Below are 284,014 nucleotides of genomic sequence, written 5' to 3'. Positions count from 1 at the left end.
GCACAAGTAATGACAGTTAGCTGGGAAGAGCTGTACGATACTCAAACAAGTAGTCGGAAACGTAAAGAATAAGAACAGGTACACGTATCTACAGACATTTTCTATTATCGACTGTTCCTTGGCTCTCTTCTTGTCAGAATGCGTGCGTGTCGGGATACAACGTATTCTGAGCTTGTAGACGATCCAGCCGACAAGTATGACTAGTAGGTTGATGGTAACATAGGTGATCATCTTGTGGAAGGCAGTAAAACGAAGGTTGGGGATGATGCATTGTGGAGGAATGAATTGGAGGACATCCAGTTGGATTAGCTGCAAAGAAACCTATCTATCTTAGAAATATGGACAAGAATATGTACTTGAAGTGCACGCATGCGCAAACGCTTTCCCTGGTGTCTGAAGATGCTGCTGGAGATGAAGATAGTTTGATGACAATGGTGGTGATTATATGATGATGACAATGACGTTGATTATGATGTTGATGATGGTCCGTGATGATAATGATGAAGATTGCATTGATGTTGGTGTTCATGATGAAGTTGACAATGATGATAACGTTGATGATGATGACAACATTGATGATAATGAAAACTCTAATGACGACAATGATGATGGTGATGATGACGATGATTATAATGACGTTGAAGGCAATGACGATGATGATGAGAAAGATGATGTTGGTGGTGGTGATGATGATGATGGTGATGATGGTAATGATAATGATAATGATGTAGGTGATGCTGGTGATGATAACGATGATGATAATGATGGTGACTACATATCATCATTATTACTAACCTTAGCATATTCCCCAGTGATAGACATAGGATAAGGCCATTCAATATATGGAAACGACTCCAGCATACACGGCGTCAAGTGATAAAAACCAACGATGATTTTCAGCTTTGAAACAAATGCGTCAACGGGGCTTCTCGCTCCAGGCTCACGCCTTCTTAGCGCCCGAATCTTCAACACAATAGACGCAACAAGTATTGCAGTAACAACGATAAAAATCTTTACTGCTATCATCATCACTGATGGACATTCTTTACAGTTGAACATGGTCTTGTAGTATCCTTTCTTACAGACCTCACATAGTACTCCATAATGGCCAGTGGCGCAGCTTGCAGAGACTCCACCGCTGCAGGGAGACTTACGGAGACAGGGGTACGGTTTGGGTATGCTGCCGTTAAACCAGACAGTGCTTCGGTCGTAGCTGTCATCATCGATGTCCAAGTTACGTGAAAAATCTTCATACTCGCTCCTTTAAATCAAAGAGAACGAATTTTGTCTCGAAGTCTTTCACCCCTTAAAATAAAACATCTATTTCTTTTTTTTTTTTTCTTTTTTTTTCTTCTGTATCCTTTAATAAATAGATCTTACTCGTGATGGTGCACTGTTTTCCCATTTCAGACCACGTGTCATTCCCTAGAGTATCATTTCTTCGTTTTACGGATGCGCATGAGAAGACACATGAATATGGATACAACTCAAAGAAAGAATCTTATTCCAAAAGAATGACATTTGGTCTGTATTGAGCAACATTGCACCACAACGCCACAACGAATTAAGTCTAATCAAGGCTGACAAAACCATTATAGGACGATGGTAACTACTTAAATGCACGCATTAAATGATTTCAAGACTTTTGGCAAGGATTCAGTGGTCCTTCGCAGCAGTACCAGACTCTCACGGTCCCTCTCCACTCTTAAGTAGTGGAGTAGTGGAGAGGGCCCGTGAGGATTCGAAAAACCGAAACTGATGAGGCCTGCAGAGGAGATTAGCAAGGATTGGAATAAGTTATGATCTTACTTTTTCTTCAAATCATCCCATATCCAGTAGTACCCTGGCAAGAGAGCCATGTATTCACACGAACAGTCTAAGCCAAACGTAGGACATTTTTCACAGCTTCCAAACCTGTAAAAACGATGGAAGCCATCGAGACATTTGCAGGCTCTGAACCCTGCGGCTTCATTGGACTTTGTACCTATTACACACATAATTCAAATACATGTTAAGGAACCGATAATCCGATAGGGATGATAGTGTTGTAGTAAATGTAGAAGCAGTGGAGGGCATAGCGAGGGAAGGAATGTTCAGGCTCTGAATCCTGCAATTTTAATGGACTTTGAACCTATGACCATATCTAAACCTCAACGTACCTGAGGGGCAGACTTTGCAGTGTGTTGGATCTTTGCCAGGGTTTTTATACGGTTTCACGTAAGTACCACGTGAACAAGATTTACAACCAATACCGAATGAAACCTCACCATGGTGACCCACGGAATTCTGAAAGAAGCCACCTGAATGTTGTTCAGCAACGAGAAAAGTGTCGTAAGCAATTATTACCAAGAGAAGCTGAGCAGAAAAGCAAATAGGGAAAGGATGGCGCTTGCTTTTTCGAAGGAGCGGTTTTACAGCGCCTGACAAAGAATTTTTAAGGAGGCTAGGGCTGTAAAGTGGCTGTTGCCCCTTAAGTTGACAACTCCATTTATACGTTACTGGTTACATTATTGTGGAGTGTGGTCAAATAACATGAGAGAAACTAAATAACACACACTTGTTATAATCATTAAATAGTCCAAGTTATAGATGATTCGGTGCGCATGTGCAAAATAATTTACCGCTGACATTTCAGCTTGCTCACCTGGTGGACAGAGGAGACACTTATGGCCATCACGTGATGAGACCATATATGTACCATAGTTACATGGCTTACACACACGAAGAGAGTGGTCACAATGAAAGCCGCCAAAGGCAAACGCGTCGATCAGAAACTTGTAGTGCTGGGAGGTATTCCTGAGAACGATTTCTGGTGGGGTGCAGTGATAGGACCTGAGTAAGAATGAAAAATGAATGAATGGAGGTAGGGAGGAAGAGAGCAAATGGATGGACGGACAGACAGACGGACGGACGGGTGGATGGATGGGTGGGTGGGTGGATGGATGGATGGATGGATGGATGGATGGATGGGTGGACGGACGGACGGACGGACGGACGGACGGACGGACGGACGGACGGACGGACGGACGGACGGATGGATGGATGGATGGATGGACGAATGGATGGATGGACGGACGGATGAATGGAAAAAGGGAAGGAGAAAAGGAGATACATGAATCATGGACTGTTTAACAAATTCTGGCTGTCCAACTGACTCACACGAATAATTTCGTTTCTCTGGCTGAAGTTACTATCCCAGAGACTCTAAAATGTTCCATATGAATATTCAACATGAACCTACAAAAATAACAGAAAATAAACAGAAGATTAACAGGACATGATAACCATAACGTCATCTTGCATTTCCAAAATGGCGACTTTGGCGTCATATGACACTTCCAACATGACGTCAGTTTAACGGTTGTTATGACGACATATACATCAGAAATTTCTTCACACAATGATAAAAACAGTTACTATGTGATTTTTAGCAAAGCGTGAATTCAACCGCAATATTCTTCGAATACAGTTGAATCTTCATAGGAGATAATAAAGAAACTTACAGTTTATCAAGTTTGGTAGTCTCAAATGCTTGAAGAGTTAAGTTTTTAACTGGGTTATTAGACAGGGTCCTGAAAATCAAAATAAAGTTTAACCGGTGTGCTTACCATTTACCCGATAAAAACGAAAATTCTGGTTTGAAAACAAATGGTAAAAATTCCAGCAAGCTCGGTTTTCCGATTGAGGTAATCCTCTTTTCCCGCTATTTTCGGTTCTACCGGTAGACGCGTGTACCATTTGGGAGACAGGAAACGAAGTCTATTGAAACCATGGGCTATTTTTGACAAAAGGGAAAAGGGGAAAAGGGCGGAAAATCAAATCGAGTTTAAACGTTGTTTTATTTTGTTTCTTTCTTTGAACTAGTTTTCGTTTTTGCTTTTTCGTTTTGTTTAACTTTATTTGACCTTTATTTTTCAAAGCCGAAATATTTTCATATCAGTCGTATCTCAAACTTACATGATTCGAATACTATCTGCATCCAAGAAGAATGTATCCAGAATGTTTTCCATTTCGTTGTCATTCAAAAACCTGTGTAGCAAAATGCAATCACGTCAATATTATAAACTAATTGCGATTTTGAGACGACAATACTACGAAATATTGATGGTTAGTTGGGAGAAAATATATTCGGTATATGTTTCTTCAAACACCGTCAATATTTCGTGGTATTGTCGTTTCAAAATCGTAATTAGTGCTGTATCGCGAACCTAACGAACTTAACCAACACAAAAAAGGAAAAAAACTGACCGAAAGTTCTCCTTTTCGTCGCGCGATAGCCAATCAGAAACCTTAATTTTGAAACGGCAATACCACAAATATTGTCGTCTCAAAAATATAAGTAACTATTTAGTGAATCGCGATACTACAGTATATCTTTCTTATCATTTTCACTTTTGAATCAAATCTCAAACATTTCCTATATCGAAAACTTTGCACGCTTCGAGGTCAAACTTCCCAATTTTCGGTCAATTCTAGACAACTATTAAAGTACTTTTATCAAGTTTCTTTAGCTCAAATAGATAACAAGATTTTCTCTAGACTTACAGATAATAAAGAGACGATAGGTTGGCAAAGGCTCTGCTGTGAATAAAATTAATCTTGTTCCCATTCAGTAACCTTCAAAAGATTATTTTAAATAAAAAAAGATTAGAAGAAAAAGAGAAAATTCGGGAAGTCAAAAAAAAAAAAAAAAAAAAAAAAAAAAACAAACTCGAGTACTTACAATAAGTAGAGCTTTTGCATAGCAATAAAGTTTTCGTTTCTTACAGACGTCAGTTTGTTTCTGGAAAGAAAACTGTAGGAAAAATTAAGATTTGATCCAAATTAAAGTGAGCCTGTGAAATGAGCTTCGATATTTTCAGATTTTCAGAGCGTCAATTTAGAATAGAATAGAGAATTTCAGCTATAAAAAATTATATTCATTCGAAGTTGAGTATATAATTTTTGTGTGGATCCCTGTGTGGATCCCTACATTACGCACGGAGATAATTTATTCATAGTTTAAAAATTCCATACATACAGTGTCTCAAGGTTTGTGAGTTCGTCAAAAACCTTCGGTGGAATCTCTGTTAGAAGATTATCATTTAGAAATCTGTAAAAGGAATGTTTATGTAAATTAAATTTGGGTTAATAACAATTACCTTTCGCAAAATTGAGGTTTCCGAGCATATAAAAAGAAAGAATGGAAGGAAGGAAGGAAGGAAGGAAGGAAGGAAGGAAGGAAGGAAGGAAGGAAGGAAGAACTGGGAGAGTATCAGAGAAGGGAAAGGTCGAGTGGCTCGCATTTTGGCGCGAAACCATCTGGTATCAAAAGCCATTTCACTCCTCAACTGCTAAAATGAACGAAGGTTTGTGCGTTATTCTTGGCACTAACTTACAGTATCTGAAGGTTATAGAGTCCACGAAATACGATCTGAGGAAGCTCCTTGATTTTATTTCCTTGGAGGCCTCTGAATTCGAAATAGTGAGAAAAAGTTGAGAGACTAAGACAAAGAGAAAAAAAGGAAAGAATGCTAAAACACTCCTGCCCTAATGCATGATGACCTGGTGCTGTTGAAGATGATGATGGCGATGATTATGATGTTGCTGATGATAAGGATGATGATGATGATGTTGTTGATGATAAGGATGATGATGGTGATGATGATGTTGTTGATGATGATGATGATGTTGCTGATGATAAGGATGATGATGATGATGTTGTTGATGGTGATGATGATGACGATAATAATGATAATGATGTTGATGATGATGATGATGTTGATGATGATGTTGTTGATGATGATGTTGTTGATGGTGATGATGATGATGATGATGATGATGATATTGATGATGTTGATGATAATGATGATGATGATGATAATGATGATGATATAAAATAATATCAATAAGCAAGAAATGTCAATATTGAAACTTACAGAGTTTGTAGGTTTTTCAGGTGTGTAAATGACATATTCGGCAAAACGCTGAGTTGGTTTCTACTGAGGTCTCTGTTGAATCAAAGATAATAGTCGGCATATTTCAAATTAGCATATACCAACTTGTGTTCTTCTTAAGAACGCGCGCACCCATTGGTTAATTGGAGGTGAATATTGCGTACGATATTCACCTCTGAATCTCGGAATATTTAGTCGGCAACAAAATAGCATCTGCCGGCAATCGTTTTGCTACAATTTCCGATGAGGAATTTGAAAAAATGAAAGTAAATGCCATTCCTATCAATACTAAAAAGGCAGCAAAGTATGGTCTAAAAGTTTTGCTAACAGTTTTGCGTGAACTTGTCACTCAAACAAAAGGTATCTGTTTGTTAGTTTTTATTGAATTTTTGTTTATAAAAATGAGTTACTTTGTACACAAGTTGGTATATGCTAAAACAATTATTCGCCGACATATGTACTTCACTCTATACATTGCCTATTCTGGCTACTAGTTAAGTATCAAGCTTTTCGACATATCCTCAGATTTTTAATCTTAAGTAATTTTAAGGGCGTATCCAAGATTTTACATGAGGGGGGAAATTAACCTCAACACTCTACCCCTCCCTCCCCCTCCCAAAAAATACAAAAACATAACAAATAAATTTCCAATGGGGAAGGGGTATCTAGAATTTCCCGTGTAAATTAACCTCAACAAATCACCCCTCCCTCCCCTCCCCTCCCCTCTCCAAAAACAATGAACGTAACGAATGAACTGCCAATAGGTATGGGGTATCTACAATTTCCAATGAGAAGGTCCCACTAACCTCAACGAATCACCCTTCCCTCCCCTCCCAGAAAACACACGGACGTAAGTACAGCAGTGGCGCAGCTCAACGGGGTTGAACTGAAAGCACTTGAAGGCGCCTATGGTAGCCGCTATACAGTTCATGTATGAAGTGCCTATGGTAATGGTTATCTAGGTTTTCCCTTGAAATCTCGAGGGTTCACTGTCACTCCTTCCATCCCCTCCCTCTCCTCCCTAAAAACAAATAGATTGTTACTTACAAGAATTTTAGATGATATAAGCCAATAAATAATCTCTCAGGTAAGTATTTTATCTTATTTCGCGCCAGAGACCTGTAAAAAAAATATATAAAGGCCATAAAGCTATTATCATTGCAAATGACTTATTATGTGAAGCCACCAAATCGAAATACGGCAACCATCTTGAATAATTATCGTTCTGGACTGACTAGCTAGAAAAGCGTCCTTTGGTAACTGAACTATCGTTAGACTTACAAATGCTGAAGTACTAAGAGATATTTGAACACAGTGTCTGGCAACTCAGTAATCTCGTTGTCTTGCAATTCGCTGTGAAAAATGAAACAAATTATGTTTACTAAAGCCTGGTTCTCACTAGGGACGCAAGTAGACAAAACTCCAAGGTGCACTATCTAAAGGAGCGGCGCAGGGGCAAACACACGAGCGCAAGAGAACAGAACATTTTGTCAGTTTTTGTCAGGTTTTTTTTTTTTTTTTTTTTCAGTTTTTCCTTCTCTAATGCGTTTACCACTCCTGGGTGGACGGCTTGATGCCTAACAGGCCTTGCGACCCAATTGATAAGGCAGCCGGTTGGCACGGGCACTGAAGATGGTCACCAGCGTCTTCAGTGGATCTTTTACGTACGTCCCCTATACAGGGTTATGTAGTGAAGACAGACGGGGCCTACGGTTTGAAGTCCTTGTCCGAGAAGAGAAAAGATGCGCAAGCCAACGCAAGATGCCTTGCGTTGGCTTGCGCTCGTGCTTATGCTTGCTTCTACTTTAGCACCAGTACAGTTTGTTAACTCTCTCCCTTGATTCAAGGGTTTCCCCCAAAGATTCTCAGGTATTCCTTCGTGTAAAACCTAACACAAAGGCTTTATATGATCAGTGGCTAAGAGCGTGGTTTATAGGCTAACATATATCACGAGTTAAGTTAAGAAAGAAATATCTTACATCTTTTCTAGGTGACGGGTGAAAGAAAAAGCATCTTGTCCTAGAAATGATATTCTGTTTCTGGCAAAGTCTCTGTAACAGAGAGAATGAAGATATATGCGATGATCATACTCCTTGTTCGTGAAGATTGACTCAGTACTTTTAAGTGTGACGTTGATAGCATGGAAAAACGACGTCCAGGTCCAAAACAAGAAGCAGTTCTATGGGGTTTCTTTTTATTCACGTTTTCTTCATGACAGGTTCTCATGGTTTCAGGTGGAGGTTAAATCATTGAGAACATTTCCGCTTTATATATATAGCGGTTTTTGTGAGCAGTTGGACCCGGAAATACGCCACAACTTAAGAATCTATTTTCAGTATTTTGACTTACATATCTGTAGTGTAGAAAGACATGTTACGCGGCATCGAGAGGATGTCCTTGTCTCTGCATCTTATGCTAATATGCCACGAAGGGTTCTTCTCGCAAAGGCATCTTGTGAAACACTGAACGGCAACTGGCGCTAAAAATGAGAAAAGATTTCGATGATAGTCTTTGTTCGTTGTTTTATACCAATTTTTGATAATTACGCTTGCAACAAAGACCAAGGTGGGTCGCCCAAGATATTGTTGTTTTTTGTTTTTTTGTTCTTTGTTTTGTTTTGTTTTGTTTTGTTTTGTTTTGTTTTGTTTTGTTTTTTTTTGTTTTTTGTTGTTGTTGTTGTTGTTTTTTGTTGTTTGTTGTTTTTTGTTTTTTGTTTTTTTGTTTTTTGTTTTTTGTTTTTTGTTTTTTGTTTTTGCAATGAAACTTCCAACCCCGCAGACCGTTGGAAAGTCCCAAACGTTTGAAGCTATGAGCTAGTTCTTCGGGTCGCGTGATCGACTCGAGAAGTATAACGCATGATTATAGGAATAGAGCTTTCGCTTCTCATCAGAGTGAGACGGGTTGGATTTCCAAATTTGGTCTCACATTTGAGTAGAGTTGCTCGTTGGTTCTCTCCCGTGTTTCGATGGGTTTTTATTTCCGGATTCTCCGGTTTTCCTCCCTCTGCAAAAATCATCTTCTTATTGATCTCAATAGACCTCTTCACCTTGGTTGTAATGTTTCCCCATTTCCCACGTGTCATTCTCTCGAGAATTTTAAGATTCTATGTTTTAATTCAAAAACTAATTCTTCTTACCTTGCTTTTGAACGGGTATCTTTGAAGTCGTAGCGTGGACCAGTGCAATCAACGCTAGAAGGTTGTAGTGAAAACTTTGTCCTTTCATATTTTCTGGGGGATAATTAGAAAATAGCATCAAATTAACAATTCTTACGTTTGCATTTCGGATTTTTTTTCTTGATTTTATAAGGAATTTTTTCTTGGTCTATCAAAACCATGTCATTTATGTATAAAATCTTGTTCCGATGCCAACTTCGATTAGAGAATTTATCATGTTTCTACGATTCTCCACAAGCTTCCGAATTCAGTGCCTTTGGCTTCTATCTATTAAAAACATTACTCAAAACTCAATTTGTTGTAAAATTTGGATGGACGCCGTGAAAACACGAAAACGCCGAGATCGCAAAAACGTGAAAAGTGCGGCTTTAAAATGTCCGAACAGTACCTGGAAATGTCCAGCTTTAGCAAAATTTCGTCATTTAGCATCGAAACCCGTCACAGTTTCTTGAGTTTAGATGCTCAAACAACCTTCAAAGACCTTAAATTCTTTTAAAATTTTAATACTAAATAATGGAAAGGATATTACCAAAGTACACTTCCGCAACCTATTGTTCGCTTACTTAACGTCGACGTTTATTTTTAAAATATTTTTACAATGAACATTCATTAACTCGTTAAGAAATCTTTGAACAAATAGCAGGCATCTCAGCGTCTTTTTAGACAAATTTGATAGGAAATATAGGCTGTGCAAGTTCTAAATATAGGAAAATATAGGATTTTTTCCCAAAAATATATGCACTTTATAGGAGCTAAGATAGCTTTTCGGTGCCATAACCAGGGATCGGCCATAAAAAAATAAAAAAAACAGAACCAAAAAAAAAGGGGGGGGGGGGCATTTTATTTCCTTCGCCAAATATGCTAAACAGTGTAAAATATAAATGTATCAATCAGCAGTCGTCCTATTTATAGGAAATATAGGTTTTCTTTAAATATAGGCTCTTTATAGGATCCTATACAAATTATAGGAAATATAGGATATATAGGAGGTCTGGGATGCCTGAAATGGCCAGTCGAAATAAAAAGAACGTCTTAAACGCGGCTTTTAATTTCCTAAGGAGAAAGAATAGATAAATTAAAGTGAATGACCACAGGATGGGAAGTTTGTGCTGTCATGCTTGAAATTTCTCACGGATACAAAGAATGAATACTAACCATTGTTTGCTTCAAAATGTAATTTGAAAACGTTTTGAGGACAATGTAAGAATTTCCATAATATTTACTTGTCGTACGGCATTTTTTTGTTAGTTTGTTTTTTAATCTATATATTTTTTGAAGAATTGGCAAAGTATCAAAGTATCAGCTTTAAAAAGTTAATAAAAACTTGGATAAAAATATCAAAAAATTGCAAATTTTTGCCGAACATTCGAAACTTCTTACACCGAAAACTCGATATCTTACCCTGTTCTGCTTTTAGCAAAGTGTTAACGAAAAATCATTTTGGGACAGCTTTAAAAAAATTATAAAAAACATGAATAAAAATATTTAAAAATTGCAAATTTTTGCCTAGGCCGACATTAAATAAAGTTACCTTACCTTTATCTAAGAAATACCGTGAAAACAGCAGTGATGTTGAAATCTCCTTACCTCGTACTTCGATGAACATCCACTAACAACCCTATGGAACGACAACTCTACACTATCATGTATCGCTTTCCAGTATCGGTGAACAAGAACAGCCCGTAAGACTTCCGTCAAATGTTATGAAACAAATCTTTAAGCTGATTGGTCGTGATGACCACAACTTCAACCAATCACAAAATGGCACATAAAGTTTATCTCGGTGGGAAACTAGGGGATCAACCAGGGACGATGCGCGCGATAGTCCCAGAGTATGGTGAATGGAGAGACGTGCGCGTTTCGTTTTGTTTTGCTTTTTGGCGCGAAAATTCCAACCAATTCCACACGAACTCCATCAGGGCTTCACATCACATGCTTCAAGTTATCACATCAAAAGCCAAAATTTAGGTGGGCGTTTTTCCCCCGTTAAAACAAATAGACAAACAAATTTGTTTCACAATATTATTTTGCTCGTAAAATCTTCGAAAATATAATATTCGCATAAAATAAGAATAACTTTTCAATAATGGACATAGAAACTTTTTAGATTTTTTTAGAAACATCTCCATTTCGGAGCAAGTCATTTAGAAAGGGATGCGGTACTGTACGTTTTCCACTCGAATAAAACTGCTTTGACCTATAGTATTTGTAGTTCTCATTGATGATGTGAGACCCTTCTTCGAATTTCGTTGTTGAGAATCGTTGCACCAAACATCCAAAGTGACTCGGGTACAAAACCCAGAATCCAGGACTGAAATGAAAAAATTTAAGTTTTTCGATTAATTAAGCAAATGGTCAACTGAGTCTGTTTCAAGGGCAACTAAGTTTGTGAACTTTTTTCCCACGAAGAAAGGCCTGAGTTTTATTGACATTCAGAAACAGCCTCTGGACTGATCAAAGTCAGGGCATGGCTAACTCACAGATTGAACCCTGAAACAACCTCTGGGCTGATCTAAGTCAGGGCATGGCTAACTCACAGATCAAACCCTGAAACAACCTCTGGGCTGATCTAAGTCAGGGCATGGCTAACTCACAGATCAAACCCTGAAACAACCTCTGGGCTGATCTAAGTCAGGGCACGGCTAACTCACAGATCAAACCCTGAAACGACCTCTGGGCTGATCTAAGTCAGGGCACGACTAACTCACAGAGTGAACCCTGAAACAACCTCTGGGCTGATCAAAGTCAGGGCACGGCTAACTCACAGATAGAACCCTGAAACGACCTCTGGGCTGATCTAAGTCAGGGCACGGCTAACTCACAGATAGAACCCTGAAACAACCTCTGGGCTGATCTAAGTCAAGTCAAGTTTATTTTACACACAAAATTACAATACAAAAATATAGGAATAATTAAATAGAGTTGAACAGTTATGAAAAATACAGAATAAATATTTACAAAGCGAGATCACGTTTAGTGTGTATGGCTGTTGAAAAAGTATAAACTATCGAGTCAACAGCCATTGCACGGCTAACTCACAAATCGAAATGGAATTCAGTGTTTTATCCGGGTTCTCCGGTTTCCTCCCTCCGCAAAAATAAATTTTCAATTGCAAATTCCTATCCGGAACAAGAGCCGCTTTGTGGAACCATCGTTAAAACCTTTTCCGAATTCGCTAGGATGACCACGAAACAATAGCTTGAATTCGAGACTGAGCTTGATTCTTGAGTCCAACCTCAACTTCAAGCATTTTTTTGTGATCAGCCAAGTTAAATCGGAAAAGATACATTCCCCATTAGCAGCTGGGCCATAAGTATGTCCAATACAAATCAATACACACCTGAATAGCATGGAACCAATACCCGCAGTTCCTCTTTGACACACCCAGGGTGGGTAAGGCATGACGAACGTATGTCTCTGGGGAGGGGACGGCTAGGTTTGGTTTGGTATGGTAGGTCATGGCGGATGCTACATAGTATGGTCTCAAAGACTGTAAATAATCACATTATAACGTAAGTAGAAAAGAAAATAAGTAACATCCTATATAAATAATACAAAGAAGAAATAAGAACTTCTCATGATTCCTTAAAGAAAGCATCCCGATCATTCACCTTCCCCTGCCTCGCACCCACAGTCTTCACCCCCCCCCCCCCCCTCCCCATAAATGCAAAAACTCAATAATCATAATACCTGGACAGTAATGCCATCTGATGAATATTCATAAGCCAATGCTCTTGAAAAGTGATCAACAAATGCCTAAAAATAAATAATGGAAACATTAAGTTTTAGGATTTTGTTTGATGCAAATGAACAACCAAATCCCTAGGGGTTGCGTTACCCTATTTAAGGATCTACATATCCAATCCATAGTCTGTCATTATATACCTTAGTTGCGGCATATACTGTCATCTGAGGTGTGGGTTGCTGGGCTGCACTGGATGACATGTTGATTATCGCTCCTCTTTTTCTTTATAAAGAAACAAAAGCAATAGTCCCCTTTACAGTTCCCTGCGCCATCCTGAAAGGTAGCCGTGCCTTTGCATCGAAGTGAGACAAACGGTGAGCTTGCAATGATAGGGACATGTGAATAATTGTCTAAGGTGTTAAAAAAGGTCTCTATCATCACAAGCTCACCGTTCGTCTCGCTTTGATGCAAAGGCACGGCTACCTTTCAAGATGGCGCAGGGAACTGTGAAAGGGACTATTATAAATATGTTACTAGATGAAGCAAGGAAGCTAAACAAATCTAACAATCTATGATACCACTTCTTTCAGAATCTATTATTATTGTCCTTTTTGTTCGCCTATTATCTTTTATGTTGTTACTCTAAAAGTTTAGTTAAAATCTATTCTTGAATAAGAAAAATAATTTGAAAAAGGTAAATAAAGAGAACAGAAAACACTATAAAGTAATTAATTTTTCTCTACTTTCACAAACAATGAGGAACTTTGAATTCATAAAATGTTGATGTATTTTGCATTACTTTTTGTAATGCCAAGTAGTACCTTTTCACCATTTGAGGCAAAACGACACAAGTCATCTATTCAAAGAAAAACAATACGTCAAAAGACTGTAAGTATTTGAGAGTTGTTCAAACTTACAGGTCAACCCACAAAAGAATGATCACACTTAATGTATTCTCATACTTCTATGCACAGGTTCTTTACCTTAAACCAATGCATTTCAATGCCAAGCTGTCTAGTTTTACCAAATAAGGCATGCAAATGCTCATTTGGCAGCAAAAAAATGTGCAAAGAAGTATGGGAATAAATCATATGTGGTCATACTTCTGCGCATCGTACTGTAATGCAAAAATTGCACTCAGGGCACTAGAGAATCCTCTTAATCATGCACCTAAGTTGCACATGCTGTACCAATGCCTGAAAAGGACTGATAATAAATTGAGACAACCATTATTGGAATACATTAAAATTGGCCTTTATAAATGCATCTACAAAACAAACGAAAAATGATGACAAAAACATTGACAACAGAGTAAAAGTAAATCAAAAAGTTATCACTATACCATGGTAGTTGCAGCCATGTTGATGTTGAACAACTCCCACAAACGCTATAAAAACAACCATAAACAGCAACCTAAGATAAGAGTTTCTGTAACTAGCACAGTAATCCAGTTTCAAATTCTCTGAACTGGTTAGCAATTGTGAAGAAAATTGGTGGTACCAATGCCCAGGCTGCAATGGAACTCCAAAGTGTTTGAATTGTTAATTAAAAGTAGTGCATTCTTTATTTCACCATTGGTATTTAAATAAATATTATGCAAGGGCGGATCCAGGGGGAGGGTCGGGGGGTCACGACCCCCCTGTCATTCCTGAGGTCAAATGGGCTTCTTGTGGTAAAAATGCGACTGGGATTCCTTTGCCCACAAAATTTACCCCTGAGACCCCCCTTCAAAAAAACCCTGGATCCGCCGTTGTTATGCTAACCCTAAGAAATGAGTCTGTTATAATCAAAGAACACAGTCATAATTTAGAAACTGGAAAGATGTTTTCTTTTCATACCTTTTCTGGGACATCTAACAGCAACTGAGGATAGTCGTACATGACACCAACATTGTTTACTGAGAGAAATAAGAATGGTAAACTAAGAATAAGAAGTCAGACTATGCTGTTCATTTAATCCATCAGTAATTATCCATACATCCCATTCTTTCCATTTCCCTTCCTTTTGCTCCCACTTTCCTGTTATTATAATTTCATTCTGGCATTAGTTACATGGCATCAACTGTTCATGCAATAAAATTGTGAAAAATTGTTGTTTCAAATTGTCTCATGTGCTGTCACCTTCACTATCTTAAATTTTCATTAGCCATAAGTAAAATCACTATAATTGAAAACGTTCTTATGTGCTCAGTCCCCTCTTGGTTTATACCAATAAAATAAACCCAAAGGAAGCCAGAGGAAGCCAAAGGAATAAGGAGTTGCCTGTGGAGTAGGCTAGGTAAAAGGAGTATTTCGTCATTTTTATTCTGGGATTATAATGACTATCTTAATATTTCTAATATACCTAATATTCCAATATCAAACTGCTCCAATTCCCTTGCAATTCCTCTATATATGTCTTGTCGGCTGAAGTCAGTTGTTGACACATATGTCAGGACTTGAAACTCTGTTTCTAAAATGTCAATAAAAGGATATTCCATTAGTAATATAATTACAGTCAAACTGCTATCGCCTGGCGAAATTCAAAGGGATGTGGTTGATTATTGTTAATTTGAGTTTTTCAAAGTCATTATATTAAAAGCTGAAGATACTACCAGAAATTCAAAGGATAGCTTACCAATCTCTTTTGCAATCTTCTCAAGTTTTGGGGTGGTTCTGCTTATGAGTATAATGTTCATCCCATATTTTGCAAGCTGAAATAGAATATGTTTTTATTGATTTGAACAAATTCATTTCTCTTTCCCTCTCCTTATCAATCATCACTCTAAATTTATAATTAAAACTTGAAAGAAAAAATGAAGAAATCCAGCTACCCCCTTCCCTGCCCCGTCCCAACATTCATAAGAAAGAACCAGCCACTTCCCAGCCCCCTTCCCTCCCTAGAGATACTTTTTAACATCCAGTCTGTTACTAAAACATTTTACCTCTCTGGCAAAGGCCTTTCCTATTCCATCAGAAGCACCAGTAACAACTGAAAAGACAGATTTTAATTTTAATTTCTACTTTTTTTCAAAACTTCTATTTCATTACTGGTTTTGTACTATCTTTCTACCTATAGATGTACCCATTCATGAATATGCATCAATTCAATCATCCACTTCAAACATTTATCCCTTTATCCATTCATCCATCTATCCCCCCATCCAACTAATCATTTATTTATCCATCTACCTATTCATCTAACCACCCACTCAGCATTAATTTATTCATTAACCCTTAAACATATCCATTCATCTATCTATCAATTCATTTAATTGTTCATCCATCTACCTATTCACCCACCAACCATCCACCCATCCATCCACCCACTAACCCATCCATCCATATATCCATCCATCCATTCATTCATCCATTAATTTATTCATCCATCTATTTAACTATTCAACTATCTGTTTAACCATTTATCCCCCCATTTATTTATCCATGCATCCATCCATGCATCATATCGATCCATCAATCCATCCATCCATCCATGCCTCCCTCCCTCCCTCCCTCCCTCCCTCCATCCATTCATTCATATATCTACTCCCTCATACATTAATAAGAAATATTTACATATCTTAAGTTGTCAAGGGATTCATGGGTTATTTCCTGTGTAATATAATTTATGCTGCTCTTTTGGTCATATCTATTGTGTTATATAGATTGTAAAGCTGGTATTGTTTTTTGGTATTGTGTTGTCAGCTGTGCTGTATAAATTATAAGCTTGTTACACCAGAGATAAGCCAGATGAACAGTGGGTGCTATGGGACCAAAGGTTTACAATTTTTCACAAAAGAAAGTTATGCGAATTAGCTAAACATCAGCAATGCAATATATTACCAGCCCATTTGCCACCATACTTGGTAGACAAATCCTTTACGACTAACAATCTCGTAAATACGTAGACTCTCAATCCACTAAGCAAGGACAAGCAAACGGACAAGGAGATCTTTGCAGCCCAAGCAAAACCTGCAAACAAATCATGAAAAATATTGAATGAAAAAGTCTCCGCAAAAAGAGGTAAAATTCATTAAAAAATCTTCATACCTAAAACTGCCAACAGATTTCGATAGCCACCGAAAAATGCGCTAAATTTATCAAAGGTTTCCCAAAGCTGCAACTTGTCCGCCATTTTGCTTTGTGTCAGTGAACCGGAAGTAAAATTCCCTCAAGTCATCTGACCGGAAATAAACCTACACAATGTTTATTGATGCATCTGTCATTTGATCTGGTTTCGGTTAAGTTGGAATGCGATATTTTAAGGTTTCAAAGCCAAAACTTATCTAGACCTACCTCATTTCCGTTGAGGTCACTGCAGTTTCGTCTGTGGAAGGATTGTGAATCATTCGAAGGGCATAAGGAGGAGATTTTTTGGGCGAAAAACGTAAATCAGAGAGCAGAAAAGTTTGGTTTTACAGCTACGTACAACTGTCATGGCAGCTGAGCCTCTTGTTAAACAAGACGAACTGGCCGATGTCCTTCGCGAATGGGATGATGAAGAAGACGAAGTTGTTGAGTTTATACAGCACTCTAGGCCGGATTCAAGAGGTACACGTCAGAGAAATGAGAACGGCTCTCCGCTGCAAGATGTCGATATTTCTGACGGTAATGGGACAAAGCCTCCTCGAGAAAGATCTACCCTCACAGGAAAGCCTTTTTATGCACCATACGTACGATTCTTTAAGGCAGCCTGTTTATTTCTTTCATTTTTGGGCCTGGTAAGATATATTTTTATTGCATACAATAACTTCTAATGTACCAAATTTAACTTCACAAGTTTACAGTGTGTGAGAATGATTTAGAATTTTTGTGTGCTAGGAGTTCAGTAAAGTCTTCAACAAAAAAGAGGTTTTTATAACGTTTTTTTAACACCCGCTAAAATATTTAATTGTCAAGTTAGGACGGGTTGTAAAATGAGCTTTCTAGTAATGGTATGCATGATGGCCGGAGGGACTGCCACGTTGCTTCAGCTTAACGTGTTGTGTGACTGCACACGTGGAAAAATCAACCATTTTTAATTAATAAATTGATAAATACAACGGTTAATCAATCAATATATATATATAAGTATCAAATTATAAATAATTAAGAGACCAAAGATATTAGCATAGGAAATCGCACGATCTCGAGTACAATTTGGAAATTAATAGACACGAGTAATGTTTTGAAAGTTCTTGTAATTGCACGAGCCTTTAGGCGAGTACAATTAAAGAACTTTCAATACATTACGAGTGTCTATTAATTCCAAATTGTACGAGAAGATCATGCGATATTTTGTTTATAGTTCACTCAACAAAATTTCAGTAAAAAATGCGAAGCGACGCCGTTCATCTTTGTCTATTTGGCAGCCGATTTCCAGTCCATCATGCAACTGAAATGCATTAAAAAGATTAGTTCTTACGGCTTTAAAATTTTATTTATGCTTTTTAAGTACAAAATGATAGAAAATAATTGTTTTGATATTGTTTTGGCCATGTTGCCATAGCGACTTAATTCGGTACTCCTACGGAGTACAATTAGCGCTATAATTGTACTCCTCTCGACCAATCAGAGTCGAGTAATTTTGTAGAGTGTACTATAATAGACTAAAGATATCAATATTGGTATTATTATTTATGATTTAAGTAGTATTAAATTCCAGCAGAAGACTTAACTAAGGGAGATCGACAGCTTGGATCAAGTCTATGAAAAATAGATAATTGTTTTTAATTTTGTCATCTTTAGGGTATATCTAATGCGATATATGGAACAGCAATCCTGGACCTGGCATTCCACACCAGCACCAAGCTTCCGTATATGTCCTTCGTATTTACGGCACGATCTATTGGGTATTTAGTAGGGAGTATCGCCGGTGGCTGGACCTATGATAAATACGATAGTTATTTAGTCCTTGGATGTTCCTGTCTTGGCTGTGCATTGGCTATGATTGTGTTTCCTTTGGTTGGAAGCATTTACGCATTGATTATGATTGCTTCTGCAATGACTATTTGTGCAGGTTCTCTAGATACAGGTAATAGAAAGTTTTGTCACTTCATATCTTTATGGGAATGGGCAACATGGGTGGCAGAGAGGTGTGAGCATTTGCCTCTCACCAAGGCAACCTGGTTCAATTCATAAAATGTGTCATAATGTGAGTAGAGTTGCTTGTTGGTTATCTGCTGTATACTACTAAGGATGAATCCAGCCAACATTTTAGGGGGGGGGGGGCTAATTGAGTTTAGGGGGGCTAATTGAGTTTCTTTCATCAATATACAACGGAAAAACAATAAAAAAAGCATCTAATTCTTCAGTTTTGTTTTTTGGTTTTTTTTTTCCTGCTGAAATTCTAAATTCCAATTTGAATTCAGTGGATGAAGAGCCACTCTGTAGAATTTAAATGCCAAATGTTAAATCCCTTTTTTTTTCAATCTTTTAATAAAGAAAGCCCATATTTCAAATTTATAGGTTTTAAAAAAATCACTACCTCTCCCACCACTCCTACTACTCAGTTTAAGTAACAGGTAATATATAAATTCAGGCACTGCCTAAAAGCGGAGCTCACAATGGGCACAGGGAACCCAATGTGGATAAAACTGAAATGTGATAATATAATCGGGGGAGAGATCATCTTTTTTTTTTATTCGAGATGAAAATGTTCCACAAAATGAAAACCATGAAGTAAAAAAATCAAATTGAAATGCACTACAATCATTCTTTTCCTTTGTTTAAGTATCAGGTATTAGTAACCTTAGCCTGCGTGCAGCCGAACTAACTGCTAAGTATGTCTGCGAACTATACGAGAGAAAAGTCTGGCTGCACTCAGGCTATAGTAGCCTCTACACTTGCCATTTCTCTCCCCAGGATAAAAAATGTGTTGTGTGGTGACTGTGCAGATGCACATGGTGACACATGCCACAGGGAAAAAAAACGGATTCCGAAATTGGGAATTGTTGGGAATTTCCTTGAATTTCCAATTCGAACACCAACGTTGGTATTTATTGTTGGAAATTTCCTTCTAATACCCAATAGAAAAACAAAATTCCCAACAAACTAACATTGGGAATAAGTGCCACGTTCCCAATTTCGTTCTTTCTGGGAATTGGATGGGAATTCGTTGGGAATTCAAGAAAATTCCCAACAAATCCCCAATTTGGGAATTTGGTTTTTTTTCCTGTGGTCTGAGTAGGAGGGTTCAGTAGGCAGTGTAGCGCCTGATTAGAATTTCCAAAGGGTGGAGAAACTCTGAATAGTGTATTTTGTAGTTCCACAAACCATCCACACCTTCACCATGGAGAGAGATGGGAGTTTCAATGGCTTGGGATGGACATATTTATGTTGAGTGTTCAGTCAAAAGTCTGATATTATTTACTCTCTTTAGAAGATGTAAATATTTTCTGACAATATAAATCCAGCAACATAAATTCAGCGACATAATTACAAATTGAACCCTGATACATGAAACTCATGGATTAATCTCATTGATTTTGTTATTCTATTTTTAAGCTGGCAACGCCATTTCCTTTGTCTTATGGCCCAAGAAATCCCAGCCCTACTTGCAGTTCCTTCACTTCACCTTTGCCTTGGGCTCATTTCTTGCTCCTCTGCTATCACAGCCATTCCTCCTGCCTGACGCTCTGACCAACCCCCCACCAAACCATACAGACAACAGAAACGTGACAGGAGGTTATGAACCTGGTGATATACTACCAATAACATGGGCCTACTGGATCGGCAGCATTCCTCTCATCGCTTCTGGGCTGTTTTTCCTAGCATGTGCTTTCTTGAAAGGTCTTAAGGAAACAGTTGTCAAAAAGGAAGAACACCACTCCACAGTGAATCATCCAAACAGTCTATTATTTAAGGCAATCGTTCTGTTCCTCTTTTTCATTCTGCTTCTTCAATATGTCGGCATGGAGATTGTATATGGTGGATACGTATTTATGTACGCTGTGAAGACCAAACCTCACATGAGCAAACACATGGCTTCCCTTCTAACTGCCACATACTGGGGAACATTTGCACTGGGAAGACTTATATCCGTGCAGTTAGCCAAATACATCAAACCACCAAAGATGATTTTAGCAGATTTCATAGGTTGCTTGTTGGCAGGAGTGATCTTGATTTCTCAAACCCAGTACGGATGTGATGCAAACTCTGGCCCAAAACTTTGGGCTGGAACAATCATCCTAGGAATCTCAGCTGCATCAGTATTTCCATCAGCCTTGAGTTGGGCAGAGTACTTTGTTGAAGTGTCAGGTCGAGTGGCATCGTTACTTCTCGTTGGAGCATGTTTAGGTGAGATGACCATTCCTATTGCCGTAGGGAACACTTTCGATACCATTGGACCTTGTTCTTTAATGTACTGTATATTTGCTTTGAGTTTTCTTGGCATATTGAACTTTGCTGCAATCCTGTTGTTTGGTCGGCATTACAGATCACTTAGTGTTTTCTCAGGGGTGGAGTTTCATAAGAATAATGTTGTTGAGGAGCCGCCGAAGCCAAAACAACACGATGAGGATGAGGTTTTAAGACTTCTTGAACAAAACAATGAGATATTCAATGGTAATTAACTCCTAAACATTCATCATACAAAGACAAATCTTTTGTTTAATAGATGTTCTGGTTGAGTAATAGTGACTATTAGTCACTAAATAGATACTATTTATCAGTATTTAGTTTGTTTTTATTTCAGGGTTTAATTGCATCCGCTCTAAAGAATTAAGTAATAGATTTTTTTGAAGGAAAAAGATTTTCAGCATATGCTGTTCTCATAATGGCTGAGAACCAGGTCACCCAGTCATTAGTTCACAATAAAAGACATAAAGAACATGAAATGCGTTTATAGAATAAAAGTGTAGAAATTGGCCTTTTGTCTTTACCTGAATGAGTAGCCTTGATCGGCCTTGCAGGAAGGTTGAAGGTTTTGATGGTTTTTAATTGATTAGTGCCATATTTACAATTTATAAAAAATTATAATCGTAATGTTCCTTATTTTAGGCTGTGTTCATTATGTACACCGCAGGGTGGGGCAAAGGAAAATTGGGGTGGGACCATAAAATTTTTCAGGTGTTCAAGGGGGAATGTTAAATTATTTTTGCAATGGTAGGGGGATGCTAATTTTTCTGTCAATAACAAATGACTATTACTAACATATAAAACTCAACAAGAAATTTAATGAACAGGATAATTGTACACTACTATATAAATAACATTTGTAATCATCATCATCTTCTTCAATTTTATCACTATTGTCATCATCATTATCATCATCATCGTCATCATCAATATTGGGATTAAACTTTCCTTCGAGTCCATGTATTACAAACTCAACATGTTGGAGAGCTTCATCACAAAACAAATCCAAATCCCTAAGATGTTTAAGTGCTTTCAAATGAAATTTGGGCTTGAGGAATTGCAATGCTTGCATATGGATATCTTCTTTTGAGGACATCTGCCAAGTTGACTTGGAAAAAGTACTACTGTATCTCTCCACTGGAAATGTGGGTAATCAATTTTTCTATTTTGTCTTTGCTTGAGATCGAATATGTTGTGCTATTGAAACAGGGCAAAAAATGTGGCTACTGCATGCAACATGACTGGATAACTCAACCATAGGTATCCCAGCACCTTACCCTGATTACTCAAGATTGCCAGCCTATCATTATAAAGACGTTTTCAGTACTTTACTATACAAAGATGACAGGGCCACCATTCCACGGGATGTTGACGATTTCTTGCCGCGAGCTCAATTAAAACAGCAATTCTCTGATGAAACAATACTAGACCTAAATCAACAAGTAGGAGAATTGATTTAACTTAATACACCGTATGGTTTGTGATGTTTAGAAACTGACGTTTCGGACGTTAGTCCTTCGTCGGAGTAAATGTGACAAAGAAAGAAAGCATTGACAAGTTTTGTAGAAAATTTAATGTTGATGAATGCCATGTCCGTGGATTGCTACAGCATTTGTTAACATTGGAACGCACTGAGCAAGAACATCCGACAGAATCAACGTAAAATAGACCAGTCAGCAAGAAAAGCAAAAGATTATGATGACTATGACTGGAGGCAACTAGCCATTTCATATTATAGCCTCAATAAATTATTAGTAGAGGAGCTTCTTAAATATCTTCGACACCACAATTTACCTCTAAATGGAAAAAAAGAAAGACAAAATCATGCGTACTATGGCACACATTAATTTGTGCAGAGAAGACACACAGGATGCTGATATTGATTCTGAAGTGCATGATTATGACAATGATGATGACGAAGATGAAGACGAAAGTGATTGAAAGTGATGATGATAGTGAAGACGATGATGAGGTAATGGCACTAGTCGACAGTGAGGAGAAAATGGAAACCAATATTCCTCTTCCAGTTCAGTATGTATCGCGATCAGGAAGACAGTCTATAGGTGGGCGTACTGTTTACATTTCCAAAAATCAACTTTTGAGCCATAAACGATTGCACTTAAGAAATATAAGGAAGTCATAACTGTTGATAATATTTATCAATTTGAGAACAGTTGCTTCATTAGTTCAGGACATATAATAAATTAAAGTTGCTAAATCTTGCAGTAAATGTATGTTGGTTGGCAACATCTTGCCAACCAACAGTACATTTACTCTCAAATTTCACAATGTGAAAACAACTTGAAAACCATCAAGAGATTCTCATCAAATTCTCAGATATCTTCCAAAGCGATAGAATCTTGCCAATTTTGACATTTGTTTGTTTATTGCTTGAATTTCCAAGAATTTCATGTTCTTGATCAAAACAAATTACGTCATCGTACGTCCACCTCATAGCAAGCTCTCGTTACCAGTCATCGCAATGGTTTGCATAGGAATGTGTAGGTATCAGGACAAAGAAGTGTTTGTATTTAAGTATATGGGGGGGGGGGGGGGGGTACACATTTTCTTTATGCTAAAGGAGGGGGGGCACAATATTTTTTGACATTAAGTGGGGGGATCTTGAAATTTTGGAGTATTTGAAATATCCTCGGCTCCCCCCCTCCTGCGGTATACATACTGAACATACATAATGAACAGCCTTAAGGCACATTTAACGCTTTCGCAGTTTTGTGTATATGGCCATCACTAAACCGAGAATTCATAGGTTTGTGAAGCGAGCAATATCATCTTTGGCAACACATAAAGTGAAAATTTCGCATTTCCGTTGTACCCGCCATTGTAAAATTCTCACTTGTTTTGAGGGTACATTTAAGCTCAGGAAAACCGTTTCTTGCAAATAATTCTTCTAGAAATTCTTCGTTACAGCTACATGTCTGAAAATCGTTGAGGCATATAGAGATACCATATTTGAAGTTTATGTTTATTAGGTTAGAAAGGTCAAGTATTGATTGTTTTTTTGTACACGAAATCGGTGATTCATCTCAATATCAGAGTCGTCAAATTAGCATATTTGCCTGTTTGCTTAAGCATTAAAATTTCTTCCAAACAAAAAACAATTTTGCAAAACTAATACAATTTTATGAAATTTAATAATGCTTGACTTTATTCAAATAGCAATATAAAATTGAAAAACTTGAATTTACTAGCCTCCGTTGCAGACGTCCTGCGGGGTTCGGTTCGGATCCCTCCCCGAACCGAACCCCGCAGGACGTCTGCAACGGAGGCTATGAATTTACGATATAAATAAAGATTATAAAAAATTTGAATTTATAAAAGATAAATTGAGAACACTAAAATATTGCTAAAGGGGTGCATCCCATTTAATTATAGCATAAGGTAAAAAAAACTATCTTTAAAACGTTGGGTCTTACATTTAAAAAGGCTAAATGTTCTTGGATTTCTTAAAGAATAACTATGTACATTTCGTTTTGGCAGAAGTTTTGTTAATGAACTGTTACTGACCAATGCTGACTTATAGAATTTATAACACAGAAAGTCACGTCTGTCTAGTAGTAAAGGTAATCTTAAGTCGTTTAATCGTTCATCATAACTTTATCCAGGTAGAATAATCTTTGTAGCTCTTCGTTGAATCTGTTCAAAGCGATCTTGTAGATAGGAGGGGAATAAAGAGTGCCACCATACTGGACAAGCATATTCAAGGATGGGTCTGATGAAGCAGGATAGACAGAACGCAGGTCATCTGAACTATAAGCACCGCTACGGCATAGAGACGTTTGCTTGCTTTTCGGCATGTATATTCGATGTGAGTAGTCCATTTAAGCCATACAGCCATACACCTAAGTGTAAGGGGATAATATTATATGATAGGGCATCTAATATCAAAGTATGAACAAAATCGATTTTTTGACCGTTTCCACATTATTTCTGATTTTTGCTTACAGTCGCTTAAATTAAAGAGCATAAAGGAGGAGAAGCCAAGAACCTGGGGGTGATTAACGCTTGCATCAAGGTAGACAATGACCTGTTCCTTCGTTTCTCAGGACAAATTTCGTCTCCCAACAGATCGATTAAATATTGAATTCCTGCTCTTCCAAAGCGATACCTAGACCATGAAATCGGTATACTTAAGAATACCCCGCAAATCCTATGCGGTTCCTCATATGCACATACTTAATGACCATGAAATCTATTGTTCAGTATTGTTGTTATTTGCGGGGTATTCGTGCAACCAAATCACACCATCTGGATAAATGTTATTCGCTGGATAAGGATTTATCTGGTGGATAGCGATTATCCCGGCCTCGTACAACCCGCTCCACAGAGCCGAAAAGTTCAGTCGTACATACAGCTACAACTGTCATGGCAGCTGAGCCTCTTGTTAAACAAGACGAACTGGCCGAAGTCCTTCGTGAATGGGGCGATGAAGAAGACGAAGTCGTTGAGCCAGTACAGCACTCTAGGCCGGATTCAAGAGGTACACGTCAGAGAAATGAGAACGGCTCTCCGCTGCAAGATGTCGATAATCCCAGTGATATTAATGGGACAAAGCCTCCTGGAGAGAGATCTAGCCTTACAGGAAAGCCTTTTTATGCACCATACGTACGATTCTTTAAGGCAGCCAGTTTATTTCTGTCATTTTTGGGCATGGTAAGATATATTTTTAATTCGTACAATAACTTCTAATTTAACAAATTAAACTTTATAAATTAAAAGTGGGAGAATCATTATTCAAGGAGAATTCCAATTTCTCAGTGCAAGGAATTGAGTAAAATTTTTCATCAAAAAGAGAGATAATTTTTTTAACGGTTTTTTAACACCCGTTAAAATATTTTAATTAAGTTAGGACGGGTTGTTAAAGTGTATATGACACGAAAACATTCCATCATTTAAAATGTATAGTTTGTTAGTAATAATAAATATATCGTAACAAAATTCGTTTCAAAAGCTTATTTCTTGAGATATTTGCGAAAGTTAATCCCAATTTGTGACGTCATTTTGTTGACACGTACTCTAGATTCAGTAGTAATGTACTAAATATAAATTGTAATTCATATGAATTAACAACAAAAGACATATTTTAGTCAGCTTCATTTGATAGCTTACGTAGTACTCTTCCAATGTTGGGAAACTGAAAAGTGTACTACTTGAAATTAAGATTCTATATTCAAACATATTTCATGTATTTGCAACAAAATCTGGAGACTTGTAAACAAAATGACGTCACAACTCGTGCTAAAATTTTTTGAATTTCTAGAGAAATGGGTTTTTGGAACAAATTTAACCGTGATATTCTTAGTAATGCCAATAAACTACACATTCTTAACATTAAAATTTTTTCGTGTCATATACACTTAAATGAGCTTTCTAGTAATGGTATGCTTGCTAGAGGGACTGCCACGTAGCATCAGCTTAACGTGTTGCTTGACTGCACACTTGGAACTGAATCAACCATTTCATGAATAAATTAATACCAGGATTAATCAATTAATGTATTTCGGTATCAAATTAGTATATGTAATTGGACTCCATGCTATCCAATTAAGGTATAATTGGACGAGGAAAATTCCGAGGACTTCCAAAATTGGATGAGGCCGTAGGCCGAGTCCAATTTGGCAGTCAGAGGAATTTTTCCGAGTCTAATTATTTCTTGGTTGGGGAGCATGAAATTCCATTACCTATTAATTATATAGCTGCCTAATTAATCCCATATCAACAAGAACTGTCCAATTAAGAAAATAATTGGACAGTTACCTATATGGGATTATTGAGAAGCTGTATAATTATTTAACGATTATTCGTCGAAGGCGAAGTGATTATCGGGAATATTTACCGAGACGCGAGTCTTCGAGCGGCGAGGTAAATATTCCCCAATAATCACTGAGCCTGTGGCAAATAATTGTTTTAGTATAAATACACAGGCGATTCTTTCAAAAAAAAGAAATCGAAGCGAGACGAACGGTGAGCTCGCAATGATAGAGACATGTGAATAATTGTCCAATGTGTTAAAAAAGGTCTATATCATAACAAGCTCAGCGTTCGTCTCGCTTCGATGCAAAGGCACGGCTACTTTTCAAGATGGCGCAGGGAACTGTGAAAGGGACTATTAAGGTTCCCGACATTATCACATGGGCGGATCCAGGATTTTTTCAAAGTGGGGGGGGGGGGGGGGGGGGGGGTAGTAGCATTGCTTGAGGTGGTGGAGAGATATAGGAGACCAAAGGGTTAGGGAGACGATTATTTGCTGCAGGCGAGCATGGTTGTTTCAGGTCCCACACACGTGGTATAGAAAAAAAAGCGAGCGAAATGTGTTCGGCACCCCTGTTTTAATAAAACTCGCGATGCTGTTGGGGTTATCATGGAAAAAATAATGATAATAAATCCAATGGCTCTCATGGGGGGTTGCAACCCTGTAAATATTCTTGATCTTCACTGAGTCTGAGGTACCCTGCGAGCACTCTGCTCGCAGGGTAAGTCTGAGGCGAATGCTATTGTTTTAGTATTCTTAACCCAAGTGAATTTAACAAATAACAGAGATAGGTTTATTTTGTTCCAATTCTATTTGTATCTCTGCAAGCAGCACAAATCGACAAACGAGCATGCGCATGTTCGCAGGTGAACATAACAGCATATTATTGAAAATACTAATATTTATTAAAAAACTCATTAATAATTCATGAAGGAAACACAATAGAAATCATGACCGTGAAGAGTGTTGTACATCTGATATAGATTCGTCTTCATTTGCATAAACTTTAACTTGGATTTTCTCTATCAAACTTGGTTCATTTCGTAAAGAATTCGGTACAATATGAGAACTTACAAATTGAAAATGGATAATTATTTTGATATATTTTTCATTTTTAGGGTATATCTAATACACTATATGGAACAGCAATCCTGGACCTGGCATTCCACGCCAGCACCAAACTTCCATATATGTCCTTTGTATTTACGGCACGATCTATTGGGTATTTAGTAGGAAGTATCGCCGGTGGCTGGACCTATGATAAATACGATAGATATTTAGTCCTTGGATGTTCCTGTCTTGGCTGTGCATTGGCCACGACTGTGTTTCCTTTGGTTGGAAGTCTTTATGCATTCATCTCGATTGCTTCTGCAATGACTATTTGTACAAGTTTTCTAAATACAGGTAATAAAGCTTTGTCACTTATGTCTTTATGGGAATGGGAAAAATTCATGGCATAGAGGTGCAAGCGTTTGCCTCTCACAAAGATTAAGATGACCTCTAGGGAATGACACGTGGTCTGAAATGGGAAAACATTATGCTTGAGCGCAGGAGGTCTATGTCTCTCTTTAGGTAGAAGATATAAATATTTTCTGGTTATATACTCAACAACGTACATAAATTACAAATTTCAAAAACCTAATACATAAAACTCATGGATTAATCTTATCTTTTATCCTGTTTTTAAGCTGGCAATGCCATCTGTTTTGTCTTATGGCCCGAAAATTTCCAGCCCTACTTGCAGTTCCTTCACTTCACCTTTGCCTTGGGCTCGTGTCTTGCTCCTCTGCTATCACAGCCATTCCTCCTGCCTGACGCTCTGACCAACCCCCCACTAAACCATACAGACAACAGAAACGCGACAGGAGGTTATGACCCTGGTGATATACTACCAATAACATGGGCCTACTGGATCAGCAGTGTTCCTCTCATCGCTTCTGGGCTGTTTTTCCTAGCCTGTGCTTTCTTGAAAGGACTTAAGGAAACAGTTGTCAAAAAGGAAGAACACCACTCCACAGTGAATCATCCAAACAGTCTATTATTCAAGGCAATTGTTCTGTTCCTCTTTTTCATTCTGCTTCTTCAGTATGGCGGCATTGAGGTTGCATATGGTGGATACGTTTTTATGTACGCTGTGAAGACCAAACCTCACATGAGCAAACACATGGCTTCCCTTCTAACTGCCACATACTGGGGAACCTTTGCATTGGGAAGACTCATATCCGTGCAGTTAGCCAAATACATCAAACCACCAAAGATGATTTTAGCAGATTTCATAGGTTGCTTGTTGGCAGGAGTGATCTTGATTTCTCAAACCCAGTACGGATGTGATGCAAACTCTGGCCCAAAACTTTGGGCTGGAACAATCATCCTAGGAATCTCAGCTGCATCATTATTTCCATCAGCCTTGAGTTGGGCAGAGTACTTCGTTGAAATTTCAGGTCGAGTGGCATCGTTACTTCTCGTTGGAGCATGTTTAGGTGAGATGACCATTCCTATTGCCGTAGGGAACACTTTCGATACCATTGGACCTTGTTCTTTAATGTACTGTATATTTGCTTTGAGTTTTCTTGGCATATTGAACTTTGCTGCAATCCTGTTGTTTGGTCGGCATTACAGGTCACTTAGTGTTTTCTCAGGGGTGGAGTTTCATAAGAACGATGTCATTGAGAAGCCGCCGAAGCCAAAACAACAGGATGAGGATGAGGTTTTAAGACTTCTCGAAGAAAACAACGAGTTATTCAACGGTAATTATTAAAAGTACTAAGCATTAATTATTGATGGATTGAAGTCATTCCTAAGAAAGTAATATGAAAAAAGCACGATGGTCATGTTGGTGATATCAACATGGAAGCCAATTACAAATAAACATGATGACACCCGGCGGGGGGGGGGGAGGGTACTCCCCTATATTTGCTATACGGGTATGTGCCGCCCTATAGGGTATGGTTTTTCGGCTTTTGGGTCTGGGGTAGGGTATCATTTTTTGGCATTCTATCTGGGATAGGGAATCATTTTAGTCTGGCGAATAGGCTACGCTTTGTGCCGGCACAAAAGCAATAAAAACGTTAGTAAATATTGATTGCAATCTATTGAATAACCGTATTTTCCGTCTTTTAGTCTGGGATAGGGTGTACAATTCTTAGCTTTAGTCTTGGGTAGGGTATGTAAAATCAAAATTTTAGGTCTGGGATAGGGTCAGAGTTTTGAGGTCCTGGCGGCACACCCCTACCCAAGTTGGGGTGGTAGTACCCCCCCCCCCCCCCCCCTTCCCCCCGGGTGATGACAACTGATATGCAACATTAATAACGAATTAAGTACTAGAAAAAAGATTTTCAGCATATGCCGTTCTCATAATTCTTCGATTGCACGTTACGCCAGCCATGTTGGTGCCATTTAACAAAAGATTTCTTATTAGCATCGATTGTTAACAGCACCACAAAGGTCTCCATGTTTTTGTTTTTTGACTCTCTTGGGAATGCTTGCAACCTATCAATGGCTGAAAACCAGGTCACCCAGTCATTAGTTCACAATAAAAGACATAAAAGCACATGAAATGGGTTTATAAAGTATAAAAATTAACCTTTTGTTTTGACCTAAATGAGCAGCCTTGCTCAACCTTGCAGGAAGGTTGAATGTTTTCAAGGTTTTTGAATTGATTAGTGCCATATTTAATTACAAAAATTGAAGAAAAAAAGTTATTATAATATTTCTACACAATTAGAAGGAAGGCTGGGTAACCTTGTTTCCATACGCTCGTCAGCCATTTATGAGAAAGATGTATAGATACATAGCTTTATGTTGCTCATACATGGTGGGTTATTCCAGCATATAATGCACCAAAGTTATAGCTTTCTAAAAGGAAAAAACACCTTTGTACAAATTGTAGGATATAAAAAGCACGTTTTTGTTACAATTTATCGAATCGTTATAAGGAATATTGTATTCGAAAATTTCAAGGCAATGCCAAAAGGATGCATTTGAAGATTGAGCTTTAACCTTACATAAAAAATTAGATCCTATCCTTCAGGATTCTATATCTAGGGTGATCTTAGCATAGAAAAAACATCAGTCTTCTAGATGTTTTTTCTTCTGACATTATCAACAACCAAATCTGAGAATTTTTAGGTACAGCACAAGATGAATCAAAACTCTTCCTTTTTTTATTGCTACACGTTTAGTAATTTTTTTAATGGTTTATAATGTATATATATATCTTCATTTGGGACACCCCTAACGAATTCCTGGACCATGCAGCACCGGTAAAGGGAGGCTCCTCTATAGAAAATAGACTGTATTCTGGTGTTTGCTGTTAAGGTAATGTAGAATCCATCTAAGGAGGTGAACTAGATAGGGATAACCCTTTTTACCTCCTTTCACAATTTTTCATGTTTTTTGCTTTTTTTTTTTTTTTTTCTTTTTGCTTCTATTTTCTGTATACAAGGTGATGAAGTGTGAATAAACCCAAGGGCGGATCCACGGGGCAAAGGGGGGCTGAACCCCCCCTTCAGCAGAAAAAACGATGCTTTTTTATATTGTTTTCCGTTGTGTTGACGGAAGAAACTCAATTAGCCCCCCTCCCCCCTAAAATTTTGGCTGGATCCACCCATGAAACCATTATGTTATGTTATGTAAAATTACAGCAAAAATTAATTAATTGACCAAAAGGTCTTATTCACAGAATTTATTGAAACTGTATTCAAATTTGTTAAATAACAATGGCTTACTAATCTTCATAGAGTGACATGTATGATTTGTCAGTGGGAATAAATTATTTTCACCATTTGAATTAATGTTTATTTTTATGTTATAAATTATTTCCTTTGTCAAAATAAAGAGCATAGTGGATTTTGTATGAATGTAAAATTTACGTCATGTCATGTGGCACAAACAAGGCACGGTTTAATCCAATCATGGCTTGCTAGACCTTAGCTCACCCAATCAAAATGGTCATACAGACGCATCGTATTGTATGCTTATGGTCAGGGAATGGCGTGATCATGGTTAAACAAGGCTAAAAATAATGGCTGTTTAAGGTCGAACAGAATGACTGGCAATAAGTCTGATCAACATGTGATCAGTCAAAAGGACTGGCCTAAAAGGTGTTTGGCAAAGTCACAGCCCACTTTGTCTGGCCAGACCTTTGACTGGCCGTTATATTTAGCCCTGGCCATGGCAACGGTGTAAGACACAATCATGGTCATGGCATATGACATGACCATGGTCACAGCTTATGACACCATTGTCAGGGCATGGCATAGTCATTGCATATGATAATATTACGACCATGGTCTTGGAATGGCATGGTCACTGTGTATGGCACGACAATGGTCACAGTCACAATGTATTCCACTTAGTATAGAATACGTACTAATGTTTCTATTGAGGTAGAAATCTCTTTTTATCTGATACCAAACCTCTTGCTGTGGGGTACTGCTTGGAGTTAATGTCTTCCTGTGGGGGTGGGGCAGCTGTTTGGGGGCGCTTGCTTTTTCGCCTAATTTAAAATAAAGATAGTCAAAAATCAAGATTTTCACGATCTAGTATTGCTAGTTTTCAATCATTCCCAAGGGAGAGAAAAGACAATATCAAATGACTAGGTGGCTATGTTGGTTGATATTTAACAATTATTCGCCGAAGACAAATTGAATATCGGGGAATATTTACCGAGACACGAGTCTTCGAGCGCCGAGGTAAATACTCTCCGATATTCACTGAGGCTGAGGAAAATAATATTGCTTTAGTATAAATACACAGGTGATTCTTTCAAAAAAAAGGGAAAAAAGAAGATAGAAGACATTTTTTCCGGTAACAGCAACAAAGCGGCTGGTCGCCATTTTGGATTATCGCTGAAGGTGATTATCGTGTGATAGTGTGAGTTTCTTGACCAATCAGCACGCGAGATTTTCAATAATCACCTGTGTATTTTTACTAAAACGAAAGAATTAATTGACAAGTATTTTGTTAAATTCAACCAAGATGGCGGCTATGACATCATGTGAAATGAAGAATAAATCATGATGAGGAGAATTCCATATATTCCCTATGATATTATCCAGTTATGAATAATAATAAGGAAAAATACATTAGAAATCAGTCACTACACCCTAGAAGTCTATAAATTCAATACGGAAGCATCCTCATGTGTGTTTAACTTGAACATGGAAGTGGGCAGGGGGAAGAGAGGCAGGAAGGGATGAATGGGAATGTGGAAGGAAGGGATGGATGGGAATGAGGAAGGAATGGATGGATGCGAATGAGTGAGAATAGAGAGGAACAGCTTGGCCAGAAGCTCCATCTTTAAAAGGGCCCTTTAAAGCTTAGTCAATTAAAAATTTTCTTACCCTGTCTTTGGTCTGTCCGGTCTATCTGGTCGGTCTCTTCTCTTTGATCTTACTTTCGGTTTGCTCAAAAGGATGCTAAAACAAAATGATATTTTTATGACAGAGATAAAAAAGGTGAAAGTAACTATATTTAAAGTTCATAGCTCTTTCAGCTTCTTGTCTAGTATTCTAGGAGGAGCCCACAGTGTGCACTTAACCCCTTAACCCCTGGGGGGATACTCCGACTCTATCATGTCAGCTCGCGTATTGGGTTTTTTTTTTTTGATGACCATAATAACGGTGCTTCTCGGTGCTTGTTTCGGTCAATACGAAAGTAGAAACCTTGAATATGACAGAAAACTCAGCAAAAACTTGGAACTTGAGTGAAATTGCATACCCTGTTTATGACAAGAGGCTCGAAAAACTATACCCTGTTCAGCGGATCATCCCCGCATAGTCCATATATGGGAGTACCCCCCCCCCCTGGGACTTAACCCCCTCTCTCCATCAGTGCACTTCTTTAAGGGCATTCAACGCTGAAGAAGCTACACAGATTACGTAGAAGTCAAAACAGAATAGATCCTGAGAATCAAACTGTAGATCTCTAGTTCTGAAGGTGTACACTAAACCAAAAGGAAGTGAGCTACACTTGCTCCTAGAAATCAATAGTCCTTTAGTTTTTAGCTTCATTGTTTGTTGTGCACAGTTCAGACAGTGTATATCATGTGTAAATATTTTAACATACACCTAATTGAAAAAACGTAGTCGGGTTCGAGAAGGTCATATCATTGAAGCTAAGACCAAAAAGGATTTTGGGTACTCCGAAATGTGTATTATATTTGCATAAAGACATGTAAAAATGCACAGTAGAGCAAAGTCAGTCGACCTAGATTAACAACATGCCAAAGCCATGATGCATAAAATGTGCACAGGAAGGGAAAACTGCAATAGGCATAAAATTAGCATAATTGTTTGTCTTCCCATGCTCCCCTTCGGTCTTAGCTTTGATGATATAACCTTTTTTTGAACCCGAGAACGTTTTTTCAATTAGGTGTATATTTTAACAATTCTCAAGGGAATGTCATGTGTTTTCAAATGGGCAATGTGCATACAAAGCTAAAAAGATTTATTAACTAGAATGACCAGTTAACTAATAGATACATACTCTGCATCAAGAGTGAGATCCTCTTCATCCTGTAAAGCTGCGTCAAGTGCAGCCTGTACTCTGGGTGCAACAGCAGGTCCCTCGTAATCTCTAGTGGTTCTGTTTGGCATGTCTAGCTCAATAAGTATAATGTTTTCCCCCTATAACAAGCACAAGATACCAATAAACCCTGAGATAAGAGGCAAACGTACTGAAGAAATAGAAAACTCGGGAGCCTTCTGTGTGTAGTTATACAGCATGAAGGGTTAGGTAGAACAGAAGAGAAGTGTTAGGAGAAGCATGACGTGTAGGGGAGTGCTTCCCCATACTTCTTGAGTGTTCTGCTATTTCCCAAGTGCTTTACAAATCCACACTGCACAGCATACAAGTTTTTAATTTCTTTGATAAAATACAAATTAGATTAATCATTATTTTGAATACGAATGACAAAATAGAAAGTGCGTGCCAGGTGCTGTGTGCTCTCATAAAGCACATGCTCCCATCCAATCAGAACACAAGATTTATGATTATACTACTTTAATGCTACCCTTGATTCCAATGTTTTCCTCTTGTGTTGCACACCATGAGTCAGATTAGAAAGAGTATTTACACACCTTAAATCTAGGGTGACCACCCATGGCAGCAGCTATTCTTGCATACTCTGTTATTGGCCTTTTGTTTCCAATAGCCGAGACTGGTCGTTTAGCCATTGCTTGTTGACTATAAAAAAAATACCATTATTATCATTACACACCATAATCAGTCATTACTGTTCAGTTTTGCAATGATTTTCATTTTATTATCTTTGGTATTTTTTTGTAAGATTACAGCAAGTTCAATTTTGACGTGGAAAGCCTGTTTGAAACAGGAATCCTGGTTTTTCAAGAAAAAATGTAGGGTAACCTATAATTATGTTTTTATCCTGGGGGAGGGGGGGGGGGGGGAATGACCCTGAAAATGACAGGAAACTCAGGAAGAACTTGGAACTTGAGTGAAATTGCATACCCTGCAGTTTATGACAAGAAGCTCGAAAAACCATACCCTGTTCAGCGGATCATCCCTGTATAGTCCATATATGAGAGTACCCCCCCCCCCCTACCCCTGGGGTTTTCATTCATCATTCCTTGGTGTAGAAAGACATTTATCCAGCTGGCCACTCATTGTATTTAATATGATTTTTGAATCCTTTTATTTTTTATTGTTTCTTTGATGGAGTTCTTTTTCCTAGTCCTTTCTTCCTTCCTCAAATCATTCATTCCATTGGTAGTTAGGCTGGCTAATCATTATTATTAATGTTCTATATGATTTTTGAATCCATTCTGTCTTTGATTGTTTCTTTTGTGCCTTTATTTTTTCTTTCTTCCTTCATTCCTTCAATCATTCATTCATGCATTCATTGGTAGTTATATATATGTAAATGTACCTGTTATTTTCTGCCAAGGGTTTTAGCTTCCATATCTCATTTTCTTCATCATAATATGCTCTGCTCATTAGTTTTGTTTTTTCCTCAGGTGGAATAAAACTTTCCACTATGAGTGTCCTAAAATAGTGATTAATTAATAGATTAATAAAGCAATAAATAAAGAATGAACAAACAAACTAAGAAAACAACAAATGAATGAATAAATAAATGAACAATGTATGGATGAATGAATGAATAAATGGGACCAATAGAGGTGTGGATGGATAATATGATGTATGGTTGGATGGATGGATGGATGGATTGATCTATGGATGGATGGGGTGGATGGATGGAACAAAATGGGACGAATAAAGTTGACTTACTTCAGTTTTAGTTCTCTAGTTAAGTCTTCTTGTGCTTGTTCAAGTTCTTGTCTTTCTCTTATATGCACTTCTTGTTGGTCTGTAATCTCTGATTTTATTGCTTGTAGTTTCATAAACAGCTACAAAAAGATGAAAAAAACAAATGATTCTCATCTAACTTGCAGCAAACATTCAGTACCATAATCCCAATAAGCCCTTGCAGTGATGGAACACCCCTTGCAGTGACAGTACAAGCCCTGAAGTGATGGAACACCCCTTGCAGTGATGGTACAGCCCTTTGAATGATGGGATACCCCTTGCGGTGGTGGTGAAGCCTATAGGGTGATGGAACACCCCTTGCAGTGATGGTAAAGCCCTTGGAGTGATGGGATACCCTTTGCAGTGATGGTGAAGCCTATAGGGTAATGGAACACCCCTTGCAGTGATGGTACAACCCTTGGAGTGATGGGATACCCCTTGCAGTGATGGTACAGTCCTTGAAATGATGAGATAACCCTTGCAGTAATGATACAGCCTTTTTAGGGACACCCCTTGTAGTGATGGGACATCCCTTCCAGTGATAGTAGAGCCCGTTATTTGATAAGTCCCTGCATGGATGGGATAGCCCCTACAGTGATGGGTCCCCCAATACAGTGACAGAGCAAGCATTGTACTTAAGACATTATACTTTGTATACATTCAATCAGTTGCCCTCACCTTTTTTAATTTTTTGGTTTTTATTTCCACTTCTTGTTGAAGTGTTGTGTAAGTTTCTCTAACTTCCAAGGTGTCTTCATCTTTGGATTCCAGCTTCTGTTGCATTTCTCTTTCTTTGCGCTTTAAATTGAGAACACAAAAATATCAAAAATCAAACTTACTTCACATGAGATTCATTCAGTTGACTGATACCAAGCAATAACAATAACCTCTTGTCGATAGAATGATGGACAGTCCTTGCCTGTCATTGTAGTTACCTTTTGCTCTGCTATTTCCTGGCGTGTCTGTTCCAGTGCTCTTTCCTGCTCTGTTGTCTTATCAACGATACTCTTACCGCCCACCAGTAGCTTACTCTCCATCATCTAGGTTAACAAATGAGAACAATGTCATTGTGTTCCACACTGAGTCCATGCTGTAATCATACCCCATGATTGATGTTTTCTTGGCATATATGATATGGGACTTAAGCATTGACCAATACAAGGATGGCTATGCCAAAATGATGAAGCAATCACATAATTTTTCAATAACGTTTTTCATGTGTCATATGTTCATGGTCTAGTCTTGTCATTTTACTTGAGCGTTATGATTAGTTGCTTTTTCCCATCCTAGAGAGATCAGCAGAGAAAAGCAATACCAAGCTCAAGGATATTCAGTGCATGGATGAAATACTGTTCTGAAAATGTGCTTGAGTCATCATTTTGCTATTGCTATCTGTTATATCCTTATTTATGACACCTAACATACCACAGGAATATATTACCTTTATTTTGGCCTCAAGAGATGCCTGTGCTTCCCTCTGCTTCTTTACTTCTCTTTCTTTCTGCTGGATCACACCAAGTAATTTCTCTCTTTCCTATAGTACATTAGCAATAATATAATAAATATTTAAAACATCTCATAAAAATAGATTTGATTTTTAGATTTATTTCAAAGATGAAGGAAGAATTTCCAAAACTCTGGAAATAATTTTTAAAATATGGCCATAATCCACCAGTAAAAATGTTATGAAAACTTATTAATAAAATTAGATTTAATATGTTAAAGATAACCTGAAGATGTTCCAAGGGATAGAGAAATGCATTATTTTGAATTATTATAATTATGTTATTAATTTTATAGTAAGATCTCTTTTTACATGGAGATATTTTCAACCTTTGATTGACACCATTTCTTTCCCAGGAAAATTTTGGGACAGTCTCTAAATTTGCAAGCTTAAATAAGTACGATTAAAGCTTTACTAGACATACTGTATAGTATTACACAGTTTTAACAAAGGCTATCTGTTGTGACCAATACCCAAAGTCTTCATCAATGGTTCATCAACATGGTCCATGGTTTCATTGCAGCGCATATATAGCCGTTACCGCTGTTTGCATTGCTACCCAGCCACCCCAGACAAAAATTGCAACGTGCACTTTGCAATAGACTGCCGTCAATCAAACATGTTGACATCATTTACACGCACATGCATGTGTGATTCTAAAGGCACCAAAACTTGTTGATTGTTTACAAGTATTATGAGCCACACTCACCGGGCCTATCCATGTGTAAATGACATCAACTTGTTTGATTGACGGCAGTCTATTGCAAAGTGCACGTCACGGTTTTTGTTTGGGATGGTCGCGTAGCAATGCAAGTGGCGGTAACGCAATTTCCAGTAAGCTATTTATTTTAAATTGTACTGTACTTCGTAATATTCAAGTGAATGACTAAGAACTACCATACTCGTGTGCTTAATTTTTTTCAAGTAAAAAGATGATGCTCCCTTTAACACAAGCTTGATATTTACTAGAAATATGTCTAACCTCTTTCACCATGCTGTGATTTTCTAGGAGAGCTTTCTTCTCTTCTTCTAGTTTAGCTTGTTCTGATTTCATTAAGTCTTCTACTTGCCCTTCTTCAGCTTCTTCATCATCATCTTCACTCTCTATCTCAGTACCTTGGTTGTAAGTAGAGAAAATAAGTCCTTTGTGTACTACAAGCAGGCTTGTATTGTATTTAATAATTAGTTTCTATACCACTTGTCTGTCTGTCTATCAGACTGCCCTTCTACTTATTGTCTTCTGTCTGTCTGTCTGTCTGTCTGTCTACTAATTGTCTGTCTGTCTACAGTACTTGACATGTTGTCTTTTTGTCTACTTATATTGTCTTTCTACATGTACAGACTGCCCTTCTAGCTACTTATCGTCTGTCTGTCTGTATGTCTGTCTGTCTGTCTACTAATTGTCTGTCTACTAATTGTCTGTCTGTCTACAGTACTTGACATGTTGTCTTTTTGTCTACTTATATTGTCTGTCTACATGTACAGACTGCCCTTCTAGCTACTTATTGTCTGTCTGTCTGTCTACTAATTGTCTGTCTGTCTATAGTACTTGACATGTTGTCTTTTTGTCTACTTATATTGTCTGTCTACATTGACTTATTATCTGTCTGTCTGGCTGTCTACAGTACTTGTTGTCTGTCTGTTCTGTCTCAGTGGCATTTTTTCTCAGCTGCCTGACTCTTGCCTCTTGCAGTCTATCAGCGCATTATCTACAGTATCTGTCTGTTTTTCTCACCATCTGGTGCTCTTCTCTTCTTCTTTTTCTTCTTCTTCCCACCTTTCCTTTCCAATTCACTTTTCAATCTGTCAGAAAACAAGACATTAATATACCCCAAAACACTGGAAGATCCATGTAATTTCAAACCAAGAAATAAAATGGTTTAAAAATTATGTGCTACCTGGCAATCTCTTCCTGGAATTCCCTAAGCAGTGCATCTTTAGGATCTTCATTGATATGTGGTTTGTTCTTGATATTCTTTGCTCTGTTCGCATACCTGTCATTGAATGATTGTCAGTACAAAGGTAGTGGAGTAGAGGGAGAGGGAGAGGGGGAGTAGAGGGAGAGGGGGAGGGAGAGGGGGAGTAGAGTGGAGGGAGGGAGAGGTAGAGGGGGAGTAGAAGGAGAGGGAGGGGGGATGGGGAGTAGAGGGAGAGGGAGAGGGGGAGTAGAGGGAGAGGGAGGGGGAGTAGAGGGAGAGAGAGAGGGAGAGGAGGAGTAGAGTAGAGGGAGAGGGAGAGGGGGAGTAGAGGGAGAGGGAGAGGGGAGTAGAGGGAGAGGGGAGGGAGAGGGGGAGTAGAGTGGAGGGAGGGAGAGGTAGAGGGGGAGTAGAAGGAGAGGGAGGGGGGATGGGGAGTAGAGGGAGAGGGAGAGGGGGAGTAGAGGGAGAGGGAGGGGGAGTAGAGGGAGAGAGAGAGGGAGAGGAGGAGTAGAGTAGAGGGAGGGGGAGGGGGGAGGGGGAGGGGGATTAGAGTGTTGAAGGAGGGAGAAAGGAGTAAGGTGCTGGGGGATGAGGAAGTAGGGTGTTAGGGGAGAGGGAATAGGGTGTTAGGGGGAAGGGGATTTAAGGTTTTTCAAGGGAGGGGAAGTAAGGTGTTAAGGTTGTTGAGGTGGATAAAGCATATCTACAATTATCAAAGGACTGTCAGTCATGACAGAAATTTTCTGGAAGTTAGGGGGTGTAGGGTATTGGGGAAATGGCAGGCAAGCCTCAGATGTAGTTAAGGAGGTACGTACAGATTAATATATTTCCTGGAATCAAAGATTAATTACCTCAGCGTGGTTATTGACTCTTCATAGTTATAACTTGCTGGACCCTGGGAAAGTTTTGAAATTTATTTTATGATGGTTTACAAGCAATCCTGTGATAATCTATTCAAAAGACACAATACAGTGTATATCAGCCATGCCTAATATCTCCAACATGGCATACAAGCAAGAAACAAGTGACACATTTTTACCCCTTGGTTCCCATGAATGCCAACATGGTAGAGATGGCATAACATGCATGCGAAGTTAATCTCCATCAATAAAGCAAAGTACAAGCACTGCTGAGTAATTATATTTAATGGTATTTTGAATTCATAACAGGTACCATAGATATCTTTAGACCATATGCACAGTGTAAATTAATCTATTCTGATGTTGACTTACAATATTGGCAACCATGACAGTCCTTGCATTTCCTCCAAGAGAATCTACAAGAGGCAAGGTCCAAAACTTACATTGTATTTGAGATTTTGCCCGCAGGCTGGTGCTGCACAATAGGACAAAGGAGTCCCCTTTGAGGTACATTGGACCAGTTTCCAAGCCCATAAAATCCCCATACCCATCCCACAATCAACCCATTAAGAAATCTTTAGTAACGGCCAGACACTGAGGGTGGTCACTGCCAGGGTTTATTTACGTCCTCAGTCAAGTGGTTCTTTTACATCCCTCCATTGCAGGGGTGAGGTACTGTAGTGTGGAGAGACGGGACCACCATTTTATGTGGTCATCCAAGCCACGTGAAGGTCTAACCATTTGTAACTGTTATTACAAAGGTAGCACCTCCTCCTTTATTTTAAGAACCTGAGTGTTCGTCCGGCAGAGGATTGAAGCATGACCTCCAGCATGAAAGTCCATCGACCAACTGAGCCAACCAGGTAACTGTTAAATATTGCGACAATTCTTGTGACAATCTTTATTGTCACAATTTTTGAAACATGTTATTATAGCCATTCTGAGGTTGAGGAATGAACTGGATCACAATGCACTGCATAATAAAATTTAAGTTTTACCAACCTTGTAGTAGCCTTGTTAGCTTGGAATCTCTGTAGGGTATGTGTGTACTCTTGCCATCAACCTTCACATATTAAGACATATAATATGATATTATAGTAGTAATAAACTATGTGTTTGGTGTGTGTAAGGAAATAGAGAGAATAAGAGAAAAATATCAAATGCCCTCGGCCGGAATCAACCCACGTCTTCAGTATTCTAGTGCGATGTGTTATCCACTACACCACAAGGATCAACCACGCTGGTAACGCAGCCGGAATATGAAATGTAGGGTACTCGTGAGGACCCCAGAGCAATATTTTTTTCTCTATAGGTAAGTTGAACACCATAAGTATGTATGCAAAGGATAGACATAGTATAGTAGTAATAAATTATGCGTTTGGTGTGTGTAATGAAATAGAGAGAATAAGAGAAAAATATAAAATTCAATATCTTATTCTCTCTAATATAATATTAATAGATTGATATAACAGCACACTGTATGATAAATCTGGATATTTTATCAATGATTATAAAATTAAACTATTAAGTACATTTGTGTTTAATTATTTTTTTCTTCTTCTCTCAGTTAATTGTTCATTTGTTTCCCATTCATGTCTTCATCCAACCATATTATTCCTTCATTCATTCATTTTCTATTTAGTAATACTCACCAAAGCAGAGATGACATTACCAAGGGCAGATAGCGACAGATTGATTTTTGTGGCTTCTTTCAAACGGTCTCCCTGATACAAAAAGAGCAGTTATAAAGTAAAGATAAAAATGTAAACCAAAAACATATCTCCCTCTGTTCCTTTGAAAATACATTCTGACAAAGGTCATGCCAAGATAAATTTTATTTGAAACACAGCATGGTCACCGGAGTCAAGAATACACTGCGTAGATGACATCTTTCAAACCAATCAAAGACACTGCATTATTTATCTATCATGTTAAGTACAGCACATCTATATGGCCTGAGTGTATTTTCACTCAAGATCTTGAGAAAATGATTTTGATTTTTTCTTGATTTTTAATAAGTAAATTTTACAGAATTTCATAGATTGTCTGACTGGATCATATTTACCACAGCTCCAGTCTTGGATTGTCTTTCACTTCCAGCTAAATCCACCAAGTTTAATTTTCCTACACGAATGTGAGCTTCACCTTCAGGATCAAGCTGAAATAAACCACAAAATTTCAGATCAGAATTTTCCTCTAGGTTCACCTGTCTTCCTCCCTAAAAACAAGATCATTGCTACTAATGCTGCTGTTGTTACAAACACAGGTGTTGTTGCTGCTGTTGCTGCTGCTGTTGCTAGCTGTTACTGATTGTACTGCTGTTGTTGTTAGTGCTGATTGCTGTTGTTGCTTCTGTTGTTGTTTCTGTTAGTTGCTGCTGTTGCTGCTGATTGCTGCTGCTGTTGCTAGCTGTTACTGATTGTACTGCTGTTGTTGGTGCTGATTGCTGTTGTTGCTTCTGTTGTTGTTGCTGTTAGTTGTTGATGTTACTGTTGCTGCTGCTGCTAATTGCTGCTACTGTTGCTGTTGTCAGTTATATCTTTATTACGTGCATTATTTACTATACTTACAACACTGCATTCCACAGTGATAATGAAGATAGCATGTGATCTGGATGAATGCTCATTCATATTTGTAGCTCTACATAAAAGATATAATTAGCACAACCAAGAGTTAATATGTACATGTAATTATAACCTGTAACCAGTAGTGGATTTAGAGAGAGGTTGCAAGGATCCCATGCCCCACCCCCTCATCCCTCCCAGATTGGAGTTGGTTGGTTTAAACATTAAACTTAAGGCCACTGTAAATTGCTAAAAAGGCGCACCTTCTTAAATTTGTGAATTCCCCTATTCAAATTTCTGCCAGTGCAACCACAGAATGACAGACTTACCCAACGGCTCTGTTCTGGTTGCCAACACTCATCACATGTTCTATTTCTTTGACACTTTTGCAGACAAAAGATTGAAGATCCTGCAAAATAATACAATATTTTTTCCCTAATAAATAAGAATACTAATTTATGGTATGGTTTTATGGTAATAATATTATAGGACGTGCATGCTCCTCTCATTTCTGAGCTGATATAAGTCAAGGCACAGGTAATGGAACTCACAGGTCAAACTAAATTGGGTTAAATTGTGTTCTCTAAGGGAAGGGAAACCAGATTGAACCTGAAAAAACTCTCAAACGATTTCTACTCAACAGTGATCTACTTTAGTCCAGCAATCAAACCAGAGACCCAGAAATGAGAAATTAAAGCAGTACTACTACACCACCAAATTAAACCTGCTCCATGAGATTCATTACCTTGACATACACTCCAGTATCAGGCCTCTCTTTCAATTCAAGTCTCTTTTTCATATCTTTGGCCAACAAGTCTTTGATTTCTTCTTGGTAGATTTCCAGGTAGGATGCTCTGACTAGATACTGCTGGTTGGTGGTACGAGCAATATGAGTGAAGATATGCTCAAATGAGTTCGGAATTACTCCTTTGAGTTCTGGATCTGACTTGACACCTATGGTACAATGATCAAATATAATTAAATTGTAAGACCAGCATTAACATTTCTCTACTGAAGAAATAGAAAACGCGCACACATGCGTGCTGTGTGCTGTCATAAAGCATGCGGGGGTTGGCATAACATGAGAGAAGTGTTAGGAGAAGCACGACGCGTAGCGATCGAGTGCTTCTGGACACTTCTCGAGTGTTCTGCCAATCCCCAAGTGCTTTATGACTGCACACAGCACAGCAAGCAAGTTTTTTATTTCTTTTATATAATACAAATTACAATAATAGATAGGAATGACGCAACGGAAAGTGCGCGCACGTGCAATGTGCTCTCATAAAGCACGCCCTCCAAACCAATCAGAACGCAACATTCATAACAGTTATTTTATAATTTGCAGTACTAAGATAACTGTTAAGAGGCAATGTCTGTAAAAATCAAACATAATCGAAAATCCGTGGCCAAGTTGAAAAAATCGATTTTGTTCATATTCTACCCTCAGTCCGCCTAATCTTCACCTCCCCCTGTCTACAGGATATTTTTCCAAAGTTCGTTTTCAGAGTACAAAATAAAAATTTCGAAAAGTCATTTCAAATATTTATTTTAATTTTTAATTTTTGAATTCGAAAATTGAAAATTGACATTGATGAGATAATATTCGAATTTTGACATGATCATAAAAAATGAAAATTCAAAAATCAGGCAAATTTCATATGTCCAATTCACGCCAACTAAATTGAAAAGCTCTTTGTGGAGTGTTACATGGACCCGTAGCGAGCCTTTAGTCTCTTTAGTCAAACTTTTGGTTCGCCACTACTCCCCCCTCCCCCCACCCCCCTCGCTACGGCCCTTGCTATGATTACCAACATAGCATTACTGTCTAAGTATATGACGAGCAAAAACTAAAGAAGCCGAAATTCAGTACTAGGTACGAACAATAATCAAGCAATTTATCTTTTAGGTAGGATCTCCCGGTGTTTTTTAGTCTAAATGTCCTAAATCTGGACACAAATGTAACTCTTTTTAGAACTCTGAAGTTTTATGGGCTTGTTTATAAGTGTCATATAGATCGTGCCGACGCGTGTGTTTACATGCTTGTTTCAAATTGTAATTTTTAAGTAACAGCATTTTAAAGTAATGTCGAAAAAGAGCAAAAAAATACAATTTATTGCTCAATATTCAATCGACAACTAATAATATCAAAACAAATGTCAGAACTGAACACCAAGAAAATATATTAAGGATATATTTATGTCTGCCTCGAAAAGGTTTCGTCGGATGCCAATCTCAAACAACGCAAATTTCTCTGAATTCGAAAGTTTCGTATAAAGCGCTCATTGAATAACCCAAGCTGAATTTTACATATGATTTTGCTTGACATTCGAAGGTATTATGGCTGGAATTTCAGATAAATCCGAACACCCGGTGCAAATGAAAATGCGCTTTGCAAACTAAGGGTGAAATTTGAATATTTGAGAACATGAAAAATGTAGTTTACAAAATGTTCCTGTTCGCTTAATAGAACGCGTTTCCCCATTCATTTTTTAGCTTAAAATAATCATTAACCTTTCCTTTACTTTATTTCAAAAACAGATCTTCTCTAGTTTGCTTCATTTTTATACGCGAGTGCCTTTTTCAGACCTACCATTTTCACCTCGGATTTAGGCTGAAATGAGGGCACCGACGGCCAAAATCGATTTTCACGATTTTCTCAAAATAAAAGTGAAATTATTCAAAATGAACATCAGTAAGTTTATTGGAATGGTATTCCACATCTTTGGACCAAATATGAACAAAATCGATTTTTTCGACTTGGCTGCTGGATGTTTGATTCTTACAGACATAGCCTCTTAATAACTTAAGATTATCAAATAATATAGACCTTTTTATCTAGGGCATAATGTTTTCCCATTTCAGACCACATATTTGATCATTCTCTTGAGAATAAGATTATTTGTTTGAGTTGTATTCATATTCCTTCTCATTATCAACCTACTGTTAAACAAGGAAATGATTCTCTAGGGAATGAAACATAGTCTGAAAAGGGCAAAACATTACCACGAAGCTAAAGAGGGCTACACTGTAGTAGCATCATTTTCTTTACTCTCCTATATCTCAATTAGCATGCATTTTCGATATATTAATAAAAAATAGGTATTTTATTTGTAATAAATGCATTTTATACCAGAGAAATCAAGGTAGAGACTCAAAAACACTATTCATATAAGATCCCATCGGCATCTCCAGGATTGTCCTATCAGGAATTATGGAACCTGAGACCTCAAAAATGCATGCTTAATTTGTGCTCATATGATAAAGGAAAGTGTGAAAACATTAAATTAACCCTTACCTTCCATGGTAAATGTCTTGCCTGTTCCAGTCTGACCATAGGCAAAAATTGTTCCTAAATGAAATAAGGAAATAAATAACAAACAAAAATGAAAAACAAAACAAAAAATGACATATATGACATTCAAGAATGGTGTGCTCTAGAGCAATCATAAACAAGTGGTCCTTTAATTTGAGATCACTTGGACCAACAACAGCAACGTTTTTATCGTACCTAGAATTAATACATGCATATTTACAAAGAAAATTTAAATAACTAATTTAAGTACAGGCCCTAGCTAATAACTATAAAGTTAAAAAGGCACTAGGACCATCATCTCATGATATCATCTGAGGCACTCTGAAGGTCTAAAACTAGGTCTGAATTATCATCTATAGAATTATACTTTTCATTTATATATATCTGCCTTTTTATATCCTTTTTTTTAATTCATTTTATTTTATTTATTTTATTTATTATTATTATTATCATTTATTATCATTTTTATTTCTGTGTGTTTGTGTTTTCTCAGGGCCTCACTGAAAATCACCTATTGTGAGTGGGCTCCCTGATGAAAGATTACTATTATTTATTTATTTTATGACCATTTGCAGATCTGTATTTTTCAAGGGAGCAACTTCTACTCAGATATTTTAGGACCATGACTGTTGGTCTGGCTTGGGCTAGCTTGAACTTGCAATGACCTCCTGTCTAATAGGCCTAAACTCATGAATGACTATCCAGCTGTAGCTATTTAAACTGCATTAAATAATTTCTCATGATCACTCACCATTGTATCCCTCTAGGACTGAGTCTACCAGCTGTCTAAAGGTTTCATCATAAAGATCCAACTGCTTGGAGCTGAAAGTTTTATAAAAACACATAACATGAAGTTAGAGAGAGACAGGAGTAAGGTATACATAGGTAATATTAATCAATTGGGATCCCTGTGGTAATCGCCCCCAAGACCTTACCCTATTCATGACCAAAGAGTCAGTGTCATTCTTAACAGTTGCGCATGCTCGGAAAAATGCCAATAATTCCAAGAACTCTTGACTAGTTAAAATATTTTTCATGATAATTGATTGAAATTATTGTTTTGTGGTCACCCAAGCAAATTTGAGTATTAGTCCATATTACTTGGCTCAACCTCAATCCCAAAGTATCAAATCTGGTATGCCAACTATTAGTGCTGTTCTACTCTAGCCGTGAACACTCAAGTTTGACAACCAATCAGATTACGAACCGAAAACAATAGAATTCGAGTTACATGTATTGAAAGTCTATAAAAGCTATTCAAGGAGATGAAATGATGAAAGAGAAAGAAAAAATAAAAGTATATTTACACAAATAAAAAATAAAATAAAATAAAGTCAAGTGTTCATGGTTAGAGTAGAAGGACAGTAATCTAGTTCATCTTGAAGGGTTAGGCAAGGGCGGATCCAGGGGGGTCAAAGGAGGGCTGAAGCCCCCCTTCAGCAGAAAAAACAAACAAAACAAAACTGAAGAATTAGATGCTTCTTTTATTGTTTTCCATTGTATTGAAGGAAGAAACTCAAGTAGCCCCCCCCCTAAACTCAATTAGCCCCCCCCCCCTAAAATTTTGGCTGGATCCACCCTTATTAGGGTTTAAGGCTTAGTGTATCTGAAACTTTAGACAAATGTAAACCATTTACTTACTTCCAATCATAAACAGCATCGTAAGTAAACACCTTAGGAACTTCATTTGGTTTTAATAAATTCTTGATTTCCAATGTTCCTTTCTTCACATTTATTTCGACCACTCTATTTGAAAAATAAGAAAATTACAGAATCACAATACACCTAATTACCTTCAAGCAAAATCCTTTTCTTTTTCAGACCATGTGTCATTCTCTAGAGTATTATTTCTTAGTTTAACAGTTTCACACGAGGCGACACATGGATGTGGATACAACTCAAACAAAGAATCTTATGACGACACATGAATATGGATACAACTCAAACAAAGAATCTTATGACGACACATGAATATGGATACAACTCAAACAAAGAATCTTATTCTGAAGAGAATGACACATGGTCTGAAATGAGAAAAACATTAGAAGTAGTAAGTAATAGGTAATACGTAGTAGGGGAGAGGGGATTAGATTTTTTTGGCAGAAACCATACCCCCCGTCCTCCAACTCCCCCCACCCCCCACCCAAACACACACACACACACTTCCTGATTATTGACACAATACCTTTCGTGTCCTGCTGCTATTTCTTTCTCGTTCATTGGTCGACATCGTACCACCACTTTTACAGACTCTCCGGCTTTTTGTTTAATCGACTAAGCAAAAGAAGACATCGAAAATCAAATCATTTTAAGCTTTACTTTTTAAAATTTTTATAATAATCTAACCAAATATGAAATTAGAGATCTAGTATAATTTAGTTTAAAAGTTATTTAGCTGGTTACGTTTATAGGATCGACTGACAACAAAGATTAAAAAGAGTTTAAAAAAATAACAACTCAAGCGAGTTTTGCTTACCATGACGACAGAGCGACCGTTTTTTCGTCTCTACCAAACGTAATTCCGCTACTCACATTGAATTTCCTAAGTGATTTTTCAATATATTCGCTTATTTGTTTCTTCTTCTTGTTACATATTTTAGTTTAATGTTTTTTTTTTAGTAAAAGAGGCGATTAATAGTTTCAGACTTCGCTGTCCGCCATTTTCTTCATCGTCATGGAGAAAGTCGCCATGGGGGATGCCGCTGTGCGTAAGGATTGCAGACAAGGTTTTCTGGGAGTCTTCAAGTCTTGTCTGTCTGTCCGCGTGTCTTGTCTATCCAGTGGCGGATCCAGGATTTTTCAAAGGGTGGTTCCGTTTCTTAAACTGTGTATAATTCTCTTTTATTTAGTCGATGTCTGACAAAAAAATTGGCTCTAATCACCTAATTTACTATCTAGTAACGGAACTTAAAGGTAAATAATAATAATAATAATAATTTATTGACTTATATTGCGCTGCTTCAATAAAATTATCAGCAGCGCATTACAATATATATGATATAAAATAAATCTAATCTAATTCACTAAAATTATAATATAATAAATATTGTAATCACAATCGAAATTATATGTAATAAAATATATATATATACACACATATACACACACACTCATATATATACATACATATATAACAATATTAGGAACTAATCTAAACGAAATACCAATAAAAATCATAAAAATATAACTATATACATAAAATAATATCATGTCCCAACTAAAATTAAACATTATAACAGCAAATATTTATCATTTCGTGTTCAACATTATCCTCGTGGATATAAGCAAAATTTATATAAGACATATTTCTATTACCTAAAAGATCAAACCTTCAAGGGGGGTTCCGTGGAACCCTTCGAACCCCCCTCCCCCCCCCTTCCCTGGATCCGCCACTGCTATCTGTCGGTAGATCTCAGTCAAAAAATCTTTACTCGTTTTGATCACGATTCTTTTGTGCGTCAAGCCTGTAAATGCCTATTTAACCCCTTCCAGTCCATGACTGATTCTTTAAGAATGCGTAATAAATATTTTTGGGCGAACCCCGTAATTCCAAATTCTTAATCTAGTACGCACTGGCTATATTGCTCAAATTACCCAAACATATGGATATTAAGAAACTTTTATTACATAGCGGAAATAAATTACGTACAAACTCAGTCTATATTTACAAATTATTTCTTTCATATGTACATTATATGTATTAGCTTTCACAGATTCGAACAGATCTAGTGACGCGCACTCGTTTTCCGACTGTAGTTCTTGCTTTATGTTTCATTGCTTCCTAACTTTGTGCATCTTTTCTTGCAAACATAGATCTTGGTTTTCCGCAAACAGTCGCCCAAAACCTTGTGTTTTTTTTAAATGTTATACCAGCCCTAGCCTCTCCCGTAGGCATTTCTCTTATTTTCTTTTCTTACGCGCTTGGCATCCCTGTGTAATAAAGGGTAGGAGAAGGCTTGGTGAAAGGCTTGGGGAGAGGCTTGCTATCAGTCTCTCCCAGCCGCAATACTCTCCACACCACAAGCAGTCCGCCCAAGAAACAAGAGAGAAACCCCAAAGCAGCCCCTAAAGGAACGGGTAGAAGAAATCCGAGGGAGCCTTGGCTTCGAATGTTGGTCGTGGCTTAATCAAGGTGTCTGGTTTGGTAGACACGTCTATGAACTCGACGGAAGTGACCACTTCAAACGTTCGATTCAAGGCTGTGTTGCCTAGTTGGCAGTATGGACCAATACACTGGAAAAAAGAAAACAGGCATTGTTTTTACAAGTGGACGATAGAAGTCATCATTTTTTTGTTTACGGTTGTGCACGAAAAGACACATGAACATGGATACAACTCAAACAAAGAATTTTATCCTCAAAGGAAATGACAAGGGTCTGAAATGGGAAAACATTACGCCCAAGGTACATAAAGAGGTTAGTATTAAAAAAGTCTCGTTACAGAATGCAACGGTTGCATGCGACGTCGTTGGAGAAGAGTTTTCGATATACTTCTTCCTACAACAAAACTATAAATAATGAGAAGCTAAAAATCATAGGATTCTGGCCGACGAAACAGTAAAAGCATGACGACATTGCAAGCTTGTTGCGCGCGACGTTGCAGAAGTAGCCTTTGAATCTGCTTCTGCAAAGTTGCGCAGTCAGAGAGGAAAGAACACGGTGCAATTCCGTGGTTGCATTCAACGTTGCGCGCAGTGGTCCGTGCCTTAAAAGGAACTAAAAAATCTTGCTTATACCTGATATTTAATGTCTTTAGGATCGTCATATTTATACTGTACACCTACAACCTGAATAAAAAACAAACAGAATCCATTACATTATAAGTAATACATCAGATTACATACGAGTGTGAAAAACGTCACATTGAAGGTATGAACTGACTTGCAGCACATACACGGTACGACGTGCCATAACGATGACGCCATAAGACTAGTGATTATGTCCTGAGCATTGATTGCTTTCTGTTTTGTGAGCAAAAAAAAGTCTAATACAGCCATTACCCTGGGTTGTGGATTGGCCAAGAATCCAAAGTTTGTGTAAAGGACCTCGATCTTTAAACCCATCACCATGTTGGAACAAACACCATTTCCTCCTTCAACCTGTCGATACAAGAAATTCACCTCATTAAATGTTTGGAATAATATTCTGCGTTGTGAAGCTGATTCGGGGGTAGTTCTCTAAGGCAACGAGAAAACTTACCACTCAGCACGGTAAAGATTAACGACATCTGTTAAGTCAATCACGACGCGCGAGATGACGGATCATTTGGACAGAATAGGCATCGCGTTCTTCTTCCCGCAAACGGAAGGCCCACGTTTCATCGTTTCCCTGCATTTCGCTTTACCTTTTGCAAACCTTCTTATTTATCTACTACTTGGAGATTTTTCCGCTTTCTTTTCCGATCACGGCAAACGACAGCGTCACGGCAACCGTGTCATTGGAATAATATTCTAAGTTGTGATGTTGATTTAGGAGCAGTTTTCTTAAGACAATGAACAATCAAAGCGCACAGTCACAGCACAAGACAAACACGGAAAGCAAGATTACTGCTTATCCGAACAGCTAGGAACAGAATTCGCAAAGGGTTAAGACCCCAGCACAGCAAAGACACGTCAACAGAGATGTCATTTCACTTAAAAATACAAACCATTTTACCTTTTGTGAGGGCTTGGTGTTGAGAATCTTAACCCAATCACCAACTTTGTTAACATCAGAGTTGCCAAATGTTGCTACATGTGTAGGTACACTGCTTAGTAAGGCATTGAGAGCTGTGTCCTGAAGAACCTGACATGCCGAAAAACTTGTTGACAGGGATACACTGAGGAATAAATTTGAAAGAAAAAATGAAAAGTATTGAACCATCGTGAAAAAATGTTTTGGCGAGGGAGGCGAGGGCTAAAAACTTAGTAAGAAATAAAGCGAAGAGAATTTTTGAGCCATTGTCTTTTAAACTTAGGTCATAAATTTACAGTGAAGGCATTTAACCCGTGAAATAAGAAAATAATAGTCAACATGTAATAGTCAAATACTCAAAAGAAACAATGTAATTAGGGTCTACTAAAGTGTATTAGTCTAATATCTATTTCACGGGTTAAATGCCTTCACTCTATCATAGGTGCTTAGTTGCTATCTCTAAATAAACCTTAACATTTCAAGTGGTTCCAATACTATCACTTGTGGCATACCCCAGTTAATGGAAATATAAGCAGAGGGGTCTTGCTGTGCTGTTGTTTGCACTATAAGATATTATTAGCCATTCCGAGGTTAAAAAAGAAATGAGTCGAATTGGCATTGCAGTGCATTGTGGGACTCTTACAGAGGCTCTTAAACAGCCCCACAATGCACTGCAATGCCGATTCGACCCAGTATTTACCCTCAACATCGGGATGGCTAATAAAACATACCTTATTGTGCAGCCAGTTCGGACATCAATACCAAATGATACTGGTACTCGTTGTGTTGACTTCGTACAAGAACCATCAGCTGATGGCCCTGCTATTGTCAACCATGTTGCCGGGTCAATATTTAACTGTATTGTTTCTCTACAAGTTGATGGTGACTAAGTTATGGTCAATAAATAATAGTTTACTTATTTGTGACTGACAAACTACAATAGAATATACAGAGTTCCATAGAAGTCAATTTTGATTTGTTAGTTAGTCACACAATGGCTTAGGTCAGCCCGCTAGAGGTCTTTCAGCTGTAGATCAGCCCAGAGAATGTTTTAGGGTTCTATCTCTGAGTTATTCTGACTCCCGCGGGGGGGGGGGGGGGGGGGGGGGGGGGTACTGCTATACAAGTACATGCCGCCACACAGGGTATGGTTTTCAGCGATTCTACTCTAGAACAGGTATATTAAATCACGCTCGCTCTGGGGCAGGGTATATGAAATCACGCTCTCTCCTCTCTGGAACAGGGTATCTATTTTTGCACTACTGGAAAAGGTTATGGTTTTCAGCAATCTTGCTCTGGAACAGGGTATGAATTTCAGCGATTTTACTCTGGAACAGGGTCATGGTTCAGAGGGCTCAGCGGCACATCCCTACCCTAAATGGGCAAGAGTACCCCATCCCCCGGGTCCTGACTGATAAGCCCAGAGGTTGTGATAGATCCTAAGAACGTCTACATAGGAGGCAACATGCTTGCTTGTTTTCTTTTTCTTCAACAGTGAGCTTGAATTTTAGAAAGGTAAGATTGTATGATGACCATCTCGGAAATCAAAGTGCCTGAAAAAGGATACTTTTGGGTTACTGCATCAGTTTGTAGTGTTCCTGCTACCAGAGGCTTACCAACAATATAACCAGGATTCCCTGACCTCTGAAATGGCTCACTACCCTCCTGGAATGCATAAATAAAAAATAGCATCTCACATCAACAGCTACTTTTGGGATGCATAACAGAGTTTAAGAAGTTTGGAAATCAAGCTGACTGACTTAGTAGCAGTGGACTTTTCTCTCACCTCTGGGGTCTCAGGTTCAATTCCTGGACCCAGATAAGCTATTGGGTAGATATTGTTGGGTCTCTCACTTAATTGGAGGGTCTTTTTCTGAGTTCTCCAGTTTTTTGCCCTCTACAAAACCCAAGATGCTAAATACCAATTCGGTCTGTGAGTTAGCCGTGCCCTGACGTTGATCAGTCAAGAGGTTGTTTCAGGGTTCTATCTGTGAGTTAGCCATGCCCTGACTTTGATCAGACCAGGGGTTGTTTCAGGGTTGAATCTGTGAGTTTGCCATACCCTGAATTAAATCAGCCCAGAGGGTATCAATAAAATTTGAAATATTTACGAAAAACCTTAGAACAAACCTTTTGGAATTTGATAGAATATTTTTGTAGAAAAGGTAAATTATTGTCAGAGGACAATGCACCCAACACAAATTCTACTCCAACCTTTGTCAGGTCCGTAGTGCTATTCCACTGAAGAGTGTATTTGACCTGAGAAGAGCAAGAGAAAATAATCTTTTCAATCTTTAATCTCGTTTTCCTGTAAAGAATTTACAACTGGCAATCATATTGCTGTATTGCACCTCTCTTGGAATTGTTGCATTCCTGTTTTCTCCTCCATTTCTTTCACTTATTGTTCATTCTATCATCCACTTTCCAACTTCTCTCATTCTTTTCAGGTTCTGTTATTTGCATTTGAGTTTGGAACATGAACATTTTCCTTTTTCATTTGAGTTTGATAAAGTTGCAATTCTGAGACATAACATCACATTTCTATGGCAGGTTTGAGATAATTAGCCAATCAATAATATAATAAGACAAACTATATTCCAACAAGCCACAACAGCTCATTTCTATGGCAGGTTTAAGATGATTAGCCAATCAATAAATAAGATAGACTACATTACATTCCAACAAGCCGCAACAACTCAAACTTGAACAAAATTGAAAACCGTTCATTCGTATTCCAAGCTGAAATGCAAATAGCATTACAGCCATTCTCAATCACACGCGCCCTCTAGCGATTTCTTCTGTCGCACAAAGGTTTTGGTGGACGTCAATCAATTAAGGTGTTTCCATGACATTGTCAGAAAACACAAAGCTGTAAGGACACGTGCCTATAGAATGTCATGGAAAGGGCTTCATTGACGTCCACCAAAAGATTCTTCGTTGCGACAGAAACAATCCCTAGAGCAACACGTGTGATTGACGTCCACCAAAAGATTCTTCGTTGCAACAGAAACAATTGCTAGAGCAACACCTGTGATTGAGAATAGCTGTAAGTAGGAAACCCTGAAAATTGAAAACAAATTTTACCTCATATACTACATTATTACAAGTCTTCTTAGCAGCATCATAGCTAGGATTTGGAGGATCACTAAATCCACAAGCATTCAAAATTCCCAGTTCACTCTTGCAGATTACTGGCTCAGTGACATTCACATCCAACAAAAGAGTGTCATTCAACAGCCATGTTGTCACAGGTCGTGTTGATGTAGTGGTAAAATTGGTAGCATTGGTAACACTTGTTGTGATGTTCACAGTGCTTGTTGCATTGGTCGTGTTTCCAAAATAGAGGGAGGGATTCTGGGAAGATATGAATAAAAGTTTAGTTGGATGTCTATTTATGATAGTCCTTTCCTTTTTTTGCTAAGGTGAAAGAAAGCTTCTAGGTTGAGTTTGGGAGTGATTTTTTCAGATATTTCATTGAATTCAGCCTCAATCTAGAACCATCGTTTCATGGATGAGAGTTTATATGTTTATAGGAAAGGATAAAAGGATAGATGAATGGATAGATGGAGTGGGATATGTGGTTTGATGGGTCAACTACATGGGAGAGAAAGGGATGGATGAAAATGGAATTGATGGAGGAGAGAAGGGAGAGAAAAAGGGATGGAGGAAGGATAATGAGAATGAGGGAGTGAGGGAGGCAGAAAGGGTTGGATGGAATAATGATGAGAAGGAGGGAGTGAGGGAGAAAGAAAGGGATGGATGGAAGAATGATGAGAAGGAGAGAGTGAGGGGGCAGAAAGGGATGGATGGAAGGATGATGAAAAGGAGGGAGTGAGGGAGGCAGAAAGGGATGGATGGAAGGATGATGAGAAGGAGGGAGTGAGGGAGGCAGAAAGGGATGGATGGAAGGATGAAGACGGGAAAGTAGGGATGGATAGATGGGTACCGATAGATGGAGAGGGGAGAGCTAAGGTGGGATCATGTGAAGGAGAGAGGGGGAAAGTAGGCATGGAGGGAATGTGTCAGGTGACAATCCAATAGTACAGCAAACCATATTTATCACCTTGGCAACCTTAAATCCTGTATAATAGCTCTTTGCTGCCAGGTAAGGTAAACTGCTACACTTTGAAGCCAAGTCTGTAATCCCTCTTGTGCACTCACTATCACTATCTTGTAAATATCCTAAAAAATAAACTTATAAGCATCAAGTTATCACAGCCATTTTCAATATTACATGAGCTTACCTGCAGGGTTTTCATCGCCACACTCTCTTGTCAACACTGGCTTTGGAAGAGCAAGAAAACCTTTGGCACCATTTTCAAAAACCAGTACGATAGGATCTCCTGCCTTGGGAAAGATTAGTTTTATGTTTGAGTTGTTATCAATAGAATCATGCAATTTGGGTCATGACAAAATAGGGTTCAATCAATCAGGAAATTGTTTTCATGATATTGTTGACGAATACAAAAGGAATGTGCCTGTGGGATGCTATGGAAATAACTTGATATCATTGCAAGGTCACCGTTCGTCTTGCTTCGATGCAAAGGCCTGGCTACCTTTCAAGATGGCGCAGGGAACTGTGAAGGGGACTATTGAGACTAGACCAACAACACCTGTGGCCACAGTTTTGTGCCTAACTTACTCTGTACATCCTATGATATATGAGATGAATGCTAAAGATGTAGTTTACTAGTATTATTAAATCAAATACCTTATAGGCGGACACTTCTGTAGGCTGAGGTTGTGTGAACCCTATATTTTCGTAAACAGCTTTGGATGTTTGGCCTTTAAGTGCAGAAAACTCAGCGGCAGTGCTTGCACTTCTGATATCATTATAAAGATTTCTAGAGCTATCTAAAAATAAAATGCTTTGAGTCAGTACTAACTATACACATTTCACAGGTCAAGGCCTTATGCGACTTATAGTGCTACAAGAAGGGATGGATGACGTCATGTGATGAAACTCTGAAGTTTAAGTAAACGGTCACGTGTCTGTACTGGTGAGCAAATTTTTTATTTTTATTTTAAATTGGTGATTCTTTTTAGCTACTTGTAAAGAACTGAATGAAAAAATATGTAACCAGTGTGTCACAAAATGCAGTTTTATTGTGATATCTCGAAACAGGTCGTAGAAATTTTGTTTGTTCACCAGTATATTTCACCCATAAGAATCAAGATGTTCATTCATTTGCTCTCAGTGAATTAATCAGCACGTGATTACTGGGCTGCAAAGGACCTATCAATATTTTACCATGCCAATCATTGTGTTGTACTGAAACTTTAATCTAAATGTTGCCATGGCAACCAATGTATATTTAAAAATTTATAGAACTTACAATTGTCCCTGTAGATGCAGAATAAACCAGAGCCAGTTGCCTTTGTCTTAAACTGTGTGTTTTGTGTAAAGAGGAGCTCTGATGACACACAGACACTGCTGTCTTGGCTGTCAATCAAAAGAAAAATGTATACACAACTAAGATAAGAAATTGGACATTAATGTTTGGTTAAATTCACTTAAAAAATAAAAGCATAGGATATTTTACTTTTGTGATCGTTTGCTATAGTTTTGATAATATTTGGAGTGATTATTTGGGCTCAAAATTAAAAGTTTGAAGTTTTAAAACAAAATTTTTAAAAATTTATACAAACTTGACATCGGCGTCCTTGCACTCTGTGAAAGCTTCCTTTTCCGCTGCAGTGCAATCAGGATCGCAACAGCAGTTTGTATCGCAAAAATTCCCAGTGAGATCACAAGTACATCCTACAAAACAACCACAAAAACAGACCTCAACCAAAATATTTCAGTAAGCTTACTACATGTATACCCCCATACCACCAAAACTTGGTTTACAAAAAAATAGATGCATTTGATTTTTTTAAATTGCTTGAAAACCAAAATAATTATAAATACCTGAGCTTGAAGAAGACGCGAAGACGGTCCTGTTACTAGAAGCAGCTTTACTTTGAGCACAAAATAAAAATATACACAAAATTCTCGTCCAAAACAAAATTGCCGCCATTTTGAAAGCAAGAATGTAATGCGCGCAAAGAACAGTGGGTAAAACCACAGGAACCCCATGATAAATTACTTAATTTGATTTAAATGCTTGAAAATAAGATAATAATAAAACAACAGAGCTCAAAGGAGGCGAAAAGACCGATCTTTTATTAGAGGCGGCCTTGCTTTGAGCACAAAATGAAAAAAATACGCAAAATGAAAACAAAAATATGACTCACAAAGACTTGTGGGTAAAGCCACAGAAATCATTGATTGTACTCAGGCTTTGCTCGGCTTTAGTTCACTAGAATGTAAATACGTTATATATTATCAAAAATCCTGAAGATTTTTCTTCGTTTGTTTGGAGATCAAGATGACAACTCGGCTCATTTTCAGACAGGTGAAGGCATAAACTTTTGTTTGGTTTAAAAATCTGCTTCTAGTTACTTGCAAATCGTAGATAAATAGCTTTCAAAAATCAAACATATACTAAGCTAAAAATTTTATGCTGGCGTCATCTCTAAAATCGTGCACATCAGCATATCTTATCGAGGAAATTGCAAAAGAAATTTTTTTTTTAATTTTATCATTTTAGAGACAAGGATCAAGTTTGGACCAGTTTGATTTTTTAAATTATTATGCCATTCTATTCTATAATATATCAAAAATTCAATAGATATTAATATAATATTATTAATATGATGGTAATATTAATAAACATGTTGATGATGGGGAAGTTAAGGTGCTGCCACATGAGGCGGTTTTTCATGCAACATTGTTATATTAAACGTTGGCTTTGTTATTGATGGTTTTCATGTCGGCCATGTTGGAGGAACTCAACAAAAGAATTGTCAGTGAATTCTTTTGTTATATCCTCCAACATGGCCGTCATGTCTTTTGTTATTTAATCCTCTTGGAAATGGTTGAAAAGCATCAATATGGCACGCGGCACGCGGCACACAAATAATTTGTTGGCGACGATGTTGTAAGTTTTTAAAGCCTGTTTAAAAACCTGTAACATGTTGCCACATGTTTAATACTTGTAAGTGTTTCCATGACAACACTGCATAACACAAATTTTTAAAGTCCTAAAAATCTACACGTTACAATGGCAAATAATTATATGATATATTTTTTCCTGAATTTTTCCAGTTACTTGATTTCGAGTCCTTCACTTTTACATACTTGCTTGGATGCAATAAAACCAGACAGGCTGTTATCATAGACCCCGTTGATACACAGGTCAGCAGTAAGATAAGTATTAGATTATTGGTTAAATGATGTTTGATAATTATCATATAAGAACATGCATAATAGGTTAGCTTATACTGTATGTTCTTATATGATTTCCGAGCCCATCCCACACAGCTTACCGCCTCATCTCTCTTTGATAACCATCACTTATGATGATGATGATGATGATGATGATGATGATGATGATAATACACAGGTGATACACAGGTCAATTAAATTGATATTAGATTATTTTTTGAATGATGTTTGATAACCATCACATATGGTGTTGTTGATGATGATGATGATACATAGTTTATGCATACTGTAGGTCAGTTATCAAATAAATTTTTGAGTATTGATTATGAGATACTACTACTGGTGCTGATGAAGATTTATGCATTAATGTCATTGATGATATCATAGTCATAGATATGATGGTGACAATAATGCTGCTGATGATGATCAATGGTGATGATCAAGGATGGATGACGTGATGATGGATGTTGAATGATGGTTGTGATGCAGTCATATCCAATACTGTCGAACTGATAGGGATCATCAATGTGGTTCACGATCCGTACCCGTATCCATGATTTGTGAAAGTCATTAATATGCATACAAAATCATTAGTTATGTGCACTTAACCTTTCACGGTAACCCTGTGTGAAATGCTTTTATCACCGTCTGCGTAAAATGGTTATGGTGATGACGATAGTTATGCATGCTGACATGATGATGATGGTCAGGTGATGATGCACATTCATGGTTATAAGAATAATGGCATTGATGATAGTGATGCATGACTATCATGAGTCCTGGGATAGTGTGATGCATGAACAGCAAGTTAATTCTCATTGATTCATTTTACTTCAGGTCCAGAGAGATTCACGGCTCATAAATGAAATGGAACTCAAACTGATATATGCAGGTACATATTATACATATTAATATTACATATTGTGTGCATGTCTCTGCACTGTGATATAAACATGCTGGGAGCCTATAGAGCATGAGAGAAGCAAGCTTATAGGAGCATGAGACAAATATTTCTCTTGCTTTTTGAGTGCTTTACCGCTCCCAGAGTATTTATGTCACAGAACAGATATGTAAGCACCTGTTTCATATTGCTTTTATAAAAAAAATTGAATAATTTTTTTAAATGGGTGTGTATTTCTCCTCTGGTAACAAACACGGTAGCCAGCCAATCACTGTGCATGTTACAGAATATCTCAAAAATGTGATTATTTTTAACCTTATATATACTAGAAAATACCTTTAGTTTACTGTATAATCTTTAAGTGATTGTAACTCTTGATTTTCTTTCATGTAGTCAATACCCACGTACATGCCGACCACATCACAGGGACAGGAATGCTGAAACAGTTAACAAGATGCAAGAGCATGATCTCTAAAGAAAGTGGTGCCATCGCTGATGTTCTTCTTAGTGATGGTGATGACATTAGGTTTGGAGAACAAGTGAGTATGAGACAACTTAATATTAGTAAACACTTATGTGGACTTGAAAAAGGAACACTTCTGTCAACAATAATTAAAGTAAAATTAATTATGTTGCATTCTTGACCTAATATAGTTTACATTTTTGGGGAATCATATATCGTAAACATTCTTTCTTGCAAAACAAGTGCCAAATTTAGAAGACATCTAGCTACTGTAAAAGTTGAGTTCAAGGCTTTTTAATGCAAAATAGACACACTAAACACAAACATAGGTTACATTTTATATCATTATCATGTGATGTTTATCTAGCTGGCCATCACGGTGTGCAGTCTAGTACTGTTCAGAATGAAGCAGTTTTAGATTTCACATTGGAGAGAACCAGAGCATAACCAGATAAAGAAATTCAAGATTTTTTAATGAAAAAGATTATCCATGTGAACATAAAGCAATGATTATAGTATATGTAATAGGACTCCATGCTGTCCAATTAAGAAATAATTGGACGAGGAAAATTCCGAGGACTGACAAAATTGGATGAGGCCATAGGTCGAGTGCAATTAAGCAGTCAGAGGAATTTTTCGAGTCTAATTATTTCTTGATTGGGGAGCATGAAATTCCATTACCTATTAATTATATAGCTGCCTAATTAATCCCATATCAACAAGACCTGTCCAATTAAGAAAATAATTGGACAGTTACCTATATGGGATTAATGAGAACCTGTATAATTATAACACTAATTGTATCATCACTCTATAATCCCATATAAGCAACTATAATTGTATTATTTTTAAATTCTCTTTCCTATTCAAATTAAAGATTAATTTGGATTGTTTCCATTCACATTCTTTCGAGGGAAAACTTTGACTTATGGAATCAGTCTAGTATAAATAGTCTGTCCAATTTGGAAATAATAGAATTCAAGAAATTACACTGGCTGTCAAATAGCACAGCGCACTGATTCTAAAAATAGCTTAAAGATTCGGACAAACATTGCATTCTGTTTAACCGCTACGAGGATTATACGAACCGATTTTATTATTTTTACTTATAGATACAATAATAACCCATGTAAACTAAGATCAGCTGCGATCGGCTGTGAAAATTCTCTGCTGAAAGTAAACTTGTAGGTTTGTTTGTCCGAATTTCGCCTTTGTCTTTGTTTTTATGACGTCACAGTTGCGCTGCGCTATTGGACTTGGCCTTAGTCGACCCTCTCCTAATTTTGTCAGTCCTTGGAATTTTTTTTATCCAATTATTTCCAAATTGGACAGCATGTAGTTCTATTATCTATACTTATTCATTTGACTCATGAAACAAATGTTTATTGGTATAATCTTTAAATTTTTTTTTTGCTTATAATTTTCATTTCAGTCTCTGGAGGCTCGTTCAACACCAGGCCACACGAATGGTACTTAAGTCTTGTCTTTTATAACTTAAACCCCACTTCATTAGATTCAAGAAGGTCACAAAGTGACTTATGTGGTCAAATTTCACTTTGCAGCTGATTATATATATATAGCTATTATTAAGACAGGAATGCATTACTAAAAAAAAGTGACATTAACATGTGGAGTCCAGAACTTGAGAGGTGCATATTATTTCTCATTTCTTTCTTTGTATTTGGGGGAGGGGGGGAGGAAGGGAGGGGGTGCTTCCCCCCCCCCCCCCCCCTTGGCTTGTTCCCCCCCCCCCCTTGACTTGATATTTTCAGAGGTAAATTTAAAAAATAATTTAGGAAAATCTGATCCTTAAATCCTTTGATTACCTTGAAGTTCCCCCATTTCTACCCCTAGCTAGTCCCATATTCTTGCTGATGTAGTTTTTACTTGAACGTAGGCTGTATGACATTCGTCAGCCATGCTAACAAGATGGCTTTCACTGGCGATGCTTTGTTGATCAGGGCGTGTGGTAGAACAGACTTTCAAGAAGGTATTTAATAGTTAATACGCAATTCATAAATTATACAATAAATTAGTAATAATATATTATCAGTATAATAAGGAAAATTAGATTCTATCAAATTCTGAAACAACCTCTGGTCTAGCTGATTTAAGTCAGGGTAAAGAGACCCAGGAAGCTCTACTTTATATGGCACCTTACGATACAGGAATTGAACCCATATAATCATATTTCTTTATGTCATGCATCTATCTAATATCTAATCTAATGCGTTTACCACTCCTGGATGGACGGCTTGATGCCTAACAGGCCTTGCGACCCAATTGATAAGGCAGCTGGTAGATTGAATTAGAATTTAGAAGAATTTTTGTGGTAGGAGGAAAAACCGGAGAACCCGGAGGAAAAACACTCGAAGCACAGGAGAGAACCAACAAACAACTCTACTCACATACGACACAGAAACCAGCAGGGCTCGAACCCAGATCGCATTGGTGAGAGGCGGCGCATTAGCAGCCCACACCACCCGTGCTCCAGCATGTTAATTTTTTTCTTTTTTCACAGGGTCTCCCGAAAGATTATATGATTCAGTTACGAAAAAAATCCTCTCTCTCCCTGAAGATTTCATTCTATATCCAGCTCATGACTATAAAGGTATAAAGGTTAAAGTTATTTTAATGAGGTTATTGTGAAATGTCATTTAATAAGTTAATAATAAATTGGAATTTATCATACCAAATCTTAGGCTTGACATCCACCTCTGTTGAAGAGGAACGGAAGCACAATCCAAGGTTGACAAAGAGCAAAGAGGAATTTGTGAAAATCATGGAGAACCTTGGACTCACTAAACCAAAGAGAATAGGTAAAATAATAATGAACTTATTTTATTGAACTGGACATTATTTGGCTGGCCTGTCTTTCCGTCCGTCCATCCCTCCGTCCATCCGTCCGTCCGTCCGTCCCTCCATCCCTCCATCCCTCCATCCATCCATCCACCCACCCTTACTAAGTCTAGTATTGAAACTTGAAATTATTTTCATTTCAAATAGATGAAGCTGTACCAGTCAACTTGATGTGTGGCCCAAGTCAGCTCGGCAAATATCATGAAAGAATGGATGAATAGAAATTATATGAACTAAAAAATCCAAATATCACACCCTGGTGAAAGAGGATGGGACTTTTGATTGATATCTGAGAAAGTATTTTTTAATAAGACAATGCATGGTGAACTAAGGCCCCGTCCACACGTATCCGGACATTTTGTATCCGCAAATTATTTTTTGCGGATACGAAAATGTTTGCGTCCACACGCAGCGTATTCGAATAGTTTTCACCGTCCACACGTATCCGTTTTTGTAAAATTTGCGGATACGGATACAAAAATTTGCGGACACGTGTGGACGCAACCCGTAGTATATATATATTTTCGTATCCGCAAAAAATAATTTGCGGATACAAAAATTTCCGGATACGTGTGGACGGGGGCTTAGTTCACCATGCATTGTGGACGGGGCCTAAAGCCTGGTTTACATAATTTTTAAACATCAAAATTTGTTCATAGTGAAGAGAGAAAAAACCCAGCTAAAAATGGCTAAAATTACACCATTGTGCCACCAATAAAAGATAAATAGGAATACGAATTAAAATACAAAATTTTTCGTTCATGAAATATATTTATTTGTAATGAAAATCAATAGTATTTAATACAATGGTAAAATATTCGCGCTTTCGCGTATTGATAATACCGCAAATGGGTTTAAACTAAACGAAGCATAAAAAGTATATAACCACACTTGAAAAGCTATAACATTCTATATTGAGTTGCAAGAGATTGCTGCGCAAGCATAGATATTCTTATTCTCTACTTTCACATCCCCATAATACTATGCATCTTTGGGGGGTAACCCGAGGGTAAAAACCCACTTATTTTGTTGAAGGCTGATCAGACAATGTTGACAATACCTCCAAAAATAAAATGAAGAACTAAAAAACAGAAAAAGATAGAAGCTTGAAGACGTTAAGGTAAATTTTAAAAAATTTTTCGTAAGTCAATACATTTTCTGTAAGACCAAAACTCTCGATGATCTGTACACGCAAAAAAAACTTGGAATAAACTGATAATCAGTATTGTACAGATAAAAGCAGGTATAGTATAAATTCAATTAAGAAACCTTTCAATTTGGGACAGTTTTTTGATTGGTTACCCCCCAAAGACGCAAAGGCATTATGTGGATGTGAAAGTAGAGAATTTACTCTCATAGATATTCTATTGAAAGATCACTAAAGTAAACATTAAAATGCACCAAAAGTACATAATCACACGCAAACAGCTGTGTAATTCTATATCAAGGTGTAAGAAATTGTTGCGCAAGCATAGATATTCTACGCGCACATAAATATAAAGTTCACAAATTACTAAAGTAAACGCGTTATAAAAAGTACATAACCACACGGAAACAGTTATATGATTATATATCGACTTGTAAGAAATTGTTACGTAAACGTAGATATCGTTACGCAAACGTAGATATTCTACGTGCATAATTTTGAAAATAATTACAGATTGTGTTTAAAGTAAACGCAGAAAAAGCATAAAAAGTATATAATTACTAAAACAGCTAAATAATTATATATCGAGTTGTAAGAAATCGTTGAGCAAACGTAGATAATCTAAGCAATACCCACAATCACTATATATCTTTACAAATAGTAATATTTTGCATCAGGGTATGGAGGTAAATCATTAGAGATCCAGCTGATTTCGTATAACAGCAAAAATCACCCTACAAAGTGTTCGCCTCTGGTCTAGCCAATCATGTGAGTTAACTAATCCAGTGAATTAATGCTTGGGTACGGTGCCGTCTCGATCGCGACACGGCACGTCACATCATACGAAATCTTTTAACTCAAAAGGTGCGCGCATCTATAAGATATTTACATATAAAGCCTATATATCAAAAGTAATGTAATCACACTAAAAAAATAATAATAATAACATTGGAATTTAACAGTGAATTCCATGCACAGAGTGGCTCTTATAGGGTACAAACACTATAAGTGCGCAACATAAATACCACTAATTACTGCTAAATTATGCTAATCCTATTGTTTTCTATTGTTTAATTAGCACTATTTACTACACTTTTAGTGTTTGTACTCTATCTTTGTATCAAATTATACATAAATTATATATATTACTTAAAGTTATATCAAATTATAGTAAAACCGTTCGACGTGCGCGGATAGATATTCCAAATAGTTGCGCACATGAAAATGTTATGTACAGGCAAGAGAGCATCTTGATACAGAACAATACGAGAGAATATCAAAAATAACCATAATCACACCAAGTAGCTATGTTCTCCATAGAGTGCATACCATATTTCCGTGAAAAACGTAAGAAATTGCACAAGTTTAGAATTATTAGAATTAGAATCTAGCGTGTCAGGAATGTGGAGTGAGGATAACCGGGAAACCCGCAAACAAATCCCTAAATCAAGGGAGAGACCTCTCCTTGTTCTGCTGATTGATGACGAGCCATTTTGATGCTACCTTCAATAGCAGAGTCAATCATTTCAGTTGTTTTTATAACTGTGTTGAATCATTGTTAGGAATATTAGCATCATCTACTACGGCATTATCGTTATCAAACGCTTTTTTACTAGTTGTTGGCGTAGTGACGCTGTTCTGGTTCTGGGTAGAAGTATCGTTGGGAACAATGCGTTGATAAACACTTTTAGTCTTCCTGTCGCTCTGAGGATCTAAAGCACTGGGCTCACTTAATTCGATGTGGCTTCCTCTTTCGTATGCGGGGTTTAATGCTGCAGTGTCCACCACGTTGTTAACGACTACTCTCTCCAGCTCAACGTCCTCACTATCTGTATTCTTTTCATGATGAACCTCTATTAGTATCAGATACACAACTGCACCAAGAACTCCACCTAAGAGGCTTCCAATTATAGGTACCCATGACCAGTTATTACCAACACTATAATAACAGAAAAAGTTCGTTTTACTTAGGGACCTGTCATTATTTAAGCCGGAGGGGGGGAGGGGGAGGGGTGGAGGAGAAAATGTTTTTGATGCAAAACATTTTCCAGACCCCTGACTAATAGCATTCATGTTTTTCGGGTACCCCCCTTCAATGGTTGAAAAAATCCTCCCAATCCTCTCAGTCCTCCTTTTGACCTTTTAAGGCCCCCAATGTTCCACTAAAAAAATTGAGGGCCCACCATTTTCTCCTCCACCCTCCCCCCTCCGACTTAGATAATGACTGGTTCCTTGCTCGTTTCTTATTTGCAGGAACACGTCTAACTTGCTGCATGTCCCTTCTATTAATTTTAAGGGATACCGTTGTATAGCGGTGAGGCGCCTTCACATGCTTTCAGTTCGACGCCGTTTAATAATAATAATAATAATAATAATAATAATAATAATAATAATAATTTATTGAGTATTTAACAAGTTTCAATACTTTACAATAGAAGAAAGAAATTACACTAAAAATGACAGGTTAACAACTATATATAATATTACAATTTCTTAAAAAAAAAAAAAAAAAAGCTACGCTACTGTATACTGTCAGCACTTGCAGTGGTGTTAACAATTAATTAGCGATAACAAAAAATAAAAATATTGAAATAAAAATATTGAGTTACTCACGTAAACACTTCAGATCCCCAGCCCGCCATAGCAGTAAAGATCCTCGGTCCCAGATCTCTCGCAGGGTTGATCGCATAGCCGCAGTTGAAGCCGAATGTGGCACCAATGACGAACACAACGAGGCCGATGAGGACTGGGGTTGTACCCTTATCAGGCGCGTTGTTGTTCTTGTCAACAATGGCAAACACGCATCCCACAAGTAATGCAGTACCTAAAAGCTAAAAATCAATCAAAGAACATTACATATTAATTTCACCTGAGTGTCTGCACGTTGCAGACACGAACACCCACACATGATGCGATTTTCTTCATCGGAAGCAACGTCGGATACTCGCTTGTTTTTATTTACCTGGTCACCAAAGCCATTTGCCGTGGACAAAAACGGTTGAGGGTAGGTTGCCCATATTCCTGCTGTACCGTTGGGACCCAGTATTTGACGAACACCGCCATCAAATGCGTTGAGTGCATCTGAAAAATGATATAAAAGAATGAGTTTTTTTCTCCAAACCCACCGATTTCTTTTCTCCCTTCTCCTCCTATTTCTAATAACTATGCTTCAATCCTTAAAGTCACTACGCAGCCCGTATGAGCCTGTTGATGTCAGAATGATGCAACATGAAGAGGGGGGATTTTCGAAGAAAGACTTTCAATACTATCGCCTTATTGTGCCATTACATATCAATAGCAGCTGTAACGTATACTTAGTCGTGCCAAAATTTTGTTATGATTTTTGTCGTTTCAATCAATATTAATAATTATATATTCACATCAATATCACACAACAACGCATGCATGGTTCGCCCAAGAGATTCAAATGACAAGGATATGGCGGCCATATTGGTGGTATTAACAATGGATGCCAATGAAAAGTCTTTTATCAAAATCCACCAACATGGCCGCGATGACGAAACATACAAACGACGACGTAACATGCAATAGGTCGAGGTTTACCTGACACGACTGAAAAACGTCTGCGCATGCTCTGAATCCGTATGCAAATTAGTCAAAACATAAGTAAATTTGACTTTCAAACATGCCTGACAAATTTGAATTCACAAAATGCCAAAACTTAGTGTCCATGCTTGAAACTTAAGGCTAACTCTTTCATATTGTGTTTGTTAATACATTATCTTGGTCTGACAAAAGCATACTCTCGAACCTTTTTGTATACTTGGAGAAAAAAAACATTTATTTTCTCACTCAAACTCTTCAAAATTCTTAGAAAACGTGCTGAAATGCACGCATGCGCAAACGTTTTTCTCTAGTGTCGGTTTACCTACCATAATATACACCATAAACACAAGCGGAAGCCACAATTGCTCCCACCATTTGTGCGGCCCAGTAGAAGAGGAGCTTCTTCCACGGTAATCTGCCAACCACGGCATTAGCAAGAGAGACAGCTGGATTCATATGTGCACCTGGTAAATATAAAGACGATTTATTTATTAAAACGAACGTCTGCCGTTTGAATAGCGCCGGGAGAAAAGGATATGCGGAAACAGAAACGTGAAGCACCCTAAAACTAAGTCTAATGCGTTTACCACTCCTGGGTGGACGGCATGATGCCTAACAGGCCTTTCGACCCAATTGATAAGGCAACCGGTTAGCACGGGCACTGAAGATGGTCGTCACCAGCGTCTTCAGTGGATCTTTTACGTCCGCCTTATACAGGGTTATATAGTGAAGACAGACGGGGCCTACGGTTTTAAGTCCCTGTCCGTGTGGTAGAGCTTGTAATGTTTAAGTCATTCAATGCATGTTCTCATTTTTAAATCGATATCACATATGTTGAATAACATGCTAGAGTGCACGCCATATAGAGTGATTTTCTTCAGACCGTAAAGTAGCTCGTAGTCTAATAGAGGTCAGTAGATCTTATTTCGCCATTGTTTACTAGGTTGTCTAATTGACTATCGTGCAACAATACGAGAGACTGTTTCACAAACACATGCGAAAACCATTAATTTTCAAGCGCGCGTGTGTGAAACATAAAAAAACCCTACAATTATTTTCGTAAATACCTGACACACCGCCAGCCCAGTAACATCCCATAGTAACTCCAACACCCCAGCCGAAGTTGATGGAGAAAAATGTTCCATTTTGTTGCTTGCTGAGTACGGTTTGCGCGACCGAGCCAACACCAAAAATCTGTAAAATGCAAGAAAAGTTAATAATAATATCTAGTTTTTTTTACAAACGTGAATTGCTGAATATGCCAATAGCTCTATAGGAGCTTTTAAGTTGACTATGCGAAAAACGACTAATGCGATACTGTGATATAAGATACTCTGGTTATATGTGGTTAAATAAAATATTTAAGCAAAGTTAGACTTGAACTAAGTTGCCTGTTATCGCAAGTATCTGTCATCAAAAGGCTATAGCTTCGCGGCCATCTGATAAGCAAATTAATGTCTCACGCAATGAGATGAATGATGAACAGATGGTATCTGGGGACGAAGCTTGCATCGGGTGCTATCCAATTTCGCTAACGCCACGTGCTATCCGATTTCGCTAACGCTATGCGCTATCTCATATCGCTAACGCTAGCTTACGCAGTTTGTACGCTACGTGTGATGAGTTTAATAGTGTTTTATACGCGACCCCATTAACAAACGTCCTGTTGACAGGATTAGACCAAATACGCTAGCCCGCAGCAAAAGGACCAAGAACTATAAGAAACCTAATACTTAATGTTTATGCAAACCGTTATAAAATCTTCATCATAAGTGATAAGTATCGTTTGGTTTTCACTAGCGACATAAGCATAAGCATAAACACAGACATAAGGGTATCAAACCCACTCACTTCTCTGTTGACGGTTGACGTCCTCACTGCGACATAAGCACAAGCATAAGCATAAGCACAAGGATCAAAGAAATCCCCTTCTTCTTATGCTTCTGCTTGTGCTTATGTTGCCTTATGTCATAGTGAGGACGTGTTCATATGCTTATGCTTATGTCATAGTGAAAACCATAAACTTTTTAAACATAACACTAGGTCGATAAAAAAACTTGCTCGTGTAGTTAAACCTAGAACAAAAAGAAACCTTATACAATGTTTATTCAAAGCGGAAAATAATCCCATTCTCAAGTATCACTTCCCATTTATTTCGTTTGCAGGCTTAGAACCAGATGGGAGCACAAGCAACGCAACAAGCTCTCTGCTAGATAGAAAAACTAACAAATGTCTGTGAATGTCTGTTCAAGCCTGCTTACAATATCATCCATAAGAATCAATTTGTTTCCGATTGCGGGCTATCACTTTACAAATATGCAGAGCAAGCAGAGCAAAACAATACAAATACTACTTTGTTTCACGGGCAAAGTAATATCACTTTAGCACTGAAAACATGCAAACGGCAATAAATGCTAATACCTCTACGCTTCTTTGTTGGGTTCATGACTGAGTGAATGGAATCGATCACTAAAAAGCGCTACAAAGCTAGTAATTGTTTAAGGAATACATGGCGTGCACTGTACACCAATGGGAATATGATTTGACAATCACTAAAAGAATTGACGACTTACAATGAGAATAAAAGTGGACATAAACTCAGCCAGTATCTCTTTTCCAATCTGGGACAGACGTGGTTTCATTTTCTTGATACCTAAATTAAAACATAAAACAATTGCTTTACAAAAAAAACTATTAGCATTGAATTGGTGTTACAGTGAAATCGGGAATGGCTTTGTTCTCGACTGTGTTGAAACGCTTCCGCCTTAATAATATCCGTTACTTATTGTCGTTTCATTTGCGCGTTTTTAAAATTTCTTAAATTGGGGAAGCCAACAGATTAAATATCAAGCAATGCTTTTAGCGCATTTACCTATGCGACGGCAGGCATGTTAAATAGGTCTGTTTAAAGATTAGTTCAAGTCACATCGATACTAGCCACAAATCTTTCGACCACGAAATGCGTATTGCTACACGAAATTCTCTTACCAATCATTATTGTACTTTGTGATGATGGTTTTTTGAATATTTTAAAGAAGAGAGAGTATCCCCTTGTTCCTTCCATGGATTACTCTCGAAATGTGAACTGCTGCACGAATCTCTCATACAGAATATTAACTATTTATGGCGAGATTTGATAAGTGCGCGGCCTAGAAGTAGTAGACCGAGTTCTTAGCACCCGCTGCTAGAGTATGCAGAAAACGCGTTGAATAACTGCGTAATTACTCATTGACAGATATAGCGCACAAGAAACACGTTGGCACATTTTTGATGCACTCTTCTTTACTTGGTACTTTGTTTACATTAGTTACGAGGCTACCTTCACGTTTTTATTCTAAGATCTACGTGATCGGCTTAGGAAACACAAAGCGTACTTTTGACATCATATCCAGGATTATACAAGGGATCTTATGGCAATCATGTTGTAGGTCATTAATGATGTAACATTTTTGCATGACTAGAGTTTTTTTTTTTTTTTTTTTTTTTTTTTGCTTTTCCCTACGACGTGCTTGCTGTGAATTCGAAAGGCTTTACTTAGCCTGCATGCAGCCGAACTAACTAACTGTTAACTATACAAGAGAAAAGTCCGGCTTCAAGCAGGCTAGCTTTACTTAGCCTGCACATAGACATTTTCTATCCCCTCCCCATTGGGTAGCATCCTGGCTAAGCCAGAGGTTCCACACCCTCCTATCGCTCCAAGGGTCTCTGTTCACGAAAGAAGAAAAACCTTCAAGTATTGATGGATGCTAAATTAAAACCACTTTAGCTAAAACAGTGTGAGAACTAAAAACACAGGAACCGGCTCTTAGGCTTGCAACGTTGGACATTGTATTTTTGAATTGCCTCAATTTATTGCATGTCAGTGAATTCAAGCCCTTTTAACTTTGCAAACAACGGGTTGACACTACCTTAAACTGCACGAAAAAGCACATTTAAATGTGAGAAGCAAAAACGAGGTCAAAAATCCTATCACAATAATTTTCGAGCAAGGAAAATGCGAAAAGAAAAGGCAAATCTAAACGGTCGAACGAGGTCAATATATTCACAAGTCGGGATCAAATTTTCTAATTACCTCTTGTACGAGTATTAAGATTTTTAAAATGCTCCAATAGAATAGTTAGAAGGGAATCTAAAGAACTTACCAATAGCTCTCAATTCTTGTATTAAAAGACTTGTAACTTTGTTTTTCTTTAAAGAAAATTGTGGCAAACTTCTTGACCCAAGAGACGTCTTCTAAACCTTCTGGATATAACAAGCCGTACCGGTTGAGTTATAGGTTTACTGATTATTGTCACTGATTAACGAACACTCTTTTGTGACCAGTTAAATAGCGTCGTTGTCTTGAAAGTGTTAACAGAGGTAAAACATTCCTAGTATTACATGGCACCAGATCGTTGTAATCAGATGATTAGTTTTTATGTTTTTTGTCAGTCCCCCGGTATTTTTAAAGACATAGATGACCTGAGCTGATAATTTCGACCAATTTGTAGTTCATAGACTTCGCTGGTACAAATTAGAATCTTACAATGATACTGATCAAACCTCGATACAGTGGCAGGAGCGAGATCGCTGAAAGGCCTGATCTGGGCCTGATACTCAGGCAAGACTCTCTGTTACTTCCGAAGCCATGTTTTGGACAAAAATGTTTAAAATCGTGACATCTTAATCTGCACCCCCAGCAAGCAGTCAATAAGCCATTCCAAAAAAGCGCAACTGAAATACCAGAGCAATCCTTTTTTGCATTCTTTGAACACTATAGACGCTATGTCATGGTCATCTCGTTTGAACTTTCCGGAAAAACCGGCTGTGCATTTAAAGTCATTCCTAAATCGTAAACAAAGAGAAGGGTACGGGTTGGAGGTTGGAGAAGGACATTTTTACGAATTCAAATAAAACAGCCGCATGCATGGCAAACTCGTGGATACCTCTAAATCATCCTACGTGCCGACTTTTAATTGGGTTCCTTGTGCTCCTACGTCCAGCTGACAAGAGCGTTGAGTTTTAATGTCTTCTTATATCTTGACCTTCTCATTGATTTTTTCGTCTGACATGCATGATTCACTTAGAAACTATTTACTTACACTGTGAAATAAGCGGATATTCTATAAAAATTCGTTTAGAAATGTTATTCAACTTCTCTTCCAGGGACCGCGGATAGCCCCCCCACTTTACCTTTTCCATACTATAGTCTACTATAGTCTCATATATTTTCCAATATTAGCCCCCACTTCTTAGGGTGCTCCTTGGTCCTTGTCTTCATTCAAGTCATAATAAGAATGACAGTTTTTTTTTTTTTTTTTTTTTTTTATTGTTTTTGTTTTTTTTAATTTTGATTTTTATTTAAACATATTTTGTCGTTACATTAATCCCAAGAGCTTAACGCTCATCGAGGGGGTCTATGTCAGTCGTTGTTGTTTTGCTGATTTTTGTACGCCATCCCACACCGTGAAATTGCAGCTCCCGATATACTGATAGAGCTAGCTACTCAAGCTTTATTGGATAAGAGTGTTTGTAAAAAATGATCTGCTAACACCTTAGTGAGTGAGTGAGTGAGTGAATGAATGAGTAACACATTAGAATATTTAGACCCACTCATAACAACTGGTTTCTACGCTTTGCGTATCCACATGTCCCATTATTAATAGATTAATGGCAAGAATTAACGCACTTATTTCCAAATCAATTTGGTTGACCTCCATTCCTGGGGTGCATGTTATTCACAGCCACCATAATGGTTGGTTGACTATACAATGCATTTCTCATTTTAAAATCTTGTTTAAAATTAACCCCCCCCCCCCCCCCCCCACCCCCTTCCCGCCATAAAAAATTCCACTGAGCCCTCCAACCCGTAAAATTATCAGTGAAGAAAAGATAGATATGAGAGATAACCTTGTAATTTCTGAAATACCCAGTTAACGATGTTGGTTGGTCAAAACGCGATCTGAGACTAAACAGAATTTTTTTGCCTTTATGATTGCTGGCGAAAAATCGATTTCAAAATCACATTTCTGACTCAAAGGTCATGCTTCATATTCCAATCTAAAAGGAAACTACGTTGTTTGGCTGTAAATATATTACAATTTGCAGTGTTTTACTCGGTCTCAGGTTTCAGATCTCCAACAAAAATGTTTTTGAAACAGGTGCGTATGACAACAGCCCATAGATTATGGTCATTGTGTTATGAAACCTCGTCTAAGAATGCATTGGAAAAACGATTTTATCGAAAAAAAATACATCATCATGCAGAACTGAAATCTCTCCTATCTAGGACGCTGTCAAAAGTCTACATGACTAGGCCTTTTGACTTAAATTCATGCGTTGGCTTTTATTGACCTATAAGCTTCATAAAAAACAAACAAAAGTTTTAGTATAATTATAATAAACGATGTCACGTATACCTTCTATGAATACTGATGCAATCAATGTCATGCGTCAATTCAACGTCAATTTATAAATTACGTGTTGACTTACCAAAAAAAGATAAGCGTAAAAAACAAAGGTTATTTTAAAAAATCACGTTCACTTCTTATCTTAAAGAGGGCACGTTATCTTCCATGATGACTGTTGCACCTTCGAGTATATTTGATTTGTAAAAAAGGGCCGTTCCACACCACTAACTTTTTAAAAAAACCTTCAAATTTTATCAATAGAGGTTTTGCAACCATCACCTGTCGGTGCCCATAATACAGCTTGGACTGCCTGTGGTTAGATGGCAGAACAATAAAATCCCTTTGCTCTCGGAAATGGAGTTCTTTCTCGTGTAAAATGATTGTATTGTTTCTGCCATCTAACATGGCTGCAGTCAAGTGAAGGTGCAAATCCTCTATACCCTGAAACAACCCCTTGGCTGAAATGCGAGTCAGGGCACGTGCGTCTAACTCTGAGTAGCCTTTCCAGATCCAGAGCCACTGTAGAAATGCGTTGCATAATCGGGGCTTTTCAGTTGAATAGACAAGGAACGAAATCAAGAAAGGAATGAAATCAAAAAAGGAAAGAATTTTTTAAAATAACGCATCAATTAAGGTATCCTATCACTTTTTACTATCAGCAAGCTAAAATGATGCCATACAAGTATTAAAGCGTCCCCTAAAACAGTCCATCATGCAACACGTTCTCAACTGAACTACGGAAAAGCTATTTCGGGATCATGCTTTTGTATGTTAGGTTCTGCGAACACTGCTACGCCAACCTTGATTCGCATTAATCTTACATAGTCTACCATTGTCATAACCCCTGACATTTTATAGCATTTCTTAAAATATACAGCTTTTAAAAAAAACATTTCTCTAACCCGACTCCCCTCAGCTGGGAATCACACCCAGTCCTCAAAACTACATCCATGCACAAAGTACTGGGATACCTGCGGTTTGGAGTAGTTATGCGTGCATTCTTACACCACTGAATTGGGTGGGTGGGCCGGGGAAGAGAAATTCTCAGATGTACGCGCGCTATATACGTTTAAGGTGAACGGTTATTCGTAATAACTGCCATGTTGCTATCTACCAGTATGACTTTACAATACTGCAAATGAATGCTTTGCCTTTAAACGTTTTAGTTTAACCTGATTGTAGGAAAGCAAAAGAATTACTATTACTTTCAAATGTCAAATTTTCCAAGTATCACCGTTCATCTTGTTTTTGTGAACCCAAAACGGAGAGCCAATCAATTTTAAGCATACTGGTTGCCATGACAATTACTTCCCCGCTACGCCACGTGGAGGCTACCGTTCATCGTAGCGGATTTTCCCACTCTGTATAAACCAACAGAGGGGTGTCCAATTGGGGTGTTGTGAAGCCGACAAATCACAAGCCTTAGAAGAATTCAGGCAAGGTCGTATAGACTAAGTTTTCAGGGGATCATCACCATTAGCCGAATACAAGCGGTACCAACTAACAGCGGCAAGGTAGGGATTACTCCACAACTAACCGACACACACACTCGAAGCGCGCGCGCAAACGCTGTCTTTATTTCATTTTTATTCAATAAAATTCTGTCCAAACCCTTAACCCACATTAATTAAACCCAGAGCGAACAAAGGGGAAGAGCCACCAAGCCATAGGGAACTGACAACTGCCTGATTACAACCATTCTAAACTATCTATACTGTCTAAATCCAATACACATGCTACCGAAAATCAGCCGGAAAAAAAGTCCTATTTGAAATACGGAAAAAATGGCCTAAAATCGGAAATATCAGAAAAATCTCCAAATACTAAAAAGAGCGCAACCTAAAGCCGAATCGTAAAAAATCCTATCGACTCAAAGACAACGGAGATATCCGAAAAAATCTCCCGAAAAAAATGCTATCCTATGTACTTCATAAGACTATGTGGAAATATCCGAAGATCTCCAGTCCCTAGAACAAGTAGCATCGATCGAATAAAACCTAAAACTACGCCTAAAAAGTATCAAAAAATATCCAGCTTAAACAGTAAATTCTTATATCGAATCCACACACAACACGATCATACGAGAGAAAAATCGCAACCAAAATAACCCAAATTCGTGACCGAAAAAAAACGACCGAAAAAATGGAAGCCAATTGGAATGAAGGCCGAAACAGCAACAATAACAATAAATTAGAACAGACTCACAGTTTTCCTTGAACTCCCTGCAGACTCGATGACCAGACAGGAACCATAAAGGTGAACAATACTTTTGAGGGATGTCATTTCTGGTATCCAAGCATGTAATGTACAGTTCATTGTCTCTTAATACAGGAACCATTAAGGTGAATATCAGTTCTTACAAAATTCTAGTACAAAAGTACAGTTCGCTGTCTCTTTATACTGGAACCATATAAGGTGAGTAAATCAATAAACTGGTTACAAGTAATGAGTCTATATACCATATCCAAGTGAGCAGCCCTGAAATATCAACATTTGTAGGATCAGTAATGGTGCAATGTGGTACTGTTTTGGGAAGAAATTACACGCCATTTTGGGAGTATGCTTTCTAAAATAGCCACTTTAATTAATATTACTTAGGTAATAATAGGTGAGTAAGCTAATCCCTTACGAAATATCTGGGTACACTCGATAACATTTAAATGCAACTATAGTATTATCACCCACCATTAAAACACTAACAAGCATACAGTCATGATTTACCTCTTCAGAGATAGTAGAAATAAACATCATTATCAGCTTCAAACTCCATCACTCGGCCACTTTCCTTATCTGAATAACAAAATAAACATAACTAGTTCATTCTCTAGACATTCTTCACTTCTCCATCTCCTACTATATGATACATCAAACATGCCTAATACAAGACATTATATAAATGAAAAAAATACTTACATCAACACGTTGCCACCTTTATCTTGTAAAAATTCAAAATCTGAAAACAATAACTGGGAAAATAATGGGGGTATCTGATAAATATGGGTTTGAATCCCCATTGCTTTGATAACTGATGCTCACTGTCAATCACACCTGGAACTCTGGAAATTAAGGGGTTTGAATCCCCATTGCTTTGATAACTGATGCTCACTGTCAAACACACCTGGAACTCTGATAAATAGGGTTTGAATCCTCATTGCTTTGATAACTGATGCTCACTGTCAATCACACTTGGAACTCTGCAAAATGGGGTTTGAATCCCCATTGCTTTGATAACTGATGTTCAATGTCAAACACACCTGGATCTCTGATAAATAGGGGTTTGAATCCCCATTGCTTTGATAACTGATTCTCACTGTCAATCACACCTGGAACTCTGGAAATTAAGGGGTTTGAATCCCCATTGCTTTGATAACTGATACCCACTGTCAATCACACCTGGAACTCTGGAAATAAAGGGGTTTGAATCCCCATTGCTTTGATAACTGATGCTCACTGTCAATCACACCTGGATCTCTGATAAATAGGGTTTGAATCCTCATTGCTTTGATAACTGATGCTCACTGTCAATCACACTTGGAACTCTGCAAAATGGGGTTTGAATCCCCATTGCTTTGATAACTGATGTTCAATGTCAAACACACCTGGATCTCTGATAAATAGGGGTTTGAATCCCCATTGCTTTGATAACTGATTCTCACTGTCAATCACACCTGGAACTCTGGAAATAAAGGGGTTTGAATCCCCATTGCTTTGATAACTGATGCTCACTGTCAATCACACCTGGATCTCTGGAAATATAGGGGTTTGAATCCCCATTGCTTTGATAACTGATGCTCTCTGTCAATCACACCTGGATCTCTGGAAATAAAGGGGTTTGAATCCCCATTGCTTTGATAACTGATGCTCACTGTCAATCACACCTTGGTCTCTGATAAATAGGGGTTTGAATCCCCATTGCTTTGATAACTGATGCTCACTGTCAATCACACCTGGATCTCTGATAAATAGGGGTTGAATCCCCATTGCTTTGATAACTGATTCTCACTGTCAATCACACCTGGATCTCTGGAAATTAAGGGGTTTGAATCCCCATTGCTTTGATAACTGATACGCACTGTCAATCACACCTGGAACTCTGGAAATAAAGGGGTTTGAATCCCCATTGCTTTGATAACTGATGCTCACTGTCAATCACATCTGGATCTCTGATAAATAGGGGTTTGAATCCCCATTGCTTTGATAACTGATGCTCACTGTCAATCACACCTGGATCTCTGAAAAAAGGGGTTTGAATCCCCATTGCTTTGATAACTGATGCTCACTGTCAATGACACCTGGAACTCTGATAAATAGGGTTTGAATCCCCATTGCTTTGATAACTGATGATCAATGTCAAACACACCTGGATCTCTGAAAAAAAGAGGTTGGAATCCCCATTGCTGTTATAACTGATGCTTACTGTCAAAGACATCTGGTAGTTCGATAAAAAGGTCCTCTACTAGATTAGGGCTTGAATCCCTGTTGGGCACTGTAATAAATTCAAAAGAATCAGTAAATAGAAATAATAATGAATAAAACATCCATAAATTTGAAGTGCAATAAAATATATACATAGTGAATTACACAATCACAAAATCACAATAAATTCAAGGTGAACAACATCTTATCCATAATCTCTTTTTCTGGAAATAAACTTCTGAAACGAAATAGAAAAGACATTAAAAGTCGTGTTTAACGTTTTTTTTTAAATGTAGGTAGAAATATTTTCCGTTTCTCACCTTTGTTAATAGAAATATCTTTTGTATACTGCTGACATGGGTTCGGTCCAAGAAGCAAAAGAATAGACAAAATACAACGCATTTGGAACAGTTAATGTTATATCCGCACTATATATTATATTGCTTTAACCTACTCTCATCTACAAACGCCAAGTGCGCAAATTGATTTTAGACAAGGAGTAATTGAAAATACATTAGTATTATAACGCAAAATTTTATGAATCTAGTCGCTAAACAATTACATATGCCTCCAAATGTCATGATAAATATATACATAATTTCAGTGCGCAAATTATAGGTCATTAGACATCTATATATGCTTTGGAATTAGATCTTAAATTAAAATAAGATATATTACAGATGCACATAATTACAGTAAGAAAATCATTTTTGGTTATTGGTCATTAGACAACTATATATGCATCGGAATTAAATAATTTTAAATTAAGGTAAAATAATTTTGGATCTACATAAATTGCACTGAGCAAAGAGACAATTATATATATGCATCGAAATTACATAAAGTATTAAAGTGAATATAACGGATGTACATACTTGTAGTGCGCAAATTATTATCGGTCATCGGACAACTATATATGCATCGAAATTACATGATGAATTAATTAAAGTAAAATATTACGAATGTACATAATTGCAGTGCGCAAATTATCGGTCATCAAAATTAGATTTTAAATTAAAATATTACGGATGTACATACTTGTAGTATGCAAATTATTATCGGTTATCGGACAACTATATATGCATAGGAATTACATAATAAATTAATTAAAGTAAAATGTTACGGATGTACGTAATTGCAGTGCGCAAATTATTAGCGGTCATCGGACAACTATATATGCATCGAAATTACATGATGAATTAATTAAAGTAAAATATTACGAATGTACATTATTGCAGTGTGCAAATTATTAGCGGTCATCGGACAACTATATATGCATAGGAATTACATAATAAATCAATTAAAGTAAAATGTTACGGATGTACGTAATTGCAGTGCGCAAATTATTAGCGGTCATCGGACAACTATATATGCATCAAAATCACATGATAAATTAATTAAAGTAAAATGTTACGGATGTACGTAATTGCAGTGTGCAAATTATTAGCGGTCATCGGACAACTATTTAGGCATCGAAATTACATAATAAATTAATTAAAGTAAAATGTTACGGATGTACGTAATTGCAGTGCGCAAATTATTAGCGGTCATCGGACAACTATATATGCATTGAAATTACATAATAAATTAATTAAAGTAAAATATTACGGATGTACGTAATTGCAGTGCGCAAATTATTAGCGGTCATCGGACAACTATATATGCATCGAAATCACATGATAAATTAATTAAAGTAAAATGTTACGGATGTACGTAATTGCAGTGCGCAAATTATTATCGGTCATCGGACAACTATATATGCATCGAAATTACATGATAAATTAATTAAAGTAAAATGTTACGGATGTACATAATTGCAGTGTGCAAATTATTATCGGTCATCGGACAACTATATATGCATCGAAATTACATAATAAATTAATTAAAGTAAAATATTACGGATGTACGTAATTGCAGTGTGCAAATTATTATCGTTCATCGGACAACTATATATGCATCGAAATTACATGATAAATTAATTAAAGTAAAATATTACGAATGTACATAATTGCAGTGCGCAAAGTACTATCGGTCATCGGACAACTATATATGCATCGAAATTACATGATAAATTAATTAAAGTAAAATATTACGAATGTACATAATTGCAGTGCGCAAATTATTATCGGTCATCGGACAACTATATATGCATCGGAATTACATGATAAATTAATTAAAGTAAAATATTACGAATGTACATAATTGCAGTGCGCAAGTTATCGGTCATTAGACATCTATATTTGCATCGGGATTGAAAAGTAAATAAACATTACGTAACTACATAACGCAAATACTCAAGGGTCATATGCGTCGAACTTACACGAGACTAGAGTAGTTATTTCATTCTACCAAAAGCAAAAGTTTAAAATAATTTAGTAAAATCTTATGATTAATTGTTTTTCTTAAAAAAGGAGCAGCAGGTAGGGGGACTCGCGATCGATGCCAAAGATATACGGGTTTAACTCGCGGATTTACGAAGACGGGTACAGCAGATTTACGGGTATTTTGGTATCGCAAACGGAGGTTAAAATATTCCTTAGATATACATGGCCACCATCAACGACATTCAAAACAAAACTGTGCGCAGGCTCGGAAATCAGGTGATGGATAACTCAGACGCTGACTTTGTCTTCGCTACATTTATGGAGGGAAAGACAGACAAAACTATGAATCACAAAATGGCTGAAAAGATAATCAACAGAATGCCGGCCGGTGACTACCGTTTGGAGTTGACATTCGTAAAGTACTTAGACGGTGAGTGGATAATAGAAAAGGGTCGTAATCCTATCAGAGCGTCTGGTAAGCAGAACCTGTTCGTTTTGAATAAGCACACACGACCGGGAGCACTTGAGGGAATAGACATGCTCTTCTACGAGGTCGCTTACCCGGTTACCGTGGTCATTTACGGTGCATACGAGATTAAGAAGCCGGACGTTAAGAAGTTGCGACCAATGCGACATCCTGGTAACTGCGTTGGGAAGCTGGTTAGGGAGTTTTTCGAGGATTCCTCTCGGGGTGGTAAGCTTACGCCAAAAAGAAGAGAAGCCATCAGGAAATGGGAGCATTCTACACGTAAAACTGGAGGCTCCATCGAAAACATCAAAAAGTTAGAAACTGCCTTAGAACGCCGCATACACGTGAAGGACATCACCGACGGTTTCATTTACGGAGGGACGAAAAAGTATGGAGGCCGGGGAGCGCCTATTGTTATCTATCAACACAACGCGCACGCATGGAGAGAACTTAGGTTTCCAAGAAAGAAGGAGACAAAGGTCTACGAGGGGTCACCACTCATAGATTTGATCCACGAGAATTCCATATGGCTAATGGATTCGGAAGGAAATCAATTCATGACGCAAGACGGCACTCTTTACCGGCCCGAGAGCGAACACCAGCGCATCCAAAGCGCCTGCGAAACCCTTGGTGAGGACTTTTCAGATGAGGTCCTTAGCTCCCGCAGTTTGGACTTCCTGGCCGCAAAGAAAAGAAACGGCTGGAAACCCACCCCAAAAGAATTCGGAGACATAGCCAAAGCCTGTGTAGAACACGGCCATGGAGGTCTGTGGAACATGGAGTACGACGAAGATCAATACGTATCCCTGGATATGAAACATTGCTACCCTGCCAGTTTTAAAGGCCTTGGGGATTGTAAGGAGTATTACGATAGATACGGGCATCCCGACTCACAATTCTTTCGTGTCGCGTTAGACTGTAAATACGACGCACCAGCAACAGGATTCGTCAGACTAACCACATGGGAGTTGGCAGAAGACTTACATCCAATAATTTACGCGTGGTACGGGAAACATCTACAGGAGAAAGAATGGATCCCCGTGCCCCTGCTGAAGTTTCTCGAAGAGCGTAAACTCCTCACATACACAGCGCATGAAGCCATACTTTGCCATAGCGCCTTCACACAATGGCTCCCAGAGCACAACCCCACAGCGCGGGTTGTCATAGGAAAGTTCACACAGGGCGCTAAGGAAGGAGAAAAACACATGCAACGGCGTTTGATAACAGACGACGGTGAGTTGAGCTTCTTAATAAAACGCGCGCATGAGCAAGGAACCATGGTGTCCGTAGAGAAGTGGAATTATTTCATAGAAGGCCAAGGGGAACGGCAATGGAATGCGCTGTGTTATTACCAAGATCATCGCCCGCAATATTACCATCTTCGGGCCAGCATGTTAGCATATGCGCACATTAATCTATTGTCAATGCTGTTGCGGTTTGACAAAGAGGATATCCCACGCGTAGCCACGGATTCTTTGTATGTAAAGCCAGAAGTGTTAGAAAAGATGCAGGAATTCTATACAGAGGACGAACTTGCAGAGAGCGGTCAATGGCGCGTCAAAGACGAAGAAATAAAGGCCTGGAGAGAACGCGTAGAATACCACGGGGAACACACACATGGTTCAATAACGCCCACTGTGGAGCCTTTACCGTCGGTTGCCAATCCAATATCTTACAAACGCTTCTCTTACCTCTACGGAACCGGTGGCAGTGGTAAAACTACGCGTGTCTTGAAACTATTTCCAAAGATAAAGGTGTTAACACCAACGCATCGTCTGGAGCGAGAATTAACGGAGATGGGTTACGATGCGCAGACGTACCACAGCTTCTTCCGCTGGAATGGTCAAAAGTGGGTACCAGAAGCCATCCACGACATACCCCCGGTGATACTTTGGGATGAGATTTGCACCGTTCCTTTAGAAATCCTGCAGGAGTTCGTAGAATTCCTCCGTGGAAAGTGTCAAGTGATATTCGCCGGAGATCCTTGCCAGCCTCCTCCAATAACCGGAGAGATGCCCCATAAATGGTTAAAAGAAATGGTAGACCACTCCGAAGAAATTAACACCGACTACCGCAGTAAGGATCAAGTAAGAAACCTAAAGGCGGAACTTCGTGGCCGCAGCGATGCCAAACAAAACAAGATACTTCGCAAACGTGTACGAGCAAAGAAATACGAGGAATTCCTTCACGCGTGGCATCCAAAGGATTTGGTGTTGAGCAGCAAGCGCGCAGCACAATCACGCATACAGAAAGACCTGCTGAATATACACCGCGAGCGATTCCCTACATATCCCGTGCCCGTCTGCTATAAACCCCACGACACCCGAATGCAAAAAAGAGACGTATGGGTGCCAGGCACCGACATCCAACTGCAGAATGCCGTAACTCACGATAAAGCCTGGGTGCCCATAGAAAAAGTAGAAAGAATTACCTCACACCCCGATTGGCGCTTAGGTTATTGTATGACAGTCCATAGCGCGCAGGGACTTACCATAAAAGAAACCTTATGGGTCATAGACCAGCGGCTGTGTTGGAGCAACCTTATCTACACCGCCGTAAGTCGTGTGGAGTATGCCAAACAGTTAAAAAGAGCCTGGGGGCCACAAATGCGTTACGACCGCACCCCAGAAGACGTAGCCAAAGAGAACATTGCTAAGAAACTCCTTCGCTACAAGCGCCACGACGAAGAAAAGAGCAAAGATCCCCGCTATGCGGGGATAAAGTTTGACCTATGCGTGGACGACGTCTATAAGAAAGGCGCCCGCTGCGCAAAGTGTAACATACCTCTACTATGGAGGTTTGACCCGAATGACGATCAGCAGTTCTCCGTGGATCGCATAAATAATAAACGCGGCCATTGCAGAGGTAACGTAAGGTTGACATGCCTAGAGTGTAATCGGGCGCGTGGAGCAGCACTACTCTGAGTCTTTGGGGACTATGAGCAGCTCTTCCATGACAAATCCACGACTTGGGCCATTTAGGTAATACAACACGGGTTGCCCTTCCTTGGTGACGGACTTCGAAATCTCATACGTTTCCAAAGACCAGTTAGGATCCGTGGCTCTCTTTCTGCCACCTTCGAGTTCCCCCGGCTGATAGAGGTATCTGACCACTATGTCGCGGGGTAGCTTTTTTTCCTTCAGTCCGACCGCCCTTGAACTTCTGACGTAGGACTTGTGTTCCACGTGTTTCTTTTTTATGGCATCCTTGGGTTTTATTCCCGTAGCCCTGGCCGCCTCGTTGTTCAAAGCCGCGACGACCTGGGGGAGCCTCTGAGTCCATTCCCTGTTGCGTTTGGAGGGATCTTCCAGCTCTTTCCAATACTGGTACCCAAAGAGACGCTCGGCCAGGGTCTCATTGAATCTTTCGACGATGCTCTGACCCCTGTGATACTCAGCTTCAGCTCTCCTAATCTTAGTGTCGTGGTCTTTCAGGGTCTTAGTAACCACGCCCATGAACTCTGTCCCCGCATCCACTTGCAGCAGCTTAGGCCATTTCAAGACGCGCTTATAAATCCTACCTATGGCTTCTGCGACTTCTCCAGAATCCTTGCTGGTTATGGGTTCGGCGTCCTTGTATCTGCTTGCGATATCAACTACGGTCAAAGCGTACCTATAGGTCTTCTTTCTCACCTTATCGTGCGGCAAGAAAAGCAAATCTGCCTGATGAACTTCATTGGGGGTATTTACGGTAAAGCTGGGTCTGGGAATGTACTTAGGCACGGGAAGATAAACCTGCCAGAGGGTTTGTTTTTTTAACCAGTTCTTAGCCGTTTCTTCTGATACCCTGGCCGCGGTCGCGAGTTTCTTGATGGCCGACGCTCCATTCCAATAGCCTTCAGGTCCATAGTAAATCCTTTTGAGTTTGTCCTCTACGCGGCCCATTATATGAATTCCAGGACGAGATTGATTTGACGTCCATTGAAATCCACCGTCTCTCCGTCCACTTTAATGGTGATGTTTATGCTTTCTACCAAATTAGACAAGTCATAACTCAAAGAAATGGGAGTGTATTCTTCTGAGTCAAATGGATTACCTTTGGGTAGAAACTTGGACATAAGAGAAGACTTTTCCCCATTGTTGTAACTATTGACCAAGTCGCAATAGACTTCGTAAGAGGATGCGACTTTCCATTTCACAGGTATGGCTGTGTTGGTAATCGTCTTGCCTGAGGCACATAATAAAGATCCCAATGGGTCAGACTTTCCAAAAGTCATTGAATAGTTTGGCATATTGTGTTTGAGGGTCATTTCGTGCGGCAACCCCGTGGTGAGAGTATAACCGTGTTTTGCTAATTCCTTGGCCAGTGTGATTGGTGTGTAATGTCCATCGGGCAGCAATACGGCTTGATAGTTAGATCCTCCTGTATGCTCAGTGACTATGCCCCCAATCAGGTTATGCCAAGAATTGTACAAAGAGCAACTTATGAGCCGAACCTTATGGGCTTTGATGGGAGGATTCAAGTAAGTGGTAGAGTCATTCTTGTCGCTTTCCAAAAAGACGATCATTATATTCTAGGCGCCAAAGGCGCCACTAGAGGCTAAGCGTAGCTTAGACTAAGTACGCCAAAGCTACGCCTCCTGCCAGCCCTGCAACTCCTACAAATACCAGCTCATTGTCTTTTTGTTTCTTAGAAGGCTGGTAGTAATTCTTGAACTGAGGCCTTTTCAACCCCGTTAATGCCGCGGGGTGTGCTTGCGCATAAAGTTTGAAGGCGTAGTCTGTGTTTTCGAAGTTCTTATCCGCCTGCATCTTGTCTTGGTAGTTCTTATCCAACCAATCCCTGTAAGCTTGTCTTTTTTCATTCCAAGCTGCCACGTCTCGCTGATATTTCTCCAGCGCTAAGTCGTGTCTCTTCCTTTCGGCGGCCAAATCTCCGCTGCGATCACCTCTAACTAATCTATCCAAATATTGACCACCATAATTAGCTCCAGTGAATGCTAAGGCTGCAATAACTCCACCTGCGACCACGCTAGCCATTATATATTAGAAAATCACACCGTAGGTAGGTACTTTTCCTTTCGTAGGTAATCCTTTACCATGATAGCCCCGCCTACGGCAGCGGTCATTTTAGCAAAATTAGCGAAGCTCTTGCTTGGGTCTTCAGTAAAGTCTTCTTTGAGCACTTTCTTACCTACCCAACCAATACCCGCAACGATGGAAGTAATGATAGCTGCTTCTTCAACAGTTTTCAATAACGCGGTTGACATTATATTACAAAGCGAGAAGGTTATTACTCCATTTCAGGGATCTTACTTTTTCTAACGGGCGGCTCCGTAGGCGTGTAATGCGCTGGCTCCAACTTTACTTTTGGCTTTGCTGCCCGCCATTGTAAGTAAAGGCTGCCTGCTGCTATAGCGACTCCTAACGCGCCAATGACGTATCCCGGATTAATAAAGGATTCCTCTTCTTTTTCCTCCACCTTTTCTTCTTTTTTGGCTTTGTTCTTTTTATTCATCTCCGCGAGCTTCTTTCCGGCAGCGACTCTGCCTGGAGATTTAGCCTTGGTAATCTTGGTATCTTCTACGGGTGGTTGTTCTTCGGTGCCACTCATCTTATATTAAGGGACTTGAAGGACTTGACAAGTAACTTGAGAATGACTTGACTAAGTACTTGAGAATGACTTGACTAAGTACTTGATTAAGTACTTGAGGTGACTTGACAACGACTTGACTAAGTACTTGAGGTGACTTGATCAGGTACCTCAGCAAGTGCCGCCTGGAAGACCTTTTCGACTTCTCTGTCCTTCTTGAAGTCCTTCCAAGAGGCACCAAAGGTGCCCGCAAGTTCCTTCAAGTCGACGTGCTGAGCTACGTGAAGTGCCGCAGAGGCGACTGCCATTAACTTACCGCACTTCAAAGACAACCACCCGCAGGTTATCTTAAGTTCTTGGGCGATGACATAGTCCTCGCTTATGTCCTTCCGCAGTTGCTCCACGTCGTCTATGGGCAGTGCAAGTCCAAGCAATTTAGTCGCAAGTCGAATAGCTGAGTCTGCTACGGCGTCCGTGGTCTTACTTGCAAGGGCAGCCTCGTACCTCTTATGGAACTTCTTGACTTCTTCTTCCGACAACTTATTAACCTGCTCATGGGTAAGTTCCTTGCCTATCATTTCTTTACACTTCCCAGAAGACACGAGGATGTTAAGTTGTTCCTTGAGGTTACTTTCATCTAACTGCGTGGGGACTTCATCTAAGAGCTGCTCAATGTCCATATATGTTAATGGAATACGGAAACCTCAAAGAGAAGATCATCTTGGAATGTTGGTGCGTTTTTAGGTGCCGCATGTATTCGTGTAACTGTTCCTTGGATATCTCACCGCCGTAGTCGCTTAAGATGGTTTCCAGGTCACTCCGGCTCGGAGTATAAAATACGACAAGTGAACCTATGTTTTCCCTAAAAGGCTTAGAGACGCTGGTAAGCTGCTGCGAGAGCAACCAAACGCTGATATTGTCGTGTCTACCGCTGAAGGCGAGCTTAACGAGCTCGGAGGTGCGCTTTTTTACGTCGTCCCCGCAGGCAATGTCATCCAATATGAGGAGCGTCTGCGTATCTTTAGGGAATTGCTTATGCCAGAACTTCAAATGGCTGGATAACTCGTTAGGGTCTAAGATATCTACAAAGAAGTCGTCATCTTTCACTCCTATGCCCGTCCAGGTGCGGTTATTCACGTAGGTGGGGCATAATAGCACGACGTAGTCGAAACGGTATCTAAAGGGTCCTAATAGCTGCTCCACTACGAATTGGGTCTTTCCGCAGCCGGTGGGTCCTACTATCAGAGCATTGCAGGGAATATGGTTCGGATCCATTATATATACGATGGACCCAGTGGACGCAGTAAGAAGGATTGCCGGCGACGCAAAGGATAAAAGAGACACCATAGAAATGCAAAGGGAGGAGATCGATCGGTTAAAAGAGCGCGTGCAGGAATTGTACGATGAAATGTGCGGTCTGAAGCGTGCAGAACGGTTTGGCGCGCTGATAACGATGGCAACGTGGGCTAAGGAGTCCGTTAAGGACTTCATGCGATATCCCCTGTAGAATGTTGACAATAAGGTTAAATCTTTGTTAAGGATGCCTGGAAACTATTTCAAAGAGTGTCTCAGAATGTTGACGTTTAGGTTAAATCTTTGTTAAGGATGCCTGGAAACTATTTCAAAGAGTGTCTCAGAATGTTGACAATAAGGTTAAATCTTTGTTAAGGATGCCTGGAAACTATTTCAAAGAGTGTCTCAGAATGTTGACGTTTAGGTTAAATCTTTGTTAAGGATGCCTGGAAACTATTTCAAAGAGTGTCTCAGAATGTTGACGTTTAGGTTAAATCTTTGTTAAGGATGCCTGGAAACTATTTCAAAGAGTGTCTCAGAATGTTGACGTTTAGGTTAAATCTTTGTTAAGGATGTTAAATGGAGGCTAAGATATTGTTAAGTATATATGGACTGCTTGTTGTGTAAGAAGATGTTCAGCACCAAACAAAGACTTCAATACCACGTTCGTCGCGGCGTTTGTACGAAGAAACCCCTTAGCCGCGCTTGTAAGGATTGCGGTAAGGAATTCAGCACCGTTCAAAAGATGCAACAACATCAGGATAAACGCATTTGTGGGCTTTGTAAGGACTGTAATAAGGAATTCCACAACCCCTTCGAAATGCAGCAGCATCTGAAAAGGGGCGTCTGTAATCGAACCAGACAGTGTAGTTTTTGTAATAAGATACTTAGTAGTCGTCAACGTTTACAGACGCACCGGAGAACGCATGAAGTGAATTATAGGTTTCTCTTTGGGGCGTATGACCTAGAAGGCGTGGATTGCTACCAATGTGCGGATTTGATGTGTCGCTGCCCGCATAAAGAGGATTACTTAAGGAATCGCATAGATTACCATAAGAAGATAGTCCGTACTTTCCCCTCTTTTGAACGCGCCGAAGGCGTTCCGTGGACTAAAAGGGAGTATTGGAGGCAGGAGTGCGATCGTTGTGGTTGTGTTAGAGAAGAGGAACATATCTTCAACTGTCTTAACAAAGATTTAACCTAAACGTCAACATTCTGAGACACTCTTTGAAATAGTTTCCGGGGTGTCTTAACAAAGATTTAACCTAAACGTCAACATTCTGAGGCACTCTTTGAAATAGTTTCCACACATACTTAACAAAGATTTAACCTTATTGTTAACATTCTGAGACACTTTTGAAATAGCATTTCTTGGGGCCTTTAATAGTAAGGTAGGGTTTGCGCAAAGAGTCTCAAATCCCATCCTTATTTTTATTCATTATTATTAATAAATAAAAATAAGGACCCCTTTTAAAGGTATATGCTAGCCTACGCAGCTGCCTTTCTGGGAGGCATTCTAATTACCCTTTCAATATATGGACTGTATTACTTGCGAACTACCTGCCGACTGCATTACCCCTCGTAAGCCGCCGCGTAAAAAATACACCTGCCTTCATTGCGACAGGGTATTCTCCGAAGGATCCTTTGTGGGGCATTGGTGCTCCGCGGATCCTAAAGCGCAGCGGGCGCTTAACTACAAAGAGGAGATGGAGTGACTCTTCTTTCAATGTCAAACTTCCATCGGCCATTTACCTTACCATAGCTGCGTAAGTGGGTGAATTCCTCGCCCTGAATTACGTACCGCACGCAATCCGGCGCCCAAAGGGAATATTCCTTGCCTTCTAAGTCTTTGAGGACTAACCGTAAACGGTCGATGTCTTCGAAGACGACGTAATTTTTTATTTCGTATGCTTTACCGTGGGCAAGATCACGCCAGTGAGTCAAGCTGAGCTTCATTATACCTATGGAATATCTTTAAATGCGTTTTCAAAGTGTCGTAGGATTTGAACCGCTTTACGCAGCCCTTACAGGGAATACGAATGCCGTCCGCATAATCCATGAGGGCACGACAGATGACGTCGTAATCGTTGCTAACCATAGTTAGGTAACCATTTACGTCAAGCTGCGCAATTTTTTTGGATTGCTTTGCAGACAATACGCCGTTTCCCTTTGGGGTCTTTAACTCAATGCACAACCCGCGGTATTTCTTGTGGGCGTTAAGGATTAAAAGGTCTGGCTGGCCGGCTTGGTAGCCTTTTCGCCAGCATGTTATGCGCTTGCTGTCAGAATCCTGCAGCTCGCCAAGGCCTGGTGCTATGATGAATTCAGGGTAAAACCTACGTATGTAGTCGACTACCTTCGCGTGTAGGTCGGCTTCATTTTCTATCTTAAAAACTAATTTATTCGGGCTGTCGAAGCGTTTGTCCATCGCATATTTACCCGTCTTTCTCAACGCGGGTAGGACTTCTTCGAGGACCCAATCTTGGAATTCTTCTGCCTTTGCCATCTTCGAGGAGAATATCAACTGATACAACCCGGATTCGTTCACATACAGGGAATGTGGGTGTGAATTGGAAGGGAGGCGATTCACCTCCATTCTAAGTTCGCTAAGCCTTACCTTGTATTTATCGCGAACGTGCACCTTAATCGCATCTTTTGGGCGCTCGTAGCCCAATGCGGCCGCTACTTCCTTTGCTTTGAAGTACAATTTATCGCCTTGCACGACTTGCAGTTTCGTACCGTTGCTTTCAAATACGCGAAGCATTGTATATTTAAGAAATATTTTAACATTGACGACTTCGTTCCTCAGCCGTCCTAGTAGGCAACGCTCTTTAGCTGATTCATTTCTACGCTCAGTTGCGCGTCAGACACGACGAAGACGTAGCAGTTTATTTTATCGCCGTCACTCGCACCGGCGTTCTTGGTGCGCTTGATCTCCAATGTTATGCCATCCTGCGTATTTACTAGACGGAGGCCTTGACCATGTAGGTCTTCGTCGTTAATGGTGCGCATGTCAATCCACAGCGCATACTTATCATTAAAGAATTCCTCGGGGCTAATTTGGTCGCCAAACTTGCGCATGGCCTCTCTGTACACGTCTGCGGGCTTTATCCCCTGGGAGTAAACCTTGTTTGGGACTCCGTTGATGTTCACGCCGACGTTAGTAATGTTGGGGTTGTGAAAGGCCTCAGAGTCGCGCTTACCGGCCTCATAGGGTTTGGCAAACACCAGCATTAACCCCGTGAGACTTCTTCGGGGGAGGTTAATGCTTTGGTTGATAACCTCATCCGTCTTATCCAAGAAGCTAAACGTCTTATACATCACTACGTGGTCGTAAAGGAATGCCTTTCCGGCGCTATATTCCATACCGGCGCTACGGGCCAGCTCTTCGCTGTACACCGTTTCGTACTGTAATTCTAGATTAGTGATAGAGTATGGGGTTGTTGTGGTAAGTGCAGTGCTTAGCCCACCAATGATGTTATTAGCATCTGCTAAGGTTACTTCAAACTGTAACTCGGATAACTGTCTTGGGTAATACACACCGTGATTCGTAATCACTTCAAAGTCTAATGGTATGACATACTTGCTACCATAGGCGGTCTTTATTCGCTTTGCGTCTGCTACTGCGGTTTCTCCGCTGCCGTCAGTAGGTTGCGTTTTCGTAGGTGTGCGGACCTTACGCAGAATGACACTACCAATTCCTTGTTCTATCCTTTGCGCGCGGTCAAATGCTGTTAACCATAAGTCTTTGTACGTGGTATACAGATCGTACCTATTTAAGTCCAGCAAGGATTCCCCGGCGAACTTTACGCGCATCTTAGAAACGATGTTGCGACCCACGTTGTTAACGATAATCCTTTCATCTGTGGGGCTTGACTGTACCGCTAGGTCAAACCTCAAAGCCAAGGTACCAGGAACCAATACTAGGTTATCTGTTAGACGGGGCACGCCTACGTACAGCGTCTCCCCCGGCTTTGCGCTAGAAGGTGTAAAGGTGACCCGGTGAAAGGTGCGTTCTGCTTTCAACCCGCCAACCTGCTTAGGTAATACGTTGGGATTTAACTTTGAGCTTATCATATATAATGGAAGTAGAAGGAACGGATTTTGACCCCCTTACCGAAGAAGGCCAAGTCGATATTAACGATGAAGAATACGATGCATGGATTAAGGACGCGGATACCAAGCCCCTAGTCTACGACATGGCCTTGATAAGCAAGTATGGCAATAGGTGGAAAAGCTTCAAGGCAGCCTTGAATCGCATGTGGCAATCAAGGAACCGCGGCAGCCCCGTCCCCGAGTACTTGGAACTTCAAAACATAGATGAAGCAGCCGCGCGGGAAACCGTAGAGTGGGCAATGCAAGAGCTAACGCAGCGCTATTCCCGCTTCGATGCTGACGACGTAAGGCTCACAGAACGCGGAAACAAAGTCCTCATAAGCGTTCAAGACCTGAGATTTCCTGACAAAGACCGTTGGACCAAACCACAAATCCTCTTTGATGAGAATGGTGACGTTAGGGGTGACGTCTCAAGATTAAAAGGCTTCCAGCGTGCCACTAGAAGCCTGTTAGACCGGCTAGAAACCCTAAACGAAAAGGTCGCGCTAGAAAAACGCGTCGAGGAACTACAAGAAACGTTGAAAGAAAAGGAAACAAATTACGAAAGACAAATACGGCAGCTAACCGATGCTCAAAAGAAAGAAATCAAGGGCAAAAACGAAGTCATGCTGCAAATCAAGCGAGAAGCTGAAACGGCTTTAGACGAAAGGGACCAAGCCCGACGGGCCTTTGAGCTTGCCCTGCAAGACCTGGATATGAGCAAGGAAGAAGCTAAAAACTTGAATGTCACCATAGCCGGCTCTTTGGAGGAACGGCGGCAGTTGGTTGCCGAAATCAACACCAAAGAAGAACAAATCCGGCAAAGAGATCAGGCTATTGAAGACCTGGAAAAAAACATATCCGAAAAACAGGAAGTAATCAATGACCAGACTCGTCCCGAAGAGGAAAGGGAGGCAACCCAAAAGGAAGTAGAAACCCTTCAGGTGCGCCTTGCGGAATTACAGGCGCAAAAGGAAAACCTGGAAAAGGAGTTGGGGCTTACCACCAAGGAAAAGGTAAAAAGAGCCCTTTTGAAGTATGGTCTTCCGCTGGCATTTGCGGTCGCTATTTCAAGCGTAGTAGGCGTGATCTTGTCCACGCTTAAGGCTACAGGCGCAGGCGTAAAGAAATTAGGCAATGGGCTGACGGACTTGGGAAAAAAGATGGCAGCCGGTCTTCCTGGGCTGCTGGGTAGCGTTCTTGGCCTGGCGCTTAGGGCCGGCGGAGAACTGCTAAAGTTTGTGGGGAATAACATTTGGATATTAGTCGTAGCTATTGGAGTGGTACTCCTGAAAAAGATGAAGGGTTAATCTTATCCTCGTGTATTACTGGTGGCTTATCGTCGTCGGGCGCCCGAGGTGTTCTCGACTGGGGATAAGTAAAGATAGTATTCGCGCCGCCTTGATAATGCGGAACTAGCGGCAGCACGCTCATGGTGCTAATGGGCTTATGATTCCAAGTAGCATCCGTCGAAGGGTTAACAGTCGGGGCGGCATTTATTCGTATGCGGCCGTTACCATCGCTGGGGCGAACTTGAAGCTTTGCATATTGACAATTAGCTATCATATGGAAAGTTACCGGAGTCATGTCTTCCGTTTGCGGAGGAACAGGCTCCGACGAAAAATGAGTTGGATGCCTGGTATTACTTTTTACCCTGTATGGCGGCAACGGGTGGTTATTCTCATCAACGATCCTAAAGCCGGCATTGCATGAGTACCCCGCCGAAATACAAATAGTGCACATGATCAATCCCAGGCCTCCAACCTCCACCCACAATCCGGCGTCTTGCCACTTGTCGCCCACGTACTCCTTTTCTTCCAGGTAATGGAGAAACCAATCTTCCTTCGCGTGTGGATTCATATATTTCAGCAAATAAATTTGCTTCTAAAGGCTAAGCACCGTAAGAGTGCTAATGGTAGCGTGATTATAAGGTCGATCTCTTTGGTCATGTATGCTATTTATCGTTACTACGCCCGTGTCGTCTACTCTCATTTGCAGCTTTACCTTCCCGTGGCAATCAGCAACCATGTGGAAAGTCCAAACCGAGATGTTTTCGGCGCTGCCGGGGTTGGGCTCTACGGAGAAATGCGTAGGCTCCCTGTTGTTTGTCTTATTTCTCATAGGTTGCAGTATGCCATTGTCATCCAGGAACCTGAAGCCGACGTTGGCATGGCTGCTCGTGCCAATGCAAATACTACAAAGGATTAACTTCTTCCCTGAGTAGTTCAAGTCTACAGACATCCCCGTGACATCAACCCAAGATGCCTGGGTGTATTTTTTCTCGCCTGTGTAAGTCGTATAGACGCAATCTACTCCAGCTACGTAGGGGTTGTTCATCGCCATATATAATAGCTCAGACCAATGCTTGCAGCTGCTAGACCGGCTTTTAGTAAGTTATGGTCATATTCCTCGGTAACCTTCTTTACTGGTTTCTTTGGTGGCTTTTCTACATGCGCCTTCTTTGATGGTTTTTCTACGTGCTCCTTCTTTGGCTTCTCCACGAAATGGGGAATGTTCCTAAGAGTGTCAGAGTTCACGTCATTCACCCCAAACTTCATATCCTTAGTAGCTCGTTGCAGCTTATTGTTGTAACCCACAACGGAATTGGTGTTAATAACCAAATTACTTGGCATTAACCAACAACCAGGCGACAAAGCGTAATCCAGTCGCACTTTAGACTGCTGCACTGCAAGTTGATATCTCTGCACCGACTTAGAGATCTCATTCTCGATAACAGCGCTTTCGAAGAGGACAAGGAATACTTGTTGCGTTTCCTGTGACGCACCGGAGGCATCTACGATGGGGCTGCGAGTGCTAACCTGGGCCCCTAGAATGCAGTAAACAAAGGCTTCGATGCTTCGATTAATCCTTGCTAGGTTTTTCAGTCCAATGCCCTTTGCGGCAAAGAAAGGCGCCCAAGGATACTTTTCTTTGCTTTCTATGTAGTAAATTAAATTACCCTTCGTTCCGCTGCCTCCTAAGTCCAAGAATTCGTAAGAGCTAGGATACCCCATGCCCGGCGTTTCTATGCTGGCACCAACATACGAAGCATAGGTGTAAGTCTCTCCTAAACCATGGGCGGTACCCTCTTTGTTACGAAAATCGGGGTTGGTAAGCTTAAACTCATTCCTTAATCGCTCCCATGCGACTTTGTCATATTTGTTATCCTTCGGGTTAAAGATAGTGTCACTAGGAAGCGGCGCTCCTAACTCAAACAATATCCTACGAATAGTAAAAGCAACATGAAATCGCAGGAAAGGAATATGGAACATATCCGAGGCTATACCACATCCTTTAGTAGCAGCCCAGACAGCAAAGTTTAACTGCTGTGGCCAATACCGCATGTTGGGACCTGATAACCATTCTCTGGATTCTTTCCCTGAGTTATGTTTCATGGCAGTTTCTCTAAAGATGTCTCTGACTTTTGTCTTGAAAGTCGTAGGACCCACGGGGATTTCTAAGGAGGTAACCATCTTAGCAAAGTCATTCGCTCCACCTTTGTTGTTGTAAAATGGGTAATTCTGGGTTGCCGGCAATAGATTCTCTGGAAAATTAGGCTGCCTTTCTTTATGCTCGGGTTTTGGGTTCTTTGGCTCCAAGTCCGCATTGCTGTACATTCTGGAGCCTTCATAGTAAATCCCATCGGGTCTTCTTTCAAACTTACTAGGGTCTGCATGCGGAAACATCTTCCTAAATGCTCTCCAGTTGGCATAATCCCTGTTGTCGTGATGTGGCTGCTCCTCAATATCATTCCCAAAAGCGTCGTACATTAGTATATATAATGGATGTTATACCATCAGCACCTCAGTTGTACCCAGATGTTCCCAATTATCACGCTACCACTAAGGATACAGGTCCTAACGAATTAAACGCTGAAAACTTTAGGCTCAACAAAGCGAACTTAATCCTGGCTTACTTGGAAGGGCAGACAAAACACTACGAAAAAGTCCGAAAAAAGTACGTCAGAGCCCGGAGTACGCTACATAAGATTGCGATAACTTCAGGGTCCATATCTGTTGTGTTAACGGGCTCTGGCGTTGCTACTTCGCTTACTGGGCCGGGAATAATCGTTGGAGTTCCTTTGGCCGGCGTTGGGGCAACCTGTGGTATTATTTCGGCTGTTGCTACGGGCATTATGAAAAAGCTATCCACGAAAATATCCAAGCATGACACGACAATAGCTCTATCTAGGGCTAAAGTAAATACTATTACCGATCTTGTCTCAAAGGCTTTGCGTGACAGAAAGATAGACGACGTAGAATTCTCGCTTATTCTGGCCGAAGAAGACAAATACGAGAAACTAAAGACGGACATAAGGAACAAAAAAACAGTCGTAAAAGATCTTTCCGAGGAATCTCGCAAAAAGATCTACCAAGAAGCGAAAGAAGAGCTTCAAAGAAAGCTTGCTCAGTAAATATCGTGACAGGATTCTATTTACATATCGAACGACAGTCTGGAAATTACGCGTAATATTTATGCTAATTCCACTATCTTCTCGGAATCCATCCTAACAGGGGGTGGTTGGGGTCAATTTCGTAAAATATTTCGTAGATTACGTCAGGGTAATAAGGAATATCCTTATCCAGCCGACAAAACATCCACTCGGCTTTTGTCATATCAGAAACCTCGGGAATAGACTTACCGGTAATTTCAGACAAAAGATAGGGAATAGCTTTGTAATATTTTCCTAGTTTTAATTTTTTCAGCGTTTTCCGTAGACTTTGCGGGGTTGGCTCTTCTAAATGGTCTATGATTTTCTTCTTTACTTCGTCGCTTAAATATATCGGATGTAAACCTTGGATATGACTCATCCAGTCCCTGAAGTATTTTAATCTCTTATATGGCGTTTTCTTACGACCTCCATTGGCGTAATATTGCTCTTTGGTAGCATTTGGTACGGCATTACGAATATTCTTACCACACTCGTAACACTGTGCTGACGTGTCATCTTCTATTTGCATTTTTTTACCACAACACCAAAAGGGTTCTGGCTTAGGTACGATAACTTTAGGTCTTAGACAAATTATGCAAAAGTCATTGGCGAACTTCTTACATTCGTGCATCGTATATTTATAAGATATTTTAACCTCCGTTTGCGATAAATCTGCTGTACCCGTCTTCGTAAATCCGCGAGTTAAACCCGTATATCTTTGGCATCGATCGCGAGTCCCCCTACCTGCTGCTAAAGGTTTAGTTAATTAGGATGCTTTCGAAATTTCAATCGTTTTTCACTAGAAAACATAGGTTTAAAATGTCTTGTTCAAAAAAAGTGCTTTTTTGCCGGAAAAAAGATTCGCTGGAATATTAAGAAAGTAGAAGAAAAGCTTTAACGAAGTTTCTCGAATAATGAGGTAAAAATTCAAAAAAAAAAAAGGTATATCTATTTTGCGCGCCAAAAATAAAAGTGTCACCTTGTTTTGCTGCAACCTTTTTACACGGAATGCAAACCCTGAAAGAAAAATAGAAAGAAAAAACTTGAATAATTTCTAATAATAAAAATGCATTTTATACAATAAGGTTAGAGAGGTTTTTATGTGTAAATATTAGAATATTATCCATTCTTTTGATTGTTTTTCAAACTTCGATGTTTTTACAGTGAAGTATAAAAAGAGCGGGAAAAAACTTTTTAGTAAAAACGAATTAAACTTCAAGAAAATTGTCACAAATTATATTTTCATTAAATATATTTTAGTATTTATTCAGATTATTATCTTTTCTGTGTTCCCAACGTCAATGTTCAACTGCTCTGAATGGGCTGAAAAAAGTTCGGGTAACGTCGTTAACAATAACAACAAAAAGAACACTATTGTGTACAGAATTCGAACTTTAGTATATGAATAGATCAATAGCTTTGGTTTGAAAAGGTTTTGAAACGAAAAAAGAGCAAAATTGTTTCAATTTTCTTCAGTTCCCGGCCCACGTGTGGCCTTCGAAGCGACCAACTTTCGTCTTCAATTCCTCCACTCTTTTCGAAAACGTTATTCATTTTGAACTCTAAAAAAGGCTTTGCACTTTCTTTGACAACAGTTCGAAACATTCGTAGGTAATTTTGCTTGTTTTTTGAGTTAAAAACAGCTGTCTTGTAGAAGTATAAATTATTGTGACTTACCTATTCAACGGTCGTGCAGCAAGTGAGGGAAAAGATTTGAAACACCTTGAAAACCTTTTTCATGCCAGCGTGATCAATCAACCAATAGGAAAGCTGGTCAAAGACTATTACGTCAAAACTAACCAATAAGAAAAGATTTCAAAATCAATGATTTCATCACCAACCAATGGGAACAATAGACTCCTGTCAATCAATCTTTGCACCTTTGTTTTTTGATTTTGCACGGTTTCTTGACACTCATTGTGAAGGTGTGCATGAGATATATGAATGAAATGTTCTTTCAGAGCTTATTTTTGAGTAAAAAGTGAAAGACAGAGTTGACTTTAGAATTATCTTATCATGATAATAATTTAAAAATGTATTAAAACCAACTGTGAAGGTATTTTCCCATTCATAGAAGAGTTGCAAACACGGCAACAGTTTCACGTGATCAGCTCGTGGTGTGTTTGGTGCATCGATCACTTGATGGACTGAGAGTGGAGGGGAGGGAAAGGCAGGACGTTTGCGATGTCAGTCAAAAGATAATGGAATGTTTCACAAAAAAGAATGAGTTCGTTTAACTCATCTAAGACGATCTTCTCACTTAAGGTGTTCTCTACATAATTTCAAAATAATTGCAGGTTCTGCCATTTTGTAGGCTATAAAATAAACAATTTTGCGTTATGCATGTCACGCTATTTGTGAATTTAATCTTGCGCCGTGACTACGCAACGAGATCAAATATCCCAATGTTCTTAGTCAGAATCACCAATTAATTTTCTTATTTTTTTAGCATCCTTTTTTATTATATTATTTACTGGGTTGGCTGTTTATTTTCCTTGTCAGAGAATGCAGAAATTAAGCAATAGTACCCAGAAATCTTCAGGGCACCACCTACTAGTCCTTTGCGGGCATATAATATAGAGAAATGTTCTTGTTGGTAAACTTTGCCAGGAAATTAAAGATAAGAAAGCATAGCTCTACTTTTCGCGGATCGATATTGCTCACATGACTGATAACGTCTGATCGAACTTATACAGGCTTATCAGCAACCGACTAGAAAAAAAAAATTTTTTTTCACTAAAACAATTGTCTTATTGTTGAAGATTCAAATCTAATAAAAAAATGGATTAAAAAAAAAAAAAAAAATCTTATGCGGATAAGATGGGCTTCGAACCCTTCAAAAAGAAATTCAAAAAATCGACTCCACTGTGCCATACCCCCGAGACATCCGCAGAGCTGAGGCGGCGTATGGACTTCGGACCTGACGGCGATTAAATCCTTCTGCCCTTGGGTTCACGAATTACGCAAGAAAATGTTCTAGCCGAAGCATCAGGGGAGAGACCAGCCAGCCCCCAGACCATATCGGCTAATCCCTTGCATCTCTGCCACGCACGGAATCGGTTGAAAGTATATTGTTAAAAAGTCTAGTCTATTCGGTGCATTGTTTTCACGGCTATTGTTATACTGATTCACCTGGAACCGTGGTCCAGTGGATAGATCGTTGTCGTTCAAGATACTTAACGTCAAGCTCGTCTGAGGAGGGTTAGCACTTGGATGGGTGACCTAAACATTATACCTACTCACGCTTTTGCTCCTTTTTTCCGTTTTCTTCTTTTTCTTTCTTTTTTTTTTTTCTTTTTTGATCTGTTTTTCTTTTTTGATTTCTTTTTCTTTTTCTTTTTTTTTATTTTAAAAATAATAGAATATAGAAATAGTGAAACTTTTCTATTTTTCAGTAACCTATTTCTGTCTATCCCAATCCGTCAAATTAAAATCTAACAGAGGAAAATCCCCAGAAAAAATGAAACTGCCGGCCATTTATTATTTTCATATAGGTGTCAAAATGAAATGCAATTTTGGCATTTTCTGACGAAGGAAAATACGGAGACACTCAACCAGACCTATTTTTAGACAGGGCTGCCACAGGCAACCCAGTAAATAGGAAGCGACATCACTGGTTTTAGTGAAAGATTGAACCTTCTCCTCAAACCCAAAGACAATAAAAGTCGTACATCTTCAAGGGTTGAGGTCTATAAAGACAAAACAGGCGGCAAGACAGGTAAAAAACCTAATCTCCTTCCCCCTCCCCCCCCCCCCCCCTCCCCCCCCGGTAAAAAAAAAGTCCATCTTAAGAACCCCCCTCTTATCACTCCCAACCCCAAATCAGCTAATTTCTGTGACTTCTACTATAGAAATAAAAAACAACAGTTTATTCAACTGGATATTATATTTGTATTTATTTAATAATTATCAATAATTAGTCTTCAATGTGTATTAATATTTGTCGTCACGGTGCACCATGTGGCTGTTTTAGCTCGGTGCCGTACCGTGATGCTTTCTAGGATTTTTATTGCCTGATTTTTTTCTCAAACAATGCGCGTGATTCAGTGCCGTGACCTTGACGTGACCGTGTTAGTGTCGCGCTCCTGCTATTTGATTGGATGGAGAGTAATTTCTTTCACAGTCGTAAGAAGCTGCTCTATTTATCTCGTCTCTTGATCAGCATGAAATGTCAATTGACTGATGAAGCGTCCGTTAAATCAGCTCCTTAAGCCGTCACAGTAAAGAAATAGAAAACGCGTGCGCGTGCTGTGTGCAGTTATAAAGCACGCGGGAATTGGCAGCACACGAGAGAAGTGTTAGGAGAAGCACGACCCGTAGCGAAGTGCTTCTCGACACTTCCCGAGTATTCTGTCAATCCCTAAGTACTTTATAACTGCACACAGCACAACAAGTTTTTTATTTCTTTTATAAAATGCAAAGGGGGCGTGCGTGCTGTGTGCTCTCATAAAGCATGCGCTCCCAACCAATCAGAATGCGAGATTTATAATAAGGACGTTTATAAATTACGTTTGTCAGTGATTATTTCTATTCTAGAAAACTTGAATTTTTTTATCAAATAGAAGTCTTCGACGCTCAATTTAATACAATAAACAAATCTATGTTACTTATTTTAGATTGTCTTTCATGTGACTTCTAATTTAAGATCTAAAGACTCGACCCCTTGTGTCTCTCGCTCAGAGTACTGATTTCCGACTTTGTTACTTAGCTTCACACTACTTGAGCACTGAAAAAATTCTGGTACAGAGGATTAAAAGAACTGATATAATACTTCTCTGAGAATTTTACCAATTGAAGTACGATTTTTTTGGCTATATCTTTCACATTCTCATATATATTTCATCATTTCTCTCATTTACTAGAAAGCGGTCGAAATCCTTGAGCACTGAAAAAATTCTGGTACAGAGGATTAAAAGAACTGACATAATACTTCTCTGACATTTTTTTCCAATTGAGGTACACTTTTTTGGCTATATCTTTCACATTCTCATATACAATTCATCATTTCTCTCATTTACTAGAAAGCGGTCGATATCCTTCCTTTTCTGCTCTTTTGTTCACATTTACGCTATTAATGTTGCCTGACTCGTCCTCAATATCTTCAAAAGACTCACTATCTCCTGACGCGGCGTCAGAATCGTGTTGTAGCTCAATCAATACCATGTAGAACAACCCCCCTGCCATGCCTCCTAGCAGACAGGCAACGACAGGAACCCAAGACCAGTTATTATGGGCTCTGGAAATACAAAAATACAGCGGTTTTCTAAGTATAGATCTTTCCTGAATTTTTACCCATTCTGAGTCCCAGGGGAAAACTGGGTTGAATTTGAATTTGGCATTTGAATTGGTATTGCAATAAATTACGGGATTGTTTTAGGAGATGGATTTAGGAGACGTAATTTTGGAAATAAGTCACCTCAACCTCAGAAAGACTAATGGACTACTTTATTTTATTTCATTTTTGTATTTTTCATTTTTTTTATTCTTTTTTTTTTGGGGGGGGGGGGAGGGCGGGGGACATACTCTAATTTTTTTTTTTTTTTAATGTACTGATTTTTACATGCACATTTTATAGCAATATAATGCTAATGGACTGGTATTAACATAAGGCCTGTTCGAGATCTTGGTCAATCTTGGGTACGCGTTATATTCATTAAGCCTTAATATATCGTAATGTTTGTACTTTAAACTAAACCCCAATCCCCAATGTATCCTGACTGAAGTTCATAATTATGGATTTCTGATCATGACTGACTCACGTAAATACTCCTCCGCCCCAGCCTGCCATGGCCGTGAAGATTCTAGGACCCAGATCCCTCGCTGGATTGATGGCGTAGCCACAGTTGAGTCCAAAAGTCGCTCCAATGATGAATACGGTCAGACCGATGAGGATCGGGGCGACGCCCTTGTGAGGGGCATTATTGTTCTTGTCGAGAATTGCGAATATGCACCCGACCAGCAAAAATGTTCCGAAAACCTATAAATAATAAGAGATTACGAACTGATTGGTTTGTGAACTGATTACTTTCTTGCACTTGGAGGGGTTGATTGATTTATGGAAGGATGGATTGAATAGGATAGATGGATGGATGAATTAATGGGCAAGCTATCGATGCAAGAATTGATGAATGGACATATGGATGGAATGGGATAGATGAATGGCAGAAGTGGATGAAGTGGATGGAATAGATGGGAGGAGATGAGATGCAAGGATTGTTGAATAGATGGATTGATGGAAAAGGATGGTTAGCATGGGATGATGGATGGAATGAATGCATAAATGGATGGAATGAGATGAGATGGTTGGATGGCGGATTGGATAGATCGATTGAACAGCGAGCGTATAAATTCCAGTGCCCTCACCTGGTCTCCAAATCCACCCCTAATGGACAAATATTCCTGAGGGTATGTGGCCCATATGCCTGCTGTAGCATTAGGACCTGTGATTTGACGAACACCACCATCGAATGCGTCGAGAGCGTCTTAATGTGAGATAAACAAATGCATCAAATAAGAGAACTAGCCAAAATAATAAGGTTACTGTTAAATTAATACGACAGCGTGCACCGTGCTGTGCCTTGGCTGCGTTGTCTTACTGTGAATTTATAATCATAAAGCTGTTTTCGTACGACTTTTAAAAACTCAGTGCCGTAAGCGCACCGTGCCGTGACCGTGGGCTTTTCTTAGAATTATCTATTCCTTCAATTTAAAAATAATTTTGTAAAGAAATGGCGGGAGAAAGGCAGATGATCATCACAAAGACCCCACGCTTTATCTTACATTTTGTTTTAACTTTTCTATAAAGAGAACGAATGATTAAACAGTATTTCAAGGCAAACATAGCTGGATCTATCCCAGTCAAGTGTGTTTTCCAAGCATTTTTTAAAAAAGCACTTCATTTCAATGACAATGGAGAAGCTAAAAAATGTTTCGTTAAAAATGGTCTTTTTCAAGCAAATTTTACTTAAAAAGAATTAAAATGGAGAAGAAAAAAAGGTTTCCAGTTAAATGTGATCTTTTTTTCAAACAAGTTTCAAAAATTAAAATCTATTGAAAAAGTCCATAAATTAAAGCATATTCCTTTCTCATTCACATTTAAAAAAATTTATATCATTTTATCAATTTAGTGCATATTAACGAAATTCTCTTTCCTTTGGGTCAATATGAAATGAAACAAACCCATACCAAGGTAAACACCGTAGACACAAGCAGATGCAAAGAAAGCCCCAGACAGCTGGGCTAGCCAGTAGACAGGTACTTTGGTCCAACACAGTTTCCTAGCAACCGCAAAGGCAAGTGTGACTGCTGGATTCATATGAGCTCCTGATATAAAGAAGATAGATATACAGCACTGAGATATACTTTAAATAAAGCCACTCATATGCTTTAGATGATGTCTTTGCATTGCTTGTCATTTTGACCAGTAACATATATATTGAGCCTGAGAAATGAAATATGACCATCCAAAAAATATCTTGGTTGGTGCGTGATCTTGACAACCGATCTACTGTATGGCCATTTAGATTTTAAGCCCTGATTTGAATAAATTATCTTCACTAAGAAGCTTTTAAGCGTAAAGGTTTAATGATTATAATATATATATATATATATATCCTTAAATATATATACCCTAAACAAAGCTAATCTAACTCTTTATATACTCACCAGATATCCCACCGGCCCAATAACAGCCCAGAGTTATTCCAATACCCCAGCTAAAATTCACGGAAAAGAATGTGCCTTTGGTCTCACGGCTCAACACCATCTGAGCAATAGAGCCACATCCAAAAGTCTTTGAAAGAAAATAATTACAGATAAATTTTAATCCTTGTTGGTCATTAATAGCATGATCAAAATCAAATATTCTGACTATAACAGACCAAACTAGATTTTTCCGGTTTTTGAAGTACAAGAATTTTTTCCTGTTTTGAGTTACAAGAAATAATTTTTAAAAATTAGGTAGAACAATTGTTCCTAAAATGTATTATGTGGGGATTAAGAGAAGGTAATGATGTTTAAAAAGCTGATGGTCTAGGATGAATATGAAAGAAGGCATTTTTCAAATTACAATATTAAAGAAATTAAAATTATGAGACTAAACTTTTTATGACCTAGCTACATAGGATGCATGCATTTATATTTCATGAGTACTTACGACAAGTATGAATGTTGCCAACAACTCTGCTATCGCCAGCCGCAACATCTCTGGTGCTTTACACCTTGGAAGACTGGCCATAATGTTTACAATTTACTCAGAAAACCAACTAAAAGGCAAAAGAGAATATTTGAATGGCAGTTGTGAAAGTTATCTAAACACAGCTGTAACAGTTATAGATGTATCTTATAACTACTGGTTAAGCAGTTAGAAGATTGAGCAATGAACCCAGATGAGTTGAAAATTACACTCTCTGTATGAATTCAAAATAGCAGTGGGTTAAAGTGGTTTTGATGATTGAATGACAAAAGAATTCTAATTCAGTTGTTGATTGGACAGAAAGCAATATATGATAAATGCTAATCAATGTATACCAGGGACATAGGAGCCAGGGTGGCTAAGAGTGCTACAGTCTCCCCCTCCCCCCTCTTTTTGAGAAATGATTTTTCGCATTTATTATCTTCAATAATGCTAAATCACAATTTTATAACTAAATTCTTATATTCAAAAATAGGAGAAGCAATTGGCTCATACCAGCAGGCATATACTTTCTATTTTTAGACTATGAGACTTTAAGTTGGGTGGATAAATTTAGTACATTTATCTGCATTTAAAAACTCATTAATAATTCATGAAGGAAACACAATAGAAATCATGACCATGAAGGAGGTTTTATATCTGATATAGATTCGTCTTCATTTGCATAAACTTTAACTTGGATTTTCTCTATCAAACTTGGTTCATTTCGTAAAGAATTCGGTACAGTATGAGAACATACATCTGGGGTTTTTTAAGCCGTTTAATAAACTCGCAGATCGTGTTTTATCGGGTCTAAAACCACTCGGCTACGCCTCGTGTTTTATACCCGATAAAACACTCTTGCTCGTTTATTAAACAGTACATAGAACATAAATTAAAACATAAAACCTTTTTGTGTGTGTGTGTGTGTAACCAAAGGGGAAGGGCCGGATTTTCAGAGGGGACGGACATCAGTAAAAATTCTAAAAAAGCTGACTTTATTGGAGGGTCATGAATTATGAATTTCTTACTGATTGAAAGAGGTAGGGCTCAAACCATTTTTCAAATTTTACTACGAATCCCCAACCTTCCCCCACCCCCCACGTAATTAAAAAATGTATCTAACCTAGTAGAAGTTGCTTACATAGATATACCAAACTGTGTAGATGCTATTTCAAAATAACGGTTATTTTAAAAGCGCAGTTAAAAAAAGAATATAAAACGAATAAATCTTTGAACAATTGCGCTAGAAATATCGTGATAGAAATTGACGTGATGTATCTCATGTTGTTGATATCAATGCATCACAATGTTTACTATGAATCAAATAACTACCAAGCAAAACAATTAAGAAAAGATTAACCTTTAGTACATATTCCGAGTTTAATATTGACCTTAAACTTAAACACGTCTTCAACCTATATATATGAGTGTCTAAGGGTAGGTCAAAACACATTTTTAAAAGCAAAAATAGATTTAGAAAATAGATTTGTCTCGAAAGTTACGTAACCTTGTATAAAGTCTCCCTGTTGCATAAAACCTCAAATATTTTCAGAAAATATTATAAAGAAACAATTTACCTCTTTATTTAAAGCTTTTTTCAGGTGCCAGTTTGGTGAGAATTGTTTCGTAGTCTAGATCTTGTAGTCTTGAAAGTCGTGACAAGATATCAAATTCGCGCGCAAATGAATGAATAATCACGTGATTAGTTATTCATTTCATGAGAAATGTAAATCATTTATTACTTTAACGTTTTTAAAAAAGCTATAAAATCTTAAAAATCACAGTATTTTTCCACAATTTTTTTATTTTTTCATTTCCAGGATTTAAAAAATGAGCTGTGGAGAATATATATCGAATGTTTTTTGACTAATTAATTTTACGACCTAAGATCTGTCGCAGGTGGCGTAAGAGGTTGTAATGTTTTGGTCCTGTCATCTTATCAATCGCTTGAGCCATTTTGTGACAGATTCAAGAGTCCGATTCATCTCAAATGACTCAACGAGAGAGTTTTGGCTTCTCAAACATCATATGGGCGTTCCACACTCCCGAACTCCTTTTGACCGATTCATAGCTTTCAATGGACGTCATTTCTAGTTAATTGCATGTCTTCGTAAAGAGAGGATCCTGAAAAGGGGATCCTAATCCCATTCCCAGCCCCCACTTTGACCAAATCTTATAATTCCGGCCATCCTATCTCTCTTTTCATAAAATCGCATTTTCCCAGCTCAAGAGAGGCGCGCGAATTCCAGCTCCCATTTTACCCCTTCAGGACCTTCTAATTTAAAATGGCCACAATAGTTCTGCATGCGCAGTTTCATTCCCTTGGTACAAAATAATTTTTTGGGAGTCAATTTTACTTTAAAAATGGAGTTGAATCCGGGCGACAATGATGACAGAATGACTCCTATTTTGGAGTTAAAATAACTCCACTGTATTTAGAATGAATATGATTCCCGGTGGAGAGTAACAACAACTCTTTATCTGAGCTAGAGTAATTGAATTCAATCCCTTGTGGGATTTTATTTCAAGGCTTTGGAATAAAGACGGCCAATCAATAGGTTGCTATGAAAAGACGTCGCTTCCGGTTATAACTATTTTTTGTGGCTTGTAGAATCTTGGAGGTTGTTTTGATCTCTTGTTTTCTGGTTTCATGTCGTAGAAATAGTCAAATACAATAGTTTGAGGACTTATTTTGACATGTTTGGACTTAGCATCCGCTAGTTGCCCCCCAGTCAACTCCAAAAAAGTCACGTGATTGATAGTAAGCAATTAATCACAGTTAATATCAAAAACTTTATTTACATTCGAATTTTAAATGACTCTCTTTGAGTAAATAAGGCGTAATGATTGTAAGCCACCTATATATGTTCAATAACTTATTTATGATCTTAATATATACAGTCAATTCAAAAAACGTTGTCGTCGACCGTCTCAAGCCTAAGCGACTGGACCGAAAGGAATATGGGTAAAAATCACTGAAGCGGTTAAATATTCGTTCTGAATTAATTGTTCCCGCTAGTAATAAGATAATAATGGCGAGAAACAATCCATCAAATTCATGTCTTCGGGTTTAGGGAAAGAAAAACAAAGTAGTTATGATTCAGTTCACAATTTCGAAAATGTGAAGGCATTAAAAAAACGTCTCCTTCAATATTTAATTCCCGCTCGCCTACGAAGGTTCGTGCTGTAAACCAGGCATAACTAGTCAGATAAAATTATGGAGTCAACTCAGATTCAATGATTGCTACCCAGAGTTCCTTTCGGTCCAGTCGCGTAGGCTTGAGTTGGTCTACGGCAACGTTTTTTGAATTGACTGTATCTATAAGATGTACTCCGCTTAAAGGTCCAATAGCATCTGAATATCTTCGTTTAGGATTTCCATCCAACGTTTTTTCTCTTGGCAACCAAAGTCGTCGTTCGTCACCTTAGCAACAAGGTTGACTGGTTCCTTGGAAAGTGGCGGTAATGGAACCGGAAGCTGTTCTGCTCTAGATCTTTGAGTGCTGTTCTTTGAATTCATTGTCCCGAATGAGGCAACACTGCACGCTTGTGAAACTTTGAAAATACTTTGCAGACCTACTGACCGTTTTTCGTTTATCGCCATGTTTTTGGTATTGAAGATTTGGCCTCTGAAAACAGTAAATAGAATTGGAATAAATCAATAACGCAGCGCACTGATTCTAAAAATAGCTTAAAGATTTGGACAAACATTGCATCGGTTTAACCGCTACGAGGATTATACGAACCGATTCTATCATTTTTATTCAAAGATACAACAATAACCCATGAAAACTAAGATCAACTGCGATCGGCTGTGAAAATTATCTGCTGAAAGTAAACTTGTAAGTTTGTTTGTCCGAATTTCGCCTTTGTCTTCGTTTTTATGACGTTACGGTTGACCACATTCATGGTTCCGACTCCATCCCAAGTTACCACAAGCTCAACAAATTATCTAGAATATCTCAGAATATGAAACTCTGATTGCGGAAAATTGATTACAATTGTTGTATGTCTAGCATGAATAAAAATCCCCCTGGTGATCTACTCCGTTTTGCCGGTGTCCAAATAGTAAAAAGAACAGTCAAATAGACACAAAAGAAATCAATGGAATTAGGGTCTACGCGTATTATTTTTATATCTATTTCACGGGTTAAATGCCTTCACTCTTTCACGGCTCTATTGGTATTTAACTGCTACTACTACTACTTTATTTAAAAAATATCCATACCAGCGCACGTCCAGCGCAAGTGACAATGAAATAACTATAAATACTTTTCTAATCGATAAATAGCTGCTTAAAAATATTATTTCCAATTGTCATAGTTCAAGAAATGTAGAAATTTTTTTGTTAACTCGGATACTTACAACAAATCAGTTTTCCAGGTATTAAGGCTACCGTGTAGATGCTTGATGAATGACCAATGCAGAATGGCTGGGATCACCGTCTTGACCGGCAATTTGTTCAACCCTGATGTCAGCCAGGATTACAAGTATCAATCGGGGCGGGGACGGCGGAGAATATTTTAAAGGGGGGAGCAAGTCTCTCTTTTTATTCATATCATACCTCAAACTAAGGGTATTTAACTCTCGTAATAAGTGTACGGGGGCTAAAGCACCTCCCCCGGCTCCGCCGTCTCTACGAAGACTACCACCTTAACATGCATTACGTCATCTAATAAGAAATGTCTCAGGGATGACGACTTTATCTCCACACCCTGATTAGGATAAATTACGAGCTTCTCTACTTAATAAAAGGCGTGTTATAAAAGGTCCTAATTAAAGACGGCGGGTTCGGGCTGAGACGTTTGCTTTAAAATCCACTTTTTCCTCTCAAATGAAAACGAACAACAATGACTGGTGATCTACGTGTAGATATATGACATACTAAGATTTCTCCACGTACCCCCCTCCCCTCGGGAAGAAAATCAAGCATTATGATTGGTTTGAACTTACGGTGTTTTTACGCCTTAACGTGTTAGTTCAAAGCATAAGCCATTTGACAATTCCCTGACAAGTGAACGAAAACAAGCGTTTCCGTAGTAACCATGACTTAATAATACAGCAATGAGTTAAGGGTCGTGCTTTTCCATAGTAACTATGACACAATAATACAGTATTACCATAGCAACGAGAAAAGGGTCGTGCGGTTTCCATAGTAAAAAAATATGTGTTGACGCACAAAGACACTCCTACTGAACGACATAGAAAAGAAAACAGATTTTAATTAGGGCTAAGATTAATTTGAGCTAATTAGTAGTAATTGCTCGTATAGGTTTGAAACGACTTCTCCCGACTTTCATAAAAATCACAACAACAACAACAACAACAACAACAAAAACAATAACAAGAATATATTAAAAAATTGCCACAGCATGACTCATATCAAGCTTTACTAGAGAAAGCTCACTCCATATATGGTATGATCAATTCCATATTTGGATTGTGCGGAAAAGCGGCAAACAAAAAGGCCGTCGTTTTATAACGAATTCGACATGAACATTTTTGAAGAAGAAAAGAAAAGAAAAAAAAAAGACAAGTAAAAAAAGACAAACTTTGGAAAATCGAGGAAGGATACGGGGACGATGCTAACTCGTCAGTGGATCTGCCACGCAGACAACAGACACAGGGAAATACGACACTCAATGTTTGATATGATATATGGTGTGCCGGTTTTGAAGCGTTTATAACCAAGAGTTGACCGCGTTCACCGAAAGGAATTATAGGTCAACTGTCTTTGGTTACTGAGCATTTTCTGAATGAGGACTTAATTGTTGCAATGTATAGATTTCTCTTGTCGATTGAAATGGAATTTATGAGTTCGACTATAGCCTTTATGATCAATTTAATGAATGAAGAATTCGTATTTCATGGGTTTTCTGGGCATAATCATGAGAAATGCTAATCAAAATATGATGTTGAATCCTCAATTCTGATTGTTTGACCTTGAGGTCAATTCAGGTGGAAGTTTGCAGAAGGTCAATTATCTAGTTTTGCAGTATAATTTTTCAATAAACCTATCTAGCTTCAGGTTTTCTTAATGCTTTCAAGCCGCCATTTTTCTTGTTGAAAACTGTGGGTTTTTATGAGTTTCTTAATAGCTCCGTTAAGAAATGCTTTCGTGCAATATAAAGAAAACGTCTGTCAAATTCCCAAAATTTGTTTTTTTTATTCCTCCCCCCCCTCCCCCCCACAGTTTTGATTTCACTTACGTCACTCTTAAACGTCTCATTTGCAATCAGTGACGTCATAGTCGCCATGACAACAATATATGGTGGACACATTTGATGTTAAATCATTACAATTAACTTGGAAACGATTTTAAATCATCTATAGTGTTAGTAGCTTTTCGGTTAAGCACACATTTGAGCGCATTATACAATGATACTAACAGAAGATGACATTATTCAGAATGTCACAATTAAACTACGGAATTCGTTAAAATTAAAATAAAAAGTCTGGTAGGACCCTGATGGCAATGAATCTCTTTCGTTAGTCAGTGTAGAGCATCCGAATAAAATACAGAAAGCTATTGGTTCAATTCCCATCAGGGACGATTGTCGGATTCTAGTCGGATGCTCTACCACTGACTAACGAGAGCATAAAATAAAATAATATGTTGCTAATAATATACTATTTAGTTCATATTACATTCTCTACTTCGATCAGTACGACCCTTTTGCCCTTCGCTTTTCTCGTGTTGAAAAGATCTCTCTCTTGGGCTCACTCCTTAAAGATCTTTCCGACACTCAAAAATCATATTCGAATCTTTGCGCGCCTTTGTTTTTCCCACTTATTAAGTTTATATTGCACTCTCTAATTCAGCATGACAGTTTTTGCCTTTGTTTTCGGACTCAGGAATCAAACAGGGATCGCCTTCATTCTGCATTGATCCAGACTTCTCGTTGTCTTCCTGCTGGTCTTTCTTGTTGGGGTGATGCAGTTCAACGAAGAAGATGTACAGACCCGCACCCAGTACCCCGCCAAGAGAACAGGCAACACAGGGAACCCACCACCAGTGATTTCCAGCTCTGAAGTCGAAATATACGCAGTCATGATATCATTGCATTGGAGTACATTTGGTTTGAATAGTATGAAGTTTAAGCGTTGTGATTGAATTTTAAAAAAATCGCGCGATGCTAGGTCAACGACTGTGCGAGTAATCAAAAGGGGTTCCTCAGAGTCTCTAGCATTTGATCGAGCATGCGCAATAAGAGTGAAAGGGCTCTGGGGTCGAGAATGTAAACAAGTGCCAGGACTCAGCATCGTCACGGCCATAAACCTTTCACATCAGTCACATGAATATGAAATCATTCAGAATTTCAACCACGTGAAGCCTTCCCTGCTAGCAGAGTCTCTCTTCTCTTTCTCTACCTTCTTTCAAGCGGGGAGGAAGGAGACTCTGCCGATGTAGAGCGTTTCCCTTGATACACCCTCGTCCACGATTGTGGACGAACAAAACCAGTTTTAAAACCGGTTTTTAACCGATTACTTGTAGTGCGCATGAGCAAATGTAACACACCGTGGCGCCGAACATTGTTTGACGAGAGCGGCTGTCAAAATCATGACAGCGTTGCTAAGTTACGCCACGCATGCGCGACAGAAATAACGTCCTACATCGGCAGAGTCTATTTTTCTCTCTCAACCAAAACAAAAGGAAAATAGGCTATGCTAGCAGGGAACGTGAAGCCGTAATCTTGATTATTTATACTCACGTAAACACTTCAGATCCCCAGCCTGCCATGGCAGTAAAGATCCTCGGTCCCAGATCTCTCGCAGGGTTGATTGCATAGCCGCAGTTAAAGCCAAATGTGGCACCAATGACGAACACAACGAGGCCGATGAGGACTGGAGCGATTGTTTTGTCCGGACCGACGTTGAACTTGTCGACGATGGCGAAGACACAGCCAACGAGAAGTGCGGTGCCAAATAACTTTACAAACAAAAGAAAGCTTATCTTAGACTTTAGTGGTTTGTTGGACGACTAAATCAGTTTAGACGCAAAGCTTTCCATTGGCTGATCTAAGTCAGGGCGCAGCTAACCAACTCATCGAATAGACCAGTTTCGAATTCCAAATTACCGCTGTGTTCCTTGATTACAGACTCATTTGCACAGGGTTAGCCTCGTATCAGTGTTTAAATATTCACAAATACCAACAGAAAAGTAAAGAATGCACAACTACAACAATACAAACATTTTGAAACTCGACGGACCTTGACTGGAACACGTGAATATTCTGCACGAACTCGAGGCTAAGCCTGTGCAAATGAGTCTGTAATCAAGAAACACAGCGGTAATTTGGTATTCAATTGGGGTCTATTGGGTCAGTTTTACGCGGAGGAAGTGGAAACGCAGAATAGTCCATTTGCTCTTTACCAATCTAAACATATCAGTCATACCTGATCGGCAAACCCGACTCCAGTGGTCAGGAATTCCTTTGGATAAGTGGCAAATATCCCTGCTGTTGCAAGCGGTCCAGTTACTTGTCGAACGCCACCATCGAAGTGATTTAACGCATCTGAAAATAGATTTGGATATAATATATTCAGTACCGCTACTGCTACTGCTACTGCTACTGCTACTGCTACTGCTACTGCTACTGCTACTGCTACTGCTACTGCTACTGCTACTGCTACTGCTACTGCTTTACCGTAGTAAACGCCATAGATAAAAGCAGATGCCGCAAAAGCCCCAAACAGCTGGCACAAACAGTACACAGGGACTTTCTTCCACGGCAACCTGCCACTAACGGCGAATGCAAGTGTTACAGCAGGATTCATGTGGGCACCTGTGAAAAGGGCATCAGTATGTTAGGCGCCGATAAATCTCTTTAGTGTAGTGATTGCCATTTCAGATCACGTCCCATTCTCTTAAGAATAATTTCTTTGTTTGAGATGTTCATATTCATGTGCTTTTTTCACGCGCAACCAATAAACAAAGAAATGATACTCTAGGGAATGAAAGGTGCATGTTCTGTAATGGGAAAGTATATTGCACCAAGACGAATCAGGTCTATAGAGGCTTTGCACCGTCACGTGATGGCAGCCATAACAGGAGGCAGGAATAATAGAGTCTGGTCCATTCTGATATTCAAGAAAAAGAATTCAGTTTCCCAGGGGGGGGGGAGGGGGGGGACTACTTGTTGTGCCTCCTGTCATGGCTGCCATTACGTGAAGGTGCAAAGCCTCTATTGTTATATATTTAGCTCCATACGACTTTAACAGTAGAAATTTTCTTCTTGGGAAATAAATTTTGTCAAGTAAAAACGTTGCATTGTTCATGTCGATAACATGGACCCCGTGAAACCACCCCCAGTGTGTGACCGGTGGCAGTGATGTGCGTACAAGAGTGTGGCTTGATGAAACACTGGCTGATAATGTGAGCCACTAATGCATTACTTCTCAGTGCTGTATTCGCGGAACTCATAGGTGAGTTAAGGTGCACGTTGCTTCTTGACTGTAGTTGGACCGCAAAAGGACCCCTCCTATAGGCTATGTGTTCCCTCATGCAGTCGACACCTTTCCTTTTGTGCGACAAACAGAGTTCCCAGGAAAGAAGAAGAAAGAGGAATGAATCCAATTATTATTCTATTTGTCGGGGGTTTAATATGAGTGAGTATTGATACTGAAACGGCCGCGTCGCGTCGCGCCGTGTCATGCCGTGCCGTGCGGGTTATGCATATAAGGCATACCTGACACACCGCCAGCCCAATAACATCCCATAGTAACGCCAACACCCCAGCCGAAGTTGATGGAGAAAAATGTTCCATTTTGTTGCTTGCTGAGAACGGCCTGTGCAACAGAACCGTCACCAAATACCTTTGAAGAAACCAAAAATAAATATTTAAAAAAAAGTAAAAATAAAAATAAATAAATAAATGAATAAATAAAAAACTTTGAAAAAGCAGAAGAGTAACACTATCAGCTCAGATGTTGTTCGCGCGTAAGGTCGTGGGTTCAATCCCCGGCCGGACAAACACTCAGGGTCTTAAAATAACTGAGGAGAAAGTGACTCCAGACTTTATCATTACTAACCATATAGAAGGGACGTAAAAATACCACTGAGGACTAGCAGTGACCGCCCTCAGTGCCCATGCTAACCCACATCTTATGAGAAATTTATAATTCACCCAAAAAATAATAATGAAGCGCTATATAAATCATAAATCGTAATTATAGTTAGGGAGAGATAAGTGCGGGAGATATTTGAATTTTGGAAGAAAAAAGGGCTAGTTAAGTAAGAAGAGACTTACAATTAAAATAAAAGTTGCGATGAATTCCGCTAGTGCCTCACGCGCCAGAGGCGGTAGCCTTCCTCGAAACCTGCTCAAAGCCATCCTTAAAAATGGCAACAATTCGAATTAGTTCAAACTTACACTCTCCAACATTACGCCCTAGGGGCAAGTACGCCCCGTGACGACAGAATAAGGACAGAGATGCGTGACATAAACTTATGTGCGTGACAAATTTATCCCTAAAAACAAAAGCAAACTGAAACTTCAAATATTGGTATTAGTATAAAGAGTATGTTGTAAAACAAATGTGGTTCATTGCCGCGTAGCTAGCGTGACACAGCAAGCATACAGTTGCGTGACATCAACATATGTGGCATCAACATCTTAAACTTGTATGACATAAGTATGTGTAAATAGAAATGTGTTAAGAGCGGCATGAAGTACGAATGAATTTCTAGCAATCATTTTTAAATGAAAAAAAAAAAAAAAAAAAAAACAATTTCGCAACTGCGTACGATTCCCGAATTTTTCCGAATGGATTCCGAGAGACTTCCGAACAAGAGAGTGCCATTTGTGAGTTACCAGGTTAACAATGAATATAACGAAGAGCAATAAAAGATCGCACACGAACAAGACAAAATAAGAAAAATAATGATTGCAATGGTATGATACTTATTGCCATGCTCATGTCAGCAGCTCTATCTGGCATTACCCTCTGACCTGTTTGCCACACACTGACGACTTACGAGCTGATTACGTTGCTTCAATATACTACTCTCTCTGACTGTGCAGACAAATTATACATCGTATTCGGTTCCACCAACGTAAAATCCCCACTTAAGATTCCCAAAACAAAAAATTCCCTTGACATTCTTTGAAGTCTTTCTCGAAAAAAACAAATATCAAAATGCTATTTGTTCTTATGTGCGATTGTAACCGCGATGATGATGATGATGATTTTACACAAAAATATGTAAATCAACGACCGACAATCCGTCCTTCGATGTTTTGAAGCTCAGAAAGGATTCCTTTTTGTGAGAATAACAGAGGGTTTTCTTTCCGTTACAGCTAGCTGGTTGTAAGAACTGAGAACTCAAGAACCCCCAAAATGTAGGGTTTTTTTCCAAATCTCTTTATCCTGGTAATCCCCAGGCGACAGATAAGAGTAAATTGGAAATGACAATATTAGAATAACAATTTCAAGGGTTTTTTTTCTAATCTTCAAATAGCAAAAATTCAAGATTTGAGTCAAATGTATTTCTATTTAGCTATTATTGTATGGCTTTCTCCGAATCGTTCTGAATCGAGAGTGCGCGTAATATTGAAAACTGCCGCGCTAATGCTATAAACAATGCACTTTTCAGCTTTATATTTCTGTCTTGTAAGTTTGGAATTACATACCACGGACAAAAGCGCATTTATCTGCAGAATTGAATCGATTGCTCACGTTGTAGAGCGCAGTCATAATGGCTGGCAGGTGAAAAATATCTTTAAAACACAGTAAAACAATGCTATTATCGCCGTATCTACGAGCGATGAAATGAGGTCGGATGTTTAACATACGATAAAAGAAATGCCAATACACCAAAAAGGCAAGGCGTTTGACATGGAATAAAACTAATTCGAAAAATAAATAAATAAAAGCGAGAAAAACAAGATGAGAAAAACAAGGGTTGAAGATGAATCTCTCGACGGTTATTTTCCCAAGCGAAAATGTTTTTAAATACTACAACGAACCCCGCTTATCGACACGACTTACCTTGAACGGTGAAGAAGCAGTTTTATTCCTTTAGCTTTGGGTAAGGTTTACGGGTGAATTGAAATCCTTACCGCGAAATGTAAAAAGGGGGCGTTCTCTTCCGATAAAACCAAACCAAACCTTTGTGAATTATTCCCGGAGCTGGATTCAAACATAAATACATAAATTACGACCTACTACCCTGTAAATTCAGTATTGACCTCGAAAATGATACTAACAAGTATACTATTACAGCTCTTAGCATTTAAGGTTTTTAAGATCCCAAAATTATGCAGGCTAATAGAAAACCTCTATTGGGCAGTAAATTTTGTGAAAAGATAAAGATATTTTTGCGATCTTTTTTTTAATATACTAATAAGATTTGAGTCGTTTATTTTGTGAATCACAATTCGCTGATTGACTTAAATCCGAGGGAATTAACCTTGTACGGCATATTTCAAATAGATCAGTATTCAGCCAGTCAGAAAGTTATTCGTGAAGAAAGATCAACTTTCTGATTGGCTGAATTGATCAAATATGATTCCAGGAGGTGGAAAGCGAATTTCAAATATTCGTGTCTTCGCAAGAATGCTTTTAGAGATATGCTTTCGGTGGGGCCTATTTTACTTCGTTTTTCTTTTCCTTTCTTTCCTCATTGGAAAAAATTCTCTATGCATTTGGAATATTTTCTCTTTTCGGTCTCTTTCCTCTCTTTCCAAAGCAAAAGGTTGTGCTTAAAAGTAAAGTTACGTAACAAGTAAACTGCGTGACACAACATCCTAAACGACCCTGTAAATCTTCTGTTCTTTCGCTAACTACGTACAATATGTTTTCGAGGCTACGAAGTCTAAGAAACCATGAGGCGAATGTATAGCCAACAGATAGTATCGGAGCTTATAAAATCAGCAAAAGTACGGTTCTAAATTTTAACAAATTCCTATGAATTAGGAAATTGTCCAGGAAAGCGCAGTGTTTTCAAATCCACTTCAGTTTTTTTGACAGGTTCTGTTTTATTTCAGAGGAGAGACGATTTTCTAGCTTGACCCCGGTTACTTCATGCATTTCTCTTGTAAAATACATCCAATAGCGTACATTCAACTCAAAAAGTACGGTGGTTTTTTTCAATAGAATTCAATCTAAACCATATAATACAGTCCGTGAATAGTTGAATTAACTGAATCCACTTCTGTTTTTTTGCCTAGATAGTCATTGTTCTAAAGGGAAAAGATCCAAAAACCGTGTTTTTGAGACATAATTTGTATGGGCCCACAATAAGGGGCGTGAGCTTGAAATCGTAGCTGACCAAATGTTAACAGATCTTTTCTGATGTTTTTTTTCCTTTTCTTTTCTTTTCTTTTTTTTTCGGCAGAGAATAAAATGTCTCCAGATGGTGAGGTAAAAGCCAGTCTAGAAATCTGACGCTGTTTTGACGATGGACTAAAAAGATTTTTGTCGTCGTTCGCCAAGACGCGTGGTTTAATTTCCCGCTCTTTTTATGTTTCTTTGTCACCGCTGCAGCCACAGGCTGCCCAGGCTGTTATCCTGTGGCTTAAAAGGCAATGATATTTTCAAATATTTGATGACTTTTTTTTGACTTTTAAAAATGATTAAATTAAATGTTTACAAACCTCCATGTATACACTGATAGTTGATATTAAATTTTTTCGGGAAAGAAAATTTTTCGAAAAAAGCAAAAATACGGCATAAAAAAGCTTTAATATGAATCCCCAGTGGATTACATGAAGGTTTTTAAATATTGATCACGCTTTTTTAAAAAGCTAAATGAAAAAAAAAAACCGTAAAATATAACGAATAATAGCATGTGCGGCCGCAAGTTAAACCGCCGACAAAGAGGGGTTTTTCTTGTGTTTTCTCGTGCTAGTTTTTTTTTTCTTTAGCTAAAATTTTACCCTTTTTTTTTTTTTTCTTCTTGCCACAACAAAGCCGAATTCGAATTTCGACTACCATTGTAGAGAGTTTTTATGAAAAGGTTTATCGCAACGAGAAGGTACGTTTATTGTGGGAGGGGGAGGGCTGGAGAATTCGCAGTGAACCGTAAGAAGTTGTAGCCCCCCCCCCCCCCCCCCCCGCCCCCTTCCATTCAGTAAGAAATTCATGACCCTCCTATTGAGTCAACAAGAAAACAGCTTTCGTCAAAATACAAAGGTTTGACCGTTCATGAAAGTTCGAATTTAAACCGATGGCCCTTTTCTAAAGCCCCCTTGCACAAGTGAACGCGCGAAAATTCCGTTTAGGCTCAGATCGCCAATTTCAGATCTGAGACCGTCTTAGAAATAGGTGAACTGATTAAAAAAACAGCTCACTTCATTATACTTCAAATGTGAAGATTCTTTGACAGCGGTAAATTTATAATTAGAAGGGCAAGCAGCTGCTAGCAAATGTAAATTCAGGTTATACTAAACACAAGAAGTAATGATAATGAAAATGCTTCTGAAGTAAACACGGTATAATCAAAGAACGAATATCTTAATCGATAGACATTTTATCATTCATTTACTATCCAAGTGAATATGATTTCGGACGAACGGTATGAAATTTTCTTACTATATATTTTAGTCGCTAATTCTGATTATTTCAAGTTCACATTACGATCTTGTTTTCATCGACGCTTTTTTTGTACATGGATGTTGTCGTTTTGTCTGAGAATGATGCTTTTGGGAGGGATTTTTTTCTGCGGCATAGCTTTGTCCTCTCGTTTTTAATTTCAATCTGTTTAAACATACCTTCTGTCAAAGTCCATTAAGAAATACGAAAACAATCGTCAATTAAAACAGCGTCAAAAATAGTTTTTTAAAAAACGCATCCCATCTGAATTTAATCCAGGGATAGCGTTGTTGGAGCGGAAATCTCCGGAATAGCCGTATGAAATGTTTCGCGCTGCTATGCGACGGTTCAGCCGACAAATCTAGAAGTATAGTTCTAAATGCTTCAATCAACAAAACTAGAAACAATTCCAACCAATATGCAGTTAATAAACCTGGCAAATAAACTATTTCAAGTTTACTATTAAAAAAATAGAATGCTTATCGCGCATGCGCAATTGAGATTTAGACTCCAACTTGTACCGAACCTACGTTTCTTCATGCTTCGTCGCAGGCCAGAAGAAACGCAGTCTCTGGGTAAGAGATTGGGCCGGTTAGATTTTTCTCAACCAAAGTGAGTAATATTTCTACCTAGGACGTGCGTCTATCAACTGCTTTATCAATAACTTTAGATCTCGTCCTTGACCCGCTCAGCTGGTAGAGTTTTGCTGCATAGAAACTGCCGTGAGCAAAAGAGTTCCATTATTTAAATAGCAATATAGAGGTTAAAATGGCATGTTTTAATGTTCCCTTAAAAATTGATTGTCTTGTGGCTACTTGACATCAGTCGTTTTCGTTCTTGCCTGGACGAGGACGAACTGAGATCAAAACCATCATTAAAAGGATTTTCCAGAATGTTTTTGATGATTTAGAAAAAAAACCAACAAACCTTGGGTTTCAAAGGATTGAAACTGAACTGGTCGGATTCCTTTTGAGAGATACGAAAATTTATGAATTTTTTAAATGATTTATCCAGCTATTCCAGTATTTTTTGGGTAGATAGCTTGATCTGATAAGTCCCTTCCTCCCCTACCCCTCCCCCTCCCCCAAGAAAGTTAAATCATGCAAGCTACCTAATCTAAACTTTGATTATTATATCAACTGGATTTCCCTTTACGAGCTTTCTTTGCAGGTCTAATAAAAGGATTGTCCATGACGTCTGAGACTGTGACTGATTTGTCAGCCTTTGAATTGTCACTTTTGTCATCATTGTTTAGATCAAAATCTTCGTTTTCTTCACAGCCAGAAATAGCAAGAAGATATGGTAGAGGAGGAGGTGGATCCATTATTACTGAAAAGAAAGTTCAAGAAAATAAGTTAATAAATTGATTCCATTAAATGTACAATATACCTACTTTGAGCATAACGTTTCCCCATTTCAGACCATGTGTCATCCTCTTGAGAATAAGATTCTTTCCTTGAGTTGTATCCAAATTCATGTGTCTTCTCATGTGCAACCATTAAATAAAGAAATGATACTATAGGGAATGAAACATGGTCTTGAGAATAAGATTCTTTGTTTCAGTTGCGTCCATATTCATGTGTCTTCTCATGAGCAACCGTTAAACAAAGAAATGATACTCTAGGGAATGACACATGGTCTCGAGAATAAGATTCTTTGTTCGAGTTGTATCCATATTCATGTGTCTTCTCATGAACAACTGATAAACAAAGAAATGATACTCTAGGGAATGAAACATGGTCTTAAGAATAAGATTCTTTGTTTGAGTTGTATCCATACTCATGTGTCTTCTCATGCAACCATTAAACAAAGAAATGATACTCTAGGGAATGACACATGGTCTCGAGAATAAGATTCTTTGTTTGAGTTGTATCCATATTCATGTGTCTTCTCATGAACAACTGATAAACATAGAAATGATACTCTAGGGAATGAAACATGGTCTTGAGAATAAGATTCTTTGTTTCAGTTGTGTCCATATTCATGTGTCTTCTCATGAGCAATCGTTAAACAAAGAAATGATACTCTAGGGAATGACACATGGTCTCGAGAATAAGATTCTTTGTTCGAGTTGTATCCATATTCATGTGTCTTCTCATGAACAACTGATAAACAAAGAAATGATACTCTAGGGAATGAAACATGGTCTTAAGAATAAGATTCTTTGTTTGAGTTGTATCCATACTCATGTGTCTTCTCATGCAACCATTAAACAAAGAAATGATACTCTAGGGAATGACACATGGTCTCAAGAATAAGATTCTTTGTTTGAGTTGTATCCAAATTCATGTGACTTCTTGTGTGCAATATTTAAACAAAGAAACAATACTCTAGGGAATGGCATGTGGTTTGACATGGGCAAAATGAAAGGAAATGAATAGAAAGAAAAGGAAAGGAAAGAAAGAAAGGAAAGAATGGAAAACAAGGAAGGAAGTAATGAAAATGAAAGGATAGGAAAGGAAGAAGAAAGAAAGAAAGAAAGAAAGGAAAGGAAAGGAAAGAAAGGAACGCACGACGTAACCTTACAGGCACGTCTGAACGCCTTCCCTCGGAATGAAATGAAGAGAAAGCAGGAAAGGAGGGAAGGAAAGGAAAAAGACTGATCAGAAATGCAAAATGGAATTCCTATTAACTCAATTTTATCCAAATCCTTTTTCCTCTTCTATAAAATATAAGCTGAGATAAAAGAATCTTACATAAATATGCAGGATCATTTTCAAGACCAGGACAGACTGCTGCCTTTAGATCCGCTGTCTTTGCAAGAAATCTAAAACATATAAATAGAATGCAATAAATAGGATATTTATAAACCCCTTGCATGTGAATGTGAAATTGTCTAATAGACCCTTTGCCAAAATGGCGGCCAAAAATTGAAATGCGTTAACTTAAAAAACCAATACCAGCACTGGAAAGAGTACCTTTACATTAGTAACCATACAAAGATTCATTATGTCAGGTTTTATATCGGCCGAGAAAACCTTTGTTGAAAATTGACAAATTTACAGACTTTTGTGTGTCTGGGGGTATATGCTATACCACCAGACCAAGGGTGGATCCGGGGGGGGGGGGGGGGGGGAAGGGGAGGGGCGAAGGGGACCCAGGGGTCAGAAGCCCCTCTCTTCAGCAGAAAAAAAACGATACTTTTTTATATTGTTTTCCATTGTGTTGATAGAAGAAACTCAATTAGCCCCCCCCCCTAGACTCAATTAGCCCCCCCCCTAAAATTTTTGCTGGATCCCTCTTGCAGACATACAAACGTCTGTAAATTTGTCACTTTTGAACTTGAGTTTTCTCGGCTGATATAAAACCTGATATAATGAATCTTTGTAGGGTTACTAAAATAAAGGTGCTCTTTCCATTCTTTCAGTTTAATTTTAACTCAATCCAATTCGCAGTTGCCATTTTGGTAAGGGGTCTATCCGCTCCCTGGAGAGCTATGTTCAAAGGCTAATACTGTATATGTATCATACTTAGCTAATCCTTGTTCTATTTCTTTGCGCTGGCTGGCATATCTTTCCCTTACAGCTTTATATTCTTCACTTGTTTGCCGAACAGTCTTGAGAAAGATTATAAAAGCTCATTAATCTACTGTTTGTTTGCTGCAATTTGGGGGGAGGGGGGAGGGGGGAGAGGGGAGGGGGAAGTCATCTTATGTACAAAAGGGGAGAGGTTTAGGAGATTTTTAAATGGGTTACTTATGGAGTAGAGGGCTGGCAAAGAGAATGAGTGATCACACCAAACCTAGGGAGATATAAAGGAGTGGGGGTGGGGGAGGTCACAACAAACCAGTATAGCATAGCATGAGGACTGCCGATGATGAATTATAATCACTAATTGGCTCCAGTTATCACTATGGCATGATTGGCCCAATTTGTAATAATGGCCCCAGTCTGAGAATCCTTACAGAAAGTCCCCGAAGAAGGATAAAAATTTCAAATTCAAACTTACAGGTGTCTTGACGTAAGAGTGAGGATCAGGAAAAGCTGGTAAATGTGAAGGGATGTAAGAAGGACGAGGTTGTTTTTGACCAGCTTCTAATGCTTTAGGATTTGGTGTTACTCTTGACTTTAAAGCTGAAAAATTTATAGAAATAGGATGTCAATATTATTTTGAAGATGTACTGTGGAAAGGTTTGATTGAATCCCAGAGCTGAGGGATTACATGTATGTGAGTAGAGTTGCTTGTTTATTCTCTCCTCGTTTAAAGGATTTTTCTCTGTGATCTTCTGCCCAGATGGGAGGCATGGGTAGCAAGCACCATTCAGACACTTTTCTCTCACCCCTGTGTACAGGGTAGTTCATGTCTGTGATTTATATATTATTGACTGTTATCATATAATTATCCATAAAATACCTATATTTCTCCTTTTCGAAAAACTGATATTTTCACATGTGAAAATATCGTTACCATGCTATTAGTTTATAAATAAAAGCTTTTTATAATGATAAAAAGCTTATTAAGTCGATTTTATGCATAATTATATGATAAACAGAATATTACATAAGCGCTTGGGGATATGAAATTTTTCTTCTCGGGTTGAAAATATCTCTTCAACACTCAAAGATAAATTTGGTATCTCCGCGCGCTCATGTAATATCCTCTATATCTGCATGTGTGACTTATTTGATGTGTTGTTCTCTCTTGCCACAAGGGTGTTTCTCCAGGTTCTCTGGTTTACCTTCCTTCATAATATAATAGCAACGAGAGAGTTGGGTGTTATATGATGTAAATAAGCAATGCAGGGCAATGCATGTGGAACAAACCTTAGGGAAAAGCCTTGTGGCATGGTTGTAAAATATGAAATATTTTATATATTACATACAGCTATTTCAAAAAAGTTTGTATACTGAATACTGCATACTGATTAGTGCATTCCAAGACCAAAGGGCATTGTAGGTCTCGTTAATTTGAAATAAAAAGTAAATATACAGCAATTAACTATCTATATGTAGTTAGTATATTGTTTCAGATGGAATACACTAAAAATAGAATAAATTATTATTATTAATCCTACTTTAGACAATGTCACTATGACCCACAATGTACTTCAGTCTTGGAATGCACTATTCAGTATGCAGTATGCAGTATTCAACCTTTTTTGAAATAGCTGTATACATGCACAATAGCCTGCAATTTATATTTCCAGGCCTGTCACTAGGACATTGAAAGGTGAGGTTCGTTTTTCTACCAATCTTAGTTATATATGCTATTTCTTGAAAAACTAAAATAGCGCTAAGCAACATTTCATACTTCTACAAAGGCAAAGAGGGGGGTTTGTTCAAACCATTGAACCACCCCTAGTGACAGGCCTGATTTCAAAGAAGCTTTCAAGCATTTGTTTACTTACGATTTCCTAAATTGAGCCTATGACGCCTTTTCGCATAAGTTGGAATAGAATCAAGATCTGCCCCTAAACACAAATACACAATGAGAGTTTGTTCTATTTTCATTTCTTTTCTAGCTTTAATTATTACTATATCATGTCAAAATAAAGACAATCTATCTTTTTATGTACATGATGGTGCAATGCCTCTATTCTTGGGGTGCATTATACCTCATACACAGGTAAAAAAACGGATTCCCAAATTGGGAATTGTTGGGAATTTCCTTGAATTCCCAATTCGAACACCAACGTTGGGATTTATTGTTGGGAATTTCCTTCTAATACCAAATAGAAAAACAAAATTCCCAACAAACTAACATTGGGAATCACTGCCACATTCCAAATTTTGTTCTCTCTGGGAATTGGATGGGAATTCGTTGGGAATTCAAGGAAGTTCCCAACAAATTCCTAATTTGGGAATCCAGTTTTTTTTCCTGTGATAGCCCTCATGTTGGTTGATGATAATAAAGCATTACTCATTAGCTTCTCTTGTTAGATCAATCAACATGCCGGCTGTTTCTTTGTCATAAATATCTCAAGGGATTTTGAGCCATGTGGTCGCACCGCAAGAACACATGCAGCTGGGTAGAGAGATGTACTGTGACACCCAAGTGTTTTTCCCTTTCGAGAACAAAGCAAGGGTGTAGCAATCATAATTTATCCTACCGCCCACAAGCCTGAAGTCCTTTTGGAGACAAGTCTTTTGGTGTTGCTGAGCCCACTTTATGGAATGCTCTTCCCGCTAGCCTTCATAATATATCAAGTGCATTTGTAGTGTTTGAAAAACGAGTAGGAGTGTTTTATCAGGTATAAAAGCACGAGGCGTAGCCAAGTGTTTTTAAACCTGATAAAACACGATCTACGAGTTTTTTGAACTGCTTAAAACACTCATGAACAATTTATAAGATTTTGGTTCAACTGGAGCCACCATACACGTCAAGAACATGGGTTTTTATACTTCGATAGAGATTTGACATCACGGGCATGCGCAACCAGATTCAATAGAAGCTCCCACACGTTGGATATTGCGTGCCAAGGCAAAGACAGGCACGTTAGTCAAAGATCATTAGGGTTGACTATGACCTTGATGAAGCTCTATGTCTTCATCTAAACTTGGATGTATACTTCATCCCTGATGAAGTCATCCTCATAGTATTCGAGTGGTCTTTATATGTCTTTATATAAAATCACTTGAATACTAATGAAGAGGACTTTATCGGGTATAAAGGTTCATGCACGTGACGTGTATGGTGGCTCCAATTGGACCATAAGCTTATGAATTATTAATGAGTGTTTTAAGTAATGTTTAATAAACGAGCAGGAGTGTTTTATCGGGTATAAAACACGAGGCGCAGCCGAGTGGTTTTAGACCCGATAAAACACGATCTGCGAGATTATTGAACGGCTTAGAAAACTTATGATGTTTGTTCTCATTGTGTACTGATTTTTTTACGAAATGAACCAAGTTTGATAGAGAAAATCCAAGTTAAAGTTTATGCAAATGAAGACGAATCTTTATCAGATTTAAAATCACCTTCATGGTCATGATTTCTATTGTGTTTTCTTCATGAATTATTAATGAGTTTTCTAACTACTTTTAAATCGCAACTTAAGACTCATCTTTTTAAACTAGCGTTTAATATTTCATAGATTATTAACTATGTAATGTATTTTCATTTCTGAATTTTATTGTATATATTATCTATTTGTATATTGTATATTTATTGTTGCAATGCACTTTAATTGATCATTATATGCTAAAAAGCGCAATATAAATTAATAAATTATTATTATTATTTTTTTGTTATTATCATTATTATTATTATTATTATTATTATTATTATAGTCCTAACAATAAGCCTATCACCTACTTCTCTCGCATATCGAAACAAAAGACTTCATAAAATCTACTTACCAACATCTATGAGGGCCATTCTTACATCCCCTAGAGTTGGTTTTACTCGAGTTGAAAGTTCACAATGTGTCTTCGCACTACGAGCTAATTCTGATAAATCTGACAGGGAAAAAAAATATTTGACAAACCCTAAGCTTGACGAAATATTAAAAGAATTAATGACTGATTTTTGCCGTTTTTGTAAACAAAAATAAGACCCAAGTTTGTTGTGTGAGTTTACACAAAAGATTTCGAAGTTCACTGGCAGAAGAGTCGTGAATAGTAAAAAATGTACAAAACGATTGTCGAATTTTACTTACAACTTTGAAGCATTTCTGTTAACGTTTCTATTGCGAGTCTAGAAGCCGATGAAAAACCTTGTTCTCTGCAGATAGCACTGACCGACATTTGGAGAATACTTCTTTGTACAGAACCACTCTCGGCCGCCATCTTGGATTGGAAACATCACGTGGTACAGCCAGGCTCAGGCTATCACGGTTGGTCAGACAGACAGACAACAGACAGGCCACAGGATGACAAAATCGGGAAAAAACGAAAATCAAAGTGAGTCAGGGCTGGGCTAACTAACAGATCGAAATCATGGAATTACTAGCCCATAGACAGATGGACAGACAGACGTTCCAAGATCTGTGACTAGTAATTTTCCCCTATAGTTACTAAAATCGCCCAAGATACAACTTAAAAAACTGTATTCCGCAAAGGCGTTTCCATTCTCGCTGTGTTTGTCTTTTCTCAAGGGTTTGTTAGCTCGTTGACAAAGGCTGTACCGACGGAAGTTAAAGCGAATGTTTTAACTTCTGTTAGTACAGCTTCTCAGCGAGCCGAACAAACACTTGAGAAAAGACAAACACCGGGTAAACACGGAAGTTGAACTGATGAGAAATAGATGACAGGACGGACCAGCGAAAAAAATTTAACTGCCAAAAAAATTTTTAATATAAACCTCTTTTCCTTGCATGTAACGTTTTCCCATTTCAGACCACGTGTCATTCCCTTGAGTATTATATCTTTTATAAACCCTTTTTACTTGACGCGTAATGTTTTCCCATTTCAAAGCCCCGTGTCATTTCTCTTTGTAGTTACTGGTTGCACATGAGAAGACGCATGAATACGGATACAACTCAAACAAAAATTCTTATTCTCAAGGGAATGGCACGTGGTATGAAATGGGAAGACATTACGCCAAAGGTGAAGAGGTCTATTATACCAGCTTGACTTATATATTAACAAAAGTTTGAACGTAAAAAGTTCCTTTATTTGACAACTTCAGGGACCCTCCATCATTTTATGGGTCGATGTGTGGGTGAGAAGATGGGGAAGGGAGGGGGGTTGGGGGTTCAATTTGTTACTGATGACCCTCGCTTTTGAAGCCCCAGCTATCCCACTATTAAAAAACGTACCTTCTCTGAATCACATGCTAAATGCTGCTAATGTATCGACCGTAAATGTGTATCGATATCTTTTTTATTTACTCGTTAATTTTATATGATATCGCTCACTCCTTCATGTACTCGCAACTGGAAGATATGGAAACTCTTGTGAACGCAAACGATATCAAGCCAGCTATTAACTTAAAAAGATAATCTCTCTGTCTTTTCTTTAAAATAGATTAGAGGAAGTATTTGCCAATCATATTTTTGGAGAAGTTAAATCAAGCCTCAGCTGAATCGATAACCTTTCAACATTTTTTTGGGCTGTAAAAATAGAAAGACAGTTCATCACAATTCAAATTTTCAAATATTTTCTTGGTAGTTTTTTCAGCTGATGGGAAGAATAGAGTCTCAGGAGTTAAAAGGCGGTGTTTTAGAACACTTTCTTCACTTTCATTTTGGTCCTGATCGAGTAGTGCTGGACAATGAGTCTTCTTCACGTTCTCTTGGTGGGGCTTAGCTGCTTTGCCATTGCCGTTTCAGCAGGTTAGTGTTTCTGTTCTTAATTTTACTTTCATGCAAGCTTACGTTTCCTTTTCTTTTCTTTTCTTTTCTTTCCTTTCCTTTTCTTTTCTTTTCTTTTTTTTTTTTTTTTTCTTTCTTTCTTTTTTTTTTGTTTCCTCCATATTTTAATTTTATAATAATGACATTATAGCCACTGCGTGCGTAAATAGTGATTATTAGCTACCATGATTAGCTTGATCACTCAAGCTAATGAAAAGATTATCACAGTTAATAGAAACGCTAGCGTATAGCGTATCCCCATTCCCGCCCTTCGCTTGTAGAACATTCCGGCCCTTGATAGCCCTGCCTCAAGCTCCGCGCTCACGCTCTGAGTAAGCATGAATTTCTCGTTTAGCCTCCACATTTTATCGATCATTGAAACAAACTCTGGGCTGATCTAAGTCAGGGCACGACTAACTCACAGATAGAATCCTGAAACAACCTCTGGGCTGATCTAAGTCAGGGCATCAGTGACTAACTCATAGATCGAACCCTGAAACAACCTCTGGGCTGATCTAAGTCAGGGCACGGCTAACTCACAGATCGAACCCTGAAACAACTTCTGGGCTGATCTAAGTCAGGGCGTCAGTGACTAACTCATAGATAGAACCCTGAAACAACCTCTGGGCTGATCTAAGTCAGGGCACGGCTACTTCACAGATCGAACCCTTAAACCATTTCTGCTCTGATCTAAGTCAGGACACTACAAACTTATAGATCGAATTAGAATTTAGCTTTTCATGTTTTCATTTTTGTTTCTCAGTTCCTGGTGACTGCTCGTTCGATTTTGACCTGTGTGGTTACCAACAGGATCCCAACGATAACTTTGATTGGAGATTTATGACCGGAAGTACTGCTAGTCCTTCTACAGGGCCGCAAAGTGACCACACGACTGGAAGAGGTAACTTGAACTCGAATTTTATTGCTTTCATGATCATGCGCACAGTAGCGTATCCATGAGTGTGGTAGGGACGTAGAGAGGTTGAAGGTTGACTGAAGGGGGGAGACAATTAGAGTAGGATAGTAGCCATTCTGTTGAGTATCATTTCCTTGTCTATCTCTCTTTCTCTCTGTCCTTTATATCTAGAGCGCAAACTCTAAATCCATGTAATAAAATCAGATTCTCGTAAAAAAATCTGATACACCAGAAGACATCAAATACACAAGAAGCTGCAGACTGCAGCTCGTTATCATTTTTACTTAGTTGTATTCTATAACAGCTGTCCCTTGTATATTTGTTCTCCCCTTTGCATTATATTAATGACCGTTCTAGTTGATAGCAATAACAATTTTGATTATTATTATTTCATAGATTTAGTTTGCTACAGGCCTCTCTTTTTCATCTTAGCCCAAAGTTTCTTCGTTTTACACTTTTTCCTATTTTCCTGACACACCAAAGGTCCTATTACTTTTTTCGTTTAGGATCGAAAAATCCGATACAAAAAGTAAAATGTTCAATTTTTCTCTTCCTTTCCCTTAAAGGATGGTATATCTATATTGAGACATCAAGTCCTCGTTTAAACAAAGAAGAAGCACGTCTGATAAGTCCTCCAATCTCGAATACCAACGGCAATTGCCTGGCATTTTACTACAGCATGTACGGGCTGAATGTACGAACACTCAACGTCTACACCCAAGAAAGCAGTGGTTCAAGAACATTAAGGTGGTCGCTGACAGGAGACAGGGGATCGCATCATTGGCGTTTCGCTAAGTTAGCGCTGCCTTCTTCTCGCTCGAATCTTAGGGTATGTATGAGAAAGATGAAAAAGCTATTCCTTAGTTTACAAGCATAATTCATGCGCCACGGGCGTCTTTTCAGTCTTATCATTGGTAAGCACTCACATCGTTCTGTAAGTCAATCATTTTCTCACGCACCTTGAGCCATTCTAGTGCGCGCTATAATTTTTCACGATTCTTGAACGTTGTAAATGACGCATAACAACATTTGGTAACATTTCCTGAAGATGGGCGCTTAGCCCGAAAGTTTGGAATATAATATATCAAATCGTTAAAGAATTATTAATCTATAAACACAATTAACGAGGTTAATTATATTAGCAGGTGCATATAAAGTGTCCAATTTATTTGAATAGGTAACGCACGACCTCTTATAATCGTAATTATATTAAACGAGTAAAGTGCAATTTATGAATTTGCGATTTTTTATTTGCACTACACTAAATAAATTTGCACAAAAAAATCATGCTCGTAGCTCGAGCTTTGAATACCCTTAAAACGGGGCACTGATGGAGAGAGAGGAATAAAGTGCGCACCGCTCTTCCAGTTCTTTCTATCCCTGGTAGATCGAGCTTTGAATACCCTTAAAACAGAGCACTGATGGAGAGAGAGGAATAAAGTGCGCACCGCTCTTCCAGTTCTCTGTATCCCTGGTAGACCTTTGAATACCATTAAAACAGAACACTGATGGAGAGAGGGGAGTAAAATAATCCCCGCACTTCACATTCTAGTCCTTGTGGCAATAATTCAGTACCCTTTTAGATTCTTTTCGACAAAAAACGCAACAAAAGATCAATATTAATTTTGATGTTTTCCTGGCAGATCGTATTCGAGGGTTTATCGGGCACAGGATTCAGGGGAGACATAGCTATCGATGATGTTAAAGTATACAACGCTCCCAACTGTGCTGTCGTACCTCAAGGTGCCACTCCTCAACCAAATCCACAACCAACTCAGCCTCCATCACCACCTTGTAAGTTTATTTTTTCCCTTAGAGTGCCATTTTTTAAAATTCAACGGTTGCGCATGAGAAGACACATGAATATGGATACAACTCAAACAAAGAATCTTATTCTAAAGGAAATAATAAACGATGGTTTGAAATGGGAAAACGTCATGCATTAGGTAAAGTAGTATGAAGTAGTAACTCATACATTGAATTGGAATTTAGCGTGTGTTTTGCGGAGGGAGGAAAACCGAAGAACTTGGAGAAAAATACCCCAATTCCCTCTTTCTCTATCGCTTTTGGCTCCGACGACCTTTTTTGAAATAGATGCATATCATAAATCATAAAAGGAGAAATCTTTTTGTTTTAGGCTGCGTTACTCGTTACCGGACGAACTTTTAACTGATCAAAAATGTACATTTAGGGCTTCTGTTCACCCAGGACTGAGCTATCCGAACAAAAATTCGTACTCGTAGCCGTGCAAATTTGGATCCGGTTTCGTGTAAACAGAACGCATTGTCAACGCCAAAGCTTGTCGATTGTTTACAAGTATTATGAGCCACACTCACTGGGCCGATCCAAATGCGTGTAAATAACGTCAAAGCGTTGATTGACGGCAGTTTATTGCAAAGTGCACATCGCGATTTTTGTCTGGGGTGGCCGCGTAGCAATGCAAACGGCGGTAAACGGTATGTACAGGTCAAATGTTTGACCGGATAGAAATTTGTCCGGTACCGTGTAAACACAGCCTTAATTCAGGACCATTATTTCTTTTACTTCTCAGCTGTTCCATCGTGTGGTATCAAACCACAAGGTACGAGGATTGTTGGTGGTTATGAAGCAGCCAAAGGGGCATGGCCATGGCAAGCAATGCTGTTGTACCAGACAGCGTCAGGCAGCTGGAAGCAGTTTTGCGGTGGGACCCTGATTACTCCTGAATGGGTGGTGACGGCCTCTCATTGCGTTAATGATGTCCGTAATGTGGAAGTCCCATATCACAGAATAAGGTAAGGAAATGATGCGTGGTTTTTATGATGATACATTTATTTACCTTCTGCGCAATGTTTCTGGTTCTAGGATGGGCGCGCACTATCTCAGAAAGATAACAGGCACAGAACAAGACTTTGACATCGAGCGCATCTACATGCACCCTGACTACAATCGCTACCCATCACAACACGACAATGATATCGCCCTTATCAAGCTCAAAAGACCTGCAATGCTGAACAAATGGACCCAACCTGCTTGTCTGCCTACTGATTCAGTGCAGTTTGCGCCTGGTAAGGCCTGTTATATCTCTGGATGGGGTCACTTGAAGTCTGGAGGAGATTCACCGAATGCACTACACCAGGCAAAGGTATTTAAAATGCCTACACTCTTGAAGGGGAAAAAACGCACAGGCGTGCTGTGTGCTGTTATAAAGCACGCGGGGATTGGCGAACACGAGAGAAGTGTTAGAAGACGCGTAACGGAGCGCTACTCGACACTTCTCAAGCATTCTGCCAATCCCCAAGTGATATAATAACTGCACAAAGCACAGCTAGCAAATTTCTTTTATAAAGTACAAATAGCTAGCCGTTATTATGGATAGGAATGACACAACTGAAATTGCGCGTGTGTGCCGTGTGCTCTCATAAAGCTCGCGCTCCCAACCAATCAGAACACGAGATTTATAACAGTTATAACAGCTTGGTACGCTACTACTATTAAATTTAAAAAGCAAAATCAACGTGGCATGCGTGACGGGGAAAATCGCTAGTGTACCCATCGAATCCTATCCACAGGAAGCCCACACACTATCTTCTATCATTTTACAGGTTCCTCTTATAACCAAGGCTGAATGTACCAAGCCCGGCTCGTACGATGCCAACAAGATCACAGACAAGATGCAGTGTGCAGGATATCCCGGTCAGGGGGGCGTCGACACATGTCAGGGGGATTCGGGGGGTCCTCTTGTCTGCGAGAACAATGGCAAATGGTATCTAGTCGGCGTTACCAGCTGGGGTTACGCATGCGCAGACCCAAGATACCCAGGTGTTTATGCTAAGGTATCCAATCTGAAGAGCTGGGTACATCACGTGATCGCCTACCCAAATGCCCATTGAGAGAGAGTCATGGAGTATGTTGAGTTTTTTGATTTAGAAATAGTATGATTTCATGTACGATGATCAAAGAAATAAATAAAATAATACACGTAAAAAAAAAAAGATTTACCAAGTTGGCGTTGTTGACTGTATAGAGTGTTTTCACGTGACGTCACAGCGGAAATTATGGGGTACCAAAACAATACATTTTCTATCCTCTTGGAATTGAACTCTATTTTTATGCAAAATACTGTGCAAAAAGTTTCTATTGTTTATGGCTGCCTTCTCACGTGAGTGAAAACGCTCTATAGACCAAATGCAAAACTCGCATTGATGTTAGGCTTAAGTTGTGAACGAAGGGATCTGGCGTGATGCAAAGCAATTTGAGGTGATTCAAGAGTCACGGATCATGCCAGATCCCTTTGTTCACATCTTAAGCCTCACATCAATGCGAGTTTTGCATTTGGTCTATGGTGTGTTGCTTTTTTCCGGTTTTTGATTGGTTCAGAGTCACGAAGTTGCGCGAGGGAAGAATGCCTTGTGAATGTAAGTGTTGCGATTGGATGATGTTTGTTTTTCCGCTTTTTGATTGGTTCAGAGTCACGAAGTTGCGCGAGGGAAGAATGCCTTGTGAATGTAAGTGCTGCGATTGGATGATGTGTGTTTTTCCGGTTTTTGATTGGTTCAGAGTCACGAAGTTGCGCGAGGGAAGAATGCCTTGTGAATGTAAGTGTTGTGATTGGATGATGTTTGTTTTTCCGCTTTTTGATTGGTTCAGAGTCACGAAGTTGCGCGAGGGAAGAATGCCTTGTGAATGTAAGTGTTGCGATTGGATGATGTGTGTTTTTCCGCTTCTTGATTGGTTCAGAGTCACGAAGTTGCGCGAGGGAAGAATGCCTTGTGAATGTAAGTGTTGTGATTGGATGATGTGTGTTTTTCCGGTTATTGATTGGTTCAGAGTCACGAAGTTGCGCGAGGGAAGAATGCCTTGTGAATGTAAGTGTTGTGATTGGATGATGTGTGCTTTTCTGGTTTTTGATTGGTTCAGAGTCACGAAGTTGCGCGAGGGAAGAATGCCTTGTGAATGTAAGTGTTGTGATTGGATGATGTGTGTTTTTCCGGTTTTTGATTGGTTCAGAGTCACGAAGTTGCGCGAGGGAAGAATGCCTTGTGAATGTAAGTGTTGTGATTGGATGATGTTTGTTTTTCCGCTTTTTGATTGGTTCAGAGTCACGAAGTTGCGCGAGGGAAGAATGCCTTGTGAATATAAGTGTTGTGATTGGATGATGTGTGCTTTTCCGGTTTTTGATTGGTTCAGAGTCACGAAGTTGCGCGAGGGAAGAATGCCTTGTGAATGTAAGTGTTGCGATTGGATGATGTGTGTTTTTCCGCTTCTTGATTGGTTAGAAGAGGAAGCAATTTTTAGGTCACTTTCATTTTACTAAACTTCATAGAAGCAAAATAACTTACGATTTCAAGTAATTTATAAAAAATAAATAAATTCTTGAATGAATAAAGAAAGATAGAAAGGAAGAAAGAGAGAAAGGAAGAAAGAGAGAAAGGAAGAAAGAGAGAGAGAAAGAGAGAGAGAGAGAAAGAGAGAGAAAGAGAGAGAGAGAAAACCCAGAGAATATGGATGAATGGATGCATATAATGAGATTGATGCATGCATAGAATGGGATGGATGGATGGATGAATGCATAGAATGTGATGGATGCATGCATAGAATGGGATGGATGGATGGATTGATAGGTGCATAGAATGAGTTGGATGGATGGATAAATCCATAGAATGTGATGGATGCATGCATAGAATAAGATGGATGGATGGATGAATGGATGCATAAAATGAGATTGATGCATGCATAGAATGGGATGGATGAATGGATGAATGCATAGAATGTGATGGATGCATGCATAGAATGGGATGGATGGATGGATGGATAGATGCATAGAATGAGATGGATGGATTGGGGATGGTTCATGGATGGGATGGATTGAAGAATATCAGCACAGGTCTAGCTCAATAACTTTTTCAATTCATCGCTGAATATGAGTACGTCTATCATTCTGGGAAAGCCAAAGTCTTCCTTGAGGGAGGAATAGTAAAACTCGGGACTCTAGAGAGAAAAAAACCGATTTCTCTGCTCAATACCCGTAAAAGAAAATGTGGCCTTAACGTATTGGTAAATTCTTATTCCCATATCATAGCAAAAGCTGAGGTGCTGAGGTAACGACTTAAAATTCAAGGACTATTCAAGGAGTATACAAGGACCCAAAAATGAATTTTCAAGGAGCATGTTCAGCTAAATATGTCAAGGTTTTACACGATGGTTGCACATGGCCGACTTTCAGATTTTCCGATCTTTCTGACTAGATCTATTTCAGAACTATGCAAGTAATGATCAAAGCAAAAATCCAAGAAGTTTCCAAGAAGTTTCGCTAAAATTGTAAAATTCAAGAGCTTTTCAAGTGCCCTTGAAAACGTGAATTAAATTCAAGGAGTTTTCAAGGAAGTTAAGGAGTAGCACGAACCCGTGAAAAGGGTCCATGTAAACAAACAATGCAGATCTTGCACTAGCCTTGCCCCACGTCCACCTCTCTTGAATCCCACAATAGTATTTAATTCAAGCCACAGCGAGCGAGCGCGCCAGTAGAGATACAGTGTACACAAAGGACGGCAGATTTTGAGAAAGCCTTATCTTGCACCGAGCTTAAATACAAAAAAAAAAACCTCCCAAAAAAAATTGTCATTTTTCGTGCATGGCTTTTGCCTAAATTGGGTTCACTGTGGTCCTCTGATATAAAAACGTCATGGTGATCATGACATCAATGTGCCCTTCACATCAACCAGCTTATCATTTACTCACCACTTCATTCCTAAAGGTATGGAGCCTTGTGAGTATATATCCTGTGAGATTTGCAGCTGCACTTTTACTAAGAAGAGAAAATCGATTACGACAAGTGTTAAAGTGCTACTCTGACGAAAATCGCTCAAACTTGGATTCAGCTGAAACTTCCTAAGAATACTCTTTAAAGGTCCAATAATCACTGTATGAAGTGTTTTCTCGATATTCAGGACGAAAGTATGATATTTTTACGATTCTGAGTCTGTGACGTCATACACTCAACATCAAATATTGCTACATATATTTCTTTGTAGTTTCAGCTGAATCCAAGTTTGAGCGATTTTCGTCAGAATTTATTGCTTGATGAAAGCAATATAAAATCTAAAATCTAAAAATTTATTTTATACTTTTTTATGACGAGACCAAATCCTTTCATCCAATTCATGACGTCATTATTACTCCACCCACTGATATCTACGGTGGGCTTAGCATCTACAATGTCTACGCTACGGACTGAAAAAGAATAGATTTGAAAATCTTAGCAAATAAAATCATTGTAAAATGAAAGAGTAGTCTTACGTTTAATGAAGATTATCATTCTTGCAACAAAAATATCAAAGAGACCTAGAGTGTTGACATGGAGGATATTACATGGGCGCGCGGAGATACGAATTTTATCTTCGAGTGTTCAATTGATATCTCACGAGTGAGCGTATCTCCAAGCGGCCATGTAATGTTCTGTTTATTATATAGATATCGATGAACATAAAAATAAAACAAAAGCTCAAAAATTCTTTATTGAAATAGCAAGCCGATTTAACAGCGATATCTTCACGTGTGAAAGATATGGTATCTTCTACTGGTGAAAGATATCAAGTTTTCGACGCTAGAGAAAACCTGGTATTTCATCGATATCTATATAATAAAATGACATTACCAATGGGTTAACATTATCATTGTTTTCATCATTATCAACTAAAAACATCTTTAGTTAGATCGATATTGTCATCCTTATGTTATCACCATCATCACCATTAATATCATCAACAACAACTTTGACCACCATGGTCGCCATCAGCATAACAACTACCTACATCTCCACTACCATCACGTCCATCATCATTATCATCCGCAACCTTATCCAGGGGCAGCGGAACTGGGGGGACATGTGCCCCCTACCCACCAAATTTTTGGGGGGGGCCTGGTTCCCCCCAAAAATATTGGTTCTTAGTCATTGTTTTACGGCGCATGCGTCTGCAATCAAACAAAACATTGTCATTATCACATAGTGTTAAATATAAACGTCAGTGCCCCCCCAAAGATTTTTGCAGTGCCCCCCCCAAAGATTTTTAGCTTCTGGCACCCCTGTTATCAATCTTTCTCTATCAGCAAGTCATCATCAACAGCTGTTTCAATATTATTATCATTATCATCAATTCGAATGAATAATTTTCATCATCATCATCACTATCACCGTTAACATTATCTGTACTAAATTACCTTGAATAATCTCAGAATCGCCTAGTTTTCCTCTCACACCAAGCTCTTTTATCAAATCCTTTACACTGGATTCAACTTTATTGATGTGAGGTAGAGAGAAATCAATCCATAGTTTGGAGCCCATTATCATTCCCAGCCAGCCGTCTGGTCTGTAGTTACGATCCATCATGAGGGGAATGATGTCTTTCTTTAGCTGAAAGGCGTACTCAGCCTCTGGATTATCAGATCAATAATATTATCATCAATAATACTATCAATGCATTAGGAATAGATGGATGGGAGAAAATGGAAGGACGGATAAATGGACAGATGAATGGAAGGAAGCAAGAACAGATATGGATGGATGGATGGATGGATGGATGGATGGATGAATGGATGGATGGATGGATGGATGGATGGATGGATGGATGGATGGGTGGGTGGGTGGGTGGATGGATGGATGGATGGATGGATGGATAGATGAATGGATGGATGGATAGATGAATGGATGAATGAATGAATGAATGAATGAATGGATGGATGGATGGATGGATGGATGGAAGGATGAATGGATGAATGGATGGATAGATGGATGAAAGGATAGATAGATGAGATGGAGCAAATGGATGGATGGATGGATGGATGGATGGAGGAATGCGATGAACACAACCTCACCTGATCTGCAGTTAGAGCTCTCCTTGTATTTCTGCGACACACACACCAACACTACAGCAGAATTCTCTACAGCTCTAGCCATGGCCTCAAGTGTAGACCCACCCATCTGCTCTAAATCCATCCAGACTCGATAACCAGCTGCTTGGAGATGATCTTTCACTTGAATCAAAGTCTTCTGTACATCCCACTGGTAACTGATCATCACGTGGTTAGTTGTGGCAGCGTCTGTGGCACCACTTGGCTTTTCATCTTGAGGTGGAAACAAAAAAATAAAAAATGAAAATAAAGTTAGGGAGTCTGGTCAAACAATGTCACTTAACATAGGCATAGTGTACCTACCTGTTAATGACGCTGTCGTCACATTCTGTTTCCCCTCAATTTCCCACAATGCACCACTGGCTGCTTTTTTTGTCTTGTCGTTTTCACTTTCTTTCATCTTGTGTAGTAAATCCATGCATTTTTCATTCTTTTTTATTTCTTGTTTGTTATCTTCATTAAAGGCCAGTGCCCACAATGCTTCAGTAGCTGTAATTCTTTCCTTGTCAATTTTTGCTGCTTCGATCATGTGGGTGAGAACTGGAATCGCACCACATGCCACAATCTGGAAAATTAAGTTATGAATAGCAATTTTCATTTTTTTAAAATGTTAAAAAATTAAGAAATATACCCTGAAACAACCTTTGGACTGACCCAAGTCAGGGCACGGCTAACTCAGAGATCGAACCCTGAAACAACCTTTGGGCTGATCCAAGTTAGGGCATGGCTAACTTGGAGATCAAACCCTGAAACAACCTTTGGGCTGATCCAAGTTAGGGCACGGCTAACTCAGAGATCGAACCCTGAAACAACCTTTGGGCTGATCTAAGTTATGGCATGGCTAACTCAGAGATCGAACCCTGAAACAACCTCTGGTCTGATCTAAGTTAGGGCACGGCTAACTCACAGATCGAACCCTGAAACAACCTTTGGGCTGATCTAAGTCAGGGCATGGCTAACTCACAGATTAAACCCTGAAGCAACCTCTGGGCTGATCAAAGTCTGAAAAAAGCTACAGTACAGCTGCAAAACCTGAGCTATATTCAACTTCTATCTTTAAGTTAGCTACATGTATAACTGACTTTGATCAGCCCAGAGGTCAAGGTTGTTTCAGGATTAAATCTGTTTGTTAGCTGTGCCTGACGTTGATCTGTAAGCTTAGAGGCTGTTTCAAAATTGGTTAAAGTTGATGTTTCATGTATTAATTTACCTGTTTCTTGTTGTTGTCATTGATGGCTATTTGAGCCAGGCCCTGTGCAAGCTCACTGTTTGTGTAGCCAAGGTACCTGTGTATTGATTTCTCTGTTGCCTTGCTAATCATTGAAATCAGGTACTTAATAGGACCTATGGGGAAATTGGAAGATAACTGCATTTATCATTATCATTACCATTATCACCATCACCATCACCATCACCACCGCCATCGCCATCACAATGATCACCATCACAATCACCATCACCATCACCATCACCACCACCATCACCATCACCATCACAGTGATCACCATCACAATCACCATCACCACCACCATCACAGTGATCACCATCACCATCACCATCACCATCACCATCACCATCACCATCACAGTGATCACCATCACCATCACCATCACCATCACAGTGATCACCATCACAGTGATCACCATCACCATCACCATCACCATCACACTGATCACCATCACAATCACCATCACCATCACAGTGATCACCATCACAGTGATCACCATCACAGTGATCACCATCACCATCACCATCACCATCACAGTGATCACCATCACAATCACCATCACCATCACCATCACAGTGATCACCATCACAATCACCATCACCATCACCATCACAGTGATCACCATCACAATCACCATCACCATCACAGTGATCACCATCACAATCACCATCACCATCACAGTGATCACCATCACAATCACCATCACCATCACCATCACCATCACCATCACAGTGATCACCATCACAATCACCATCACCATCACAGTGATCACCATCACAATCACCATCACCATCACCATCACAGTGATCACCATCACAATCACCATCACCATCACCATCACCATCACAGTGATCACCATCACAATCACCATCACCATCACAGTGATCACCATCACAATCACCATCACCATCACCATCACCATCACCATCACCATCACAGTGATCACCATCACAATCACCATCACCATCACCATCACAGTGATCACCATCACAATCACCATCACCATCACCATCACAGTGATCACCATCACCATCACCATCACCATCACCATCACCATCACCATCACAGTGATCACCATCACCATCACCATCACCATCACAGTGATCACCATGTAACCGGCGGCAAGGCGCTCAGCTATGAATCAGATTGCAAGTGGTTTTGACAAAAGAATTTATTGAAAAATTCACACAACTTTACAATACATGAAAAAAAAAACGGGAACGAGATTACAGGATATCTCTAATGAAAACAAGAAAAATATTTACAATGAGATAAAATAAATTTGTAGCTTATCTAAATAGCTAAAAAGTTATGAATAAAATACAGTTTTGCTAGATATAAATAGAAACGGAAATACGTAAATTACGTCACAGGTAATTTGAATATTGCATACTGATTAGCAGTGTTTACAATACGCGAGTGAAAATTACTAGGTTGCAAAGTTTAATGTACAAGTCGGTAAACCGTTTAAAATGAACTAAACCAATGGAAAAAGCAATAGGAAAAATTGACTAGAGGTTAACTATGGCTTTAGGTAAGTATTTTAACCTTTGTTTATGACAAACTAAGAATTACACGGTTTACTGAACACGCGGTCGCGACAATGACCTTGAGTGTAGAGTTTAAGTAGCGAACAAATTAAAGGTTGGAAAGAAAAGGTCTTTTATCCCGCAGTTAAGGCTATTTATCGTAGTAAAAAGGTTAAACAAGCGAGTAAGGCGGTAGCGATCCTATAGTAAACGTTTTAAAGAGTTTAAAAGACAAGATACACTCAGCGTGATTACTAAATTACTACTGCGTGAATAACTTTGTACTAAATTACGCGCTAATGCGACTAGAATTACTACAACATGAAACGAATGCTTAACAAATATGTAGAAAATCTAAGCTATAAAATATAACGACTAGTTAACGATATGAACATAGATTTGTCCTAAATCTATCCTAGGTATAAGTGTAAAAGGCTTCAAAGATTCATACCTTTACATCGTAGAGAATTCCTTGTCTTGATATGTGCAACGTCTTCAAGAACTTTTACTACACTGATTTAAGCTTAGTTTGGGCCTATTTTTATGGAAAAACCTGCATTCTTAAGACCTTACACATCCTACGCAATGTTGCACGCCCTAGGCGCAAACAGGATGTCCCAAACACGAACTTACGTAAACAAGCGCCAAACCTAGGCATGACTCACTGTAATGTAATTACGTACGGAAATTATTTCTTGCTTACGCATTTTCCACGCAAACAGTTAACTAAAGAATTACATTCCTATGTGTACACGAGGCATTCCTAATTAAAAACATAGATTTATGACTAAATAATTACTGTCCAAAATAGTGTCTTTTGACTCTGTCACACTTGCCCCTCCTTTTTGTTTGCTTCGTCCTCGAGCAAATTCAGGAACGATGATACGCAGGTGGACTCGTCAGTGCTGAAGTGCGGATCTTGGAAGATTATAGAGGTTGCTGTGTTGGCCTGCCGTTGTCCTTGTGGAACGTCGGAGTACAGGTGCAGCCAGTTCTTCCTCAGACGCATCATCACTATCATCATCATCATCAGGTTCAGCTGGTTCTGTCATTGGTTGAAAGGCGATTGTCATTCTTCCAATGTCATCTTCTTCATCTGATGATTCTGGCGATGCAGTACATGTTTGTCTAGACCTGTCAGCTTGCCTGTGTCGTCCTCGTATCTCCAGCATTGGTCTTGGACACACTTGCATTTCTCCTTGACTAACAACTTTATCTCCTCCATGTCCATCAGCTCTTTCAACGACATATGTATTGTTGTCTCTTCGTTCGACGATTTTGTACACTTGGTTGTCCCATTTATCTTGAATCTTGTTTCTTCCTCTGACTTTACGGTTGCGAAGGAGTACTCGCTCTCCAACTTGTAGTGGTTCGGCCAGTGCTCTGCCCTTCTGGTCATGGATCTTCTTTCTGACGGTAGCAGCTTCCTTCAAGTTTTGTGTCACAGTGGTATAAGCTTCTCGTAGACGAGTCTGGTGCTTGGTAATCCATTGCTGGTTGTCTACTGTCACTTGTCTGTCATCATCAGGAAGTAGAATGTCCAAAGGTAGCTTTGCATCTCTACCAAACATCAGGTAGAAGGGTGAGTATCTAGTCGTTGCATGTGGCGTAGCATTATAGGCGTAACATAACTCTTTCAGGTGTTCAGGCCACCTTCTTTTCTTTTCTGCTGGTAGAGTTCTTAGAAGCTCATGTAGTGTACGGTTGAATCTTTCGCACTGCCCATTTCCTTGAGGATGATAGGGGGTTGTCCTTGACTTCTTAATTCCATACACTGCACACAACTCCTTGACTAGTTCTGCCTCAAATGACTTGCCTTGGTCAGAGTGTATTCTTTGGGGGATTCCATACACAAGGAACCATTCTTTAATCAGGGTCTTGACTACGGTTGTAGCTTTCTGATCACGGGTAGGTACAGCAATTGTAAACTTTGTGAACACATCTGTTAACACGAGGACATTTTCTCTTCCATCTGTTGCAGGCTCAAGCAAGGTAAAATCCATCGCTAGCACTTCCAATGGCCTAGTAGCTAGTAGGCTGCCCATCGGCGTCTTGACTGGAAGGTAGGATCCTTTGGCAATGACACATCTTTCACAATTTGAGATCCATTGCTTCACATCTCCTTGCATACCGGGCCACCAACATCTTTTCCTCAAGAGCTGTTCTGTCCTGTCTTGTCCTTGATGTCCACATTGATCGTGCGCACCCTTCAGTACTTGTGATTTCATTGATGTGGGGAGTAGCAGTAACCGAAGCTCACTTCCCTGTCCGACTCCTGTACGGCGGTAGAGAACTCCATGGCTTTCCTCAATCCTGTTCCAGTGACTAAGCAACTTCCTTGTATCCCTTGTCTCTTGTTGGCTTTGCCTTTTACTTGGCCGACGTCCAAGGTTTCGGTAGTGGAGGAGACGACTGATACATGGGTCCTCCTGCTGTAGTCGTTGGATCTCTGTGAGAGGTGTGGTTGGGAATGAGGTTGCTTGCTCCTCCAGCGCACTTGTCTCTGTGTTGCTTATGAACGCTGCTGATACCATCAAGTGTTGACGTACCTCTTCTGGTAGGTCTGTAGTATTGGTAGAGTAGGCTAGTGTACTTCTTACTTCAACTGTGGTTGGTTCCTCATCTCGGTTGATGCGACTTAGAGCATCTGCATTCTGGTTGTGACGTCCAGGGCGATACTTGATGGTGAAGTTGAAGTTTGCTAACTCTGCAGCCCACCTCTGCTCCACAGCTTTCAGCTTACTCTTTGACTGTAGGTATGTCAGCGGGTTGTTGTCTGTGTAGACGACAAACTTCGATCCCAGCAGGTACTCCCTGAACTTCTCACATACAGCCCACTTCAAGGCTAGTAGTTCCAGCTTCCTCGATGAGTAGTTCTCCATGTTTCGCTCTCCACCTCTCAGGCCTCGGCTGGCATAAGCGATCACTTTGACTCTTCCGTCCTGTTCTTGGGACAGCACGGCTCCCAATCCTTCGTTGGACGCATCCGTCTCTAGGATGAAGGGCTTGGTGTAGTCCGGGTAGGCCAGCACTGGTGCTGAGGTTAGTAGATTCTTTAACTTGTTGAAGCTCTTGTGGCACTCTTCTGTCCACAGTACTCCAATCTGCTTCCGGGTGGTCTTGTTACTTCCTCCGCTCCCGAGCTCAGCAACTAACTTGTGCAGCGGACCTGCCACTTGAGCGAACTTGGGGACAAATCTTCTGTAGTAAGACGCGAAACCAAGGAATGATCGCACATCGCGCACTGTCTGGGGAACTGGCCACTCGTTAACTGCCTTTGTCTTTTCAGGGTCTGTCTCGACACCGTCAGCAGAGACCACGTGCCCCAGATAGGACACCCGATCTCTGAAGAGTTGACACTTGGTTGGTTCAACCTTTAATCCATGATGCTTCAGCTTACTGAATACCGTTTCCAACCGCTCAAGATGTTCTTCAATGGTGGATGAGAAGACTATGATGTCGTCCAGGTAGACCATCAGGGTGCGAAGTATGTCCTCTCGGAAGACTCCTTGCATCAACCTTTGGAAGGTCGCTGGGGCATTCTGTAGTCCAAACGGCATCCGAGTGTACTGAAACAAACCCATGGGCGTTGTGAACGCAGTCTTGTGCTGATCATCAGGATGGACTTCAACTTGATTGTAGGCTGATGCCAGATCTATGGTGGAAAAGTACTTTGCGCCACGCAGTGCCTCCAGTGATTCCTCTATCCTTGGTAGGGGGTACTGATCACGCTTGGTTTTCTGGTTCAGCTTCCGGTAGTCGACGCACATCCTCAAGGCTCCAGACTTCTTTCGTACAAGCACTATTGGGGAGGCATAGTTACTCTCACTTGAACATATCACTCCTTTTTCTAGCAAGTCTTGTAGATGCTGTTGCACCTCCTGGTATTGGTTTGGAGGAATCCTTCTGTAACGCTCTGTGACAGGCACATCATCGTCTGTGTAGATGCGATGATATGTTGTCTTTGTACAGCCAAGGTCCTCCTTACATGAAGCAAACACCTCTTCATTTCTTTCGAACATCTGGAGAGCTTTCTCCCTCTGAAGTTCCGTCCCGGGGAAATGTTCCAGGGTAATCCCGTGAGGGGGTGTCTGTATCCTTTGCCAACGTACTTTGCCCACAGCTTCCCGTTGGGGTGGCATCTGAGGGTCAGCACTAAGGTTACAGCACACTGTCACCATGTTATTCTCGTGTAGGAACTCCAACTGCTCTCCTCTCTTGACCATCTCTCCCTCTCGCACAATTCCAATCCGCGTCCTCGGCTTTAGCCATATGTCCTTTGCCGTCTGGTTGGCAACTCTGACATAGTAACACGTCTTGGTAGTATCCACGAGAGTACTGGCCACGGTGAGGTTTCCTTCTACTGGTACACCAAGGGGTTCGATCACAGCATCAGTGCCCCATGATGGGCCTGTGACCAAGATATCAGATTCTGTGAAAGCAGGGACCCAGACTTTGTCTGAGCCGGCTACTTTCACGAACCCAGTTTTACGTTTACTCTTCTTCTCTTCATCTTGCAGGATCTGTTGGTATTGGGGCACCTGCCCAAGAACGTTGGTTCCCAGTAGGCCAGGTACCCTCCTCTGCATTACTGTAGTGGCTGCTGTGTCCTTCGTGATGAAGATGCCGCACCCAGGGACCACCACTCCTCCGATCTCTACTGTAGCGACGATATGTCCAATGTAAGGGATGTCCAAACCGTTAGCTCCTCGCAGCTGCAGTAATCTTGTTTCAGGGTGTAGGTCTCCTAGGGTTGGCTGTAGCTTCTCCCTGTAGAACGACTCGGTGATGAGGGTAACCATGGAGCCCGTATCCACTAAGCTTTTCACAGGTACTCCGCCAATCCTCGCCACCACTGTGGGACTTGTCCCGACAAACTTTTCGTTCTGAAAAAGAGAGTTAGAGCCACTACAGTTCCTCTCCACGGCGTGGCTCACTGCCGTGGAGAGCTGGAGTTTGACTCCTTCTGTGGTGCTGCTGGTGCCTTGTCTTTCAGGGGCTTTGGGCAGTTCGGCCGAAGATGTCCAAGCTCGTGGCAGTTGTAACATCTCCTCGGACCACGTGGGGGACTTCGTGGTGGTGATGGGCTTGCTAACTTCATGGTAAGTTGGGTTAGCAGCTTCTGCTGCTCATCCAGCAATTTTTGTTGCTGCATGAGCCTCTCCACCAGGGCCTTCTGTCCTGCTGTAAGCTCTTGGATGGCATTTACTTGGTTGCTCTCCACCAACACCTCCTTGGCCGCTGCATGGCGATGTGCTCCTCTATCTGTGTCTTCCGAGCTACGATAGGCCTCTTGCCTCACCTCGTTGAAGGTCTTCTCGGGATGTTCTCTGATATAGCGCTTGAGATCCCTGCGCAACAGGTTGTCACGCAAGTTCTCAACGAATGTGTCTCTGAGGTTCTGGTCCTTGTTTTCCAGGGCTCCTACGTGTACTCTGGTTATGTGCTCCGCCATTGACATCAGGGCATGGGCAAAGTCCTGGATGGGCTCCCTGTCACCTTGTTTTCTGGCGAAAAACCTCTGGAGAAGCTGGGTCTTGGTGAGCTTCTCTCCGAAGACGTCTCTCAGAATCCTGAAGAAACCCTCCGGGTCTGTCCAGTCATCCGCAGGCCTTAGTCGAACTTCATCTCGAGCCGCTCCTTCTAAGCTATGGTACAGGAAATCCACCGCCTCTTGAGAAGTTAACTTCTGGGCAGCCACAGACCTCTGTGCATCCGCTATCCAGTCTTCAAGCACCTTGTCGTCTCTGCCACCAGCATACTTCCTCAGCTTCTTCTCCCTTGGCACTGTCACTTTCACCACTGGTGCAGGAACAGGTTGGGCAGGGGGTCCTCCTTCAGCCTGCATGCCATCCAGCTGTGCCTTGAGTGCAGCCAATTGCTCTGTGAGTGCAGCCACAGCTTCTTCTGCCATGATTTCAGTCTCGTTCCCGTTTGTAAATAATCAATAACTACTAATGTCAACTTTCTTGCAATCCCACTTCTGACACCAAAAATGTAACCGGCGGCAAGGCGCTCAGCTATGAATCAGATTGCAAGTGGTTTTGACAAAAGAATTTATTGAAAAATTCACACAACTTTACAATACATGAAAAAAAAAACGGGAACGAGATTACAGGATATCTCTAATGAAAACAAGAAAAATATTTACAATGAGATAAAATAAATTTGTAGCTTATCTAAATAGCTAAAAAGTTATGAATAAAATACAGTTTTGCTAGATATAAATAGAAACGGAAATACGTAAATTACGTCACAGGTAATTTGAATATTGCATACTGATTAGCAGTGTTTACAATACGCGAGTGAAAATTACTAGGTTGCAAAGTTTAATGTACAAGTCGGTAAACCGTTTAAAATGAACTAAACCAATGGAAAAAGCAATAGGAAAAATTGACTAGAGGTTAACTATGGCTTTAGGTAAGTATTTTAACCTTTGTTTATGACAAACTAAGAATTACACGGTTTACTGAACACGCGGTCGCGACAATGACCTTGAGTGTAGAGTTTAAGTAGCGAACAAATTAAAGGTTGGAAAGAAAAGGTCTTTTATCCCGCAGTTAAGGCTATTTATCGTAGTAAAAAGGTTAAACAAGCGAGTAAGGCGGTAGCGATCCTATAGTAAACGTTTTAAAGAGTTTAAAAGACAAGATACACTCAGCGTGATTACTAAATTACTACTGCGTGAATAACTTTGTACTAAATTACGCGCTAATGCGACTAGAATTACTACAACATGAAACGAATGCTTAACAAATATGTAGAAAATCTAAGCTATAAAATATAACGACTAGTTAACGATATGAACATAGATTTGTCCTAAATCTATCCTAGGTATAAGTGTAAAAGGCTTCAAAGATTCATACCTTTACATCGTAGAGAATTCCTTGTCTTGATATGTGCAACGTCTTCAAGAACTTTTACTACACTGATTTAAGCTTAGTTTGGGCCTATTTTTATGGAAAAACCTGCATTCTTAAGACCTTACACATCCTACGCAATGTTGCACGCCCTAGGCGCAAACAGGATGTCCCAAACACGAACTTACGTAAACAAGCGCCAAACCTAGGCATGACTCACTGTAATGTAATTACGTACGGAAATTATTTCTTGCTTACGCATTTTCCACGCAAACAGTTAACTAAAGAATTACATTCCTATGTGTACACGAGGCATTCCTAATTAAAAACATAGATTTATGACTAAATAATTACTGTCCAAAATAGTGTCTTTTGACTCTGTCACAACCATCACAATCACCATCACCATCACCATCACAGTGATCACCATCACAATCACCATCACCATCACCATCACCATCACAGTGATCACCATCACAATCACCATCACCATCACCATCACAGTGATCACCATCACAATCACCATCACCATCACAATCACCATCACCATCACCATCACCATCACCATCACAATGATCACCATCACCATCACCATCACCACCACCATCACCATCACCATCCCCATCACAGCGATCACCAACACAATCACCATCACCATCACAGTGATCACCATCACCATCACCATCACCATCACCATCACAGTGATCACCATCACAATCACCATCACCATCACAATCACCATCACAGTGATCACCATCACAATCACCATCACCATCACCATCACAGTGATCACCATCACAATCACCATCACCATCACCATCACAGTGATCACCATCACCATCACCATCACCATCACCATCACAGTGATCACCATCACAATCACCATCACCATCACCATCACAGTGATCACCATCACAATGATCACCATCACCATCACCATCACCATCACAATGATCACCATCACAATCACCATCACCATCACCATCACAGTGATCACCATCACAATCACCATCACCATCACCATCACAGTGATCACCATCACAATCACCATCACCATCACCATCACAGTGATCACCATCACCATCACCATCACCATCACCATCACCATCACAGTGATCACCATCACAATCACCATCACCATCACAGTGATCACCATCACCACCACCATCACCATCACCATCACCATCACCATCACCATCACCACCACTATCACCACCACCATCACAATCACCATCACCATCACCACCACCACCACCACCATCACCGTCACCGTCACCGTCACCATCACCATCACCATCACCACCACCATCACCATCACAATGATCACCATCACAATCACCATCACCATCACCATCAGCACCACCACCACCACCGTCACCGTCACCGTCACCGTCACCGTCACCATCACCATCACCATCACCATCACTTGAAGCCCAGGAGAGCTCCAACAAGCAACTCTAATCACAAACAACACCAAGCCCGGTGGGACTCGGGTTGCATTGGTGAGAGGTGAGGGCTCTCGTTGTTACACCTGTCCTGTGCTTCCCATCATCATCATCATAGTCATAATCAAGGTCAAGATCATCAGACTTTTGTGTACCTTCATTTGCCATTATAAGATTGTTATTCTCCTCATCTATTAGGTATGCTATAATAAGTAGTGCATCTATGGCAAAACGATTGACCTCATCATCTATTAAGGGCAGTAATATCTTGACGGCATGGCAGGCATAAAAGTTAGGTCTAGTGGGTACTCTCTTTGCCATGTTATGAAGGGTTCCCATTACTTTTGTTAATATGCCTCCTCTTAAAGTTCTTTTCTCAAGTCCACCTTCTTCATTCTGAAACAGATTTTCATAGTTTGACGAGTTGAATGTGGGATAAAGTGAAAAAATGAAAGATGAAATCTATGATGGACGGATGGACGGATGGACAGACGGATGGACGGACAAAGGGATGGTGGATGGATGGATTGATGGATGGATTTATGGATGGATGGTTGGTGGATGGATGGATGGATGGATTTATGGATGGATTTATGGATGGATGGATGGATGGATGGATGGATGGTGGATGGTGGATGGATGGATGGATGGATGGATGGATGGATGGTGGATGGATGGATGGATGGATGGATGGATGGATGGATGGATGGATGGATGGATGGATGGATGGATGGTTGGATGGATGGGCGGACAGATGGACGGACAGACAGATGGATGAATGGATAGATGGATGGATGGACGGATGGATGTTATAGCTTATACAATGTACAACTGTACCATATATTTCACATGATGCCCAGTGCAGTCCTTCAGCTTGGCTACAGCATCAACCAATAATTGAACCACACCTTCCTCACTGAATGCAAGATTAATTTTCTCACAAGCATCAGTGTAGTTGATGGCTGACAGCATAATCTTGTTCAACAAATCTCGTGCTTTTCGCAGACAAATACTTGGTTTGGTTATTTGTTTCTGACGAAAAAGAAACTTTGTTTTTTAGAGGTAAGTTGTAAAGCATGCACACAAACGAAATTCCAATAGACCATCTACAAGTTACAATTTACTGTTCCTTGATAACAAACTCATTTACTCAGGGTTAGCCTTGTATCAGTGTTTAAATATTCACAAATACCAACGGTAAAGTGAAAAATGCACAACTTCAACAATACAAGCACTTTACAATCCCATGGACCTTCACTGGAACACATGCATATTCTGCACAAATCGAGGCTGACCCTGAGCAACTGAGAAACTGGAGTATTGGTCTGACGCACATTGAGGCACTTCTATTCACGATCCAAATATGGTATCTGGAATCCAAGGTATGGAATCTGGAATCCAAGATGCAGCATCTGGAATCCAAGATCTGCAATCTGAAATCCAAGGTATGGAATCTGGAATCCAAGATCTGCAATCTGAAATCCAAGGTATGGAATCTGGAATCCAAGATCTGCAATCTGGAATCCAAGATATGGAATCTGGAATCCAAGATCTGCAATCTGGAATCCAAGATCTGCAATCTGGAATCCAAGATATGGAATATGGAATCCAAGATTTGCAATATGGAAATCAAGTAATATAATGGAATCAAATATGAAATCTGGAATCAAGATGTGGAAACTGTTATTCTGCACTTAGGGAATCCAGAGTCCAGAATTCATCATTTCAGGCTCCATTTTATTGGCTGCTCTAAAAAATGTTCTTACCTCCTCAGAATCGATTGCCTTGTCTGTGTTTTCTGTAACATTTTCCTCTTCATTATTGTTTGAATCTGGCTGAACACTACTGACATCAGTTTGGCCACTTGAGATTTTCAATTCATCATTGGTTGGCTTAGTATCATTAGGTTCTGTAGGCTGATTACTTGAGTTTGAATGCTGTATGCAATCTTTAGGCTGATTATTGGGTAGCACATCACTCACTCCTTCTTTTGGCCCATCATTAGGTTCTGTAGCATTTAAAATAACTCCCTGTGCATTGGGTTTTTCAGAGGTTTCACCATTTTCTATTACCTGATTATTAGGCATCACGTTGCCCACACTCACTTCAGTTACTTCTTCGCTACATTTTTCAGTGGTTAAACCAGTTTCTATAGGTTGATTGCTAGATATAGTAGGATTGTTACCAGATTCGTCTATAATCTTATCACTAGATTCTGCAGACTGGTCGTCAGAATTTTTCACTTCCTTTGTATCTGTAATCTTATTAGATTCGTTCTCCACAGCTGAAGCCTTTTTTAAGTTCTCATCCAGCTCTCTATCATAAGTTAAAAGCTCAGGAAAGCCAGAATCCAACTTCAAATAAATTTCTTTAAACATTCTTGCAAAGCCAATTTCAGCTAGAAAGTTTCCTAACACAGTTTTTCTTTTTACTTTAGAATAAAGGCTCGAAACTACCGTAGCTTGACGCTGTATACTTAAGACATCATCCCCTTCCATTTTCTCCTCGATGAGTTTGATTGCTTCGTAGATAGAAGTAAAATATTCCAAGTATTTTGGCGTACTTTGACAGTGAGAGACCAGAGTAGGGTCACTAAAACCCCTCTCAGAGAGCTTGAGCATAACGTCTTCAGGAGTCTGTAATTCCTCGTCATCTGAATCATTTGAATTCTTCACTTCATCCTTTTTTATTTCTTTACGTGTTGGATCATTATTTTTTAATTTATTTTTATTTTTTTCTTGATCATTTGAAGGTTTACCGGGAGCTTTGTTTACAATATCGTAGTCCAGTTGCCTTGGTTTCTCGTGGTCTTCATCCTTATCTGGTGTTTCTTCGGCTTTTCGTAGAACATTTTTGGTATTTCCAGAACCCATCATCAGCATTTCTTCGTGTTATTTATCTTCATCTCTAATATTTTGGACAGATAAACTTAAGTACGCCATAATTCTTAATTTTTGACACATGCTTAATCACTGGACATTACATTGATCAGGTGAATAAAAAACACAGGAAGCCCAACAAGTCCAATTTGTGAAAAGAAAAAATCTGGAATGGAATTTTGGAGTTCAATCGCCGGATTGTGACGATTGGCAAATCAATTCAATCCCATTATAGTTTTATATTTATTAAATTTTTCCACACGTAACCTTTGCGAAACAAAGTATTCTACTATTTCATAGCCTTTTTTATTGCAATTTTATCCAGAGGCAGATCTACGAAGGAGGGGTGGGGAGGGAGAGGGGTAGGTCAGCGTTAGACGAATCTCATCGCTAACTTTTTATGAAATTCTAATTTTTATTCACATAAATTACATTATTTGTGAATTTTTCCAATTCTCAGTGTGCATTGAATCTTTTTACGCATGCATAAGTCTTCGTGCTCTGAACAATATATCTAAAATTGTTTCAAAGTGAAAATTAATTTCGTTATTTTATAGTGAAGGATTATCACTTTTGAATATATTTGGGACTGTATCGTCATATGGATCATTAGGGACGAGAGGAAGGAAGGAAGGAAGGAATGAAAGTAGTATAGGCGCGACTTTGCGATAACCCATCGATCCTTGATTTCACCGTACATGTTGGTCAGGGATCTTAGGTCCATAAAAGTTACGAAATATGAAAAATTCTATAATTCTATAATAATATTCGACTGGTTGCGGTGTCCTATGCTTAAGTTTAGTGCAGTGTTGTTGTTAGTCCAGAGCTGAAGCCACTTTTAACGATACCCGCAAGGCGAAGACGAACGGAAAGCCCTGGTACATACTGGTGCTAAACCTGCTCCAAGCCGACTTCTCTAATACTCGAAGCTAGAGTCACGAGCGAAGCAAGTGGGGTGAAATGGGGGGGAGGGTGAGTTCGTAGCGAAGAGCGCGCGTGTGACCGTGGTTGCATGGACTGCTTTATTCAGAACGCGCGAAGACGAAGACTTTACAAAAGTTTAGAATAGTGCGCTCGCGCTGTTCAATCCTTCTATTTCCAAGACATAAATTAGTTAGTGAGAAAAGTGGGTTCAGTTCTAGACTTTGTTGCTGTATTTAGTGCGATTGTGTTGATTAATTCAATCATCCAACCAATTTTTCCAGTTCATCGGTGAAGAGCATTACATCAAAGACATCAGATAGGCCAATATCATTCTTGAGAGATGAGTAATAAAAGTCGGGGCTCTGTAGAAACAAAAAGAGAAGATGCTTTAACTCGCAGAACTTTGGAGAAAAATAATTCATCTTTCTTTTCCGCCGAGTGATAAAACAATGGGATGTTTATCTAAAGAATTAAGTCGGCCACCCTCCCCTCCCCTAAAACATACCAACGTCAAATGCAAATAAACTGCCAATGAGGAGGGCTTATACATGAGATGGTCACTTTCCACTAACAACAGATCATCCCTCCCTCCCCTCCCTTAATACACGAGAAGGGCTTATGCATGAGAGGGGGTCACTTCCAAAGCCAAATCACCAAATGAAGAGGAGCTACGGAATCTAGGGTGTCTCACACTCCCCACTAACCTAAGTCAATAATCTACCATCCCCTCCCCACACAGGCACTCAAGTTCCCCTACCCTCCCCTCCCTTCCCTTGGTATTCGTCCATGATTTTAGTATAACAATCATATTATTCAACCATAACCTCGTTTCTCAAGGAATGTAGTCGTGTTAGTACTGGACCAGTCAGCTTGTCAGAAACGCGATGATTTTTCCTAAAAAAATAACGTAACATATTATCAAAGAATTGAACAAAGTCAAATCACAAAGTCTGAAGATACGATCACTCAAAATACTTACTTTTTGAAGACAAGACCAAAGCTTGTCATCCAGTTCATGACGTCATCGTTAGTCCATTCACTAATATCTACGGTGGGTTTGGCATCAACTACGTCTACACTACTGACTGGAAATTAAAAGAAATTGAAGCCTGTTCAATGGTTTTTCTTTTTATTTCCAGTTTCTAAAAGACTTGTTAAAACGGTGCTTCTCGAGCTCAATCACACGCGCGAAACCGTACAAATTTCTGTCGCAATAAAATAAAGTTTTAGTGGACGTCAAACAAAGTGTTTCCATGATATTATTGTCGCAAAACGCAAAGCTTGCAAGGGCACGTGCTTATGGAATGTCATGGAAACTACTTGATTGACGTACGAATCGTACGATTTCGTGAGGTGATCGATTTGGAATTAAGCGCTGTAGGTATTTTTGTGGAAGACTAGATCAGTATACCTTGAACGATTTCTGCGTCGCCTTTTCCTCTCTCGCCTAGCTCCTTCTGCAAGTCTCTCATATAAGGATCCAATCTACCATGTCGTTGAGAGAAATCAATCCATAGTTTGGAGCCCATTATCATTCCCAGCCAGCCATCTGGTCTGTAGTTACGATCCATCATGAGGGGAATAATGTCTTTCTTTAGCTGAAAGGCGTACTCAGCCTCTGGATTATCAGATCAATAATATTTTCATTAGTAATGCTATCAATGCAAGTAAGAGAAATGGATAGGAGAAATTAAATAGATGGATGGGAGAAAATGGAAGGATGGATAAATGGAAAGATAAATGGATGGAAGCAAGGACAGATATGGATGGATAGATGAATGGATGAATGAATGAATGAATGAATGGATGGATGAATGGATGGATGGATGGATGGATGGATGGATGAATAGATGAATGGATGAATGGATGGATGGATGGATATATGGATGGATGGATGGATGGATAGATAAATGGATGAATGAATGAATGAATGAATGGATGGATGGATGGAAGCATAGATAGATAAGATGGAGTAAATGGATGGATGGATGGATGGATGGATGGATGGATGGATGGATGGATGGATGGATGGATGGATGGATGGATGGATGGATGGATGGATGGAGGGAAGCGATGAACACAACCTCACCTGATCTGCAGTTAGAGCTCTCCTTGTATTTCTGCGACACACACACCAACACTACAGCAGAATTCTCTACAGCTCTAGCCATGGCCTCAAGTGTAGACCCACCCATCTGCTCTAAATCCATCCAGACTCGATAACCAGCTGCTTGGAGCCGGTCTTTAACTTGAATCAAAGTCTTCTGTACATCCCACTGGTAACTGATCATCACGTGGTTAGTTGTGGCAGCGTCTGTGGCACCACTTGGCTTGTCATGTTGCAGAGCGTCAGCTGAATATCAGGAAACATTTAACTTTTGGAAAATTTACTTCTTTAGCTAAGAGTTATTTTTTCCCAATTTTAGACCATGTGACATTCCCTAGAGTATAATTTCTTTGTTTCAGGTTCGTGCCGACGGGAGAAAAGACATTTAATTTAGCACGTAGCTTGGTACTGGAACGTGAGAAGCGTGACAAGCAAAGTATATTTTTTATAATAATTTACTTTAAAACCAAGTGAGCGTATACACAGATCTTATAGACCCCTTGCAGCACTTTGGAATGTAGCTCAATCTGGGGAACAAAATAATAGGTTACAATTCTCTGGAGCAGATTAGAATTCTTTTGTTTTGTTCCCCAACAAATCGAGCTGCTTTGACGTCATATGCAAAGGGTCTAACACAACACAAAACTACAATAGCACAAATAAACAAAAAAATCAAAAATATACTACAGTCTGCCACACTACTGGTTGATGGACTGACCAACAGGGCACAAGGTCCCATACAATGGTCAGCCAAATCTCGAAAGTTGGTTACTAAAAAAGTTCAGTGACTACTGGGTTGGGTGGGTAGCCATTCCGTTCCCTCTAGATCGAATTCCACCCTTCTATTGGTGTACGTGCATTGGGGGTGTTGAAGTGTAACTCTCGGATATTATCTGGATATTATCGGATATTATCCGCTAGAATTAGAAGGCAGTATTGTAAGTCCAGCTAAGTCAAAACGCCTGTCACACTCAAGCCATATTCCACCTCCGTCTTTAGGACAGGTGCAGCCTGGGGAGCCTAGTCTTACGAGGACTTGGCGAGCTAACGGAGTCACTGACGACCGGGACTCAAAGTAGCTTCTTTCGTTCTTCTTATTGGAACACCGTTAAAAAGCAACTGAGCTTAGAGTTTTATTAAAACCAAGTTCAAACATCTGCTCAGAGGACGTTTCCCGGAGCAGTTGTACCCTAAGGCCAAGGACGGGCCGAGAGGGAAAACCTGATGATGATGATTGGTTGATCAAATTTACCTATATCAGCCAAATGAGAAGAGTGTTGTTGTTTCCCCTCTATTTCCCACAATGCACCGCTTGCTGCCTTCTTTACCCTGTCATTACTACTGTCCTTCAGTTTGTACAACATCTCCATACACGCTTTGTCGCTTTGCATCTTCTCTTTATTTTCGTTATCAAAAGCAAGCACCCACAATGCCTCAGCGGCGGCTGTTTCCTCTTCTTCTGATTTGGCTCCTCTAATCAACCGTGTGAGTACAGGTATTGCTCCACTGGCTACAATCTATATGAACATGTTATACGTTAGCTTTACGGTGTCTATCAATAGCACGAGCGGAATCTTCGTCGCGACGATGTAGATTTTGATTAACGTCAATCAAGGCATTTTCATGATATGTGTTGTTGAAAACCATGTGCCTTTTTCTGTAATCTTTTTCTTCCTAAGGTTTTGATTAACGTCAATCAAGGCATTTTCATGATATGTGCTGTTGAAAACCATGTGCCTTTTTCTGTAATCTTTTTCTTCCTAAGGTGATGTTGTCAAGTTACACAACTATTTTTATCACAACATTAATTGTTGCGTTACAGGTGATGTAACACGACATGGCTTTTAGCGCAACATTGTTCTGTGAAAAAGTTGGCCGGCTTCGTGTAAAGGTCGTGTTACACGAAGCGATTCACGATTTTCCTCGTGTAACATGGCGCACGGTTGCAATTTTTATTTCTATTTTGTTGCCGCAACATGTTGCAGGTTTATGAACGACCTTCAAATGTTACGACATTGTTGCCATGCAACATGGTGCCGCAACAAAATACCGTGTTAAAAATCGTAATTGCGCGCCATGTTGAATGAGAACAATCGTTCTCGCAATATTGTCGCACGAACAATCGTCGTTGCCAATCGTCTAGTGTAACATCAGCTTTAAAACGATATGCATACCTGCTTCTTATTGGCATCGTTGATAGCTATTTGAGCAAGACCTTCGGCAAGCTCACTGTTTGAAAAGCCCAAATATCTTCTGTTAGATCTTTGGTTAGCCTTGTCAATCAGAGTCACGAGGTAATTGATTGGTTCTAATAAGTAAAAACAACCACAATATTATGTTAGTTATTTGATAATGACTCTGATTTATTGATTGATACACTGATGATGGAGATGAAGACGGCGATAAGAATGAAGGTGAAGGTGATGATGATGATGATGTGAAAATTATGAATGGTCAGTGATGATGGGGATGATGATGGGGATGATGATGGATGATGATGATGGTAATGATGATGGATGTTGATGATGGTGATGATGATGGATGTTGATGATGGATGATGATGGTAATAAAGGTGATAATGATTAGATATGATGATGACTAGAATGATGACAGATGATATCGATGAAGACAGATAATGATGAGTCATTAGCAATAATAATGAAAAGTGCTGAGTATGATGATGCAAATGATAATGATTATTATAATGATTAGATGAGTGAGTGATGTTGATAATGATTTTTAATTATGATGATGATGATGATGATAATAATAATGATAATAATAATGATCACAATGATCATGATGATTAGAGTTTGAGCTACCTTTGGTATGACATTACACTACTACATAGTATTTATATAGGTTGTGTCTAGATGGGATACTCGCAATTCCTACTAGATCACCTGGACTCAAGGGCAAATCCAGCCAAAATTTTAAGGGAGGGCTAATTGAGTTTGTGTGGGGGGGGGGGGGGGGGGGGGCTAATTGAGTTTCTTCCATCAACACAATGGAAAACAATTAAAAGAAAACCTCTTATTCTTCAGTTTTGTTTTGTTTTGTTTTTCTGCTGAAGTGGTGCCTCAGCCCCCCTTTGCCCCCCCTGGATCCACCCTTGGGACTGCAAGTATCCCATTAGCCATAACCATTTACATACCTTTGTTTGCCATGATCAGATTGTTATTCTGCTCGTCTATCAAATATGCCAAGAGAAGCAATGCCTTGGTAGCATAAATGGAAACCTTGTCATCTATCATGGGAAGAATAACTTTGACGGCATTGCAAGCATGGAAGTTGCCTCTTGTTGGAACTCTCTTGGCTAGGTTGTGAAGGGTTCCAAGGATTCTAGAGAGAATGCTCCCTCTTACAGTTTTCTTCGACAAGGAACCGTCAGCATCCTAGAGAAAAACAAAGTAGAAGCATTTATAAAGATATTAGGCATGATAGGCAGATGAAAGAATGAGATGGGATGGGATGGGATGGGATGGGATGGATGGATGGAAGAGTGAGTGAAATAGATTGTGTTTATGTATGCACTGGTCTGAAATAAGATTAATGAATTGGTGAATGAATGAATGAATGAGCAAATAAATGAATGAATAAATGAATGAATGGATGGATGAACAAATAAATGAATGAATGAATGAATGAATGAACAAATGAATGAATGAATGAATGGATGGATGAATGAATGAATGAATGTATGAATGAATGATTGAATGAGATGAATGAATGAATGAATGAACAAATGAATGAATGAATGAATGAACGAACGAATGAATGAACAAATAAATGAATGAATGAATGAGATAAATGAATGAATGATTAAATGATGGGATGGATGGATGGATGGATGCTATTGCTAGATATCGATAGGAAGTACTAGAAAGGGAAAAGATAGATGGATGGTTGGAGGTATTCCACATTACCATGTACTTCAGATGATGTTCAGTACAGTCTTTCAGTTGAGAAACAGCATCCACCAGTATTGAAACCAAACCAGCTTCATTGAATGCAAGATCCATGGCATCACGAAAGTCAGTATAGTTGATAGCACTTATTGCAAGGGTGTTTAAAAAGTCTTGCGCTTTCTTGACTTCTGTTGGATCTGTGTCACTAGACTTGAATAAAAGTGTCACTAGACTTGAATAAAAAAAAAGGTATATAGAAAATAAGTGAAGGGTCCCCTTGAAGGTCTGAAGAGAGTTTGTACAAGGCTATATGCATTTATTTCTTACCCGCGGCTCTAAGACAGTCCCACAATAGAGACTTTGCATCTTCACGTGATGGCAGCCATGAAAAAGAGGCAGGAAAAATATTGAATCTGTCTAATCTGATTTACATCTATCGTTGTTCCTCCTGTCGCGAAGCCTAAACTGCAATGCCATATTGATCACGAATCCATTTTTCCCTAAACCTTGATCGCTCAATTTCAACCGAATTATTACATTTTAAATGCATTACACTAACTAATGTAGGAAATTTCGATATCTTCACATTGCATTACAGAAATGTAGATATTTGCAAGTTTAATCCATCAAATTAATTGTTTCAAATAGCTTTAACGCGTACGTCAATCGATTCAAGTGTGAAAAGCTTTAATTTCCAGCTGACTAATGATGAGATATCTATTGAAAAATTCACGCATTTGCACATTCAAAATAAATTCTAAACTCAAATTCTACTTTTTAAAATCTTTTTCTTTTTTTTCGTAAAATTACTTTCGATGTTTAGAAAGAAATTAGTGACGTAAAAAGTCCTTTTGGGTGTTGGGAAGGGAATGGGGGGGGGGGGGGGGGGGGGGGGGGGAAATGGAGGCTGTTAAGGTTTTTCAACCGTGGAAATTATTTTAAAAATTCACAGCAAAAAAGCCATTTTTTTGCAAATTGTACTCAGTGCATGCTGGCATTAATATCCAGGGATGATCGTGAGCGACTTGATTGGAATTGTGTATGTTTAGAAAACTATGTGAGACCTTAGCTTGGATGCCAATGACAACAAGCTAGCTAAACAAATAATCGACCAAAACAATAAGTAATAAAAAATACGAATTGTAATTTATTTTCTTAACTTACCGGTTGCGCATTATCAGAAATTAATTCCTTCCCATTCAATGTCATATCCAATTCTCTATCATAAGATAAAACATTTGGAAAATCAGCCTCCAGTTTAAGAATGATGTCCTTTACAACATCTGCAAAGCCACTGTCAGCTAAAAAGTTCCCTAGTGCGTTCTTCGAGGCAGGTACTTGCTTTTGCCGTGAGTAGGAATCCGAAATATTACGGGCAGCAGGATGACAGCTCGAGTAGTAATTCTCTTTGCCTAGTCCCTTTTTCAGTTTTTTTAGCGAGTCATAGACCGAAATGAAGGTAGTTGTTAAGCGTGGTGATTTATCGCAGTGCTCAATGAGGATCTCATCTGTATAACCCCTTGCTAACAACGTTGACTTCGTATTTTCCAATGTTTTAGAGACCGGTTTTTCGTTCAAAACAGCGACATGGCTTTCGTTATTCTCTTTTTTCGTGGGTGCTATTAATATGGTATTTTCAGCAGATTGTCTTGACCTTCGGCCTTTCGTTTTTTCTGGGCCATCTTGCAATATAGCCGTCTTTGTTTCTTGTTTCTTAGGATTCTTAATCGAATATTTAATATCTTCTTCGTCCTTGTGGGGTTTCCCTTCAGCTTTTGCATGAACTTCTTCGCTTTGATCAACTTGTTCCAGTTTACGCTGTCGTTTTGTATTTCCAGAGCCCATTTTCTAGCCTTTAGTAAACTTTCCGTGAACGATATTTACAGAGCTGTAAATAGCGGTCACGTAAGTTACGACGGATCGAGGGAATCTTAATCCTTGGCACTAGGGGTATGTTCTACATAATAGCACCGATCGGACGCAATGAACCGTTGTGATACACAGGATGCCCAACCAAACGAAAAGTCATAATTTACGGCCAATCAAATCAGTGGAATTAAAATCTTGTCCCACAAACAACTCTGTTTTAAAGAGCACTACAAGGATTACGGAGCAATTTTCTATTCTTTTCGCAGGACAGTAAACTATTGAAACGATTTATAATTATTTTTCCGCGATCAGAGCTTTAAATTCTGAAATATTCTAAATAATTTGTTATAAGCCTATAGGAAGCTGTGTAGTCTCCCACGCATCCGTTTTTAGTGTCGGTCGTCACGCAACGCTCACTTGGGGAGGGAGCGTTGCGTGACGACCGACACTAAAAACGGATGCGAGGGAGACTAGAAGCTGTGCTATTTGTTTTTTTTTTTTATGTGCTATTTTTTATATATTGTATTAAATTTTATGAAATAAACTGTAAACTGTAACATAGCAACGGTAACTAAAGGGTTTCAGAACCATGAATTGAATTCAAAAGCAAATGAATTAGTTCAGCTTGTCGGATCCATTAATATAAATTCACGAAGCAGCAGTTTACATCCGGCATCGAGTGGGTGTACCTCTTTCTTTACGTTAATTAAATAATACCGAAGGGAAAAAAAATCATAATAATCTTCAATTTTTTTGGTTTTGGAATCATAATCGTACAAAAACAGAAATTGTCACTGAAGTATAATTCAAAAATAAAATTATACAGCGCAAAACAAGCCAACACGGCAGGGGGGCTGTTTTTCTCAATGTACTCGAACAAAGACATTTTTCTTATTCTTGTTTATTTTAATTTTTTAAAGAAACACTATTACATTAACAGTATGAGAAATTCCTTACACCCTTTGATATCACTAGCCATCACGATACGTTGAGCAAATACTGGAGTTAGTACCCTACAAGAAGAGCAACTTGTTATGAAGCTTTCTTTTGAGACGGCACAGGCTTCAAGGCCCAGGAACATGCTGGGTTTCCTGTGCTATCGTTGGTCTCTTGGTGTACAGGCGCATATTCGTTATTTTTTTCGCTATTAATAATTCGAATACTTTTTACACCATCACGTGACGACAGCCATGTTAGATGGCAGGAACAATGCAATCGATTTACATGAGAAAGAATTCCGAGAGCAAAGGAATTTTATTGTTTTGCCATCTAACCACAGCCAGCCCAAGATGAATTATAGGCGCTGGCACGCGATGGTGCAAAACCTCTTTTCGAGTCATATTTCATCAATTGAATATGAAACAAAGTTTATTTTACATCTTTTTATTGCGAAAACATCAACCGAAACTATATCTTGTGAAGCTGGAAATCACATAACGAACTTACGCCGCCAAAGGAGACCAACGATAACACAGGAAACCCAGCATAAGTCTGGTAAGCCTGTGCAAGATCCTGTTATTCAGACACTGGAGCAATGCTTTCCTAGTGACCAAAAATAATCCATAAAGAGATGGCTTTTAGTTCTTCAAGGTAATCTGGAATCAGGATTTTGGAGTCATGTTGTCATCAGTTTTCAGTTTCTTGGTGTTTGGAACCCCTCGGATTCGATATTGATATATAACCTCACAACCTATGAGGTGGTCTAAGTCAGGGCATGGCTAACTCAAAGATCGAGCCCTGCAACAACCTCTGGGCTGATCTTGTGCACGGCTAACTCACAAACCTGAAAAAATCTCTGGGATGATCTACTGAATGGGATGGCTAACGCACAGATCGAACCCTGAAACAACCGCTCTGAGCTAATCTAAGTCAGGGCTAGCTGAATCAGGCACAGCTAACTCACTTCCTGTAACAGAGTCTCCTTTGTTGGAGATTTTCTCAGCCAAAAATTGTCTACGAGAAAGACTGCTAGGGAACTAACTCTCAGATCAAACGAAAAATTTTTAAGGGTGACTCAAAACCAATGGATTACAGGCTACCTTAAATGGAAAAGCACAGCACGGAGTGCGTAGTCCGAGTATTTATTTCTCACTCAAAATTTGCACTCCGGTTTAAAGTTGCGTGATATAAGGGATATTGGTTTTTGTATCGAGATTTATCTAATGCTGTTCAGTCTTCAACCTAGAGCTTCTTTCTCGTAATCTGGGTTTTTGTTGAGTATAACGAATCCTTCCATGACTGGCGCCAGTGAAATATCTGAACAAGTAATTAAGGAAAAACAGGATAAACGTAAAGAGAAAAAAACACCGTAGGTTACAATTTGTTTTTCCTTTTTTTTGTTTTTCCAGTCTCTGGCAGAGAACTTCTCGCTCAGCCAATTCGCCACCTTTGAAACGAGCGACAGCCTGGGTTGAGTTCAGACACGCAAAGGCGATTGGGATTGTTACAGGGGATACTTGCATGCAAAAAAACATGGCGGAGTGCGAAAAAATATATATACATGGCAGATACAAATATTGAAATAACTCTCACTGACAATGATTTAAACTCGTCAAAAGCGTTGAAGATTGTAGCTCGTTCCCCTGTAGCAATCCCAAGCGCCTTTGCGTGTCTAAACTCGACTCGGGCTACCGCTCGTTTCTAAAGTAGCGATGGGACATGAGGAGAGTGCAAGAGAAAGAGATGGATGAGAATGACAGAGGGAAAGAATGGAAGAAAAGGTATGAGAACGAAAAGAGAGGAAAGCGAGTAGTGAAAAGAACGAGATAGAAGGCTAATATAGAGGAGTTTCTCCATCAAATGTTAACGTTAGGTAAAGGATACATTCTTCAGTTGCGAGTTCCGCCCTTTCACCGTTTGCGAGAAGGACAGGTGTAGTGTGAGTTTGGAAGCCAGTAATAGATTTGGGTTTTCCTGCTTGTCCGACAGTATCCACGGCCTGAAACAATCACAATCAAATCCAAACTAAAGGAGCGAGAATACAATACGACGTTACTTGCGATGGGGAGTCTATCGTAATTCCTTTAGTCCACTTCTGCTTTATTCCACAAGTTGCAGACGATGTCGCAGAGAGACGGTTTATGGTTGAAGGTATCCTCGGGAACCCAGGGGTATATCCCTAAGTTCCTGAGAATGGGCTGAAGGTACCGGAGACACGGTGAGAACGTCATTGTCGCAAATAACGTCACATCCCGAGTCCACGTTCTAAGACACATTACCAATCCCAACACTAGAATACATAAGTCAATTCAACCCATTTCCAGCCCCTGTATCATGGAAAAGGTTTTGCTTTTTCTTGCTTTTAAAAACGATTCATTAGTATAAATTCATGAGGGGAGATACTGATGGAGAGACAAGTCAATATCGCATGCCCATTCTTGGATTCCCAGTATTAGTGAAAGATCATAGAGAAAGATCCTTTGATAGACCCCAAATGACGTCATTTGGCCCCAGTACTCACCTGTCCTACGCGGACTGTTACGGGTAATGGCTGGAGCTCGGAGTCAAACGTTACCAACATTCTAGGTTGAATAGCCGAGACGAGATGGAACAAAGTGTAGTGTGACTTTCCAAGTATTACTGTAGAATAAAAACCATAGGTTACATTTTCTGCCACTGGGGGATGGGGTGGAGTTACTTCATTAACTTCCAGTAAACAGGCTAGATTTTTTAAGCTCTTAAAAAAGTCAAGAAACAAGTCTAATAATATTACAGTGTTTATGATGCTTCTGTGAACCACGTAACTCCAGAGGTGACTGAAATTTCTACCCAATTTCCAGTGATTTCATTTAGCAAACAATAAATAAAGGGGTGGGGTAGGATATTGTACCATTTTTGACATCAAGGAATGCTGTCAGCGTAGTCAAAAGCCCTCCAACAGCTACTGGCATTAGAAGATTCCTATCACTATGGTATGGACCAACTGTGAGTGTGCCTTTACCCATATGTACCAGACCCTAAAAGTGAAAACATAAAGAAATTAATGAAAGAATGGATGGATGGGTGGGTGTAAAGATGGTGGATGGATTGATGGATGGTGGATGGATGGGTGGGTGGATGGATGGATGGATGGATGGATGGATGGGTGGGAGGAAGGATGGTGGATGGATGGATGATGGATGGATGGATGGATGGTGGATGGATGGATGGGTGGGTGGATGGATGGAATGGATGGATGGAATGGATGTATGGAGGGATGGAGGGAAGCATGGATGTATAGATGGATGAATAAAGAAAAACTTTGAAAAACAAAATCTTTGTATTTATACCTGAGCAAGTCGAACCATAAATAAGTTATTAGCATCCTTATGATAGTACATTGCAAGTTGGCGCAGCATTCCAGCCAAGCGAGCATTATTTGTACCTGTATTAAAATAATAATAAAATGTCAACTTAGTGGTGACTCCCATAGATTCAAATTAGACTTGTCACTCCATGCACCACTAGTGTAGGGAGGGGGCACGGGGGAGGGTTAGTGTATTCCCCCCTCTAAAGTTTGCTTTTGGCACCAAAATTTAATTAATTCATGCAGGATTTCTGTGGGTTTTGCAGGAAAATGGTACATTGTGCCCCCTATAATCGAGACCTCGCTATGTCCCTATCAATGCTGCAGCAATACATGATCCAATGTCAGCTTCTTACCTGCACCAACTATTCCCATAGAGAAGATAGCATTGTGAGCTACCTCGGCATCACTGTCATGAGACAGTTTACTTAGCGTATCTACAATGGGTAGCTGGGGGTTGGATGCAGATAGCATCGCAAGAGCAAGGGGTACAGCTCTTCTAATCACTGGCTCACCATATTGCAACTAAGTGGGAAAAAAGATAAATACAATATTATTAGAATTTAAGATTATGCACGGCTACACTAGCTTCCTCATAAGTCAGACAAAGAAAAGACTGGATGCATGTGGACTAGGCTACCCCTCATGAGTACATAAGAATTTGACCAGCTGTTGATGTCATATTGTGGTAAATAAGAGGACATACCACGCTAAGACACAAAACCATGGGAGATTTGTTAAATATAAATATATCAATTGTCTTAGTAAAATCATCATAAAATGCTCTCTATAAATGTTTTTAAATAGCCGTTCTAAATGTCCGTATTGTGTAGCATTCAGTACCCACTACACAGTCTCTGTTTGATATCAAGTTCAATAGTGAGAAGCTTCAGGGATTTTCACAATGGACAAAGGGAGGTCAGTACCAAAAGAAACAGTAAAAAAAGGTGTGGACAAGGGGGGTATGTCATAATGTGTTTAAAATTAAATACCCCCCCCCCCCAAGTAATGGGCAGTCCTGCTCACCAAGTGGTTAAAAGCTCTCAATGCCATCTGAGAACCAATCTCTTCTGCCATGGCAATCAGTGCAATGCCGAGCACAGCAATACCCTGGTGACTGCCATCTTCTTCTTTCTCCTCTTCCTTCTTGTCTTTATCCTTGTCCTTGCTGTCTTTGGATTTCTCCTTTTCTTCACCTTCTTTGTGATCAAAGTGTTCACTGCATATGTGAAGTAGCTTCTGGATTTTTAGGACATTTCCAGTTCCTTGAAAATCAAACAAAAATTTAAGCTTTAAACAAGTAAAACCAGCTCACAAATAACTAGCTATATACAGTAATCCGTAACCACTCTTTTCAATCCACAGTCATTGCAATCCAGGTCTTTTCGATCCACCCACATACACATTCTATCCATGTATATACACACTTGATCCACATAATATAGACCCCTTGTAGTATGTTGGAATGCAGCTCAATCTTGAGGACAAAACAATAGGTTCCAATTCTCTGGAGATTGGAATTCTTTTGTTTTGTCCATCAGATTGAGCTGCTTTGATGTCACATCCAAGGGGTCTATACTTTTTCTATCCATGTATAAAAATAAGGCATATAACAAATCATATAGTCCCACATGGTTGAATCAAAATAAATAACCTTAACCTTTTATCTTTTACCTGCAAGACTACCATAAAATTCACAGCTTATATACTTATTCGTATGAGCTTTTTGATAGGCTTATGGTTCATATTCAAGGGTATTTAGCTAATTTGTTGAGCTTGTGGGGCAATGGCAACTATGGGAGTGGAACCATGGATGAACACAAGATATTAGGGGTGTGCTTAAAACAAAGTTGGGGGGGGGGGGGGGGGGTGGGTGAAGTGGGTGGGACTCATAACTGGGATTTTTAAATATTTGTTTTATTTCTAGCATAGTTTCTAACCTGCATATGCACATATTTCTACTAATATTGAAGCCCATTTTCCGAGTGGTTGTGGAAGTACTTTCAAAGCTTCAAGAGTAGCTTCCACAGCTTCTTGTTTGCCTAAAAATTAAATGGAAAATAAATTAGGTGAATGGATGAGATGGGTTGATAAACAGAAGTATGAATGGATGCAATGATAGATAGAGGAATGAATAGAATAGATGAATTAATGTAGGGATAAAGTCTTTATTTGTATACCATCTCAGTATAATGTCATAAATTTACACTCATATCCAATTTAAAAAAATTCAAAGGTCCTCACCGAGGAAAGTCAGGCCTAGACCCAAAGCAAGGAACCGTGTGAAGTTGTCTTTAACTTGTGTCTCTGATTGTTCCATCATGGCTTGAAGGATGGATGACGTCACTTCTACATTACAGGTTCCTATGGCAACCATACCACAGGCCACGGCAGCCATACCAATAACCTAGATAACATTAATTATAACCATTATGAATTATAGCATACATGTACCTCTACAGTATGTAGTATTAATATTATTTAAAAACAACCTTCAAATTTTATCCATAAACTGAAATAACCTCTGGACAATAACAAAGTGTGGCCATGGTTAACTCACAGATCGAATTGGAATTAAGTTTGTTAGGTTTCGAGGGAGAAAAACTGCAGAACCTGGAGAAAATTTCTTGAATAAAGTAAGAGATGCCTAAAAATCTACTAAGGAATAGGACCCTACACCCTAGAAGTGAGAAGCAAGTGTACTTCCCTTAACCACCCTTAAACTAGAGTATATTTATTATTTACACTATAATGCCTATAATTTATTAAGTATATTATTTTGCCTCTTTATCTACCCTCTAATTATTCTGTATGGTATGTACTAGTAGTTATGTAAAGGGTAATATGTGATATACAAACCTCTGTAGTTGATTTAGAATCACTCAGTACTGGGAGGATAAGAGAAAGGATGTCTTCTCTATTGGATCCAGCATAAGAAAGGCCAAGACTAGGAGAGAGAGGCATAAAAGTAAGTCAGAGCTTTTTTCGCATGGAATTATTTGTTTTGCAATATACACAATGCAAGTATCCTTTATTTGTGTATATTTCTATCTAGACTTTTGGAATTGCAATTTAACAATGTGCGCAATATCACCAAGATAGATGATAAAAGCAATAACCTTTAAAGTCTTTTAAATAGTATCAAACTCTGAAACATGGATCACTGAGTCAAGGAATTGGACCAAAACTTCAGAGGTGGCCTCAGGGTTTAATGGACTACTTCAGCAACAGGGTGGCTATCTTGGATTGCAAGGCATTATGGGGTATTCAGGGGGAAAAATCTTTGTTGCAGTAGTGCTGGTCATTATGACCTGAGACTAACTGGTTGTTATGTTGAGTACTTACCCAACGACAGATCCAAGTCTCATGATATTGCTGTTATGTAAAACATAGTCTGACAGAAGAGCTCTTGCGGGGTCACACTCATTACGAACACCTGAGTTTACAATGCCGCAAGCTAATAATGCACCAGCCTGAAATCAAAAGACAGAGAAGGTGATGATTGGGCTTCCTGTGGTTTAAGACACCGGAACCCCAACAAATATTGTGCTCATACCTTGATGTAGTCTTCAGATGAGTAGAGGTACTTGTCTATCTGCGTAAGGCCTCCATCGACATCCCATAGCAATATCAAACCAAGAGAAGCAGTTGTACTCATCATACCTTAGGTTTTGAGGAGGGAGGAAAAGCAGAAAGGCATGAGAAAAACCCTTGAATCAAGGGAGACCCAACTCTACTCACATGTGATGCCGAGTCCAGGAATCAAACCTGAGACCCTATAGGTGAGAGGTGAGTGTTCTACCACTATGCCACCCTTGAGTCTCTTTAAAATCAAGGGAGAGACCTAACAAACTCTACTTGCATGCGATGCCAAGTCCAGGGATTGAACATGAGACCTCAGAGGTGAGAGACAAGTGGACTACCACTATGTCACCCTTGAGTCCCTTTATTTTAAAAATTAGCAATATAATATAAGACTCAATACCATGTTCCTTGTTCTTGTAAATCCATTTATTTCCATCCTCTGTTAAGAGTTTGTCCGCACCAAAGCCAGCATTAACGAAGGCATTGACAAATGAAGATGCAAGATTTTGTCGAGCAGAGTCTAAAGACACACCACTAGATATTCCTGTGTGAGACAAAATTATTAATTTAAAAATTAAAAAACTGTGATTTTAAAACATAGATAGATTTAGATTCTTCCTCTTACATGTAGATTCATTATGATCACTCAGTAGCTCTTTGCTTTTGATTGCTGGCATATAAAATAAGCTATTGATGCCAAATGTGATTACACCAGAGCTTAAAATAACAGTCGGACATTGGACAATGTCCTTCCAAAATTGGAACCTGTCCGGTCAAATTTTTTCCTTGCTGGACATTTCTTCCAGTAACATTGAGCCAGGAACGAGGTACTGTATGACTGAGCTAAAACTAATTTGGCTGGTCATCTTGACAGGTGGCTTATCGGCCATTATTTTAAGCCCTGTACACTGTACAAATTTTGTTGTGGTTACTAAGTTTTCAATGTTGCTCCCCTGCTTGTACCGCACCCTTCAAACCCTTAACTTGAATGGTGACCAAATACCTTGACTTAGTTTCCTGCTGGTACCTCATAGAAGACTCAAGATATTAATAACTTACCTTTATTTTCAAGGTGAGTTTTGTAGATGTCTTCAGGAACTTTTGGTTCCATAATGTCCAACTATAAAATTATGGAAAAAAATACAGATGAGCTTATTCAATCTTACTTCATACATCTAGTCCAGTAGACTATTTTTGAATAAGTACAGTTATATCTTTGTACTCATTTACTCAGGGTAAGCAGGTTTCAGGGTCTAAATATTCTCAAATACCAATGGTAAATGCATAACTTCAACAATATGAACACTTTGAAATTCATTCAATGGACCTTCACTGGAACACATGAATATCCTACACAAAATCAAGGTTAACCCTGAGTACACAGAGAATTTGAAACTGATGCATTGTACAGTATATAGCATACATAATTATAACATGTGTATCAGAGTCTCACCTCTCTTGCTAAACTCAGGAAGTTCTTGTTCAACAGTGAGTTAGACATGATTTCCATGATATCCTCATAATCATCCATGTCTTCATCCAGTTCAAGGAACACCTGCTGTCTGGCCAACATGAATGCCATCTGACGCTGAATCAGCTTCTTTTCCTCTCTTTAGAAATGTATTAATGAGATTTAGTTGACATACTGCAAAATATCTCATAGATTGGCTATTCATTTACTGAATCTGATAGTGATGATCATGATCATGATGATGCTGATTATGCTGCTGCTGATGATGACGAAATGAGATTTAGTTGATATGCTGTAAAATATCTCCAAAGATTGTCTATTTATAAACTGAATCTAACAGGATCATGATCACATTCATTTAATATTTCCTGTGATGCATGATCATGAAAAAGTAAAGATTGTCAACTCGTGAATAGCATGTTCTTTGTAAAATAATCCCTGTTGCATACAATACCCATTAATATAATGTGTTAAAATATTCAGCCATTCAACCAAAACCTGTGGAATTTTAATCAACTGGTATTGTTCTCAAAATGAGAGTATTTGCTTACTAAAATATAATTTTGATCATACTTACACTCCTGCACAAGATGTAAATATCTCCTTAACGAGTTCAATATCATTAAGTTGAATGGCCAGGTTTAGAGCTTCTGGTAGTTTGTCGAATTTCCTGAATATACTGAGTGCTGTCCTGAGTAACGTTGAATCCTCTGGTTCAGGCACATAGTTAACACAACTGTTATAAAATAAAAACAATCGGAATTATTTTACAGGGCTTTAAAATGGCAATCAGTCATGGGACAATGTTCAGACAGAATTGGAACTTGTCCGGTCAAATCTTTGCTTTGCTGCTTACTTTAATAATCATTAAAATATTAATAATTATATTTTATTGACCAGTAATGATGAACTAGAAGCAAGGTATGACCAAGCTAAAACTAATTTGGCCAGTCATCATGACTGTACATGTATACATAGATGCACAAATTAACATAAATAATGTCTGGTGGACCTTATGGTAAAAGGAAAAATGATGGTTGTAAATACAGGACTTAACATAACGCCAGACATCGGACAATGTCTGGGCCCAGAATTGGAACTTGTCCGGCCAAATCTTTGCCAGTCATATTGACCAGTAATATTGAGCCATAAACGAGGTGCAGTATGACCGAGCTAAAACTACTGTAATTTGGCCTATCATATTTGCTGACTGTCCGGCCATTATGTTAAGCCCTGTGCTACAGCAAACTGCAAGGTGTACATGTATACATTGATGCACAAGTTAACATTAATCACCTTATGGAAGAGGGAGGATAATTGATGGTACTGTATAAAGTTTTTAAGTAGGTTACCTGGTTAGATAGAGACAGACTCTCTGGAAGTTATTCTCATCTGTATGCTTTTCCAGCTTATCCAGTTGTTCAATCTCCATCAGTAAATCACAGGCATCAGTCTCGGCATTGTGCTGCATGTCATACGGTATAATCTCCATAGCTAAGGCCACCAGTTGTTCCACAGTTATTTCTTTTAGCATTTTTTCTGTGTACTCAGCTCTAATTTCTTCTGATAAGTGCCTAAAAAGATTAAGTAAGTTCCAATGGATGGACTTCATATCAATAAAACTTGCCACTGAGAACTATCTTAAACATAAGTTTTGTGACATTACTTTGTTGGATTTCTGGTTGGCATATATAGGTATTAGTCAAAATTGGGATGGGGAGAGGGGGGGGGGGGGGGGGGGCAAGGTCATCCCAGCTCCTCTGAACTCTCTGCCACCTACAGAAGGCAGCAGTATTTTCAAATTATAGCTTAATGGCATAATATCTTACCTGACATATTCATGTCCCCAAGATTCAAGGGGTTCTTTTGAACCAAGCATTCTGAATTTAAGACACTCTCGGCTTTCACTCACCATTGCCAGAACTGATATGATGTCAGCTAAAAAATGCTAAAATGATACAAGTAACATCATATTTTGATTGTGGAGTATCTCACAAATTCACAAATCTCAGTGAAGACTATTACAGCCATTCTAAATCACACGAGCCGCTCTAGCAATTGTTTCTGTCGTGATGAAGAAGCTTTTGGTGGACATCAATCAAGGCGTTTCCATAGATGGTGCATGCGATTGAGAATGGTTGTAATGATATCTATGAATATGAATAGCTAACTTATAAATAAAGCTAAACGTGAAAACGCTACAGAAACATCCCCAACAGAGGAGAATCCCATCTGGTAAATGGATATATTTGTAAATCAACTTTGTGCAGGAATTCTTATTTTTGCTTACTCTATTTTCACCATCTTGCCATTTTGCATAAATCTCTTTCAGCCCAGTATAATGCTTCCTAAGGAACTTTAGTGGTTTTGGTACAGACGTCATTGAGCTCGTACTTGCTCGTATCTGTGTCCTTAGCGCTTCTAGTGCCGGTTTGTGAAGGCCAACGTTGGATTCCTAAAATGTAACGATTCAATTTAAAATCTAGGAATTTCAAGGGTTGGGTACCAAACAATTCAGTATTAAGATACATATAACATTGCCAGGTGTGTCTGGTAGTTCAGGCAATCAGAGCACTGGATTTGTAAAGTCCAAGGTCAGCGGCTGTCATAAAAATTAAACTGCCAAACCTCAGTCCTATTTAAGGTATGTTGTTCACCAAACACAAGCCTGTAGCAAGTTTTTAAAACCTTTTATGGGAATGTGTTTTAATTTAAATTGTGCTAACGAAGAATTAAGCTTATATCCCATCTTTCTCCCTTAACTAGAGTGGACTCCCTCAATCAAATCAAACAATTAAGAGAAAAACTTTCTTACGACTTTTAAACCGTTATCATTAAAATTAGGGACAAGGTTTACAAGTTGAATAAAAAAGCTTAAATTTACTATTCAATTAAATCGTACTTTGTCAAAAAGTGAGAGGAAAATTTCAATAAGTTATGTGTAGTCTGTCAAGCAAGCAAAACTTAGTCTTTCGCACTTCATATTATGTCACCAAAGTAAACTACAAACTTACCGAAAGTCTCTCGACCAACATGTTCAGCTCTTCTTGAAGCTGGCGATCTTCTTCGCTCTATGAAGTTAAAAAGAAAAAAATTACGATCAAAGAAAACGCTTTCACTGAAAATTTTTGATGAGTCACGACCGGCATGTTGATGAGAAAACCGTACTTTTTGCGTCAAAAAACGCAAAAAGACTAAAATACGAAAACACTCGTGTTAAGACAAGACGTTCATCTTACTAATTCTAGCTCTTCTTCTTTTTTCGGCTCATCTTTAGTCTTGTTTTCTTCTTTTTTTGTCTCCTTTTCTTTCTTTGCTTCTGCTGCTGCCGGCGCCATGTTGAAGGGAAAAAATCCCGCAACGACTGCTGGGTACTTTTAGCACAGGGAGCCCAAACATAAACTTCTAATATTCTTTTTACACTGGGCTCCCTGTGGTCTGACGGCTCTTTGCATTATGGGTATAAGCATGTGTTAGCTAATAGAGATTAAACTGATTTAAATAATTTCTTTTTTCCTTAAAACGATCAAAAACGCAAAGACGATTGGATATGATGCAGTGTCGTCATCTGTGCATACGAAAAACAATGTGAGAATGGTGTCAGCGTTGTCAAGAGCCTATAGTTTTAGTTTTGCTGTGCGATAGGACTGTTTTCAAACGGTCTCCACTTTGCGAAAAACTGTGACGGCAATTAAATGATTTTGGTAATTCCCTTATCGAATCAGGAAATAATTTGATTCCACTATAAAGGCGACACACACGATAAAATTTGTTGCGCACAATGTTGCAAGAGTAGAGCGCGATTCAACTTCAGCCGATTTGTTGCATGTAATGTTGCGTGCAATAAGTCCAGGTATAGACACCGATGCAACGCCTTTTTGCTTGCAATTTTGCGTGCAATGTTGCACCGTGTGTCCGCAACTTTACTGAGACATTTAACTTAGTTTAACAATGAATGTATACCATATATCCGTGAATATATTTGAAAATTGTACAAATATGCGTGCAAAGTTTTGTAGGTCTACGTCGACCGAGGGCTTACTGACCGTGTGCAAGTTTGTGCAATTTCTTACAAAGTTTTTCACGAATATTCTCGTACGCTGGCAGCGCTCCTCCTACAGGTAGGAACGAAACCGAAGAGCTCTGGATACGAGAATGTTTTATTTTAAAATAATTTTATAATTAATTTCAATAAAGATCAATTTAATATGCCTCCATTTTACAGGCTAAGCTGAACCAGGCTATGATGAATTGCACTGCCTATTGATGGTTTTCAACCATTCCCAAGAGAATTAAATAACAAGACACGGCAGCCATGTTGGAGGATATAACAAAACAGTTCATTGACAATTCTTTTGTTAAGTACCTTCAACATGGCCACCGTGAAAACCATCAACATGTCGAAATAGTGCTAATAAAATAATAAAGAAATGATTAATGAATTAAAAGAATTAAATTATCATGTTGACCCACAAAATTCCATTTATTTTTCGTTTTTAGGTTATATCATTGCAGCCATGATAGCGGTATTTATCATACATTGGCCGACTTTCCCATTACCACCAACATGGCCGCCAATTGTCTAGTTTTTTTTCTCAGGATTCCCTTGGGAATGATTACAAACTATTAATAGTTCCATCTATTTCTATGTATATATTGCTTGAAAAGAGCTTTAGTACCAAAGTAGCATCATCTCCAAATTTAAAACGTACAGCTTTTATGAAAAGCAATTTTTAGGCCACAGACCTTTCACAACTATATATTTAATGCAAAATTTCCCAAGCTTATTTTAAGCTATGCAACAGCACCAGCAATGGCTCCATATGGATGCCCAAATTTCTCATTGATAAGTAGATTCAACAAGCACACAACATCATATTTGAATAATTCAAGGTTGGTTTGCTCAGCATTATTTGGCTCAGCAGCGACACCAACCGGTTCTAGCAGATAGTCTGCACCCCCCTGATTAGCAGAATCATCACTATTGTAGTTCTCATTGATTATATTAATGACATTGCCAATCCTTTCTGCTTCGGCATCTTGTGGCACAAGTTCTTCAATATTCTGACTTTCTTGACTGCGTCTGGAAATATAGCTGTGTTGGTCAATGTCATCATACTTGTCATCATCATCATCATCATCTTCATCTGTGTCATCATAACCATCATCATCATCATCTCCATCATATTCATCATTCCACTGTAATGGTGGCTGTAAATCTGCTACCAATACGTCATTTGGTGGTGTGTTATAACTGATCATTTCATTGTTAGAGTGAGTTTGTGAAGTATTGAGTTGATCCATAAGTTCATCTGTGAGGCACACTGAAGCTTCAAACCAACCTATGAATAACAATAATAAATAAATAAATAAAAAACACACAAAAAAAAGAAATATATAATATTGATCAATTCAAAAATTGGGATGATATCCTCAGGGGTAGGGTGCATGGGGTTCAATTGGCACTGGTAATTGCATAAAAAATAAATACATCCAGTGGCAGACGTTTGCCTTCAGGAACTTGCCTCAATAAATGGTGTCCACTGACAAATAGAGGTTTGTTTTACAGTAAAATTAAATATGGGAATTATGAAAACGAGGTCCCCACCCTATAGAGATATCGCTGAAATAAGATAAATTACCATTTGTGTCTTTGAGGTTCAGCCGAGCTCCAGTTTGATTGTGGACCACAGTGACAGACCAAATTGTACCTTCCTTTGTGCTTACATAATTATTTGCATTCAAATCAAACAAACAAATAAGTCTATACAGTGCAAGGCAGCTAGGAATTGGCTCTATTGCAAAACCATGGAACCGATCCAAAATGTGCTTAGACAGGCTCTCTGAGATGGGTCGCAGGTCATGATCATCACTGTGTCCATTCTTGTCTATGGGTGACAGACTATTGGAGTTGCTGAATGAATTGTAAGTATAGAAGTACCAGTTTTCCTCTAGAGCATCAAATGAAAGATATAGTTGTGGCTCCATGGTTGTTTGAGTGACAGACCACAGCTCTGCTACACTTGACTGAATGGTATGCTGTTCCTCGATGTCCCAATGACTGATACTTATGAAGTATTCACAGTTTGCATAATATCCACTGTCGTCATAGACAAGCTCTGATTCATCCTCACTTTCCGTTCCACTTGTCCCTCGCATCCAGCTGACTCTACCCTCTGACAGCCTATCCATGGACCCACCCAGTGACCTCGGTACATTTGAAATAAGTGAGGAAACAGACGTTTGACGACTCATTCCAGATGGTGGGGACAAAAGTGACGATTTCTTGACAATAGCACTAGGCATTCCCAGGGGATGCATTATGAAGTGTGGATGGGATAATAAATCCATGAGTTCTAAGCAGTCATTCGCGTAAGGACCAGAAGCAGGTTTGCCCTTCAGGAAAGTACAAGACATAGCGGCTTTCCAATCACACATCTCAAAAAGCATCCCCGTTTCCCTGTGTTTGATGTGATGGCGCCAAATTCTATAAAACGTCAGCCCTTCTTCTATAGTAGCGATAGAACGAAACAACGACAGCCATCGGTACAACATGAGACAACTGGGAATCACCTGATACGGTCTAATATACCTGGATTTTCGCGACATCTTCGTCGACAATTTGTACCCCATTAAGTCCTCTATATATTCTTGTCTCTTATCAATGAACTTCCACTTGAAGTCGTGAGTATCGTAATAAAAATCGAAATTGCTATCGAAAGGAGGGAAACTTCCATTTTCTTCTGCTTCAAACGGCTCGGCTAAAGTCCACTTCATGACGACTTTAGCCGTGTGTAGCAACATGGCTTCTCTGAGTTCTTCAACGTCAAGTTCGTCTTCACCAACTCGACAAGAAATAAAATATTTCATGTCGTCAGGAGAGTATTTTCCCCTCAAGTACAAATCTTGATAAACTTTGTACCAATTTTCACAAGTAACTGGGACATTCTTGTACAGAAATCTTTGCGAAGGCCATTTTTGCAGAACTAAACTTCTCCATAGTCGAGGAGTTCTAGAAAAGTTTGACCACTGCTTGCAAACCAAAGCGATTCTTGTCAATGTGTAAGCGTCGAAATATTCAAAAATGTGAACCAAAATTTCGTCTAGGAAGACAGCCATCTTGTACGAGGGCACTCGTGGAGATCGGTTTTGTTTGTAGTTTATTTTCTTGATTTCCGCGAGTTTGTTGTCGAAACACTACAAATAATTTATGTGGCGAAACCTGTGGCGTATGTTTGTTTTGCTACGAAGCAACCGGAAGTGAAATTGAACCCCTAATTAACGTTATACCGGAAAAGAACTTTGGGATTGCAGAACGAAATGTTTTCTTTCACTGGGAGGGGATAGTATGCGAACAGTCTTGTACTTCAAAATATCCTTTCATCAAGATAAAAACAAACAAAAGTCACTAAGTAATTAAGGAATAAATATTTGGAGTTCATTTGGTTAATATTAAACAAATATTACAGAATTGTGTACAAATTGTACAAATAGATTTTATGAGTATCCATTCCCCACTCCCGTCGGGTGCAAAATTGCTAGCAATAGGATGTTTCCTGAAGGATAGTACACGTCTGGTCAAGTCTCGGGAAATTCTATTCAAAACCGCCTTGAAAATAAAGATAAGGTAATCAAATCCATCAAATATACCCTCCTACGTCTGTACTTAATCAAAATACGCCTCTGTATTAATAATAGTTTGACCGAAATAGCCTTAATAATAGTAACAAGTCAATATAAAATATAGACGCCATTTTGTTTTGAAGGCAGCTTTCTATATCGAGTCAGATTATTACACGTGGCCAATAAATTTTCTACCTCAGAACCAACAATTGCGGGTATTGTGTTGTTAAACTGCTAGAGAATGGCGTTTCCGACAAATCAAAGCATCTTTAGCAACTAAATTTGCTATATTTTGGAAGTGATAAAGCTAAATTAGACTTCAACACGAAGATTTATTCATCTTTACAGTAAAGCTCGATCATAAGACTTGCAAACTTAAAAGCAAGTTTTGGATTTGGTCTTCCCTCTCAAATTACAGTAAGGTAACAAAGCATAACGGTTCTTTTGTTACAACAAAAGGACAAATGAGAGCAGAGTTGAATTTTGTCATAACAACACTTAGAATATCTTTGCAGGAAGTTCAGTGTTTCTCATTTTAAGGAAAATTTTGTCTTGCCTTCTGAAAAGTACGTTTATTATTTAAAATTGCTATGTTTCAAAGCTACAAATCCTTTGTTTTCTATTGTTTGAGTAGTATTTAATACTATTTTATTATTTCTTTTCATGGATAGCTTGTTGTGTGCACTAAAACCTAAATACTTTTAAATCTTAGAGTGAAGTCATTAAACCCGTGAAATAGATATTAGACTAACACACATTAGTAGACTTTTCACATCACTCTTTGGAGATGACTGGGGGGCAAACAAATTGGATGCAATGATAGATGAAAGAATTATTAGAGTGAAGCCATTAAACCCGTGAAATAGATATTAGACTAACACACGTTAGTAGACCCTAATTCCATTGTTTTCTTTTGTGTCTATTTGACTATTACATGTTAACTAATAATTTTTATTTCACGGGTTAAATGCCTTCACTCTATTGTAAGAAATATTTTTATTAGAAAAAGGTTCTGCACAGTTTTAAATTTGTTGTTAACTTATTTCTTTTCTATCTCCAGGCTGACTGCCGCACAAGCATGGCATAACGAATATAACGCACTGAACACAAATCAAGACGATTTCTACTTGGAATAGATCATGTTAATCATTGCGTATATCACATTTGTTGCACTCCTTGGTGCTGGTGCATTTATTCATCTCAAATGCAAAACTGCCCAATCAGAAGAGGCTGCAATTGCCAACCCAAACTTTAATGCCTTCCAGGCCACATACTTCCGTGTTTATTTCCTTGCATTAATGGCCGAATGGCTCCAAAACCCATATTTATATAAACTCTACAGCCATTATGGCTTCATTGACACACAGATTGCCATCATCTATGTTTGCGGGTTTGCTTCAAGTATGGTATTTGGAACCTCAAGTGGCTACCTTGCAAATGCATTAGGCAGAAAAAAAGCATGTATTCTTTTCACTATTCTTTACTCAATAAGCTGTCTCACTAAAATTTCAAGAGACTACAGCGTACTTATTGCTGGAAGAATACTTGGTGGGGTCTCTACGTCACTGTTATTCACAGCATTCGATGCATGGTATGTCTACGAACATTCTCAAAGTCATGACTTTCCTCCTGAATGGGTGTCGGCAACATTCTCCAAGGCTACAATCTTCAACAGTTTGATATCTGTAGGAGCAGGAGTCCTGGCTAATGTCGTTGCCGATTGGCTTAATTTTGGACCCGTAGCTCCATTTATCATTGCAATACCTTTCCTCATTGGCGCAGGGGTGCTGATCCAATTCACTTGGGATGAGAACTATGGTGGACGGTCAGCAAAAGTTTTCCAACCGTGCATGGAATGTTTGCGTCACATTGTCCAGAACAATCGTGTATTACTAATTGGAACCGTCAACTCTCTATTTGAGAGCTCAATGTACATTTTTGTGTTTTTGTGGACTCCAGTATTGGATCGGCGACACCTGAACCCACCACTGGGAATTATATTTTCGTCATTCATGCTCTGTGTCTTGATCGGAGGCTACTTCTTTAATTTCACAGTAAGACAGAGGATAGCGCCAATAAAGATGGTGATTTTGTCTGTAACAATGGCATCGTTAGCAAATGTTGGTGCTGCCGTTGCAAGTGCCAATCATCCCAGAACATCATTCCTGATGTATATTCTCCTCGAACTTTCATGTGGGGTCTACTTTCCAGCTATGGGATGGCTGAGGCAGAAGATTCTCCCAGAAGCTCACCATTCAGGAATCATAAACTGGTTTAGGGTGCCCCTAAACACTATTGCTGCAATTGTCTTGCTTGCTTTGCATGACACTCACAGTAGTCATGGGATAACAGCAATTTTTGCAATGTGTTCAATTCTGCTGGTAATTGCTGCTGTTGCAGGGATTAAACTTATGGTGTTGACCAGGAATGATGACACTTTAAAATTAAATCACTTGGACAATGAGGAAAGCAGGATTGGACTGTAATGAAGAGACTTTAAAATGTTATGTAAATCAAAAATTAAGTATTTGCCTGAGCGATAATTTTGAACTTGAAAGTAGCTCTATTATAAGATTATTTAAGATAAAGATAAAAATATTTCAAGTGCAAGTATATGGTAAATACATTAAAAGGTTTATTCTACTGAATAAAATAATGACAAAAGTTAAAAAATTTTTTTTATTACTCAGACTTTATCTCATAATTATTTCTTTACAAACCTATCTCTCTCTCTTTTAAAATTAAATTATATATTGTTGACTACATTGTCATGAAAATCAAATATGTAAAAGAAAGTTTATTTATTTATTTTCACAATTACATTGTGACTGCATGAATATTTATTGCCTAGTTAAAATGTGAAACCCTCATTTTAAATCTTTTTTTCATGTTTGTTTTCTAACTGTTTTCATGAGAACGTACATTATTGTATAACCATTATCTTATATCTCTGGTTTTCTCACTGGACTCTGAAGAGGATTTCCGCTCAGGTTGTCAAAACATCAGTCACCACCAACAACAGTCTTTCTCAAGACTACACTCACCTGGATGATCACACTTCACAACAAATTTCAACACCTGGGTTCAAACCATTTACTCTTATCTCATAATTATTACCTAAATCGTAATTCCCCTATATGGTCCTATGTAGAAATAGTAACAATATTTGTTCCTTGTGAAAAACTTTCCGTACTGCAAACCTTCATTGGCTCGATCATTATGAGAAAGGAAATCCATCTATGATATCAAGCTTGTTTTCCTCAGAAAAATATCTGAGCTTCCGACGGGTATCAAAACTGGATTTTTTGTATGGTATCTATGCTAGAGATATTGATCATGCTTTGTCAAGCTAATTTTCCACAGAAAAAATCTTAGCTCCAGGCAGGTTTTAAACCGCGAAATTTTTTTGAAAAGAAAAAATAGCTTGACAAGACATAATAAGATCTCCAACACCTGACATTTCTACTGTTTGTATTTGATTCTGAAATTTTGTTGTAGTTTAGTCCTTTCTCATGCCCAACTTGCTTGCACCTGTTCGTATTCTTCATTCGTTATGAACGGTTGGTCAATAGTCCTGAAAGGATGAATGAACCGCAGTCATGATCAGTACTCTAGGACATGAACTTCTCAGATACAAGGTGGTTTAGACTTGTTAAGCAAAGACAGACTGCAACAAGACCTTCGCCAACCTTTTTTGAAACAGCTATATGTAACTTCATAGGGTGCATGCACTAAACCTGTACTAATTAGTATTATTTCATACAGAATCTTTTGTTTTCTATTGTTTAGTTATCACTATTTAGTGCTAAAAATTAGTATTCGTTTCATGGGTTTAGTGTGAGCACTCTATTAATTTAGTCTAATGCAGCCTGTTTGTTGTATGAAATAATGAAAAAGGATGTATAGGAAAGGAATATTGAAAAAAAGTTCAAAATAAAAGCAATTAAATGAACAAAAAGAAAGGAAGAAAGAGACTGAAAGAAAGAAAATTGAGAAAAGAAAAAAGGGATTAGAATGGATGGGAAATGGAAAGTACTCACTTGATCATCAGGTCACCACAGAAGACACATTCTGTTGCAATGAGATCATCAAGCTCAGCCTATTAAAGAAAGCAACCACTGGTCAACAGAGCTGATGTGACCTTTCACTTCCTTTTTGCTTGACCTTATTACTCGTACATGTACTCTCTAAATAGGGGAGTCTTAGGCTGCGTTCATAATGTATGGCAGAAGGGGGGGGGGCAGGTGAAATTTAGGGGGGATCGGAAAAATTTTTACCAGTAAAATGGGAGGGCTTGAAATTTTTTTTAGAGAATTGGGGGGATGTAAAATTTTTAGAAGAAGCTATGAGAGATTGCCCAGGGGTATATTTTTTGGGGAACTTCAAGGGGGGGTATTAAGAATTTTTTTATTGTCTAAAGATTTCACCTAATCATACCTTTAAAGCTTCTCGTGACTGATCTGAATTGCCTGGTGGTGTTTCCCCATATGCAGGGTCAGATGAGTAGATGAGACTGTACAATGATAAAGCTTTGGCTCTAAAGGGACCAAAGATAATCACACAATCAATATATTTTATCAGTATTACATTTTAACAACATAATAAATAAATGAAATATAAAATAAATAAATGGGATTTAGCAGTGGCATTTCTACAGAGTAGCTCTTCATCCACTGTAATTCCAGTTGGAATTTGCAGAGGGAGGAAAGCCTGGGAACCCGGAAAACCCTCGAAGCACAGGAGAGAACCAACAAACAACTCTACTCACATACAACACCGAGCTCAGCAGGACTCGAACCTGGGTCGCATTGGTGACAGGTGAGTGCTCTCACCGCTACGCCACCCGTGCTTCCCTTAGATAAAGCCCCTTCTACAGTTTCCGGCACCATCTTAAAAGGAAACAAGGAATTTCAAAGGAAATGGGTTTTTTACACTTACCGTTGTTTTTCCTTGAGAAGAAGTGATAACTAAAACAGAGATTTTAAAAAATGAGAAAACTTTGTTTAATACTTCTGCAGTTTTTTATTTGACCAAAACCTTGTTCTCATTTATACAGGTATTGCCTCTTCTATGATTCAGCTATTAATGGATACCATTATAAGTCTGTGCGATTTGAAAAATGATATTTTTTGGGGGCAGATTTCGGGGGTTCCATGGAGCCAATATGTAAATATGGAAATATCATTGTAAATAAATAAACGAACGAATAAACGAAAGAAAGAAAGAAAGAACGAACAAATAAATATGCAGGAAAGAAGGAAGGAAGGAAGGAATGAATGAATGAACAAATAAATGAATAAATGAATATGTTAAATATAACTGACCTCATTTACCAAACAGTCTGTATGGAAGGCATGCTGACATTGAAATAAGTAGAAGCTCCGGGTCAAGAGGGGATACAAACAAATAGAGCACTTCTCATTGGCTGGAACAATACCACATCTGGAGAAAGAAGAATCATACAACATCATTTACTAATGAAAAGTTTTCTAGTTTTCTAGGTTTTCTTTTTGTGAGTATAATTATTCAATAGGCAGCAACATACTAACCTGTTTCTAACATCTTGGATGTCTGTTCTGATAAGTTTGGCACTCTCGGTTGCTTCCTAAGATAAGGAATTTATTTTAAGAATAATAATAAATTTTGAAAGTTATCATTTTAACAAACATTAAGTAATATTATAAATACTTGTGATAATCATAATTATATTTAATAATCATCAATAATCATAACCATCATCATCGTCAACAATACCCTTGTCATCATTATCACTACCATCATCACCATCTTTCATTATCACCATCATCATAATCATAATCATCACCACCATCATCATTGACCCCATCATCATCGCCATCACCAACGCCATCATCATCACCATCATAATCATTATCACCACCATCATCATCATCACCACCACCATCACCATCATCGCCATCACCATCACCATCACCATCATCACCATCATCACCATCACCACCATCACCATCACCATCACCATCACCATCACCATCACCATCACCATCATCACTGACCCCATCAATTGGAATCACCATTATCATTATCACTATCACATCATCACTGACATCATCATCATCATCACTACTCCCCATCATCACCACCATCATCACCATCATCATTATCACCAACATTATTATCTAAGTTTACCTGCATATCATTTTTCAAGTTTTGAATGTGTTGATTATACTCTTGTAGTGAAGAACAAATGGCATCCTTTGAACATAACATAAATATTAATTATAAAATAATTCATGGAACTCAAGACAGGGCATTTTCACCTACCTTAAAATGGTCTATTGTCACAAAGTCTTGAAAAAATGGAAGGATATCTTCTATCTTCAGTAATGTACACTGATTTACAAACTCCATTGCCCTGGAGTACAAGAAAAGTTTTTCTCAATAAATTTGCAATTTACCTTGAAGTTCATGGATGTAATGTTTCCCATTTCAAACCATGCTTCATTCCCTAGAACATTGTTTCCTTATTTAACAGTTGCACATGAGAAGACACATGAATATGGATACAAACTCAAACAAAAAATTTCAAATTCTCAAAAGAATAATAGTAAAAACAGAACATTCTTAATTTCCTCCAATGTCTAGAAAGATTTTTTCATCCAATAATGAGAAAAATCCTTTCTGATCATGGGGTTTCTAGCAAAAAAACCTTTGAATTGTTAAGCCTCTTTTCTATTCAAAATCATGGGCAATTCTGTCCTACTATATGGTTTCAATCAAAAAGGCTGAACTTGTAATTTATTGTAAATAAAGAAGGATTCTACTATAAAACGTTTCTACTTACTTTTTTACATCTCTATCTTCTTCAACAACATGTCTTGCAATTCTCAGCCACAGTTTCTTTCTCAGGACTTCATCCTCTTCTGCAGGCTTCTCGGCATGGAGTTTAGCTAGTTCAACGTCAACCTTGAACAAAAGTGCTCTAAATTATTCCACATGCCATAGAGCAGTTTCATGCAAGACCCAATACCAATTGCTGAATGGGTTGCCCTGTTAATCTATCTAGTATCTAAAAAGTGGGGATCCCTGATCATGACATTATCAGATCCGCTTGAAAACATTCTCCTTCCCTTAGTAAAGAGTGTACAATCATGATATTTTCAGTCAAAAGATCCAAAATTAAACCTCCATAGGTCATTCATTTTGATGAACATTTTTGCTGTGATTGTCTAGTTTGTCCATTAAAGACTTAATTTACAAAGACATTTCCCACCTGGGGGGAGGGGGCAGGGGAAGTAAATGTGATTGACTGATGCCAAAATAGAAGAAAGTAACATTCACGGTATGGACTATACATACTGTCAGACTAACCTGTGGCCATACCCCCTTAACTCACCTTGAGTGCCAAGTCTACAGCTTCTTCATATAACCCCATGGTACTATAGATATGCACACAAGCTTTGTGTTTGCTGTGTTCAGAGCAAAGCCTCAGGGCATACTCAAGATCATACAACACCTTGTCTGGATGCTAGAGGAGAGAACCAGTCAAATAAAAACTCTGGATTGATTTGCAGTAAGTCAGGGCAGGGCTAACTTGCAGATCAAACCCTGAAACAGACTCTGGGCTGATCAAAACCAGGGCACAGCTAACTCACAGATCAAACTCTGGAACAACTTCTTGACTGATTAAAGTCAGGGCACAGCTTACTTACAGTTCAAATTCAGCTTGTTACTTTTTTGAGAATAGGGAAAAACCAGAGAAACTGAAGGAAAAAACTAACGAGACCTAACAAACCCTTGGCTCCCTTAATGAACTTACAGTTCCTTGCATTTGAAGGTAGCGCAGCAACGAATCATCATCCTTGAGCTCCACATAAAGTGACAGGAGATAGTTATGGATGGCCTGATCTTGATTGCCAAGTCTTTCAATACAGAATTCTAGGTAACGAACAGCTTCTTCCAACTGCAGTACAAAAATAGAACAATTATTAAATGCAATTAAACAATGAAATGTTAAATGTGCTCAATGATGATGATGATGGTAGTGGTGGTAATTATGATGATTATAATGAGGATGATAAGGACAAAAGACATGGTGTTGGTGTTGATGGTGATGATGTGGTAATGGTAATGCAGCTGATGTTGATAGTCATGGCAATGATGAGCAGTGTAATGATGATGGTGATGATGATGGTTGAAGATATAGCCTGTTGATGGTGATGGTAATGCAGTGATGAAGATGATAATGTTGTCGGTGATGTTGATAGTTATGTTGATGATGATGATGATGGGTAATGATGATGGCAATGATGACGATAGTCATGGTCATGATGAACAGGGTAATGATGATGATGATGATGGTTGAAGATGGCCTGTTGATGGTGATGATGTGGTGATGGTAATGCAGTAATGATGATAATGCTGTCGGTGATGTTGATAGTTATGTTGTTGATAATGACGATATTAGTCTGTGACAAATAACATTGTTGCATTACCTGTACAGACGTCCCTTGTTGATGATAATGTACCAGAGAAGGAATCAGCCTTTTGGGATTCAGTGCTCCTTTCTTCTCAATCCAGGCGCTCACTGTTTGTTTTGGAATGTGCTGCATGAGAACAGGAGAGAACTTGTAGTACAGTTCTGTGTCAGTCTGCCTGGTAAGAACGTTGAGTGCCGCAGGGTAATCATCATGCTGGATGTGATGGCTGATTACATGGTCATAATCTAAAATGGAAGAAAATAGTGGGATGGATGGGATGAATAGAAGGATGAAGTGTGTGAATTGGGGATGTTTGGGAATGCATGCATGGAAGGAAGGAAGGATGGTTGGGATATGTGAAAAGGATAGACGGGATGAGTAAAATAGGGAATCGATAAATGGTTGAAAGGAAGGAAGGAAGAAAGTAAGTAAGTAAGTAAGGAAGAAAAGAAATGGCGAGTTGAAACTGAGAATGGGAACCTAGAGTTGAAGGAACAGGGAAGGAAAGAGTTGATGAAGATAGGAAAGGAAAGGAATTAGAAAAAGGAAAAAGGGAAAAATGAATAAACAGGAACATAGATTTCTGCCTTCCTGTTTTCGTACATGCAAGTCCTCAAAGTACCTTGCATCAGCATGGCAAAGAAAACCAGGTTTTCGACATCTCCATGGCTTGCAATCAGTTCATATGCTGTTTTCATGTTTTGATCCAAGCATGACTAAAACAACAACAAACGCATATTATTGAGTAAGAAGAAGAGTTTAAGTAGTAATGTTACTTTAATAAACAAGCAGGGAGGTGCAGCCGAGTGGTTTTAGACCCCATAATACACGATCTGCAAGTTTAATAAACGGCTCAGAAAACTCATGATGTATGTTCTCATATTGTTAAGAATTCTTTATGAAATAAACCAAGTTTGATAGAGAAAATCCAAGTTAAAGTTTATGCAAATGAAGACAAATCTATATCAGATATAAAACCTCCTTCATGGTCATGATATCTATTGTGTTTCCTTCATGAATTATTAATGAGTTTTCTAACAGAATATCAAATTTAGTCTAAAAATAACAGCTGCTCAATGGCCAGACATGATTGGTCAAATCGGTGGGGTTTAAAATTTATGGCAACGAGGAATGGGGCTCACGATCTAACCATACATAGCAATACTAAATGTTAGACGTGTATTGGTAGGGCTTACAATATATGGCAACGAGGAGTGTGGCTCACGATCTAACCACACAATAGCGATACTAAATGTTAGACATGTATTGGTAGGGCTAAGAATAATGGCTGTTCAATGCAATTAGACTATGTCCAGTCAGAATTGGTACTTGTTAAGTCAAATCTTTGCCTTGCCGGTCATTTTGACCTCAACCATTGCCCAGAAACTCACAGATGAAACCTATAATTAGAAGCACGGATCACACCTTAACCACAGTAGTGGCCAGGAATTTCCGGAACTCTTCCTGGAGTTTGTCATGTTCAGAGGGGTTACTGCTAGATGAGTCCTTCAGCTGGTTAAGGCGGTTGAGATATAGCTCTATTAACCACATTACTATCATCGTCATCTGGGTCTTGTCCTGGAAATATGGATAAGAAGGGCAACTTAATTCAAATTCAAATTGACATAAAAAATGCAAGTCTTCTATAAGATTTTTGTACTGAGACTTCACCATTTATTATATAAATTTTAAATTAGTTTTTAATATGTTTTGATTTGTATTTGAGCGGATGCAATTAAACCGTGAAATACAATCAAACTAAATACTGATAAATAGTATCTATTTAGTGACTAATAGTCACTATTACTCAACCAGAACATTCATCATACGAAGACAAATACACAAGAGACCATTTGTGTCTTTCATTTAATAAATGTTCTGGTTGAGTGATAGCAACTATTAGTCACTTAATAGATAATATTAGTTTTTAGATAGTATTTAGTTTGATTTTATTTCACGGTTTAATTGCATCCGCTCTAAATAATATGACTTAGTTTATATCTAGCATCTTATTATAAATATGTAATGCTCGATAGATCATTCCTATGGATATCATGTAGTATAAGTGATTAAATATTATTATTATTATTTATTGAATATCATTTATTATCATATGACACCTAGCTTTGGCTGTTATAAATTATGGATCCACCCTGTCAGGTTAGTCTCCTGTACTGTACATCCCAGTTAGTAGACACAGGACTCGAAATAGCGGCCTGCCAATGGCCAAATGAAAGGCCAAATTTCAGGTTTGGCAGGCAAAAATAAAGATGCACTGCCAAATGAATAATAAAATGACATGCAAAATTTACTGGAATGACCTCATTTTACCATGCTCCTTTACTATGGCAGGCTGAAAAAATTCTATTTCAAGCCCTGAGACTATATTAGACTAACCTTTTGTTCAAGACTTTCAAGTTTCTTCATGAGAAACATTCTTAATGCCTTCTTTTCTTCTACTTTAATGAACTTTAGTGCAATTTCTTCAAAAGACACCTGTGTCTGGGCATAACAATTGGCTGCTGCAGTGTAGCTTGAATTAGAGATCGAAAACATGATGTTAATGAAAGCAGTAAAAATGGTCATCTGCCCTGTAATTTCCAAGGGGCATGGGTGGGGGGGGGGGGGGGGGGGGTGGGGGCTGAAGAGCTGGGTATATAATTTTTGTGTAGTGTTGATCTCATCATGCATTAGGTGCCCAGCTTTTGTCTATTTTGGTACCTTCCTCCACCAAAGAAATTCTATTGAAAATAGGATGTCATATATTACATGTAAACTTACTTTTTCTTTTGGAACAAATCCTCTGCTTGCTTGGTCAACACCTTGTCAAGATTTGCAGGATTATCCTTAACAAAGAGAGTCATACATTAAATTATTTTTTACCATTTCAGACCAAGTGTCATTCCCTAGAGTATCATTTCTTTTCTTAATGGCTGCACATGAGACGACACAAGAATTTGGATACAACTCAAACAAAGAATTTTATTAAGACTTTATCAAGATTTGCAGGATTATCCTACAGTTAGTAATAAAAAAGAAGGTCAAGAGAATGACACGTCAACTGAAATGGAGAAACATTATGCCCAAGCTAAAAAGGTCTATAGTATTAAATAAATATTATAAGATAAATTAATGGGAATTAACACAGTCAGCAGATCCACAGAGTGGCTCTTTTCCACTGGATTCTAATTGGACTTTAGACTGCTAACAAAGCAAAGTAATGAATAGCATAAATTTCCTACCCTGCAGTAGAGTTTTGCTCTCTCAAAATCCTCCTTCTTCAGATACATTTTCCAGACATCTCTAAGAGACAAAAATTAAGAATTGGTTCTAATACATAGACAAGTCAGTTACAGTAAAGGCACTTGAACCATGAACACTTCAAGTTTTATGTCTTAAGATACTTTAAGTTTCATGATATTTAAAAATGTATACAGTGAATAATCCCCTGAGCCAATTCATTGCAACAGACCTCCTTGGCTCTGATGTAATGTTTTCCCATTTCAGACCATGTGTCATTCACTCCCTAGAGTAAGATACATGAATATGGATACAACTCCAACAAAGAATGTTATTCTCAAGAGAATGACACGTGGTCTGAAATGGGGCAACATTAGGCTCGAGCACTCTAGAGCTGAGGAGATCTATTAAGATTGTTTTTTGATCACTCAGTGTATTTGAACTCTATGTTTATAATTTTGTAGTGTTTGAAACTTACAGTACAGAATTCAGAAAAAAATATCAAAAAAATATCCTAAATTCCCTCACTGTAGGAACAATGGAAATTCACATTGTAAGAAGTCATAGGGAAGCATCCATGGCATGTGCTGCTAAAGTGCTGCCTCTGACTACTGTCAGTGGTTATGAATGGCCTGGCTTCAATCCCTGGACTCGCCATCATGTTCTCTTCTATTGACAATCTTTAACTGTATAAAAGAGAAGCATGGGTGGCATGCACTGCTATTGCTCCACCTCTAACCAATGCTAACTGTGTTGGAGCTCAGCATCGAATGTGAATAGAGTTGTTTGTTAGTTTTCTCCTGTGCTGTCTACAGATTTTCCTTCCTCCACAAAAATCAACTTCTAAATTCTAATTTAATCAATCAGCTGTTTTATCAATTGGGTTAATAAACCTGTTAGGCATATTATGCCATCTACCCACGAATGCATTACAAAGAGTTTACCTGCTTTCTCTTGTAACATGGTACTGGAAGATGGCTGTGTCTGAATAAATCCACACTGTCTTTTTGGCCATGTCAATAGACATTCCTCTCATAACTCCATACTGGAAAGAATTAAGTTTACTTGTTATAACAGGCTTATCTAAATGGTGAGCAGTTGCATATCTTGGTTCTCTGGTTCATCCCAGTAAAACTTAACACACTAAATTCCAATTTGATCTGTGAATTAGCTGCAGGCACAGATTCAGGGGGGTGTCCTGTGGTGCACCAGACACCCCCTAAAATTGTAATCACTCTCGACTTACACTTTTTTGAAGTGATGCATAATATCTTTATACTTATGTATTTCTTCATTTGGGACACCTCCTAACAAATTCCTGGATCCACCCTGGATCCACCCCTATAGCTGTGCCCTGACTTTGATCAACACAGAGGTTGTTTCAGGCTACTGAATAATGATAAAATTTGAAGGTTTTCCCCAATTAATTTTTTTTCTGTGATAGTAATATACTTCACTGAATCTTAAATAATCTAAATTTAGGAAACAATTTGATGTGTACTGTGCATGCCATTAATCATTTTTCTTTTGATCATAAATATTGCTATTTTAATTTGATTTGTCTTGTTTTTACCCTAGGTGGCATGACATCTTCAAAGACTGTCTCTTCACTCAACAGAGACACAGCTTCAAATCTATTAAAGACAGAAAGAAAGTAGGTATATAGGTCACATATGGTCACTGTTTAGTACTGGGATGAGCAAGAGAAGAAAACCAGAAGTGTGCAATTAATTAATTGCATGGATTAAGAGAGAATCAAGGCCAAATCAACCAATCAGAAACAAGTATTTTAATGCAGATTTGGTATTAAGACTGGAATACAATAGAAGTCATCTGTTGCACTAGAGAGCAGGTCAAGTACATCACGAGAACAAGAACATGGACATAGAGCCAAAGACACAGACTGACAGAATAAATAAACGAATGCACCTTTTTTTGAAAACAATAGTTCCATAAGTATATAAACTTTTTTTAATATGGAAGTTGTTGTGAAAAGATATAAATGATATATAAATACAAAAATGAATTGAATAACGAGAAGACCTTACTCAGACAGACGGATAGAAAGATAGACAGACGGACAATGCGTTCAAGTGGGAAAGCAAAAAAAAAAAGGAACTGCCAGTGTTATACCTATCTTTGTTTAATAAAAGAGCATGGAATTCAGTGAGCCCAATAGCCAAGGGAGGCACTGGGACTTTACTTTCACCAGAAGGCATATATCTTTACAATATCCATTAAGGTCAAAAAGAATACTTAGACAAGTTGAGATAAAGAGGAATGGATGAGACTGAATGGGATGAAATGATATTTCATTATAGAAATTGTTATTAGATAAACTAAAAAGAAGATGGGAATGAATAGGAAGTGAGATGGGATGCAGTACAAGGAGACAAGACATGATAAAAAGAAATGGGTTAAAATGAGATTAAATGGGAATAATGGGTTAAAATGAGATTGAATGGGAATAATGGGTTAAAATGAGATTGAATGGGAATAATGGGTTAAAATGAGATTGAATGGGATTAATGGGTTAAAATGAGATTGAATGGGAATCATGTGTTAAAATGAGATTGAATGGGAATAATGTGTTAAAATGAGATTGAATGGGAATAATGTGTTAAAATGAGATTGAATGGGAATAATGTGTTAAAATGAGATTGAATGGGAATCATGTGTTAAAATGAGATTGAATGGGAATAATGTGTTAAAATGAGATTGAATGGGAATTGTCATTAGATGAGAGGAAAATGTGGTGGAAATACTTAAAATTGATGGATTTGGTTACAAGAGACATAACATTGTCTGGTAAGGTGAAATGGAATGGGATACATGTAAAACGAAAGAAAAATGAAAAGGGACAAAAAATAAAAATAATAATGACTATGACTAACTAAAAGCTTTAATTCTCTCTCTTCTAATACATTGTCTTGATGGACAGACGCTGAATGGGATATAAATGAAAGGGATAGATGGACAAATGAATGGGATAGATGGAATTGAATACAACGAGATAAGGATACAAGAGCAGCTTCGACTCTGTAATAATATTGTCAATTTTTTCATTTGGTGTGAACGTCAATTTTCCATAATAAACTCCACTTCCTGAAACAAATAACATTCATTAATAAATTATTTACTTATTATTAATACAGTTAATATTCATTTGTTTCACGATTGTGGCAGTTAGGTGGACGGCAATGTTTCAACTGCTAGTCTTCATCAGGCGATGTGAATGTATAGGTGTATGTTTTATGGTGCCCATGATGGATAATTTTTTCATTTTATTATTGTCACATTTACTATTTATTAAACACACTTTTAATATTACAGTTATCATCAATATTATCAGGCAGGTTTACCTGTCAGCCATGCAAAGGAACTTGGTGCTCCCCTGAATTTGGAATAGAAAAACCTTAATTCACCATGTTCAAGATTTCCTGGCATCTCATGGAAAGGTGCTGGAAAGATTAAAAATGGATTACTAGTAATGAATGACTGAATGAATAGTTGCGTTGATGGATTGGTTGGGTTGAAGGGTGAATGAATGAATGAATGGATGGATGGATGGATGGATGGATGGATGGATAAATGGATGGATGGATTGATGGGTGAATCAATGGATGGGAGGAAGAATGAGTAGGTGGATGGAAGGATAGATGAATGTATGAATGGATCATTTTGTAAAATTCAAAACTCTTTACAGTCAAAACGGCTCAAGCTTACCCCCCTAGGTCCCATTAATGGTTTCATGATTTGAATATTGAAATTCATTATTTTCTCTGAGAAAACGAAGACTCTGGGTAATAACTGATTCAAAATTCTAATTCTGATTGGAATATAGTGTTCCTTATAAAGAACAATCCAATCAGAATTCGAGTTTTGAATCGGTTATTATTTTGAATTCTGAGCCTTCGTAATCTTTGAAAGAATAATAAATTTCAATATTCGAATAATAAAACCTAGTGGGGTTAGTTTGAGCCATTTTGACTGTGAACATTTTGGGGTGGAACATGATGATAGATTATAAATTTATATTTTCCTAGATAGCAATTAATGATGGAGTATTGTTATAAACGTTGCCTACCAGGAGCATTTTCATACTCTGTAAACATTGGAAGAAAGTCTACAGTTTCTCCATTAGACACATCTCCTATAAACTGGTAAAGGCGGCTGAAATTAAACCAATCACAAAGCATTAGGCTATTGCTCGTTGAATCAAAACCATTGGACATTGGGTATCATAATTGCTAAGGGATGAGGGCAAAACAATAGTAATCTCTTGGGACCTGATTTTGGGGGGAGGGGTGGTGTTACCCCATACCCACCACCTCTAGAAGTGAAATCTTAGATTTTGTCTGCAAATATCTCCAAAACTAAAAGCCAAATCACAGAAATGAATGGACTGTCTTTCTGCATGTATGCTAAAAAACATATTTGTGTATAGAAATTGCCACTACATACCCCCATTATCAAGCATTTCTGAAGGGGGAGGGGGTATGAACCAGAAACCCACCACCTTTCATAAAATCGGGTCCCTATTTTGCACAAATGTTTTGACCTCGCCCCTAATTACTACTTAAAGGAGATCACATACTGAAATGAAATATGGTGCAGAGACCTGGGTCAAGGCTACAATGTCAAGTCAGTTCAGTCATCAAATTTTTTTAATAACTGTATTTATTTACTCCCCTCCAGAATCAGGTCTATTACAATTTTATACCATAATCTCCATGGCAACAACAATTTTACACTATTACCTTAATGTTGCTACCATAATGATATACTTGCGGTCTTGACTGGAAAGTTTCTCAAACATTACACCACATGTAGGCTCTTCTTTTTCACCACTGGCATTGACGTCATATAACTAGTGATAAAAACAAAACTTTTTGATATTGAGTTTCAAATTGTTTTTGCAATTTTTAGTCATTATTTTTCCTTACTTGTTTCAAAAACCTTTCGATCCCTCCTTGGAAGAACTTTTCTTCTGGTTCAATTTCTGTTTCAAATAACAAACCTATAAAAGATGCATAAATATTAGATTAGTAAGTTTAAGATGACATAATAGACCTCTTTGGCTCTAACATAATGATTTCCCATTTCAGACCACGTGTCATTCCCTAGAGTATCATTTCTTTGTTTAAGGTTTGCGCTCGGTTGCACATGAGAAGACACATGAATATGGATACAACTCAAACAAAGAATCTTATTCTCAAGGGAATGATATGTGGTCTTAAATGGGAAAACATTACCTCAAGCCGAAGAGGTCTATTGCAAGAGTATAGAATTTTTCAAAATTTTGTTTGGGTTGCCTGTGTCATTTGGGACACAGGGATCCCACTTTACAAAGAGTCTTACCTTTGGTCGTCCCTAATAATATAGTTTGGGTTGATGTTTCAGTTAGCTTTGACTTGTTCCAAGCAACAGCACTAATTAGATGACCCTGTGCACAAAAAAGGGATGCATTTTAGTTAGGATCCTTGGAGGATCATATAATATCACAGGAAGGAATGGATCAATAAATTAAGAGAGAATTTTTTTTGTATTCAAGCAGTGAGTGCCAAAAACTATTCTCTTGAAGAAAGGCTGTTGTACAAGGCTAAAATCTTATTATTCAGAAAGTTTAACTTGTTTGGAAGTGGAGATGACCAATGAAAGTGGAATCAAAGTGTTAACACAAAGCAAAAATTTTATTCGAAAATGAGATTTAGACCTTCATTTGCTTGTTTCCCATATATTTTTTATAAAAAATCCTGACAAAGCAACATTCTAACACAAATGCCACAAAACATCTTTGTACAATTAAAAATAACGCTTCAAACAGTCATTTTATCATAATACATCAGGTTCTAACTGTTTAAAAAAGGTTTTGAGTGTTAACTCAAAACAAAAATTGGGATCAAAACTCATACGAAAGTCTAGTTTTTGGCGCTTTTTGCCATTATTGCTCATTATTGAAAAAAATTTCCTCTTATTAGATAGGTGGAGGGGTGAATGAAAGGATGGATGAAGTGGATGAATAGAAGGATCAATGAATGGATGGATAGTGGGATAAATGAGAAAGAAGGACAGATGAATGAAGTGGATGGAAGAATGAATTTAGGAATAATAATAATAATAATAATAATAATAATAATAATAAGTCTTTATTCACATTGATAAAATACAATCAAGTGGTGCGCTAAGAGACTAAAACATAAAAGGACCAAAAATACTAATATTTATAAATTAATCTGTTAGAAAAACTATTCTTAAAACATTCAGTGTTAACCGCAGGCATAGTGGTACTAGACCTTCTTAAACTATATGAACTAATTTGGGCAATAGGCATTAATATTTTTAAAGGATCGTTATCAGCTTTCTTAACCTTGGCTGCAATTTTCTTATGAAAAGAATGAAAGAAATGAATGAATGAAAACACACTTACCCTCAGTTTTGTCAGGAGTTTTGGTTTCTTTGAGTTCCTTGCAAGATAATAAGACTCTTGGGAATTCATACAAATTATCAGATGTCTTGCACTTGGGTCCAAGAAGATCTTATAAATAGTATCATCCATCCTTCTACTCAATTCAACAGCTGAAACACAGCAACACCAATAAAAAACTCAATTTCAAAAGTTTTAAGGTTTCAAAAAAGTTTCTATTGGGTTGCCTGTGTTATTTAGGACCTCGTTATCATAGTTTTTGATGATGACAGGGTGACACTTGACAGTCGCAATTGATAAACCTTTGGCCCTCCCGGAGGTTACTCCCCTATATTTGCTATACGGGTACGTGCCGCCAAACAGGGTATGGTTTTAAGCGATTCTTCTCTGGAACAGGGTATATAAAATCATGCTCGCTCTGGGACAGGGTTTATGAAATCATGCTCTCTCCTCTCTGGAACAGGGTATCCATTTTCGCAATACCGGAACAGGGTTTGATTTTCAGCGATCTTGCTCTGGAACAGGGTATGAATTTTAGCGATTTTATAGGGTCAGGGTTCAGTGGGCTCAGCGGCACATCCCTACCCTAAATGGGCAAGAGTACCCTCCCGGGCTGGCCCTCTGCATTTGACGTCTCTTATTACCAAGTTCTATATATAGTGGTTATCCGAGCCATTGTGAAGGTCTCTAATCACTTGCAGATATTTTAAGGACTTTAGAGCCAGCCCTAAACAGGTCTACAGTATCATTACTCTCGACCCCAGAGTCCTGTCATTCTAACTGTGCATGCTTGACGAAATGCCAGACACTCTCGGAAACCCAAGTGCATGGTAGCCAGAAATGTCTAATGTGGCAACCTGATATTAAATGTGCATGTGCATTTAGTTCAAATTATTTGAACTATAACAAGAGCACAAACTCCCTACTTTAACAGTTTTTTAATTTACTTCCAAAAAAAGCTGTTTTTATTTTTTAACAGCTACATTGCCACTTTATCAACTTTCAAGGCAATTCTTATCCTTTTTTTCCAGGTTGCAATTTTATTTGCAATATTCTAACTAATCACAGCTCTTGAAATTCTAGGGTTTCCCAGAGCCTCTTGCATTTTGTCAAGCAAGTGCAATGAGAATGACAAGGCACTGGTGTGCAGCATTATTTGCTGGTGTTATAAAAGGCATGGTACTTACTGTCAATTTCATTTGTGTTTGCCAGGTCTATTCGCATGATGAAGTTGGTACTGAGTGCAACCACAACTGTGTTATTGCACACAACTAAATCAGCAATATTACTTGGTGGTCTACAAATAACGAATAGAAACAATTTATTACCTCGAAAGTTTAGATATGAACGAAACTTTGAAATAGCTTCTGGGCTGATCTATGTCAGGACCCCGGGTAACTCACAGATTGAACCCAGAAACAACCTCTGTGCTGATCTAGGTCAGGGTATACCTAATTCACATATCGAACCCTGAAACAACCTCTGGGCTGATCTAGGTCAGGGTATACCTAACTCACATATCGAACCTTGAAACAACCTCTGGGCTGATCTAAGTCAGGGCATGGCTAACTTACACATCGAACCCTGACATAACATTATATCTACATTTCCTGTACCTAAAATTTATCTTTTGACGCCTAAAAATAGGAATGTCATCACTCTGCATCTCTATAAATCCACTCGAAACCTATAAAAGAAAGATGATAAATATCTGTAAAAAATTATGATATCAAAACAACAAGCGAATCACGAAAAGGTGAAACAGATAACCAGAACATTCCACTACGTTTGACATTCACAAATCATAGGCTTCTGAATGATTTTCTAGTCAAAAACTAAGGCATAGGGAAAATAAAAGTCTAAATTTGATGTTACACTCACTGGTTCGATATCATCGGATGCTAGGAAAGGGTTAAGGCTGTCTGCCCCACCAGTAGCAGCCTGTTCGTACTGGTCCAGTATGGACGCCATCTTGTTTTGATCCTTGTACCGCAAAGATTCATGGATTGAAAAAAAAGCCAGAAGATAAGGCCCTGGGAACGAGGTGTGTGTGTGTGTGTGTGTGCGTGGGTGGGTGGGTGTTTGTTTGTTTGTGTGTGTGTGTGTGTGTGTGTGTGTGTGTGTGTGTGTGTGTGTGGGTGGGTGGGTGTTTAAATTGCAATGCTAAATAAAATAAAATAAACTGAAAGTGGAAAGTGATGTGTGCTCCAATAAAGCACCTGCTACCAACCAATCAGAACGCGAGATTTATAGCAGTTATCTTATAAAAAAGTATTAGAAAGTTCAAATAACAGAAGCCAGGGCACAAGCAAGGATGGTTCTGCACGGAAAGAAGCAAACAATTCTGTAGATTCATTCTTAGTTCGCAAATATTTCAATTTAAAACTTTTCAATTTTCTATTAACACTATTTCATGATTGTTTTTTTTTTTTCGTTAATATTTAATGAAAAGTTTTCAAAAACCAATTGTAATATATGTTATTCATCTGCAGATTGTTATTAAACTGATCAAGAATTCAACAGAAAACTCAAACATTAAATATTAACAAGTGGACAATTGTTAATTAAAGCATTTGAAATAAAGCCGATTGTACTCAAGTTCAAACTTCGCTTCAAAGTTGCCTCATTCTGGAACCGTCCCATATTCTGATGCTAGCTGCAGACTTGTAAGGTAAAGTCATCTTTACTCGACACGTACGAAGCAATGTATTACACCTAGTTCAAATTTCGCTTCAAAGTTGCCTCATTCTGGAACCACCCCATATTCTGATGCTAGCTGACTTGCGAGGTAAGTCATCTTTACTCGACACGTACGAAGCAATGTATTACACCTAGTTCAAATTTCGCTTCAAAGTTGCCTCATTCTGGAACCACCCCATATTCTGATGCTAGCTGACTTGCGAGGTAAGTCATCTTTACTCGACACGTACGAAGCAATGTATTACACCTGTTTCAAAACACGTTTTCGGTCAGAGATCTGCCATAGGCGATCTGAGACTTAACGGAATGTTTGCGTCGTTATGTTATCAAAACACGAAAAATCACATTCCTAACGGCAAGGTCATACTTCATATTCGGCATTGAATTCTATTACATTTTGCAGCGTAAGTTACTCGCTCAGATTCCACTCTCTCCGACGGCACACTTTTGAAATAGGCGTATGCCTCGTCTTATCGAACGTACAAATAGGAACCCGCATGCATGGAAACTATATTACTGGTTTTTATCCATAACTTAGTATGTTAATAGAGGGACATCTCCCTATAAATGATGTCCACTGAGAAGAAATGAAACCACACTAAACAGTTTAAACTAACGTTTCACAAGTCAGTATTTTGGATAGTTATAAGAAGAGATAACTAGCTAAAAACTAGTGTGATAGTTAGATTAACTTGAGATCAAATTTGGGGATCACAAAGTTTCAGTTCATAAATAAGCACCGGCTGCAAAATTCAAAATTTTTGAATATTCAAATAACAGTTTTATTGAGCCCTGAAACAGCCCCTGAATAAGCCTGAAGCGAGATGACGTTTTACCCCCGACTCTATACCATAATAGTTTTTAAAATTCTTTCATATTAAAATTTTTGATTCCTTAGAGGATATAGGAACAATAGTCATAATTAAAGAACAAAAGCAATGTGAAAAGGATTATGGTCTAGAGACGGGGGTAAAACGTCATCTCGCTTCAGGCTTATTGATCACACGGAAGTCATTTCAATAAAAAATACATCCGTTTACCGCCAAAGTCAAAATGTTGTATATTAATAAACATATAAACGAAGCCAGTTTCCCAACATTTTCCCCTTTTTCCCCTTTTATTACTCATTATCGTATATTGTCATTCGAAAAATTTACAAATCAAAATTAATCGCAAGATTGAACTTGAGATGAGTAATGCTTTCTCTTTTATGCACTAAAATACCAGCAGGGTTCGTGCTGAGGTAACCACTTAAAATTCAAGGGCTATTCAAGGAGTATACAAAGACCCAAAAATGAATTTTCAAGGAGTATGTTCAGCTAACTATGCCAAGGTTTTACACGGTGGTTGCACATGGCTGACTTTCAGATTTTCCAATCTTTCTGATTAGATCTATTTCAGAACTATGCAAGTAATGATCGAAGCAATCATTCAAGGAGTTTTCAAGGAATTTCGCTAAAATCGTAAAATTCAAGAGCTTTTCAAGTGCCCTTGAAAACGTGAATTAAATTCAAGGAGTTTTCAAGGAGTTTAAGGAGTAGCACGAACCCTGTACCAGCTGCCGTGAGAAACAAGGGGTCAGTGTCCTGAGCTCGTTTTCGGTTGAGATGATAAACTGACTTTACCGTCTTGACAACTTTTGACAAATGGCAGAAAACAAGATTTGCCTAAATAATTCAAAGCTCGAAGACCAAAACCCCTAGGCCAGTACATTTTTCATTATATAATATTTTTTTAAAAACAAAGATTCAATCGGCTTTTTTTTCTTGAGTCCAAAAACGTTCTCAAACAATCAACAACCAGAACCGGCACACCACGCTTTTTCTATAAGTTACAGTAATTGCGTTTTCGTTCTTTTTTGCTTTTTGTTTTAGAAGATTCCGAGAAAAACATAGAGCCCAGCGGAAAAACTGGCCTTTACCATGTATTCATCGTCAAGGTTACTTAACGTGATCATCACGCTGTTATCATGCGTCGCCCACGTGATCAGTGAGTTCCAATGTCAAGGCACCTGCTATTCGGGATCTTTCCCAAAGAACAACCAAGTTATCAAGGGAAAACATCTCAGAGGATACTCCAACAAAAACATTACCACTGATGTTTCACGCACGTGCTTCTCGTCCTGTGTCAATGACTGTCGTTGTAAGGCGTTCCAGATGAAAGATGTCCGGTGTGAGTTGCTGGATGAGGACAAGACTTCCAAGGCAGCAGACTTTGTAAATGAGACAGGATACGTGTACTATGATCTACAGCAGACGTTCTACAAAGGGGTGAGTGTTGGTGTGTTTGCTGTTGCGTTACACATGAACAGTGCGTGACTAAAATCAATTTTCAACTTCCTATTTAAGAAATCCCACATGGTTCATCCTGCGGGTGTGTGTTATAATGGTTGCTGTAGAAGTCAGCCTTGTATGAACGGAGGAACCTGTGTAGAACACTGTGAGACACCAAAAGTCAAGTTCAGCTGCAAGTGTCCTAATACCATCGGTGGAAAAACCTGCGAGATGAAAATTAAGTCTTGTATTGATGTGTTGAAAGGAACTGCACCAGGTACCATGCCAGCAAATGGTACCTACATTATCACCCGTAGTGATAACAAGACTACTGTACCCGTTTATTGTGCTTTTGAAAGTCCAAACCAGACCTGGACTCTCATCGAGTCTTTCTCTCTACAAAATAACTATGTCTTCAATAACAAAGCCTTCCATCAAAATCATCCGAGGAACCAGGAATCCCATAACTGGAACGACTATCGCCTGTCGCTAAGCAGCATGAAGTACATCCAAACAAAGGCCACCATGTTCAGAGCTACGTGTGAGTACCAAAACAGAGATTCTCTTACTCCTGGCTTTGTGCTTGGATACAAGAAAGACTTTGATATCATCAATAGTGGGAATCAAAGGGGATACTGTGTCAACTTCTCTTACGCGAACTTCAAAGGATATGAGTTCCAAAGGCAACGAGTACCAATATGGCACGCAAAAGATCAATGGCATTTACACTTGGATATCTCATTGGGTTTGTGTGGATTCACGCCACCTGCAGCAACATACATTCATAACGAGGATAACTTCGGACATTATAATGCTATAAATCAAGCATTCAAATGCACTGCAACAAACCAGTCTACCACACAGTGGTGGTTAGGAGAACAGCAATAGAGTGACCACACAGCAGATCTACTGACCTTGGGATATAGGAACTTGTTACTATGGTAACACTAACCCAGTATTCAAATGCACTGCAACAAACCAGTCTACCACACAGTGGTGGTTAGGAGAACAGCTGTAGGGTGACCACACAGCACATCTACTGACCTTGGGATATGGGAACCTGTTACTATGGTAACACTAACCCAGTATTCAAATACACTGCAACAAACCAGTCTACCACACAGTGGTGGTTAGGAGAACAGCAATAGAGTGACCACACAGCACATCTACTGACCTTGGAATATAGGAACTTGTTACTATGGCAACACTAACCCAGTATAAGTACCCAACATAAGTTTTGATCAAGCAATTCTTAACCAATTAGTAAAAGATTTTCACTGTCATACACCAGTAATTTTATTACCACACCCACCCCTCCCCTCCCCTAAATAATGCAAGAAATTTTCCCTGGACAAATACTGATTAACAAGAACTGTATGAATTATAGTTATCTGAAAATTAGTTTAAAAAAAAACAAAAACGCCAAGACATTTCTTCATAGTTGAGCTGCCGCTGGAAGCTTTTCGCCCTTCAGTCCAGCGATGATGTTTCTTGATGTAAGAGTCGCCATGTCTGTTCTGGTCGCTTCTTCTGCGCTACCAATATGGGGGACAATAACTGTTGTAAAAAAACGGAAAAATCGTAAGAACTTTATTGATAGACGGGAAGGGATTTATACGAAGTCCGAGAACATGTAGTCTCCACCACAGCCGCTTTTAGTGTCGTCACGCAACGCTTTCTCCCCTGAGTAGCTACTATAATAGCTACTCAGGGGAGAAAGCGTTGCGTGACGACACTGAAAGCGGCTGTGGGGGAGACTAGAGAACATGTTGCGCGTGTAGCGAAATTAGTCAATCTCGTTGCCAGAGCCCTTATTTCTATGGCTCAGGTCAAACATCGAACTTCAGAGGAGCCGAACTTAATTGAAACAATGGAGGCGATTTTCTTTGATGTCATTAGGTTCGGCTCATGTGAAGTTTTACGTTTGACCTTAATCTTACTGCGCATGTTCGACGCAGGAGGAAAAGACGGATTGCAAAATTACTGTGCCCAGCAGATACCGCGTGCTGTGCTTTTAGCGCGACTGTTGCTATGAGCCGCTGATCAGAAGTTGGGTACGTAGCGCTTTTTAAAGCGTTGCTCATCAGCAGGCACTGTCTTTTCTCGGCGTCGTACCAGCTTCACAAGAGTTTTACCTAACGGCGTTTGTTTATTGCTTATTCTTATGTTTTTCGCATGCTGTTGTGTATTAAATGAGCGTGTTTTTGTTTTCTTACCGCAATTTTTCAAGGTGAGTAGAGGATGGTCCAAGGGAATAGGTTCAGGAACAGTAACATCTAGACCGGCGCCCTGTAAAACGTTAACGAAAATGACATTCCTAAGGCCAATGATTCACTTGTTAGCACGATGTATTTTAGAAGCTTTGGGAAACACGGGTAGTGTGTGTCGCTGAGGTCGTGCGTTCATTCTCCTGACTCGGCATCTAAACTAAGCTAAATCTAATAAGACATTTGCATGATGGCGTCATTTTACTACCACTACCAAAATATTTAACGAATTTTCTTTCTTATTCAAATTTGGTTGTATTTTCTCATGAGAATAATACTATTTCAACAACCCCACACACTTAATATTATTTTCTTTTCTATTATTATTATTATCATGGGTAATATCCTCTATTTCGGAGTACGAGCCAGGGCTAGAGTGCGTGTTATTGCTAGATTGTTTTGGCCATAAATGGCCAACCACTTACTCTTATTTCTCCATTCTTCAGGGCTTCGTACAAGTCATCTTGGTTCACTACTCCACCTCTGTAAGGATCAATCAATCAAACTCGACGTTAGAGTTTATGCGTAAGGCATCCACTAGACCTGTGCCAAGGTCTTTCACTATAATAGATGACTAGTAGCTCTGCCAATCAGCGCACAGGATTTGTGATACACCATAGTAGGTTTAGACTACTATTTAACCAATACCAACTTATTCAAACTGGTTAGAGCTGTGCTCTGAGGTCATACATGGACCGTATAACAGCTGTCAGAGGTGCCTTCACCATTCTTTCAAATTCTTCACCTGTTGAGCTGTGATACTAGTGTACTAGTGTTCTTTGCGTTGGTGATTATAGCGATGACAATTTGGGGGGGGGGGGGGGGGGGGGGGGGAGGATAAAGTTAAGTTAAAACGTACCGGCTAGCATTGACAAAAATACAATTCTTCTTCATTTTGGAGAACGCATCCTTGTTAAACATGCCTTCAAAAGAAAAGAATAAAAAAATTATAAAACTCTGAAATGATCACAAAAAGAGACTTCGCACCAAGCATCAATGGATGGCGTAGCAGTGAGAGCCGATGATAAGATACCTGAGAATAGATCATGACAGCCAGAATGGCAGTCATAATGCAGGATATTTATTTTCGGTTTATAATCTGACTTCTCTCACTCTGATAATAGATAATTGGTACCAATTAGGAATAAAAAATAATTTGTCATTAAGCCCACCTGGCTACCTCTTAGGGAACAGTTTCAAAAATTTTCGACAAGCATCTCCTTCCTTCTATATATTGGAATACCCCTCCCCCCCTGGGAATTTCAAACTCTTACCTTTGGTCTCGTCAGTCAACAAGGTACAAGCAATAATGAAGTCAGACTCCCGGAACAGTGTGTCTCTATCAGCTAAGAGAGAAAGAAAATCATTACCTTACTGCTATTTTCATAAACATGCAAACTCTGTAGCTGTGATGAGCACGCTGAAATTTGGTTTTCCTCCCTCCAGTCAAAATGTAAATGTAAATGTAAAGGTACTGTCTGATAAGTTTTGATTGACAGCAGCAAAAAAAAAAAAAAAAGAAAAAAAAAATAAGGAAATGGAGCAAAAAGAGACAAGGAGATGCCTGGAGAGGATGCTAGGAGAGACCTAACGAACCTACTCACTTTTGATCCCAAGTCCAGGAGTTGAACCCAAGGCCCAAAAGGTGAGAGGCTAGCACACTACCACTAACCCATGACCCTTGATTCCCTAATTCAATGACACATGTATAGTACTTACCAAAAACAGCACCAACATCCTTGGCCACTGAAAAAAAACAAAACAGTTTTATTGAAAAAATAAATTCATAACTTCCTTCAATTTTTTGAAGATAATTCTTCAGAGGAATGCACCTTTTATTTATGACTAGCAAACATTAACATACACTTTGTCAAAGAATCTTATCCACATGGAGAATGCTATGAAAGGACTGAAAAAAATCCAAACGATCTTATTCCCATAAAGTTTTGGATAAAAAAAAACGAATCTTGGAGAATATAAGTGGATAAATGGGAATAGAATGGGCGGGAGGAAATGGAAAGTGTATTCTTACTACAGCTTTCTCAACTTCATCTCAGTTTTATGAACTTTGAAGTTTCTCATTTTTTTCACCAGTTTACTATGAGGGCAAATAAAAAGTAAAATTTGTAATTAAGTAAATAAATCTTTTTATTTATACACGGTAGGCTTTAAAGCTAGAAGCTGGTGGGGCCGTGTATCCTCCATACACACTTCTTACTACATTAGAATATTCTATACACACAACTCTCAAATTATGTTTTTTTTATGAAGGAAGGAAAGCTGGCATGTTATGGAGAACCCAGAGAAAAACTCTTGTAACATAGGGGATAACAACACATCAAACAAACTGAAATCACATACTAACTTAGACAGGGCTCAAACATGGGCCCCTCCTTGCCACGAGGTTTGGATGGGTGAGATGATGACACCTTAATAATAGTCTTATTTGTACACAAAAAAGAATACTGAACAACAGAAACTTAAAAAAACTTAAAATGAAATATATAATATAAACTAATAATATCAACTATATATTTATATCTACAGTACACAATGTCTTTATTATTTATTTCTTTTTCTTAGAAGCATAGACCATTCACAGTACCCACTTTTCTATGCAAAGATGAAAACTCACCATCATCTCTTTGTATGATGTCATTATACAGAAACTTAGCAACTCCAAAAGGAGCCAGTCTCTTCATTACAGCCAAACCTAAAAAAAATTAATTTGAAATTAACAATTAAAAAATAATAAAGACAAATAATACACCATTCTCTCATAACAGTTGACCAGCGCATGGAAACAAGGTCACCCAGTCATCCTGCAAGGCTGAGCAAGGCTGCTCATTCAGGTCAAGACGAAAGGTCATTTTCTAAACTTTTATTCTATAAATGCATTTCATGTGCTTTTATGTCCTTTCTTGTGAACTAATGACTGGGTGACCTTGTTTTCATGCACTTGTCAGCCATTATGAGAACAGTGTGTGATATGCATGGCTGGTTCCTCTTACTTACCAATTCTTCCAAACCCAACTACTCCAACAGTGCTTCCTTTCAATGTAGCTCCTGTCATCCACATTGGCTTCCATGTTCCCCAACCACCACTGGAAATAAATTAAATGACAAATAATTGGTTTTTATAATGACAAAATGCAAGTCAGTAATAGTAAAGACCTGACCCCTTATTTAGTATAGTGTAGGTAGGTTGTGTTCACAGGATATCCGTGGTTAATGATTGTTGTTGGTTTGCTGTCTTGGGCTTAGAATAACAGCCAGTCAGTTGCCAGCCATTATGATCGGCCAAATTAATTTTAGCTCAGTCATAACTTTCTAGCTCGGCGTTACTGGTCAAAATGACTGGCAAGGCAAAGATTTGACTGGACAAATTCCAATTCTGGCCACACATTGTCGATTGACCACCAGTTATTCTAAGCTGTCAGTTCAGTGTTGGCTGGTTGTCATCAAAGGGAAGCTTTAAGGATGGTGTGGTGACTTTTGAACAAATAGAAAAGTGGAACTGCTCTGGATTTGTCATGTGTAATGCTGTAATTACCTGACACCCTACTGACACCAATTTGGAGTTGCACCATTATTAACACTCCATTATTAACAGCTATATATCAATGACAAAACTACGGGTTTTCATCTTACTTTTTGGCCTCTGCAGCAGCCTCTACAATTCTTCTTGACACAGCAAGCAAAAGGGCCACATTAAGAGTTGCCTGTTGATGAATAAATAACAGTAGATTTCTTTAACTTTAGCATACTGTTTTCTCATTCAGACCTTGTGTCATTCCCTAGAGTATCTTTTCATTGTTTAACGGTTGCACATGAGAAGACACGTGAATATGGGTAAGACTCAACAAAGAATCTTTTTCTCAAAGAAATGACATGTGGTCTGAAATGGGAATGCATCACCCAATTAAGCTGTATTAAAGGTCCTTAACTATCCATTCGTGGAACCCCAAAGATTTCTCATGACTTGTTTGGGGTGTGTCAGTGGTCTGAGGGGGTGTTTCAGCCCTTATATCAATATACATATTTCCATAACCATTTTACTCCTGGCCAGTGGATGTTTTTAAGAACCATAATTTTAAAAAATTAAAAAATTAAGGACTTACAGTTGCATCAGTCAAAACTCCAGGCGTAAAACCAAGATGCAGATTCCTTTAAAACAAAAAAAAAAAACATCAGTATTTATCCCACACATTGAAAATACAGCCAGGAAGAATGCAGGAAAGCCATAATTGTAGGAGAGAAAACTGGCTCCTCCTCCTGGTAGTCTACACAGTTTACTACAACAACAACAACAACAACAACAACAACAACAAAGGAAAAGACCCAAAGTTATTCAATAGAGGGAAGCTAACAAAGAATACAATAGGTTTGTGGCACATATGCAAAAGGACCCAGAAGACTGGATAGCCCCATAATGCCAGCCAGCTTGACCTAGTTTTTTTCTTTTTTTCAGAATGGATAATAATAAAATTATTATAAAATTAACCTCTTAGCCAGTTCCTTGGTATTGACATGGTCATAACCAACAGACATAGTGGCAACTACTTTAAGCTGTGGTCCTGCAAAATACAAAAAAAAACCTTAAAAATTATGTTCTCTACATTACCACTGTTTTCATTGCTATGTGCTCATCAAGACAACAGTCGCAACAGAGAAATATGGCAATAGAATATATATTGTCAATCAAACAAATAGTCAACATGAAACATTAAGTTCAAATCTGCCAGATACTAAGACCACAGAGCACCTTAATTCAAAGTGTGTGGAGCTGGGGGGGTTTTGCTCGGGGAGGGGGAGATAACTGCAAGGCTTGAGCCAGCTATAACTGATCTTTGAATCCACAGGCAATGCTTGCACTGTACTAGCAGATTACCAGCATATACCACAATGACAATGACAATGTTTTATTTGCATCACTTTTACAAATTTTAAATTACATTCAACTATTACCTTGAATATTAGATGCAAGCTCGCTATAATAACCTATAAGGGCTATACAGGACAGCAAGCTTCCAACTTATGTACAATATAACTAGGCAAGTAGATAGCAAAGCAAGAATAAGGAAAAATAAGCATATATATGTATGATATGTATATTAGTACTAATCTATGTATAAAGGAAAAAAGTAAGGAAGAATGGAAGAATAAGCATAATTATATTAAACTTATATTTATAATAATGTACATTAATACTTAAATTGTTTATATATTTGTATGTGACGACGTATATTCATACTGGAAATGGATAGAATGATATCTACAAGAGAAAAATCAAGGACATAACATGGAAAATCATGTTTCATAATTCTTTAACAAGGATTTTTTCAATGTATTTTTGAATGACGATATGCTGGGAGCTTGCTTTAAATCCTTTTCAATAGCATTCCAAGTTTTCACACCAGCAAATTTCAGAGCAAATTTACCATAGTTGGTACGTGCTTTTGGGAGAGAGTAACAGCAGTTAGAGGCAAGTCTAGTGTTATACTTATGTCTTCTTTCAATTGGTTCAAAAAACGAATCGAAGCATTTGGGGAGCTTCCCAGTTCTAAAGTTATAAACGAAAATGGCATTGTGTAAGAAGACAAGCTCAGGAAATTTGAGTATATTGTATTTTAGGAAAAGTGGGTTTGTGTGATCCCTATAGCCAGAGAATGATATCAGTCTAAGTGCTTTCTTTTGAAGCAAAGTGCTTTCTTTTGAAGCAACCATACCAGTACCACCCATAATATATAATAAGGTAACATTAATTATTGACTGCTTGATCTACTGGTCAAGTCAATTAATAAAGATCTCTTCTCAAACCTGCAGCATCTAGAAGCTCTGCATCAATTTTTTCAGTCAACAAGCAGAATATAGCATCAACTTCTTTGACTCTCTTGAGGAGCTCATCTCTTGGAATTGGATCATCTTTTTCCCAATAGTCCAACTGGTAGCTAACAATATTAATGATTAGAGAATATTAATTATTAGTATTGGCGACAGCTGGTTGTATCATCTTGAGTGAGACCACCAATAAGCAGTACAATTGTGGAGGCCAGTTAGGATGGAACACCCTATGGATTTGGTGGGCAAGTTAATTCCTGGCAAAACATGCATGATTGCCCTTCAAACTCAAAACTGTGACTTTTGCTTATCTGTTCCCAGATGATAGCCTATTATCTATGATAAAATAACTGTTCTAAATCTCGTGTTCTGATTGGTTGGGAGCACATGCTTTATAAGAGTACACAGCACGCTCACATACTTTCAGTTGCATCATTCCTATCCAAAAAAAACGGTTATTGAAATTCGTATTTTATAAAAGAAATAAAAAGCTTGCTTTTTGTGCTTTGTGGAGTTATGAAGCACTTGGGGATTGGCAGAACACTTGAGAAGTGTCAGGAAGCACTCCGCTACGCGTTGTGATTCTCCTGACACTTCTCTCGTGTTCTGCAAACCCCCGCGTGCTTTATAACTGCACACAGCACACGTGCGTCTTTTCTATTCCTTCATGATAAATAAATATACTGCATTCTGTTAGGCATACAGCCTCCCCTCATTCCTTTCTCATGTTAGTTTTGAAAATCCCCGAGTGCTTTATAACTGCAAATAGCAGATATGCATGCTGTCATTTTCTATTTTTTCATTCTATTATATTTAGTGACTCTCGGCATCAAACAATGCCACTAAGCTAAGCTGATGACATTTTTTACATGAGATCAGTGCCAGATTATTCATCATTTCCATGATACCTCATTGCAGCCATATTGGTGTTATTTAAGAAAAATATTCTAATTAGCTTTATTTGTTAATCAATACCACCAACATGGCTGCCAAGTCTTTGTCTCTTGACTCTCTTGGGAATGATTGCAAAACATCAATAAAACAAAGATTTCCTCAACCTTTATAATACTGATATGCTAAAATGATGTTTTTGAATTTTATGCATTCTTGAATAGGAGCAGGTGTAGCTTGGTTAGTTCGCAACCTTCAGAGCTGGATGTCAATGGTTCGATCCTCAGGATCTTCTAGTCTGTTTCAACTTCTCTCTAATCCGTGAAGCTTCAGCTTTGAATACTCTTAAAACAGAGCACTGATGGAGAGAAGGGGTAAAGTGTGCACCGTCGGCTTCCATCGATAGCAGTTGAATTCCAACTGAAGGGAGTACTGATGTTAAATAGAGCAGTTTTCGTATGACTATGAAAAGCATGACGTGCTGTGACTGTGATACTTTCTATAATTTTAATTGGCTGATTTTTCACGCGCAATATGATTGGTCTAAAAGTGCCGTGATCTTGGTGTGACAGTGTCTGCACCATGTTTATGCCGTGTTCTGGGTATTTGATTGGATGGAGAGCAAATTCTCGTGCAATGTGATTTGTATGGCCGTGTCGTGAACTTTTCACCGTCACACGAAAGTTGCACTATAGGCACTTTATTTCACTTTAAATGATATTCATATAATTCATATTTAAATTTCATTCTTGTCAAAAGTCAAGCTCTGGGCCTTACCCCTGCAAAAATAGTATCATTCTATAAATTCTTCTTACTTAATGTCCACAATTTTTTTAACCCTTCTTACGACTAGCCAAAAATCCGTCTATACTGAAGGACAGATCATGATAACGAGTTGTAGGCTGCTCAGGTCAAAATTAACCCAGAAAGCTACACTACCTGTATGTATTCAATATCCGAATTTTAGTGAGCTGATCATTGTCGAAGTTATTTCCACTGATAGTCTTAATATAAAATTCGAATTATTACTAACGATCTTTATAAAATAAATGTATGTAAGCTTATGTTAAAGTTTTACTGTACTTACTTGGCATCTTTGAGAAGCTCAATAGCGTCCTGAGGGACTCGGCGTGTAACCAGCACTTTGAAGGGCATAATGTTTGCCTGTTATATCCAAAACACTAGTAAAAAAATAAAATACAATATAAATCAGACGAGGTTTTTATTCAAAACTTAAAGGATGAAACTCAAAGCTGGATAGGTTATAAAGTGAAAAATCTTAAAATGAAAAAAAAATATTAAAAACTTACACGTTGTAGACATCCACGTTGTACCTATTGATCAAAGATTCGTTTGATGTGATATTCGAACAGGCGTCCTTCGGGGGGGTGTCTGATCCTAATATGGGTATCCATCCCTAAAAAGGGACCAGCTGAAGCCCGCTTTATTCAAACGTGGCTGTCAATGGCGAATGGCTGGGAAGCTTTGCCTTCAGCGATCGTCTTTTATTGTCCTTATTTTCAATCAAAAGGTAAGTCTTTAATCTCATAATTCCCTAAATTTTCAAGATGATGAATATATTGTGAAATTTGAAGACAGTTTAGGGCGAATTGTAGCTTTAAATTTATGAATTATTCATTCAAGGTTGCATTTGAATGACCTTACCAGCTAAAGGTCTGTCGTATCATATGAGATAATACCGCTATGAACCATATATATCTGCTCTTTCAAAGGAGCCTGACCCTCTTTCAAAGTATACTTAACTTTATTCAAGATGTTTATTTAAGATTGAGCAAAACTAGGATTTTTTAAAAATTAGTAGCTTTGTTTGTGGCTAATCCACAGGCAGCCCAAACAAGGTTCCTATGTATGGTTATAAATAAGGGAATGTATGGGAGTTACGATAAAGATATAAATGTTTCACTTAGCAATATTTGCATAAAACGTGCTTCAGTCGTTGCTTTAGTCTTTTGGCGAAGTTTTAGCGCGATTTGAGGAGGTTTTGAGTGTTTTTTCTTCTTCAAAATCTGTTCTTCATCTAAAATAATGTAAATAACCATTATTTAGGTAGAGAGCAGTAAATTTTGAAAGAAAAAAAAAACAAAAAAAAAAACAACAACAACAACAACAACAACGCACCTAACGGCCTCAAATCGCGCTGAATCTATACCAGAAGACTAAACAAGGTACAAGCAATGACTAAAGGAAGTTTTAAAACAAATTGTTGAGTTAAACGTTTTATTGTGATATTGATGGCTTTGGAGAAACTGATGAATTCTTGTTATATCCTCCAACATGGCCGCCGTGTCTTTTGTTATTTAATTCTCTTGAGAATGGTTGAAAAACCATCAATACCTCTCGTATATGGTGTGTTTGTACCCAAGCTAGACCCACCAAGCTTCTTGCCATCTCACCGTTCGTCTCACTTCAATAGCGCAGCGCACTGATTCTAAAAATAGCTTAAAGATTCGGACAAACATTGCATTCTGTTTAACCGCTACGAGGATTATACGAACCGATTTTATTGTTTTTACTTAAAGTTACAATAATAACCCATGTAAACTAAGATCAACTGCGATCGGCTGTGAAAATTATCTGCTGAAAGTAAACTTGTAAATTTGTTTGTCCGAATTTCGCCCTTGTTTTCGTTTTTATGACGTTACGGTTACGCTACCTAATAGCACAGGGAACTGTGAAGGGGAGTATCACACCCAAAGAATCTTATTCTCAAGGAAATCACAAGTAGTCTAAAATGGGTAAACTGATTACACACAAGGTATAAAAGTCTATTTTACAAAACTTTTCCGTGATCTTGAATGAAAGGTTTTCTCATCTCTTATCTCTTACGATCCACTCCCACTCAAAATCTTCTCATTCTGCAATACAAGGCTTTCCTTTGGTCTCTCCACTCAAGCAGGGTACCTGTTATCTTTAATATCTCTAACCAGGTGATCTCTAACACTTAGCTTGATAGTTGATACCGAAAGTCTTCCGATGACTGCGAAACGTACCCGTGTATCACGAAAAATATGTTCTAGAATAATGTTGAATTCTGGATTAGAATACGTACCAAATACCCAATTAGGGGCAAAATATATTGGTACCGAAGCTATACTAGGATTATTTACGTTGCCTAACTCAAAGAGGCCTACCTTAAAGTAAGCATTTTGATTAGATGAAAAAATTTACATGCATTTTATTGGTTCGGGGCGAAAGCTATTTGGAGTGCAGGATAAAACAAAAGAAAAGACTTTTCTCGCTGTTTCAATTTAAACGAACTTTTTGTTATAGGAAACCTTTTATTTTTATTTTTTACTAAAAAGGTTTCTGAAGTATTCGCTGTTTCAATTTAAACGAAGATGTTTTATAACTTTTTGTTTGTAGGAAAACATAATTTTCTTTGCTAAAAAGGTTTCTGAAGTATTCCTCTTCTTATGACAGCATTTTAAAAACCGCAAACCGCAGTTCCGGCTTTTAGTTTCTCCTTTTTACTAAAGCAAGCCATTTTTCACTTTTTTTCCAAAATGACAGCAGTTGATGTCCGAAAATGTTCATGAAAGATTCGAAGTTTTCAACTTACTTGTAATAAGACTACTCAGTTTGTGTTGTTCTTCGATTTTCTTCAAAAAACCTCGATCTGAAAGTACATAGAGCGAAAGTACATTCCCTACCCGACTCCTGAAAGTAAAAAAATGTTATTCTAAAAGCTTTATATTTGGATAAAGATTTTTAGTTCCCTACTGCGTCGTAAATGAAGCCCCTTCAATAAACATTTAGCTTACTTTAGGCGTCTTTTATAGGATTAATCTATCTTTTTTTCTTGTTTCACGCTGACAGAAAGAGATGTAGGAACGTTTAGTGCGAGACAGGAGAGAATTTAGGAAGAAAAGAGGGTGGGTAAAAGAAAAGAAAAGAAAAGATCAGAGAGGAGTAAATGTTGGAGTAAATGAATGCATGAAAGAAAGAAAGGAAGGAAGGAAGAAAGACAGAAAGAAGAAAAGAAGAAAGAAATGAAAAAAGAAACTAAGAAAGAAAGAAAGAAAGAAAGAAAGAAAGAAAGAAAGAAAGAAAGAAAGAAAGAAAGAAACAAGCAAACAAAAGAAAGACAAAAGAAAGAAGAAAGAAAGAAAAAAAAAAAAAAAAAAGTAAAAGAAGAAAGAATCGGGGAAGGAAGAAAGGATTGGATGAAACATTTTTGAAACGAAAATGAGAAATGAGGAATATGTCGAAAAAAGTAATGAAGAGGAAAAGAAAGAAAGACTGAATACAAAAGAAAACATATTTGAAAAAAGCAAGAAAAGATAAATGTAATGAAGATGTGAAATAAAAATGAGAAGAGCACCTTCAATATTTTTTTGCCCTTACTCAATTCAATTAGTCTTTACGAAGAATAGTACGCCTATAGATATGTGATGAATGTTTCGTATGATAGACGTATGGATGTCTTTTTGGACCAAAAATGATTTAAAAATCACTTTTAAAAGTGTCGGGAGAAAATATAAATTAAAATATAGTTGATACGCGATAGCAACTTTTTGGTATATATTTATATGCTTATTCTCTTACTCATGGTCCGATAGCCAATGTGTCCTATTTCTGGCTCTTTGATATACCCATAATTGACACTCCAAAAAGATTACTAAATAAATATTGATATATTTCTAACCGTTTTTTTACCCATATTTATTATCAGCACCAATCCTGTCTTAAAGCTGTTACCACAAATAAAAATACCTACTTCGCAGTTGATATGCAAATGTTGGGAATTTTAACTGTCGACCTCTTGTCTGGAAATTTCGGCACTCTTAGCGAGTAATTAAAGTTATTTTATACGTTTTAGCTTTTCAAAATCCTGCCATGATCAATTAACATTTTATGATCTTTTTTAAGTAATTTGAATTTATGACTCCGCCTGACCGTACTGAGATTTAATAAAGCTTTTGACTTTGCAGGATGTAGGTTCTGTGATAAACGACTCGGGTAATCGATTCTTTCAAATACTAGGCTGTCTTTGTCATCACAAAAACTTTTTAGTGCGGTTTGTTTATAATTTTGTTATTTGGAGTTCGACTTTACGTTAAATAACGAAGAGGTTTTTGGAGGATTTTCTGTGACAAGTTCAGTTTCGTTCCTAGTTTGAGCATTGAAGTCACGAAGGACCGTTTAGGGCTATCGAAAGGTATGTTACTAGACGTAAAAAGATTAAGACTGACAGGATGGAAAAGACACGCACACGGGCATAAATAATCCGTCAAATTTTAAATAAAGATATTCAAAACAAACTCAATCGTCAAAGGAACTATTTGGTAAGTTTGATTTCAACGTTTTTTTTAAACGTAGGTTAAGAATCATCCCAATTTAGTTGCTTTTCAAGGATACAAAACGGTTCAAATTTATCTTTTTTTTTTGCACTCAAAAACTTAGAAATACCAGTCTTTGTGAGATTAGTATTTATCATCTCGGAGAGTTTAGTGCCATAGATCTCCAAGTTTGATAAATGTAGAATTCAAGCGTTCGCTCTTGAAAAAATAATCACTGTTTCACCGCGTCAGAATCGGATCTTCATTCGCGAAATTCTTATTTCTTTTCTCGAGATCTTATTTCTAAATTTCAAATCAATTAAAATGAATCGAAAGTGCATCAAGAAAGAAATGTTTTCCTATGCAAGTATTTTTATTATATAGCAGGAATAAATCTCTAACCTGAAAGTTTAAGGGGGGAAAAAGGACACAAGGTAATTAAATGAATTGACCTCTCAAAAGCGTCTTTTAGAAGTGATATATTTAGAATATGGCTATGATTTGCGATAGAACCAAGCTAAGATTTGCAAGGTTTAACTTACATGTCGTCTGCCTCGCTTAAATTAAGATTTGTTTTCTTAAGAAAATTAAAATGTCTGAAGGTGATAATTTTGAAATTTGATTAAAATTGGAAGCTCCTATCATCTCTTTTTTCAACGATGTGTTGATGGGTCGACTTGAGATCATCAAGAATTGTCCAATGCCTTGTTTGATTTATCGTCGCATGAAAAACCTTCCCTAACTTAAACAAAAAGTATATGTATTCCTTCAATTATTGATTCAACCCAGTCGAGAAAACTTGTCAAAGCAAATAAGATTAAAATTATGATTCAAAAGGGATGTTTTGCGAAAGAAAATACAGTATTCCCAAAAAGTTTTTTTAATCTGTATATTGACAAAGATGCTCCGGTTTCAACCTATTTAAACTATTTTTTTTTTTAAATATTGAAGATTTAAATGAAACTTCAAAGAATTGTGGTTTCTTTTCGTTTTGTTTCGATTGAATGGATTAAAACGGTGATTTTAGTGGCGAATGTCTGGTTTACGCTGGTTATTTAAAAATATATCTTGTCGGAGTCCCAAGTCAATAACGTCACAAAGTTGAAGACTTGAAAACGGGGTCTTCTGACGGTTTACTCTTTCTTATATACGAAGCATATTTATAAATATAATAAATTATATATATATATATACATACATCGCTTTGCAAAAATTCTGCAAATAGAATGAATATCGATATATCGGGTGCATTATGGGTAATTTTCAATTTTAAAAAAACGCTTTAATGAAGGTTAAATACAATATTTTCGGTGAAATATAATCTTAGTGTACATTGTAAACATTAATAATAGACATTTGGCCAAATTTTGGTTGAAAATCTTCTTTTTTTTTTTTTTTAATCTGGAAATCTGGAAATCAGTTTATATAGGGATATATAGATTGATACTTGACTATCGCAGAGTTTTTTGCAAATCGCTGTATATAAATATATTGGTCATTGGTCACAATACAGGTCTTATTATGCTGCTGTATTTCGTAGAGGTGAATATAACACGCACGCGCGCTGGTTTGTTCATTTGTACCGTTTTCAGTCTCTGTTATTTATTAAGTTTACTTGTGTTAAAAATACAAAAAACTCGAAGACTCGCGTCTCGGTAAGTATTCCCCGTGGATATTCACTTCGCCTTTGGTGAATGATTGTAAAAAGAAAAATATATGTATATATATATATAATATTTATTTATATATAATATATAATATCAAGGATGATTTTTGTGTTTGTATATAACGTGGACAATAGCACACGTGCATTTTAAAAATCGAACAATATTTTTTTTTTTCTGAGTAGAAATTCCTCTTAAATTCCTAATTTTCGATTTCATTTTCAGGAGAAAATTGTGGAAAATACGCTCCTGGTTTTGGCTCAGCTTTGATTTTTCCTCCTATTTTAAAGGTAACGAATCTTTGAAGTATTTTTACTAATACGAGAGTTCAATATGAAAATACAGAAACTAATGGAGTGGAATTCAAGTGCCAAATTATCGAATTAATTGTGTTTCACTTCAAAATATATTATTATTTGGAGCTTTTATATCATTAAAAGGATTGTTTGGTTCTTAATGTGGAGTACTGTATCTCCAAATCATTAACTCCATTCTTCAACCATTTACGATACATAGAGCCACTGACTGACGCACTTGAATATTTTTACTTTAATAAGCTTGCATTTTTGTCTTTAAAAGTGCTTTACTGAGAATATATAGTTTTTTCCCTCTAAAAACCTATAATATGCTAGCGTACGGTAAGTTAAAAATAATAGTAATAATGATTTAGCCGTAAGAGCCGTAATTTATGATCATTGTCATGATTTGAAAAGCTAGAATCAAGCTTATATATATACCTTTATCTATATTCACTAGCGTTTTGCATTTATTTTCGCTAGCGTTTTCCATTTCTTTTCTCTTTTGTGTTTGTTTGCTTTTTTGTTTGTTTGCTTGCTTGCAATATTGCTTGTTTGTTTGTTTGCTTGCTTGCTTGCTTGCAATATTGTTTGTTTGTTTGCTTGCTTGCTTGCTTGCTTGCTTGCAATATTGTTTGTTTGTTTGTTTATACCATTCATTCATTCTTTCTTTCTATTCTTATCTTTACTAGTGACTTTTTGATACGACATATAGAACGCGAATATATTATTTCATCAAGACTCTTTCTAGCCTCCTTTGCAGCCGTTCTTAGGGGAGGGAAACGTTGCGTGACGACCCTAAGAACGGCTGCAAAGGAGGCTAGACTCTTTCGTGAATATGTATATTTTTTTGAGAATACGTTTTTCTTGCCACGAATATTTCCCCAATCAATTCTAGCGAGCACGATTCTACCGACTTAGTTTATCCTAACAGCTCAAATGCTACGTGCTTAATCGTTCCCGAGGAACGAATCGAAATCATACCGCATCTAATCTTATAGCGCAGATGTGCAAACACGCGATATTCAGTCTTCATTACTTCACTTCAACTGCTTGTTTTTTTCTCAAGAAATCTTTATGGTACTTCCAATTTTTTTTAGTTTTGAATTCTTTCGCTGACCATCATGATATGTATATTTTCCTTGGGAAAAAGTCACCTGAAGTATTACAAGTTTCTCTCGTCGATATCAAAGCACCTGGTTTTCGATAAGATCTCTTTCTGACTAATTGGCGGCCGGTTGTCTCATCGTTTCAACGTCTTTGCTAGAGGAACATCTAATTCATCCTCGTTCAAGTTTAATTTATCATAAATTAGCCCTAATAAGATTATTTCTGAGTTCAATTCTCAGTAAAATTAGGACTAAATTAAGCTTTTTTTCATTTAACTTTCTAATATCGCTGTGGAAATCCCAAATTATTAGATTTAAAATACTTTGCTTATTGAACTTTGGCTACGTAATATTTAAATTACGTATTTTGTCTGTAATCATTCCTAAGGGAATAAAAGTGGCAGCCATGTTGGATGATGTTCACTATAGGTGGTTTGTAATCATTCCTAAGGGAATAAAAGTGGCAGCCATGTTGGATGGTGTTCACTATAGGTGGTTTGTAATCATCCCCAAGGGAACAAAAGTGGCAGCTATGTTGGATGGTGTTCACTATAGGTGGTTTGTAATCATCCCCAAGGGAACAAAAGTGGCAGCTATGTTGGATGATGTTCACTATAGGAGGTTTGTAATCATTCCTAAGGGAACAAAAGTGGCAGCCATGTTGGATGATGTTCACTATAGGTGGTTTGTAATCATTCCTCAGCGAATAAAAGTGGCAGCCATGTTGGATGATATAGCGAACATCATCCAACATGGCCGCCATTACCTAGACATTTCTAGTAGCTTATAAAAAATCTAATATAGCAGGGAATATTAGTTTTATTTAATCAAAAATCTTTCATTTTTTCCCGAACATTCTCAACTTATTTCCATTAAACATTCAAATCGCTATGGGCAACCGAAGTACTATAAGAAATTTTTTTCAAATCTTCTAAATTTGATTACGATCTTGCTTCATATTTGACGTTTTTCAAACGCCTTTATTAAATTAGAGGATACACATGATGTATGGTGTCGTATATGCCGTATATGGTTAGATTATTATGAATCAACAAACAAACAAAAAAAGAAAAAACGGAAACGAAAATTCTTGGATAACCAATCGTGAGTAACAGTATCAAGTAAATGTTTTAGAGACAATTTGTTTTGGTCAACAAACCAAAAAAAAACTAGCAATGTTTACAGATGTGGTTTTTGAAGCAGGTTTTTGAAGCAATTTTTACAACCCACACGATCCCACTTTTTGACCCTTTGAGCATGCGCTTATAGAGCTCTAGCGCCGAACTCTTGATGCATGTATTTAGGGCTTCTAAACTACTTAAAAGGGGGCTATATATAATCGAAACGACATTTTTATTTTAAATTCGGTATTCCTGACAATATCCAAATTCCTTCCTTAAATTTTTTCCACTTGAATATTATAGATTATTACATCAGCTCCGATTTTCCCGCCTCGGTCTCTCGATCGAGTCGTGCTTTTTTTTTTTTTTTTTCTCGCTGTTTTGAACGCGAGTTGAGTGGCGCGAACTCGGGTTCGAATTTGATTTTTGAAAAAATTGAAACTGGCCAAGTGCTTGTACGAGCATGTTTACCAGACTAAAAAGGAATAAATCATTTTATAGAGCGTTTTCACTCACGTGACAGGCAGCCATGTTGGTGTACCTGATAACAGAGACATTCTGCAAATTTTTTTCATGAAGAGTTCAATTCCCCGAGGATAGAAAATATATTGTTTTGGTACACAAACATGGCCGCTGTGACGTCACGTAAAACTTGAAACAAATCCATTTTAGAGGACGGTCTAATTTGTTTGCACAGCACGATAATGACGTCTTAAGTACTCCTAAAAGGTTTTATCAAAAAGATAAGTTTCAGTCATTATGCTCTGTCTAACTGTTTTTTAACGGATACATATCCACTAATGAATTTGTAAAACACCTTTAATTGGAATTTTTGCATAGATAGTCGTATTACAAAACCATTAAAATCAAAAAATACGGTCTTAAATTGACAGATAAAATCTATTTCTTAAACTTTATTAATTGTGATGAATGGATGGAAGAATAGATAAATGAAAGAAAGAAAGTATGAAGAAATAAACGAATGGATGGATGGATAGACAGGACGACATTAAGCCATGCTGAATGGGTCTATTGCTTATACAATACTCAAGGGAATAGTCATGTGGTCTAAAATGGGACAACATTGAGCCATGCTGAATGGGTCTATTGATTATACAATACTCAAGGGAATGGTCATGTGGTTTGAAATGGGACGACATTGAGCCAAGCTGAATGGGTCTATTGCTTATACAATACTCAAGGGAATGAAAAGATATAACTAGCTAAAAACTAGTGTGAGCTGCGTCGGTGTTTCTAATGAAACAGTAATGATGAAAAGGTAAATTATACACCGTGAAAAGATGAAAAAACTTACTGACGTTTCGGACGCTAGTCCTTCGTCGGAGTATAAGAGGCTCTTTTACTCCGACGAAGGACTAGCGTCCGAAACGTCAGTAAGTTTTTTCATCTTTTCACGGTGTATAATTTACCTTTTCATCATTACTCAAGGGAATGGTCATGTGGTCTGAAATGGGACAACATTGAGGCATGCTGAATGGGTCTATTGCTTATACGATACTCAACGAATTAGATGGGACGACATTGCTTACGGCATGCAATACTCATTTTAGACCATGTTAGTTAACTAAAGAGTCATCATCTTGGCTATTTCTTCTCCTTATCTTCGTCATCCCACACTATTTGCCTTGATATCGACCCCAGCACGTACTTTCATCATGGCTTACCCGATATGGGAAGTGTAACTGCTACAGCCTCAGTAATTATTGATAATCTTGTCGGACCAAATCAAAGGCAAAATTATCGTTTTGTTAAAAAACCGACGTCTACACCAGCACCGGAACAAATGAAATGAGCGGAATTAATTTCTTTTAATGGGCTTAATTTAACCTGAACTTGCATGCCAAGCTTTCTGACAAGTTATTTCGTTTATTGACGTAGATCCCAAGTCTCGTCCTTTAACAGGTGCTATTTTGACAAGTTGAGCTGCCTAGCGGAATACAGAGCGACTCGGGATTTCAATTCCCTTACTTGTTGCAAGGTATTGCTCAAGGTATTGCTCAATGTTTTCTTGTGCGGAGCCAAAACTTTAAGGTTGTGGAAATCAAGAGTTAAGGACTTTATTTGGCAAGTTAGTAGTGGACTATTGCGGTAAGTGCGAAATCAAAAATCGGATTAAAAAAGAGCCGGGTATGGGAGAGACTATATCAGCTCGTTTACTAGTATATTTTTACAAGGGATTGGGTTTTTGCTAGCAAATCGCACAAACCAACTGTCTAGAGATTCTATTTAAAAGCACATCTTAAATTTTCAACTTAATATATTGCTTTGAAGAAAAACCTTGATGTTATTCCCTTGCTGCTTTTGATGAAAAATATTAGTAAAGTAAGCTTCCTCTTAGCTCTTTATTGTTTTCTTAGGATATGTCATTTATTCTTGAAAAATTAAATCCGAAATAAAAAGCATGGGTTTCTAAAACGAACCTTACCATAAACAAAGCGATTCTACTGAAAATATAGAACAAAAAATCATGGTTATTTTAAACTTTTTTTCTCTATGAATAAAATAATCTTAACATTTCTGACATTTTTCTTGTTTATTTTTCAAGTTTATCTCGTGTCATTACTCATCTTTTTTTTTTTCTTTTTCTTATATAGGTTAATATTTGAAGGCAATTTTTTGTTTTAGATCAGTTATTGGAGCTCAAATTCCTTGATTATATATAGCGAATCATTTTTTGAAGCATTCAATCTTTTCGTTTCATGAACGCACAATTCAATGTCAACACAAACGTTTTAGTTTTCGCTATTTTAATATTTCTTTATTCAACTCCTTAATATTCAGACACAGAAAGAGAATGACACAGCCATACCTTCGAGTTTTGCTGCAATCATTTATTTATTCAAAATCTTAATGAAGCATTCTCTTATTTTCGTTCCCTAGTGAGCTGTAATTTGCAGACGTTTATGAAGATTTTTTATTACCAGAATATATTTGTTTGACTTAATCTAAAACCTAATCTCTACTACCAAAAATATATAACTATGATGAAAAATTCGCCTTCAATATCTGCGAAATTCCAAACAAAGTCAAGTAATATCATTATGTATGTTTTTTTTTTTTCAAATTCAGTTATAGAAATATTCTCGGTATGGCATGAGTTATATTAGTTAAAAAGCAAAGGCTATTTGCTTGGCCTTGGGTTTGCATTAACGAGAGAGTCAATGGTGACACAGAAGGGCACTGTAATTATCAGCATGACACTTTGTTAAATTAACTCGAGTCGCCAGACTGCTGTTGACTGTTTCCAAGAGGCAGGGTCTTCATGTTTTGGTTTCAGCGCGGGAACATGAATGAGATAGGACGTTAGTTTTTAGAATGCGGTTCGGTTTAAGCCATGTTAAATAATGCGGTATTCAATGTTGACCATCTTTTTCGTATGTTTTTTAATTCGTGAATGTGTTCATTTGCTAGCCTTATTGATTCTTCCGTCCATCCGTCCATCCATCCATCCATCCATCCATCCGTCCGCCCATCCATCCATCCATCCATCCGTCCATCCGTCCATCCGTCCATCCATTTATCATCATTGTGATTCAAAATACAGTCCAATTGATTGAATTAATATCAAAACAGATTCTGATTCTGTCCACCACACAAGTATTTGCTTTTTAAACTGAATTCTATTTATTTCAAGCAAGCATTTGTGAAATGGTCTCATATTTACACTTGTAAAGGTTATATTTGTACTTTCAATACAAACACAAATACACCAAAAATATTTGACAAGAGCAAACCTCTAGCTTCAGTGGAGGCGTGTGTGGGTGCAACCACAGGGAGCCATTAGACCCTTTTACCTTGGAGATGTTTTCCCATTTCAGCCCACGTGTCATTCCCTTGAGTATTATTTCTTTTATGGGCTCTTTTACCTTGGGCGTAATGTTTTCCCATTTCAGACCACGTGTCATTCCCTTGAGTATTATTTCTTTTATAGACCCTTTTACTTTGGGCGTAATGTTTTCCCATTTCAGACCACATGTCATTCCCTTGAGTATTATTTCTTTTATGGGCTCTTTTACCTTGGGCGTAATGTTTTCCCATTTCAGACCACGTGTCATTCCCTTGAGTATTATTTCTTTTATAGACCCTTTTACTTTGGGCGTAATGTTTTCCCATTTCAGACCACATGTCATTCCCTTGAGTATTATTTCTTTTATGGGCTCTTTTACCTTGGGCGTAATGTTTTCCCATTTCAGACCACGTGTCATTCCCTTGAGTATTATTTCTTTTATAGACCCTTTTACTTTGGGCGTAATGTTTTCCCATTTCAGACCACATGTCATTCCCTTGAGTATTATTTCTTTTATGGGCTCTTTTACCTTGGGCGTAATGTTTTCCCATTTCAGACCACGTGTCATTCCATAGAGTATCATTTCTCTGCGCAAAGAAGACATGATTGTGGTTTCAAGTCAAGCAAAGGAACTTATCCTCATGGGAATGACACGTGATCTGAAATGGGAAAGCAATACACCGAAGGCGACAAAAAGTATTTAGATAAACGTGAAAATCGATTTTATTGATTTTTATGCATTCGAGGTCAAGATAGCCTTGACTGCTAAGCATTCCTTTAAATTATTTTCGATTTGTATAAATGTTAGACGAATGTAGAGTGGTTTTAGAACATTTTTCAACGGATTTTGATCCTAAACGTCTTGTAATCCACGAGTCTCATATTAAAAATAACCTTCCACAGTGTGACAAATGCAGATTGACTGTCGAATCTCTTTGATGGCCTTTCTCGTAGATAGATCGTTTACGAATCTTCTACGACGGCTCAAAACGCAAGCAAAATGGCGGTAAAGACATTTCAAAGCCAAATGTGGCGCATGCGCAGACAAATCATATACGCTGTGCACCTGAAGTTGATAGCTTATTATTCTCATAATGCATTAGCATTTCCATCATGCAACTCGTGAATACCTGGGGTTTCCACTCATCGTCATTTTTTTCGTCAAAGATTATGTTTCGTTTCTCAGTACTTGAATCGACTACAATTAATTACTTCTAATCAAGATTAATCAGTTTGTTGCTTGCAATATTCGAGTTATCGTAGTTCACATGATGTACTTGTTCTTATTTCTCGGGCCTCTTATTCAACATCAAATTGAGATTTCGTTTTATTTTTCCTTTTTAATGGAGACTTTCAAAATCAAATTAAATAGCTTCAATCAGTTTCTTGATTTCAATTAGCTTTTTAATTTTGTTATATAGATAACTTCCAATTTTATTTTGTTTGCGAGAAAACAGAAGAAGATTGAAGAGAAATCATTACAATTTCTCGATTTACTTTGTGCAATTTATTTTGCTTTTCTCTTCAGTTGTATCCAAGAAAAGTTTGAGAAAGATATCTTATTAAGACTTTATTTTTCGAATTAGATCTTTTTATTCTCATTCTCATTCTCTTTCTCTTTCTCATTCTCTTTCTCTTTCTCATTTTTATTCTTATTCTTATTCCTATTCTTATTAAATCTATCTTATTTATCATCAAGATTAGATTGTATTTCGTTGTGTTTGTCTTTAAAATTGAAGAAGTTAATTAAATCTCATGAGAATTCAAAATCTCTTATCACTAAGTTTATTTCAATATTTATTCGCTTTGGTAATAAAAAATCCCTCTGGTCAGGATACACAGCGATTGAAAAACCAGATAAACCGGTTTTATCAGTCGTTCAGATCATACAGACTCTCAACCTACTGATTAAATGATTTTCTCAAAATAAAACTGAAATAATATAAATTCGTTTTCTCAACGTTTATCATTCTCGTGTTGATAAATTGGTATTATATTATCCAATATAACATGAGCGCGTAGGTGGATTTTTTTGCCTCTTAATAATGTCAGCTCCATCTTGTATAATGAAACTAGTGAAACAAGTCCGTCAGAAATCTTCCTCTTCTCCGTAAAAATCTTGAATCAAAGTCCAAAGCCAAGGTTAGTTAAATCTGAGGTTTCAATTTGAATTTAAGTCATGGAAAAGACATTTGCAAAATTTCGATCAAAAATCATAGTTTTTGTTAGTGGGATGGTTCTTCATAAATTTTGATCGACAAATATATTAAGATTTATTAGTGAAACGATATACCAATATATGACGTTTCTAGCCGTTTCAATCAAAAAATTAATAAATACAGGCATCCCAGACCTTCTATATATCCTATATTTCCTATAATTTGTATAGGATACTATAAAGAGCCTATATTTAAAGAAAACCTCCTATATTTTCTATAAATAGGACAACTGCTGAGTGATTCATTTATATTTTACACTTTATATTTTACACTGTTTAGCATATTTGGCGAAGGAAATAAAATGGCCCCCTTTTTTTTGGTTCTGTTTTTTTAATGGTCTTTTTAGTTCTGCAAATCATTGCCTGTGCACCCTCCTGATCCCTGGTTGCGCCACCGAAAAGCTATCTTATCTCCTATAAAGTGCATATATTTTTGGGGAAAAATCCTATATTTTCCTATATTTAGAACTTGCACTGCCTATATTTCCTATCAAATTTGTCTAAAAAGTGGCTGGGATGCCTGTAAATAAATATAATACAGTCCATTGCGATAGTTATTTTTCATATTTTCTTTTCATTTTCTTAATACCTCGGTGCGAACAATTTATAGAGCATTTATAGAGCATTTTTTTTTCAAGCTTAACATTTTCCTTTATTATTATATAATCTCAACTTCTTTATCTATCGCCTCACTAAAAAGTTCAAATATCGGAAAGCCCTCGTTCGATATATTAAAAGCATAGCAGAAGGCCTTGAGAATAACAGTTTCGTGTGGAACCTTACTAAATCTTTCGAACATTAATGAAAATAAGTGGTTAATGTGAACTTGATGTAAAGAGGCCTCTTTGGTCTCCCGCCCGAATTTTCGGAGCCAGCCGAGAATTTTCCGAGAAGTTACGAACAAAATCTCCGCTGATTGGCTGAAAATATGTGGTTACTGTTCACTTGATATAAAAGAGACCTCTTTGGTCTCTCGCAGGAATTTCGGAGGCAGCCGAGATTTTTCCGAGAAGTTACGAACAAATATCCGCTGATTGGCTGAAAATATGTGGTTACTGTTGACTTGATATTAAAGAAGCCTCTTTGGTCTCTCGCAGGAAGTTTCGGAGCTGATTGGCCTTTGCGCTAAGGCCGAAAAAAAACAAACGAAATTTTGGCTTGCTGAAGTACGTATAGGCGTTATTGAATCCTTTTCTCTCTAAAGTTTTGCAACTCATTATCCATTGACCCTCAATTTTTGCAAATTCTTTAGTCCACGTCACGCAGACGCAGTCCAGATAAAATTGGGGTTTTCTTGTGCTTTTGCTTACTCTCTTTATTCAGTTATTCCACCACGCAACAGTGGCAACCCAGCTTATATTTTTACTAGTTAGCCAATCATACAGCGAGAATTTGTGCATTTGCACGTGAAATCACTCAGAGTGACCGAAAATATAGTGGGGCTCGCCTCTCTCTAATGCGACCCGGGCTCGAGTCCCGCTGAGCTCAGTGTTGTATGAGAGTTGAGTTGTTTGTCGGTTCTCTCCTGTGCTTCGAGGGTTTTCCAGGTTCTCCAGCTTTCCTCCCTCCGTAAAAATCAACTTCTAAATTCCAATTGGAATCCAGTGGAAGAAGAGCCACTCTGTGGAATCCACTGTTAATCCCATTATTATTACTATCATCATCATCATCATCGTCATCATCATCATCATCATTATTGTTATCAATCCCATTATTATTAAATTATTTCAGCAAAAACTTAAATAAATGGCAGAGAATTTGCCTAGGTGATACCAATTTTGGTCCCTTTGCTGGCTAATACTGGATACTTTCGTAAAATGTCCTTTAATTTATGGAAACGCTTGGCAGGAAAGGATTTAACGACATTTGTAAAGGAAAATAAAAAATAACAAGTTGGGTGTCGTACTGTAATAATCGCGTTCCTTAGATTAAGATAAAGCATGATTCGTGAAAAACAAGATCAATTACCAATCGCAAATTTTACCCGATTGAAAAAATCGTTCAGTTAGTAACAGGAAAATGCCTTCAAAAAGTATAACACATGCCATAGAAAAGTCAACTGTCGAGACCTCTAGTCTCGAGCTATGATCAAAACAATCTTTGAACCCGGATTACAAGATCTTTCGTGTCGTTTTAGGTCTATAAATGATTGTCATTAATAGCTCAAGGCAAAATAGAATTGTTTTACAAGATAGCTAGGGATTTGAGTGGTTAGCAGTTTGGTTCAGTTCGATTGCTAAGCTATTTTCCTTTGAAAATACATTATAAAGGCGTGAATTTCTCCGAGAGGACTTGATGAGGGGTGCGCATCTCCATCAGTGTTTTGTTTTAAGGATATTCAACGCTCGATCTACCAGGGATAGAGAGAACTCGAAGAGCGGTGCGCAATGATTGAGCAATAGACTGTTTTCTCAAGGTTGCGTGCGCATCCAAATTTAAGAAACTCGACGGGCCGCGATACCAGAACACGATTGTTATTCTTATTGTTCGATAAGAATTCATAAAATCGATTATCAGTTCTCCTCTTTAAATATAAAACTCACTCCTCAATTTTACTGAATTTGCGTTTTACAGTTTTGTGGCCCATCAAGTTGATAAGTTAACAGTATAAGCTTAGAACATAAGAGCAAACAATGCAATACTAAACTTGACTACCTTGATAACGTAGGTAAATAACAAACGATGGTGTTTTAATTGGAACTAATAACATTTTTTGTGATTTTTGGCTTGTTTATTCTTGTTCTAGTAATCCGTGAAGCTGAGCAAATGTTTTAGTCAATGCTGAACCTCTTCATGATGTTTAAACAAATCTTCACTTTCAATCTTCAGTTTAAATTTCGTTTTTTATAATGGGTGAACAAATTCACTATGAATAGTCGGGTACTAAGTTACCATTTGAACCAATCCATCAGGTTGGAAATTCGTTTGTTAATAGTAAAAAAAGAGCGGGAAACTTTGGCTTGCTACAAATGGTACACGCGTCTACCGGGAGAACCGAAAAGAGCGGAAAACTTTGACTTTCGACTTGCTACAAATGGTACACGCGTTTACCGGGAGAACCGAAAAGAGCGGAAAACTTTGACTTTCGACTTGCTACAAATGGTACACGCGTTTACCGGGAGAACCGAAAAGAGCGGGAAACTTTGACTTTCGATAAATGGTACACGCGTCTACCGAAAGAACCGAAAAGAGCGGGAGGGCTCTAGCAGCTAATCTCCTATTTGGAATATTTTATGCTTATAGCTCTCAACTGAGGCTAATTTTCACGGCGGGGAGGAAAAAACGGAGAAACCTGAGAAAGCCCTCGTGAGGGAGAAAAAAATCGTCAAACTATAAACTCAAGTCACACACCTACGCGCACGGTTCAATTGAGAACTACACATCAGTTAGCGACATTCGTGGCGCCTTCGTGACATCATTTTCTGCAAAATTGGTTACATGAGAGTCAAAATGTAACGCATAATTTGTAGTCTTTGACGGATTAAAACGTTGTGGAGTAAAACGTAAACCGACACTTTTCACTTGATTTCCTCTCGACCGGAATAGAATATCATTGTCAAAGCGTACGAGTCTAAATATATCTTTCTTTCTTTATGTCTGCTTTGAATATCTTTGACAGTAGAAAATGATATAGATCTTAGAAAATTATCTGGTTTGAAAATTTTTGGCTTGAAGCAATTTTACCTGTCATACGCCTATCTTTCTACTAGTTGATGCTTATCCTATGATGTAATATAGTGTTTCACCCTTGGTTGAAAGAATTCAAAAATCCTGGAGAAAGCCCAATAATTCCTAGAAATCAAATGAATGACAATATGAAATTGATACTTATGTCCAAACTTTTTGATGGCTGTAACACGAAGTAAACCACATGCAATTTAGGGGCCAATTGATGAATTGGTCATACGTGTCTATATTCTTATATTTTTCTTCGCTTTTCAGCTCTTCATTTAAGCTTTCATCTGCGAGAAAGCCATCAAGAACAAGTTAAGAATAACAAGAATAGGAAGCCAACAAAGTGACTTCAAAAGAGGATGAATGCAAGAGAAAAAACGGTACAGTTTCTGATAATTTACAATTATTCTCTTTATTTCCTTATTTTCTTTTCCTTCCTTATTTTCTTAATTTATTTTATTTTCATTCAGTTCGTAGCAAGTTCTTTATAGACCCCTTGCATGTGAAGTCATGCAGCTCAATTTGGAGGACAAAACCAAATAATTTCAACCACCTGAGAATTGGAAACCTATTCTTCTATTGCACGTTACGTCATCGCGGCCATGTTATATTATACCATTTAACAAAAGATTTCTCATTAGCATTCGTTGTTAACGGTACCACAATGGCCTCCATGTTTTTGTCTTCTGATTCTCTTGGGAATACTTGCATCCCATCAATTGTGATGTCCTCCAAATTGAGCTGCATTCCGATGTGCTGTTGTTGCCAGATATGGCAGTTGGAATTTATTGGGGAACTTAAGGGTTCCGTTGTGGAAGCTTTTCCTTTCTTAGTAATACGGAAATAGTTTCACTTTCGATCTGTGAGTTAGCTGTGTCCTGACTCAGATCAGCTCGGAGGAAGTTTCAGGGTTCGATCTTTGAGTTAACCGTGCCCTGACTTAAATCAGCCCAGAGGAAGTTTCAGGGTTCCATCTGTGAGTTAGCCGTGCCCTGACTTAAATCAGCCCAGAGGAAGTTTCAGGGTTCCATCTGTGAGTTAGCCATGCCCTGACTTAAATCAGCCCAGAGGAAGTTTCAGGGTTCCATCTGTGAGTTAGCCGTGCCCTGACTTAGATCAGCCCAAAGGTTTTAGGTTTTAATCATTTAAAAAACACACATGAGTTTTTGCACTTCTCCTGAACAGATGCATTACGCTTTTCATCAGTGCGACTCATCATCTTATTGATTAAGATTTTATCGGTTGATAGAACTTAACAATCTAGCCCCTTAGCGAGAAGGATAACAAAATAAGCTTAAAGTCGTCCGACAACATCTGTTCAATCCCATAACGCTTTGCGCGGATTTCCGTTTTTTTTCCCCTTGGATCAGAGCAATAAGCATTCAAACGTTGTCAAATTTTACTGTTGCATGGAACACTTCGCTTGCGGCTCAGAGTTCCAGCTACCAGGGATAGAGAGAACTTGAAAAACGGTGCACACTCTATTCCCCTCTTTCCATCTGTGCTCCGTTTTAAGGGTATTCAAAGTTCGATCTACCAGGGATAGAGAGAACTCGAAGAGCGGTGCGCACTTTATTTTCCTCTCTTCGTTAGTGCTCTGTTTTTAGGGTATTCAAAGCTCGATCTACCAGGGATAGAGAGAGCTTGAAGAGCAGTGCGCACTTTATTCCTCTCTCTCCATCAGTGCTCTGTTTTAAGGGTATTCAAAGCTCAATCTACCAGGGATAGAGAGAACTGGAAGAGCGGTGCGCATTTTATCCCCTTCTCATCATAAGCAATCTCTCCTAGCAGCAAGCAAAATCGATGGAACTGAAGCTAAATGGCTTACTTTTCCTTTTTTAAATATTTATTCATTGAGAATATAATTTACCTTCAGTTGATATATTCTAAATTTACAAGTGCCTTGCATTCAAGCAACATAAGGTCTTTCTTGTCTAAGATATTTATTGATTGAAATTTAGAAACGATTTATTTTTACTAATGAGGATAAGAATACTGAATTGAGATAATCATGTGTACATATAATAAAAGGCAATGCCTTTAAATTAGTTTTTCATTTTAACCTTTTTTCCCTTTCCTTTTTATTTTTTCTTAGAGAAAATAATTGTATAAAAATAGCTTTTTATTCCAAAAACGTAGTTCAAATAAGTTTCTTTTTAAAGACATCCCTCAAAAAAAATTTCTGAGTATGACAGATGTTTTCTAAAACAAAGAGAAGGAAAAGGATAAAAAGAAAGGAAAAAAAGAAGAAGAAAAAAAAGATAAAGGATAGCAAAAGAGTGAAAGAAAAATCGTTAGTCACGAGATAGATAGCGAGTATTAGATAGATCGGCCCAGTTTTTTCAAGTCTTCAGGTGTCTTTTTGTCATTGAAAATTAAGCAAAAAATACTCAAGTTGAAACCTCTCACTAATGTTTTTTTAACGGCAGGAAATAATCATCACCATGGCAACCTTTTGATACTCACATTTGATTGGTTGATAGGCCTATAGTCAAAGGCTAGGCGAGAACCAAGAAAAAACAAACAAAGTCATTGATAAGTGTTTTCGTGAGCAGATGGTTAGTCTAAACACGATAAAGATGGGAACGGAAGTACTTATATGATTCTAATTGGTAGGAATTAACACAATATGAAAGGACTTTAGTTCACACATGATTAAATATTGCCGTTTTACCGATCTCCTTCAAAAGAGGCATCGATTAATTACCTATTTTGATTTCCTATCCTTTGGTGTTTTTTAATGGCGCCCTGAGGATTCGACTTCCGCTGGTAGTTGGCTACGGATGATGGATAATACCCTTTTCTTGGCGCTTGCTTGACTCATATCAGCTTGAAGCCCTTTTTACAAACGATATTCGTGTGTTAGGGAAGTTATGAAGCCACGTTTCAAGTACATTGGTTAGGTATTTGGCTAAGGATTATATCGAGGGGATCATTTTAAAGGAAAAATTCATCAAAATTCAAAAGATAAATGCCAAAGTCTCTGAAGTGTAAGATACAAGAGGAATCAGGTGCGAAACGCAAGATAAACAGAAGTAGGATGCAGCAGTCGCATATTTATTTTTTAAATGAGGAATAAATATAAAGAAGAAATTTTAAAGAGACCCAAAATGAAATTTAAAAATGATCTTAAAAAGGTTAGTAAAGGAGATGAAAAGAAAAAAGAAAAAAGAAGAGAAGAGAAGAGAAGAAAAGCAAAAGGGGAAGATGGGGGAATCCGAGATCCGCTCAGGACGAACCTCTCCTCCCGCCATCTCCTCTCCTCTCCCCTCCTCTCCTCTCTCTCCTCTCCTCTCCTCTCCCTCCCTCTCCTCTCCGCTCCTCCCTCTCTCCTCCTCTCCGCTCCTCTCCTCGCATCTCCTCTCCCTTCTACGAAGACAGACTATAATGCTACGACGTACGTATGGAATCAGTGTATATAAAATTTTCACAAACGTACTAATATTCAATTTTGGAAGGGAGAAGAACTTGAGAACCCGTAGAAAAACTTTTGTGAGAAACGAGAGAACCACACATCAAGCAAACTTCATTCCGGCAATGGATTAATTGGTCGACACAGCGGCCATCTTGGATCGCAAAGTATGAGGGCGGTGTCCAGAGGGCAAAACAAAACAAAGATGTTGGATAATGTATAGAGTTTCGTGTGTTTCTCTCTGGCTGTTTGTCTTCTGCTGTAATAATGAGAGGCGACTTATAAATAATAATAATATGTACTTATTGACTGAGTGGGAGGGCCGTACGGGAAAATATTTGGCTCGAGGTGATGCCGTACAAATGACCGAGAGCCAAATATTTTCCCGTATGGCCCGACCTAATTCCGTCAATAAGCATTTTATCATATAACCCTATATAAATAAATAAATAATAATAATGATAATAATAATAATGATAATAATAATGATAATAATAATAATAATGATAATAGTGATAATAATGGTAATAATAGTGATTGAACCGGGAGACAATCCCCATAAAGAAATGAAAGGCGTCGACTTATAAAGAAAACAAATCGTCAAGCCTGACATCTACATTTCTCCCTTATACATCCAGTAATGCGATCCAAGATAATCAACGTATTGCCGAAGTAGTCTATTTGTTTAATAATATGTACTGTACTAGCAATTCGACGCAGAGGTCTCACGATGGCGAGGTTTTACTACTGTGTTAGCCTTCTTTTCCTGTTTCTCAAAATATTAATTACTCACTGGAGCTAGGATTTTGTTAAACGTTTTGCTGGAAAATGCGATCTTGTCGTCTCTTTTATGACTGTGTGGTATTTTGAAGAAAGGGTAAAATAATTGTACTGACAATGACTTGTACAAGGAAAGCTGTTTGTCTAGACTTTTTATCGAGAATAGGATTCCATATTTAAAAATATCTTTTATATTGATTTTATTTCACATGTGACAAACGCTTGTCAAAGTTGTCAGACGCATTTTAAAAATTAGTGTCAAGCAGCTTTCAAACGTCTGTTTTTCAAAGAAATAAGAGGAATGATAACAACACAACTATAGTGAACATCATCCAACATGGCTGCCACTTTCGTTCCCTTAGGAATAATAACAAACCACCTATAGTGAACATCATCCAACATGGCTGCCACTTTTATTCCCTTAGGAATGATTACAAACCTCCTATAGTGAACCTGATCATCCAACATGGCTGCCACTTTTATTTCCTTAGGAATGATTACAAACCACCTATAGTGAACCTGATCATCCAACATGGCTGCCACTTTTATTCCCTTAGGAATGATTACAAACCTCCTATAGTGAACCTGATCATCCAACATGGCTGCCACTTTTATTCCCTTAGGAATGATTACAAACCACCTATAGTGAACATCATCCAACATGGCTGCCACTTTTATTCCCTTAGGAATGATTACAAACCACCTATAGTGAACATCATCCAACATAGCTGCCACTTTTATTCTCTTAGGAATGATTACAAACCACCCATAGTGAACATCATCCAACATGGCTGCCACTTTTATTCCCTTAGGAATGATTACAAACCACCTATAGTTAATATCATCCAACATGGCTGCCACTTTTTATTCCCTTAGGAATGATTACAAACCACCTATAGTGAACATCATCCAACATGGCTGCCACTTTTTATTCTCTTAGGAATGATTACAAACCACCTATAGTGAACATCATCCAACATGGCTGCCACTTTTATTCTCTTAGGAATGATTACAAACCACCTATAGTTAATATCATCCAACATGGCTGCCACTTTTATTCTCTTAGGAATGATTACAAACCACCTATAGTGAACATCATCCAACATGGCGGCCACTTTTATTCCCTTAGAAATGATCACATGTATTTTCTCATGTGCAAGAGTTAAACAAAAAAATGATACTCTATGGAATGCCACGTGGTCTGAAATGGGAAAACGTTACTACAAGCCAAATAGGTCTATGCCAGAAACGGATTTCTCTCAGTAGCAATGTCCCCAGTCTCCCTCCCTCGCAGCCATTTTTAGTCTCACTCCATTCCCCCACGGTTCACTTCTCTCCCCACAAGTGAAGCGTAGGAGAATGCGGAGCAACACATCCATCCATAAGTCTCACCACTCGTATCAATCCGCCTTATTTAGACCCTTTAATTGTCTTTTGAAATTAAACGATTGCATTTGATTACCCTATAAGCTACTTTAAGCCATCGTAGTCTAAACATTCTAATTAGGTCATCATTCTAACGTACTATTGGCTCTCAAAGTCACCATCCCATAATTGTTTTGCACGAGGCTTGACAGTCACTTAAAAACTGTCTTTGCAGGAAGTAGTTCGATTTAAGAGCTCTTTGGAGGTAGTGAAGGCAGAGTCGATTGCTAAATATTTTGTGAAGGAGAATTTTGCTATCATTTTTGATAAAAATTTTATACGAGAAAAAGTGTTTAGGTAAGTTTGCATTTAAAATAAATTATAATTCTAGTGCTTATTTTTCCTTTAGTTGACATTTCTATATCACTATACGAACGATTAATTATCATCAAGTTCAACAAATTTTTATTTTCAATTTTAAATACTATAAAAAAAACATTTTATTGCCTCTCTTTTTTTAGCTTGAAAACAAAGATTCTATTTTTTACCCCATTCACACCAAGGCTTAAACATGTTTTAAAGTGGTTTGACTAAGCAGGTTTGGAAAACTATCTACGAACACTGCACAATATTTGGTGAAATAATGCATGTAAACTATCCTTTGTCTTGCTCTGATAATATTTTAGAAAGTTTCATTATATTGTAGGTTTCTAGTTTCTCAATTTTTTTCCTAATGAAAACATAGTTTAACTAAACACGTTTAGGTGTGAATAGGGTATTTAAGTCTGTAAACTAGATTAGAAGTATGTTAATATGTAAATATTAAGTTTCGCAATGTTATTTATACATCTATTTCTCTATTTATTCCTTTTTTTCCTTCTAATTATATATAAAAAAATTAGTAATGCCAACTTTAGTTTATTCAACTTTTATTATTTATCTACGTTTTATCTTCTTATTTACGTTTTTGACTTTAATTCAGTAGATTACGTGTAGGGAGAAAATCACTAATAGAATCGTTTTAATTTACTTATGCTTGAAGTTGAGTGTTGAAAACTTAAAGCTTCATATCCAAGAAGAACTTTTCTAGGAATATTTTGGATAGACTTTTATTGTAACGGATTCTTTCTATTTTTTCTATTTGAAAATAATATTAGAATTAATATGAAAAAGACAATTTCGATACTTTTGCATTTTTGGCTCGTTTGTTTTTCATGTTTTCTGGTTTTCTTCCCTCCGTAAAAATCGACATGTTAGTTGAACGTTGTGTGTTGTGAATATTTGAACGTAGTGCTAGTGGTAGTGAGTGAGTTGAATTTGTTTGATGTGTTGTTCTCTCGACTTTGCCACGAGGGATTTTTTTCGGGGTTCTCTGTGTTTTTTTTCCTTTCCATAAAAATTAGATCACCATGTGAGTTGAGTGTTGTGTGTTGGTTTTATCTATACCTGAATGTTTAGTGGGTTCTGCTTTTGTCACGAGAGGTTGTCTCCAGGTTCTCCCTAAGAGAAAATCACCGAATGAAGAAGAAAATAGCCCCTTACGGGAAGTAATACTTTTAAAAAATATTAAATTTTATAGTCCTATCGAGTTTTTCATTTCTTTTCTTATCATCTTTCCATCATCTTCATTTCAATTCCACCTGTACGTAGTCTCATGCCTCAAGCTATTTCCTAAGTATGTTTTTCCAATATGCTAAATTCTCTCCAAACGTAGGTTATAAATTCTAAGGAATGAATTTTGAATGAATGAACTTTATTTATCCACGGTTAACGACTCAGTTACACTGCTTTTCAGGCGTGCCTTGCTAAAATTTAAGCAATAAATACAAATAAGGAATATAAAACTATCTATTTATATATGTAATAATATATAATTATTTATACTTATTTCAATAAAGTTAGTCACCAAAAACCTAGAAAGCTGTGATCGCTGAGAATCATGGGGAAATGTTTTATTTTCAACAAGTAAAGCTTTTGACACAAACTGCAGCAGTTGAGGATGTTCAGAGGAGGTGAACTTGTAACTGGTAAAAGATCTCAAGTCCATCACAGTTTTATCAAGCGGTTGAAACATGTAAAATCCTTGTCGGTCTCAGCTTTGTAGCTTTTCAGATGACTAACTTTATTGAAATAAGTGTATGCTATCTACCTATACTAATATCTACCTACCTATCTATCTACCTATGCTAATAATGTATCCTAATTACGTGTAAAAATGTAAAATATACATGTTCATTTATAGAACTAATTATTTAAGGGTGCATTGCATGTTTTTCGCTGCAGAGCTCTTTTGAAGGATTCCAAAGTATCGAGCTCTCGCATTTCGTTGGGCAACTCATTCCAGCCAATAGCACCACGGTAGAAGGAGCGTTTCATAAGATTGGTTTTTGGCATGGGAAGCTACTTTATACACCCATTGTATTCATCACTACCACTAATTCCATGCGGCGATAGAAAATCAACTTTTCTATTTTCAAAGAAGATGACGCTTTTGCATAGAATCAATCTTCTTGTTCAAGGATGCGTAGGCAACTTGCACAGAATATTTATAGCCTCTCCATTTATTATCTTTAAAAAATTGGGGGAGAAATTACATATTCATAATAATAATTTTTCTCTTTTTTTAACGTGTTCTGGAATTATTTTTGTGTGTTTTTGAAGGTTTTACTTCTACAATTTATCCAGATTATAATTTTTCATTTGAACTTAGCGAAAATACTTGCTTTAGAGTTTTCGATCTTTCAATTAAGCCCCGTTTACACTAGCGATTTTTGCTGCGATAATAAATAATGGTAAAGAATTTATTTGTAAAGTTTTTTTCTGGATACCAAGATTTTCCTAGACGAATGTCTCTTTTGAGACAATAGATTTCACATTTTCGAAAATTGCCACAAAAATCGCCGCAAAAATCGCCGCAAAAATCGCCGCAAAAATCGCCAGTGTAAACGGGGCTTTATTTTCAATGTCTTAGGTTATGCAAATTCATTAATAATTCATAAGTTAGTTTATTTAATAAGTGAGCTGTTTCCTTTCCCTTGTTTCCTGTATTTTGAATTATCTTGCGTCAGTTGTGCTTTATTCTCTTCAGACCACATGACATTCCCTAGGCTAGATTCTTTGTTTGAGTTGCCTCTATATTCATGTGTCTTCTTATGTGCAATCATTAAAGAATAGAACTGTATTTGTGCCCTCTGATTTGTAGATTAATTGTTACAATTTTGAGAATTATGATAAAACATTTGCGGAACCACTTCCTACCTAAAATAGCAATGCTAATCAAGTTAGGTAGCAAATGTTAGTTAAAAGTCAGGCAAATAAATGATACTCATTGCACCTTTTTCTCTCTTGATCAACGAGTCAAAGTAGATCACTTAATTAGCTGTACTACATGGACTTCTCGCTAATAGTTGCCCAATTCATCCTGCAGAACCCCACACGCTAAATTCGAATTCCATCTGTAAGTTAGCCATGCCCTGACTAAAGGTTGTTTCATGCAGGGATCGATCTGTGAGTTAGCCGTGCCTTGATTTAGATCAGCTTAGAAGTTGCTAAAGGGTTCGATCTGTGATTTAGCCGTGCCTTGACTTTGATCAGCCCTGAGGTTGTTTCAGGGTTCGATCTGTGAGTTAGCCGTGCCTTGACTTTGATCAGCCCTGAGGTTGTTTCAGGGTTCGATCTGTGAGTTAGCCGTGCCTTGACTTTGATCAGCCCTGAGGTTGGTTTCAGGGTTCGATCTGTGAGTTAGCCGTGCCTTGACTTTGATCAGTCCAGAGGTTGTTTCAGCGTTCTATATTTGTGAGTTAGCCGTGCCTTGAATTTGATCAGCCCAGAGGTTGTTTCAGGGTTTGATCTGTGAGTTAGCCGTGTCCTGACTTTGATCAGCCCAGAAGTTGTGTCATGGGAGAGATTTTAATTGAAGATATATATATATCGGGTTATTACCATTGGAATCATCACTTATTGAAACTGTCGCCTTTGCCGAACAACTTCCAAACCCTTAGCTTATTATAAACAAGCTGTAGATGTACAATACTTCAAAATCTTGAAATCAGAAGTACCCTAATGGTTCTCTCCGCCCATGTAATGATTAGAGAGTTTAAGATAAGACCGCTACGGTAGACTACTACGGTTGAACGCGTCTGGTGAATACTGGATCGAGCATACCGTATGCGGTTCAGTGGTCGCAAAAAATGATATATTTTGATTCGCAACCGAGTGCTATCCGAGTGTTGGCTAGCAGAAATGTCGTTTGAAGATATAAGAAATGCAATCGTCATTGCCTTTGCTGATGGTATTTTGAGAGAGGATGAGTTCTTGATTTTATATGAAGAATATAAACCCTCTAATCCTTCTTATCCATTCTGGAAATACGACTCCTTTTGCTTGGATGACTTGAGTTCTAGCGAGTGCGAATCTAACTTCAGAGTCGCAAAAGAGGATATACCAGTGTTAGGGAACCATCTGCAGCTACCTGTACGCTTCGTTTGTTCTCAAGGGACTGTCTGCAGTGGATTAGAGGGCTTGTGCATGCTGCTAAAGAGATTGGCCTACCCTGGTCGGTATTACGATATGATTCCTACGTTCGCTCGTCCAATACCCGAGATAAGCATGATAACAAACACTGTGCTTGACTGGATTTATGAAACTCATGGTTTCCGTTTATCCTCCTGGAATCAACCTTTTCTCTCCAGAGCATCTCTTCAACGATATTCAGAAGCCATATTAAGAAAAGGCGCTCCTCTAACGAATTGTTTTGGCTTCATTGATGGGACTGTCCGTCCAATATGCAGACCCGGCTTACACCAAAACGTAGTATACAACGGACACAAACGAGTTCACGCGCTAAAGTTTCAAGCATTAGCACTTCCAAATGGTTTGATAGCCAATCTTTACGGTCCAGTGGAAGGGTGCCGACATGATGCAGGGACGTTAAGAGACTCGGGACTCTTGGGAACCCTTGAAAGAATAGCTTTTAACCCAGCAGGGAACGTTCTCTGTGTATACGGTGACCAAGCCTACCCGCTCCGCCCCAACTTGATGTGTCCCTATCGCGTTGGAGATGTTCCTGTTCTAACACCTGATATGAGGTCTTTCAATGAAGCTATGAGCTCAGTCCGAGTCTCCGTGGAGTGGTTGTTTCGCGATGTCTCGAACTACTTCAAGTTCATTGACTATAAGAAAAACTTAAAGATAGGATTAAGTGCAGTAGGAAAGCAGTACATAGTAAGTGCATTGTTCAGAAACATGCTCACTTGTTTGTATGGTAATACAACCTCTGAGTCATTTCAAGTTGAGCCTCCAACATTAGCTGACTATTTAGCATAAAGCGCATAATATCCTGTTGGAAACATTGCAACGCTCTTCTGTTTGTCTGTTGTTGTTTTTAATAGAATAAAGTAGGTCATTACACCCCTGAAATAGATCTTATTTAATTTGATACATTTTAGTATACCCCAATTGAAATTCCATCGGTTACATCTATTTTCTTGGGTTTATTAAGCCTTCTGGTAATACATCTTCATAATTACATTAATAATTGTTATATTATAATAATAGTTACTATAACCTGGTCCAATTGACTATTAAGCCTGGTTCACACGAGCAACGCAAGTGCAAACGCAAACGCAAGAAAATGGAAAGGTTTCCATTCTTTCATTTTTAACGTGTGAACCGTACCGGTGAAAACGCAAACGCAATACTACAACGCAAGCCAGTCCTTTCGTTTGTTTGTGTATTTGCGTTGCTCGGGTAAACCAGGTTTTACACTTTGATCAGTAATAAATATTTACAAATACTTAAAATTATTCAATATATATTCACAATAATATTATTTCTATAAGTTGAATAATGCAGTTTTGAATAAATAGCTTACATACGTAACACACGCATCTTGGTTTCTCATACTTTAGTTTTGTTTTGTGACTGATATACTGTACGATATCGATAAAAGCATTTCTAATAGAACAAAAACACTAGCTAGTGGAAAGTATTATTAAAGTGCGTTTCACATTACATTAAGTAATGTAATTTAACATACAAATCCAAATAAGAACCGAGTGGTTTAAGAGGCAAAAACTTATTTTGCTAGTCTTTTGACAATGTCAGCCATAAGTTGCATCTGTTGCTGTTGCAATTTGTAATGTTCCTTTTGCTGTTCTGCTTGAAGACGCATTTCTTCTCTGCGTAACTCAAGATCTTGCTTTCGCAGAGCGGTTTCTACTTCTGTTTTTTCAGCCAAGTACTGCAGTGCTTCTGACCCTCCTTTTCTTGTTTTACGTCTTTTGGTCAACGCCTGCTCTACTTGGCCGTTCCCCTCTGAACCCGAATCACCACCTTCACTACCACTCTTTCTTGTTTTAGACCATGTTTCCATTGCATTGTTCCTAATGAATATGGCATTTTGTCTCTTTTTTTCCTGATTTTTTTCATCCCTTGCAACTTGGATCAGCGGAGATTTCATTTTTTCGACTATTTCTTCCAATATCATCTCATTTTCTGTTTGGTCATCAGGAGCAATGCCACTTGCAGACTCTTCATTCCTGCTTTTTTTCTTGAAGTCTGCCAACAATTTGTTGAAACGTTCCCTCACACTGCGTTGATCTCTAGGTTGACTTGAGAAATGAGCATAGCAGTTGATCCGTTCTGCTACTTCTGTCCACCTAAGACCTGCTTCTTTAGTCCCAGCTTTGTAGGCAAAAGGCTCGAGGGATACTATTTGTCGTAGAAGAAGTCTATCTCGTTCCTCTGTCCATCTAAATGTTCCACTGTAAATGAAATAAAAAAAGAAATAATTTTTTTTTCATGCCCTAAACATAATTGAATACCAAGTTATAGTAAGCGAATGATTAAGTGCAAATATATTGTACCCATGAAATAGAGAAAGGGCTTCCATTACATCTGTGTAATAGTTTGCTGACAAAATCGCAAATTTAATTTAGTGCAATTTTTTTTACTGAACAAAGACTAGCGAGAACTAATTAGTGCAATTTCTTAAAAAGTGTCTCACGGATATAAGGAAAATACTCTAGCAAAGCACCTCTCTCAATATATTGCTCATAATTGATTAGTGCCAAGAAAGACAAAACTTTATTAAACTATATTTTAACAGAAAGAACGACACAAGAAGGAAATGAAAAAGTTTATCAACATAAGTTTTTTTTTCCAGTGAGGATGTCGCAAGTGCATGGTTGGTTTATTCCATGTTAGATGCAAATTAGTTGTTGTTAGTCCAGCAAAATATTTCATGGTTTTAAACTAATTGCATTCAAACAACAATAATGATGACAATAATAATAATAATAGTAATAACTATAATAACAATAACAATAATAATAGTACATTATTTTCCTACTTCGTTTCCTAAGTGTCGTGGGATTGAAAGTACAAATATAAAAATATTTTAGAGCGAACGCTTGTTGCAATTAAAATAAGGTGATGTGACAATCAACCCCAACTAAGAAAAACATTTTAATGGACTTTATTCTCTCTCTGCATTAACTCTTGTGAAAGAATTACAAAGTAGTTTTGATTGTTTTTACTTACTTATTGCGAAGAGAACCGGTGACATCCGACTCCACACGTGGAACATTGCATGGACTTGTGGAACTAAAAAATTGCGATATTACAGCGTGTTAAATTGTAGCAAGCTATACAATACATTCTCCTAAATTTAACCTGATATACGTACGCATTTGCCAAAAACTCATGATAAACACTCACCAGTTTTCATTTTCTGCATTCGGCGAAGCCATGGCTGAAATAGGAAGCCAAAATGATACCGGATTCACGGCCAGCCACTGCATGCATGAATTTTCATCCATGCGCATTGAAACTCGTCCCAGATCACGAACCGCGTTCAACCGTAGTAGTCTACCGTAGCTGCCCTATCTTAAACTCCCTATTGTTGAAGTAGGCTGCAGTGCAATTATAATTCCATTAACGCCAAAAAAACGTCTTACTGTTTTGTTTTTGTTTGTTTTTGTTTTTGTTTTTGTTGTTTTTTTTTTCTTTTTTAAAGTTCTTCCTTCTTTTCATCCTTGTTTTCTTTCTTTTCTTTCTTTCATTCATTCTTCTTTCCTCCCTCCCTCCCTCCTCCCTCCCTCCCTCCCTCTCTCCCTCCCTTCTTCCTTCCTTCCTTCCTTCCTTCCTTCCTTCCTTCCTTCCTTCCTTCCTTCTTTCTTATTTTTCTTTCTTTTCTCCTTCTTCCCTTTCTTCTCTTTTCATCCATTTTCCTTTCTTTCAATTTCTCATTCATTCCTTTTAATGACGTTAGGGATAATTTTTCTCGTTCTTTGCCTCAGACGCTTTTTAAAGAGATTATTATTTTTTAGACAAAAAAAAAAAAAAAAATTAGCAAAAAAGAAAAAAAAATTCAAAATCTTAAATACTGTACTAAATTACGTCGTTAGAAAATAATGCCTGTCAAAAGTCAATGATTAAACACCCACGATATAATGTTATATTTTCTACTTAAATACATCCTTATAGAAAACAAAATATATACTTTCGGCCATGTGATGAGCCCTTGAGTCTTAGCAAGCATAAGAAAGCCAGGATCCATTTTACAATCTCTTTATCTCGTATATTGTAGGTAAGTTAGAAGTGTGAACGATATTTGAAGCTTAATTTACAAATTTCTGATATTTATCTTTAAACATAAGCCACATCTTAGCGACTCTTGAAAGAGATCTTGAAAGCGAATCTGCGATCTTGATCTCAAAAAAACTCTTTCATCTTGTCGTTTTAAAAATATATTTCGTTTTTTCACTTGCATTGTTATTCAATATTATGTATTTTCTTCAGTTCTTTTTCTTATATAGTTTTTTCAAGGTGTTCAAATTGTCAGCTTAGCTGGGCTTGTTTGATAAGTGATTTATAGCTGTCACTAGTATTTCATATATTCTTTACAACAAGAAAAGATACGTCTAATTGCAAAAACGATGTCATGTATAGGAAAAACAATTAATAACGGAATAGCAAATAAGAATTAATTAGAAGTTTATTGTTATTATTATTATTATTCATTATTATTATTATTTTTTTATTATTATTATAAATAGATATATTTTTTATTGTAGGATATGTGAAGAGGTAATCTATACGTCATATATATCTATAAAGATACCAAATACAATTTTTCTTTTCTTAGTGAGAATTTTTTAAATTAAATTAATTATTATTAAAAAAATTTTTTTTTAATTATTATTATTATTATTTTTTTTTACGATTAAGGAGGGGAACACTAGGTGTTACCCTCTAGATGTTTGCAGAAGAAAAAAAAACAACAACAACAAAAAAAACATGTATGTGAACATCTAGAGGATAAACATCTAGAAGTTTATTATTATTATCATTATTTGATTCTAAAGCTCGCGAGACTGATGAAAGTAACTGTTTTAGTATATAGCAACAAGGGAATATCAAAGATGTCAGTCCTATACCTTTAAAACAATGAAATAATGACTCCTCTTTTGGTTAAAAGACGATATTCATTCCTACTTGTTATTTCGTTATTTTTTATCTTCAAATGACTTTCCTGCAATTAGGTGTAGACGGTTTTATCTAAAAATTCAAATATTCTGATCTTTCTTTACAGCCCACATCTCTTGATATTGCTCACCTAACATCCGTTATTGTTGAATAAGATTATCAAATTGTGCGATAGCATACACTGAACATAATTTAATTTTCAGAGATCTCTTCTCAAAAAGTTATTTGTATCTTCCTAGGGATATTATAATTTGATAACTTAAGTTAGCAGTCATTATTTTTTGGTGTTTATTAATTAGTAGAAAGCAGGTTTTGTTTTGGAAAGTACTGAAGAAATAAAAAAATGGTTGCGCGCGCTGAGTACAGTTAGTTAGTTAAAGTGTTAGCTAAAGCATGGGGCGTAGCGACGTGCTTTTGGACACTTCTTGAATAATCTGGCAATCCACAATTGCTTTATAACTCCACACAGTTATTTATTTTCTTGTATGAAATTTAAATTACGATAACCCATCGATCAACTAATCCATCCATCCATCCATCCATCCATCCATCCACCCACCCACCCACCCAACCACCCACCACCCACCCACCCAGCCATCCATCCAGCCAGCCAGCCAGCCATCCATCCATCCATCCATCCATCCATCCATCCATCCATCCATCCATCCATCCATCCATCCATCCATCCATCCATCCATCCATCCATCCATCCATCCATCCATCCATTTATCCATCCATCCATCCATCCACCATCCATCCATCCATCCATCCACCAACAAGAAAGCGACTCAAAATCGTCCAAAAAATTCGTCCACCCACTTTCCCTATGAATAATCCATGATTAATCTCTCACATGCCATCTGCGAACAAACGATCTTATCAGCGGCTTATATTGAATAAACATAACCACTATATAAGGTAGATAAGAATCTATTATTTCTGAATGAATGCTGTTCAATATTGACGCCATGTTTGTTGTGTTTTTAGATTCATAGTGACATATAAGTAGCAACTGGCTGAGGTCAAGAACAGATGCTGAAGACAACCTCAATCAACATTTAAACAACAGAGAGGAGAATACACGGTAGGAGAATGTAGGGGAATAATATTGTGTATTACTGAATAGCTTAGTTATGATGGTGATTGATGTTGAGATTAAGAATGATGATGATTATGGTGATGATGACGATGACGACGATGATGATGGTAATGGTGATGGTGATGGTGGTGTTGATCAGGTTGGTGACGATGATGATGACGATGACGACGATGATGACGATGATGATGGTGATGGCGGTGCTGATTAGGACGGTGATGGTGTTGATAATGGTGATGCTTGTGATATTAATGATGGTGATTGAGATTGGGCTAATAACGGTGGTGAATGATACAATAAGGATGATGATAGTGGTGGTGATGATGATCTGATGATAATGATGATGATGGTGGTGGTGATTATGATGAGCTGATGATAATGATGATCTGATGATAATGATGATGATGAGCTGATGATAATGATGATGGTGATGATGATGAACTGATATAAGGTGGGGGAAAAACATTTGTTCTTTTTAAATTCCCAACTCTCCGCTTTTACTTTCTGCAAAGTTGAACATTTTCTCTTTACAAAGGCAAGCAAAAGACTGTGTACCAACAGATCTCGGAAAAAAATTCTTTTTACACCTCTTGTAAAGAATGTTGTTAAAGCTGTAGTGCCCTGTTAGCACGGCGTGTTAAAGGAGGCTATGCTAACAGGGTTGAGCCATATAAGATGAGAGAAAATAGGGATATAGACATGTCTTGTTGACATAATGATAAAGATGAGTGCTATCAGATGGCTTTATCGGCAGCGAATCAGAGTCTCAGTGTTAATATTAAAAATATAATCGACTTAGAAGAATGCTGAATTTCCAATCTATAAGTGACCATTTACGTAGTCAAGAAATGACCATACAATGTATTTTAAAGCCTTCATTAAACGAGCTTGTAAGACTTCAAACGACCATCAAATGTACTTAAACCTCTGTAAAACGACCATCAAATGTATTTAAACCTCTGTAAAACGACCGTCAAATGTATTTAAACCTACGTAAAACGACCACCACGTTATTTAGACCATCATTTGAAAATTACTTTCTAAGTTTTCTTAAAACGACCAGAATGTGTATTTAAACCTTCTCAAAACGACTTCGTAAAAAGACCATCATGTTGTTTGAACCTCCGTAAAACGACCATCAAATGTATTTAAACCTACGTAAAACGACCTCCACCTGAAAACAACTTTCTAAAGACTTTGTAAAGCGACCATTGTGTGTATTTAAACCTCACTACTAAGACTTCGTAAAACGACCCTCACTTGTATTTAAACTGATCTCCATAACTGACAGATCATAGACAAAAGCGTCCTCACTTTCTAAAATGCATAACCGTTTTTGAACATGACACAAAATCTCATTTTCTGATTTTCAAATCATTTCTAAAAACGACCTAAGATTTAATTATTAAATAAGCCTGTTATTATAGCTGGATTCTTCTAAAACATTGCTTTGTTGCTTGGAGCCTCAGGCAATTCCCTTGTGCAGGTAAAAGCACTAAGATAATAAATAATAATAAAATAATAAATATTGTTTATTTATAACACTCAAGGTATAAAAAATTCGCGTCTGTCTTGGAATCTTTACTCAAAAAACTTTTTTCTAGAAATCTTTCTTAAATTTTGAATTTGTTGTCTTTTCCTTCGATTAGTTTTTGAATCCTAAGCCCAAGATTTTTTACAAGTTAAGATTCCGTGTGACCCAATAAATGATTCATCCATATTTCATTCTAACTGGCACAGCTTTGCCTTATGTTATTTAAAACTTCTTGCAATTTTATCGTCTGTTTTAGTTATCTATTTAATTACCTGTTGACAAAGTGGTTTTAAAATCTAAATACAGTAAATACTAACCCGAAAATGCGTTATTTTTCTTCCAAATACTATAATATAGATGAGTTCATAAATACTCGAAAACAAGCGCGACTTAATTCATTTTATTTTCGCGCGCTTTTTATATATATATTTATTTCCTCAAAAATCTTTATTTTTCTTCTATTTTAGGCTTAACTTTCTGCATTTGCTTCATTTCGGTTGTTATCTTATATTTTGATTGTATTTTCCTTTTTATTAGCTTATATCAACAAGAATATATTTTTTTAAGTCCTCAGTAACTAAGCTTTTTACGTTTTTTAACCAGGCACTTTAAGCCTAGACTGTAATTTCTATTTTAATTAGTTTGTTAAGTTACTAATTGTCACTGTTCTGTAGTTCGTGGTTCGTGGATTGATTCTATAACGAGTGTGTTATTGCAATAAAAAAATTCACTTTCTTAAGCAAGTTAGGCAAAAATGTTTGGTCATAAAGTTGTTTTTTCATGCATTTGAGAAGAAATGAAGGGAAATAAAGAAAGTAGAAGAAAGATAGAGCTATATCATAATAGATAAATGAGTAGATAGAGGGTAGAATGATAGATGTGTTGATCATCACAGTGAATGAGCGATCTAAGCGAACGCTGTAAAGAAAGACTTGAAAAAATGATTTCAAGCTTCAACGGGATCGAACCCATGACCTCCGCGATGCCGGTGCGATGCTCTACCAACTGAGCTATGAAGCCAATCCTGTTGGCGAGCGGTCATTTTTGTTGGGTTCATCAAGCCACTATATGTAATAAGAGGGTAGAATGGAAGAGTGAAAAATCAACATGTGAGTCGGGAGTTGTATTCATAGAATATCGAATGTATTGATCAGTGTACATGAGTAAAAGTGGGCCAAAAATTCATTACGATAGAAAAAAGAATAAAGGATAAAGAAAAAGGATAAAGGAAAACAAAACTACAAAAAGAAAAACAAACAAGACTCATAAGTAAAATAATAGAAAGATTTCTTGAACTAAAAAAAACGTGCTGGTGGCGACTAAGAACCTAACAGAGTTGCCATAACAACGTCAATAATAATGAGAAGGGATATGAAAGAGTAATTTATCATGTCGAGTGAGTGTCAAGTTTTGACTTTTCAATATTCAACAATTAATCCAAAAAGCTTGTTTCCTTGCTAATTTAAGTGATCCATTTTTTCTGATCTCCACTGTTTAGCAGCAATTAACTTATTTTATTTTACTTTATTTTTCATTCTATTTTTATTTATTTATTTATTTATTTATTTTACCTTTTTCTTAATTATTTTCCTTTTTCTTGTATATTCCATTTTATACTTTTTTCTCTTCACTACTCTTCTTTTTTTCATATTATATCTGAAGATTATTACACAACTTCTGCTTGTGAGACCCCCTTCTTTCTTTGCTTTTAACTTTTTTGTTTCCTTTCGTTTTCTTTCTTTTTTTCTTTCAAATTTTTCTATTTTGGCTCGCATTCAAAAATAGTTTTCTTCCTAGTTGACTAAAAGAACAGCGATTTTTTAAGCCATAAATTTAAGAAAAATGTTCAGCCTTAGACCAAGAAATCTGCACCTATTTTTAATCACAGCATGCAGCAATTTTATTTTTATTTTTACTTTTACATTTATTATAGATTACATATGAATTCTAAAGTAAGCGATGTCTTAAGGCTTAAAGCATTAAGTCTTTAACTACAGTTTATTGTTCGGTGTCTAGATGTTCAATTAGAATGACCAAAACTAGATTGCACTTATAGCAAATTTATCGATACCCTGAAACAGCCTCTGAGCTGTTCAAAGTCAGGGTATGACTAACTCAGATTAAAACCCTGAAACAACCTCTGGGCTGATCTATAAGTCAGGGCATGGCTAACTCACAGATCGAACCCTGAAACAACCTCTGGGCTGATCTAAGTCAGGGCACAGATAACTCACAGATCGAACCCTGAAATAGCCTCTGGGCTGATCAAAGTCAGGGCACAGCTAGCTCACAGATCAAACCCTGAAACAGCCTCTGGGCTGATCTAAATCAGGGCATGGTTAACTCACAGATCGAACCCTGAAACAACCTCTGGGCTGATCTAAATCAGGGCATGGCTAACTCACAGATCGAACCCTGAAACAGCCTCTGAGCTGATCAAAGTCAGGGCATGGCTAACTCACAGATCGAACCCTGAAACAACCTTTGGGCTGATCTATAAGTGAGGGCATGGCTAACTCACAGATAGAACCCTGAAACAACCTCTGGGCTGATCTAAGTCAGGGCACGGCTAACTCACAGATCGAACCCTGAAACAACCTTTGGGCTGATCTATAAGTGAGGGCATGGCTAACTCACAGATAGAACCCTGAAACAACCTCTGGGCTGATCTAAGTCAGGGCACGGCTAACTCACAGATCGAACCCTGAAACAACTCCGGGCTGATCGAAGTCAGGGCACGGCTAACTCACAGATAGAACCCTGAAACAACCTCTGGGCTGATCGAAGTCAGGGCATGACTTACAATTTAGCTTGCTAGGTTTTTTTTGGAGAGGGGGGGGGGGGGGGGGGGAGGGAGGAACGAAAACCAGAGAATCCCGAGAAAACCCCCTGGAATCAAGAGAGATATCAAACAAACTCTCACTCACAGTCAAATATCACTAAAGTAGCTCAACCAAATGTACAACACTTTCTTATAATACCCAAAAAAATACGCCCACATTTCTCATTATTGAACTGAATTAGAGTGTACTGACTTTCCAAAAGTACACTAATATATCTGACACAACAAAATAGATCCTCAAATCTAACAGATCAACCGAATGACACTTTCACCTCAGAAGGGATTTGACGCCTTTCTATTTACCATTGAGAAATCCCTTAAAAGTTTATACTGAAGATGACAATGTATAGTGAACATGTCAACATAGTGCATACAGTGGGCTTAATGGAAGGTGCTAAAGAGGAATATACTAACAGAAGAGGGTAGACAGACTATATAGTCCATATCATTGGATCTAGTTAATGTATAGAGGGTTTGGATCAACTTAGATAGCAGAAATAGCGTTATTATGAAAAAAATTGAATTCACTGTGTAGGAATCGACAGTATTGGTTTTACTTGCCCGTGAAAAAAATATACTTAGAATAATGCATAGAAAAAGATACTAATTCCATTGTTTTCTTTTGGTTTACTTTGACTGTTAGTCACTTATTATACAACTTCAGGAGTATAGCAAGGATTTTCTGAAGGGTAGGGTGGGTCGGGGTGGGGTGGGGCCGAATTAAAAAATCCGCCATTTTGTTTGCATCCCCGAAGCGCCGAACATAAACAAAGAAAGAAAAGGAAAACAGTCCTTGAGTTTTAATTACAAAATAATAATAATAATAATAATAATAATAATAATAATAATGATAATAATAATGATAATAATAATAATAATAATAATAATATGAAAACCGCCATTACATTTTACGTTTTGTTTAAAAAAAGGAAAAAAGAATAAAATCAAAAATCTGAGTCATGAAATTTTTTAAGCAAAACTCATGCCATTTCAACACTTTTGCTTCTTCGAAGCCCCTACAAATTACTAATGCAATCCCTTAAGCCTTATACTCATTTACTCTTAATGCTGAACCTCAAATAGAATAATTCTGTCAAAAACTTTGTCTCTGAGTCATAAAGATGCCACTCTTCAGCAAACTACGTCGCATCAACAATTTATCATTACTTAAATTGTTACTTCATCTTGATTGGTCAACATACCCTAACACGTCAGTTATCTTAATCTCTGTTTATCTTTCTCGACTCTCATTGGTCAAATATTTTAATTACGTCTTTTTTTAAAGCTTTTTGAGTTCTTCTTCTAAGTGAATTTTCTGGTGATCTGATTGGTTGGTTTGTGTAGTCACGTGCTATGTGTATACTTAGCGCCTTTTCCTCCATATTGAATGTTGTCAGTACCGTGTCATGTTGAATATCGCACCAAATTATAGGCAAATAAAGCAGAAAAGTTTTATCCAAAAGGTCGTAGGATGCTGGGTTTTTAGTCTGAAATGTCAGCAAAGATTTGTCAAGGAACATTTTAAAAGTTTTCTGACAAACAATGAGATGATAAGACGCAGAGGCTCAGGAAAAATTGATGTATTAATAGCTTGTTGCAATGTGATATGACAAAAGAATAAACGAAACTACTAACAGTAGTTTTTTCCCCCATTTAAACCTTTTCTTTTTTCTGTTTTTTCTTTTTTTTTGGTTGTTGTTGCTGTTGTTTTTTTGTTGTTTTTGTTTTTGTTTTGTTTTCTTCTTTTATGGCAATCTCTTTTTTAGGTTCTTTCTTTCTTTCTTTCGTTCATTCATTTTTTTATTCATTCATTCTTTCTTTCTTTCTTTCTTTTATTCTTTCTTTCTTTTATTCTTTCTTCCTCCTTCCTTCCTTCCTTCCTTCCTTCCTTCCTTCCCTTCCCTTCCCTTCTTTTTCCTTTCTTTCTTTCTTTCTTTCTTTCTTTCTTTCTTTCTTTCTTTCTTTCTTTCTTTCTTTCTTTCTTTCTCTCACTTCATTTATTTACTTTCTAGATTACCTCTGCGCCATTTTATCAATTTCCTGCTGTTCACAATTATCGAATTTCTAGAAAAGCTACACTCACATCCTTTCCCATTTATATCATTTAACGAAAAATTATTTAAATCAACTTCCATTTCCTCGACATCCATTTTCACCACGCGCGTACACGTTTCACTCACGCTGACGCACAATTCTCCACCGAAAACTTATCTTTTGCCAAGCAATATAACATTTAATAATTTATTTCTACAAAGAAGGGACAAAATTTAATCAAAGACTGGAAAATGTAATTTGTATCCGCGTTATTTTTAGATGCGACTGGATTTGTAAACGTTGATAAGTAAATTTGATTGTTTTTAGAGGCGAATATATGGAATACATTAAACTGAATTATTAATATCGGAAGTGTGAAATAAATTGTCTAAAGTGGCAAGTGATCAAGACCTCTTCTTCAGCTCAGTCCCATACAAACAAAAAGCAAGCGACGAAGGTTGTGATATGATTGAGACTCTGTCATCAAACCTTAAGTCTCTATCATATTTTTTATCTTGAAAATTTTGTCTCGTCTTGGACCGCGTAAAATCATCTCAAAGGTGTTCTTTTTAAAACGTTTTTTTTTTCCAGGTGAAGCAATATTATTTGCTTTATAATCTCGCATAATCTATTTTCAATGAATTTTTATCGCATTTTCGTTTAACTAGCTCTTTTCCTTTCTCTCTTGATCGTAGCACGACAACCGCGTACCAAACTTGGAACTACAGACCACACAATTTAACTAAAAAAAACTACGGCGAAGAATCTCACTGGACGTCGTGTAACCACCGACTTACTCCTCAAACGGTTTGTATAATATTCCTTATTTATTCTTTGCCATACATTATATTTAAATGATGACCACCCCTATATCCTACGAGCAACATTTTCTCCTCTAAAGATAGTCTTTCAAATCGTAAGATTATGTTTTTGTAGTATTTTGCTACAAGATATCCGTTTTTCCATTTTTTTCTAAGCCAACACCTGTATCCGGATATTGCCTTCTAAAGTTTAGACGCTAAAACAAACCCTCGCCTGAAACGATATTAATATCAATCAACAAAGCTCTTAATTGCCGGTACCACGGTTTTTGGGTCTCTACCCTGCTCAAATATAAAGGGAAAAAAAGGGAAACGATAGCTATCTTTCTTGCAGTTCAGCCCAGTGTATTAGATTAGACACACCACAATTCATTTTGTTTTCCATTTTTAGATTTTCACACCGTTATATCGATTCATATTGTCTTACAAAATAGCTTAATATCTTTTTTCGAGCCTTCTAATGTTTTCTCTCGTTTTTTTTTTTTTTTTTTTTTTTTTTTTTTTTTTTCATAGTGATTATAATTTACCTAACAACATAGCCATTCAAATCTGAATGTAGCTTGTTTAAAGAAACAACTCTCACTCGCTTTCGCTTTCTCCACGGTTTTCTACTCCTAAATTTCACCGAAAGTAATATTGGTTGTTTTTGTATTTTTTTCATTTCTTTTTACAAGATTCGAGTAATTTATTTTCCAATTTAATCTTTCCAAGAAGCTGTTAATCTTTTTGTTTTGTCGTCAATATATGAGTGCTATTTTGTTTTTTGTTTTTTTGTTTTTTGTTTGGTATTTCGCTTTTATGTGTCATATTCATTATTTTTTTTATGTAATGCACTTGCAATGAAAAAATCATTACTTTGTAGGATCATTTTAAGAGCATTATTTTTTTATTAATTTGCTTTTTAATTTTTAATTTTTCCATTTGAAGCGTTTCTTGTTTTCTATTTTACTGGCCTTATTCCATTTATTCCTTATGGCACTGTTCCAGGCACTTTCACGGTAACCCAAGTTCACATTATCTGTTGTTTTTAAAACTCGTATTATAACTAGTTTCTCTCTTTTACAATTAGATCTACGCTTGTTTTGTAAAAAAACCTTCCAATAATCAAAAATACAAATATATATAACAAAACAACCCTGCTATACCATGCAACAGAAGCATTTTAAGAAGCTAAACAACACAGAAAGAATACTTAAGTTTGCAGTTTTAACGAGGAAGAGAAAGAGTAAAGAAACAGAAACATTTACGATCATAATTTTGAAGATGAACATTGAATTTGACGATGAAAGTCTTAAAATGAATACAAGATATAGAAAGGATAACTTTAAATGATGTTTGTAACTACATAAACGATACGTTTGTTGCTAAGATATCTCAAGAGTAAACTTATCTTTACTGGTAACGAGTTCAGTAACTGGTCTCTACAGCAAAACCTTTATTTCGTTTGAAAAAAAAAACCTCAAGAACTATTTTCTTTTTTTTTTTCGTTGAATATAAAGAGTTAAAAAATAAGTGTAATCGAATCTAATAAAAGAAACGAAAATTCCCCACTAGCGTGGGTGGATTTGAAACTGTTCATTGAAATTTATTCGTTTATGAATTGCGTTTGAAACTTATTTCTACAAACTACAAGCGAAAAGGCTTAGCTTGAAAAGAAAATTCTGCCTAAATTTTAATTTAATTTTTTTCTACAAGAAACAGGGGATTTCATCCGTTTTTCTTTCTTGTATCAAAGTTAGGACGAGTGTTTGATGTTTTAGCATCAAATGTGAATCCATTTACGTTTTCGTTTACTGAGAGGTCCCCTAGCGGATGCGATTTTATCAGGTTTTTGAAGCATCTGGTGACAGAATCTTATTTATATGACACCATGCTAAGCGTTCTTGACTTGCTAATGCAACGGTCTCTGTAACTAATTGATAAACTTGATTAGATCAATGAGTAAAATAGATGGGTAGTTCTCGATGGAAAACTGAAAAATCAAGCTTATTAGCTACATGAAAGACGTTTTACAAAACGACGCAAAAGAAACACCAATTTTATCTTCATACCCTGAAACAACCTTTGGACTGATCTAATTAACCGAAACAAGTGACCCACCTCCCTTTCTCTCTCTCGGTCACTTGTTTGATCCCACTACATCAAGCTGCTTGCCTGCTCGCCTGCTTGCCTGCCTGCCTGCTCACCTGCTGCCTTCTTGCCTGCTTGCTTGCTTGCCTGCTTGCCTGCTTGCCTGCTTGCCTGCTTGCCTGCTTGCCTGCTTGCCTGCTTGCCTGCTTATAGCAACGATAACACAGGTAGCCTAATCCCTATTACTCATTCCAGACAACATGGGCTACACGTCCATATCCACCACAATTAAGGTCAATTGAAGCTTATTTGCTCGTCACAAACAGAACCTAATCTCCACTGATCTAACGTACGCATACAAGCATGACATTTGACGTGCGCGTACACCTCTGACGTAGGTCCTTATTAAAAGCAAACAAACTGGTTACAAACTAGTTTTTACCTATGACGTAGTCAGGTACATGATGACGTGCTTTGCTTTGCGAAAGCAGGTTTAATGCTCAAAAAAAGTGCCGAGAATAAGAGGCTTCGTCATACCTTGAAAGCTTTCAGTTTCCCTAGACCATTCACTGTATACACAAGTCAGGGATGTTATATGCAATTTGTACTTACGTCATTTACATGTCGGATATGTATTCGCTGTGATAGCAAAGGAAACCAGAATGACAATTCACCATTTTCCATACATTGGTTTACTAGTCAAACACAAAGCGCTCAAGCGAGGCGCCAAGGTACTTTCAAAGGATTATTCAAATTTGAACCTTGCAACCTCGACTGAATGCTTTGTGTTTGACCAGTGAACCGATGTATGGAAAATGGTGAATTTCATTTAGAGAGGGAAGATAAGAAGAAAGGGACCGCCATTTTACGTGGTCACTTAGAGAGGAAAATCCTTTTATAAAGGCTTTGCATCATCACGTGATGGCAGCCATGACAGGAGGCACAACAATAGTCTTTTACCCTGGGAAACTGAATTCTTTCTCATGTAAATCAGATTAGACCAGATTCAATTGTTCCTGCCTCCTGTCATTGCTGCCATCACGTGATGGTGCAAAGCCTCCATTCCCTATTCTCAAGCATCAACGGACTTCCAGAATCAACAGAACGATGCATTCTAAATTACACTGATCCATTGTAGCGTCAATAGGCCCTTTGCAGCTAAGCAATCACGTGCTGATTAATTCACTGACAGCAAATGTTGAATGAACATCTTGTTTCCCATAGGTGAAATATACTGGTGAGCAAACAAACTTTCTACAACCTGTTTCGAGAGATCGTAATAAAACTACATTTCGTAACACACTGGATACACATGTTTTCATTCAGTTCTTTACAAGTAGCTGAAAAGAACCACCAATTTAATATGAAAACAAAAATTTTGCATTCCAGTACAGACACGTGACCGTTAACTGCAAAGGGCCTATTTTTCAGTCTTTTTCTTGGAAGCTAATGTCGGGAAGAATCGAGCCATTCAGTTTAGTAAAATCTGTCCGTTCGATATTTTTTTAGAGCCTAATATCATTAAGTGGCTCATATTAGGATGACAGCATTGAATAAAACTAAGAAGATATAGCTGTCAATCAAATAAATAGATGACAGATTTATGTGATATTATGACTTGTAGGTCTTCATTTCTTTAGCACTCTGGGAGATCAGTCTGTTTCTCGTCATGTATCATTCATCAAAACTTTGAGATTAGTTAAGAGTGCTATCTGAAGAGCTCTTGCTGCTTTAAATATGCGGGAAAATTATGATATTCTAAGTATAACAGACTCTTTTTATTGCTTGGGCGTAAAGTTTTTTTCTATTTCAGACCATGTGTCATTATCTTGAGAATAAGATTCTTTGTTTGAGCTGTATTCATATGCATGCGTCTTCTCATTTTCGACTGTTATACAAAAAATGAGACTCAAAAGAATGACAATGTGGTCTGAAATGGAAAACGAGTCAGTGACGTTGAGCAATGCTGCCAAGTTGTCAAAGAATTCCTTGGTGTCAAAAACCTCGCTAGAAAACCTGAAAATGAGCTACTGTGCAAAGGATTGTGGGAATGAAATGCTATCTGGTTGATAGCACGTGATAGGTAGCGTTTGCCTGTCATGATTCTAGGCTGGTAATGAGATTCATTCAGCTCATTGATTACTGTCGTTGATAGCACATGATGGGCAGTGTTTGCTTGTCTTTGTAAGCTGGTAATGAGATTTATGAGATTCGTTCAGCTCACAGATACCAACCACTAGAACATCCTATTGTAGCCTATACTATAACAACACAAGGATCAAGGATGGTCGATTAACAAGCTTTTGTGAGAATTGGCTTCAAGTTAAGAAGAATTGAAGCAACACGATATAGACCCCTTGCAGCACCTTGAAATGCAGCTGAATTTGGAGGGCAACACAAATAGGTTTCCAATTATCAAGAAATTGAAATTCGTTTGTTTCGTCCTTCAAATTAAGCTGCTTTGACATCACATGCAAGGGTTCTATGCCTCAGTTTCTAAAAATAAAAATTCTCAAGTCTTGCTGTTTGGGCAATACAATCCACTATAAAGGATGTTTCGTTTACTTAAGCCCCGTTTACACTGGCGATTGTTGCGGCGATTTTTGTTGCAATTTTCGGAAACATGAAATCCTTTGTGTCATCCTTCAAAAGAGACATTCGTCTAGGAAAATCTTGGTATCCTGAAAAAAACTTTACAAGTAAATTCCTTACCAATATTTATTATGGACAAATTCGCAAAAAAATCGCAGCAAAAATCGCCGCCAAAATCGCTATTATAAACGGGGCTTTAAGAACCTACTTCCCTCACAAGGTTTTGGAAGCCGAAAATTCGTGACATTACTGCGACAATAAAATGGTGATGTGTTTAATTGTAGCATTAATTAAAACGCTTAATCCTATCTCACAACCTAAGATAACCTTTAGGATCGTTTGCATCGGTAGATTTATCTAAAAGATACCTATATTAGAAACTCAATCATCATTGAATGAATATTTCCAAAATCCATTTACTAAGAAATTCAAAAAGAGATTCAAAAATTTAGCCCCTTCAATACAAATTAGAAAACTGTCAAAAAATATCCATTAATTTATTTTTCTTTGTTTGAATTTTGATCTTGAAGTTTTTTCCATCTTTCTTCCAAATTCATTAATTCCAAAGTTATTACTTTAAGCTGTTTGATTGTTTTGTCTTGTTAAACCTATTTCAAAAAAAAGTTTGTTGGAGCCAAATTAAGGCGATAGGCAATAATTTAAGCAATAAGATGTAGTCATTCCTATTCGTTTCTTATTCATGATTATTCTCGTCAAGAACACGCGAGTATTGAGATATCCAGTGTTGTTTGTAGTCGACGAAACTAATTCAAAGACCTTGATTATTTATGTTTAGATGTACGCCCATAATTCCTTTCCTTTTGGAATAACAAACTCCTATCTCCTTTCTCATTTTTCACCGACAACCTTTCTTGAAATAAGTGTATATACATCCTCGCAAAACAAAAATTCCATATATTCTGTGTGACATTTCGTTTCGTGAGACTAACCTGCCCTCCTAATGAGCTGTGCGTGCTAGTCCAAGGGAGATATTAATTAAGTTTTCGAAAAATGGGATTAGTCAAATTCAGACTTTGTTTTATTAAATTTGGACTATTTTTTTTAAACTTATCACGTGACAATATTGTTCGAAATCGTATCTTCAAGAAGGGCTGCTAAAACCTAAAGTTAAAAGAAGTGTACTAGAGGGAAGGGCAGAGCGCCAGACTCCTTCAGCAGTTTTGTGAGTATGACTTGGGTTTAGAGCTTTAGAATTTGTATTATAAGTGGTAAAATCGTTGAATGTCACAATATTTTCTAGCTCCTAACAGGTTCAATTTTTGAAATCCTTTTCAGACTCTTTTTCTTTCTTCGTTTTTGTTGACGTTTCAAAACGCTTCGTATGCCTTCCTAAAGGCCGGTTTAGACGGCACAATTTTCGCCTGCTATCGTATACAACACGCTCGCGCCATCCTACAAACCTACCTATTTAAGACTACCTGTCATTCTATGATAAAACAAGTAACTACAATTGTTTCTTCGATCTAGGGATTTAATATAGAAATACTCATGATAAAAAAGCGTATTTTTGAGGGTTTTTGATGTCAAAATATTACACTTTGCGTGGCTTTTTACAAAGTAACCCATTGGATTGCACGCGGTTATGGACTTTCGCAAGAATGATTTCTGCGCATCCTTTTTGCGCATCCTTGCTGTTCTTGTGCGATTTTTTCAAAAGCAAGACCTGTGACCTCTCCTTTTTAGTTTGAATTTTTTCAGAATATGAATTAACATGTTTATGCAAATTAAAAAATATGTATTTCAGAAGTAAGTTCATGTGGTCGCGAAGTTTCACAAGCGTCCAATTTCTTTTCTTTTTTTTTTTTTTTTTTTTTTTTTCCGCTTTTTGAGATAATATATTTCCCATCATTTATTAAAATATATCGTGTCGGTTATAGTCAAGCTTTCGTTTTTATTTGTCTTTATTATAGTAATATTCAAATAAAAGAAGAAGAAAAAAAACAAAAACGAAAAAAAAAAATGAAACATTCATAAAAATTTTAAATATTTAATGCCTACGCCTGGCTTGAGTCAACATTCAATATTATGGAAAGAAAATTTGATATTTCTATAAAACCGCATGTTAAAAAACATAAACATTTGTTCTAGGTCCTACATTGAAAATTAATATGTGTTTTGTGCCAAATTTGCGTTGCCTTATTGTTATGTAAATCAGCTAGCAGTGAGGACAATCTAATTAAACTCCAATATTTATTTGAAAAGTTCAACGACTACTTTATCCATGGAAGATCAGTATTGCATACAATTATCGAGGGTCTTGTGAGGTAAGGCAGGAAACAATGCAAATCGTATAGCAATACAACTTTAGACGATATCATATCCCGTAGTTTTTTTTGCATATGTTACGTTATGATTTTGGTGCAGTCCTATATCCTTTGTCGTTTCTTGCTTTTTCAATTACCGTAGAATTATTGGTTCGCTTTATGTGCATTGAGATTTTGTAAACAGTTGACAATTTCTACTTTAGATTTGGCTTTAACGGCGTGGTGGTAAGCGAGAAAATATACAAATAGCAACAACGAAACAAACAAAAGAGAAGAAAGAAAAGAAAAAGAAAGAAAAGAAAAAATAAAAATAAAGAAAAAAAACCCCTTCTAAACGCAAAAGTTTATGAAAAGTAGGACTGCCGACTGCTGTGTGTACCTATTGTCGACTTTTGCGTGCGAATCATTATTCTGTTCAAGTTTATGATACTTTTTTAGCGACATGCTAGATTTGCGATTCATCTTAAAAAGAAAATTCCACGGAAACTAGCTGCAAAATACTGACGTTTTATCAGTGTGTGCTGTCGTTCGTAACCGAGTTCTTTCTTAGCCATTCTTGGTAAGAAAAAGTTTCACGAAAAGTATCCACTGCTTTCCATTGGTGCAAATTTTAAATGAAAGTTTGACGACGTATGTCACGTTAAAAACTTTTTATATTGAACAAAAATTCTGCGTTTCGTTTACGTTTTTTGCAATTTATTTATTTGTTAATTCTTTCACAGAATTTTATATTGCTTTGAAATTGTAAAATATTAATAATGCAAGTATCGAAACAGGTGTTCTGTTGTAATAGAAGGCGAGAGTAGGTTTTTAAAAGGTTATATTGTATTGGCGGGTGGTGTGGCGGTTGTGCACTCACCTCTGGATATTCGGGTTCGATTCCTGGCCTTCAGCCATATCATTATTGACTGAGTGGGAGGGCCGTACGGGAAAATATTTGGCTCGAGGTGATGCCGTACATGACCGAGAGCCAAATATTTTCCCGTACGGCCCGACCTAACTCAGTCAATAAGCATTTTATCATATGACCCTCACGAAAAGAAAAATAATAGAATAAAAGAAAGTCGCAGGTTTCGAGCAGGGCCGTACGGATTCGTACACGGCCCTGCTCGCTCAAAGCCGTACGGCCCTGCTCACGCCAGGGACCTTAAGCTGCAGGACGGCAACGACGACGACGACGGCAAACATACAATAGCACTAATTGCGCTATTCAATAGATACTCGTTGGAATGTACGAAACACTGTGCATCATTGCCGTCTTATGCTGAAAGTAAGACGTGAAATGTCCTATTTTACGTACTAAAGAGAGCGGCTACGCCAAAAGCTTATCTTTGCTGATTTTCGTTATAATTAAAGCGCTCCCAAAAGACGTCATTTCACTCCAAAATGGGGAAGCTTATTGAGTAAAATACTAGGTAAACACGAAATAATAATACAATAAAAGGTTGAAGCGCCTCAATTTCGCCGACGTTGTCGCCCACGTTGCCGTTCTGCAGCTTAACGTCCCTAATTTCCCGAAGAGCGCGCGCCCGGGCAGATACGGGTCATATGATAAATAGTTTCATCTCATCAAAGAAAAGAAAGCATATATCTAAATATAGTTTTTCCACGAAGTTCTGTAGCTTCATTTGCAAAAATTTGATACATGAAATACTATCCTACTTTTTAATAATTTTGTTTTGCGCATGCGCATAGCGAGTCCCATAAATTGCTGACCTTAATGATTACAGGCTCATGTGAATATTACTTTTTTCAAAAATGAGATGACATTTTTTAACAACCGTTTTATTTCACGCCTTGAAAACAGTATTTTTTCCCTGTCTCTTTGAATTTAATTTAAAACTTAATTATACACCGGCTGTAAACTCGGTCTATATTTAGCAACACATTCAGAATAACTTGAAGAGAAAGGAAAGCTCGCTTCAGCAATACAGGAATCTGTTTTTCAAGTTGAATGAAACCTGATTGATCTCGCATGTGGCCTCCTTATGACTCTGTTTCCCAGTTCTGAAAATCTCGAAAAAATGGCGCTTGCATTAGGTTGGTTCCTAAGGATATTTTCAAACTCTTTCTCCACAAAATGTAGTCTTCATACTTCATTCAAGAATTCGTTTTTCACGGCATTTCAACGTTGAAATTATGAGATTTGTGGTGGAGTCATTCCAGCGATAAGCTGCTCATTTTGAATTGTAAAGACGATTTTAAACCAATACGACATTTGGCAAATGTATCTCGTATAGGTTCGACTTCGAAAGCGTCGTGAAAATCATCACCCGCGATTCAAAATCTATTAACTTCTTTGTTTATTCTGTTTTGAAAGCGAAATTATCTCAAAGCTAGCTAGTCGAAAATGAAAGAAAACTCCATGCTGAATGCATCGGTGTTAAATTATGTTTACCACATTGCAAACTACTACTTATTATCAGTCCACTAACAGAGGTCACGTTTTCTCACTTTAGATCCATCCAACCTTTACGACGCGGCCTTCTCAGAGGAAAGATCTTTTAGCCCAGGACACTGAACATTGTACAACACTAAGGCGGTGGGTACAAAAACTATTGATGTTCAACTATTTTTCTACACAATGCTTTTACTTATAGAGTGACCACAGTAAATCGATCCGTGAAACTTTAGTTATACTAAATAGCACAATTTCATGCAAATTCCATTGTTTTCTACTTGTTTAACTAGCACTATTTTGTACTATTTAGTAATTAGTGTTTCACGGATTTACTGTGGTCACTCTACTTCTTTGCAGCTATTTCTAAAAAGGTCGTTCAATACAGAATACTGCAAACTTGATTCCAGTTTATTTAATTCATCGCGGTAAAATATAACGAGAGTCTTTTAGAAGCTAAAACCAAGCTAAACTAAAATGTTTTACCTATTGTACCCATTACATCTCTTTTCTATAAATGCAGAATATTTTTTCTTTACCTTTGCTTTAAATTTCGACCTGGTAATGTGTTATTGACTGTAGCAGTATTCAGTATATATAACCTTTTTTCGAGTAGGTGAGTTTATCTAAGTAGCACCCATTGATGAATAATATTATCGGAAAATGAAAGTTCTTCCACGGGTAAGCTCTGCAAGTATTTGTCCTCAATGCTATAATATAACAGTACTCATTTACTCATTTGTTTGTTTGTAATATATAGCTTTTTCTGCCTCTATTTATACTAGGTAAAACTGTTTTTACCCCATCATTTTCTTTTTTTATAAGATGATTCAAATTATTTGTATAGTAAGGGGGAAAAAATATTTAAAAAAAGGAAGAAAAAAGAAGAGACATTGAAGTAAATCTATTGAAGTTTTATCGTTTTGAAGTATTTTTAAAAAGCTAGGTTGCCCGAATTAAGGCCGATCGATAAACATAATATAATATCCTGATTCTTCCAGGATTTTCTAGTGAGAAAATGAAAGTTAAATCAAAATCACAACATTTTTAAAACATCCTAAAGAAACTTAGTTGGTGTCTGGATTTACACCGCTTATTTCTTACCCTTTGCGCGCCTCTCCCTCATAACGCTTGTTAGATTATATATATTTTATATTTATTGTTTTTTTGTTGTTTTGTTTTGTTTTGTTCTCCTTTGTAATTCAAACGTGATGAAAGCCTCTAAGGCCCCGTCCACACTATGCCGGATAAATTTGAATCCGAATTTTTATTTATCTGGTTAGGCCTACCGTTCACACTAGTCCGGGCGAATCCGGAACAATTCTTCATCGACAACGAATACGGTCGAATACGGTCTCCAGAGTGGAAAAATTTGAAAACGCCGGCTAGCCGTATTAGTGTGGACGGAGAACATTTTTCGAATACGATGACGTCATGATTGTCATGGGAGCCTGGCGGAAAGGCTAAAATTTCACTGCAGGCTTAATTTCAGTTTCAATGCACATGCTCAGATGTGCAATAAAGCGTTTTTGCCGCCTCTGATCGGACTAGTGTGGACGTGAAACATTTTATCCGTTTTCATGCGTGGACTAAAACTTTTTTTTTGGTTTCGTTGTGAAAGTTGCGGATTCAAATTTATCCGGCATAGTGTGGACGGGGCCTAAATAAATAAACATGTCATTCCCTTGAGTATCATTTCTTTTCTTGTTCTAAAAATAATAAAGAGTGATCTATTTTATTCTTAAAAAGTATAGAATGGGAAATTCCAGATAGTTTTTTACTATAACAGCAGTTCCTATAGACCCCATGCAGCACTTTGGAATGCACCTCAATCTGGGGGACAAAATAATAGGTTCCAATTACCCTATTTCTCTATGAGGTCACTGCTTGTTTATGTGGGGGATAGAATCGCCGAATCCAATAGAAAATCAACAAATTTGCTCCTAGCGAAACAGTTTAATCTAAAATGGCCTGGTTTTCAAATATAATATGTGTTAATATGTACTAAAAAATATTCTGAGAGTTTGCTGGTTATTCTACTTCTCTTCGTGGATTGATACGGGTTTTAGAACAATTTTCGGTGAATTTGCCCCGTCCGACGACCATGATCCTTTGCGTTTAAACAATAGATTGTTTTGATGTGACGTCATAGTGAATTAGGTCAATTCTCAGGAGATTGGAATCCTTTTGTTTTTCTCCCCAGCTGCAAGACTTACCACACGAACATACATTTCTTTGTAAATCATACCGCTTTCAAAAAAAATTTCTCCCAAAATATTGAACATATTACTCTCAAATTTTCAGAGTTACTAAATAAGACATTCTCTTTCGATTTTTGGTTTGCTTGTAGCTTAAATTTTTTTAATGCTAATGAGGAAAAAACGTCAATAAAGATCGGCCTATACACAAGACTTTTTTTAAAAACTCTTCCTATGACATATCAAAGGTAAAAAATACAAAGCGTCTGAGTTTGAATATCATGAACGTGTGGTCCTAGCACTTGAGTTTAATAAAGCAGGAATAAGATTAAACCAAGTTAAGAATTTTAGTTGATGATCTAATGCATGGTAATGATTAGCCAGAACCTAGGAATGAAATGAACTAAATATAACGCAGTTCTATTGGCTATCTCTTGATTTAATATTCCCCGTAAAGGTTATTTCAGGGGCAAAATTTATTGCCCAATATTTTGGGTAATGACCGGAACTTTGATCGGTCATCCAGGAGGAATGTGTGCTAAGATTAGTTAATCGTCCCGATTTTAAGACAGGTGACGTTAGTGAGCAAAAGAACCGCTATTTTACGCGATGATAGGACGCGGTTGATATCATCGGTAGATTGATAGGATAACGAGGGTTATATGTCGCACGAGTTTAGCTTCGTCTGGCGAAGAAAAAACTCGCTTTTTATAGGACTTTTGTTATGACTATTATTTTGACCTTGTCCCAAAGTCATCAGAGGACGCTGATAAAGAAATTCGCTGCACGTACTTCTCATTGTAGCCAATCAAATAGAATCGAATTGGTAGAATACCGCTGTGTTTCTTGACTGCAGATTCATTTTCTCAGGGTTAGTCTCGATTTTGTGCGGAATAATCATGTGTTACAATGAAAGGCTGTAATGTATTGTTGAAGTTGAGCATTCGTTACTTAACCGTTATTTGTGAATATTAGACACTGAAATGCACTGAAAAACTCTGAGTAAATATTTCATTTGGATTAATACTTTTACCTAACATCGCAAAACACCTGTGGGTCAAAACACCTGTCATTATAATATCTATCAGAAAGTAAAAATGATATCTGAAATTCTGGAATTCTGGAATGTCTGTTTAGTAGATCACATCCATTCAAGAGTAATATAAGAACAAGAAAGATATATTTTTTTTTAATTTAAGCGCAGTTTTTTTCAGCAAATCAAAGCGCTAACTTCCACGACCTTTTCTACTTAACGTCTCAGACATTTAACAAAGAACCAGGCAGCTGGTGCGTAATGAGAGTTTTTTAGGCCGATAATCCTTCGTTAGTTAAAAGGACAAGCGCATCCCTTTTGCGTCTGTGATATTTGAGATCAAGGGTAGCTGGCGCCGCGTAAAGAAACCATCCGCACTTATTCGTAAGTCTTACCGATGATGTAATAGAATGACATGCGCATTCCTTTAGCGTCTGTGATATCTGAGATCAAGAGTAGCTGGTGCCTCACAAAGAAACCATTTACTCTTATTCGTAAGTCTTACTGATGATGTAATAGAATGACATGCGCATCCCTTTAGCTTCTGTTATGTTTGAGATCAAGAATAGCTGGTGCCTCACAAAGAAACTATTTACTCTTATTCGTAATTCTTACCGATGATGTAATAGAATGATATGCGCATCCCTTTAGCGTCTGTGATGTTTGAGATCAAGAGTAGCTCGTGCCCCGTAAAGAAACCATTTACTCTTATTCGTAAGTCTTACTGATGATGTAATAGAATGAAATGCGCATCCCTTTAGCATCTGTTATGTTTGAGATCAAGAATAGCTGGTGTCTCACAAAGAAACTATTTACTCTTATTCGTAAGTCTTACTGATGATGTAATAAAATGACATGCGCATTCCTTTAGCGTCTGTTATGTTTGAGATCAAGAATAGCTGGTGCCTCACAAAGAAACTATTTACTCTTATTCGTAAGTCTTACTAATGATGGAATAGAATGACATGCGCATTCCTTTAGCGTCTGTTATGTTTGAGATCAAGAATATCTTGTGCCTCACAAAGAAACTATTTACTCTTATTCGTAAGTCTTACTGATGATGTAATAGAATGACATGCGCATTCCTTTAGCGTCTGTTATGTTTGGGATCAAGAATAGCTGGTGCCTCACAAAGAAACTATTTACTCTTATTCGTAAGTCTTACTGATGATGTAATAGAATGACATGCGCATCCCTTAAGTGTCTGTTGTTTGAGATCAAGAATAGCTGGTGCCGCGCAAAGAAACCATCCACTCTTATTCGTAAGTCTTACTGATGATGTAATAGAAATGAACATGCTTGTCCCCTTAGTCTGTATGATCAAGGGTAGCTGGTGCGCCAGTAAAATGTAATTGGAAGATTAGCGCGTACCTTAAATTACTGTATCGTCACGCATCAAAGCTGAGAAGAGCAGAGCAGAGAACAGTGCACAGCAGTGCAGAGATGGGGAAAGTATAAAAGTGGAGGAAACAACCGACACAAATACGGAACGGGAAAAAGGGAAACGATAGGAAAAGAAATGAAAAGAAAGGAAAAGAAAGATAAGAAAAGGAAAGAGGAAAAATAAAGTCAAGTGAAAGAGAAAGAGAGGTCAATCAATTCACCGCCAAAAAAAATCGTAATTCTCTAATTCAAAACTTATTTCACGGAGAAGAAATCCTAATACAAAGTTGTAAAACATTGTTCGTTGCTAGGAAACAAGGCTGTCCCAAAATAAAATCTATATTTTATCTCGCCTTTTGTGCGCTATTTAAAGAAATTTCCAGAATCGGCGTGGCTATAACTTACTTGCGCGTACGTTCTCGGTCAATAAGAGTGAGAAAAACATTCAATTGCGTAAATAAAAACTGAAATACGTTAGTTTAACTACTTCCTTCATTCTAGTTTTTTTGTTTTTTTGTTTTGTTACTTTAAGGCTTACAATTAAGCCAATTAAGATTAATATTTTATCAACCACAAATACTATCGACTTTGAGTATTCCGAGTATGATACCAAAATGAACATTATTGACAATAAAATACGTAAATGAGATAGGTAAATAGTAACTAAAATTAGAACAAAAATTTCTTCGGGAAGTATAAACGACACGTTTAAGATGGACTTGGGAGCCAAGGTTTTGGACTTTTTGACAAATAATTTACTTTTCTCAATTAGCAAAACAACCAAATCCACTATAGTAATAAATTTATAGACGATTTTGGTTTTCTTCGAGTCGAAAATTTATTAGGAAAATGTTTACGAGAAAAAATATTGCAAGTGTAATTTTGTATTTTAGCTAAGACTCGGAAACCTTTCATGTGCAAACTTGTGAGTATTTATTTAAGACCTGCTACGAAAATTATATTAATATTTTAGGGAAAATAATTAGTATTTTGAATTGGTGAGAAATATAGTTGAAGCTCATAATGTTTTTTCCCCAGTTATCTTAAATTTTATTTTAGATCGTCGGTAGAACATTTGCAAAACAATCCTTGTGGTCAAATGCATTTTTCAAAACATTCATTCCACTTGGATTACAATACAAATCTTTTGAGGTATCTTCAATTCTCATACAAATAAATTACTAAGATCATTGAATTACACTCACACGTTCTTGAAGATAAAGAGCTCAATAAAAAAAAAAACATTTTTTTTTTCTTTTCTTAGCTGGAAGGTAAATAAAGTTAAGACCTGAATTGCAAACTAGCATTAGTTTAAAATAATTGAATTACACTCACACACGTTCTTGAAGATAAAGAGCTCAATAAAAAAAACAAGTTTTTCCTTTTCATAGCTGGAAGGTAAATAAAATTAAAACCTGAATTGCAAACTAGCATTGATTTACGAAGCTCAATCTAACCAAATCTCAGGACCGCTAAATTATTTACGTGTGTTATTGTTTAGAAGAAAAAATATCCACTAGACCATATCAGTATCAGTATCAGTGTCATTCCGCTATTTCCAACTATAAGTTGATCAGCAGGGACTATATAGTCTACACAGAGCCAAAGTTCTGATGTAGTAGTCCTTTTAGAACTTTTCTGTCTTGTGTAGATTTCTTAGCTTGGTGTTTATCAACATTAAGTAGTTGACTAATTTTGATCCATGGATCTCTAACATATTTAGCAGATGGAATTGCAAACAGCAACTGTTTCGTTAAATTTGAATTTGGTCTTCTACAAACATGTGCAATGTACTTCAAGTAGCGTATGTATATAAAATCACGAAGTGCCAGGGTTCCCACTATTCTCTCCAGGTCTAAGTTCCTATATTTAAAGGCAAACGTTTCTTCTCCGTCACTATTCATTTTCCTTTCCCAGCCATTCCGTACCATTCTTCTTAGTAGACAAAGATAAGAGAAACAATACCTCAGTTCTGGAAAATTCTAGGAATATTTTTGGTGCTATGCATTAACGATTGTGTTAGATCGCTATTTTTCGTCTAGCAAAATCTAAGCATTTTTTTAAATCGATGCAGTCAAACCAAAAGCCAGACAGTAAACATAACGGTTGGTAATTGGGACTGTTAATTCGATTATTGGATTATCTTATCAAATAGATAATACGTTTTGGTCATTGTGGCGCGGACGCTAGTGAAATAAAGCTTGGTTGGATAAAGAAAGTCAGTTTAATAACAAGTGAATAAGGATTGGAAAAAACTTTGAACGATTTTTCAAGTAAGTTTGCTGTTAAAATCTTCATTGAATTTAAAAGATTTAAGTTACTAAAACCTAAAGTGCGAAAATCAAAGAGGAGACTGAATTTTTTATTATTGAAGAAAGACTGTTTGAAAACCCAGTTGAAAACCGTGACAGTTAAATTCAAATGTTTCCTCTACTTCTAAATATACTATACAGTCTTATATATAGCCCACTAGTGGGAATGATATGTTTTTTTAATAGTACTGCTCGTAAAAGCACTGTAGTGGTTTTCCATTGGAATAGCCCGGGTACATTTATTTCAACTTTAATTGTTTGAACGAAGTCATCTTTCATTCTCGAATTTAAGGTTTCTCTTACAGCACAGTAAATCTATGATCTTTTTTGTTTTGATTTGAAATTTGTGCTAGATTGGATTACTGCACGATATAGAATGAATACGATCGACGTAACATTGAAATGGCTTCCAATTAAGTTAGTTTCATTCTTGAGGTTTTCTTTTTGTTTTGAATTTGAATTTTTACTAAATTGGTTTAATGTACCGCGTAGCGGGAGTGCAATTTGTTAATCACAAGTATGATTTTGGTCCAAAGTTGCACGACAAAATCGCTATAATAATCATATCCTTTTTGTAATCATACACAAGAAAAAGACACAATAAAGAGTGTAGAATAATCAATTTAATGTAAAAGAAGAAGTATATCAATCAGGTTTTTCCTGGTATAAAATGAACGATTTATCAGCAAATCATTGAATATTCATAAATAATGCTAATCATTCTCTTCTCTGATTGGCTGAATATAAGAATTCTGTTCTGTGATTGGTTCTTTCAAAAAGATGGCATTAAGAGGTCAAAAGGATGCGATTAAGAGCTCCTAAGGATACGATTTGGGAATTAATCGCACTCCTTTGAGCCATATTCTTGTTTATATTTGAAAACAGTTAATCAAGCGGCAAAAAGCTTTCATATTGTACATTTTTTAGTTTAAAGCCGCGCACAACACCGCGGCTTACTTCACATACGACATTAAACACTTTAGAATTTTAAATATGTTATTGAGACGCAGTCCTATAAAGCTAAATTTTAAGTTTATTTAGTATAAACGTTAAAGATACTGCGTTATTGCGACAAAATAAGGTACGCCAAATTGAGTAACACTAAGATGGCTTATGTAACACAACGATGGTGTTACACTAAGATGGCTTATGTAACACAACGATGGTGTTACACTAAAATGGCTTATGTAACACAACGATGGTGTTACACTAAAATGGCTTATGTAATGCAACGATGGTGTTACACTAAAATGGCTTATGTAACACAACGATGGTGTTACACTAAAATGGCTTATGTAACGCAACGATGGTGTTACACTCAAATTTTACATAAAAACATTTTCACTGAAATGGCATGCCATTAAAAAGTCGAATCGTTTTAATACAAAATGCAATACGGGATTTGATAGCGTTCAAATTGACTTTAAATGTGGTTAATTATATACACCTAATTGAAAAAACGTTGTCGGGTTCAAAAAAAGGTTATACCATCAAAGTTAAGACCGAAGGGGAGCATGGGAAGACAAAATACCGCAGCCAAACAGCTCTCCAGCGTAAATCTTCGGAGAATGGCTTTGGCATGTTAATCGTCAACCGACTTTGCTCTAGTGTGCATTTGTACGTTTCTACATCCAAATATTATACTCATTTCGGAGTACCCAAAATCCTTTTCGATCTTAGCTTCGATGATATGAACTTCTCGAACCCGACAACGATTTTTCAATTAGGTGTATACGGCTTTAGTAATCTATTAAAAGTTAGCCTGCGTTACGACTCTTGTTTTCAACCCCCTCCCCAAGAGCCGCGATGCAGGCTAATTAAAAGTGCAACAATGCTCCACAATAGAATAAATAGTGAGTTTTTGGAAAAATGCGAGACCGCGGTAGAGGAAGCAGATGGCTACTTAATTTGTCAAACTTTGAGGGAGGGAGGGTGGGAAGAAAACATAAATAAACGTCGAGAAAAAACTATAACAGGATGCTCCCTGTCCGTTCATTTAGAATACGTCAACGAGGTCACCATCCTGATATGGTACACCTACTCGTGCGACCGTTGACTTCGCCGATTATGCAACTATGCGTGTGTTCTGCCTACTTTTATACTAATCAACGCATGGTTGCACATTGAACAGCACTCAACTTGAAATTCGTGAAACTAGTCCAAGGCCAAGAATTTTTTTTAGCAACTTATGGACCTCATACGAAAACTGCTTTTTTGAAAGGGTTTTTTTTATTCCAATTCTTTAAGGCTTCGAACGACAATTCAATATCATGTCTTTTCGTAAATGATAATTGCTTTCAGCACTCGGAAGTTGCAATGCTTGAATCGCTATCTCTAAAACATTTATCTCAACACTTCCTAAGTATCGCGTAATTTCGCTCGGCACTTCTAATATCAGTCGATCAATCTTTTTTCCTCAAAAAAATTGGGACACTTTTTTATTCTTTTTTTTTTTTTTTCTTTTTTCTATGATTCTTCTCTTTTTTATTTTATTTTTTATTTTTTATTTTTTCCCCTTAAAAAAGTGCTACCTATTTATTTGAAAGATCTACTGCAAACTGATATCTTTTTCCCCTCGAGCTCTGTATTCTTTGTTTATTTGTATCTTTAAAAACTACCCTAATTATTTTTCCGAAACATGTTGCAAACAAAAGTACACTGTTAACTTTAGCTCACTCTTCGGCTTTTTGAATTAACCGACCACGGAACTGCTGAAGTCCTCTCTTGAATATATATTTTTCCAAGTCTTTGAAATTTCTCTGAGTTTAAGCAGATTATTGGCGCCATTGCAGTTTTTCTTATAGTACAAAGTACTTTGGAACAAGTTGTGTTTATTTCCTATATTTTTGGTATAACATCCTTTCTCCAACTCCTATTAATTGTCTCCGTATTGTGTCGTCTAGCCAAATAGTAACTAATCATTTTGTCGTCTAATAAGAGACAATTTTATCAGATAAACTTGACTTATTCATAGATTTTTCCCCTAGATTTGAGACACTTCAAACCTTTCTGGCGACTCATGCGTCGGTCAGAGGATTATCTGTGTATACGCTGAGAAACACACCGAGAAATACCTACTGTAAAGGAGCTGATAGATTTAAAGGTAAGGCCGAAATACATTACAGAGGTATATCATCATTTATAAGTATTTAAGTAGTTTTACGTGAGCTCTCTCTGCCAATAGGAACTCGTATTGTAACGATTGCCTAAAAGTTAGAAATGGTCAATAATTTTCACAAGTATAGGGTGACGTAGAGCTTATAATTGTCGTACAACTTACAAACTGTTTTAATTGGTATATGAAAGGGCTGAATTAGGAATAAGGTCGCCTAATAGAAGATGATGGCCGGTGTATGAAAGGTTTGGCCAAGCTAGAAAGGAAGCTTGTCGCAAAGGTTTACAAATGTAGGTTTTAATTGCATGGTATATGAAGGGCTGAATTAGAAAAATGGTCGCTTGATAGAGGATGCTGGTCGTTGTATATGTACTTTAAAATACAACTTAACTGATGTGGGAAAGACATTCTGGCCAGCTAGCGGTAACGTAAAGAGATTTTATCGTAGGAACTCGTAGGGACCCACACCGACGAAACTAGAACTCTAAACGCTCTTTTACGTCACTAGTTTTCAAATTTACAAGCCTGAGAAAAAAACATGCACGGTAAATTGGCAATCTATGTCTAAATACATAAGAGGTGTCAACGAATAAAGAGGGTTTGAAACCCATAGCAGATAAACATAGTACAATCATCTATATTCAAAGTAATAGAAGATAACAAATCTCCTCGCACTCTTATTTCTTATTATAATACACTCAACAAAATTACTCGATTCTGATTGGACAAGAGGAGTACAATTAAATCCCAGATTGTACTCTGTAGAGTCCCAATTAACTTGCTCAATTTTGTTGAGTGTATTATAAACAAAAAATAGCACACTGTTCTCGTACAGTTTGAAATTTATATATAATCGTGATGTTTCGAAATTTCTCAAATTGGTCCAATTTTGAAAACTTTCAAAGCATCACTCGTACCTATAAACTCCGAATTGTACTCGAGATCGTGCGATTTCCTATACCAATCATCTATGACAGCAAAATATGTACTATTAAAAAAAGGACCTCAATGATGAATATTTTATATAAAGACAAAAAAAATTATATAAACTCTTAAAGTAGGAATGTTTATTATTTAGAATTAAAGTTTTCGAGATTTTCGAGAAACAAGTTTACTAGAATTTTCAGTGCTCTCGTGATTGTGCCGTTTTGAAAATAACGAACATTTTTATTGAGGAATTCATGGCAGCTTTGTCGCAGAATTCTTCGTTTGCAATAGACGTCATAGCCGCCATGTTGGAAGAATTTGACAAAAGATTTTTCAATGAATTCTTTTGTTATATCTTCCAGCATGGCGGACATCCCTTTTGTTATTGTGCTCTCTTGGGATTGATTGCAAACCAAGAATAGAAAAATTAAGACGTTCGTGCAATGAGACTTTAAAAATTTTGCAAATAAGATTTTTTTCTTCATACAAATATGGCGACCTCAAGATTCCTTGCGCCCAAGATTTCGTTATCACAACTTCTGACTACCTTTCCAACTCAACTGTTTTTACGACCAAAACAAGAAAAAAAAAACATATCGTGACAAGTCTCTAAACCCAGCATAATTCACGCCTTTCGAAAACGAGTTTAAAACATTATGTTGATGAGAGTGGAAGTCGTTATCACACTGATCATCTTGAATAATTCTCTGGTAATGTTCGAGGTAACTGCTGATTATACCTATTAGAAGGTTATGTCGGTTTTACAACAAGTTTAATATTGTGCAATATTTACAATTTCCTTTCCGCCACTTGATAGAAGTATTTAGAGTTGAAGCAAGCGGGAGGTCTTTGCTGACGTTTGCTCGTCTTTTCGGTTGAAATTTTTCTTTTTCATCTCAAAGAATCCTACTTTTTATCGTTTTACTCAAAGCTAAAAGCTTCCAATTTGTCTCCTTCACTCATACGGTATTTTACTTTCAGTTTAAAATAATTTAACTGACTGTTTCAAACCTGTGTATTACGACCACTGATAAAATTTAATACCAATCATTTTTCTTAGAATAACAACCTCCATAAAGCGAACTCTGAAAATTGAAATCTCGTTACGACCAGAATTTTCTAAGTAAGATGACTCCTTCGTTAACCTTCATTAAACTAACAAGCTCTGGAATAAAAATCACGTAGCAACAGCGGGAGTTTCAACAATTTTTCTTAGCGGCTCACGATTTTCCAAACCCTGCGTAGTACGACAGGCTTCGTAAATGAAACAACCGAAAAAGCTCAGCTCACTATGAGAATTAATTATGAGAACACTTTGTTGGTTATTTTCATGTTCAAGTTGGTTTTTGATAAAATTCAAGAATTCAGAAATAATTTCTTATGTACTTTATTTTTTTCCTTGACTTTTTTCCTTTCAATTTTGGGCTTTATCTTTTCTATTCCGAGATCGTGTTTACAGAACACCTGCAAACATCTTCAAATATAAGAACTTATTTATAAATTTTCGACCTCATTTCCTACATGAACTCGTAACACCTCACCTCTTAGCTTAATTAAAGATCGTCCCCCGAGGCTCTTTCCCCTCAGAATGACATCGATTCACCAAACGTCTAAGAAGAGAATCCATCAAAATGGTAAGAAATTTTTTGAACGACCTTTAGTGCTAAATAAGAAATAAAGCCTGGCTCAGGCTCTACTTCTAAACTGAATTATTCAAAGGGCCTTCAAATTTTTCCCCGCACACATTATAGATCTGTAATTGTTCATCTTACATTCAAATTTTTAAAAAAAAAAACTTATTATTTCTAAAGTACTTAAATATCAATGTTAAATAAGATAGAACATTTCATTTCTGGTCTAAAAACGAGGTTTCCTCGATTTATTATTATTTTTAACAACGCCTTTGGTGCGAACTTAAATTCAAGATGGTGGTAGCGGCGTAAGAATTGACCGTCCGCAAACTCATATACGTTACGCTGAGATCTTGAAATAACTAGAAGAGAATTTTCTAAAACGTTTTCTTACAAATATCAATAGTTTTGGTGCTATTAACTTGCTATTAAGCGACAGCAATCATGATAAGTTTTTTTTTCGTTTTTACATAAGTCAAATTGCGGCGTAAGAATTGACCGTACGCAAACTCATATACGTTACGCTGAGATTTTAAAATAACTAGAAGAGAATTTCTAAGACGTTTTCTTACAAATATCAATAGTTTTGGTGCTATTAACTTGCTTTTAAGCAACAGCAATCATGACAAGTTTTTTTTTTCGTTTTTACATAAGTCTAATTGGGGAGCTTTCATTGCGGTTGTTTATGTGTTTTCTGTCTCTTGGTACAGTAAACATTAATCATAAACACACTCTCACCGTTGCAAGTGTTCAGTAGTTTAGATCTCGAAAAGCCCTCAGGTAATCCAACAATGTTAACTTTTCTGAATTTCTGTCACAACCCTGATTAATGACAGAAAATTAGCGTTCATTAATGAATCAGTCGTTTTTCTTCGAGATTTTCTGTACTTTCACTTCTGAGTACCACCCTTTTCATAAAGGCATTTATATATGCCCTAAAAGCTGTAAGATATCTCAAGGTCAGATAGTTAAGTCCTCGTCGTCTGACTCATTATTTCACTCCCCTTGTGAGTCCTCCTTTTACAAGATGTTCTTGAATTAAAACTGAAGTAGGGTAGTTAAACAACTTTTGCCATTGTTTTTTTTTTTTTTTTACTAAAGACTTGAACCTCTTTATTTATACTCGAGAATAGTAAACAGGGTAATTTGGCTTCATTAAAGGAGTTTTCGATGCCATTATAGAAAGAAATTAAACAGATAAATACTTAAATTGACTATTAATGGACAATAGATTAATCTAATGAAATTGGAAGTAATTTGAATGAATAGCTAGCGTGCGAGTGAAGACATGGGTTCAAAATGAGGGGAAAAGTGAGAGATTCACTTAAATTTTTCGTTAACTTGTCAACATCAACAGGTAAGGCACTGACTAGTATTCATACTTTTAAATCATTCAGTTTCTAAACTATTAGATTTATCAACTTTACGTTAGGAAGAGAATGACCTAGACTTTAAAGCTACTCATTAAACTAAACGACTAATGATGTTTTTCAAAGAAAATGTAGGCAAAGAAAGCCAAGTCGGACAACAAAAAATACAACTGTAACCAGCTTTGAATTTCTCCACTAAAAAACTAAGGCCCTGGATTTGATGTATTTTTTATTGTTTGATGTTTACATTTAAAATGTAGAGAGAGAGAGAGAGAGAGAGAGAGAGAGGGAGAGAGAGAGATATTAATACTGATACTTATAAATTCAAAGTTCTTTTCTTTAGCCATGGAAAGGACATTTACAAAAATGTAAAATATTCAGCGATCAAACTCTATCCCCAAAACAATATAAGTTTAAAAAAATAGTTAAATGTTTTCTAGGAATAGTATTTTTGGTTTGCGAGAAATGTGTTATCTTAATGTTATGCAAGCGAGCATATGGTACAAACTGTAAATATATGTATATTATCATGAAAAATTTGATCGTTTTTTAGGTAAAATTGATTTCGCGGCAAATTAAAGGATATGGGTTTGATTATAAGAAAAAGAAAGAGGGAAGGAAGGAAGGAAGGATGGGATTAAAAAGGAAAAGAAGAAAAGAAGAAAGAAAAAACGAAGGAAAGAACGAAAAAAGAAAGAAAAGAAAAGAAAGAGAAAGAAAAAAAGAAAGAAAGAAAGAAAAAAAAAAAAAAAAAGAAAGAAAGGAAAGAAAGAAAGAAAAGAAAGAAAAAAGAAGCATATAAATAAATTCAAAAAAACAAAAAAGAACGAAAAGAAAAGAAAGAAAGAAAAAAAAAAGAAAGAAAGGGAGAAAGAAAAAAAGAAAGAAAGAAAGAAAGAAAAAAGAAAGAAAATAGAAAGAAAGAAAGAACTATTTTGATGGACTTATTAAACACTTTCATTATCAACTACTCTAATCTTAACCTTACCAGACAAGACATTCAGCTCAACCCTCGGTAAAAGTAAATCTCCCAGCACATGCGTGTCTTGTCTATCTATATATCAATTAAGTCTTATTGTATATCAATTTTTTATCGCTGGACCAATACTTCATGTAATTACGATGTACAAAAAATCATTCTCTCGCCAATGGGGTTTACTGATCTTACGATGTAGCTAGAGATATTTCGCGTTTCACGCATAACGTGCGCTTTCTCACAAACGCGGTAACTTTGAATTCCAATGCCAAATTTAGACAAATTTAGCTTATCTCGTATCCTTTCCGTCGCAATTTATTGAATTCTGGCGAAGGATTAACTTAGCAATAAGCAGGTGAAATTTAAGTTGAGCTGGTTTACGTTTAATTATAAGGGCAGGTTTGTTTTAATGAAATAAAGAGGGAGGATGTATTTTTAGCCAATAACGTAATTAGGCCCTTGATCTGGGACCATCTAAAACACCAGACCCCTCCCTCATATGCTTTCAACCAATCAAAAGATCGTAGATAGATTTTTGTACAATATGTAGGATTTCCTTATTTTATTTAGACTTGACAAGCAACACTAAATCAAAAAAGACAAGACTTCTTGCTCCGATAGAAGCGTCCAAAAAAAAATGGCCGCTTCTAATTAACATAGTTTTCTAAATTAAAGAGGAATTATACATGTTAATGGACAAAAAGAAAATATAAATGAGGATAATAAAGTCACTACAGTTGAAAATGTGTAAAATGACGTCAAATTGAAGCGAGGATAGTCAGTATTAATCAGCAAAATCTGATACTAATGTATATAAATTCATTCCGTAATACACCTAATCGAAATATGGCGACCAATTTGAATTGCCCTAATTCACTATGACGTCACTGCTTGTTTATGTGGGGGATAGAATCGCCAAATGCAATAGAAAATTCAACAAAATTTGCTCCTATCGAAACAGTTCAATCTAAAATGGCCTGGTTTTCAAATATAGTATGTGTTAATATGTACTAAAAAATATTCTGAGCGTTTGCTGGCTATTCTACTTCTCTTCGTGGATTGATACGGGTTTTAGAACAATTTTCGGTGAATTTGCGTTGATTTGACCCCCTCCGACGACCATGATCCTTTGCGTTTAAACAATAGAATGTTTTGGCGTGACGTCATAGTGAATTAGGGCAATTGCTATTGTTCTGCACTGACGACTAGCCTCGTTTTCACGTGGAAACATAAAAGAGTTTACAATACATGAGAGGCTACTGAGTCAGTTGCTATAGTCAGTTGCTATAGTCAGCGCATAACAATAGTTATTCAAATTGGTCGCCATATTCGGTGTATAACTTGAAAGAAATTAAGAAATTGTCTGTTCTCTCACTGTCTGACGATCTCGCAGGTAAGGATGATTTATATACGGATAATATTTTGATCGAGGAAGTTTGAATAGAAAAGTGAAGAATAGGCATTTTTAGAATCTGTTTATGTTTATGAAAAGTTTTACTTTTTGTGAGTTTTCAATCATGATTTCCTGAGGTTTTCTTATCCTCGCAACGGTTTTTCAAATGTCTCTTATTAAAACCGATGGAAGACAAGTTGCAAAGAAAATTGCTACGTGTAATCGCGCCTTTTCAAATTTCGAGTTTCAGACTCCAACCAAATAGTCAGTAAGACGCCATGTATATAGGAAAACGGGTGGCGTAGCGACCAGGTTCGAGTTAGCAGAGTTGTATGTGAGCTTGTTTGTTCTCTTCTGTGCTTCGAGGGTTATTCTCCGGGTTAATGTTTCTATCCCTCCGCAAAAATCAACTTCTAAATTCCAATCAAAATTCAGTGGACGAATGGCTATTTTGTAGAAATGCCACTGCTAAATCCAATTTTATTTGTTTAGTTAAACCCTCACAAGCGAGCGTCGAAACACCTCGTTCGACCGACCACCCTCTGTTAACCGACCATCATGTATCGACCATGTATCAAAGTAAAAATACCACTTCAAAATCAAACAAACCGAAAAACTAGGTCATTAAATACTCTGTTTAGGCTATTTAACCAAAATAACTTCTTCAAAATAAGAAAACTGAGAACTCTTGCTCTTCAACAAACAATGAGTCGAAACTTTACGAGACGTGCAGTTAAACATTTCAAAGATAAGTTCAATGTTTTTTCTTTACAAGACACAACGTGCAGCTTCTGATATTACCATTTCACAGACAATATCTATATTTTCTCCAGCACTGAATTTTTCGATTGTTCAATTAAAAACACGTTCAGGAAGTGTTAGTCTTTCTAGAAGATCTTGTTGACGTTCGGACGTCACATTTCTTCTATTCAAAACTGTCTTAAAACACCGCCCTGCTAAAGGCACGTATCTAGAGCAACAGTCAGTGTTATGACGCCATATTTTAGTCCCTAATTAACAAACGTGCTTAAATTTTCTTATCACTTTATCTGTTCCATCCTATCCCGCTACTTTAGCGTAGCAATTTGGCTTTTAGTTCTCGCTATCGATTTCTTAAAAATAGTACAAAAACGTAATTAGTTCTGAGAGAATGATTCGTCCAAATGTCAGTTAGGATTCAAGTTTGATGGGTTTATAACGGCTAATTTACACTTTTATATTATTTCACAACTTTTATTTTATACCCTATCATGGCTTGCAAAATGATGTGAACTAGAAAAAATTGCAGTGGTCCTTTTTAAGAACCTTTTTTCCTTTATACTAACATGCAGTTCTAGATTTTCTCGGCACTTTTTTCTTTTGAAAACTGATGGTCCGATTTTTTGTTTTTTCGTAACCACTTTGGTAGTCAAATTTCGATTAGAAGTTTATTCGAAGTATTAGGATAAAAAGATTTAGAAGTATAAAATTGAAAAATATAGTTTTGTTTTTTATATGTGCTTAGAGCAAAGCCAACAGCAGAAAAACCTTAATATCTTTTCACCCATTAATTCACAACAGGAGCCTGTTCAAAAATTAAAGTGCGCACAAAATTCTACATCAACTTTACGAAATTGCTTAAAAAACATCCAATTTTGTCAATCTACCCAATAACCATATATTTATTCTTGTACAAATTTCTAAAAATATAGCATGAGTGTTTATTTATTTTTATTTTTTCAAATTGGTTGGATTTCTACAAGCAATGCAAATGAAAATATATAAATATTTTCGTCCAGCTTATTAAAGCGAGGAAAAAATGACATTGCCGAATGGATAAGCACTTGCCGTGATATTACCATGATGAAATGCTCAAAAAGTGTTATGTAAACACTCGAGAGGTTTCCGATATCTATTGAAATTGGAGGTCATGTTTTCTCATTAAATATTAGAAAAGAAAAGTTCATTTGTTGTTTCACTGATTAATACAATGGTTTTTAATTATTTTTCGCTTCATGAGATAGTTTGAATTCAGAATTTGGATCCTTTCTTTAGAGTTTTTTCTTTCTTTCTTTCTTTTCTTTTGTCCTTTTTTTTTTTTAATTTAGGAAGCAAATTTCGACGGCTGTTACTTAATACTAGATCCAATTACGCCATTCTAGGGGGGCGCACTTATCGAAGCTTCAGGATTAAAACGTATTCTCAACTTGAACTCCTATAATATATTCAGCTCAATCTGGGAATCTTGCTCTTTCGATGATCAAGCCAAATCGAATTGTAAGAAACACTTGACAAAGTATTTCACTATATTATAACAAATTATTCAATTAAAATATACCAAGTACTCGTAAAAAATATTGATATTTCCTTTCTCCCTCAATATTTTTTCGCGCCATTTTTGCCCGCACGCGTTTGCGTCTCAGTGTCTCCGCATTATATCACAACCTTCATCTCATTTCCCTCCAAAACTGCATGGGATGAAAAAGGTAGACTCCCCATGAAACAAAATAATTCTGTGCTAAAAAAATTACTTTTATTACAAACCAGTGAGAAGGTAAAGTATTCTTTAACCTTAAAGAAGGTTTTTAAAGACAACGTTTAGTAGTTGTTCAACAAAATCAGGACACAATATATTTTTTTAAAATCAGATTTACAAAGTACAAAACGGATATTGTTTTCGACGTCATAAACCATCAAGTTTAAATTGGATTTAGAGAAAGTAATTTATTTCAATCATTGATAACAATACAATCTTAAAATTCGTATAATATCTTTTGTTAGAATCCTTCGCTATGGTGTTAATTCGTAAAAAAGGATTTACAATTTATCCTAATGAAAATCTTCGACAATGAACAATAATTGCTGGTAATTGCCTTGATAACATTATTCGCCTCTTCTACCTTCATGTCTGCACGAAGTCTTTAACTTAAAAATCGCTTATTTATACAAGCACTTCATTCTAGTACAAAAATATATAACAGCAGATCTAGAAAAAAAGACTTAGATTCCTACGCTCTGTGTTTACACTTCCTCACTAGTTGTCAAGCAAAGTTTAAAGTAAGTTTAGTAATACGTTAGTATATTTAGTAAAACCTCATTCAAAAGCTTTCCAGTTCAATATTCTTTAAAAACAGATATGTAAGAAAAACAATACCGGATCAGATTTGGCGTCTTGTAATATAGGAAGAAAAGCTACACTCCTCGTTAAGGAGTAAGAGGTAAGAAAACCTTCCAATTTTATCGATAACTAGCTACCTTATGAAGTTAAAAACGTACAATGTATGGAATAATTTTAAGGTCTCGAATTACGGACATGTAATATATTATGCAAAACTTCAACAAAGGAAAGGACCACTTGCAATAATAGTTATTGTGAGAAGACTTTTTCCTATCTAATCGTATCTTTTTTTCTTCTTAATTTCTTTTTTATATTTTCTTTTTTCAAAAGCTCACTAGCAAAGTTCGAATCTGATATATATCATGTAAATAAGAAGTTTGACAATATTATAAATCTAGTCTAACCAAGAGCCGAATAGCTATTGAGACAACGATGTTCTTCGTAAATTCTTCTTTACCATCCCAACTGCCAAATTTCAGTATTTTTCTTATTGGCCTTTTATGCTATGTTTACTCAAGGTAGTATATCCCGGGAATAAGGCCCTGGCTAAACGAGGAAACATGTTTCCTAAAGGTGGCAAAACTGTCAGGAAACATCGGGAAAAAATGTTTTCATGCGTCTTGTCTGCCGCACAGCAAAAACATTTTTTGCGTCTTGGAAGCAAAATTTGTATGTGCGCAATTTGTACGCATGTGCCTAAACTGGGAAACATGGAAGAAACATGCGCGCGGTAAACATGTTTCTGGAAACATGTTTCCCTGTTTAGCCAGGGCATAAAGTACCCGCACAAGAGGGCGCTTAGAGATCTTACGTCATATCCACAATCTAATTTGAATCCCATTTAGAAATGATTGACATGCGACACATAAGTTAGATAAAGCGTCTTGCAAACTCCAGCATATTTGTTTAAAGGTGTCGTTGCTAAGAAAACTTTCCTCGCTGGTAATCGACATTCAAAGACACTCTACTTAAAATATATTGAGCTCAAAAAATATATCTTTAATACGAAAAAACATTCCTAAAACAATGTTCATATAAGGTAGGTTCTATTTTCTGAATTTTTTTAAAATATTTATTTTATTTCATGATTGGTTTTTCGTTTTGTCTTCGTCGTTTCTGGCAACAGCCTCCCGTTCTCTATTGATAAGCTTATTCATTTTTCAATTTTTAGTTTGTTTGTTCTTATTTTTGAGGTTTTAATATTGTTTAACAAAATCTTAAAACTTTGACTGATTAAAGTCGTATTTTTTAAATTAATTTTTTGTTTATACTAATTTTTTTAAGATGTAACCAATTAATATTGTTAATCTTGGTTGCTTTTTGAAACTGTTTTAATTTTTATTGATTTACACTACTCTTCATATGAGATAATATGAAACAACTTGTCAGGGCACAACTTTTAGGTAAGAAATAAACCCGAACAACCCGTAGAAAAAGCCTCGAAGACCCATAAACTGAAACATGACTAACAACTCCACATTTTTTTCTCTCTCCGTAGGTTTTCCAAGTATCCTCAAGATTTTCACCTTAAAAAAATAATGCGTTTTCGCTTGTCTGTGTCTACGCTTCTCATTCTTATCTTCACGTTGCCTTCACGTGCTATCCAAACTAACCAAACTAACCAAACTAACCAAACTAACCAAACTCGTGATGAAAAACCCATAATAAATATTGGGGCTCTCCTTTGGAAGGCGCAGCTGCTTGACAGTTTTGGTTACAATCGGTCTGTTCATCTGGCCAAGTCACTCGTCGAAAATAGTACTCGGTTCAAGACTCTAACCGATAGATATCAGCTGAATTTGGTTATAGAAGATACATTCGTGAGTAGTAATCATCATAATAGTCATCAACACCAACACACCATCACCACTATCACTACTACTATTACCACTGCCAGTGCCACTACCACTAACACCGCCGCCGCCACTACCATTACCACTGCCACTACCATTACCATTACCATTACCACTA

General features: G+C 37.8%; 23 protein-coding genes and 1 long non-coding RNA gene across 30 annotated transcripts in view; 8 read left to right on the top strand and 16 right to left on the bottom strand.

Annotated features, from left to right (window-relative positions):
- LOC148905385 (uncharacterized) overlaps nucleotides 1-886 on the bottom strand; it is a 1,628-nt gene extending 742 nt beyond the window's left edge. Inside the window, exons 1-2 of the mRNA XM_089039925.1 lie at nucleotides 796-886; nucleotides 1-309 (exon numbers count right to left, since the gene is read on the bottom strand). The exon at nucleotides 1-309 is cut by the window's left edge and continues 80 nt beyond it. Coding sequence (XP_088896051.1) covers nucleotides 1-309; nucleotides 796-861 — 375 coding nt within the window. The 5' untranslated portion in view covers nucleotides 862-886. The remainder of the gene's footprint in view (nucleotides 310-795) is intronic.
- A 54-nt stretch (nucleotides 887-940) lies between these two features.
- On the bottom strand, nucleotides 941-5,953 carry LOC116287632 (uncharacterized). The gene is made up of 11 exons (XM_089040292.1): nucleotides 5,919-5,953; nucleotides 5,379-5,450; nucleotides 5,021-5,092; nucleotides 3,958-4,029; nucleotides 3,504-3,572; nucleotides 3,160-3,237; nucleotides 2,645-2,832; nucleotides 2,160-2,300; nucleotides 1,810-1,984; nucleotides 1,050-1,261; nucleotides 941-963 (listed from the first exon to the last, which is right to left on the bottom strand). The coding sequence occupies exons 1-11, from the start codon at nucleotides 5,951-5,953 to the stop codon at nucleotides 941-943; spliced, it is 1,137 nt and encodes a 378-aa protein (XP_088896418.1).
- Nucleotides 5,954-11,119: 5,166 nt separating this feature from the next.
- LOC116287642 (inactive hydroxysteroid dehydrogenase-like protein 1) lies at nucleotides 11,120-16,945 on the bottom strand. The gene is made up of 12 exons (XM_089039914.1): nucleotides 16,825-16,945; nucleotides 16,618-16,746; nucleotides 15,720-15,766; nucleotides 15,413-15,488; nucleotides 15,140-15,247; nucleotides 14,635-14,693; nucleotides 14,139-14,183; nucleotides 13,618-13,652; nucleotides 12,997-13,078; nucleotides 12,802-12,867; nucleotides 12,452-12,601; nucleotides 11,120-11,422 (listed from the first exon to the last, which is right to left on the bottom strand). Exons 1-12 carry the CDS (start codon nucleotides 16,907-16,909, stop codon nucleotides 11,327-11,329), a joined length of 978 nt encoding a protein of 325 aa, XP_088896040.1. The 5' UTR covers nucleotides 16,910-16,945; the 3' UTR covers nucleotides 11,120-11,326.
- A 47-nt stretch (nucleotides 16,946-16,992) lies between these two features.
- LOC116287641 (sodium-dependent glucose transporter 1A) lies at nucleotides 16,993-21,622 on the top strand. Its single transcript, XM_031694327.2, has 3 exons — nucleotides 16,993-17,495; nucleotides 18,502-18,787; nucleotides 20,260-21,622. Exons 1-3 carry the CDS (start codon nucleotides 17,211-17,213, stop codon nucleotides 21,324-21,326), a joined length of 1,638 nt encoding a protein of 545 aa, XP_031550187.2. The 5' UTR covers nucleotides 16,993-17,210; the 3' UTR covers nucleotides 21,327-21,622.
- Nucleotides 21,623-25,089: 3,467 nt separating this feature from the next.
- On the top strand, nucleotides 25,090-29,771 carry LOC116287640 (sodium-dependent glucose transporter 1A-like). The gene is made up of 3 exons (XM_031694326.2): nucleotides 25,090-25,782; nucleotides 28,000-28,285; nucleotides 28,570-29,771. The coding sequence occupies exons 1-3, from the start codon at nucleotides 25,495-25,497 to the stop codon at nucleotides 29,637-29,639; spliced, it is 1,644 nt and encodes a 547-aa protein (XP_031550186.1). The 5' UTR covers nucleotides 25,090-25,494; the 3' UTR covers nucleotides 29,640-29,771.
- On the bottom strand, nucleotides 28,008-48,979 carry LOC116287639 (kinesin-II 95 kDa subunit). Of its 2 annotated transcripts, XM_031694325.2 has the most exons (26): nucleotides 48,788-48,979; nucleotides 48,497-48,585; nucleotides 47,953-48,057; nucleotides 47,063-47,133; nucleotides 46,294-46,347; nucleotides 43,744-43,952; nucleotides 43,328-43,407; nucleotides 43,005-43,074; nucleotides 42,500-42,592; nucleotides 42,087-42,158; nucleotides 41,437-41,497; nucleotides 40,807-40,850; nucleotides 40,426-40,469; nucleotides 39,554-39,649; nucleotides 39,391-39,458; nucleotides 38,638-38,771; nucleotides 37,593-37,685; nucleotides 37,087-37,191; nucleotides 36,830-36,949; nucleotides 36,134-36,252; nucleotides 35,772-35,888; nucleotides 34,963-35,068; nucleotides 34,370-34,509; nucleotides 33,226-33,300; nucleotides 32,253-32,378; nucleotides 28,008-28,136 (listed from the first exon to the last, which is right to left on the bottom strand). In XM_031694325.2, exons 1-25 carry the CDS (start codon nucleotides 48,788-48,790, stop codon nucleotides 32,261-32,263), a joined length of 2,286 nt encoding a protein of 761 aa, XP_031550185.2. In that variant the 5' UTR covers nucleotides 48,791-48,979; the 3' UTR covers nucleotides 28,008-28,136; nucleotides 32,253-32,260. The 2 variants fall into 2 exon arrangements, with proteins under 2 accessions (XP_031550185.2, XP_031550184.2); XM_031694324.2 differs by lacking the exon at nucleotides 28,008-28,136 and having other exon boundaries at nucleotides 31,531-32,378.
- A 935-nt stretch (nucleotides 48,980-49,914) lies between these two features.
- On the bottom strand, nucleotides 49,915-58,040 carry LOC116287651 (tectonic-3). The gene is made up of 14 exons (XM_031694338.2): nucleotides 57,895-58,040; nucleotides 57,633-57,744; nucleotides 57,320-57,426; nucleotides 56,695-56,837; nucleotides 56,228-56,330; nucleotides 56,047-56,165; nucleotides 55,068-55,337; nucleotides 54,114-54,242; nucleotides 53,551-53,648; nucleotides 52,715-52,852; nucleotides 51,966-52,128; nucleotides 51,311-51,409; nucleotides 51,047-51,097; nucleotides 49,915-50,544 (listed from the first exon to the last, which is right to left on the bottom strand). Exons 1-14 carry the CDS (start codon nucleotides 58,001-58,003, stop codon nucleotides 50,377-50,379), a joined length of 1,809 nt encoding a protein of 602 aa, XP_031550198.2. The 5' UTR covers nucleotides 58,004-58,040; the 3' UTR covers nucleotides 49,915-50,376.
- Nucleotides 58,041-58,243: 203 nt separating this feature from the next.
- On the top strand, nucleotides 58,244-64,243 carry LOC116287652 (persulfide dioxygenase ETHE1, mitochondrial). Its single transcript, XM_089039926.1, has 9 exons — nucleotides 58,244-58,381; nucleotides 59,134-59,223; nucleotides 60,091-60,145; nucleotides 60,548-60,693; nucleotides 62,050-62,086; nucleotides 62,515-62,607; nucleotides 63,139-63,228; nucleotides 63,320-63,436; nucleotides 63,624-64,243. Exons 1-9 carry the CDS (start codon nucleotides 58,355-58,357, stop codon nucleotides 63,695-63,697), a joined length of 729 nt encoding a protein of 242 aa, XP_088896052.1. The 5' UTR covers nucleotides 58,244-58,354; the 3' UTR covers nucleotides 63,698-64,243.
- On the bottom strand, nucleotides 64,228-72,956 carry LOC116287655 (aquaporin-9). Of its 2 annotated transcripts, none has more exons than XM_089039913.1 (7): nucleotides 72,333-72,956; nucleotides 70,764-70,843; nucleotides 69,258-69,384; nucleotides 68,517-68,654; nucleotides 67,586-67,704; nucleotides 67,237-67,454; nucleotides 64,228-66,562 (listed from the first exon to the last, which is right to left on the bottom strand). In XM_089039913.1, exons 2-7 carry the CDS (start codon nucleotides 70,830-70,832, stop codon nucleotides 66,160-66,162), a joined length of 1,074 nt encoding a protein of 357 aa, XP_088896039.1. In that variant the 5' UTR covers nucleotides 70,833-70,843; nucleotides 72,333-72,956; the 3' UTR covers nucleotides 64,228-66,159. The 2 variants fall into 2 exon arrangements, with proteins under 2 accessions (XP_088896039.1, XP_088896038.1); XM_089039912.1 differs by lacking the exon at nucleotides 72,333-72,956 and adding an exon at nucleotides 71,179-71,602.
- Nucleotides 72,957-76,789: 3,833 nt separating this feature from the next.
- LOC116287653 (uncharacterized) lies at nucleotides 76,790-77,552 on the bottom strand. The gene is made up of 3 exons (XR_004196092.2): nucleotides 77,493-77,552; nucleotides 77,301-77,369; nucleotides 76,790-77,057 (listed from the first exon to the last, which is right to left on the bottom strand). It is a non-coding gene; the product is annotated as an uncharacterized LOC116287653 (long non-coding RNA).
- Nucleotides 77,553-101,007: 23,455 nt separating this feature from the next.
- On the bottom strand, nucleotides 101,008-106,988 carry LOC116287650 (aquaporin-3). Of its 2 annotated transcripts, XM_089039918.1 has the most exons (7): nucleotides 106,894-106,988; nucleotides 105,296-105,404; nucleotides 104,806-104,932; nucleotides 104,326-104,463; nucleotides 103,504-103,622; nucleotides 102,900-103,117; nucleotides 101,008-102,376 (listed from the first exon to the last, which is right to left on the bottom strand). In XM_089039918.1, exons 2-7 carry the CDS (start codon nucleotides 105,374-105,376, stop codon nucleotides 102,151-102,153), a joined length of 909 nt encoding a protein of 302 aa, XP_088896044.1. In that variant the 5' UTR covers nucleotides 105,377-105,404; nucleotides 106,894-106,988; the 3' UTR covers nucleotides 101,008-102,150. The 2 variants fall into 2 exon arrangements, with proteins under 2 accessions (XP_088896044.1, XP_088896043.1); XM_089039917.1 differs by lacking the exon at nucleotides 106,894-106,988 and having other exon boundaries at nucleotides 105,296-105,562.
- Nucleotides 106,989-110,254: 3,266 nt separating this feature from the next.
- Nucleotides 110,255-117,565, bottom strand: LOC116287631 (aquaporin-7). Its single transcript, XM_089039916.1, has 7 exons — nucleotides 117,308-117,565; nucleotides 115,567-115,651; nucleotides 115,006-115,132; nucleotides 113,965-114,102; nucleotides 113,714-113,832; nucleotides 113,029-113,246; nucleotides 110,255-112,344 (listed from the first exon to the last, which is right to left on the bottom strand). The coding sequence occupies exons 2-7, from the start codon at nucleotides 115,648-115,650 to the stop codon at nucleotides 112,116-112,118; spliced, it is 915 nt and encodes a 304-aa protein (XP_088896042.1). The 5' UTR covers nucleotide 115,651; nucleotides 117,308-117,565; the 3' UTR covers nucleotides 110,255-112,115.
- A 3,043-nt stretch (nucleotides 117,566-120,608) lies between these two features.
- Nucleotides 120,609-127,596, bottom strand: LOC116287657 (transcription initiation factor TFIID subunit 8). Its single transcript, XM_031694344.2, has 7 exons — nucleotides 127,449-127,596; nucleotides 127,150-127,248; nucleotides 125,199-125,261; nucleotides 123,800-123,924; nucleotides 123,322-123,407; nucleotides 122,548-122,618; nucleotides 120,609-121,180 (listed from the first exon to the last, which is right to left on the bottom strand). Exons 1-7 carry the CDS (start codon nucleotides 127,576-127,578, stop codon nucleotides 120,987-120,989), a joined length of 768 nt encoding a protein of 255 aa, XP_031550204.1. The 5' UTR covers nucleotides 127,579-127,596; the 3' UTR covers nucleotides 120,609-120,986.
- Nucleotides 127,597-128,965: 1,369 nt separating this feature from the next.
- LOC116287656 (chymotrypsin-like elastase family member 2A) lies at nucleotides 128,966-133,973 on the top strand. The gene is made up of 7 exons (XM_031694342.2): nucleotides 128,966-129,065; nucleotides 129,847-129,984; nucleotides 130,566-130,828; nucleotides 131,643-131,793; nucleotides 132,551-132,773; nucleotides 132,844-133,123; nucleotides 133,584-133,973. The coding sequence occupies exons 1-7, from the start codon at nucleotides 129,005-129,007 to the stop codon at nucleotides 133,869-133,871; spliced, it is 1,404 nt and encodes a 467-aa protein (XP_031550202.2). The 5' UTR covers nucleotides 128,966-129,004; the 3' UTR covers nucleotides 133,872-133,973.
- Nucleotides 133,974-135,327: 1,354 nt separating this feature from the next.
- LOC116287630 (uncharacterized) lies at nucleotides 135,328-161,711 on the bottom strand. The gene is made up of 20 exons (XM_089040290.1): nucleotides 160,933-161,711; nucleotides 159,787-159,978; nucleotides 159,015-159,255; nucleotides 158,035-158,168; nucleotides 157,113-157,377; nucleotides 155,843-156,106; nucleotides 155,165-155,371; nucleotides 154,733-154,838; nucleotides 154,578-154,647; nucleotides 154,023-154,115; nucleotides 151,717-152,841; nucleotides 150,788-150,982; nucleotides 150,106-150,346; nucleotides 140,099-140,232; nucleotides 139,192-139,453; nucleotides 138,853-139,101; nucleotides 138,199-138,411; nucleotides 137,106-137,211; nucleotides 136,720-136,786; nucleotides 135,328-135,969 (listed from the first exon to the last, which is right to left on the bottom strand). Exons 1-20 carry the CDS (start codon nucleotides 161,611-161,613, stop codon nucleotides 135,868-135,870), a joined length of 4,947 nt encoding a protein of 1,648 aa, XP_088896416.1. The 5' UTR covers nucleotides 161,614-161,711; the 3' UTR covers nucleotides 135,328-135,867.
- Nucleotides 161,712-163,004: 1,293 nt separating this feature from the next.
- Nucleotides 163,005-174,337, bottom strand: LOC116287649 (26S proteasome non-ATPase regulatory subunit 2). Its single transcript, XM_031694335.2, has 21 exons — nucleotides 174,218-174,337; nucleotides 173,993-174,049; nucleotides 173,269-173,433; nucleotides 172,808-172,926; nucleotides 172,331-172,552; nucleotides 171,556-171,714; nucleotides 170,961-171,117; nucleotides 170,567-170,627; nucleotides 169,908-170,051; nucleotides 169,479-169,585; nucleotides 169,268-169,395; nucleotides 168,782-168,869; nucleotides 168,167-168,329; nucleotides 167,863-167,964; nucleotides 166,949-167,187; nucleotides 166,279-166,447; nucleotides 165,906-166,000; nucleotides 165,467-165,593; nucleotides 165,098-165,216; nucleotides 164,461-164,575; nucleotides 163,005-163,893 (listed from the first exon to the last, which is right to left on the bottom strand). The coding sequence occupies exons 1-21, from the start codon at nucleotides 174,314-174,316 to the stop codon at nucleotides 163,814-163,816; spliced, it is 2,715 nt and encodes a 904-aa protein (XP_031550195.2). The 5' UTR covers nucleotides 174,317-174,337; the 3' UTR covers nucleotides 163,005-163,813.
- Nucleotides 174,338-175,442: 1,105 nt separating this feature from the next.
- Nucleotides 175,443-178,223, bottom strand: LOC116287646 (uncharacterized). Its single transcript, XM_031694330.2, has 2 exons — nucleotides 176,621-178,223; nucleotides 175,443-176,320 (listed from the first exon to the last, which is right to left on the bottom strand). The coding sequence occupies exons 1-2, from the start codon at nucleotides 178,095-178,097 to the stop codon at nucleotides 175,773-175,775; spliced, it is 2,025 nt and encodes a 674-aa protein (XP_031550190.2). The 5' UTR covers nucleotides 178,098-178,223; the 3' UTR covers nucleotides 175,443-175,772.
- A 255-nt stretch (nucleotides 178,224-178,478) lies between these two features.
- LOC116287647 (solute carrier family 61 member 1) lies at nucleotides 178,479-181,258 on the top strand. Of its 2 annotated transcripts, none has more exons than XM_031694331.2 (2): nucleotides 178,479-178,605; nucleotides 179,662-181,257. In XM_031694331.2, the coding sequence occupies exon 2, from the start codon at nucleotides 179,741-179,743 to the stop codon at nucleotides 181,085-181,087; it is 1,347 nt and encodes a 448-aa protein (XP_031550191.1). In that variant the 5' UTR covers nucleotides 178,479-178,605; nucleotides 179,662-179,740; the 3' UTR covers nucleotides 181,088-181,257. The 2 variants fall into 2 exon arrangements, with proteins under 2 accessions (XP_031550191.1, XP_031550193.1); XM_031694333.2 differs by lacking the exon at nucleotides 178,479-178,605 and adding an exon at nucleotides 178,779-179,023 and having other exon boundaries at nucleotides 179,662-181,258.
- Nucleotides 181,259-181,385: 127 nt separating this feature from the next.
- Nucleotides 181,386-198,724, bottom strand: LOC116287645 (vacuolar protein sorting-associated protein 18 homolog). Its single transcript, XM_031694329.2, has 30 exons — nucleotides 198,609-198,724; nucleotides 198,344-198,414; nucleotides 197,915-198,024; nucleotides 196,731-196,879; nucleotides 195,662-195,746; nucleotides 195,247-195,320; nucleotides 195,061-195,170; nucleotides 194,388-194,473; nucleotides 193,663-193,761; nucleotides 193,324-193,405; nucleotides 192,434-192,523; nucleotides 191,874-191,934; nucleotides 191,245-191,345; nucleotides 190,303-190,363; nucleotides 189,842-189,906; nucleotides 189,458-189,593; nucleotides 188,486-188,638; nucleotides 187,683-187,776; nucleotides 187,076-187,305; nucleotides 186,400-186,543; nucleotides 185,977-186,108; nucleotides 185,425-185,546; nucleotides 184,905-184,995; nucleotides 184,770-184,835; nucleotides 184,151-184,206; nucleotides 183,926-184,043; nucleotides 183,540-183,568; nucleotides 183,039-183,138; nucleotides 182,642-182,700; nucleotides 181,386-182,175 (listed from the first exon to the last, which is right to left on the bottom strand). The coding sequence occupies exons 1-30, from the start codon at nucleotides 198,696-198,698 to the stop codon at nucleotides 182,112-182,114; spliced, it is 2,928 nt and encodes a 975-aa protein (XP_031550189.1). The 5' UTR covers nucleotides 198,699-198,724; the 3' UTR covers nucleotides 181,386-182,111.
- Nucleotides 198,725-199,326: 602 nt separating this feature from the next.
- On the top strand, nucleotides 199,327-202,921 carry LOC116287636 (uncharacterized). The gene is made up of 3 exons (XM_031694317.2): nucleotides 199,327-199,631; nucleotides 201,302-201,697; nucleotides 201,776-202,921. Exons 2-3 carry the CDS (start codon nucleotides 201,350-201,352, stop codon nucleotides 202,586-202,588), a joined length of 1,161 nt encoding a protein of 386 aa, XP_031550177.2. The 5' UTR covers nucleotides 199,327-199,631; nucleotides 201,302-201,349; the 3' UTR covers nucleotides 202,589-202,921.
- A 174-nt stretch (nucleotides 202,922-203,095) lies between these two features.
- Nucleotides 203,096-212,147, bottom strand: LOC116287637 (glyoxylate reductase/hydroxypyruvate reductase). Of its 3 annotated transcripts, none has more exons than XM_031694321.2 (14): nucleotides 212,010-212,147; nucleotides 211,787-211,880; nucleotides 209,788-209,918; nucleotides 208,472-208,544; nucleotides 208,089-208,134; nucleotides 207,619-207,689; nucleotides 206,983-207,071; nucleotides 206,603-206,680; nucleotides 205,687-205,713; nucleotides 205,242-205,313; nucleotides 204,827-204,890; nucleotides 204,393-204,450; nucleotides 203,917-203,989; nucleotides 203,096-203,257 (listed from the first exon to the last, which is right to left on the bottom strand). In XM_031694321.2, exons 2-14 carry the CDS (start codon nucleotides 211,852-211,854, stop codon nucleotides 203,136-203,138), a joined length of 972 nt encoding a protein of 323 aa, XP_031550181.2. In that variant the 5' UTR covers nucleotides 211,855-211,880; nucleotides 212,010-212,147; the 3' UTR covers nucleotides 203,096-203,135. The 3 variants fall into 3 exon arrangements, with proteins under 3 accessions (XP_031550181.2, XP_031550182.1, XP_088896414.1); XM_031694322.2 differs by having other exon boundaries at nucleotides 204,399-204,450; XM_089040288.1 differs by lacking the exons at nucleotides 209,788-209,918; nucleotides 211,787-211,880; nucleotides 212,010-212,147 and adding an exon at nucleotides 208,936-209,091.
- A 27,399-nt stretch (nucleotides 212,148-239,546) lies between these two features.
- On the top strand, nucleotides 239,547-240,854 carry LOC148905384 (uncharacterized). The gene has a single exon (XM_089040373.1). It carries the CDS (start codon nucleotides 239,690-239,692, stop codon nucleotides 240,770-240,772), a length of 1,083 nt encoding a protein of 360 aa, XP_088896499.1. The 5' UTR covers nucleotides 239,547-239,689; the 3' UTR covers nucleotides 240,773-240,854.
- Nucleotides 240,855-240,919: 65 nt separating this feature from the next.
- Nucleotides 240,920-243,340, bottom strand: LOC148905383 (uncharacterized). The gene is made up of 3 exons (XM_089040375.1): nucleotides 243,167-243,340; nucleotides 242,990-243,052; nucleotides 240,920-242,211 (listed from the first exon to the last, which is right to left on the bottom strand). The coding sequence occupies exons 1-3, from the start codon at nucleotides 243,271-243,273 to the stop codon at nucleotides 241,524-241,526; spliced, it is 858 nt and encodes a 285-aa protein (XP_088896501.1). The 5' UTR covers nucleotides 243,274-243,340; the 3' UTR covers nucleotides 240,920-241,523.
- A 2,596-nt stretch (nucleotides 243,341-245,936) lies between these two features.
- Nucleotides 245,937-284,014, top strand: part of LOC116303948 (gamma-aminobutyric acid type B receptor subunit 2) — a 68,283-nt gene continuing 30,205 nt past the window's right edge. Inside the window, exons 1-4 of the mRNA XM_089040287.1 lie at nucleotides 245,937-246,020; nucleotides 253,138-253,249; nucleotides 262,670-262,752; nucleotides 283,542-283,863. Of these exons, the coding sequence (XP_088896413.1) occupies nucleotides 283,582-283,863 (282 nt within the window). The 5' untranslated portion in view covers nucleotides 245,937-246,020; nucleotides 253,138-253,249; nucleotides 262,670-262,752; nucleotides 283,542-283,581. The remainder of the gene's footprint in view (nucleotides 246,021-253,137; nucleotides 253,250-262,669; nucleotides 262,753-283,541; nucleotides 283,864-284,014) is intronic.

Source organism: Actinia tenebrosa, unplaced genomic scaffold, assembly GCF_029948245.1.
Source record: "Actinia tenebrosa isolate PJP-AT-01 unplaced genomic scaffold, QUT_ActTen_1.0 PGA_scaffold7__59_contigs__length_16204524, whole genome shotgun sequence".
Taxonomy (NCBI): domain Eukaryota; kingdom Metazoa; phylum Cnidaria; class Anthozoa; order Actiniaria; family Actiniidae; genus Actinia; species Actinia tenebrosa.
The sequence above is the reverse complement of the archived record's forward strand: the minus strand, read 5'-3'. Positions and strand labels throughout refer to the sequence as shown.

What these genes read in the sequence shown, in the direction of transcription:
- LOC116287657 (XM_031694344.2), bottom strand. Translation starts at nt 127,578, where the DNA reads ATGGCGGCCGAGAGTGGTTCTGTACAAAGAAGTATTCTCCAAATGTCG. An exon ending in ACTCTTACGTCAAGACACCT is followed by an intron (nt 123,408 to 123,799) that starts GTAAGTTTGAAT and finishes ATCTTTCTCAAG; the next exon opens with ACTGTTCGGCAAACAAGTGA. An exon ending in AAATGATCCTGCATATTTAT is followed by an intron (nt 121,181 to 122,547) that starts GTAAGATTCTTT and finishes CTTTCTTTTCAG; the next exon opens with TAATAATGGATCCACCTCCT.
- LOC116287639 (XM_031694325.2), bottom strand. An exon ending in GAGTCAATAACCACGCTGAG is followed by an intron (nt 39,650 to 40,425) that starts GTAATTAATCTT and finishes ATTCAATGACAG; the next exon opens with GTATGCGAACAGAGCAAAGA. An exon ending in AAACCAAAAAATTAAAAAAG is followed by an intron (nt 36,253 to 36,829) that starts GTGAGGGCAACT and finishes ATCTTTTTGTAG; the next exon opens with CTGTTTATGAAACTACAAGC.
- LOC116287649 (XM_031694335.2), bottom strand. Translation starts at nt 174,316, where the DNA reads ATGGCGCCGGCAGCAGCAGAAGCAAAGAAAGAAAAGGAGACAAAAAAA. An exon ending in TGTTGGTCGAGAGACTTTCG is followed by an intron (nt 173,434 to 173,992) that starts GTAAGTTTGTAG and finishes GTTACATTTTAG; the next exon opens with GAATCCAACGTTGGCCTTCA. An exon ending in GTCTGTCTCTATCTAACCAG is followed by an intron (nt 171,715 to 172,330) that starts GTAACCTACTTA and finishes ATTTTATAACAG; the next exon opens with TTGTGTTAACTATGTGCCTG.
- LOC148905383 (XM_089040375.1), bottom strand. Translation starts at nt 243,273, where the DNA reads ATGCGCATGGATGAAAATTCATGCATGCAGTGGCTGGCCGTGAATCCG. An exon ending in AATGCAGAAAATGAAAACTG is followed by an intron (nt 243,053 to 243,166) that starts GTGAGTGTTTAT and finishes GCAATTTTTTAG; the next exon opens with TTCCACAAGTCCATGCAATG. An exon ending in ACCGGTTCTCTTCGCAATAA is followed by an intron (nt 242,212 to 242,989) that starts GTAAGTAAAAAC and finishes TTTCATTTACAG; the next exon opens with TGGAACATTTAGATGGACAG.
- LOC116287645 (XM_031694329.2), bottom strand. Translation starts at nt 198,698, where the DNA reads ATGGCGTCCATACTGGACCAGTACGAACAGGCTGCTACTGGTGGGGCA. An exon ending in ACCTTCAAATGCAAGGAACT is followed by an intron (nt 186,109 to 186,399) that starts GTAAGTTCATTA and finishes TCTCTCCTCTAG; the next exon opens with CATCCAGACAAGGTGTTGTA. An exon ending in CAGACTGTTTGGTAAATGAG is followed by an intron (nt 183,569 to 183,925) that starts GTCAGTTATATT and finishes TCTCTGTTTTAG; the next exon opens with TTATCACTTCTTCTCAAGGA.
- LOC116287652 (XM_089039926.1), top strand. Translation starts at nt 58,355, where the DNA reads ATGACAACTCGGCTCATTTTCAGACAG. An exon ending in AACACCAGGCCACACGAATG is followed by an intron (nt 62,087 to 62,514) that starts GTACTTAAGTCT and finishes ACTTGAACGTAG; the next exon opens with GCTGTATGACATTCGTCAGC. An exon ending in CACTAAACCAAAGAGAATAG is followed by an intron (nt 63,437 to 63,623) that starts GTAAAATAATAA and finishes CATTTCAAATAG; the next exon opens with ATGAAGCTGTACCAGTCAAC.
- LOC116287637 (XM_031694321.2), bottom strand. Translation starts at nt 211,854, where the DNA reads ATGCCCTTCAAAGTGCTGGTTACACGCCGAGTCCCTCAGGACGCTATT. An exon ending in GTTGACTGACGAGACCAAAG is followed by an intron (nt 204,891 to 205,241) that starts GTAAGAGTTTGA and finishes TTTCTTTTGAAG; the next exon opens with GCATGTTTAACAAGGATGCG. An exon ending in ATTTTTGTCAATGCTAGCCG is followed by an intron (nt 204,451 to 204,826) that starts GTACGTTTTAAC and finishes TGATCCTTACAG; the next exon opens with AGGTGGAGTAGTGAACCAAG.
- LOC116287647 (XM_031694333.2), top strand. Translation starts at nt 179,741, where the DNA reads ATGTTAATCATTGCGTATATCACATTTGTTGCACTCCTTGGTGCTGGT.
- LOC116287631 (XM_089039916.1), bottom strand. Translation starts at nt 115,650, where the DNA reads ATGGCTTTGAGCAGGTTTCGAGGAAGGCTACCGCCTCTGGCGCGTGAG. An exon ending in TTGGGCTGGCGGTGTGTCAG is followed by an intron (nt 114,103 to 115,005) that starts GTATGCCTTATA and finishes CCCTTTTCACAG; the next exon opens with GTGCCCACATGAATCCTGCT. An exon ending in GAGTCGGGTTTGCCGATCAG is followed by an intron (nt 113,247 to 113,713) that starts GTATGACTGATA and finishes TTGTTTGTAAAG; the next exon opens with TTATTTGGCACCGCACTTCT.
- LOC116287630 (XM_089040290.1), bottom strand. Translation starts at nt 161,613, where the DNA reads ATGGGCTCTGGAAATACAAAACGACAGCGTAAACTGGAACAAGTTGAT. An exon ending in GAGCTCTAACTGCAGATCAG is followed by an intron (nt 155,372 to 155,842) that starts GTGAGGTTGTGT and finishes CTGATAATCCAG; the next exon opens with AGGCTGAGTACGCCTTTCAG. An exon ending in TACATTCCTTGAGAAACGAG is followed by an intron (nt 154,116 to 154,577) that starts GTTATGGTTGAA and finishes TTGTTTCTACAG; the next exon opens with AGCCCCGACTTTTATTACTC.
- LOC116287655 (XM_089039912.1), bottom strand. Translation starts at nt 71,254, where the DNA reads ATGGAAGGAACAAGGGGATACTCTCTCTTCTTTAAAATATTCAAAAAA. An exon ending in CAAATGGCTTTGGTGACCAG is followed by an intron (nt 67,455 to 67,585) that starts GTAAATAAAAAC and finishes ATTGATTTTTAG; the next exon opens with CTTTTAGGTACTGCATTACT. An exon ending in TGGGGATCTGAAGTGTTTAC is followed by an intron (nt 66,563 to 67,236) that starts GTGAGTAACTCA and finishes CTGTTATTATAG; the next exon opens with TGTTGGTAATAACTGGTCAT.
- LOC116287640 (XM_031694326.2), top strand. Translation starts at nt 25,495, where the DNA reads ATGGCAGCTGAGCCTCTTGTTAAACAAGACGAACTGGCCGAAGTCCTT. An exon ending in TTCTGTCATTTTTGGGCATG is followed by an intron (nt 25,783 to 27,999) that starts GTAAGATATATT and finishes TTTCATTTTTAG; the next exon opens with GGTATATCTAATACACTATA. An exon ending in TACAAGTTTTCTAAATACAG is followed by an intron (nt 28,286 to 28,569) that starts GTAATAAAGCTT and finishes CCTGTTTTTAAG; the next exon opens with CTGGCAATGCCATCTGTTTT.
- LOC116287646 (XM_031694330.2), bottom strand. Translation starts at nt 178,097, where the DNA reads ATGGCTGTCTTCCTAGACGAAATTTTGGTTCACATTTTTGAATATTTC. An exon ending in GAACCTCAAAGACACAAATG is followed by an intron (nt 176,321 to 176,620) that starts GTAATTTATCTT and finishes TGTTATTCATAG; the next exon opens with GTTGGTTTGAAGCTTCAGTG.
- LOC116287650 (XM_089039918.1), bottom strand. Translation starts at nt 105,376, where the DNA reads ATGGCCAGTCTTCCAAGGTGTAAAGCACCAGAGATGTTGCGGCTGGCG. An exon ending in TGTCTACGGTGTTTACCTTG is followed by an intron (nt 103,623 to 104,325) that starts GTATGGGTTTGT and finishes TCTCACATTAAG; the next exon opens with ACGCTCTCGACGCATTCGAT. An exon ending in TGGGGCGGAGGAGTATTTAC is followed by an intron (nt 102,377 to 102,899) that starts GTGAGTCAGTCA and finishes TTGTATTTCCAG; the next exon opens with AGCCCATAATAACTGGTCTT.
- LOC116287632 (XM_089040292.1), bottom strand. Translation starts at nt 5,953, where the DNA reads ATGTCATTTACACACCTGAAAAACCTACAAACTCT. An exon ending in GCAGATAGTATTCGAATCAT is followed by an intron (nt 3,573 to 3,957) that starts GTAAGTTTGAGA and finishes TTTGATTTTCAG; the next exon opens with GACCCTGTCTAATAACCCAG. An exon ending in TGGGATGATTTGAAGAAAAA is followed by an intron (nt 1,262 to 1,809) that starts GTAAGATCATAA and finishes TTTGATTTAAAG; the next exon opens with GAGCGAGTATGAAGATTTTT.
- LOC116287642 (XM_089039914.1), bottom strand. Translation starts at nt 16,909, where the DNA reads ATGGCGGACAAGTTGCAGCTTTGGGAAACCTTTGATAAATTTAGCGCA. An exon ending in TGTTAGATGTCCCAGAAAAG is followed by an intron (nt 14,184 to 14,634) that starts GTATGAAAAGAA and finishes TTGTTTTTATAG; the next exon opens with CGTTTGTGGGAGTTGTTCAA. An exon ending in TTGCCTCAAATGGTGAAAAG is followed by an intron (nt 13,079 to 13,617) that starts GTACTACTTGGC and finishes TTCTTTATAAAG; the next exon opens with AAAAAGAGGAGCGATAATCA.
- LOC116287641 (XM_031694327.2), top strand. Translation starts at nt 17,211, where the DNA reads ATGGCAGCTGAGCCTCTTGTTAAACAAGACGAACTGGCCGATGTCCTT. An exon ending in TTCTTTCATTTTTGGGCCTG is followed by an intron (nt 17,496 to 18,501) that starts GTAAGATATATT and finishes TGTCATCTTTAG; the next exon opens with GGTATATCTAATGCGATATA. An exon ending in TGCAGGTTCTCTAGATACAG is followed by an intron (nt 18,788 to 20,259) that starts GTAATAGAAAGT and finishes TCTATTTTTAAG; the next exon opens with CTGGCAACGCCATTTCCTTT.
- LOC148905384 (XM_089040373.1), top strand. Translation starts at nt 239,690, where the DNA reads ATGTCGTTTGAAGATATAAGAAATGCAATCGTCATTGCCTTTGCTGAT.
- LOC116287651 (XM_031694338.2), bottom strand. Translation starts at nt 58,003, where the DNA reads ATGGCGGCAATTTTGTTTTGGACGAGAATTTTGTGTATATTTTTATTT. An exon ending in CGCGTCTTCTTCAAGCTCAG is followed by an intron (nt 57,745 to 57,894) that starts GTATTTATAATT and finishes GTTGTTTTGTAG; the next exon opens with GATGTACTTGTGATCTCACT. An exon ending in CTAAAGACATTAAATATCAG is followed by an intron (nt 50,545 to 51,046) that starts GTATAAGCAAGA and finishes TCTTTTTTCCAG; the next exon opens with TGTATTGGTCCATACTGCCA.
- LOC116287656 (XM_031694342.2), top strand. Translation starts at nt 129,005, where the DNA reads ATGAGTCTTCTTCACGTTCTCTTGGTGGGGCTTAGCTGCTTTGCCATT. An exon ending in CTTCTCGCTCGAATCTTAGG is followed by an intron (nt 130,829 to 131,642) that starts GTATGTATGAGA and finishes TTTTCCTGGCAG; the next exon opens with ATCGTATTCGAGGGTTTATC. An exon ending in TCAGCCTCCATCACCACCTT is followed by an intron (nt 131,794 to 132,550) that starts GTAAGTTTATTT and finishes TTTACTTCTCAG; the next exon opens with CTGTTCCATCGTGTGGTATC.
- LOC116287636 (XM_031694317.2), top strand. Translation starts at nt 201,350, where the DNA reads ATGTATTCATCGTCAAGGTTACTTAACGTGATCATCACGCTGTTATCA. An exon ending in AGCAGACGTTCTACAAAGGG is followed by an intron (nt 201,698 to 201,775) that starts GTGAGTGTTGGT and finishes TTCCTATTTAAG; the next exon opens with AAATCCCACATGGTTCATCC.